This window comes from Prionailurus viverrinus, chromosome A3 (assembly GCF_022837055.1).
Source record: "Prionailurus viverrinus isolate Anna chromosome A3, UM_Priviv_1.0, whole genome shotgun sequence".
Classification (NCBI taxonomy): Eukaryota; Metazoa; Chordata; class Mammalia; order Carnivora; family Felidae; genus Prionailurus; species Prionailurus viverrinus.
In genome coordinates this window covers 50,136,683-50,342,427 of record NC_062563.1, presented here as the reverse complement: position 1 = coordinate 50,342,427, position 205,745 = coordinate 50,136,683, and the positions used below count along the sequence as shown (strand labels likewise).

General features: G+C 43.6%; 3 protein-coding genes and 1 pseudogene across 11 annotated transcripts; 2 read left to right on the top strand and 2 right to left on the bottom strand.

The window, feature by feature from the left end:
* Window positions 1-1,868: 1,868 nt before the first annotated feature.
* Window positions 1,869-44,211, bottom strand: GINS1 (GINS complex subunit 1). 5 transcript variants are annotated; one of them, XR_007150917.1, is made up of 9 exons: window positions 38,573-38,703; window positions 35,018-35,082; window positions 30,674-30,772; window positions 30,052-30,142; window positions 26,376-26,492; window positions 20,464-20,538; window positions 18,978-19,285; window positions 16,706-17,233; window positions 1,869-1,882 (listed from the first exon to the last, which is right to left on the bottom strand). XR_007150917.1 is itself a non-coding variant. In XM_047852845.1 (7 exons), the coding sequence occupies exons 1-7, from the start codon at window positions 38,645-38,647 to the stop codon at window positions 17,165-17,167; spliced, it is 591 nt and encodes a 196-aa protein (XP_047708801.1). In that variant the 5' UTR covers window positions 38,648-38,703; the 3' UTR covers window positions 16,662-17,164. The 5 variants fall into 5 exon arrangements, 1 of the variants encoding a protein (XP_047708801.1); XR_007150920.1 differs by lacking the exons at window positions 1,869-1,882; window positions 38,573-38,703 and adding an exon at window positions 43,882-44,211 and having other exon boundaries at window positions 16,662-17,233; XR_007150916.1 differs by lacking the exon at window positions 1,869-1,882 and having other exon boundaries at window positions 16,662-17,233.
* LOC125162917 (PRELI domain containing protein 3B-like) lies at window positions 7,576-15,479 on the top strand (annotated as a pseudogene).
* ABHD12 (abhydrolase domain containing 12, lysophospholipase) lies at window positions 38,616-128,738 on the top strand. Of its 3 annotated transcripts, none has more exons than XM_047852843.1 (13): window positions 38,616-38,731; window positions 100,128-100,252; window positions 108,486-108,591; window positions 111,185-111,304; window positions 115,221-115,251; window positions 117,889-117,934; window positions 120,244-120,373; window positions 121,461-121,498; window positions 121,968-122,047; window positions 123,086-123,168; window positions 125,494-125,572; window positions 126,762-126,889; window positions 128,054-128,738. In XM_047852843.1, the coding sequence occupies exons 1-13, from the start codon at window positions 38,628-38,630 to the stop codon at window positions 128,091-128,093; spliced, it is 1,110 nt and encodes a 369-aa protein (XP_047708799.1). In that variant the 5' UTR covers window positions 38,616-38,627; the 3' UTR covers window positions 128,094-128,738. The 3 variants fall into 3 exon arrangements, with proteins under 3 accessions (XP_047708799.1, XP_047708798.1, XP_047708800.1); XM_047852842.1 differs by lacking the exon at window positions 38,616-38,731 and adding an exon at window positions 44,375-44,723; XM_047852844.1 differs by lacking the exon at window positions 38,616-38,731 and adding an exon at window positions 45,562-45,590.
* Window positions 128,739-131,135: 2,397 nt separating this feature from the next.
* PYGB (glycogen phosphorylase B) lies at window positions 131,136-191,360 on the bottom strand. Of its 3 annotated transcripts, XM_047852014.1 has the most exons (20): window positions 190,985-191,360; window positions 176,695-176,796; window positions 160,578-160,656; window positions 157,962-158,065; window positions 153,813-153,944; window positions 151,842-151,953; window positions 151,349-151,431; window positions 150,015-150,158; window positions 149,112-149,204; window positions 147,860-148,006; window positions 146,838-147,001; window positions 145,789-145,903; window positions 144,277-144,378; window positions 143,384-143,531; window positions 140,625-140,683; window positions 138,836-138,977; window positions 136,840-137,047; window positions 135,317-135,451; window positions 133,981-134,047; window positions 131,136-132,618 (listed from the first exon to the last, which is right to left on the bottom strand). In XM_047852014.1, exons 1-20 carry the CDS (start codon window positions 191,225-191,227, stop codon window positions 132,466-132,468), a joined length of 2,532 nt encoding a protein of 843 aa, XP_047707970.1. In that variant the 5' UTR covers window positions 191,228-191,360; the 3' UTR covers window positions 131,136-132,465. The 3 variants fall into 3 exon arrangements, with proteins under 3 accessions (XP_047707970.1, XP_047707969.1, XP_047707971.1); XM_047852013.1 differs by lacking the exon at window positions 144,277-144,378 and having other exon boundaries at window positions 190,985-191,357; XM_047852015.1 differs by lacking the exons at window positions 157,962-158,065; window positions 160,578-160,656; window positions 176,695-176,796; window positions 190,985-191,360 and adding an exon at window positions 156,623-156,766.
* Window positions 191,361-205,745: the final 14,385 nt, after the last annotated feature.

Genomic DNA, 205,745 nt, shown 5'->3' with positions numbered 1-205,745 from the left:
ATTTCGCTGTCCAGTTTTTGCAAGACTATTTTCTGTCTGAAGAGACGGTCTTTATTCCATTGGATATTCTTTCCTCCTTCGTCAAAGATTAGTTTGCCATATGTTTGTGGGTCAATTTCTGGGTCTCTATTCTGTTCCATTGATCTGAGTGTCTGTTTTTGTGCCAATACCATACTGTCTTAATGATTACAGCTTTGTAATACATCTTGAAGTCTGGGATAGTGATGCCTCCAGCTTTGGTTTTCTTTTTCAGGATTGCTTTGGCTATTTGGGGTCTTTTCTAATTCCATACAAAGTTTAGGATTGTTTGTTCTAGCTCTATGAGAAATGCTGGTGTTATTTTGATAGGGATTGAATTAAATAGGTAGATTGCTTTGGGTAGTATCAACATTTTAACAATATTTGTTCTTCCAATCCAGGAACATGGACTATTTTCCCCTTTTTTGGTGTGTGTCTTCTTCAATTCCGTAAGCTTTCTATAGTTTTCAGTGTATAGTTTTTCACCTCTTTGGTTAGATTTATTCCTAGGTATTTTATGGTTTTTGGTGCAGTTGTAAATGGGATCAATTCCTTGAATTCTCTTTCTGTTGCTTCATTATTTTGTATAGTAATGCAACCGGTTTCTGTGCATTGATTTTATATCCTGCGACTTTGCTGAATTCATGGATCAGTTCTAGCAGTTTTTTGGTAGAATCTTTTGGGTTTTTCATATAGAGTATCATGTCGTCTGCAAAGAGTGAAAGTTTGACTTCTTTCCAATTTCGATGCCTCTTATTCCTTTGTGTTCTCTGATTGCTGAAGCTAAGACTTCCAATTCTATGTTGAAAAACAGTGGTGACAGTGGACATTTCTGTCGTCTTCCTGACCTTAGGGGGAAAGCTCTCAGTTTTTCCCTGTTGAAGATGATATAAGCAGTATATGGCTTTTGTGAATTTGAGGTATTATCCTTCTATCCCTACTTTCCTGAGGGTTTTTATCTAGAAAGGATGCTGCATTTTGTCTAATGCTTTCTCTGCATCTATTAAGAGGATCACGTGGTTTTGTCCTTTTATTGTGATGTATCACATTGATTGATTTGCAGATATTGAACCAGCCTTGCATCCCAGGTATAAATCCCACTTGATTGTGATGAATATTTCTTTTAATCTATTGTTGGATCTGGTTGGCTAGTATCTTATTGAGAATATTTGCATCCATGTTCATCAGGGAAATTGTCCTGTAGAACTCCTTTTTAGTGGGGTCTTTGGTTTTAGAATCAAGGTAATGCTGGCCTCGTAGAATGAGTTTGGAAGTTTTCCTTCCATTTCTATTTTTATGAACAGCTTAAAAAAAATAGGTGTTAACTCTTCTTTAAATGTTTGGTAGAATTCCCCTGGAAAGCCATCTGGCCCTGGACTCTTTTTTATTGGGAAATTTTTGATTACTAATTCCATTTTTTTACTGGTTATGGGTCTGTTCAAATTTTCTATTTCTTCCTGTTTCATTTTTGATAGTTTATATATTTCTAGGAATTTGTCCATTTCTTCCAGATTGCCTAATTTGTTGGCATATAGTTGCTCATAATATTCTCTTATTATTGTTTTTATTTCTGCTGTGTTGGTTGTGATCTCTCCTCTTTCATTCTTGATTTTATTTATTTGGGTTTTTTTCTTTTTCTTTTTGATCAACCTGGCTAGTGGTTTATCAGTTTTGTTAATTCTTTCAAAGCACCAGCTCCTGGCTTCATTGATCTGTTCTACTGTTTTTCGGGTTGTTTTTATTTTTGTTTTTGATAGCATTGATTTCTGCTTTAATCTTTATTATTTCCCATCTTCTGCTCACTTTAGGTTTTATTTGCTGTTCTGTCAATGTAAGGTGTAAGGTTAGATTGTGTATATGAGACCTTTCTTCCTTATTTAGGAAGGCCTATATTGCTATATACTTCCCTCTTATGACCACCTTTGCTGAATTCCAGAGGTTTTGGGCTGTGGTGTTATTTTCATTGGCTTCCATATACTTTTTAACTTCCTCTTTAACTTCTTGGTTAACAATTCATTCTTGAGTAGGATGTTCGTTAGTCTCCAAGTATTTGTTGTCTTTCCACATTTTTTCTTGTGGTTGATTTCGAGTTTCATAGCGTTGTGGTCTGAAAATATGCACTGTATGATCTCGATCTTTTTATACTTACTTAGGGCTGATTTGTGTCCTAGTATATGGTCTATTCTGGAGAACGTTCCATGTGCACTGGAGAAAAATGTATATTCTGCTGCTTTAGGATGAAATGTTCCGAATATATCTGTTAAGTCCATCTGGTCCAGTGTGTCATTCAAAGCCATCGTTTCCTTGTTGATTTTTTGCTTGGGTGATCTGTCCAGTGCTGTAGGTGGGGTGTTGAAGTTCCCTACCATTATGGTATTATTATCAATGAGTTTCTTTGTGATTAATTGATTTATATATTTGGGTGCTTCCACGTTGAAGGCATAAATGTTTACAATTGTTAGATCTTCTTGGTGGATAGACTGCTTAATTATGACATAGTGCCCTTCTTGTTAGAGTCTTTTAAAATCTAGATTGTCTGATATAAGTATGGCTACTCTGGCTTTCTTTTGGAAAGAAAGCATGATAGATGGTTCTCCATCCCCTTTCTTTACAATCTGAAAGTTGTCTTTAGGTCTAAAGTGGGTCTCTTGTAAACAGCATATAGATGGATCTTGTTTTCTTATCCATTCTGTTACCCTATATCTTTTGATTGGAGTGTTTAGTCCATTGACAGAATGAGTACTGGAAGATATGAACCTATTGCCATTCTGTTGCCTATAGAGCTAGAGTTTCTGATGGTGTTCTCTGGTCCTTTCTAGTCTTTGTTGCTTTTGATCTTTTTGTTTTGTTTTATCTTTTCTCCCCAAATTTCTTGCAGGGCTGGTTTAGTGGTTATGAACTCCTTTAGTTTTTATTTATCTGGGAAACTCCTTATCACTCCTTTTGTTTTGAATGACACTCTTGCTGAATAAAGAATTCTTGACTGCGTATTTTTCTGATTCAGCACATTGAATATATCCTGCCACTTTCTAGTAAGTTTCTGTGAATAGGTCTGCTGTGAACCTGTCTTCCCTTATAGGTTAAGGACTTTTTTTCCCTTGCTGCTTTCATGATTCTTTCCTTGTCTGTGTGTTTTGTGAATTTGACTAGGATATGCCTTGGTGATGGTCAGTTTTTGCTGAATCTACTGGGTCTTCTCTGTGTTTCCTGGATTTTTATTTCTGCATCTTTCCCCAGGTTAGGAAATTTTTCTGCTATGATTTGCTCACACAAACCTTCTACCCCTTTTCCTCTCTCTTCATCTTCTGGGACTCCTATGATTTGGATGTTATTCCTTTTTAATGAGTCACTGAGTTCTCTAATTCTTATATCATGCTCTTTTGCCTTAGTTTCCCTCTTTTTTTTCTGCTTCATTATTTATTGTCCATAAGTTTGTCTTTTATATGGCTGATTTGGTGCTCTGGTTCATCCATCCTTGCCTCTGTGGCATCCATTAATGATTGTGTCTCAGTTGTTGCATTTTTAATTTCATCCTGACTAGATTTTACTTCTTTTGTCTCTGCAGAAAGGGATTCTATGGTTTTTTCAGCCACATCTAGTATTCTTGTTATTTTAAATTCTGGTTCAGACATCTTGTTTATATCTGTGTTAAGTTCCTGGCATTTCCTCCTGATCTTTCTTTTGGAGTGAATTCCTTTTTTTTTTTTTTTTTTTTTTTTTTTGCCATTTTGCAGGAAGGAAAAGAATTAATAAAATAAATAATTAAATTAAAAAAAATTAAAAACACAATAAAATAAAGGAAGCTAGATCCTAGGTGTGTTTTTGTCTGGTTTTTGAAAGAAGCTTGATAGGCTAGACAAGAAAGAATAAGAAAAGGAAAAGTTAAAAAAGAAAAAGTTTTAAAATATTTTTAAAATGTCTACAATAAAATGGAATAAGATGGAATGAAGAAAGTAAAATAGACTAAAAAATTTTACAAAAAATAATAAAAAAATATAGTAGAAAAAATTAAAAATCTTTTTTTATAAAAACAGAAAATAAAAATAATTTTTTCCTCTTTCTGTGTCCAAGAATAAGAAAAGAAAAAAAAAATGAATAGATGAACCATCGAACAGAATGAAAGACTTTCCCCTAGAAGTCAAACTGTGAAGCACTTTATAAGTCTGTACACTAAGCAAGAAGAGAGACGTGTGGTCATTCTCTAGGGCTTGATTGATGCAGTTTGATGGGATTTTGTGTAATGGCACTGTTCTCCTGTAGGTGGTGCTGCTTAGCTTACTGTGGTGGATCAGTGTGGCCTGCGTATGCATGTATGCCATGTGCGGGAGAGGTGAAAATGGCATCATCCAGCCTCCCAGTCTCTAGCATCAGAACTCTGTGCTCTCACCAATTGGCAATTAAGCACCCCTCCTTTGTCTTCAGCTTCTTTCTACTCCCTCCTTCTACGCTGTCGGTGACCAAGCCATCAGCCTGCCAAATGTCACTTCCCTCCTGTTAGGGTCAGGGGTAAGGCAGGGTAAAGATAGGAGTCAGAGGCTAAACAATTTTAACAAAGGCTTTATTTGGGAACTAAGGTCTCGGGTGAGGTTCCATGACTCAGGGAGAGAGAGAGAGAGAGAGAGAGGTCAGGGAAGTTGCACCCAGGTGTGGTGGGGTGGGGTTTTTAAGCTGCAGCAGTTCCGGGTTTAGGTCCGGGTGGGCCTTTTTCGTGTCAGGTTGTGCTGTGTCTCGGTGATTGGTTGACCTTCAATTCATTCTGGCACGCTACTAGGGGCTTTTCATTGGTTTGCACTGGCAAGATGGCCGTCCCCTCTACTGTGGTTCCAAGGACATCCTAACACCTCCCGAATTTCATCTCACGTGGGGCTGTGTTTCCAAACCCCTTACTTCTGAGCACCCTGCAGCTTGAACCCACTCTGGCCCCCTGGGGGAGGGCCTCGAGCAATGGCCAGATGCTGGCCTGTTCTCTGAGCGTGCTCATGCAACCGTGCCTCTGCAGAGGCCCTGAGACTGCGGCCAGGTGCTAGCCAGCCCCAGAGAATTTTTGTGTAATTGTGTAGCAGCAGTTTAGGGACTATGGTAAATCACAACACACATCTGGCACCAGGCTTCATGGCACCCTAGCGTTGTGGTAGGGTCCCCTCCCTAAGGAGAGGGGAGAAAAAGGAGAGAAAACTTCAAGGTAACCTGGCTATGTGCCTCCGTGACATCCCTCTTGACTTTGTAAACGGAGACTAATCAGACTGCATGTTTATCTGTGTTACCATATATGGGAGACAAATAAATAGAAAATGTATAAAAAACTATGCCATGTGAGGTTCAGTGCTCAGTTCTTTGGGTACAAAACCAACTGAGCGGTGCTGGCACGAATAAAGTTGCTTCCTGGAAATCAAAAAGCCTCAGTGTCACGACTCTGGGAGAATCCTGCTACGGCATCTTAGCTTCAACACCAGCAAACATGGCTGTAATCTGGGGTCCGCTGGGCCCTTTGCTTGTGGGGAGGCCACACAGCCTCTACCAAATGTCCTCCCTGCAGGGGAAGTACTTCCCCTCCATGTCGCCCTAGGACACTTCGGATCTCACTGCTCCTGGAGATTTGCCCTTCCTATCAGAGCACCGCCAAGTATCCAGGTATCGAGCTGCAGAGCTCTGTATAAACCCTCTCCTTTCTCCTTTTCCCTTTCTTCAGTTCCTTGCAGGTGTTCCCACTCTTTCTCCTAGTCGCCAGCTGCTTTTGCGGGGAGTGCTTTTCCTGTACTCTTCCCTGTCTCTGCCCACGGCAAAAACAGCTCCCCACCCTCCGTGGCTTCTCTCTCCCCCAGTTCATCTCTCTGTGCCCTGTGCTTGCCAAGTTCTGTGGCTCAAGTTATGCAGATTGTTGCATTAGTCCTCAGATCAATTTCTCTAGGTGTGCAAAATGGTTTGGTGCTGATCTAGCTGCATTTCAGGGACGAAAGAAGCAGAGAATTTCCATGCTGCTCTGCCATCTTCCCCACTGTTTTTTTATTTAAAACAATTTTTTTTAATGTTTTTTTTATTTTCAAGAGAGAGAGCATGAGTGGGGGAGGAGCAAAGAGAGAGAGACACACACACAGGATCCGAAGCAGGCTCCAGGCTCCAAGCTGTCAGCACAGAGCCCAATGCGGGGCTCGAACTCACAAACCATGAGATCATGACCTGAGCTGAAATCGGCACTCAACCGACTGAGCCACCCAGGCACCCCAACCATTGTTTTATTTTTAATTACAACATTGAATTTATTTTGAGACTTCAAGTTGCACTGAGAGAGGCCACAGATTTTGGTATTTTTCCTCAAGTATGGAATAGAAAAGTTGAGAAAGAAGACTGGCATCCAACCAAGTCAGGAAAAAGATAAGCTGCCACTTGTTGCTAGCAGTGGTCATTTTTCTGGAAGTTCTGGACAATATCAATATGAAAAAATGAGTTTATATAAATACTAGGATGTGGCCAAGTCATAATTTGCAGCTTTTTACATGTTTCAGCTGCAGCCAGTTAGGAAATATAATAGAAAAAAGACTCCACTCACATTAGGACTAAATTGACAATAACTAGGAAACCATTTAGAAAGAAATGGGATTGGACTTTGTGTGAGATGAGTTAGCAGTGAGCACATTGGTGGCAGTGTCTGCTAGGGAAGGGGGAACAGAATTTCATTTCCTACATTGTTTAACTTATTTTCCCTAGCTGCATGTATTATTACCTGCATAAGAAAATACATGTTTATGGGAATGCAAGCTGGTGCAGCCACTCTGGAAAACAGTACAGAGGTTCCTCAAAAAACTAAAAATAGAACTACCCTATGACCCAGCAATTGCACTACTAGGTATTTATCCAAGGGATATAGGTGTGCTGTTTCCAAGCAACACATGCACCCCCATGTTTATAGCAGCACTATGAACAATAGCCAAAGTATGGAAAGAGCCCAAATGTCCATAGATGGATGAATGGATAAAGAAGATGTGGCATATATATATATATATATACACAATGGAGTATTACTCGACAATCAAAAAGAATGAAATCTTACCATTTGCAACTATGTAGATGGAACTGGAGGGTACTATGCTAAGTGAAATTAGAGAAAGACAAATATCATATGACTTCACTCATATGAGGAATTTAAGAGAAAACAGATGAACATAAGGGAAGGGAAACAAAACTAATATAAAAACAGGGAGGGGGACAAAACAGAAGAGTCTCATGAATATTGAGAACAGAGGGTTACTGGAGGGGGTGTGGGAGGGGGAAATGGGCTAAATTGGTAAGGGTACTAAGGAATATACTGAAATCATTGGTGCACTATATGCTAACTAATTTGGATGTAAATTTTAAAAAAAGATTTAATTATTTAAAAAAAAAAAAACATGTTTAAAAATCTAACCACAATTCTAAATAGAAAGGTAGTCAATATAAATCAATAAAGCCCCCAAATTCCAAATTTCCTACTAGTATACATTCATTTCAAGTAAATAATATACTTATTATTTTATTTGGGAAATTAAATACAAAAATACATCATATAGTTTAAGTTCGGGAATGCTGCTGGGCTGGCAACACAGCAATGTGCTCCACAGCCATGCATCCTCACAGCAGACCCGTGTGGACTGCAGGGCTCACCTGGCTGCATGCTTCCATGTGCTCTGGGAGTAGAATACAAGGGAGTGGCTACAGACCCACAGTTAAAATGGCAACATCATCCACCCCACTCACTAGGGAATTTTTCCTTATTGTTTATCCATAGAGATTTAGGTGAAAATCTGATCCAGCTACAAAAATTATGGGTTGAAATTCTTTTGATAATGAAAATAATCTGCAAAGGACAGCCTATGGACCTAAGTAGGTCTACTATGAAAATATACAAATTCACATCCCAAGTAAAGTCTTTCTATAACTTGGTTTCTTGAATATAATTTTGGACAGAAACATTTCCCATGTAAAAATGAAACTGCACATACAGCATATGCCAGGTGCTGGGGTTATCTGGACTTTCAAATTTGAATGCCTCTTTCAGATTACTGGGCTGCTTGTGCAGGGGCCGGGTGGAGAAAGGCCACAGACTACCAGATAGGAGCACTCTGTGCCTCTCCAGCCACTACTGTTCACATTTCATCAAAAAACAGAAGGTGCCCTCCGCTTCATGTGACTTTTTAGTCAGTGTGAATCTGGGTATGGGGGAACTTGCACAAAGTTCCTCTTCTAGCCCCAGTTTCTATTTCCCTCTTCCAAGTGGTGATACTGGTAGCCACCTCACAAATTCACAAGCAGACAAGAGCCAGACCAGGCATTGCTATCGGAAATGGGCAAAATCCACTGTGTCCTTCCTTTCTGCCTTCCCAAATAGCCAGATGATACATATTATTGTCATTAAACATTACATATACTGAGAATTTTGATAGACCATCAGCTCCACCTGCCCAGGTTGATTTGGAAACACATATCCCATATTGAGGAGGGCACCTTTTGGGATGAGCACTGGGTGTTGTATGGAAACCAATTGGTCAATAAATTTCATAAAAAAAAAAAAAAAAAAGGAAACACATATCCCAGAAATCCAGCTTGGGGCCTACACAATGCACATCACCAGAAACAAAAGATGCAGAGACCTACCTTCTCCCTATACAGCAAGAGATTATTTAAAAGAAATTCAGGAGCACCAGGGTGGCTCGGTTAGGTGTCTGCAGCTCAGGTCATGATCTCGCGGTCCATGAGTTTGAGCCCCACATCAAGCTCTGTTGTCAGCTCAGAGCCTGGAGCCTGCTTCAGATTCTGTGTATCCCTCTCTCTGCCCCTCCCCTGCTCACACCCTCTCTCTCTCTCTCTCAAAAATAAACATTAAAAAAATAGAAAGAAATTAAAATGGCGGTGGGGTGGCTGGGGGCAGGGCAGGGGCAAGTGTGACTTTTTGGCCTCTTGTCCTCCAGGGGCCCCCTGGACTTCATGCAGGTACCAGCACCATAAAGATGTAGACTTCAGAGCAGGTCTTTGACTACCCATGGGAAACTGTTAAAACAGCTGCAGTGCAGAAATAACCCAAAACCTATGAACCCAAGCATGGTTGCAACCGATGTACTGGACAGACAGATCCCCCTGGAAAGCTGCACAGCCATAGACTTAGTACAGAGGAGACTGCCTTCCATTGTGAAATCTATTGGTGCAGCAAGAACTAAAACATGTGCAGAGGAGATCCTGGGAAGATGGCGGTGTATGAGGATTCTGGGCTCACCGCGCGTCCTGCTGATCACTTAGATTCCACCTACACCTGCCTAAATAACCCAGAAAACCGCCAGAAGACTGGCAGAATGGAGTCTCCGGAGCCAAGTGCAGACGAGAGGCCCACGAAAGAGGGTAGGAGGGGCGGCGAGGCGGTGCGCGCTCCACGGACTGGTGGGAGGGAGCCGGGGAGGGGGAGGAGCGGCCCGCCTGCCAAGCAGAGCCCCCGAGTCTGGCTTGCAAAAGCGGAGGGGCCGGAGTGTGTTCTGACAGCAAGGGGGACTTGACATCTGGAAGGTTATAAGCTAACAGCTCTGCTCGGAGAACGGGAGGGCTGGAGGACAACAGGAAGGAGAGTTGAGCCCCAGATGACAGAGCTCAGCTTGGCGGGGAACAAAGGCGCTTGCCAGCTCCATCTCCCTCGACCATCCCCCAGCCCAAATCCCAAAGGGAACCAGTTCCTGCCAGGGAACTTGCTTGCACCACGCAAACACCAAACGCTGTGCTTCTGCAGATCCATCCCTCTGGCAGGTCTGACTCCCTCCCAGTGCTGCAGGGCCCCTCCTGAAGCTGATCTCCGAAGGAAAAGCGAGCTGAACCTGCCCCTCCCGTCCCTGTGCACCTTGCCGATCTACCCCAGCTAATATGCCAGATCCCCAGCACCACAAGCCTGGCAGTGTGCAAGTAGCCCAGATGGGCCACACCACCCCACAGTGAATCCCACCCCTAGGAGAGGGGAAGAGAAGGCACACACCAGTCTGTGGCCCCAGTGGTGGGCTGGGGGCAGACATCAGGTCTGACTGTGGTCCCGCCCACCAATGCACGTTATTCAAGACAGCACAGGGGAAGTGCCCCGCAGCCCCGCACCACTCCAGGGACTATCCAAAATGACGAAATGGAAGAATTCCCCTCAGAAAAACGTCCAGGAAATAACAGCTAATGAACTGATCAAAAATGATTTAAACAATATAACAGAAAGTGAATTTAGAATAATAGTCATAAAACTAATCGCTGGGCTTGAAAACAGTATAAAGGACAGCAGAGAATCTCTTGCTACAGAGATCAAGGGACTAAGGAACAGCCAGGAGGAGCTAAAAAATGTTATCAATGAGCTGCAAAATAAGATGGAGACAACTACGGCTTGGATTGAAGAGGCAGGGGAGAGAATAGGTGAACTAGAAAATACAATTATGGAAAAAGAAGAAGCTGAGAAAAAGAGAGATAAAAAAGAATCCAGGAGTATGAGGGGAAAATTAGAGAACTAAGTGATACACTAAAGAGAAATAATATACGCATAATTGGTATTCCAGAGGAGGAAGAGAGAGGGAAAGGTGCTGAAGGGGTACTTGAAGAAATAATAGCTGAGAACTTCCCTGAACTGGGGAAGGAAAAAGGCACTGAAATCCAAGAGGCACAGAGAACTCCCTTCAGACGTAACTTGAATCGATCTTCTGCACGACATATCATAGTGGAACTGGCAAAATACAAGGATAAAGAGAATTCTGAAAGCAGCTAGAGATGAACGTGCTCTAACATATAAAGGGAGACCTATAAGACTCGTGACTGATCTCTCTTCTGAAACTTGGCAGGCCAGAAAGGAATGCCAGGAAATCTTCAACGTGATGAACAGAAAAAATATGCAGCCGAGAATCCTTTCTCCAGCAAGTCTGTCATTTAGAATAGAAGGAGAGATAAAGGTCTTCCCAAACAAACAAACACTGAAGGAATTCATCACCACTAAACCAGCCCTACAAGAGATCCTAAGGGGGATCCTGTGAGACAAAGTACCAGAGACATCGCTACAAGCATGAAACCTATGGACATCACAATGACTCTAAACCCATAACTTTCTATAACAACACTGAATGTAAATGGACTAAATGTGCCAACCAAAAGACTTAGGGTATCAGAATGGATAAAAAAAAACAAGACCCATCTATTTGCTGTCTACAAGAGACTCATTTTAGACCTGAGGACACCTTCAGATTGAAAGTGAGGGGATGGAGAACTATTTATCATGCCACTGGAAGTCAAAAGAAAGCTGGAGTAGCCATACTTATATCAGACAAACTAGACTTTAAATTAAAGGCTGTAACAAGAGATGAAGAAGGGCATTATATAATAATCACAGGATCTATCCATCAGGAAGAGCTAACAATTATAAATGTCTATGTGGCGAATACGGGAGCCCCCAAATATATAAAACAATTACTCAAAAACATAAGCAACCTTATTGATAAGAATGTGGTAATTGCAGGCGACTTTAACACTCCACTTACAGAAATGGATAGATCATCTAGACACACAGTCAATAAAGAAACAAGGGCCCTGAATGATACATTGGATCAGATGGACTTGATATATATTTAGAACTCTGCATCCCAAAGCAACAGAATATACTTTTTTCTCGAGTGCACATGGAACATTCTCCAAGATAGATCACATACTGGGTCACAAAACCGCCCTTCATAAGTATACAAGAATTGAGATCATACCATGCATACTTTCAGACCACAGTGCTATGAAGCTTGAAATCAACCACAGGAAAAGTCTGGAAAACCTCCAAAAGCATGGAGGTTAAAGAACACCCTACTAAAGAATGAATGGGTCAACCAGGCAATTAGAGAAGAAATTAAAAAAATATATGGAAACAAATGAAAAGGAAAATACAACAATCTAAACGCTTTGGGATGCAGCGAAGGCAGTCCTGAGAGGAAAATACATTGCAATCCAGGCCTATCTCAAGAAACAAGAAAAATCCCAAATACAAAATCTAACAGCACACCTAAAGGAAATAGAAGCAGAACAGCAAAGACAGCCTAAATCCAGCAGAAGAAGAGAAATAATAAAGATCAGAGCAGAAATAAGCAATATAGAATCTAAAAAACTGTAGAGCAGATCAAGGAAACCAAGAGTTGGTTTTTTGAAAAAATAAACAAAATTGAGAAACCTCTTGCCAGGATTCTCAAAAAGAAAAGGGAGATGACCCAAATAGATAAAATTATGAATGAAAATGGAATTATTACAACCAATCCCTCAGAGATACAAACAATTATCAGGGAATACTATGAAAAATTATATGCCAACAGACTGGACAACCTGGAAGAAATGGACAAATTCCTAAACACCCACACGCTTCCAAAACTCAATCAGGAGGAAATAGAAACCTTGAACAGACCCATAACCAGCGAAGAAATTGAATCAGTCATCAAAAATCTCCCAACAAATAAGAGTCCAGGACCAGATGGCTTCCCAGGGGAGTTCTACCAGACATTTAAAGCAGAGATAATACCTATCCTTCTCAAGCTATTCCAAAAAATAGAAAGGGAAGGAAAACTTCCAGACTCGTTCTATGAAGCCAGTATTACTTACTTCCTAAACCAGACAGAGACCCAGTAAAAAAAGAGAACTACAGGCCAATGTCCCTGATGAATATGGATGCAAAAATTCTCAATCAGATACTAGCAAATCGAATTCAACAGCATATAAAAAGAATTATTCACCATGATCAAGTGGGATTCATTCCTGGGCTGCAGGGCTGGTTCAACATTCGCAAATCAATCAACGTGATACATCACATTAATAAAAGAAAAGATAAGAGCCATATGATCCTGTCAATCGCTGCAGAAAAGGCCTTTGACAAAATCCAGCACCCTTTCTTAATAAAAACCCTTGAGAAAGTCGGGATAGAAGGAACATACTTAAAGATCATAAAAGCCATTTATGAAAAGCCCACAACTAACATCATCCTCAGTGGGGAAAAACTGAGAGCTTTTCCCCTGAGATCAGGAACACGACAGGGATGTCCACTCTCACCGCTGTTGTTTAACATAGTGTTGGAAGTTCTAGCATCAGCAATCAGACAACAAAAGGAAATCAAAGGCATCAAAATTGGCAAAGATGAAGTTAAGCTTTCACTTTTTGCAGATGACATGATATTATACATGGAAAACCCGATAGATTCCACCAAAAGTCTGCTAGAACTGATACATGAATTTAGCAAAGTTGTAGGATACAAAATCAATGTGCAGAAATCAGTTGCATTCTTATACACTAATAATGAAGCAACAGAAAGACAAATAAAGAAACTGATCCCATTCACAATTGCACCAAGAAGCATAAAATGCCTAGGAATAAATCTAACCAAAGATGTAAAAGATCCGTATGCTGAAAACTATAGAAAGCTTATGAAGGAAATTGAATATAAAGAAATGGAAAAACATTCCGTGCTCATGGACTGGAAGAATATTGTCAAAATGTCAATACTACCCAAAGGTATCTACACATTCAATGCGGTCCCAATCAAAATTGCACCAGCATTCTTCTCGAAACTAGAACAAGCAATCCTAAATTCATATGGAACCACAAAAGGCCCCGAATAGCCAAAGTAATTTTGAAGAAGACCAAAGCAGGAGGCATCACAATCCCAGACTTTAGCCTCTACTCCAAAGCTGTAATCATCAAGACAGCATGGTATTGGCACAAAAACAGACACATAGACCAATGGAATAGAATAGAAACCCCAGAACTAGACCCACAAAAGTATGGCCAACGAATCTTTGACAAAGCAGGAAAGAATATCCAATGGAAAAAAAATGGTGCTGGGAGAACTGGACAGCAACATGCATAAGATTGAAACTAGACCACTTTCTCACACCATTCACAAAAATAAACTCAAAATGGATAAAGGACCTGAATGTGAGACAGGAAACCATCAAAATCCTAGAGGAGAAAGCAGGAAAAGACCTCTGTGACCTCAGCCGTAGCAATTTCTTACTTGACACATACCCAAAGGCAAGGGAATTAAAAGCAAAGATGAACTACTGCGACCTATGAAGATAAAAAGCTTCTGCACAGCAAAGGAAACAATCAACAAAACCAAAAGGCAACCAACAGAATGGGAAAAGATATTTGCAAATGACCTATTGGACAAAGGGCTAGTATCCAAAATCTATAAAGAGCTCACCAAACTCCACACCCGAAAAACAAATAACCCAGTGAAGAAATGGGCAGAAAACATGAATAGACACTTCTCTAAAGAAGACATCCAGATGGCCAACAGGCACATGAAAAGATGCTCAACGTTGCTCATCAGGGAAATACAAATCAAAACCACACTCAGATATCACCTCATGCCAGTCAGAGTGGCCAAAATGAAAAAATCAGGAGACTATAAATGCTGGAGAGGAGGTGGAGAAATGGGAACCCTCTTGCACTGTTGGTGGGAATGCAAATTGGTGCAGCCAATTTGGAATGCAAACTGGTGCAGCCACACTGGAAAACAGTGTGGAGGTTCCTCAGAAAATTAAAAATAAACCTACCCTATGACCCAGCAATAGCACTGCTAGGAATTTACCCAAGGGATACAGGAGTACTGAATCATAGGGGCTCTTCTACCCCAATGTTTATAGCAGCACTCTCAACAATAGCCAAATTATGGAAAGAGCCTAAATGTCCATCAACTGATGAACGGATAAAGACATTGTGGTTTATATACACAATGGAGTACTATGTGGTAATGAGAAAGAATGAAATATGGCCCTTTGTAGCAACATGGATGGAACTGGAGAGTGTTATGCCAAGTGAAATAAGCCATACAGAGAAAGACAGATACCATGTGGTTTCACTCTTATGTGGATCCTGAGAAACAGAAACCCATGGGGGAGGGGAAGGAAAAGAAAAAAAAAGAGGTTACAGTGGAAGAGAGCCAAAGCATAAGAGACTCTTAAAAACTGAGAACAAACTGAGGGTTGATGGGGGGGTGGGAGGGAGGGGAGGGTGGGTGATGGGTATTGAGGAGGGCACCTTTTGGGATGAGCACTGGTGTTGTATGGAAACCAATTTGACAATAAACTTCATATATTGGAATAAAAATAAAACATGTGCAAGAACATTCTGTAGTGGATCCTACAGAGAAAACAAAGGGATTTTAATCTATTAATGTTTTATTTACAAATATGGCTTCAGTAGGTGAGACTTCTATACAAACCACATCCTCAGGACCCAGATAAAACTGTTTTGACTGAAGAAGCCACAGTCACCATGAAAGGAATGAGTCTCAGCAGTTACCTTGAATGACTGATGACAAGTGTGGGATCTTCAAATGCTAATAAGGGCCAAGAAGCAATGGAATGGGAATACATAAATTCAATGCTGAGATTGAAGAATTGGCAGGTTTGGCGAGAGGGAGAATAGGGACACCAATGGTGGCAGCATTTGTAGGGAAATGACAAGGAAAGTTGGTTTGTGACACCTGCTCCCCCAGGTCTCTGCAAGCTGGAATATATTTGTTATTTAAAAAATAAAACTATATGTTAGGCAGAGTTTTTTTTAATAAGTTGAAGAAAAGCTATATGAATTTTGATCAAAACAAAGAGGTGCAGGGTTTCTAAACCAAAGGGATCATCTGAAAGTAGTATTGTTTGAAATGACCATCTAATTTTGAGGATTCCAGTATTCATGTAAAAATTTAACACATTTTGAAAAGGACTTAAAAATCATATTGGCATTATTAAATCTCCTTTAGAATTTGCAAGCTTTTCATGCACTGGAACTCTGGCTTTAGACCAACCCCAGAACAAAGCAGAGCCACCTAAATACATATAATTACCCGACTGTGGTAAATACACGTCATGTTCTTGCATGAGGAAATGCTCTTGATTATTTTCATTTCATTCATTCACTCATCCATTCATTCATTCATAATGTTCATCTATTTCTGAGAGAGAGAGAGAGAGAGAGAGAGAGAGAGAGAGAGAGAACGTGAGCAGAGAATGGGGAGAGAGATTGGGAGACAGTATCCAAAGCAGGATCTACACTGACAGCAGAGAACTCAATGTGGGGCTCAAACTCACGAACATGAGACCATAAGGTCATGAGATCATGACCTGAGCCGAAGTCAGACACTTATTTTTTTTAAGTTTTATTTTTATTTAAGTAATCTCTTCACCCAACATGGGGCTCAAACTCAGGACACCTGAAATCAAGAGTTGCATGCTCTTCCAACTGAGCTAGTCAGGTGCTCCTAAAGGAATGCTCTTTAAAAGGAGAAGTTGGGGCGCCTGGGTGGCTCAGTCGGTTAAGTGTCCGACTTCAGCTCAGGTCATGATCTCACAGTCTGTGAGTTCGAGCCCCGCGTCGGGCTCTGTGCTGAAAGCTCAGAGCCTGGAGCCTGCTGTGGATTCTGTGTCTCCCTCTCTCTCTGCCCCTCCCCTGCTCATTCTCAGTCTCAAAAATAAATAAAAAACATAAAAAAAAAAAATAAAAGGAGAAGTTGCATAGTTTTAAAAGACATATTAATTTGTATAAAATAACTTGCTCTGCTATAGACCACCATTAAAAACCACAGTGTTTTCTTTTGGTACTTAAATGACATTTTTGGAGTAAAAATTATCACTAGAGTAATACATGACTCCAACAACAACAAAAAAGGATTTTATTGTATTAAAGAGAATACTGTATTAATTTGCCAAAGTTTTGTAACTTAGGAAAGGTATTACTACCTTCCTTGGATTTGTACTTTATGTTTTATGACTTAGTATGCTATACTGTGGGCAACATCAGAGATGTTCATTAATGAAAATAATCATTACTATTGGGGGAAAAACTAAGAAATTCAAATACTTTCATTACTTTTGCATTATATTTCATTTTCATTACTTTCATTAAAAAATTGTTAAAAAACACACTTTAATAACTACAGGAATGTTAGGATTATAGATACAGCTTATTACAAAGAGGAAGAAGAATCCTGTACAAAAGGATACTCCTCAGCCAGATATTCCCGTTTATCTTCAAGAATGTCTATAACTTTTAAAACCAAACAGGGGAAGGTGGAGAAGGACATGTAGAACTTTCCGTGGCTTGGCTCTTCCTCACACCATGGGGAAAAGCCTGGCAGCACCTCAGCCCAACGTCAGGACAGCACATGCTCCAGAATGCCCTGTCTGACCAGCTGCTCACACTTCCACCTAGGTAAGAAGTGCTGAGAGGAATCGGGGTGTGAGGGCAGGGCGGGGGGGGGGGGGGGGGGGGGGCGGTGGGGAGAGGAGAGAAAAGAAACGATTGGAAAAGAATTTAAAATTACATTTTGCATCATTAAAAAGCAGCAATTTGATTACATATTTTTCAAACAGCTAAGTAGTTAAAAGCTAAACAAGTATATTTGCTACTTTAATCAACTGAAAATTGATGCCACTTAGAACCACACTGAATTCTGATTTTTATAAACAAATTCATAGTTTGCTTAAGTTCAATTTAACTGAAGAATTCTGCATTCCAGTATGAATTTTGCTTAGTGTCTGCATTTTGGGATTTATGCACAGAAAATCCAGGGGTGAAGATTCTGTGGCAGTGGATTACAAATGTGACAGCAGTTCGTTAATAAGACCAGGGAAAGGAGCATCTTCCCCATTAAGCTTTCTCTAGTATTGAGTCAGAACATTTATTCTTCTAGTAACAATAGTGGCAACTTTCCTCCTATATTGTACAAGGATTAAAAGTATCTGTAACCTACAACATGGGTACTGTTCACACACTGCTTGTGACACTGGTATCCAGCTAATGCTTGCCCTCTGTGTCCTCCTAAGAAACCACTCTCCTTCTGAGGCAGAAAGGAGCCTTCCTGTCTGACTCCCTCAAAGCACAGAGACTTAAAATGAAATGTTTACTGAAGTCTGGGCTGAGGAGGTGCAAGAAGCAAGGCAGGAAAACTTTCCAAGCTCCAAAGCTTTGGCAGGTGACCAAAGAAACCTCAAAGAAAAGACAGACATACTTGGGTAAAAACTACAAATGCTACGTCAGAAAAGTATGAGCAAATACTCTTAGAAAGTAACTGCAAGGGCACCTGGGTGTCTGACTCTGGATTTCAGCTCAGGTCATGAACTCACAGTTTACGGGATCAAGCCCCACTCTGAACTGACAGCATGAGCCTGCTTGGGATCCTCTCTCTCTGCCCCTCCACTGCTCACAAGCATGTATGTGTGCCCTCTCTCTCAAAATAAAAAATAAAAAAGTAACTGCAGCAGGAGAAACTGTCAAAATTATTCCAGGATGCGCAATGTAGCTCAGTGGCCCTGTGCACCTCACCAGTTCACAGGCCCATTCATTATGAGGCCTGTGACTAAACAAATCCCTCCTGACCAGCCAGGAAGACTCATGGGCTAAAGACACACTGCTGTCTAAACTGTTAAATGAGGTTTTAAAATGCCTTGAGAACATAAAATGTAAAAAAAAAGGGGGAAAAATTGAGTTGTTTGTTTAAGTTATTCTAATGCCTACTTAAAAGGGGGAGGAGGTTCTGATTTCTGAACAAACAGAAAATGCTTGCCATATACACAAGTATAAAGAAATGTATGCTGGGGCGTCTGAATGGCTCAGTCAGTTGAGTGTCTGACTTGATTCCGACTCAGGTCATGATCCCAGGGTGGTGAGATCTAGCCCAGAGTTGGGCTCTGTGCTGAGTGTGGAGCCTGTTTAATATTCTCTCTCATTCTCCCTCTCCTCCTTTCCCCTGAGTGCACTCTCTGTCCAAAAAAAAAAAAAAAAAAAAAGTATGGCAAAAAAATGTTTCCCCTATTAATAAATGATCTACACCAGGTTCTACAGAAAACTGTAGAAAACTGGTTTTACATGTGGTCAGACATTTTAAAAATCCCTTTAATATCAATTATACTAGATAAATACATAGTAGGTAAAAAAACATATACAACTGTTTTCCATTTTTATACCTGAGGGTAGGGCAATACTGAGAGACAAGTCAAAAGCATCTCAAGGGAAAGGCTTCTGCATGGTCCACACAGAGAGTGACAATTGTTTAGTGGGGAGCAGGAAGAGGGATTCAGCTGGTTTCCAACTGCCCCAGGCCCACCTGGGCACTCCAGTGAAAAATCACCGTCTCAGCACACTAGGTGGGGAGATCAGCCACAGAGCTTGAGAAAGAAATTCAAACACAGGACGGTGCTGGAGATGCAGTTTTCTCCTGTCTTGCTTTATGAGGATAGCTTTGCTCTTGTGAATCAGAGCTTCCTGCTGGGCCCTACAGAAGAACAGATTTTTATGAGAGCATTTCTTTAGCATCTGCTTTCTATTCATTATTATCCTACTTCGAAGAGGATACTTGGGAAGGAAATTTTTGCCTTACCAACCAAAGATTTTAGGGTCCCCTGAAAATGTGTCTTTAAAATGTTAAAACTTTGGGGCGCCTGGGTGGCTCAGTCGGTTGAAAGTCCAACTTCGGCTCAGGTCATGATCTCACAAATCATGAGTTCGAGCCACAAATCGGGCTCTGTGCTGACAGCTCAGAGCCTGGAGCCTGCTTTGGATTCTGTGTCTCACTCTCTCTGCCCCTCCCCTGCTCATGCTCTGTCTCTCTCTCTCTCTCTCTCTCAAAAATAATTAAACATTAAAAATTTTTTTTTTATTTTTTAGTAAATAAAAGATCCAAGAGTACTATTAAATAATTCACCCTAAGGGAACCACATAACCTCAGCATTACTTTGCTCCAGGGCATAAACAAGACATCAATGACTTAAGGGCTTTAGATACTAATTGGCTGAAAACAAAATGGGAAGGAAAGAAAGAGTGGTTTTTATTAGGTCATTTTTTGTCCTACACTAATGTGACTACAAACAATTAAGACAGGATAAAAATAAATCTAGCTAATGTGAATGCATATGAAGTGAAAATTCATCTAATGTGAACTTGATTTCTAAGAAAACAATATATTGAGATTCACAATTTCAGTCTTTCTCTATTAAACTATTAGGTTTATATGTTAAATACTTAGAAATTTTTGATCCGTATACTCTTTGCTTGTTAAAGAACTAGGATTTAAAGGGTGATGTACAAGATGAAAGTGAGTGCTTACCACCTTTTTAATAAATTCAAAGAAAGTAGCTAAATCCAACAATTTAACAGGCCCTTAACTAGAACAAGCCTGCTTACCCAGAATAAGGCCCATTGTGATAATTTCCCAGGAACATGCTTAGTGTTATACACGTGATAATCTAATAAATTAACTTTTTCTTAGTAATATGCAACATTTGCTTCGAGTCTTTATATTCAGAAAACGGCCAAAACAGGGTATCTTATACTAAGCATAATGCTTATGATACAAATGATCATCACAAGGTAACATTTATTTTGCTACTGATTCTAACATTTCCATCACTGAACACTCTTATAAGATTTAAAGTATCTCAAGATGAGAAGTACCTGGCTATTTTTTTTTAATAGGACTGAAGTACCATCATCAACTTCAAATTCTCCATAGTCTTTTAGACACCGCACCTGAAAAGAAAAACTGATGTTTTATCGAAATTATTTTTAATATGTAGTAACCATAAAGTCACTTTCTGTTTGTTTCTTCTCTGTGTACATGGGCCTCTAGCATCATAGAGGACTGTGGTCCTCTAGAGATGCCAAATGTCCTGTTTGGATGGGGAGGAAGAAGAATGGCAGATCTCCAAATGTATGTGTATGTCTGTGCTGCCACCAAGAAAACCCAGGGAGCTGCAGAGGGAAACAACATCATGTATTGTGTTCCCTCTGCAAATCCTGAAAAATCAAAGTACGTATCTACAAAGAAAAGAAAATGTTTTAGATGGACTCCAACTTGCCTCTTATAGGTTCTTCCAAAAATATAACAATATCTGAGAATAGGACAGAGGTAAGTCTCCAAAATGTTTTGAAGAGATTCTTCCAATCTCCTTCAATATGCTGATTCTTTCCCAGGAATAGGTAGAAGTACACCATGAAAGAATAGATGCAGAATCACATCCTAAGTATCAGGAGAGACTCTTGGTCAGAAGGTGGGAGGGTAAAGCAGCCTTTTGAAAACCATGTGTGCAACTGCCAAGATCACCAACTGACTCCAATTCTCAGTGTTGCAACAGGACACCAGGACCAGTTTTCCTCTCCCATGAGCACTCAGGACTGGAGTTTGTGCTCCTGAGTTCTCACATTGCTATGAATGAAGCCAACCCCAGCAGCAAGTTCCAGTCTTCTACTTTTCCAGGATAATTTCATGCCCTGATTCCTCTGGAATCTTACCATGACTCCCAAAGGTATTTTACTTAGTTCAAGAAATACTATTTAAGAAAAATCCCTACCACCACTACCACCTTTTTGCTTCTTTAGACTTTTATTATGGAAAATCTCGAACATATTCAAAAGTAAAAATACTAATACAATGAAACTCCATCAACTGGCATCAACAATTATCAAGATGTGGACAAACTTATTCCCTCACCTACTTCTGGATTATTCTGAAGCAAATCCTGGATACCATTTCATCTATAAATATTTTAGTATCTATTTCTACAAAATAAGATTCTTTTTATTTGTGTATTTATAATTTGTTAGAGGTTTATTAATTTTATCTTGTTCACAAAGAATTAGCTTTTGGTTTCACTGAAAAATTTTTCACTTTTTATTTTAATTCCAGTTAGTTAACATACAGTGTTGTATTAGTTTCAGGTATAAGATTCTTTTTAAAAAGCATTATCTCAATACTGTTATCACATCTTATTAATAATTTTTTAAAAAATGTTTATTTATTTTGAGAGAATGAAAAGCTCAGACACACATGTGCATGCATGCAAGTGGGGGAGGGGCAGAGAGAGAGGGAGAGAGAGAATTCTAAGCAGGATCCACCCCACAAAGAGTGAGATCATGACCTCAGCCAAGATCAGAGTCAGATGGTTAACCAACTGATCCACCTAGGTGCTCATTAATAATTTTCATATCATGAACTATCCAGTTAGTACCCAAATTTCCCCATTTGTCTCATGAATTTTTTTAAAGCTGCCATGTTCAAATCAGAATCCAACAAAAGCTACACATTACATGTTTCTAACAAGTCTCCATATCTTTTAATCTATAGTTATTCCCCTTTTCCTTTCTCCCCTTGGCAATTTATTTGTTAAAGTAACTGGGTAGTTTGTTTAGTAGTTTCCCAAAAGCTAGATTTTGTTGTGGATCTTTGTGGGGTCACTTAACATGTTCCTCTATCCCTGAATTTCCTCTAAACTGGAAGTTAGGTCTAGAGGCTGGATCAGATCAGGTTTGATTTTCTGGCAAATGATGTCATTAAGCTCTTCTTCTAAGACCTCATGAAGCACAAAACATCTGGTTGTTCCTTTCTGGATGTTAGGATTGATCAGCAGGTGTAGGTATTACCTGTATTCATCCATATTCATCATTATCATCTCTACTAACTTTCACCTACCAGTTTTAGAAGCTATTTGCCTCCACACATTAAGGCTCCAAAATGGCATTAATGTAGTTCTTTTATTTCTGCTGCATTTATTAGCCAGAATTCTTCCATGAAGAAGAAATTCCCCGGGGCACCTGGCTGACTCAGTCAGTAGAGCATGCAACTCTTGATCTTGGGGTTGTAAGTTTGAGCTCCATGTTAGGTGCAGAAATTATTTTTTTTTAATTTTTTCAATTTATAAATGTTTATTTTTGAGAGAGAGACAGCATGAGCAGGGGAGGGGCAGAAAGAGAGGGAAACACAGAATCCGAAGCAGGCTCCAGGCTCTGAGCTGTAAGCACAGAGACCAACGCGGGGCTCGAACTCAAAACCATGAGATCATGATCTGAGCTGAAGTTGGACACTTAACCAACTGAGCCACCCAGGCACTCCGGGTGTAGAGATTACTTAAAAAATAAACAGAAAGAAAGAAAGGAAAGAAAGGAAGGAAAGGAAGGAAAGGAAAGAAAGAAAAAGAAAGCAAGCAGGGAAGGAAGGAAGAAAGAAAAAGAAAAGGAAAAGAAAAAAAAAAGAAAGAAAAGGAAGAAAAGAATTTCCCTTGTAAACAATTTGGCTATTTGGCTACCTTGAGACAGAACTCAGGGTACAGTAAAGGCTGATAGAGATGGTTGATCCCATTCTTTTATTTAGCACTTTTCTTTTTTTCTTTTTTAATATTTACTTATTTTTGAAAAAGAAACAGAGAACGAGGGGCAGAGAGAGAGGGAGACACAGAATCTGAAGCAGGCTCCAGGCTCCGAGTTGTCAGCATAGAGCCCGATGTGGGGCTCAAACCCACAAACAGAGAGATCATGACTTTAGCCAAAGTCAGATGCTTAACCAACTGAGCCACCCAGATGCCCCTATTTACCACTTTTCAAAATGACTTGCACCCCTCATATTTTCTAAGGGGAACCAAAAAGATTTTATTTTTTTTAACTGTTGTTATTGTTATTTGATACCATTATGCATTCATGCTTCTCACATAACTGATGTGATGCAATTCACTGAAGTTAATCATTTTGAGGCTCAGATTATTCCTTCTTTGTCCAATGAGAGATCCTTCAAATCAGCTCCCATGGTTTTAGCACTCCCCTTACAGTCCTTGATACACTGTGCTTTCTACAAAGACAAGGAATTCCATATGCAGCTTGTGCTTTTACTTAAGACCCTGGAATCAGCCTTTCCCACCTTCCTCCCCCTTGCCCCCACCACCATTAAATCTGGTTTCCTTTAGTGGAAAATGGCATTTGGACTCCAGAATTTGGATGTTCACGGCATTGGGTTGGTTGGTGTCCTTAGGTCTTTCCAGTGAACTAAGAAACATTTTTTTAAAAAGAGAGATAATTCCCTATGAGTCCATGCTGATATTTTGAACTGCAGTTTGGGAATACAAAATTTTCACTTAATTTTTTCATTTTAATATTTGAATCTATTTTTTCTTATTTTGAAAATCTTCTCTTTGACCTCAGCTGCAGCAATTTCTTGCTTGACACGTCACCGAAGTCAAGGGTAATAAAGCAAAAATGAACTACTAGGATCACATCAAGATAAAAAGCTTCTGAACTGCAAAGGAAACAATCAACAAAACTAAAAGACAATCAACAGAATGGGAGAAGGTATTTGCAAATGACATATTGGATAAAGGGTTATTATCCAAAATCTATAAACAACTTAACCAAACTCAACACGTGAAAAACAAATGATCCAGTGAAGAAATGGGCAGAAGACATGAATAGACACTTTTCCAAAGAAGATATCCAGATGGCTAACAGACACATGAAAAGATGCTCAACATCACCCATTATCAGGGAAATACAAATCAAAACCACAGAGATACCACCTCACACCGGTCAGAGTGGCTAAAATTAAGTCAGGAAACAACAGATGCTGGTGAGGATGTGGAGAAATGGGAACCCTCTTGCACTGTTGGTGGGAATGCAAACTGGTGCAGCCACTCTGGAAAACAGTCTGGAGGTTCCTCAAAAAATTTAAAATAGAACTACACCATGACCCAGCAATAGCACTACTAGGAATTTATCCAAAGGATACAGGAGTGCTGATCCATAGGGGCACATGTACCCCAATGTTTACAGCAGTGCTGTCAACAATAGTCAAATTATGGAAAGAGCCCAAATATCCATCAATTGATGAATGGATAAAGAAGATGTGGTTTATATATATAATGGACTACTACTTGACAATGAGAAAGAATGAAATCCTGCCATCTGCAACAATGTGAATGGAACTAGACGGTACTATGCTAAGTGAAATAAGTCAGTCAGAGAAAGACGGATACCATATGTTTTCACTCACATGTGGAACTTGAGAAACTTACCAGAAGACTATGGGAGCAGGGAAGGGGGAAAAATAATTTCAGAGAGGGAGGCAAACCATAAGAGATTCTTACATACAGAGAACAAACTGAGAGTTGAGGGAGGGGGTGGGGGAGAGGGGAAAATGGGTGATGGGCATTGAGGAGGCCATGAGTTGAGACGAGCACTGGGTGTTGTATGTAAGTGATGAATAATGGGAATCTACCCCCAAAACCAAGAGCATACTACGTACACTGTATGTTAGTTAACTTGACAATAAATTACATTAAACAAAATAAAATAAAATAAAATAAAATAAAATAAAATAAAATAAGAAAAGAAAAAAGGAAAAAGAAAATCTTGGCTACTGGTGACATTACTTTTTTGCTTGATTTGTCAATATATAAAATGTTTCAAAAGAACAGTAATGACATTACTAATATGATTACTATACTAAAAACAGTTTAAAATTTCTTTGCAATTCTTTTCAGTTTTTTTAAAAAATTTAAAAAATTTTTATTTTAGAGAGAGAGAGAGAGAACGAGCAGGGGAGGGGCAGAGAGAGAAGGAGACACAGGATTCAAAGCAGATTCCAGGCTCTGAGCTGTCAGCACAGAGCCTGATGTGGGGCTCGAACCCATGAACCACGAGATCATGACCTGAGCTGAAGTTGGACACTTAACCGACTGAGCCACCCAGGCACCCCCATTTTTTAAATAATGTTAAAAAAAAATTTTTTTTAAATGTTCATCTTTTTTTAAGTTATTTATTTTTGAGAGAGAAAATGCACATGCACTCACATGTGCCATGCAGCAAAGGGGCAGAGAGAGAGGGAGACAGAGAATCAGAAGCAGGCTCTGTGCTATCAGTACAGAACCCAATGCAGAGCTCAAACTTGTGTACTGTGAGATCATGACCTGAGCCAAAGTCCAAAGCTTAACTGACTGAGCCACCCAGGCACCCCTGTAATTCTTTTCATCCTCAGAACACATCCATTGGGGGGGTGGGTGCCTGGGTGACTGAGTCAATTGGTTAAGCGTTTGACTCTTGATTCTGGCTCAGGTCATGATCTCATGGTTCATGAGATAGAGCCCTGCATCGGGTTCTGTGCTGGCAACATGGAGCCTGCTTAAGACTCTCTCTCAAAATAAATAAATAAGCTTAAAAAAAAAAAAAAAAAACTAAAATAATTCCTCTTTGACTAATCTACCAACTTGAAACACAGGTTCATTTGTTTTGTTCTGCTTTCAAAATCTGTAGGTTGGTTTTCTACTTTAATTTTTTAATATGTAAAATATATACATGTTTCCAAAGTTAACACTGTGAAAACAGGTATGTTCAGAAAATTTTCAAAAAAAGAAAAGAAAAGAAAAGACAATTTCCACTATTCTATCCTATTCCCGCCATCCCCCTACAGGTAACATTTTTGGTTTGGATGTATGTTTCCTTTCTGTTTCAAGTTAAGTTAATAAATATTCATACATACCCCTCATTTTAGATAAAAGTCAGCACAATTTATTCATTAAAGAAAAACCCATTTTAAAAGGTATTCTTACTTCTATATATAGGCTTTTCGGAGGTTTCATATCTTGTGTGATGTCCAAACCTCCATCTCCTCCCAGTGACCTCATATAAGTAGCAAGGGACTTTTTATAATGATTAAACCACTCCATCTGCAAACACAGAGATGATCATTTGACAAAATTAGAAGAAAGAAACTTGCAAAAACTGTATACTCATCCTTTTATAAATAGCACATTTCCCCACATGGATCATTACTGACCATTCATTCATTTAAACTACAAGTATTGCTTGCTGTGAACCAGGCCCTGTTCTGGGTATTTAGGATGGATCATTTACCAAGTGAACAAAAATCTCCATTCTCACAGAACTTATATGCCAGCATACTTAAACACAGACCAGAAGCAGAACCATGAAAAATATACCATTTCAGAATTATGATCTCTCCAAATTATATTGATGGTTTTTCTGAAAACCATAAAACCCTGCTGAGAAAAACACCCAAGTATTTATCACTGATGAGTGGATAAGGTATGTATATCTGTACAATGGATTATTATTTAGCCACACATCAGAATAGAGTTCTGATAATGTCAGTAACATAGATAATCTTAAAAACATGCTAACTGAAAGGCACAAAAGGCCACGTATTACATAATTCCACCTATATGAAAAACCCATAGTAGGCAAATCTATAAAGAGAGAAAGTAGATTAGTAATCTCCAGGGGCTGGGAAGAGAGGATAAAACATGAAATAACTGATAATGGATACACAGTTTCTTTTGGGGGTGATGACAATGTCTTGGAATAAGATGTTGGTAGTAGATGCACAACTCTGAATATACCAAAAAACACTGAATTGTATACTTTAAAAGAGTAAATTTTATGCATATAAATTTTGCCTTAGTAAATCTGTTAATTTTTTTCATTGTTGAAACATATTACAGACCTAAATATATGGAGGGATTACCACATTCACAATTCAGTATTATAATATCAACTCTATGTATTCAATTCAATCTCAATCTATGTATTCAATTCAATCTCAATCAAAATCTCATTTAAAAAAAAATAGAACCTGACAAATTGAGTCTAAAATTTACATGGAAATTCAAAGGGCCCAAAACAGTTGAGACAATTGAAAAAGAAGAACAAGATGGGTATGCTTGCTGAAGACTTATAAAGGTACAATACAGAACTGGCATAAGGACAAATAAATTAAGAGAACACAAGGGAAAGTCTCCTATCCTAAATCCCCAGATATACTGATACTCAATTTATGAAAAAAAGTGGTACCATGCACAGAGCAATGGGGAAAGGAGGTCCTCCTTTCCAATTAAATGGTGCTGGATCATCTCAATATCCATATCCAAAATGCAAGCTGACTTTTAACATTATATACAAAAACCAATGACACTACTGCAGATGTCCTTGTGAAAGGTAAAACAACATAGCTCTTAAGAAACTACACAGAAAAACACCTTCATAACCCTCATTAGAAAGTGTGTGTGTATGTATGTGTGTACATATGCATGCAACCTCAGGTTCAATAATGCACCTGAATGACTCACAAAGCTCTAGAAAGCACTACACTTACAATCACAATTTTACTATAGCAAGAGGGATAATTATCAGAACCAGCCAAAGGAAGACACACAGAGTGAGGTCTGGGAGGGTACTAGAGGGGCCAAGGGCAGGTCACCCCAAAATGGGCCACTTTGGCATGAAGACTATTTTGAGTTAAAAAGTAGATTCAGGGGTGCCTGGGTGGCTCAGTAGGTTAAGCGTCCAGACTTCAGCTCAGGTCATGATCTCACAGTTCGTGAGTTCGAGCCCGGTGTCGAGCTCTGTACTGACAGCTCAGAGCCTGGAGCCTGTTTCAGATTTGGTTTCCCTTTCTCTTTGCCCCTCCCCTGTTCATGCTACGTCTCTCTCTCAAAAATAAACATTAGGGGCGCCTGGGTGGCGCAGTCGGTTAAGCGTCCGACTTCAGCCAGGTCACGATCTCGCACTCCGTGAGTTCGAGCCCCGCGTCGGGCTCTGGGCTGATGGCTCAGAGCCTGGAGCCTGTTTCCGATTCTGTGTCTCCCTCTCTCTCTGCCCCTCCCCCGTTCATGCTCTGTCTCTCTCTGTCCCAAAAATAAATAAACGTTGAAAAAAAAAAAATTAAAAAAAAAAAAAATAAACATTAAAATTTTTTTCCAAAAAAATAAATAAATAAACCAGTATATTCAGGAAAAGCTCTTTACCTCCCCTACAACTGCCTTAAAAAAATTTAGATAGAGGACCTGCTCTAGGAAGAGAGCTACCACCATAGACAACTATATTATGCTATGAACAAGGTATGGTAGACAAGGAAGAACCTAGCAAGGACAGTTTGATGCAAGTCCTCTCTTTGTTTCATTGTTTCTGTGGGCCCAACAAAGATCTGTTTACCAAATATCTGCTCTTTTTCATTCTTCCTAAGGATTACTTACATTCTTTCCCTTTGAAGTCCTAAACCCCTAACTCTTAGGGTGCCTGGTTGGCTCAGCCAGTAGAGCATGTGTCTGTTGATCTGAATCTTGAGTTCAAGACCCATGCTGGGTATAGACCTTACTTTAAGAAAAAACAAAAACAAAACATGTATACCTCATTTTGCCTCACTATCTTTGGAATTTCCATGTCTGTGTGGATTCCCAGTATGTATGAAGTTAAATTTGATTTTTCTCCTGTGTTAAATTCGACTCTTAGTCTGGCTAGGACCTTGAAAAGAACAGGACATTCTTATTCCCTGACAGTAAGCAAACATGAAGCTCTAGGGTCCTCTCCCTATAGAATCATGACACATCATACTCTTGGCACAATGATGTGTAACAGTACACACAAAGCACTATCAACCAGGGAGGCTCACACAAGCTTTGGTGTCCAGAATTTTTACTGGGGTTTCATCACACACGCACCATTGTTTGAATCACTATCCATGTGACTGAGCGCCATCTCTAACTCCCCTCTCCTCTCTGGAAATTAGACTGACATTAAGAGATTCAAAGTCTCAAACCAAAGAAGATAGCAGGAACCCCTGAATTTATAGCCATTTAGTCACAAGGGAGGGTGGCCCTGGGAACACCCAAAACCTGTGGCAGGTGTCTGCAGAGGGCAGTCTTAGCCTGTCAAGTTCAGTCTAACTCTACATAGTTAGTGTCAGAAGCTACTGCAAACCTGCTACAGGTAAGTACTACCATCCTCATTTTGTAAATGAGGGAATTCAGGCCTAGAGAGAACTCAAGTAACTTGCCCAAGATTAGATAGTGACAAGGACAATGTCTGAACCTAGGTTTACTTGACTCTAGTCCTGTGTCCTTAAATACTGGGCTAGCTCTGTGCCTTAGTGACTGGACAAATGAAGAGTATTCATGTTGACTAGGAAAGGGCATGCGCACATGCACACATACACACTCATCTAAATAATAATGCCAGTTTTTAATCCTACTGATGCATCACTAATAAGTAACATAATGGGACCCTTTACTTTGTCAATAACAGAGGTTTCCACATAGCATTTAGAATTACTCCTAAATTCTTATCACAGTATATACCAAATAAATACAAGCCAAAAATTGCTGAAAAACAGATGTTAAACACAAAGAGAAATACTGTAAATACTTTCACAGGACAATGCCAGAACCAGCATTTTCCAGATCAGAAACGTGAACAACAGTGCTAACTTACTTCTTCAGCAGACATGTGAAACCGTAAAGCATTTGGCAAGACGCTGCCATACTCCCACCTGAGTGCTCTGATCCGAAGCAGTCGATCATACCTAGGACAAGAAGAAGGTATGAGACCACATAACTATAAGAAGACACCTTTGGGACAACAGGGATACACAAATATGGACAGGACAGGTGTGGTGAAGGCTTCTTCATTTCTCAATGTTTGAGAACGGTACAGTGGTCATGTGAAAAAAGATCCAAAAAGGACCTTATTTCTTAGAGATGCATACTAAAATATTCAGTAGTAAAAGGCCATGATGTTCTAGATTAATTTAGCACAGACAAATAAAACAAGATGAAGCAAATATGGCAAAATGTTAAAAATTGTTAAACTTAGATGATGGCTCCCTGGAGGGGGGGGAGGTTCATAATATTTTTCATAATATTCTAGTTTTATGAAAACTGCATTTTTCATGATTAAAAAAATAATAATGGAAAAAAGATAAGTATTTAGAATGCTTGCCCAGGAAAAACAAATGTAAGAATTTCTGTTATCCATTCAAAATGGTTAATTAGGAAACCACGTGCAAAATCCTCCATTGTTTCCTGCCACTCCAAGCAAAAACTGAGAAGCTTACAGGTATGCTACAGTACAGCGTCGATTTCTTAACAAGGAACAGTGTCGAAATTTGATGGTTGGTATCAAATCACTTTGTCCACCTGATTTCACTTCATTCCTGGGAAGAACATTTAAAGAAAAGAACATTAAAAAAGAAAAAGAAGAAGAAAAGAATGAATATGTATATTTTAGCTAAGTAAAATTTTCAAAGCCAACTGACAAAGGACTTCCATGTTTGTTTTTGCACATTTATATAATCAGCAGTTAATGTAACCAAATAGTACCTGCCTCCACATCAGAGCTTTTATTATGTTAAAAGATAAAAAAGCCAAAAGCTAACTAATTTACTTAAGATCACGCTATCAGCATTTCATTTAACCATTTGGTATTTTGCATTTCTGCATACTGATTAATCTCAATTGTTTTCAAAAGACATAGTGTTAACTCACCTTTTGGAATTCCTTTATCATGCTAGTATAAGAGACAAACCTAACATAATGGTTTAAGATTATGGTCTTTTATCATGTTTTTATTTTAAAAGGAACTACTCTTCCAAATCCTTGGAATAAAGTGAGCTAAAACGGAGTCAAAATGGTCCTTCTTCACTCATCCCACAAATATTTATTGATCTTCAACTACATGCATGTCCTATACTGCAGTGTTCTTCACACAGAGAGGGAAAAACTTTGGTTTTACCCTATAAAATGTACATCTCCTTAGATATTAGCCAAGTATCACATTTAAAAACCAGATTAATTAATGGGCACAGAGTTTCAGTATTACAGGATGAAGGGTTATGAGGATGGATGGTGCAGATAGCTGTGTAACATTATGCACATATTTAATACTACTGAACTATGCACTAAAATGATTAAGATGACAAATTTATGTTATTTGTATTTTACCGTAAAAAAATAGGAAAAAAAACAAAAATAAAAACAAAACAAGAGGGAAGTATATAATAAACTAAGAGGGAAGTATGTAGCAATCCAGACCTTCCTAAAGAAGGAAAAAAATGTCTCATACACAACCTAACCTCATACCTAAAGGAGATGGAAAAAGAACAACAAATAAAACCCAAAACTAGCAGAAGAGAAATAATAAAGATTAGAGCAGAAATCAATGATATCAAAATAAAAAAGCCAGTAGAACAGATCAATGAAACCAGCAGCTGGTTCTTTGAAAGAATTAACAAAATTGATAAACCCATAGCTAGATTTATTAAAAAGAAAAAGGATTCAAGTAAATCATGAATGAAAGAGGAGAGATGACAACCAACACTGCAGAAATACAATCATTAATAAGAGAATATTATGAACAATTATATGCCAACGAATTGGGCAATCTGTAAAAAACGGGTAAATTCCTAGAAACATATAAACTACCAAAACTGAAAACAGGAAGAAATAGAAAATTTGAACAGACCCATACCCAGTAAAGAAACTGAATCCAACAAACAAGAGTCCAGGGCCGGATGGCTTTCCAGGGGAATTCTACCAAACATTTAATGAAGAGTTAACACCTATTCTCTTGAAACTGTTCCAAAAAATAGAAATGGAAGGAAAACTTCCAAATATATTCTATGAAGCCAGCATTACACTGATTCCAAAACTAGACAAAGACTCCATTAAAAAGGAGAACTACTGACCAATTTCCCTGATGAACATGGATGTACAAATTCTCAAGATACTAGCAAACTGAATCCAACAATACATTAAAATAATTATTCACCACGATCAAGTAGGGTTTATTCCTGGGGTGCAGGACTGGTTCAAGATCCCCAAAATAATCAACATGGTACAGTACATTAATAAAAGAAAGGATAAGAACCACACGATTCTCTCAATAGGTACAGAAAAAGCATTTCACAAAATACAGCATCGTTCCTTGATAGAAAACCCTCACAAAACCCTCTGTAGGGACAAAGGGATCATGCCTCAAGTTCATAACGGCCATATACAAAAGACCCACAGCTAACATCATCCTCAACGGGGAAAAACAGAGCTTTCCTCCTAAGGTCAGGAACATGACGGGGATGTATGCTCTCACCACTGTTGTTCAACAAAGTGTTGGAAGGCCTAGCCTCAGCAATCAGACAACACAAAGAAGAAGTCAAACTTTCAGTCTTCACAGATGACATGATACTGTACGTGGAAAACCTGAAAGACTCCACCAAAAAACTGCTAGAACTGATACACGAATTCAGCAAAGTCTTAGGATATAAAATTAACGTACGAAAATCAGTTGCATTTCTATACACCAATAATGAAGCAGCAGAAAGAGAAATCGAGGAATCAATCTCATTTACAATTGCCCCCAAAACCATAAAATACCTAGGAATAAACCTAACCAAAGAGGTAAAAGATCTGTACACTGAAAATTATAGACAGCTTATGAAAGAAACTGAAGACATAAAGAAATGGAAAAACATTCCATGCTCATGGTTTGGAAGAACAAATATTGTTAAAATGTCAATACTACCCAAAGCAATTTGCATATTCAATGCAATCCCTATCAAAACAACACCAGCATTCTTCACAGAGCTAGTAAAAACAATCCTAAAATTTGTATGGAACCAGAAAAGACCTCAAATAGCCAAAGTAATGTTGAAAAAGAAAACCAAAGCTGGATGTTTCACAATTCCGGACTTCAAGCTGTATTACAAAGCTGTAATCATCAAGACAGCATAGCACTGGCACAAAAACAGACACTCGGATCAATGGAATAGAATAGAGAACCCAGAGATGGACCCACAAATGTATAGCTAACTAATCTTCAACAAAGCAGGAAAGACTATCCAGTGGAAAAAAGACAGTCTCTTCAGCAAATGGTGTTGGGAAAACTGGACAGTGACATGCACACAAATGAAGTGGACCACTTTCTTACATCACACACAAAAATAAACTCAAAATGATGAAAGATCTAAATGTAAGATAGGAAACCATCAAAATCCTAGAGGAAAAAACAGGCAACAATCTCTTTGACCTTGGGAGCAGGAACTTCTTACTAGACATGTCTCTGGAGACAAGGGAAACAAAAGCAAAAATGACCTATCGGGACCCCATCAAGATGAAAATCTTCTGCACAGCAAAGTAAATAATTAACAAAACTAAAAGGTAACTGATAGAATGGGAGAAGATATTTGCAAATGACATATCAGATAAACGGTTAGTACCCAAAATGTATAAAGAACATATCAAACTAGGGGCGCCTGGGTGGCTCAGTCAGGGAAGCATCTGACTCTCAGTTTCAGCTCAGGTCATGATCTTATGTTTTGTGAGTCGAGCCCTGCATCGGGCTCCAAGCTGACAGTGAGGAGCCTGCTTGGGATTCTCTCTCTCCCTCTCTCTCTGCCCCTCCCTTGCTCACTCTGTCTCTCTCAAAATGAATAAACATAAAAAAAAAATTTTTTTTTAATTAAAGAAAAAAATAAAGAACATATCAAATTCAACACCCAAAAAACAAATAACCCAGTGAAGAAATGGGCAGAAGACACAAATAGACACTTTTCCAAAGAAGACATCCAGATGGCAAACAGACACCTGAAAAGATGCTCAACATCATTCATCATCAGGGAAATGAAAATCAAAACCACAATGAGGTGCCACCTCACACCTGTCAGAATGGCTAAAATGAACAATCAGGAAACAACAGATGCTGGTGAGGATGCAGAGAAATAGGAACACTTTTGCACTGCTGGTGGGAATGCAAACAGGTACAGCCATTCTGGACAATAGCAGGGAGGTTCCTTAAAAAAATTAAAAATAGAACTACCCTACAACCCCACAATTGCACAATTGTATTTAAAAGGGAACATCAACAAGGTTTGTAGCAGCACTATCTACGATAGCCAAATTATGGAAAGAACCCAAATGTCTACTGACTGATGAATGTATAAAGAAGACACGGTGTATATATACACAATAGAATATTTCTCAGCAATCAAAAGGAATGAAGTCTTGCCACTTGCAACATTGTGGAACTGGAGTGTATTATGCTAAGTGAAAAAAGTCAGTCAGAGAAAGATAAAAATCATATGATTTCACTCAAATGTGGAATTTAAGAAACAAAACAGATGAAAATACAGGAAGGGAAGGAAAACTAAGATAAAAAGAGAGAGGGAGGCAAACCATAAGAGACTCTTAAATACAGAGAACAAACTGAGGGTTGCTGAAGGGGTGCTGGGTGGGGGGATGGGCTAAATGGGTGAAGGGCATTAAGGAGGGCACTTGTTGGGATGACCACTGGGTTTTATATGTAAGTGATGAACCACTAAATTCTACTCCTGAAACCATTAAAAAATAATTAAAAACAAAAACCTAATTAAAAAATAAAATAAAATATCAATCTCATCAAAACTTACACATCAGACTGGTTTTGTTCATACAAAGCTTTCATCTCTTCCAGAACTTGCCTGAGTCCATCCTCCTAGAACATATAAAATGGCATTAATACACATCCATTAATTCCTCTACTAAGTCTATAGCAATATTTCATCAACCCTATGTTTATCTTTGATTTATAGTAAATCTTATCAAAAAGAAGTAATCCTTCATACCTCTAGGATTGGCTCTAACAAGTGTCAGTGAGGATGAGGAGAAATTGGAACCCTCAAGCACTGCAGATAGGAATGTAAAGTGGTAGAGCCCTATTGAAAACAATATGATTGTTCCTCAAAAAGTTATTTATTTATTTTTTTGTGAGAGACAGGGTGCAAGAGCAAGGGACAGAAAGAGGGAGAGAGACAGAGAATCCTCCAAGGGTCAAAGACAGAGAGAGATGTGGGGCTCACCCAGTGAGGGGCTCATGTTCACCCAAAGCAGGGCTCGAGCTCACCTGATGCTGGGCTTGAACTCATGAACTGTGAGATCATGACCTGAGCAGAAGTCAGATGCTTAACTGAGTCACCCAGGCACCCTCCTCAAAACATTTAACATATAATTACCATATTATCCAGCAAGTATTCAAGAGAACTGAAAACGTATGTTCATTCAAAACCTTGTACATAAATGTTCAGAACAGCACTTTTTTTTTTTTTTTTTTTTTGGAGAGAGCATGCACATGCACAAGCAGGGAAGGGGCAGAGGGAGAGGGAGAGAGAGAATCTTAAGCAGTCTCCACGCTCAGCACGGAGCCTGACACAGAGCTTGATCTCACGACTGTGAGATCATGACCTGAGTCAAAATTAAGAGTCAGATGCTTAACTGACTGAGCCACCCAGGTGCCCCCAGAGCAGCATTATTTATGGCAGCTACAAAATGGAAACACCCGAATATCCATTAACTGATGATATGCCAAATATGGTATATTCACTCAATGGAATGTTATTTGGCCATCAAAAGGAATGACAGGGAATCCAGACCAAAAAAACCAGTGGTTGACTAAAGCTGCTACAAAAGCTACAGGTAGTAGGTGGTAGGTAGCTACAAAAGGGAAAAGGGAACCCTGAGGATGACAGAAATTTTGACCGTAGCACTGGTTACATGGATATATATACTAGTAAAACTAAAAAATGTGCTAAATTTGTACTTTGTTGTATACAAATTACACTTTGATAAAACTAACGACAAAAAAACAACAGTCCTACAAAGCAATAAGGTATGATAAAAGTATGTAAATAACTTTTTAAAAAATTTTTTATTTGATGTTTATTTTTGAAGGAGAGAGGCAGAGCATGAGTGGGGGAAGTGCAGAGAGAGAGGGAAACAATCTGAAGCAGGCTGCAGGCTCTGAGCTGTCAGCACAGAGCCCGACGTGGGGCTCGAACCCACAAACTGTGAGATCGTGACCTGAGCTGAAGTTGGATGCTTAACCGACTGAGCCACCCAGGCGCCCCTAAATAACTTTTTATTTATAAAAATATTTAATATAAATAATATAGAAATATTTACAGAATATTCCTTTTATCAGCAAATAATATTTTCAGGAATACCTGAAAACTCCTGTATAATCAATAGATCTGCAGGTATACAGAAGACAAGTGTGAAATAATTTTGCGAAAATACACACATGCTTTCAGATTTAGATTTTTTAATCTTACAGTGAAAACTGCACTATTTTGTGTTCCCACCTCAGGCTGGAAGTCCAAGATAATTTGCCTAAAAACTCACTTAAATTATTACCCGTTCTGCATATAGAAAGTGGACAATCATTTCAATTTGCTGAACACAGTACCTAACACTGAGAGAGAATGAACAAGGAAGAGTCCTTGCTCTAAACTGAGTGACTATCATCTTCCTGGAAGGAATGATTCTTGAAGGGTCGAGTGGGGTCATGGGTCTATGGCCTGCAAATCACTCAGGTGGATTGGACTGTCCCTGCTTGGCTGTGTCAAAGACTCACCAGCTTCCAGGCTGCTGAGTCACCTGGCTAGCAGGTGAGTTTGTCAGTGGAAGGTGCACATGGAACAAAAACTGCAAAAGGTGCTCTGCCAAACTAAGACCTAGAAAAAGGAGGGATCTGGGATGCCTGGGTGGCTCAGTCGGTTAAGCATCCAACTTCAGCTCAGGTCTGATCTCACAGTTCGTGAGTTTGAGCCCCAAATCAGGTTCTCTGCTGTCAGCACAGAGCCTGCTTTGGAGCCTCTGTCTCCCTCTCTCACTGCCCCTCCCCTGATCATATTATCTTTCTTTCTTTCTTTCTTTCTTTCTTTCTTTCTTTCTTTCTTTCTCTCTCTCTCTCTCTCTCTCTTTCTCTCTCTCTCAAAAATAAATTAAAAAAATTAAAAAAAGGAAGGATCTTACAACTTCTAAGTTCCACCCCTGGGCCCTCCAAAAGTGGTCAAGCAACACTTAACTTAAAATTTGAGTGAAACAGAGAGCTGGACTAAGGGTTTGGTTGGCTAGCTCCTGTTGGACAAGTCTCTGCCTCTTTGGGTTTGTTTCCTCTTACGGTAGATGACCTTCAAAATGCCTGGTTGTCCAACTGCAGTCATATTTAAGAGTCTGAACCCCTCGGCATTCCAGCATCTCTGCTGAACCTCCCACCATTGTCTCCTAACTTTTTAAATGAGTTTAAACAGTCCTGAAAGAACAACAAACTGAAATCTAGGAAATCTGTGTTCAAGGTGAGGCTCTGCATTCAATATGCTCCAAGTTCAGACAAATCCCTTAACTTGATCTATAATTTCTCTTGGCTCAGTCTCATCTGCAAAATGACCCAACTGTCCAACCACGTGCTCTTTAATGTTCAAAACAAAACTCGCCTTTCCCCAAACACTCTTCCTCCTGAAATCTGATACAGTCCCTGAGAGAGAATTTCCCTGAGACTCCCTCTCATTCATTACCCACCCCCATCCTAACAGTTACAAGTCCTGTTTGCCTTGTCTCTGAAACTCAAGACACTGATTTCCAGGCCCAGCAACCAAACACAGTCTGTATGATCCAGACCCATAACCATCTCATTGACTCTGTTCTTTCTTGTCTCCAACTCATTTCCCCCATAGTGCTGCCATCATTATCCTCAAAACATAAAAAACTGCCCCACAGTCACATGATGGAGTCAGAATCCCAGTCTGGCTCTACAGGACTAGCTTCTGCCAGAGTACTCAACAAATGCTAGATTGTTATCAGGAAACCAAGAAATGCTTGATCAAAGACAGGAACAAGAAATAAAGCCATACATGAAAAAACACTGAAGGACATACACTCATGAGGAAATTCACCAAATCGCTGGGGGACATAAACATGAATGCACTCTCTTTCCTGCTATATTTTGTCTTTCCGTGTTCCAAAATTTTTGTTCCCGACTAGAGCTGAGAAAGCACACCCTCAGGGGATATGCAGGTTAGAATCTCTGGGAGCCAGATCCTCTTACAGTCCTCCCACGAGCCCCAGGCCAGCCCCAAGGCCGCCCCCAGCGCTTCCGAGACCCCGCCCCTTCAGCACGACCCGCCCGGTGAAACTCCATCCTCCCTTACATTGAAGGCTGGCAGCTGCCCTTCTGGCGCGCGGTGCAGCTCGCGGACCAGCTCCATGGCCTTTTCGCAGAACATGTCGGACGCGCCCCGGCCCCGCAGCTTCCTAAGCCGACCGCTCTCACGCCAAACAGTCGCTGGGTTCACGGCCCCCTCTCTAAGGTACTATGGTTCGCAGTCCCACAGCCGCAGATACTCGCCTCCGCCTCCGCTTTGGCGCCAAACACACCCAGCCAATAATAACACGCTCCTGGGCCTCGCGGCTTATGGCGGCTGTGAAGGGACATTTGCCTCTACTGCGCAGCCGCACAACAGATGGGGAAGCGGTGCCTCCTTCTCTAGGGAAACCCCCGCAGCTGGGGGAGCGTAGTGGCCCTGGGTTCCAGCCTGTAGGCTGAGCAGAGACTTTCGAGTTCCCAAGCGCCACTCGCGAGATGTGCACATCTTTGTTCTTCCTTTTTCCATTTGATTCATTTTTGTTTAGGTTCAAAAGTGGTTGCACTTTGAGGTTGAGAAAAAACTCAGAAACTTGTGCATTAATGTTCTGACGCAGCATTTTAGTTTTGCAGTGTGCTTTTTTTGTTCGATAGAAGAGGAAAAGCAAGTTTTATTGGGTATCTCCTGTGTGGTATGGGCTGTGACATATTTCATTTAATTCTCACGATTAACCTGAGGTGGCTTTTAAGACTCTTGGTACTGATTAGAAAACAAGTTAGATAACCTTTTTTTTTTTTTTTTTTTTTAAAGTAAGCTCCTCACCTAAGGTGGGGCTTGAGTTTATGACCCCGAGATCAAGAGTCACATGCTCTACCCACTGAGCCCGCCAGGAGACCCAAGATAGATAACTTGCTCAAGGTCACACAACGTCTAATGTGACAGAGTTTGTATTTAAGCTTTTGACTCTACAGTACCACTTTTGATTTTAAAGCAGTCCTCTAAAAACATTTGTAAAATAGCTGTATTCATGAAATCTACAAAAAGGGAAAATACTAGATTAACATGAATTCAGACAGCCATAATCTTACTTACATGATTATGGACATTTTCATAACTATAGAATCAAAAATGGAAATTACTGCTATAGAAACAATTTGTTTTGTTTGGCTACTTTTTAAAAAGGCAATATTACTTGGATTCATGCTAGTTAACCCTAGAAACTTTGTTCCTCTTTTGCAAATATAGATACAGTAGATATGTGATCTGAACAATGAGCATGGGAATGGCCTACAAAGTCTTTGAATCTTTGAATGACATTTCCTTTTCAGCTCTACTGTAAGGAATAATTTAGCTAATTTTTTTTTAATTAAATACACAGAACTATAGTGGATTGTGCTACAGGATTCTATTCCAAAAGTCACCAGCATCCACAACCTTCCTTTGTCACAAACCTTTTTTTAAAATATGTTTTATTTTTATTTACTTTTATTTTTGAAACAGAGAGAGAGCATGAGCAGGGGAGGGGCAGAGAGAGAGGGGGACACAGAATCTGAAGCAGCACAGAGCCCAATGTGGGGCTCGAACCCACAGACTGTGAGATCATGACCTGAGCTGAAGTCACTTGCTCAACTGACTGAGCCACCCAGGCACCCCTAAACCTTTTTTTTTTTTTTTAAACAAATGGTGTTTATTAAATAGCATTTTTTTTTTCAGTTGATTTATTTTGGGAGAGAGAGAGAGCGAGCATGAGCAGGGGAGGGGCAGAGAGAGAGGAAAAGAGAGAGAATCCTAAACAGGCACCACACATTGATGTGGAACCTGATGTGGGGCTCAAACTCACAAACTCTGAGATCATGACCTGAGCTGAAACCAAGAGTAGGATGCCCAACCAACTGAGCCACCACCCAGGTGCCCCTGACATAAACCCTTTTATTTCAGATCCTTACTTCCTTACCTGTACGGTAGGGACAATAGTATACACTTCTGAGGGGTTGCAGTAATTCATTACTCCTTCAGCAAATGTTTATGAAGTACCTACTACATACTGGGTATTGTTCTAGACATTGGACATAAAACAGTGAATACAGTCCTTGCGCTCACAGTCTATGTTCCAGTATGGGAAAATAGCAATTCACAGATACAGTTATACGGATAATAAATATATTTGTGAGAAGTGCAAAGAAGAATAAGCCAGGGAAGGTAAACAGAGTGATGATGAGGGCCTGAAGGTTCTGAGGTAGTGTTCAAAGGCGGCACAGACCTGCAGCAGAGAGGGAATAAGCTGTGTGGAGATGGGGCCATAGGATGGGCAGAGAATTATGGGCAGCAGAAATGCAAGTGCAAAGGCCACAACGAGGAGGGTGGGTGGCTCACACACATGCCACCCACACACCCCTCCTTGGGGCCTGTGCATCAGCAAGGAGTCAGTGACACTGGAGTAAAGTAAGGGAGGGAGACACTGGTGATTGAGATCAGAGTGAGGGCTGGAGGCCATGTCAGGTAGGACCCCAAAGGCCCTTTCATAAGCTTTCTGTTTTATTTTCAGTGAGATGGGGAACCATATAGGTATTTTGAGCAAACAAGTGACCTAGGTCTTTAAAAAGACCTTTCTGACAGCTGACTTAAGTAGACAAGTGGGTAAAGGTGGAGGCAGAGGACCACTTATGGTGAGAAGTGGTTGGATCCTGGATAGACTTTACTTTTTTAAGTTTATTTATTTATTTTGTGAGAGAGAGAAAGAAAGAGTGAGTAGGGGAGGGGCAGAGATAGAGGGAGAGAATCCCAAGCAGGCTCCACACGCTGTCAGCGCAGAGCCTGACTTGGGGCTTGATCTCACAAATTGTGCTATCATGACCTGAGCTGACATCAAAGGTGGCTGACTGACCACTTGGGGTGCCTGGGTGGCTCAGTCTGGCTCTTGGTTTCAGCTCAGGTCATGATCTCACCGTTTCATGAGTTCAAGCCCCACATCGGGCTCCAAACTGACAACGCAGAGCCTGCTTGAGATTTTCTATCTCCCTCTCTCTCTCTGCTCCTCCTCCACTTGTGCTGTCTCTGTCTCTCTCAAAATAAACAAATAAACTTAAAAAAAAAAAAAAGTAGCTAACTGAGCTGCCCAGGTGGCCTGGATCCTGGATGGATTTTGAAAGGAGAGCTGATAAGGCTTTGTGATAGACACCATGGCATAAGAAGGGAGGATTCTAGGGTGATCTCAGAGTTTTGGCCTAAGGAAATGCAAGTATAAGGTTGCCATTCCTGAGGTAAGGAAGGTTACACAAAGAGTTGGGGGCTGGAAGAGTTGGGAACTCAGCTTTGAACATAATAACTTTAGATGCTAATAGTATATCAGAGTGGACAAGTAGACCATTAGAGGGGCCTGGGGTTTAAGGAAGAGGTGTGGACTAGAGATACAAATGTGGGTGTCACCAGTGTAGTCTTTAAAGACTTTTAGATACTACTCAGAAAGCCAATGTGGTATATTGGGGAGCAAGAATTTCCTGTCCCCTTCTAGGTCCTTCTAGCTCTACTAAGAATCAAATTGATATGAGACAGATTAACAGGAGAATATTTAGTTTCCTATATACACGAAATCCACATTGACACAGAAACTTGAAAGACACACAAAATAAGGTATATTTATTATCCTGAACTAAAGAGAAGCAGCCAGGGGTCTGGGAGTTAGAACGGAACGAATACAAGTCACAGGGCAATAAGAAGAGCAGATGTTTGGTAATTTAGATGTCTGCTTTGCCATATACATGGGTCATTCAGATAAAGTTTATCTCTGGTAATAACCATTATTCTGGGAAAGACTCCCAATTTAGATTCTTCTATTTAGTTAAGGGAGGGCCAAAACATTTAAGTCCATAGGTCTTGATTGCCTTTAGTTCAAAATAATCTTCAAGCCAATGTGGCCCATTTGGGGGAAGCCTGCCTTTGGCCCCTAGAGGACCAAGAGTTGAGGACTATATGAGCAAGTCCTAAATGCCAGCAAGACTCAATACCCCTCACATTTCTCTCTTCTCAACAGCCCTACCTTCCTTGCTTTTTTGTTTTTCTATGAAAAAGGATTTTGTGAGTGATGGGGTCAATTTTTTTTTTTAACTTCAGTTTCTAGATTCCCAGTCTCCGGTATATGCTAGTTTAACACTTCAAAGAATTCATCATTTAAGTTCTAGGAGAGTATTTGGAGATATCCACACAAATATGAATGCTGGTTGTGATATATTTTGCAATACAGTCAATGAAATTCTATTGTAATTTAGAAGTACCATTACAAAGCTAATATAAGAAGCTACTCAATTCCTTTTTTTAAATGTCTTTTTTTTTTATTTCTAAGCAAGAGAGCACATGTGGGGGAGGGGCAGGAAGAGAGAGAATGACAGAGGATCGAAAGCAAGCTCTGTGCTGATACTAGTGGGCCTGAAGTGGGGTTCAAACTCAGGAACTGTGAGCTCATGGGATCATGGCCTGAGCTGAAGTCAGATGCTCAATCAGCTGAGCCACCCAGCCACCCCAAGAGCTACTGAATTTCTAAAGGCATTTCTAATTGATCTTAAATGATCAGTTGCCAATAGTTTTCTACTGACACAAATGTTGAAATTACACAAGTTCACTTTGTAATAAATAAGCAAATCTCAGGGCGCCTGGGTGGCTCAGTTGGTTAGCCAACCAACCTGGGCTCAGTTCATGATCTCATGGTTCCTGGGTTGGAGCCCGCATTGGGCTCTGTCTGACAGCTCAGAGCCTGGACCATGCTTCAGATTCTGTGTCTCCCTCTCTCTCCCTGCCTCTCCCTGCTCATGCTCTGTCTTTCTCTGTCTCAAAAATAAACATTAAAAAAAAAAAAGAAAAAGAAAGTAAGCAAATCTCTAGGTGGTAGATCGTTTGTAAGAAATAATGCCATATTAAAGAATGCCAAAACTGTAAAACTAAATTTGTGAAACTATTCTTTTCTTTGTAAGATGAGTTGAATTAGTTCTTAACTTGGGTTCCAGAAGTGTAAATTTATCTTTGAAACTTATTTCTTCCATCAGCTACTTTTTTTGTTTTAAAGTTTTTATTTTTAAGTAATCTCTACACCCAATTTGGGGCTTGAACCAACAACCCCAAGATGGAGAGTCTTATGCTCCACCGACTGAGCAACCCAGGTGCCTCTCCATCCACTATTTCTAACTGCTTTACAAAAATCTAAAATCAAATACAGGTTTTTAAGAAGTAAGTTGTTTAAGTAGCTCAGTTTTCCTATGTTCAGCCCAAAACTTAACAGTTAAATTATCTATACACTTGTGTTAAAAAAAAAAAGTAACTGAAAGTATATTTTTAAAAGTCTTGTGGGAAAACAGCTATAAATCATGAGAATGGTGATTTGTTACCTTTTGCTTTTGGTTCTTATAAACCGTTATAAGAACATTTCTGATGGGTTCATTCAGATTGGGTTTCCAGCATTAGAGGAAAATCACAAAGCCTGGGGCGGGAGGGGAAGGAGCCAGCTTTCCGCTGCGGCTCTGGATCACTGGGTGCTCCGTTTCAGTCCCGCGTTGTCTCACGTTCGGGTCATCGATCTGGGGCAGGACCCGGTGCGTTTGCACACGGCGCCGAGCACGAGGCAAAACCGGCCCTCCCACTCTCCGGGACCGAGCCCAGACCCCACCACAGCAAAATCGACCGCTTGGCCCTGCCGGGACCATGACGCCCCGCCGCGACCATGACGCCCCGCACGGCTTCGCCTGCCCTTCTCCAAGATGGCTGCAGGTCGGCGCCGGGAACACTGGGCCCACTACCCGAGGAACTAGGGACGGGGCGGAGTGGGGGGCGGGGTCGGCAGGAGCCCGGCGTTGATTGGCTGGCGCCGCCGACCTGGTCCCAGGCGCCGGGCCGTACAGACGGGCGCCGCGGCCTGGGGCTGGGATGCTAGGGGCTGTGGGCTCCCTGCTGCAGCGGCTCCTGTGAGCGGCGGCGACTGAGACGCAGGCGGGCAGTGAGGCCAGTGGACGCCGTCGGCGGCCGGCCGTGTCGGCCGCGGGATGAGGAAGCGGACCGAGCCCGTCGCCTTGGAGCATGAGCGCTGCGCCGCCTCGGGCTCGTCCTCCTCTGGCTCGGCCGCCGCGGCGCTGGACGCCGACTGCCGCCTGAAGCAGAACCTGCGCCTGGCGGGCAAGGCGCCGGCGGAGCCGCGCTGCGCCGCAGACGCGGGCATGAAGCGGGCCCTGGGCAGGTGAGGCGCAGCACAGGGGCGGAGTCCCGGTACCTGGCCGGCACGTAGTCCCTAATGCCCCCGCCCCTCCATAAGTTTCTTGTCTGTGGGAGCGCTCCACACCTACCCCCCACCCTCCGGTGTCCTCTTCCGATCCTCCTCTATCCCTTTCCCTCGCCTAGCCGCCCGCAAGTGCGGCCCTCGGGCATCCTTTCCTCAGGTACCTGCCTGCGGGAGCGCCCCCGACTACCCTCTTTACCCCCTGGTGTCCTCTTCTCGCGCTCCGCGGAGCTCAGTCCCGCGTCCGTACCCTTCCCAGGTGAGCTAGTGGGACACCGTCAGCTATGGGCTGGAGCAGCGTCTCTCCCAGGGACTGGGGGCTGCGGGCAGCCACGACCCCTTGCGGGAGAGTAGCGGAGGGGTCGGAAGCGTCCCTGGTGAGGCCCCCCCCTGGACGCTCGGCACGTACGAGGTGGGACGCTGAAGGGAAGGCTCCAGACCCAGAGAGCGGTGGGATCCTTCCCCACGGATTTCCTGCAGTGAACTCAAAACCGAGCGCCCCTCTTGCTGGACTGGTGTATGTAGAAGCTACCGTTCCCCGGTTTCTCACTTTGGTATTTTCTCGGGTAACTAGTTGTCAGAAGTGGCATTCTCTACTCAGCTGCTGGACGACCTTTGGGGGAAGGTTAAATGGTCTGCTGTGTCTGAGGGCCGGGAAGGATACACCGCATCCTCAGCTGTTGGAAGGAAACCTGTCTTGGGTTGTGCAGATGGCTCGTGGTGCTTGAAATTTGTCTACGAGAGTTGTCTCCTTGGGAATCTCCGTAGAGTCCGGAAGTCTTTTGGTTATTTGCATTCTCCCTCTGAGTAGGAGATGAATGCATCCAGGTAAAGCTGATTTCAAAATTAAGATAGTGTATTTCACAGGGACAAGTCTCTCCCCATATGCTGGCTTCTTAATTATCTGGCTGTTCATAGAACGTATCATTGATGACAGTTTTGACAGCTGGGTGTTTCATCGTTTCGAACAAGTTAGTATGTAATGTTTAAGGTGTTGTAGAGTAATTTTTTGGGGGGTCAGCTGGAATGCCCTTAAATGGCATTGGCCACTTCAGTGTCAAATATTTATCCAAATAGTCCCTAAAAATAATCAATTTTGTTGCTTAAAAATCCTGAAATTGAAAATATGAATATTTGGATAAATAAAAATATAAATATTTGGATGAATAGGAATATTTAATCTAAAAGGAGACCTCGGCATTTCAACTTTATTGCTTAAAAGGTCATGAAATTAAACTATAGTCTCCTCTAAGTTAGTACAAATTTTTGCCAGAAGGGCAGGGACTGGCAGTATTTTTGTTTTTGTGTAAAATTATCTAGTAACTGGTCAATATCTTTTGTGAAACTAATTTATTTTTTGTGGAAAGGTTTATCTGCATTAAAAACTCCTGAATAGTTTTAATGTACTTTTGTTAACAGGTTTAGCATAATGCCTAGATAAGTAGGGGAATTCTTCCTTTGAAAAAATCAAATTGTTATGCCCAATAATGTTTGGGGAAATAATGCTGGCCTCACACTTTCCTTGAAAGATGTACTGTATTCAAAGGATATGATTATTTTTATTTTTGTATTTGCTTGGAATGCTCTCCTGGACATTCTGCTTTGTTTTCTCTTTCACCAAAGTCTCTACTCAACTGCCATGTCCTCAGAGAGGCCCTCCCAGACCAGCCCATCCAAAACAGACTTCATGCCACTCCCAACACCCTTATTTTATTTACTTTTTTCATCACACTTATCCCTGTCTTGACCTTGTAATTGCCTGTGTACTTGAGTTGCTTTATTGGTTGTCTCCTCCCATATAAGAATAGAAGCCTTATGAGAGCAGGGGCATTGGGCATTGTTTCCTCCACCTTTCTGTCTCCAGTGCATGGCCATAGTAGGTGGCTGAAAATACTTGTTGAATTAGAATCTGTAAATTCCTAAGAAGTGGAATTGCTGGGCCAAGGAGTGTGTGTCTATAACTTTGAAAGGTGAGGCCAAAGTGCCCTCCAGTGTATTGATGAGTACTTCCTCCAGCAGTGTCAGTTGTCTGCCCTTCCCCTTAATAATGAATGTTACCAGATATTTTGATCTTTTTCTATTTGGCTGATGAAAATGACATCTGATTTGTAGCTTTAATTAGCATTTCTTAATTGTTAGGTAGCAATTTTTGTGTGTTTTCATAAGCCTATTGTATACTTTTGGGTACACAATATCTGCATATTTTGCCACACTAGTTATTTTCATTATCTGCATTTTGTTGGGGTTTTTTGTGCACATTTTCAAATATACAGAAGTAGGGAAGACAATACAAAGAACCTCCATGTATCCATGACTTCTTAAACAGTTTGCCATGTTTTGCCAATCTTGAATTGTCTCTTTTCCCTCCATTTTTTGGGGGGGTGGGGTGGGGAACTAGAATATTTTTAAAAATGATTTCATCCATAAATACTTTACAATATAGCTTGAACAAATAAGGACTTTTTGAAATGTGCATACCCAAAATGCTATATTTATCAAAATCAACAATTTATTGCCTGTTACTAATTTAATCTGATACCCAGTCTACATATGCATATCCCTAGTTACTTCAGAAACAGTTTTTAAATTTGGTTTGTTTCAAAATCCTGTACATTTTGGGGCACCTGGGTGGCTCAGTCAGTTAAGCATCCAACTTCAGCTCAGGTCATGATCTCATGGTTTGCGAGTTCTAGCCCCGTGTCAGGCTCTGTCCTGACAGCTCAGAGCCTGGAGCCTGCTTCAAATTCTGTGTCTCCCTCTCTTTCTGCCCTTCCCCTACTTGCTCTCTCTCTCTCTCTCTCAAAAATAAATAAACATTAAAAAATTAAAATCCTGTACATTTATTATGTTTATTCCTAGTTACTTGATCTTTTTTGTTATTGAGACTATTGAAATTTTTGTTATTGATCCTTTCTTACATATTACATATTTTTATTGTACTTATTAATTTTGTAAGCAGCAACTTATGTAATCATATTGTTTCTAGTAGATTTTGCAGTTCTCTTGGATTTTCCAGGTATAATATCATATCATATCAGTTACAAATAAGAATTTTGTCCCTTGGTTTGTACTTTTTATGTCCCTTACATCTCTTTCTCTGATTGCATTGTATTTCCAGAACAAGATTAAACACTAGGACTGATACTGGGTATCCTTGTCTTGTTCCTTACTTTACTGAGACTGCTTTGTGTTTTTGCCACACTAGTTATTTACTAAGCGTGTGTTGCTGCTGTTTGGTTTTTTAATCAAAAATGGTTGTTGAATTTTATCAAATGCCATTTTAGCATCTGTGAAATTATGTAGATATTCTCTCTTGACCTGTTAATATGAATTAGAGTAACAGATTTTGTATTATTGAATCATTATATTATTGAATCATCAGTGAAAATTCTGTTAATGTGTAGCTAGGGCCTCTTAATGTTTTACTTAGTAATTTTAAATCATCATTCATCATTTGAGAGACTAGTCTGTAATATTTTATTTTAGAGAGGGAGAGAGAGAGCATATGAGCCAGGGAGAGGCACAGAGGGAGAGAGAGAGAGGGGGGGGGAAAGAGTGTATCTTAAGCAGCCTCAATGTTCAGCTCAGAGCCCCACATGGGGCTTGATCCCATGACCTTGGGATCATGACCTGAGCCAAAATCAAGAGTCGGAAACCCAACCAACTGACCCACCCAGGTGTCCCTGTAATTTATTTTTTAATGCAATCTTTATCAAGTTGTTTTAGTGCTTTATATAGCTTTATTAAAACCTTTCTCTTTCTTAGGGCACCTGGGTGGCTCAGTCAGTTAAGCGTCCGACTTTGGCTCAGGTCTTGATTTTGTGATCTGTGAGTTCAAACCCTGTGTTGGGCTCTGTGCTGACAGCTCAGAGACTGGAGCCTGCTTTGAATTCTGTGTCTCCCTTTCTCTGTCTCTGTCTCTCTCTGCCCCTCCCCCGTTCTCACTCTCTCATAAATAAGCATTAAAAAAAAAAATCTTTCTCTGCTTCAGCCAGTTTAAATACTTTTGAAATGATTTGTTTCTTTAAATTTTGGTGGAATTCCCCTGTAAAACTAAACCTGGTGCTTTTTTAGATTTGCTATTTCTTTCTGGGTTTAGTTTTGGTGATTATACATTGATAGAAAATCATCTGTTTTATCCAGTTTTTTCCTCTGTATCTGGGGCTGTTACCCCTGTCTTGTTCCCTAATTTGTGTGCTTTTTTCCTTTTTTTCCCCTTGATTAAAAGTAGGTAATAGTATATATCTAATACACAGACATGCATTGAAGTAGAAATTTTTTTTTTCCTAAAGAAAATATATATTTTTTTAGTTAGTTCTGGGAGAATAGGATGCTGCTGAGAGTTCTGGAGAAGTAGAGAAAACATCTTCTGTCTGAAAGTGGTTACTGCACCCTCTCCTGTTGCCACTGCCCCTGGCAGGAATGTGGCCCTAGGTTGGCCAGATCATCCAGTCTCTCCAGAAGAGCAGCTGGGTGTGTGTGTGTATACACCCATGTGTGTGTATGTGTGTGTACACTCAGACTTTGTAAACATTGGCAACTAATTCAGGTAAAAACAACTTTGGAGTAAAATAATTTTGAGAGAGAGCATGCAGGTGAACAAGGGAAGGGCAGAGAGAGAGGAAGAGAGAGAATCCCAAGCAGGCTCCACACACTGTCAGCACAGAGCCTGATGTGGGGCTTGATCTCACAAATGGTGAGATCATGACCTGAGCCAAAATCAAGAGTCAGACACTTAACTGACTGAGCCACCTAGGTGCCCTGGACGGGTTGTATTTAAAGGTAAATGCTTATCTAACATATACATTGACATGCATTCCCTGGGAGGAGGGACTAGATATTAGTTTTATACAATATCTGGTAATTTTTAGAAAATGAGGAATTTTTGGGTCTTCCCTGTTCTTTTCAGTAACCTAGGTCTTCTTGGGACTATGTCTTGAAGGCGTAAGTACTCTAATTTGTACCCTGGGAAGGTGGTAATGAGATGTATGGGTCTGTGTGTTTTAGTGAACTTGTCTTTATTCTTCTACTCCCAGCTCATAGGTGGATCTGCCAGTGACTGAGATCAGTGGGCTGCACAGGAGGTTTCATAGCCTGTGATCCTTGCATGTAAATACAGGGGAACTGAGGCATCACCCATGGTTCCTCCTTGACCCAAAGGAAGGAACTTCATCTAGCTGCTAATGGCTTCACTATAATCCAGGAAGGCCGTGGCTGAGGTTAAGGCTGGTCTCCTTTAACATCAGTCTTCCTGAACTCACCCTAGAAGCTTCACTTTGTCCTTTCTTTATATACCAAGAAGGTGAGAATGTATTCTGGGGTAGTTTTTGTAGTTAAAGTCTGCTTTTTTCCATCCTCCTTCTCCTTCCACTCCCCCAGAATACAGTCTATGCCTGGACAATGATAAGTAAGGAGGCAGGCTTTGTCTATGGCACCTCACCTGGAGCCCCCAGCTGGGTCCATCTCTTCCCAGTTGTGGTTTACCTTATCAAGGCCACACTCCAGTCCTGGACCCAGGACCCTGGGACCTGGTGCTTCTCTCATGTCTCCTTTGGTGAGATTTCATGCCCTATATCTCTCCTTGCTTTCCAGTTCCTTTTTAGCCAATGTTTACTCTCCCTTCTCAAGGGAGAGTGTCTTGTATAGTAACTACGCAGACACTGTTCATATATGGAAGATATTTTTGAGTAGATTAGAAGGTCTTAAAGACATTATCATGGAGGTGGTCTTGGAAAGAGGCATAAAAAATGGGTCATCTTGTCAGGGTTATGCTGACGGCAGTGGAGACAGGCTGCCTTTCCAGACTCGTGATCTTCCTCCTCCTCCCACATGGGCACTTTTCTTTCCAAAATGAAGACTACAGGAAAAATTTTTACTGTAATATGATCTTGAAAACTGACAGATTAAGTCAGCGCTCTTCTCCCAGAGATGATGCCACAGAACTTGGATGTTGGTGGGTTTGTGCTTTGCCAGAGGGCTCTTTCAGCACTGGTAGTGGGTAAATCATTTGTTTTGTCCTAAACTGAAGGCTAGGATGGGGAGGATCAATTAGGGCAGTGGATGCCAACACAGGTAAAAATGGTAGCAGGAAGCTTTGACTGAGATGTCCATTTAGCCGAAAGACCCATTATTTGGGTTTGGTCCTCATTATAGCATCATTTGATGTTTTAGAGGAAAGCTTGCATGGATAACAGACCCGAGTGAGTGTCTTCAGGTTCTGTGACTTGGGGAGAGTTGCTCAACTTTCTGAGTTTGTTTCTTCCTCTGTGATGTGGGGATAGAAATTTCTTCCCTATAGGATTGGGGTGAAGTTTGGGTGTATGAAAGAGCTGGGTGCGAGATGAGTGCTCAATCAGTGGCACCTTCTACTTTGGTTGTCCAATGGTTGTTACTAATACTAGTAGTTGGGCGTACTGAGAAAGCTCTGTTAACTTAGAGGAAAGGAATTGATCCTTTCTCTTCTCTGCCCGCAAATGATTACAATATGTCTTCTCAAGCAGTCATCGTGCCTATACTTTTTTTTTTATTTATTTTTTTTAATGTTTATTCATTTTTGAGAGAGACAGAGACAGAATGCGAGTGGGTTAGGGGCAGAGAGAGAGAGAGACACAGAATCCAAAGCAGGCTCCAGGCTCTGAGCTGTCAGCACAGAGCCCGATGTGGGGCTTGAACCCACGAACCGAGATCATGACCTGAGCCGAAGTCAGACACTCAACCGACTGAGCCACCCAGGCACCCCCATCGTGCCTATACTTATCATCGTGATCAGTAATCATATCTGTGGGTATTAGAACATTTATAACAGTACTCTTTGGCTATTAAACACTTTTTTTCACCAGTTCACTTTGCAGAGTTTGAGTACCTTTTAGGTACAATAACTCTTCTAAGTCCTGAGGCTGCAGCAGTGGATATGGGTCACATCTTGTGGACTTTATATTCCCATGGGGGAGGTAGGTAACAAACGAGTAAGGGGATGCTGCACCAGGTGCTTGGGGCGCTGAGGAGAAAAGTAGGCTGGTAAGGAGCGCCTGTGGTGCGTGCATGGTTTAGGTGGCAGGAGGCCTTTCCAATAGGGGACGATTGAATGGAAGCCACTGGTTTCTTTAGAGTGGAGAAATGCCTTGATGTGATGTATGTCATTACCATGTCATACTGACTGCTGTGACAAGGACAGACTGGAGGGCCAGAGGGAGCAGGAGGACCAGTTAGGAGTCATCCAGGCAACAGATGATGGGGACTTGGGCTGGCAGTAGCTGTGGAGGGGAGTAGTGCTGCATTCTGGGTCTGTTTTGAAGGAGATGTCAAAAGATTTGTGGGTGGATTAGCATGAGAGAGTGAGGATGTTCAGAAGTGCTTCACCAGTTTTTTCTTGAGCAGCCAGAGGCAAGGAGCTGCCATGTGCTGAGATGGGGCAGCTACGGGAAGAGCAAATGCTTTGGGGGGTGATGAGTTTGGTTTGGGGCATATTGCGGTGTCTCTTCTTGCAGATGCAGTAGGTTGGAGGAGCTGGAGTTTGGGGCAGTTAGGCTGACTTCTGACCATTAGCCTGCAGAAGGTATTTAGAGTCATGACAGAGGTCTGAGGGTTGGGTTCCAGGTCCTGGGTGATTAGGGGTTGGGGAGGAGAGGAGACCTGGAAGGAGCAAGGGAATGGATTGGGAGGAGGGCTAGGAGGAAGGGGTCAAGGGAGCTGTGTGAGGAAGCCTATTGCAGAGAAAGCGTGATCTGCTGTTGGATTTGGTGATGTGGAGATGAGTGGTTGACAAGGATGAGTAATTGGAATGGTGGGGTAAGAGTCTGACAGTGGCTCAAGGGAGAGGTGGAGGGAAGAAATGCAGAAAGCTTTTTAAAGGAGTTGTACAATAAAAGGGAACAAAGATGAGGGGGATAGCTGGGGTGGGAGGAGACTCCTCACCAGTGCTGTTAGAGCTCGTTGCTGTGCTTAGTGGGATGGTCCAGTAGGTATAGACTGGCCATGTGGATGCTGGTGGTATGGTGTCTCTGGGATCCAGCACCCCAAGGCTAAGTGGAGGGTCCCCAGACAGGAAGGCAGGTCAAGGGTGCCACAAAGGTACAGGGAGGTGGTTAGATTTGCAAGGGTAGTGTTAGAAGTTGTCTTCTGCATGCTTCTGCTTTCTCTGTGAAATAAGAGCAAGGTTGTCCATTGAGGGGAGATGGGGTAGAAGCACTGAAGAAGGTCTTTCTTTTCACTTCTCCACCAGGACAGTCCTATTCTTTATTCTCGATCTAATCAGACTGTTCTGGCATATTTGCTAAACATTAATGTGAACAATCATGCTACCTAGCAGGGACTCTTCTTTCTGATATGCAGTGTTTCAAAAATGGCTCCCATGAGAAGTCATTTTAGCTGTGAGCTGTATGTCAGAAAAGCCACACGTGTTTCTGTACAGTCGAGTGCTACCTGGCTCCAGGGGGCATGAGTGGGAGGGCACTGCCTCCACAAAGGTCCTGCACACATCCTGGTTACAACTGGGTTTGAGGTGGAGATGGGAAAAGGAGCAACATGAAGTGAGGTCAAGATAGAGTAATTATGTGGGACTCAGGCAGAATCCTTACCTCTCAGGTTTTGCCAGTACACAAATAACTGTTTCTAAATAGAATTTATCTTGAGATGGTATTTGTGGACTTGAGTAGTATTAATATCTATATTCTATCACCAGGTATGGAAGTGTCCTAAAAAGTAAAAAGAGCAGGGTAGATGGGTGTCAACGTGAGAAGTTTCAGAAGAGTAAGACTTTTCATTTTGCAAAGATGAAGGCAGAGGAGTGTCACTGAAGGAATATAAGCAGATCTCAGGAATGCTAGACTTTGGGGTCTGTTCTTGAATCTTGAAAGAAGTTGCCCTGAGCTTTAGGATGAGAAAAGAAAGTTCAAATTGTTTTCAGTTCTTACAAACTTGTGGAATCTCCTTGCGAGTTTTAGATATATTGACTGAACTATTCACAGTGGGAGGAGAAGAATGTTCAGGGTTGAAGCAGGTCATTTTGATGCAGTAGTAGTTGCAGTGGTTTAGGTCCCTGAGAGGCATATGGCTTTTAACTGTTATCTTCTTCTAGCATATGTACAACAGAGACTTCCCACCCTTTCATCTTTCATCCTTGACTTGTGCCATTCCTGTTCCTGTTGCTTCTACCTGAAAATGGCTATGTCACTGGTGGGTGCCTGTAGGTTATTTTATTCACACAGTTACACCGTTATCATGCTTCAATTATTGGTCAGATGCATGCTAGGCACTGAGAACATAAAGATGGAAGGAAATAGTACCTTTTCTCAGGGAGTTCATTGTCAGTTTTTACTTGTGACAGCCATCAGCTCTTACACTCAAATATTTTAATGATGTCTGCGGTAAAGACAAAATGCAGGCATGGCTGGAGATGGTTAGTCTGATCTCACTTTTGTCCTTTGTTGTTCTGATGTTTTTTTGTGCCAATTTATCTTCAGAGAATCTCATCTTTTAGGCTCTCGTTTCATTGACAGGATGTAATGCATCTTGTCAATGCATTCCTGGCTTACCAAGGTTTCTGTAGATATAAGAAAAGAAATTTTCACAGTTTGGGGACACACCACACTTCGACAAGGCACATCATGGCAGAAACTATGGGATGGAAAATAAAAAGACTGGACATTTGATATTTGGCTTAGGGTTCCAGCAGGAAGGGACTGTTAGACCGGTGTCAGCCAGCTAGGAGCCTGCCAGTACTTCCCCAGGGCCTCAAGAGAGAGCACGAGGGAGATTGTGCAGGGACCAAGGCAGGGATCTCCAGGTGTGAGGTTACCACAAGGGATAGTGATCACCATGGTGAAAGGCAGCCTCCAAGGAACCTGCTCTCTCTCCCCGTTTGTTCCTCCCATTTAAACTTTTATCTCATTACAAAAGTAATAAATATTTCTTTTCTTTTTTAAAGATTTTATTTATTTATTTTGTGAGAGAGAGAGAGCACATGTAAGCAGGGAGATGGGCAGAGAGAGGGAGAGAGAGAATCCCAAGCAGGCTCCATGCTGTGAGCACTGAGCCCAATGAAGTGTTCGATCCCACCAACCATAAGATGATGACCTGAACCAAAATAAAGAGTTGGACGCTTAACCAGCTGAGCCACCCAGGAGTCCCCAAAATAGTAAAGCTTTCTTTAAAAAAATTTTTTTTTCCAACGTTTTTATTTATTTTTGGGACAGAGAGAGACAGAGCATGAACGGGGGAGGGGCAGAGAGAGAGGGAGACACAGAATCGGAAACAGGCTCCAGGCTCCGAGCCGTCAGCCCAGAGTCTGACGCGGGGCTCGAACTCACGGACCGCGAGATCTGACCTGGCTGAAGTCGGACGCTTAACCGACTGTGCCACCCAGGCGCCCCAGTAAAGCTTTCTTAATAAAAATTTAAAACAGAGAAAATGAGAAAATAGAATTTCCTTGGATAATTACTGTTAACAATGTGGCATATATTGAGAATATTGCTTGAATGTTTGTTCTTTTGTTCATCTCACAAATACTTGTTGAGACCTACTGTGTGCTAGAGGATGTGGTTAAAATGTTCCACAAGAACCAGGCAGGTCCCAGCCTTTATGGAGCTTACATTCTTGTGAAGGAGAAAGATAACCAAAAAAGGTAGTGCTTAACTGTACAGTAAAATTTCAAGGGGTGCAAAGTAGTATAAAGAAAAAAAAATAAGGCAGTGTTAAACACAAGACAAGTTTCCCAAAATGGAGTCACTTATGCTAAGCCCTCTATCACCAAACCAAGACCAAACTTGATTACAGCTTCAGCTCCCCCAGAAACGGAATCTTAAGCCACTCTATCAGGAATCACCTGATCAGCACTAGCAAGGTAATCTGCCTGACAGATCCCTGCTATCCCCTAAAGGAAAGTGACCAGGCAGAAACCAACCTGTTTTTTTGCCCAGTGTAACCTTCTTCTTGCTCACTTCTGCCTGTAAAAGCCTTTCATTGTGCACGGCTCCTCTACACTTCTTTCCATCTGCTGGATTAAATGCTGCCTGACTCATGAATCATTGTATAAAGCCAATAAGATCTTTAAAATTCACTCAGTTGATTTTTTTTTTTTAACAGTAGGTAATGCAGTTGTGTGTAAAGCACTTGAAAACAAGCTGTACTATAGTGTAAAACATTTTTGTCTCTGGCAGGAGAATAAGGCCTTTTCACAGCAGGACAACTCTGCCAACATCCTCATGATTTTTTGTTTTCTTCTCTGGGAACAAAGAGACATTTATGGATTGCACTTGTGTATTTTATTAAGGCCTTAAAGTTTTCAAACCTGTTGAGTGAAATTACCCCCAATACTGACTGTGTTCAAATAAGATTTTGAAGATTGTTCTTCAGGTTTCCACTTGTGAACTGAGGAGAATTTAATCCAACTATTAGTCTTGGGGAATGAATTTTGGCTTTACTTTTTTGTTCATTCTGAGAGATATAAAGAGATAATACATATGTTATATATGTTCTATATTACACGTATATTTTATATACAGTTGACCCTTTAACAATGTGGGAGTTAGGGGTATGCACCCCCATGCAGTCAAAAATCTGTGTATAACTTTTGACTTCCCCAAAACTTAACTACTAATAGACTACTGTTTACCAGAAGCCTGACCTATAGACAATTAACACATATTATGTATATTATATACTCTTTGTATGTTGTATACTCTATTCTTATATAAAGTAAGCTAGAGAAAAAATGTTATTAAGAAAAACATAAGAGAAAAGGTAGCTGGGGTGGCTATATTAATATCAGTATATTTCAGAGCAAAGAATATTTTCAGAGATAAAGCAGATCATTTCTTAATGACAAAAGGATCAATTAATCAAGAAGACAACTTTAGGGGTGCCTGGATGCTTAGTCGGTTAAATGTCTAACTTGATTTCAGCTTAGGTCAGGATCTCATGGTTCGTGAGTTTGAGCCCTGCATGGGGCTCTGTGTTGGTGGCGTGGAGCCTGCTTGGGATTCTCTCTCTGCCCCTTCCTCCCCACCCCAAAATAAATAAACTTTTTTTAAAAAAAGGGCATGACAACTTTGAATGTTTGTATATGTAATTGACAGAGCTTCAAAATGTGTAAAGTGGAAAGAGAACTCAGGAAAATAGACACATTCATTATTATAGTCAGAGATAGAAGTAGAAGGCAGAAAGTCAGCAAGAGTGAAGTAAATTTGAACAACACTGTCAACTTAACCTGATTGTCTAACAATGGCAGATGTGTGTTCTCCTTAAGAGAAGATCCATAGATCATATTCTAGGCTATAAAACAAGTCCCAATAGCTTTAAAAGAATTTAAATCATGCAAAGTCTGTTTTTTTACCATAAGAAATTAACATTAGAAATCAGTTAAAAAAAAAAAAAGATGTCTGGAAACATTTGAGAGCTGAAGAACACACTTTTTTTTTTTAATGTTTATTTTTGAGAGAGAGACAGAGTATGAGCAGGGGAGGGGCAGAGAGAGGGAGACACAGAATCCAAAGCAGGTTCCAGGGTCCAAGCTGTCAGCAGAGCCCAACGTGGGGCTGGAGCTCACAGACCACGAGATCATGATCTGAGCCGAAGTCAGATGCTTAACCAACTGAGCCACCCAGGTGTCCCTGAATAACACACTTTTGAATAAACCAGAAGTCAAAGACGAAATTAAAAAGTGGTCCAAACTGAATGAAAATAAAGACATGTGTATGCTTCTAAAGCATCTTGGGAGAATTTATGACACTAAAGGCCTATAGGAAGGAAGAAATGTCTTCAATGACTTCAGTTTCCATATTCAGAAACTGAAAAACAAAATGTGCAAATTAAACCCAAAGTAGAAAAGAAAAAAATGCATATAATAAAAATCAAAGCAGAAAGCAAAGAAATAGAAAACAAAAATATTAATCTTAATAGTAGGTTTAATCTGTAATAGGCAAAAACTGGAAACAATCCAAATGTCTATCAGCAGGTATGTGTGAAAATGAGTTGTGTAGTCCTACAGTGGAATATTAGGAATCAAAGGAAATGGGGTGCTTGGGTGGCTTAATTGGCTGAGTGTCTGACTCTTAATTTTTTGGCTTAGGTCATGATGATCCCAGAGTCATGGGATCAAGCCCCACATCGGGCTCTGTGCTGAGCCTGGAGCCTGCTTAAGATTTTCTGTCTCTCTGTCTCTCTCTGCCCCTCTCCCCTGCTTGCACTCTCTCTCTTTCTCTAAAAAAAATTTTTTTTAACTAAAAAAAAAAAAAAGTGAACTTGGAGCACAGAGGGTATTTAGGGCTGTGAAATGACTGCATTACACTACAATGGTAGATACACATCATTATACATTTGTCCAGATTCTTAGAATGTACAACACCAAGAGTGAACCCTAAGGTGAATGGATTCTGGATGATGTGTTAATATTGCTTCATCAGTTGTAACAAATGTACCTCTCTCTGTGCTGGGTGTTGATGTAGGGTAAGCTGTGTATGTGTGGTGGGCAGAGGTATATGGTAAATCTCTGTACCTTCTCAGTTTTGCTGTCAACCTAAAACTGCTCTAAAAAATAAGTTTTTTTTAAAGGGAGATACAGGCAACAGTGAATGAACAAATTAATCTCAAAATAATTATGCCAAGTGAAAGAAGCCAGACAATAGAAATTCTATATATATGAAACTATTCTGTAGTTGCAGACAGCAGATCTGTGATTGGGGTGTGAAGTGGGGACCAGAGATGAGCAGGAAGGAAAAATTAAAAGGGGCAAGATGAACTTGAGGTGATGGGTATGTTCACTATCTTGATTGTGGTGGTGGTTTCAAAAGTGTTTACATGTGTTAAAACTGATATAATTATATCCTTTAAATATGTGCAGTTCATGTCAATTGTATCTCAGAGCTGTTCCAAAAACAAAACAGATGTTATAGAGCTTTTACGTGAGCATTTTGGAAAAAAAAATTTTTCCCTCAGCTTTCATTCTTACCTGTGTTCTTGCCACCACCCAGAACTTCTGTGGGTTTTGCTGCCACCATGGTGTCTTTGGGATTCAGAGCATAGTCAGGTGATCTGAAACCCCAAGGAGAAAACCCAGGGAAGCTGAGGGTCAAATTTTCATTCTAAAATTTTTCTGGGTATCTTCTCAGTGAGGATTTGGTTGAATAGGAAGACTGGGTCACACTTAGAGGCCAAGGACCTGAGCTCCATCCCCAGCTGAGGCCTTACTTTGAGCAAGCTATTTACTAGCTATGAGTTTAGTTTCCAGATCTCTATACTGGGAATATTATCTGTCTTGCCTACTTCACTAAGCTGTACTGACATTGCAACAAGATCCTATCAGTGTTACACAAGAATAAAGTGGCATAATGCTTTTCTTTCTCTGTCTACTCACCCTGTCTACTTTTTCTGTTAATTTAAAAGAAGTTCACAGGAGACACCTACTTTACACTTTAATTTGTTTTCCCAGTGTTCATGCTTTGTTTGAGATGTTAAACTACCTATATTGCTAATACATGTTCAGTCCTTGTATTTTTGCTTTGCAATGCCACAGGTTTCAGAACTTTCTTGGATAACTTTTTTACTATGAAAATAGGTTTGGAAAGCAGGTAGTTTCTTGTTCTAGTTAGTAAAGAGTGCTTAGTTCTTATAAACAGTTCTAGAGCTAGAAAACAATGCTTCCTGAGTGAACAGCTAAATGAAAAGGGAGCTATGCTAATTTCCCAAATGAGACAGGCTTTTGGAAATATTTTTTATTGTGGAAAATATATGTAACACAATTCACCATTTTAACCTTTTGTGAGCGTGCAATTCTGTGGCATTAAACAAATTCACAAGTTGTGTAGTCATCACTAGAACCTTTACATCTTCACGAACCTAAACTCTGTACCCATTATTAAACACTAACTCCCCAGTCCCTGATGACAGCTGTCAAACTTTCTCTGAATTTGACTACTCTACGTTCCTCATAGAAATGAAATCCTAGAATATTTGTCCTTTTGTGTCTGGCTTATTTCACTTAGCATAATGTCTTCAAGGTTCATCCATGCTGTGACATATGTCACGATTTCCTTTTTAAGGCTCAGTAATACTCCACTGTATGTACGTACCCATTTTCTTTATCCATTCATTGAGATGGCTTTATTTTTATTAGAGATGAGGGAAATATATATATATATAACTTTCTATGCTTGCACTGTTGATGAGGTAGAAAAGCAGTGTATTAAAATATCAAAAAAGAAAGGAAGAAAAGCAGTGTACTGATTTTTGTCAATATATACTTTCATACCATTTGTGCATTAGCTCTTATGCCATCAAAAATCCAGGACCTGGGGCACCTGACTGGCTCAGTTGGTAGAGGTATGACTCCTTTTTTTTTTTTTTTTAATGTTTATTTATTTTTGAGAGAGAGAGCAGGAGGGGCAGAGAGAGAGGCAGACACAGAATTCGAAGCAGGCTCCAGCCTCTGAGCTGTCAGGACACAGCCCGATGCAGGGCTTGAACCCACCAACTGAGAGACCATGACATGAGCCAAGGTCTGACGCTTAACCGACAGAGCTACCCAGGCACCCCTGGAGCATGTGACTCTTGATCTCAGGCTCAGGAGTTTGAGTTTCATGTTGGGCATAGAGATTACTTAAAAACAAAATCTTAAAAAAGAAAGAAAGAAAAAGGAAGGAAGGAAGGAAGGAAGGAAAGAAAGAAGGAAAGAAGGAAAGAAAGAAAGAAAGAGAAAGAAAAGAAAGAAAGAAAGAAAAGAAAGAAAAAGAAAGAAAGAAAGAAAGAAAGAAAGAAAGAAAGAAAGAAAGAAAGAAAGAAAAAATAAATCCAGGACATATGCTGTCCTGACCTGGGCCAGGAAGAGCAAAATCCCATATAAGATGCTAAGAAGATGTCATTATACTGGCCTCATTTGGGAGATGAGGCCAGAAGGTTTTATAACCGCTACTACTTCCATAAATGAAAAAGAGGATACAGCAATAAGGGCCCTGAAATGGGATCCAGGGATTTTTGGGACCAGTTTTGTCCTGAAGCCAGGTCCTTCTTAGGTACGAAAATAGACAAGAAACAGGACCATAGCTGCTAAGAGGAAGGCAGGGAAGATGGGAGAAGCCAGCCCATGGTGCCATCTGAGGAGCAGGAGTCCCAAATACTGACTTGGGGTCCAAGGCATTTTTGGACTAAATTTTTGCTATGTAGAAGGGAAATGAAACAATAAGTAGAGTATAGAGAATATCTCATAAAGGTAAATTTATATAGTGTTTGAATTCTGAGATAGTGTCCTTTCTATCTTTTTTGGTGTTAAAATGTTCTCATCAGATTAGCTAGTTTTTGAAATCCTTACTTGGTAAAGTTAAGAACTTGACAACACTATGTCAAGTCTTCATTTTGCAGAAAATTTCAGTAGCTCATGACCTACAAAAATCTAGGAACCAGTATTTTTTTGGTGGGGGGCGGGTGGGAAATGGGGAGAGAGAAGGGTTGGCTGGGAGGAACCATTTCTGGAGATGAATTGAGTCTGCTGTTGACTCCAGGTCGTAACTGTGCTTATGAAGGCTGGTCATAGTGAGATCTCATGCGTGGCTGCCATTTAGGTGCAGTGGGCAAGTACCAGTCTACCTGCTTAAATGCCAGTGTTGACCCAGGGAGCCTTTGTTGTAGGAGCCGAGGCTACCACCTGGTCTTGGTCCCCAGCCCCTCAACAGTTGGAAGGCTGTGTTTGTGGAACTGTTAAAGCAGCAGTCTTCCTAATTGAGCCCACATCTCTTGTGTCCCAGACTCCCCTGTCTTTCAAAAACAGTGTCTGGTGAGTTGGTGTTTACTGGTGATGGGTGGAAGGAAGGCGAAGGAGAGTGTAGAGGCAGAAAAATCACAAAGAAGTGAAGACAAGGAAAGGGGAAGAGTCAATAAAAGTAGGCACAGGAAGAATTAGTAAAAATAACATTCAGTACTTTGTACCATATACCATTCTCTTGAGTACTTTACAAGTATTAACTTAGGAAATGTTCACAACTTCTTTATGAGGTAGGCGCTGTTAACCCAGCTGAGGAAACTGAAGCACACATAGTCTGTAGCTTGCCCATGGTCACACAGCCATGGCAGGTGGAGCTGGGCCCAGGGCCTGTGCTCTAACCACTGTGCCTCCTGACTGTGTTGGGGCCGTCTTTCATACACATACTGAATATTAGAAAAGGGAACTATCATGGGTTGAAAATACTGGGCAGGTGTCATGGAAGGGAAATGGTGCTTTAACCAGGATGTTGCTTTCCTTCTCTGACCACTTTAGTGACCAAGGTGCAGTGCTAAGGGGTGGGCTTCACTTGGGTTGATGGCCTCCTTTGGGACCTTCTCGGTAGCTTAGCACCTCCCACCTAGTCAGTTTTGGTGTGGCTGGTAGCATCTGGGTACCTGCTGCAGATGCTGTGGGGAAACCAAAGCTCCAAGGAAAGCATTGCATGAAGCTAACTGTGTCAGCGCCTTCTGGCTCTCTGATGAATGATTTTGAATCATGGGGATCTTTAAGTCATCAACATGAGGGACCACGAACATTAAAGGGTGAATCTGTCCAGGGCACCTCTAGCCAATTTAAGTAGCAATTTCTGTGTTATCAATGTATACTGTTTTAATAAAATAAAGAATCTGGAAGCTCAGGCTTCTTGGATAGGAAAATTAAAAGTGTCGGGGGAGGGCAGGTTCACTTAAATCTAAAAATAGTCCTGTGTTAAAAAGTTTACTTTTTAAAAGGCAAATTAATAAGCAAATTTTAAAGACAAAATTTTCCTTTGTGAAGTTGTAAAGTGGTTTACTTTATTTTGTAAGTGCTGTGCATGCACACGTAGCTGTTTCACCCTGTGGGCACATATCTACTGCTCCCTGAGTTTCCAGTTTGGGATCTTGCCCATTTGAAGTGACCTATGGTCTGAAGGGAGTGATGTGTGACTCTTCAAGGTAGAAGCATTTTACAGCAGGTTTGGGGTTCTCCATGCCCTCTTTCCTAAAGCCATTTGTGGAGATGGTGACATTACAGAGTGATGGAGCCTCCTGAAAAGTTCCTGAGTGACAAGGATTGGTGGAAGCCCCTGCTAACCTGTGCTGGACACATAGCCAAAGCAAGAAATAAACTGTATCTGTGTGCTGCTGGGTTTGGTGGTGGTTTGTTATTGCAACACAGCATAGTCTGCTCTTGCTAATATAATTGTTATTATATAAAAGAAATATATGTACAATTTTTTAAAATACCAAATATCTGCAGTAAGTTCTCTGTGCCCTACCTCTTCTTCCCTGACGAACAGTTCCTCATAAGATGATAAGCTCTCCCATCCCTACCATGTCACTGTCTAGATACCCATTCTTTGTTCTTAACAACTACATGTCGTCCCAATGTACAGGTGCCCCGTCCACTATTATGGAGATAGAAAAGCAGTATACTGTGAACCGTAGCTTTCATACATACAAAACAGCAATTGGTTGTGAAATACAATGGAAGAGAAGAAAAAAAAAATCATCAACCAAAAAATAATCCTGTAAGGATGCTTAGAAAAAAATATGCAAAATCTTTAAGAGGAAGACTTTTAAAAATTCCCAAAGCTCATAAAAGTAGGCTTGAACAAATGTAAGGACATATGTGTTCTTGAATAAGAAAGCCTAATCTCCCTAAGTTAGATTATTCATTTAACAAGATTTCAAATAAAAATGCCAGCCTGTTTCTCTTGGGTTCTACACAAGCTGATTCTGAAGTTCAATGTAAGAGTGCCAGCAGCCCTCTGGAGAAGGGAGCTTGGTGTGTAGAGACTGGTCCATGCTGCAGTGCTCTGTTTTAGCAGTGTGGCAGTAACTTTGAGTAGCAAGCCAATGAGACAGGACAGAAATTCCAGAAATAGTCTCAAATACACTTGGGAATTTAGGGTAAAGGTGGGATCATACATGAATGGAGTCAAGATTGGTTTAGATTTTTAATAAAGGTTTGGGAGACAAGTGGTAGCCAGTTGGGATAAAATAAATCTGGATCCACATCTTAGACCATATATCAGAACCAAGGTTCAAAAGGATTAAATGTAAAAACGAAACCAAGAAGTCCTAGAAGAAAAAATGAGTGAAATTCTTACAGTCTTGAGGAGGTCTCTCTAGAACCCAAAGTTGAAATTCCATTGAAAGGTTTTACTTACTTATATTTTTAAAAAGATATTTTAAGTAATCTCTGCATGATATACCTAATGACAAAAGACAAGGAATTTATTTGTAACTAATACAGATGAGCTAATTTCCCTAATAGATAAAGAGTTTCAAGGAATTGAAAAACATCAAAACCTATGGGAAAAAGTGCAAAGGGCATATTATAATTCATAGAGAAAAAAAATGCCCATACCCTTCAGTATGTGAAAGGGTGCTCAACCACACTCATTCATAATTAGGAAAATCAAAACTACACCAAGATGCAGGGGTGCCTAGGTGGCTCAGTCAGTTAAGCATCCAACTTTGGCTCAGGTCATGATCTCAGAGCTCCTGAGTTCAAGTCCTGCATCGGGCTCCATGCTGACAGCTCAGAGCCTGGAGCCTGCTTCAGATTCTGTGTTTCCCTCTCTCTCTGCCTTCCCCTCCTTGCACTCTTTCTGTCTCTCAAAAATAAATAAACATTAAAAAAAAAAAATCCCACACCAAAATGTCATTTCTCACCTATCAGACTGGCAAACATACATCTTCATCAACCACTTTGTTAGTGAGGCTTTGAGGAAGGCAAGGGATTTGTGAGAGTAGTCTCTTACAGATGCATTTACTCTTTGCTCTGAACATTTCCATCCTAGGACCATCCTTTGTGCACTTGCACATAAGAAATTATATGTGCACAGAATGGTTCATAGTGGCATTGGTTGCTGGAAACCACCTGAATGTTTAGCAGTAGGAGACTGGGTTAATAACCTGTGCTGTATCAACCTTTTGCAACACTGTGGAGTTGCACAAAAGCTATAAGTTGATACGGAGAAATTGCCTGGATATGTTGTTGAGAGAGAAAAATCAAGGAAAAAAATAGTTTGCAATGTGTAGTATACCACCTTTTGTATGAAAAAAGCGGAGGGGAGGGCGGAATGAGAACATTTGCATAAGGAAATACTGAAAGGATGAATAAGTAGCTAATAGAAATTACTGTCTAGGCACATGGTCGGGGCAGGATGTATGGACACAAGTTGTCAGTGAAACTTTATATTGTTTTATTTTTTTAATGACTTAAACATATGACCTCCAAAGGATTATTGGTGAGCTGAAAGTAAAAATGAGCACGCAGAATATAATCTTGTATTAGTTAGGATGACATTAGCTACTTTACCAAATCAGTAGGACAGCCAGATGCCCATCGCTTGACTCACCTTACATTGGTGAGTTCTGCTCATGTAGCCTCACCTCCTCCCCAGGTGGGCTGGGAATATAGTCCCAACTGGGTAGCCACCTCCCACCATCAACTCTACCCTACGGGAGGGTTAGTGCAAATTTTTGGTGCTCTGCCAGCTATCTACATCAAAGACCCTAACTTTATAAGATATAGTAAATATGGAATTTAGCTTGTACAGACATTACATTAGTACATTGATAGTGGCTTGTTTAGGATTATGTGATATGAAGTGATTTTTATTCTTTTTTCAATACCTTTTTGGCAATTTGCAAATTTTCTACATTTATCTGTTATCAGGAAGGGCATAAAGCTATGAAAAAGTAATTTCTATTGAATATTGCAAGTATATTCCCTTTCCCTTTCACAGAACATGTTGCCGAGAGGACATCTGTGTAGTCTTCCTGACATACTGGGAGGATTGAGTCCATGCAGTCAGCCCTTTGGAGTGGGATTGTTCAGTCAGAGAGCAGGTCCCACTGTCATCAGGGAAGTGTTTGCTCACTTACCACTTTGATATAGTCCACATTCTTATTCTTTGCAAATAACATAGGCGAAGGTGGAATTTCATTGTTTAATTTGCATCTCTACATATCATCTTAATGCTACTTGTTTTGGTAACAGGAAATACCTCATAATAGCTCTGCAGCCCTTTACATCTGAAGATGTAGATAAATTTATCTGAAGATAAATTTCCAGAATAGTGCCTCATTGTAAGTTTTTGTTGTTTCAAATAAAAAAGGAAGGAGAATGATTTTTGGAGCATTTTCTGTGGAGTCTCAGGATGGCCTTGACTGGGTGGCATGGTCCTAGGGCATTCGGTCTGCTCTTGTTACCTGGCCTGTGAGGTTCAGCAGCAGGAGGCTTGCCCACCAGAGCATAGAGGTTCTCAAGTGGAAGGAAATGCTTATGTTGTTTCTTCTAAAGCTGCTTTTTATACCTTCATATTCCAGTTGTTTTATTGACAAGTTCGCCATCTACTGTACTTAAAATTAAATCTTGATCAAAGACAGCAATCTCATCAACCAGCATTATAATGAAAAGTAAAATGTTAATCAGTGTTTTATTTACTGCCTGGCATACAGATGTTTGATAAGTATTTGGTAAATGAGTGGAAATTCAATTGAAGAAAAAGACTTTTCATCTGCTGTCACCTCTTCTCTAAAATATTATTGTGATCGTTGTAGATATTGTGGGAAGATAAAAAGTTAAATGATAAACTTGTAAGGAAGAGCTAAAATTATCATTGCCTGCTTGCAGATAATAACTACCCATCTGGAAAACTCCAATAAAAATCAACTACAAACTTCTCAGAAGTAATGGGCCTCAGCAAGATTTTCAAATGCAAAATACATACATACATACATACACACATACACACACACATACATACACATACACCAATTAATAGCTTTTTTATATGTTAGTAACTATGGGAAAATGTAACTATATTATAGTAGCAACAAAAAATATACAGTATCTAAGGATAAGCATAAGAAGTATGCAAAATGTTTATCAAAATTATTCAACTTTAATGAAAGCTTAACATAATACTTGTTTAAGTTAGCAATATGTATTTTGTTTTTAGACGAGAAGGTACAATATTGAACAGATGTTTCTTTCCCAGATAGATTTAATATAGTTCTCCCCAGATTAGTCTGCCTCAGTTGACCTTTAGGGAAGGATACAAGGCCATGGCAGGATACAAGGCCATGAGTGAGTCTTGGGAACATAGGGCTTCCATGGTTGCAAACAGCAAGCTGTGGTGTAGATTTGGCAGAAGGACAGTTAGAGGTGTGAGGCTGCCCTACATTTTTTGCTCCTGAGCACACAATGGCCCATCGTCAGCTTCTCTCTGGGAGCTGAGCAAGAAGGCTGGGGACTCTCAATGTGCTTTTCTAAACTTTCATGTATTTCTTCCCTTTTTAGAATACCTGGCCCTCTGCAGTCCAGAAACCTGTGTACTTTTTGCAGAGAATGAACCTTTAGCCTTTTGGTGGGATAGGACAGTAGCCCCACTCTGATTAGTGAAGTGGCAGTCATAGAGGGGTTTTTCAAATTGTCCTTCTGATTGGGGTCCCAGCCTGAGGCCCTTCCACACATACCTAGAGCCATTGGCTCACATGTCTTATGTCCCTGAGTGCTGCCTTTGGACATTCCTGGAGGTGTCTGCAGAATTCCCAGGTGTCCTGCTTTCCAGCTTCTAAAATGATGTCTCTCCTCTCATTCTTTGCCCCTAGGGTTTTATGCTTTTTACAAACTGTATTGTCATTTTATTGGGGGTTTGGGAGGGAACAGTTAAATCTGCCATCTTTAGCCATTTAATATGTGTTCAAGGTGGCATTTTAGATGGAGAGAAATTATCGGGTGACTATTTAGGATATAAACTCAGAACCCTACCTCTCACCATGTGCCAAAGATACATCCCACATGGATTAAATGTGGAAGATCAAGAACTTGGTTTTGGACATGCTAATTTAAGTGGTCTGTGAGACTCGCAAACAGAGATACTGAGGAGACCACTCAGTCCCTCAGGCTCTATGTTGTTGGTCTTACCTGAGGGTCCTCTGGCAGGGCAAGGAATATTGGTCAGGGCGGACCAGGTCATGCAGTAGAACCCTTGGCTCTCTTGTGTGTTTCTCACTCCCACTGGGAGTCTAGTATAGGCTCTGCTCACTGAGGTCACTCAGGGAGCCAGGCTGGTAGGGCCTTCCTCCCCTCCTCCATTTTGCCGGTGGCTGCTATTTCTAAAGTGTCTTCTGCTCATGTTTCTTTAGCCAAACTGAGTCACTTGACTGCCTCTAACTTTAAAGGGGGTGGGGACATGCCATCCTACCCTGGATGCAGTAGGCGGAGAACTGGAGATAACTGGTGAGCAGCACTGGTGGCTGCCAGTAATTCTGCAGAAGAACTCAGGGGCCCTGCCGTCTTTAGTAAATAATAGTGGGGAAGCACCAGACATGCATAGCAGAGAAGACCTTCCCTTGGCTTAGGGCATGCCCCAGGGCACTCAGGCAGACTATCTCAAGGAAGGCCCTTTGACTCAGTAAAAGGTTCAAATATCCTCAGGCCCACGGGCTGCAGGAGAAGCCAGGAGGGTCCGACTGCAGGCTGTCGGGGCTGGACGGAGACCACCCCTGAGGAGGCTGCGAGACCTATGCTGGGTTGTGGCCTAGTTTCCCTTCTGATGCTGCACATAGCATTGCTAGAGTTATTTCTGGGCCATCAAACTACTGCTTTTAAGGACGGGTGTAGTTGAAGAGTAATTGTAATTTAAGATACCAGAACAAGAAATTAGAACTCAGGTGAGTGGTTTGACCAAGGAAGGAGACCCTGTTGGTGAGGGCTGGACAACTCTCTCCCAGCCCCCACAGAGGCCCTCCCCATTCAGCTTAACCATGCCTGTTCCATCTATGAGACATTTCACGTTCTTCATTTACTCTGCACACGGCCTTATAGGTAGATTCCATTACAGTTAAGGAAACTGAGGCTCCATGTCCGTTTGCCCAGGGGTCCGGGCTGTGAGGAATGATAGACCAGCTCAGCCCTGCTTTGGTGCAGTGCCCACCTCAGAGGGAAACACACCCTAGGGCTCCCAACTGCCTGCGGGGGCTGTTTTGCTTAATTAGCCCCCCCCCCCCCCCCCCCCCCGTCTTTGCTCAGTCCATTCCCTCCCCTGGTAGAGGAATCAGGGCAGGTTGTAAGATGAAAAGCCAGTCGCTATCGAATGGGAAGTCAGAGGGGAAGCAGCCACCACTCCTGTACCACCCAACTCAGCAGGGCCTGCCTGATTCTCCTGCTGTTTCCTGTAGTTGTGGCCCTTCTGTGGAGTGTATGTCCTTCATCTGTGGTGCATCTGAGGGATGCTCATGGAATGGCCTATGTAGGTGGAGTTGGTCCCCTGGTTGGTGCATAAAGGCTTCTGGTCCTGATGGTGGGGAGGTGAGCAGGTCTGGGACAGCAGGGTCTGGCTGAGATTGTGTCCCCAGAAAAGTGAGGGAGACCATATTCCTCACAGTTTTAAACCCTTGGGTGTCAAAGCAGTGCATGGTAAAACCACTGTCTGGAAGCACACAGGCATGACTTGAATAGACAGCCTTGCAAGCACTGGGCATTAATTGATACATGGCATCTTGAAGGGAGTGTGAGGGTGTGTGCAAGCCTCCCCGTGGAGGGCCTGTGGGACGTGCCAACCTCAGCAGTTTCGGGGCCAGGAGTAGAGAGGAACCAGCAGGAGGAGTTACTGTGGGGACCTGACCTTGGGGGTCATTTTCCCTTTCCGTTTTGCAGATGCTGTTTGACTGAAAGGTTCTGGATAACACCCTTAAGTTATACTTTCTGTTTTCAGCTCTCAAGAGCAGGAACTGCCTTTACATAAACAATTTCATTCACCCAAGATTTCCTCCATAAAGATCATCTGTGGGGCTCGCTCAGTTCCTCGATTTGGCTCTGTTCTCTGAGGAGGGGGACTCTCTTTATCCACAGTCAGTGCTTCATATTATTACCCTTGTTTCACAGCTCAAAGTGGGAAAAAAGAACACCACCTCCTTAAAGCATAAATGACAGTTTTATTTGGTGGCATGCAATCAGAGATCTTTTTAAAAATAATGTCTTTTGGGGCACTTGGGTGGCTCAGTTGGTTGAGCGTCCAACTCTTGATTTTGACTCAGGTCATGATCTCACAGTTCATGAGTTTGAGCCCCACGTCAGCTCTGCACTGAGGGTGCAGAGCCTGCTTGGGATCCTCTCTCTTCCTCTCTCTCTGTCCCTCCCCCACTTGCATGCTGTCTCTCTCTCTCTCTCTTTCTCTCTATGTCTCTCTCAAAGATAAAGAAATAAACTTAAAAAAATAATAATGCCTTCTGAATTTGCTCAAGGAAATGTTTTGCTTTTTTAGCAGGAAATGGTAAAAATAAAAATGAAAGCATTTTAACTTCATCTAACAGGTAGCTTTCTTAGCTTGGGTTCAGAAATAGCATTTCTCCTTAAGCATGATGAACTCTGCCTTGTTTATTTTTCTGTATTGTCCTTTAAATTGGGGACAGGGATCTGTGTTTTAACATCTTCATTATTTAAAATCTTCCAGTTTACTTGTGAGAGGTGATAGCAGAGAATAAAAGTGAACCTCTGCTAGTCCTGACAAAGCATAAACCAGGCTCACTTCCTAACACCAGTTCAGAATATCCAGCTGTAGCTGCAGAGAGGATGTGATAACATTTATTTAGTGGGGGGGGGGGGGGGGGGGGGGGGGGGAAGGCTTTTGGGAATGACTGTATCATTATTTTTCCTGTCTGCTGTTCCAAGTACAAAGTCTCAGACAGTTCAAACCTCTTAGAAAAAAATGTCTCCTTTGTTCAAAGCAGTTTAATGGTGTTTGCCTATCTCTTTAGAAGCCCCAGAAGGAGAAGAAAAGGATAGGAAAGAGAAAGCAAAGTCAGATAAGAAAAGGGACAGGCATGTGATTGGGGCAGGTTTCTAATTCTCAGCTGCTGGAGAGTGTGAACATTGTCAGCCTAAAAAAGCGAAAAGGATGGGTAAAAGGCATGTAGACCAGACAAGTTCTTAACAACCTTAATGATTTTTTTCTGACAATACAGTCGTGTCTTGCATAGGATTTTGTGGACTTAATACTTTGGCTCACAGGACTTCTGTGGTATTGCCATGTTCCCCTGGCTGCTTGGGATCCTGTGTATCTGTGTGAATGGTGTGACCTAGCAGTGCCCTTATCTTGGACATCAGGAAAGTCAGGCTGTGTTCAGTTCTGCATAGACAATGTGTCTGGTACACAAGCCACAGTTTTTCATCTGTAACGTGTGACTTTTATATATGGCATTTCAGCCCAGAAGGCATGAGGCTTGGCGGTTAATGCTGAAAGCCAGAATGCTTAAAAATTCCGAGCTGTAAAATGTGAATAAACTTCACTGGAAGGACACATTCTGGTGCCAGAGCTGAGGTCAGTTGGGAGGTCCTGCTGCTGTGTACAGTGTGAGTCAGTAGGTGCAATGCAGCCTCCTTCTGCTTCAGGCTCTCCCCACACCCTCCTGCCTGCTCCTCTCCTTCCGAGACCTGTGCCTTCCACAGCTGTGAATTGGCACCACAGATAGGAACATTCTTTTGGGCCAAGTTCTGGTTGTTGGGTTTTGCTTACTGCCAAGTGCTATGTCCTACTTCATTAAACTTATTTGATTTATTGGAGCCAGAAACTCCTATCCTTTTTGTTTATCTGCCTATGGTTTAAGTCTTGAAATAAGAACGTTCAGGTTCTATCATTAGAGATTAAAGGATTCATTTTGCCACTCCAGGATGACTTCTCTTGTCCCTCAATTCTCCATCCCTCCCAGGTTTATATAGAGACTGGGGAAAAGGAGTCAGGTGTCCTCAGCACCCTTACTGGACTCCTCCTAATGCTGGGGAAAGAGAAAATTGGAGGTTCGGATGGTGGCACATTAACGATTACCACAGTCATTCTTTGACAGAGTACTTTGATAGAGTACTGATTGAGCACAAACCATGGTCACCAGTTTGACTCCACAGAGGTAGATGGAGAGACCCTGCAGGTGAAGTGGATTGTGAATCCTGAGGTCTGCAGGGACCACTGGCTGGGCAGGCTGGCCGTGGTCTCTAGACCCAGGCCAAATTTGATTTCTCTACCCCTCTGGCACCTGTTTGTTTCCTCAACCTTCATGAGATCACAGTTATTCTCCAGCAGGAGATCTGGGTCTGGTTTCCAGGAACAGAAATGAATGTCCCCAGTTCTGCTCAGAAGTGAACCCAACAGCCACCCTGCCTGCAGAGAGGATGAATGGGATGCTTTGGGTTTTTCCCCCTGGACTCTATTTGCACATTTCTGAATGTGCATGAAGAAGTTATCATATTCTCAAGCATGTGTTGTGAGGTGGTTATCTTTTTTTTTTTAATCGTAGTTGACACAGTGTTACATTAGTTTCAGATGTACTTGTGATTGCACACAACTTCTATAGGTTATGCTCTGCTCACCAGAAGTTACCATATAACACCATTACAATACTATATTCCTTGTGCCCTTTTATTCCCATGATTTACTCATTCCAGAACTGGAAACCTGTACCTCCCACTTCCACCCCCTGCCAGCTATGTTTGTTCTCCGTATTTAGGAGTCTGTTTCTGCTTTTGTTTGTTCATTTGTTTATTTTTTAGATTCCACACGCACATGAAGGCATATGATATGTCTTTCCTTGTCTGACTTATTTCACTTAGCATGATACTGAGAGGGTTATTTTTTACAATTAGAGAGTAAGGTTGCATATTCTGCTTATAAATATGCCTTATGTAAATTTCTACTTTGAGTTCCTTATCATTTACAGGTAGTTCTTCAAAATTTGGGAGTTAAATTTTATGTATTTAGGTATTGATTGATTGATTGAACTTTTGAGAGAGAGAGAGAGAGAGAGAGAGTGTGATTGGGGGAGGGGCAGAGAGAGAGGGAGAGAGAATCTCAAGCAGGCTCTGTGCTGTCAGTGCAGAGCCTGATGTGGGACTCAAACTCTTGAGACCATGAGATCATGACCTGAGCTGAAACTAAGAGTTAGACACGTTACCAACTGAGCCACCCAGGTGCCCCAGGAGTTAAGTTTAAAAGTGTATTAACTGGGGCGCCTGGGTGGCGCAGTCGGTTAAGGGTCTGACTTCAGCCAGGTCACGATCTCGCAGTCCGGGAGTTCGAGCCCCGCGTCAGGCTCTGGGCTGATGGCTCGGAGCCTGGAGCCTGTTTCCGATTCTGTGTCTCCCTCTCTCTCTGCCCCTCCCCCGTTCAAGCTCTGTCTCTCTGTCCCAAAAATAAATAAACGTTGAAAAAAAAATTAAAAAAAAAATAAATAAAAGTGTATTAACCATGGCATCTGCTTGCCAGAAAGACAATGAGCCTTGCTTTCAGCTCTGCAATTTGGGGAAAACATTAAAAACGTGATATTTCTGAATTGTTTTGATTATTGTATTTGTATTACTTGGTGAGAGATTTGTTTTGTTTTGTTTTGTTTTTGAGAGAGAGAGAATGTGTGTGTGAGCAGGAGAAGGGAACAAGGTGGAGAGAGAGAGAATCTTAAGCAGGTTCCATGCTCAGTGTGGAGCCCTACACTGGGCTCTATCTTACCACCTTGAGATCATGACCTGGGCTGAAATCAAGAGTCAGAGGCTTAACCAACAGAGCCATCCAGGTGCCCCTGATTCACTTTTTAAACCAGCTCATTTTATCTATAAAATCTTTCGATTTGTTTTGTATATTTGGATAATAGAAAACCACAGTGTCATAGAGCTGCTAATTTAAAATTAACAATTTTGGAGGTTTCAATTAAAATTAATTTTAATATTGAGAAGCCTTTTTCATATATATGTACAATTAATAAGTACGTTTTTGAGAAAACTATATTCTGAGCTTGAGAGATACAGGTAGTCTTTTTTTTTCAGAGTTTAAAGCAACTGTCTGTAATAGATTAAGATTACATACTTTTTTTTTTTTTTTTTTAATTTACATCCTAGTTAGCAGATAGTGCAACAATGATTTCAGGAGTAGATTCCTTAATGTCACTTACCCATTTAGCCCATCCCCCCCTTCCACAACCCCTACAGTAACCCTCTGTTTGTTCTCCATATTTAAGAGTCTCTTACGTTTTGTCCCCCTCGTTTTTATATTATTTTTGCTTCCCTTCCTTTATGTTCATCTGTTTTGATACAGGTAGCCTCTTAATCATCAGTCCCTTCATTTAGCCTACCTATTTAATAAACAAATATGGTTATTTACTGTATTCGATATTGTCGGTAGTTTTTAAAAAGAAAGTAAAAGTCATAGTATACAGCCTAATGGCCAGATCACATTCGAGACTGATAAAAGTAGAATTTCTGAGGCAGGCACTGGTATTTTTTTAGATTAAGTTTATTTTAAGATTTTATTTTTAAATGATCTCTAAAACCCAATGTGGGGCTCGAACTTACAACCCTGAGATCAAAAGTTGCATGCTCTATTGACTGAGCCAGCCAGGTGCCCCTTAAATGAAGTTTTTAATTTTAATTCCAGTATACTTAACATACTCTGTTATATTAGTTTTCAAGTGTACAATATAGTGGTTCAAAAGTTCTATACATTACTCAGTGCTCATCATGACAAGTGTAATGTTTAATCCCTATCACCTATTTCACCCATCCCCCCACCCACATCCCCTCTGGTAACCATCAATTTGTTCTCTATAGTTAAGAGTCTGTTTCTTGGTTTGCCTTTATCTCTCTCGTTTTCTTCCTTTGCTGTTTTATTTCTGAAATTCCACATATGCGTGAAATCATATGGTATTTGTCTTTCTCTGACTTATCTCACTTAGTATTATAATCTTTAGCTCCATTCATCTCGTTGCAAATGGAAAGATTTCATTCTTTTTTAAAAAAAATGTTTATTTATGGCACAAAAACAGACAGATCAATGGAACAGAATAGAGAATGAACCCAGAAATGGACCCACAAATGTATGGCCAACTAATCTTTGACAAAACAAGAAAGAATATCCAATGGAATAAAGACAGTTTCTTCAGCAAATGGTGCTGGGAAAACTGGACAGCAACATGCAGAAAAATTAACCTGGACCACTTTCTTACACCATACACAAAAATAAACTCAAGATGAATGAAAGACCTAAATGTAAGACAGGAAGCCATCAAAACCCTAGAGGAGAAAGCAGGCAAAAACTCTTTGACCTCGGCTGCAGCAACTTCTTATTCAACATGTCTCCAGAGGCAAGGGAAACAAAAGCAAAAATGAACTATTGGGACCGCATCAAAATGAAAACCTTCTGCACAGTGAAGGAAACAATCAGCAAAACTAAAAGGCAACCAACGGAATAGGAGAAGATCTTTGCAAATGACATATCAGATAAAGGGTTAGTATCCAAAATCTATAAAGAACTTATCAAACTCAACACCCCAAAAAGAAATAATCCAGTGAAGAAATGGGCAAAAGACATGAATAGACACTGTTCTTTTTTTTTTTTTTTTTTTTTAAAACGATCTCCCTTTTGCAACGTTTATTTATTTTTGGGACAGAGAGAGACAGAGCATGAATGGGGGAGGGGCAGAGAGAGAGGGAGACACAGAATCGGAAACAGGCTCCAGGCTCCGAGCCATCAGCCCAGAGCCCGACGCGGGGCTCGAACTCCCGGACCGTGAGATCGTGACCTGGCTGAAGTCGGACGCTTAACCGACTGCGCCACCCAGGCGCCCCGAATAGACACTGTTATAAAGAAGACATCCAGATGGCCAACCGACACATAGAAAAATGCTCAACATCACTCATCATCAGGAAAATACAAATCAAAACCACAATGAGATACCACCTCACACCTGTCAGAATGGCTAACATGAACAACTCAGGCAACAACAGATGTTGACGAGGATGCAGAGAAAGAGGATCTCTTTTGCACTGCTGAGGGGAATGCAAGCTGGTGCAGCCACTCTAGAATACCATATGGAGGTTTCTCAAAATTAAAAATAGAACTACCCTACAACCCAGCAATTGCACTAGTAGGTGTCTATCCAAGGGATACAGGTATACTGTTTCAAAGGGGCACATTCACCCCAATGTTTATAGCCGCGCTATCGACAATAGCCAAAGTATGGAAAGAGCCCAGATATCCATTGACGGATGAAGATGTGGTATATATACATACACACACACACACACAATGGAGTATTACTTGGCAATCAAAAAGAATGAAATCTTGCCATTTGCAACTACATGGATGGAACTAGAGGGTATTATGCTAAGTGAAATTAGGCAGTCAGAGAAAGACAAATATCACATGACTTCACTCATATGAGGACTTTATGCCACAGAACAGATGAACACAAGGGAAGGGAAGCAAAAATAATATAGAAACAGGGAGGGGGCAAAACATAAGAGACTCATAAGTATAGAGAACAAACAGGGTTACTGGAGGGGTTGTGGGAGGGCGGATGGGATAAATGGGTAAGGGGCATTAAGGAATCTACTCTTGAAATCATTGTTGCACTATATGCTAACTAACTTGGATGTAAATTAAAAAAAAATTTTTATTTACAGTAGAACTATTAAAACTAAGATACAAACCTGTTAGCCTTAAGAGTGTTCCTCACACATGATTAAATTTTAAAGTTAAAAAAAAGTATTTTAGGGCCTTTTAACTCCATTAAGTTTCATCTATAATGTGCTTTTTTTACTTGTTGAAGATGAGCAACAAGATTGTATGTTTAATATAACAACATAATGAAAGCTTTGGGGCATGTCTTAAGATTAAAAATGTTAAAGGTCAGTGTATTGTAAGGAAAATAGAATCATAAAGGAATCATCTACTTCAAAAAAATGTTTATTTATTTTGAGAGAGAGATAGGGAGAGAGAGAGAATCCCAAGCAGGCTCTGTGCTGTCAGTGCAGAGCTCAATGTGGGGCTCAATCTCATAAACCATGAGATCATGACCTGAACTGAAATCAAGAGTCTGATGTTTAACCAGCTGAGCCACCCAAGTGCCCCTCATTCTTTTTTATGGCTGAATATTCCATTGTGTATAATACCACATCTTTATCCATTCATCTGCTGTTGGACATTTGGGCTGCTTCCATAATTTGGCTATTGTAAATAGTGCTGTGGTAAACATGGGTATGCATATATCTCTTTGAATTAATGTTTCTGTATTTTGGGGGGATAAATACCCCATAGTGTGATTGCTGGATCATAAGGTAGTTCTATTTTAACTTATTGAGGAAGCTTCATACTGTTTTCCACAGTGGTTACACCAGTTTGCATTCCCACTAACAGTGCAAGAGGATTCCTTTTTCTCCACATCTTCACCAACGCTTGTTATTTCTTGTGGTATTGATTTTAGCCATTCTGACAGGTGTAAGGTGGTATCTCATTGTGGTTTTGATTTGCATTTCCCTGATGATGAGTGTTGCTGAGCATTTTTTCATGTGTCAGTTGGCCATCTGGATGTCTTCTTTAGAACAGTGTCTATTCATGTCTTTTGCCCATTTCTTCACTGGGTTATTTGTTTTTGGGGTGTTGAATTGTATCAGCTCTTTATACATTTTGAATACTAATCCTTTATTGGATATGTCATTTGCAAATATCTTCTCTTACTCACTGGGTTGCCTTTTAGTTTTCTTGATTGCTTCCTTCACTGTGCAGGAGCTTTTTATTTTGATGTAGTCCCAATAGTTTATTTTGCTTATATTTCTTGCCTCAGGAGACATACGCAGAAAAATGTTGCTAAATGTTGAGGGTTTTTATCATCAATGGATGTTGTACTTTGTCAGATGCTTTTTCTGCATCTATTAATATGATCATATGGTTTTTATCCTTTCTCACATTGATGTGATGTATCATGTTGATTGACTTGTGAATATTGAATCACCTGTGTCCCTGGGAGTAAAACTCACTTGGTTGTGGTGAAAGATTTTTAATATATTGCTGGATTTGATTTACTAGTATTTTGTTGAGGAGTTTTGCATCTATGTTCATCAAAGATATTGGTCTGCAGTTCCCTTTTTTTATGGTGTCTTTATCTAGTCTTGTTATCAGGGTAATGTTGGCCTTATAGAATGAATTTGGAAGTTTTCCTTTCTCTTCTATTTTTTGGAATAGTTTCAGAGGAATAGATATTAACTCTTCTTTAAATGTTTGGTAGAAGTCCCCTGTGAAGCCATTTGGTCCTTGACTTTCATTCGTTGGGAGTTTTTTGATTACTGACTCAATTTTATTATAATTGGTCTGTGTGATAATTGGTTTGTTCAGTTTTCTCTTTTTTCCTGCTTCAGTTTTCATAGGTATATGTTTCTAGGAATTTATCCATTTCTTCTCGGCAGTCCAATTTGTTGACATATAATTTTTCATAATATTCTCCTATAATTGTTTGTATTTTTGTGGTGTTGGTTGTTATTTCTCCTCTTTCCTCTTTCACTTGTGATTTTGTTTGAGCTCTATCTCTCTCTCTCTCTTTATTGAGTCTGGCTAATTTTATCCATTTTGTTGATGTTTTCAAAGAACCAGCTCCTGGTTTCATTGATCTATCTGTTCTTTGGTTTTTCTTTAATTTTTACATCATTTATTTCTGCTCTAATTTTTATTATTCCCTTCCTTCTGCTGGTTTTGGGTTTTGTTTGTTTTTTCTTTTTCTAGCTCCTCTAGGTATAAGTTTAGGTTGTTTATTTGAGATTTTTCTTGCTTATTGAGGTAGACATGTATTGCTTTAACTTCTGACTTGGAACCGCTTTTGCTGCATCTGAAAGGTTTGGGATCATTGTGTTTTCATTTTCATTTGCTTCCATGTAATTTTTTATTTCTTCTGTGATTTCTTGGTTTACCCATTCATTGTTGAGTAGCATGTCATTTACCCTCCATGTATTTGTGGGCTTTCCAGATTTTTTTCTTCTGGTTGATTTCTATTTTCATAGTGTTTTGGTCAGAAAATATGCGTGGTAGGAGTTCGATCTTTTTTAATTTGTTGAGACTTGTTTTGTGAACTAATATGTGGTCTATTCTAGAGAATGTTCCATGTACACTTGAAAAGAACGTGTATTCTGCTGTTTTAGGATGGAACATTTTGAATATGTTTGTTAAATCTATCTGGTTTAGTGTGTCATCCAAAGCCACTGTTTCCTTGTTGGTTTTCTGTTTGGATGATCTGTCCATTGATGTAAGTTGGGTGTTCAAGTCCCCTACTATTATTGTATTATTCTTGATTAGTTCCTTTGTGTTTGTTAGAACTGTTTTATGTATTTGGGTGCTTCATGTGGGGTGCACAAATATTAACAATTGTTATATTTTCTTGTCGGATTGTCCCCTTTATTACTATATAGTGTCTTCTTTGTCTCTTGTTACAGTCTTCGTTTTACCTCTATTTTGTCCAAAGTAAGTATTGTTACCATGGCTTTCTTTTGACATCCATTTGTATGATAGGTGTTTCTCCATCACCTCACTTTCAATTTCCAGGTGTCTTTCATTCAGAAATGAGCCTCTTTTAGGCAACATATAGATGTGTCTTTTTATTTTTTATCCAATTTGTCACACTCTGCCTTTTTTAATGTTTATTTATTTTTGAGAGAGAGGGTGCACAAGCAGGGGAGGGGCACAGAGAGAAAGAGAGAGAGTCTTAAGCAGGCTCTGCACTATGAGTGCAGAGACTGACACGGGGCTTGAATCCAGGAACAGTGAGATCATGACCTGAGCTGAAGTCAAGAGTCAGAGGCTTAACTAACTGAACCACCCAGGTGTCCCCCCTCTGTCTTTTGATTGGAGCATTTAGCCATTTACATTCAAAGCAATTAATGATAGATTTGTATTTATTGCCATTTTGTTACTTGCTTTGTTAAGCACTGGCATTTTGTAAACTTCCCAGAAGATTCTAATACACAGGCAAGTGACTATTACCAGAATAACTTTCAGTGCAGTTGCTTGGTTGGAAGCACAAACTATGAAATAGAAAAAAATGTGGAACTCTATGTGCAGCAGGAGCCAAGAGAAGTTGCTGGTGGTTCTGATCGTTTTTCTGTTTGATGATCAGGGGCAGTAATCCTTTGATCCAGGGTTCACGGCACACAAACTAGGCATGGCATTGATTAGGCAAACATGAAAGACAAGGGTCTGTGCTGGAAGGAGTTCATCATGTCAGAGAAGAAAACTTTTCTCTCTCAGCTTAGATCTGAATGGTCAGGCCTTGAGTTAACTGACAATAGACGGATTAGCTGGAGAGAAGTTTATTATGCAGATGGGGGTACTCTGTGGAAAGAAGCTTTCTTGAACAGCTAGAGGGAGAAAGTTTATATACTAGTTTAATAAAGGAAGGAGAACGGTTAGGATTAACCTCTATAGGATGGAAGGTTCTGATGAGCCTTGTTTCCACAATTTTTTCAGCATGTCCTGGTGCCCATGGTCAATCATCTCCCTGACTAGATACCTCTCTGGAGGGACAATTTGTGGCAACCGACTCTTGTAAACCTCTGCTCCAGTCAGCAAGGGAAAGTTCAGATAATATTCCTTTCTGCATCAACTGTAGCTCAGATGTTATCACTTTGAGGTTACCTTTACGCCATTTCTGATGGGTTATCAGGCCCCCATTGCAACTTCCCAAACAGTTTGCCAAACAAGGGGCTGGTTGGTTGCTGCAGAGAAAAGACTCAGCATGGAGCTTATCTATCTGCAAAGGAAAGAAGAACATAGAACCAGGAAATGAACAGAAAACAGAGATTACTGCCTGGCACAGATTATAATCCAGTGTCCTAGCCCAGAGGGCAGTCAGTTGAGAGGATTTTTAAACATTGAGTTTGAAGCAGTTTTTAGGGAGTGGAGCAAGGGTGGCAGTGGCAACATTGGATTTCCTGGTTTGCAGTGAATGTCTTTGGTGATGCTGTGTCCTGTTATGATGAGGAGACCTTTGGAGCTAACATCAAGTTGACCGGCTTTAACTTGCAAGACTTCTGATCCTTGGGGGAAGGGGAAACAACAAAACAATCTGGAGTCCCAATATGGGTCTGGGTAGCCAGGTCATAGTTTTCAGTCACCCCACATCAGGAAGGTGGGCAAAAAATCAGAAGTGTTGTATTGGAGGGTTGTAACCAGATATTGAAGGAAACCAGGGTGGTGCCTAGCTGGCTGGCTCAGTTGGTAGAGCATGTGACTCTTGAGTTGTAAGTTCGAGCCCCATGGTGGGTGGAAACATTACTTAAAAATAAAATCTTTGAAGGAAACTGGAAGAACTTAGAATTTGGTAAGGACTGACAAAATGTGCAAGGTGACATGATCCAGTCCAGTTTATGGGTAGATAATAAAACCTCAAGATAACTAGCAGAACCAGAACCTGATAACCCACATGGTTTTCTGTTGAAACGTAAAATTTCTTGATACAGTCACCTCCTTCTTTGATCAAGGATAAAATCAAAGTAAGATGATTTTTCTTTACAGAGTGATTTGGTTCTCATTAGATTTGACTTGGTTATTTACAAAAGTGCAGCAGGAATGCCAATTGAATAACTAGGCCTTTTTAAGTTTGTTTTGCTGGAACTTTTTATAAGGAATCTCAGATTAAATTTATAAAAACCACTCAAAGCTAGGAGGCCAAGCCAGGAACTGCAGTACCTGTAAATTTGGATGAATTCCTCTCATCTTGAAGTCCCCAAATATCGTATGGTTCTTGGGCCTGGCAGACAGTGACCTGTAAGTAAGGCTGGGAACTTAAGTGAGGTACTAGAACTGTTTTTCCAAGAGAGCTTTGTAAGCATTGGCTCCAAAAAGTAGGCCTTAGTTCCTTTAAGCTGTCTGGTTATATGTGATTGTATGCATCATTCCAGTCAAACTTAAGTGTAACTGATTGCAAACACTTGCAGAGATCAGTGTAAAACAACTATCTGTGGATGACAAAAGACTTAAAATGAGCACGGTTAAAGATCTGATGAAAGCTCATTATATTAAAAAAAAAACAATTGGCAAGGAAATTTGGTTATTTCTATAACAGCACTTTAAATCTTAACCAGAGTTATGACTGGTTATACGGGGCATATACATTACTTTATGCCAGCTATACATTATACCAGGACATATCATGGATAGCGAGGGTATTGACCCATTTCTAGGAGTTATATACAATTTCTGAAATACTTATATGAGTAATATTTGCTCATATAAATATAACCTAGGGAAGGTTAAACATTTCTTCTTATTTGACAATGCTTCTATGCAACTCAACATATCACACCTATTTTTTTTTAAGATTTTGTGGGCTCTCTGCTGTCAGTGCCAGGCCTGTGGCCAGACTCTCTGTGACCCCCTCTCTCTGCCCCTCCTCTATTCACACTCTTTCTCAAAAAAAAAAAAAAAAAAAAAGTAATCTCTGTACCCAACATAGGGCTTGAATTTACAACCCCAAGATCAAGAGTCACATGCTCTACTGACTAAACCAGCCAGGTTCCCCAAAACTAATTATTTTTAACATCTCTCTTTTTACAGGATAAAGAACAAATCTTTGTGATTTTCCAGGGACTCGCTGGGAAATCCCAAAGTCAGTTTGAGATTAAGATTTTATTTAGGATTTGATTTGGGGAAGGCAGACATGTCAAAAGGTTTGAACACTTAGCCAAGTAGGATCATAAAAGTCACTATGAAGTAATATTTAGCTACTTGCTTAAGCAAAGTGACAATAAAAATTCAAAAGTAGCTGTAAGAGATAATATATGATAATATGATTGTAACAGCTTAAGTGTTTCAAAAGAATACTTGGTTATTTGTAGTAGTCAAAGATGTGATAAAGATTAAAATAAAGCACAGGAGGGGCACCTGGATGGCTCAGTTGTTAAGCGTCCACCTTCAGCTCAGGTCATGATCTCACAGTTCATGGGTTCAAGCCCCACATCAGGCTCTGTGCTGACAGTGCAGAGCCTTGGAGACTGCTTCAAATTCTGTCTCCCTCTTTCTGCCCATTCCCTGCTCACACTCTGCCTCTGTCTCTGTCTCTCTCTCATAAACTAACAAACAAACAAACATTAAAATAAAGCACAGGAGAGGTGTTTGGGTAGCTCAGTTGGTTAAGCATCTGACTCTTGATTTTTGGCTCAGGTCATGATCCCAGGGATCATGGGATGGAGCCCTGCATCAAGCTCTGCACTGAGCATGGAGCCTGCTTGAGATTTTCTTTCTCTATCTCTCTGTCTTTCTCCCTGTCTCCCTCCTTCCCTTCCCCTCCACCCCTCTCTCCTGCTTGTGCTGTCTAAAATAATAAGAAGACACAGGAAAGTATTCTGATAAGACATAAAGTCTTTGTTTTCTAGGCAGATTACTTAAAATGTAAAGAAAAACCTTTCACAGTTAAGGCCACACTTACATCCTAAGAAAATTTTAACAGTAAGAAAACCAAACTCTAGTTTTGCATTCAGGTATTGTTAATACTAAAGCTCATTTTTTTTCTCATTTTTTTTAAACCTTATAAATAAATTCATCCAGTCTTAGCCAGCTTTGGCCATGCAACATAAAATTCCTTTTTGACAAAATTACAACTCTCTGTATACATTCAGGTTTTATCCTGCTCTCCCATTTTCTTATTTGGGAAAAATAAGTTGTTTTACTTTAATGTAAAATTTACTCTCTTTTTCTGTTAACAAAAATACATTCTATGTTCCTTGTATCCTTTTTATGCAAAGTTGCTTTTCACCCTTATTATTTCTAATAGTTTCATTTATATATAATGGTCATAATTTTTAGCCATTTTAGTGATCTTATAGAGAAAATGAAGATGTAGTTGATTGTGAATTGTCTGTCAAATACCAGGATTTTGTAGCAGATTGGCAAATTTTATGAATACACCATTTCACAGTTTTTATAGGTATATGCTTCCTCACAGTACAGTTTTTTAGTGTGACCAAAAAGACATGTTTATTAATATACTTAAATATTTTTAGCTTTTCCTTACTGTATAAAAATAAACAGGCAAAAGTATAAAAACTTAAATTTATGCTTAAAGATTGTTCCTGTATTTTATCTTATTTAGGAATAATTTAGATATTTAATGAATATTTATTACTTAACTTATCATAACTTTAAAGTTGCAACATACCAAAAAGATTTTCAAAACTGTTTTTAGGCAGACATATTATAAAACATAATAATTATTAGAAAAAATCTACCCATACATAATATGTTTATTTCACTTATATCATCAACCTGACACACATGTTCTTAACAATTTTGCTTGGATTGTTCATGAAGATTTCATAAGACATTAAGCAAAGCTAGGCATCATCAAGTTATTTCCCTGGTAACTATCTATAACACATGCATGTTAGGCAGGTACCAAAAAAATTACAAAAGCAGAAATCCTAAGAAAGTTAAATACATGTTTTTTTGTTTTATTGCTGCACTTGATATACATGAAGTGATAGATATCAAAAAATTAATTTTTACTGCAAATTTACTTATGATTTCTTCTTAGGTTGAATTTATAATTGGTATGATCTTAAACATCTAGTAGATAGATTATTTGACAAATAAACCCAAGTGGAATAACAGTGTATGTTCACATTATACTTAATGCTGATAACTCAGAAGACATACCTGTTTTTATTAAACTGACAGTATCAAACTAATCTTTACACATAAACTTGAAAAACATTGGGTTAGTTCCTATATTTCTGGGAGTTTTAGGAATATTTAAACTTATATCAGTGCTTATTTCTCTTACGTCAATTAGAATAGAGCTCTTTTAAGGGATTTTATAACTTAATTTGGTATACCATCTGGAGATGGGAAAATATCACATACACATAACATGTGTACATACATACATACATACATAAAATACCAACAGATGCAAAGAGAGATCTTACTGCTTTTATTCTAAAATTCTAGCCATGAGTCAGGCATAAATACAGTAATACAAAACTCACTAGCTTATGTAAGAGTTTGTTCTCAGCCCCACTTCATGGCTTTATATTAATTGTGTTTTGGGAGATGGAACAAGGGGACCTACTTAATATGAGGGCTAATGCTCTTTATAATATTTGTGGAGGAGGCTTTTAAGATTATCATCTCCTCTGATGTATAATGTTGGCTATAGATGGAAGTTTGGGTGAGGGGCTTTTTGGAAAAATCTGAGCAGCAGTCCAGGTGTTTCCAAACCGCAACCAAGGGGGTAAAATATTCAATCTGTTTCTAATCCTTTTTAGCCTCGGGTGGTTGCTTTTGCTGGTCTCTGAGTCTCTTGAGAGCAGGTCCTAGTGACTATAGGGAAGTGAGAGGCCAGAGTGGGAAGGGAGAGGCCTGGGTATGGATGGAGGGATAGAGGAAGCAGAAGGAGAAGCCAGGTGTGAAAGGCAGTTTCATGTACAGTCCAGTGTGGAATCCCTTTTGAGGAGACAGCTTGGGATTTATAGCCAATGAGTAGAGTTAAGTGGATCAATGGATGGAAAATTACTAAGAGGACATGTCAAGTATGAAGGGATTCTTACTAAATTGGTCTAATTGTTGCTAATAGCAGGACCAGGACTGAGATATCAAAGGTTGGGGATGAGAGGCTTGATCAGATATCAGGGTGGAGGAGATGACTTCTCAGGATCCTTGCTAAAGGCAGACCGAGATCAAGGCTGAGTGGGGAAGAGGGCTCACCTCTTGGTAAACACTGAAAAACAGTGAATGTCTCTAATGATGGCGTAAAATTATTTTGCAAGTCAAGTGGTGTTAAATTCTTGGCTGTCAGCAAAAATTAAAAAGGGCTTAATTGAGCTACCAGTTCATCAAAAATATATTTTTTTCACTCTAAGATTTTTGGCATATAACCCTGAAGGAATGAAAAGAAGTGGTGGCAATAATACTAAACTTCCATTCCCATTTACTGAGAAGAAGTCCCTGGCACTTACAATTTTAAAAACCAAAAATAGAAAGAGAATTAATGCTAACCTCTGCCTTTATTCTGTCAGTAAGTAATAATATATCTAGATGCACGATGTACTTGGAAAAGTACTGCAATCCATCTCAATTTTAGGTGCATTTGTCAAAATATATTTGTCACCTTGACTAATATGTGTGTTAATAATTGTAATGATGACTCCATCCAGAACAAAACTGTTTCAATGTAGAGTCTTATTGCTAGAAATATTTAAGTTTTTTTTAATTTCTGTTTATACACATATTTTTGCTCAAGGGGGATATGATAAGAATATCAACAAATAGTTCAAAGAATAAAATATACTTATTAGGATAATATTCTGGGAAGCAAAATGGGAATATAAATTCAAGTAAAAAAGGAAACCACAGGTTTCTGACCTAGTAATTAGCATATTCATGTATTTTCAGAGGGGATGATAATAGGTATTAAGTCAATATGGTATTTTGGTTCTATTGCATACATTTAAGAGAGGTATATTTTAAATCATCAATATTTACTATGTACCAAAACTTATATCCTATTTAAACTTAACTTTTAGGGGCACCTGGGTGGCTCAATCAGGTAAGCATCTGACTTCGGCTCAGGTCATGATCTTACTGCTGTGGGTTTAAGCCCTGCATTGGGCTCTGTGCTGATAGCTTGCGGCTCAGAACCTGGACCCTGCTTCAGATTCTGTCTCTGGCTCTCTACCCTCCCCTGCTCATGCTCTCTCTCTCTCTCAAATATAAATTTAAAAAAATAAAATTAAATTAAAAAAAATAAACTTAACTTTAAACTTACAATTATTTATTTATTTATTTATTTATTTATTTATTAAGTAAGTAAGTAAGTAAGTAATCTATCTCTATGCCCAACATGGGGCTCCAACTCACAACTGCAAATGAGGAGTTGCACACTCTTTGAGCAAGCCAGGCACCCTGTTAAACTTATAACAAATTTTATTATTTAAACAAGTTTTTTTTTAATGTTTGTTTTTGAGAGAGAGAGACAGAGCGTGAGGAGGGGAGGGGCAGAGAGAGAGAGGGAGACACAGAATCTGAAGCAGGGCCCATGCTCTGAGCTGTCAGCACAAAGCCAGATGTGGGGCTCCAACCCACGAACTGTGAGATCATGCCCTGAGCTGAAGTTGGATGCTTAACTGACTGAGCCACCCAGGTGCCCCTATTTTTTTTTTTAATGTTTATTTATTTTTGAGAGAGACAGAGCATGAGCAGGGGAGGGGCAGAGAGACTGGGAGACACAGAATCCAAAGCAGACTCCAAATCCAAAGTCTCCAGACTCCAGAATCCAAAGCAGAGCCCCCCCCCCGATGTGGGGCTCGAACCCACAGCTGTAAGATCATGACTCCAGCTGAAGTCAGATGCTCAACCGACTGAGCCACCCATGCGCCCCAACTTATAACAAGCTTTAGATGTCAACTTTAAAATGTGCAAAGAGGGATGCCTGGCTGGCTCAGTCAGTAGAGCCTGTGACTCTTGATCTCTTGGGTTGTGAGTTCAAGCCTCACCCACTGGTTGTAGAGATTACTTAAAAATAAGAAGTCTTTATAAAAAGGGCACCTGAGTGGCTCAGTGGGTTAAGTGTCTGACTCTGGATTTCAGCTCAGGTCATGATATCATAGTCGTGAGATCAAGCCCTGCATCAGGCTCTGCTCTAAGAGCATGGAGCCTGCTTGGAATTCTTTCCCTTTCTCTCTGCCCCTCCCCTGCTTGCATTCTTTCTCTCAAATACATAAACATTAAAAAAAATAAAAATAAAATAAAATGTGCAAAGAAGTACAGTTTTAGAATTCTTATGAGGGTCAGACAGCAAAAAGAGTGGGAGACAACTGGTCTAGATATTGTCTGAAACATGTAAAGAAAGACAAAAGTCAGGTCCTCAAGTTCTCGCATGCTTGCTCTTCATGCCAGGAGTGGAAACACGTCCAACTGCCTGTGCCTAGGCTGCACGCTGCCTCTTTGCAGGGGTGTGGGCACAGCAGGTCTAGGAGCCCTGTTATATAGTGCTGTGGTGGGACTGATCACCACCAGAAATGGTATAAAGTTTACTTCAGAGCGTAAAACATCTGTCTCCTCCTGATTGGAGAGGAGACTGCTTCCTGTTTTTCCATTTACCTGCTTGGTCCCTGGTGGCATCTGAGCCTGCATCAATGATCTAAGACTTTCTCCTCCCACACCCAGGGATAGCTGTACTCCTTGCTTTCTCTCTAGTCCCTCCCTGTTTCTGCCCTGGCCCAGGTTGACATCATGAGAATATTGAGTTGTTTTTCACATTGCAGGTGTTAGCCCATGAGTTCATACTAAAATGAATTCAGTGAATTTCAATCAAAGTGGATTTTTGACACTATTAAATAAGGTTTTCAGCTGTGTCATTTTTTTTTCTAATTATGGTATGGATCTTTTCCAGTGCATATTTTAATTTGTAAATTCTGGTATGTAGGAAAGCTATTGGAATCTATTTGGCAAGTGACCACTTTCTCATTCATTAACTTTTTATAGTTTTTCAGTTGAGTCTTCTAGATTTTGTGTGAAGATAACTATTTTTTCTGTTCCAGTGTTTATAGTGATTTCATTCCTTTTTATGGCTGAATAATATTCCATTGCATGTGTGTTTCACATTTTGTTTATCCATTCATCTGTCAATGGACACTTGGGTTGCTTCCACCTTTTGGCTGTTGTAAACAATGTAGCTGTAAACATTGGTCTACAGGAATCTTGTTTGAGTCCCTGTTTTCAATTCTTCTGGGTACCTATGCTCAAGAGTGGAATTGCTGGATCATATGATAATTCTGTGTTTAACATTTTTTTTTTCCAGAGCCGCTATACTATTTTACATTCCTACCTAATTTGCTTTTATACTACTAGAATTTTTGTATCCCTATTAGTATTTTGAAATTCATTGGTAATTTTCTTTGTGGTACTATATTGATTCCATTTGTCGATTATAATAAAACCAGCTTTGATTTTGAACATTCTCTCTGGTTTCCCAGGTTCTGCCACTAATGGTATGATATGATAATTATCTGTTTCTTAAAAGTTAGGGGGAAATGCCTGTCAGTCTTTCTGGGCTCATTATGTCCTTCAGGGACATAATTCTTTGATAGCTTTATCCAGTTCCTCCTGTGGTTATAGGTTTTATTTGTTTTTTTTTTCCTCACAATTTGAGTGGATTGTCACTATTTATGTTTTCTTACAAAATAGTCTGTATCATTGAATTATAAAAATTTTATTAGCTTTCAGAGCACCTGGGTGGCTCAGTTGGTTAAGTGTCCGAGTCTTGATTTCAGCTCAGGTCATGATCTCACAGTTGTGAAATCATGAAATCGAGCCTCATGTGGGGCTCCATGCTGAGTGTGGAGCCTGCTTAAGATCTCTCTCCCTCTTCCTCTGCCCCTCTCCCACTCACATGCTCACTCTCTCTTTCTCTCTCTCTCTCTCAAAAAAAAAAAACAAAAAAAAAAAAAACCCAAAATCTATTAGCTTAGCAAATACTGTCTATTAAAAGAAATTTTCTCATCTGGGGTTATCTCACTTTTCTGATCCCTAATTTTGTATATTCTCTTTCAAGACCAAAACTTACTGTTTTTTTTCTTGCTTTTTCTTGAAGAAATAGCTCATGGATTTGTTAATCAATTTTGTATTTCTTATGTTTGAACTTTTTTTACACATGGAAACATTTTTATCTTGCCAATTATACAAGTGTAATAGACTTTTTTTTTCTCTGTATGCCTTTTGAAAAGATTTTCAGACTTGCTGACAAGATTTATTCCTGACCATAGCACTGATTCAAATAAAATCTAGAGGAATTACATTATGAGGACTTATACTCTCAGGTAGTAAAAGAATGTATAGTTATTAAATACGGGCATACTTTGGAGATACTACAGGTTTAGTTCTAGACCACCAATAAAACAAATATCAGAATAAAGCTAATTGGAGCCTGGGTGGCTCAGTCGGTTAAGTGTCCAATTTCGGCTCAGGTCATTCCCTGCATCAGGCTCTGTGCTGACAGCTCAGAGCCTAGAGCCTGCTTCGGATTCTGTGTCTCCCTCTTCTCTCTGCCCTTCCCTGTTCTCACTCTGTTTCTCTCTCAAAAAAATAAATATTAAAAAAATGTAATAAAAAAAAGAATAAAGCTAATCAAGTGAATTTTTTTGTTTCCCAGTGTATGTAAAAGTTAAAGTTGTATAAAAGTTATGTTTACACTGTTTTCTATTAAGTGGATAATAGTATTATGTCTAAAAATATATGTAACTTAATTAAAAATATTGTATTGCTAAAAATTGCTAACCATCATCTGAGCTTCCAGCAAGTCCTAATCACTGATCACAGATCACCATAACAAATATAATAATAATGAAAAGGTCTGAAATAATTGTGAGGCTTACCAAAATGTGACACAGAGACATGAAGGGAGCAGATGCTGTTGGAAAAATGTAACCAATAAATGTGCTCAATGCAGGGTTGCCACAAATTTGTAAAAACTCCTATCTGTTCACAGTAAAGTGAAGCACAATAAAGCAAGGTGTGCCTGTATTCATATTAAGAAATAGCTGCAGAAAGCTAGAAACTCATGGTGCATGGGTGACTCAGTCAATTAAACGTCTGACTATTGATTTCTGCTGAAGTCATGGTTTCAGGCTGTGGGACCAAGCCCCACATCAGGCTCTGTGCTGAACATGGAGCCTGCTTGGGATTCACGCTCTCTATCCCTCTCCCCCTGTCTCTGGCTCACATGCCCTCTATCTCTCTCTGTCTTTCTCAAATTAAAAAGAGAAAGGAAGAAAGAAAGAAAGAAAGAAAGAAAGAAAGAAAGAAAGAAAGAAAGAAAGAGAAAGAAAGAAGAGAAAGAAAGAGAAAGAAGAGAAAGAAAGAGAGAGAGAAAGAAAGAAAAGAAAAGAAAGAAGAAATCTAGAAACTCATGTCTTCTACAAGAAAAAGCTGCCAGGATGAGAAGGAATGAAGTATGCCCCAAAGACCCATCCAGGAGCATTCACAGGCAAATAGAGAAACATTGCAGTCTGGGAGAGAGGAGTACCTTGATGAAAGCCATACAGGCTCTATTTCTAGATTATAAAAACTTTGTCGTTTAGTTATGAGACTCTTGCAGAACTTATTTACAAGTCAATAATTTTCTGATTAAAATAATGGTATAAATTTTCTAAAACAAGAGCTATGGGGTTTTCAAAATGAAATAGTTTTGTTCTGTGAATTTCTTAGTGTGCTGTTTGCTTTTGGTTCCATCTAAAGTTAGTAATCACTAATTGCCACTCCTGCAACTGTCCTCATTTCCGATCCTTGGTTTCAGGTTTCCTGAGGAGTCTTGAAACACTTGATAGCTACAAGAAACATTTTTGTTGTTGTTCATTTTTGAAAAAACAACAACTGTATTGTTAAATTTTATTTTATTGTCATAAAAACACTTAACATATCTATTCTTTTAAGATGTGAAGTGTACAATGTGGTATTGTTAGCTACATGTAGGGATGATGTTGTATAGTGATGTTGTGTAATAGATCTCTTGAACTTAATCATCTTGCATGATTGAGACTTCATGCATTTTTTTAAGTTTATTAATTTATTTTGAGAGAGAGAGAAAGAGTAGGGGAGGGGCAGAGAGAAAGGGAGAGAGAGAGAGAATCCCAAGGAGGCTCTATGCTGTTAGCGCAGAACCCAACATGGGGCTCAACCTCACCAACTGTGAGATCATGAACTGAGCCGAAATCAAGAGTCAGACGCCTAACTGACTGAGCCACCCAGGTGCCCCAAGACTTGATACATTTGATTAATATCTCCAATTTCCCTCTCCTTGCAGCCTCTGACAACCACCATTCTATTCTGATTCTATGAGTTTGACTATCTTAAACTTTGTTTTTAGAGTAGCTTCAGGTTCCCAGCAAAATCGAACAGGAAGTACAGACACTTGCAGTATACCTCTGCCCCACACATGCAACCTCCCCAACTACTGACATCCCACACCACAATAATACATTTATTACAGTCAATGAGCCTATAGTCACATATCATCATCACTCAAAGTCTATAGTTTACATTAGGGTTCAACTTGTTGTACATTTGGAGGTTGTAACAAATGTGTAATGACATATCCCTACCATTTGTAGTGTCAGGTAGAATAGTTTCACTGCACTAAAAATCCTCTGTGCTCTGCCTGTTCATCCTTCCATCCCTGCTAACCTCTGGCAACCACTAATTTTTTTACTGTCTCCATAGTTTTGCCTTTTCTAAGGTGTAATATAGCTGTGATCATACAGTATGTAGTCCTTTCAGATTGGATTCTTTCACTCAGTAACATTAAGTTCTACTGAGTAATACTAAGTTTCCTCTATGTCCTTTCATGGTTAGGTGGCTCATTTCATTTTAGGCTAAGTAACATCCCATTGTTTGGTTGTACCACAGTTTGTGTATGCATTTACCTACTGGAGGACATGTTCATTGTTTCCAGCTTTGAACAATTATGAATAAAGCTACTATAAATATTTGTGAACAGGTTTTTGTGTGGACTTAGATTTTCTACTCATTTGGCTGAATATCAAGGAGTGCGATTGCCAGATGGCATGGTAAGAGTATATTTAGTTTTCTAAGAAAGCGCCAAACTGTCTCCCAAGGAGGCTGAACCCTTTTGTGTTCCTGCCAGCATTGAGAGTTCCCATTGTTTCATGTCCTCACCAGCATTTGGCATCGTACATATTTTGGGTTTTGGCCATTGTAATATGTGTATAGTGGTATCTCATTGTTTTAATGTACAATTCCCCAGTAACATATTATGTTCAGCCTTTTTTCACATACTTCTCATCTGTATACCTTCTTTGATGAGGTTCAGGTCTCTTGCCCTTTTTCAAACTGGGTTATTTTCTCATTGTTGAGAAATATTAAGAGTCCTTTGTAGCAATCCCTATCAAAATAACACCAGCATTCTTCACAGAGCTAGAGCAAAAACAGTCCTAACATTTGTATAGAACCAGAAAAGACCCTGAATAGCCAAAGCAATCTTGAAAAAGAAAACCAAAGCCGGAGGCATCACAATCCCAGACTTCAAGCTGTATTACAAAGCTGTAATCATCAAGACAGTATGGCACTGGCACAAGAAAAGACACTCAGATCAATGGAACAGAATAGAGAATGAACCCAGAAATGGACCCAAAATATATGGCCAACTAATCTGTGACAAAGCAGGAAAGAATATCCAATGGAATAAAGACAGTCTCTTCAGCAAATGGTGCTGGGAAAACTAGACAGCGACATGCAGAAAAATGAACCTGGACCACTTTCTTACACCATACATAAAAATAAACTCAAGATGAATGAAAGACCTCAATGTAATACAGGAAGCCATCAAAATCCTCAAGGAGAAAGCAGGAAAAAACCTCTTTGACTTTGGCTGCAGCAACTTCTTATTCAACATGTCTCCAGAGGCAAGGGAAACAAAAGCAAAAATGAACTATTGGGACCTCATCAAAATGAAAAGCTTCTGCACAGTGAAGGAAACAATCAGCAAAACTAAAAGGCAACCAACGGAATAGGAGAAGATCTTTGCAAATGACATATCAGATAAATGGTTAGTATCCAAAATCTATAAAGAACTTATCAAACTCAATACCCCAAAAAGACATAATCCAGTGAAGAAATGGGCAAAAGACATGAATAGACACTGTTCTAAAGAAGACATCCAGATGGCCAACCAACACATGAAAAAATGCTCAACATCATTCATCATCAGGAAAATACAAATCAAAACCACGAGATACCACCTCACACCTGTCAGAATGGCTAACATTAACTACTCAGGCAACAACAGATGTTGACGAGGATGCAGAGAAAGAGGATCTCTTTTGCACTGATGAGGGGAATGCAAGTTGGTGCAGCCACTCTAGAATACCATATGGAGGTTCCTCAAAAAAATAAAAATAGAACTACCCTACAACCCAGCAATTGCACTAGTAGGTGTCTATCCAAGGGAGGCAGGTATGCTGTTTCAAAGGGGCACATTCACCCCAATGTTTATAGCCACGCTATCGACAATAGCCAAAGTATGGAAAGAGCCCAGATATCCATCGATGGATGAATGGATGAAGATGTGGTGTATATACATATATGTATACAATGGAGTATTACTCGGCAATCAAAAAGAATGAAATCTTGCCATTTGCAACTATGTGGATGGAACTAGAGGGTATTATGCTAAGCAAAATTAGAGAAAGACAAATATGATATGACTTCATTCATATGAGGGACTTAAGATACAAAGCAGATGAACATAAGGGAAGGGAAGCAAAAGTAATATAGAAACAGGGAGGGGGACAAAACATAAGAAACTCTAAAATATAGAGAACAGAGGGGTGCTGGAGGGGTGCTGGGAGGGGGGATGGGATAAATGGGTAAGGGGTGTTAAGGAATCTACTCCTGAAATCATTGTTGCATTATATGCTAACTGACTTGGATATAAATTAAAAAATAAATTAATTAAGAAAATCCTTTGTGTATTTTAGACTGTAGTCTTTTATCAGATGTGTCTTTTGCAAATATTTTCTCCCAGTCTGTAGCTTCTCTTGTCATTCTCTTAATACTGTCATAGGCAGAGCAGAAGTTTTTAATTTGAATAAAGTGTAACTTATCAGTTATTTCTTTAGTGGATTGTACCTTTGAGGTGGTATCTAAGAAGTCTTCACCACCACCACCACCACCACCCCCCCGAGGTCACTTATGTTTTCTTCTGCCATCTTGTAGGAATTTGATAGCTTCACATTGTACATGTAGCTCTATGAGTCATTATGAGTTCATTTTTGTGAAGGATGTAAGTCTATGTCTAGATTCCTTTTGTATCATGTGGATATCCACTTATTATAGCACCATCTGTAGACCAGACTCTTTATTTCCCCATTGTATTACTTTCAAAGATCAGTTAACTGTATTTATGTGGCTCTATTTCTGGGCTCACTGCTGTGTGTTCTATTGATCACCAGGACCACGCTGGAACCAGCTGAACATCAGCCTGTAGCCTCCCCATTTCCCCTTGGGCTCCTGGCTTCCTTGCCCAGACCCCTTGGCCTTTCTGTGGCTTTTTTCCATCCCGCGCTCCCTCTCACGTCCTTACCAACCAGTCCAGCCAAGTCTTGCTTCAGGATCTACCCTTCTAAGGAGGCAGCAGAAAGGTGTAAATTGCACAAATTGTTCCTTTCTAGAATAATTTGTTAAAAAGTCCCCTGTCAGAAACATCTATCTTTAGTTGGGAGAAAATCCCAGATTGCACACTGGGTACTCTGGGCCTCTTACCTCTGGTTTGGGCTGCTTCTCCAGAAGGAGAGGCCAGGATGAAGGAATGGGTGATCCTCAGTAGTCCTGGAAGAACATGGGGAGGTCAGCATGGCCTGCCCCCACACACTATGCTAGGCTTCTTGTCCGGAGGCAAGTTACTCAAATCCTTGGGACTTGCTTTGTGCTCTGTGAAAATGGGGCTAATATTGGACAGATTGAGGTAACACGAAGTCCAGCAGATTGGTCAGATTTGTTAATGATTACTTATATTTTACTTTCTGTCTTTTCGATTTTGTGACAGGTTGCTTTCCTTTTTTTTTTTTTTATTTTGAAATAATTATAGATTCATAGAAATTGTACTGAAATGTACAATGGTGTCCACTGTTCCCATCCACCAGCCTTCTTCAATTTGATGTAACATAACACAACCATAGTACAAAATCAGCCTAAGGAGATTGGCACTGATGCAATCCAAGAGCTTATTCAGATTCCACCAGTTAAAAATACACGTGTGTGTGCAGGGGTGTGTGTGTGTGTGTGTGTGTGTGTGTGTGTGTGTGTGTGTGTGTAATGCTGTCCAGTCTCATTACATGTGTAGCTTTGTGGAACCACTGTCACATCAAGGTACTCATCTGTACCCCCACCCACCCAACCAGGCTCCTTTGTGCTACCCTTTCTTGCCACCCTCACCCTCTCCCTCCCCTCCCTAAACCCAGGCAACCACTAGTCTTGTCTCCATCTCTATCACTTTGTCATTTCAAGAACATTTTTATAAATGAACTTACAAAATGTCACCTTTTGGGATTGATTGACTTTTTAAGCTCAGTATAATTCCCAGGTTCATCCAAGTTGTTGCACAGTCAATAGTTCGTTCCTTTTTATGGCTATGTAGTATTCCATGGCCAGTATGGACAGTTTGTTTATCCATTCACTTCTTGAAAGACATCTGAGTTGGGGCTATTATGAATAGAGCTGCTATAGACATTCATGTACAAGTTCCTGCATGAAATTAAGTCTTAATTTCTTTGGAATAAATGCCCAAGAATGCAACTGATGGGCTATATCCTTTTTTTTTTTTTTTTAAATTTGAGAGAGTGAGAGAGAGCATGAGTGGGGAAGAGAGGCAAGGGGTGGGAGGAATCCCAAGCAGGCTCCACGCTCAGTGCCGAGCTGGATGCATGGCTTAATCCCATGACCCTGGGATCACAAACTGAGCTGAAATCAAGAGTCAGACACTTAGCTGACTGAGCCACCCAGGCTCCCCTGATGGGCTATATCCTAAGTCTCTTCATTATATTTGTTTCTACAGCTCCTTTCTATTTCTTGACAAGTACTTCTGGTTATCTGTTTATGGTACTGATAATATGAGTAACCTCTAAAGACATGTATACTGAATCATTGTTCAAGCTATGGCAAAATTTTTTCCTCTTCATGAGGATGGGTGCAGCATAGAGAAAGGTGGACCTGTGTGATTACACCAGGTCACGTGCAGGTGCTAAATGAAGGTGATGCTTTCTTCAGCTGTGTGGGAAATGTTCATTCTTATCAGTAATCAAGAACAAGGAATGCTTCTAGCAAGGAGTAAGTACATTAATAGCAATACTACCAGCAATAAGTAAGGGTTGCAACTAAAGGAATTTCTGAGAAAATTAACAAAATTGTCACAAGAAGTAGGTAATAATTACTTAAGAGATGAAGTAAATTATATCTTTTCCCCATTGTTTATATCATCCTTATTTCTTTTTGATAAATTCTTTTAACTTTATAAGGAACAGTTTCCATCTTATATAAACTATTCCAAAATATGAGGAAGATGAAAAGCCACCATCTATGAAGAAGAACCATCCTGAAATAGCACAGAAAATACAATGTTGATTTTACTAATGAATAGGAATACTTTTTTAGGTGAACTGATATATCAAAACAGCAGTCTGCTAGTGTCCTGGGCAATATTGTTGGGCTTCTTTCACTCAGTATAATTATTTTGAGATTCATCCATGTGGTTGCATGTTATCAATAGTTAGCTCCTTTTATTGTGTGTGTAGTGTTCCATTCTAAGAACAAACTATGGTTTGTTTATCCATTCACCCGTTGATAGACATTTGCATTATTTCAGTGGTTGTTTTGAGTAAAACTTCTGTGAATGTTTTTTTTTATCAAGTCTTTGTGTGGGCATATGCTTTCCTTTCACTGAGGACATAAAATTACGAGCTACTTGAATACCTTACAGTTGAGCAGATTTATGCAGGCTCTGGAGGCTGAGTGAACAAATTGTGTGAGGGACATAGGAATCGCCAATGTGGCTAAAGCAGAGGACCCAAGCGTGAGCTTTGCATCTGGTGTTTGATGGCTGTGCATTTGATTGCAGGCTATTTTCTTTGTTATGGGCTCTCCATTTTCTCTCAGAATGAAGTCCTGAATTCTTCTTGGCCTCTTTGGACCTCTCACATTGTGCCCAACCTTCCTTTTCAGGGTCCTTAACTATGCCCACTATGTTCTTTCCTTTAATGAGAATAAGAAGATGGTGATAACAGCTTAGCTATATTGTGGACCTGGGACTCAGGTATGCAAGCTACATGTATTATTGTGTAATCCTTCTAGGAGCCTCATGAAGGAGGTACCATTTTTATGCCTTTTGTGCAGGGAGGAAACCACAGCTCAGAGATGTTAAATAACTTGTCCAGGATTGCACAGCTATTAAGTGCTAGTTTGGATGTTGGACTAGATCATCTGACTTCAGAGCCAGCACCTTTAACCACAATGTGGTACACCCGTCATCACTGAAAGGACAGATTGTGAATGGAATTTAAGACGCCATTTAAACTGTTCTTCCATATCATCTAGTTAATTCCTATATTCCTAACTTAAGTGTTTCCTCCCAGTGGCCCAGTGGCAGCCCAGACTGGGTTGGATCACCTTGCACCAGGTGCCTGTCTCAGATCTCTGTGTCTGTCCAGCTGAGCTGGGAGTGCAGCATGGATATAGATGCCCTCCTTTGCTGCCCTTAGTATCTACTGCCCAAAGAGTGCTAGGTACTCAGTAATAGCATTGATTAAACCAGTTGAATGAGTGAATGAATTTTATTATCAGATATGCATGTTTGTCATCAGCTTTATTGAGATATTATTTACACATACAGATGTGTAACCACAATCAAGATAAAATTATTTCAATCACTCTAAAAGTTCCCTATGCCCCTTGCAATCTCCCTCTACCTTCCAGCTACCACTGTTCTGTTTTTCTGTCCCTATAGTTATGCCTCTTCTAGAATTGTTTTAAATTTTATTTATTGAGAGGGAGAGAAAGTGAGTACTAGTGGGGGAGGGGGAGGGGCAGAGAAGAGGGAGAGAGAATCCCAAGCAGGCTTCACACTGCCAGTGCAGAGCCCAATGCAGGGCTCGAACCCATGAACCACAAGATTATGACCTGAGCCCAAATCAAGAGTCGGATGCTTATTGAGCCACTCAGGCACCCCTAGAATGTTTTTTTAAGCAATCTCTATACCCAGCATGGGGCTTGAACCCATGACCCCTACTAGATCAAGAGTCCCACACTGTTCTGACTGAGCCAGCTAGGTACCTCTCCCTTCTAGAATTTTAGACAAATGGAATTATACAGAATGTAGTCTTTTGTGTCTGTCTTATTTAACTTAGCAGAATGCTTTTGAGATGCATCTGTGTTACTGCATGTGTCAGCAGTTCCAGGTATATATTTAAAACCACCTTACATAGTTATTTTGGTAACAGTCCAGAGATAAACAGCCCCACTAAGGTTTGGACTTGGTTTGTAAGAACAGCAGTTCCCAAGGGTGCTCTGCAAGATCCTTTAAGAATGTCCACAAAGCCAAAATGATTTTCATAATAACCCTAAGATGTTATTTGCATTTTTCACTCATTATCTGAGTTTTCCAGATGCTACATGATGTGTGGTATCATCTGTAGATTGGTTGCAGAAACAGATGGAATCCATCTGTCTTCTATTAAGTTGTCTGGCTTAAATTTGTAAAAATGTTAATGCTACTCTTCTCACTAAAAGTTTTTGTATTGGAAAATATAATATTTTATTAAAAATGTTAATTATATTAACATGTAATAGATTTCTTGTTAGATACATGAATAGATTTTCTTTTAATTTGAGATAGTATGCATGGATGGGGTGGGGGCAGAGGGAGAGGGAAAGAGAGAATCCTGAGCAGGCTCCATGCCCAGCACGGAACCCGAAGCAGGGCTCGATCTTACAACTACAAGATCATGACCCAAGCTGAAATCAAGAGTTGGACATTTAACCTCCTGAGCCACCCAGGCACCCTCCTCATGAGATGACTTCTCATATGACAAATAGTAATAAATATAAGTCATGTAAACAGAATCTCTTTGGGGGCTTCAGGTTTTTAGTTGTTGAGAAACCCTTAGTCCAAGAAGTTTAGAATCTCTAGAGTGGGGACATTTTTGAAAAGGCATCGGGAACAGGATGAGGAAGTCTTGGAACTGAGTGGGCTTAGAAGAGGTCTGGAGACCTGGCTCATGGTGCCTGGAGAAGGGGTCTCCATCAGGTGGTGCCACATAGAACGTGGGCTGGAATGTAGGGACAGGCAGTGTTAGCCACAGTCTTGTTGTCAGCCTCCTGCTCCCTCCCTGGACCTGGTTGGGCAGGTTCTGTTGTTCTTGCTTCCTACGAGGAGCCATTGGGCAGCCCACACCTGTGGCTGCCTTGCAGGACGGTGATCATGCGGCCTCGAGATGGCCACTCTCCTGAGATGAAGCTGCAGCTACGATTGGACTTCAGGTTTGGCACTTGCTAAGGATCTGATGTCTGTGCTGTATTCTGATCCCAGGGCAAGCATAGGAAATCATCAGGACCTTTCGTTAGTTTTCAGGAGAAAATACCCTAACCATCTCTCTGCAATAGAGTTCTAAGCTCAGATTGAAAGACTGTCTAAAATAATTATTATTTTTAAAAAAATTTTTTTAATGTTTATTTATTTTTGAGACAGAGAGAGACAGAGCATGAATGGGGGAGGGTCAGAGAGAGAGAAACACAGAATCTGAAACAGGCTCCAGGCTCCGAGCTGTCAGCACAGAGCCCAACGCGGGGCTCGAACTCACAGACCACGAGATCACGACCTGAGCCGAAGTCGGCCGCTTAACCGACTGAGCCACCCAGGCATCCCTAAAATAATTATTTTAACAAAAGCAGGTGGGAGGCTAGTCTTCTTACTGGCAAAATTCTTGTGGGGAAAGCTACGTGTGGATTTTAGTTAGTGATTTTGATAAAGCTGTTAATAAAGAGCAAAATTGCACCTGCTGCCTTTGACCTGTTAACTGCTCTTCTCTTACAGGAGAAAGGGCCTGTGGTTCCGACTGAGGAAGATTCTTCTCTGTGTTCTGGGGTTGTATGTTGCCATTCCATTTCTCATCAAACTATGTCCTGGAATACAGGCCAAACTTATTTTCTTGAATTTTGGTAAGTACCACGTGCCCACTTTGCCTTTAATTTTAGTAAGGGTTCATTTGCATGATGATTTATATATTTGCATATCTACCACCCAGATCGAGAAATAGAAACATTTCTATTACCCAGAAAGTTCCCTGTGCCCCTTCCCGGTCACAGGCTGCTATAGTGACTGAATTACTCTCCAGGGCTGGTATCTGTGTACACAGGTGACTTCTGCATGGGCAGAGGTCTTTCTTTAGCTGAAGTGGGTGAAAGTGTTAACAATGTGGAGAGTCTTCTGAAGCTGTTGTGTTGGAGATGCTTTGCCCCTTGTGCAGTCTAGGAGGTTAACTGTCCTTGGAAAAGATGACCACTTAAAGATGACCACCTTAAAAAAATAATTAGGACTTTTTCTGGAAAAAAAAAACAAACAAAAATTAGCCTGACATGCTTTGGTTTCTATGGAATTATATGCTGACTTTATGGGTGCTGTAGTCTCCTTGAGTTAACTTGGATCTTGTGTGGTTTTTATTCATGCTGTGTATTTACTTTTGTGCAAGTGGGAGGAGAAAGGACCAGAAGTATCAAGTTTAGGAAACAGAAGGCAGAGGGCTCCCAAGTACATAATTGCTGGGAATAATCCTCTCCAGGAGCATCATTTTACACCTACAAGATGAGGCTAGGAAGGAAGAGGTTGGGTCTGTGGGTGTTAGAATTTGAGGATAGAACTTGGTGCTTGGTACACAGCAGGTGCTCTGTAAGTGATGGCCTTCAGCTCAGGTGTAGGTGGCACAAACCAGTCAAGGCAGGCTCTGTGCGTGCTTTTAGCTATGTTGGTTTGCAAAGAGTGGGTTTAAACCGTGTGTGTTTGGGAGGAGAGGCTGAGAAGCTGGGGCTGATGTCGTGGGAGGAGGCAGCAGGGTTGCTGGTAGAGTGGAGGGAGGAGGAAGCTCATGAAGATGAGGAGGAGGACAGTCAGGAGGCGTTGAGATGGCTCTTGTGTGACTGTGGCCTGAGACAAGTTCAGAGAGTGGGGTGGCACTGGGGGCAGGTGTGTCAGGACTCCAGAACTCTCTTCTATAGTAGCTCTGCAGGTGCCTGGGCATACGAGTTCAGGGTTGTTAAGCCTATAATGGATTTAATCGCAGAAACTTGGAAGTCACTGGCTAAAAGGGCATTTCTGCTCTAAAGAGGAACAGTAGGAGGAGGAAGAGAAATAGTAAGGTCAATATTTAATACTTTGTAAATCTAAAGTAAGGTTTTTACTTGGTATCTTAAAATAAGTGTAAAATACTTGTATGCCAAGAGGCATTTGATTTTTCTAACAAACTTAGCTGAGTTTCTAGGAATTTATCTTGTCTAAGTTTTTGCCAGTGTGAGAAACACAAACTTAAAAAGAACTAACAACATAGTAAAATCAAGGGAGCTTTGATTTTTCTGACTTTAACTCTTAAATGTCCACGGTTGATCCAGCACAGAAGAGAGTTTGAGTTTACATGTAAACATGAAGTTATAGGGCTGCATATTCCCTGATGGCAGATCTTAGGATTGAATGACTTTTCCAACTCTGTAAGCCTCTGGGTGCTTTGGGCAGGTGCCTTTGCCACATGGTGGGGTCCCAGCAAATAATTTGAATTGAATTTATTTTCTTTAAATCAGTTATTTGGGCTGCTTTAGACACAGCCCACAGATGTTGCTTGGTTGGTGGAGCAGAACTTTGGGGTTCTCATAGGCCAGTCCTCTGCACCTCCACAAGTAGATGCTGGTCTCTTACCCTTTCCTTCCACATGTCTGCTGCATGGTAGTGAGGTCACCTCCTCTGTGGGATTGTGGGGGTCTTGAGTGTAGCCCTGCAGTGTTTTGGAAGTTTCACCCCACGGTGCTGGAGGGCTAGAGTGTTGGAGTAGCACCTCCATTTTTGTCTCCTCGAAATGTGAATCATGATCCTGTGGATTTCAATTTGGACACTAAAGGAAGTCGAACAGTCTTTTGGGCCTCAGAACCTGATTAAAGAATATATATATATTTTTTAATTTTTATTTTAGAGAGAGAGTGAGCATGTGACTGGGGAGAGGGGCAGAGGGAGAGAGAGTGAATCTTAAGCAGCCTCCATGATCTGCACAGAGCCTTGACACAGAGCTCCATCCCATGACCCTGAGATCATGACCTGAGCTGAAATTAGAGTTGGACACTCAACCGACTGAGCCACCCAGGCACCTCAAGAATATATTCTTAACTTCACGCCAAATCTATCTGAAATCAAATTCATAAATCAGATAAATAAGCTTTAGAAAAAGCTTAGCTCCTATGGTTTCAGGCATTATTCTACTTTGAATATATTTCATAAGCAAAAAATATATGATCATTCCAAAAACAAAATTAACTGCAAAGCCCTGAATGGTAGTAAAAGAAGAAAAAGAAAATCATTCTGAGAAAATTGTTAACTTTGTTGCTTATATATTTCCTGCCGGTCTCTTTTGTCTGAGTCTCTACACATAAATATAAATATATGTGCTTTTCATACTCAGGTTCAAAAGTATGATTACATCTCAGTGATGTTGGGTGATACCCAGTATTTGTGGTCTTGAAGTCTAGATAACTTTTTTGTTGTTAAACTGAAGTATAGTTGGCATATAGTATTACATTAGTTTCAGGTGTATAACACAGAGCTTCAACAATTATATGCATTCTCGGGGCTCCTCACAATAAGTGTAGTTACCATCTGTCAGTATACTAATTTGCTACAATATTATAGACTGTATTCCCTGTGCTGTACTTTTTATCTTCATGATAAATGTATTTAACTAGAAGTTTGTACCTCTTCATCCCCTTCCCCTATTTTGCCCGTCTTCCCACCCCCTTCCCCTCTGGCAACCACCAGTTTGTTCTCTGTATTTGTGGGTCTGGTTTCAGTTTTTTTGTTTGTTTGTTCTTTTGTTTTGTAGATTCCATTTGTTTTATAGATTCCACGTGTAAGTGAAATCATATGGTATCTCTCTTTCTCTGATTTATTTCACTTAGCATATACCATCTGTGTTGTCTCAAAATGGCAAGATCTCATCCTTTTTTATGGCTGTGTAATGAAATCTAGCTATCTTCTCTGCAGTTCTTTTCCCCTCATATCTAGAACTATCTCTTGGTGAAAGGAATGTTTCAATTCAGAGGCCTGCACAGAACTGCTCCTCTGCACATTACCTTGGGCCTTTTTTTGGAAATAGGTTAGATATATAAATTATATATTTGTTTTTAAAGTAGAAGGCCAGCCAACTTGCTTTAACATTCTCTGGGACAATAATTCTTAAGCTTCCTCTTTTTCCTTCCTCTTAGCAGTCCCTGTTAACTCTTGATAGCTGTCTTTCTTTTAAATTTTTTTTATTTGAGTGTAGTTGACACACAATGTTACATTAGTTTCAGGTATACAGCATAGTGACTGGATAAGTTTAAAAATTAGGCTGTGCTTACCACGAGTATATCATAAACATGATTACAGTATTATTGACTATTCCTTATGCTGTGCCTTTCATCCCTGTGACTAACTTACTGCAGAACTGGAATCCTGTACCTCCCACTCCCCTTCTCCTATTTTGCCCATCGTCCCCCCCCCCCCCCCCGCTCCCCCGCCAACACTTCTCTCTGGCAACCATCAGTTTGTTCTCTGTGTTTGTAGGTCTGATTCTGCTTTTTGCTTGTTTATTCATTTGTTTTTGTTTTTGTTTTAGATTCCACATATGAATGAAATCATATGGTATTTGTCTTTCTCTGATTATTTCACTTGGCATAATACACTATAGATCTATCCATGTTGTCACAATGGGAAGCTATGGCCCTTTTTTTTATGTCTGAGTAATAGTCAGGTGTGTGTGTGTGTGTGTGTGTGTGTGTGTGTGTGTGCACGCACACACACGCTACATTGTCCTTATTCATTTGTCTATCCGTGGACACTTGAGCTGTTTCCATAATCTGGCAATTGTAAATAATGCTGTAATAAACATGGGGATGCATATATTTTTTTGAATTAATGGTTTTGTATTTTGGGGGTAAATATCCACACAGTATAATCATAGGATAGTTCTATTTTTAATTTTTTGGGGAACCTCCATACTATTTTCCTTTCTTACCCCTTTTCTTATTAGGGAAACCCCTACAGCCCACATCATGTAGTTAAAATTTGATAAAACCCAGGGCCCTCTGGCCCTCCCCTTGTTAGCACCTTGTTAGCACTCTTCCAGTGCATCAGTGACTGGGATGAAAGGTAGCCCCAATATTTAAAATGTCAGGCAGTTAAAAATGTCCATTATGGCTAAGTAGCCATAGCCTCTCACCCTATCACATATTTTCCAGATGGTCTAAAGAAGGGATAATAGATGAGGTTGTTTTCTGTTCATTTATGTACTCACTGGTTATTCACTGAGCACCATTTGTGCGGGATCATGAGCATTGGTAGGTGGTTGCTGGTAAGTGACGGTGTGGCCAGGGGGCAGATAATGCAAAATGGGAAGGAAGGGTTGAAGCAGCTGGTTGGGCCCTGCTGGCCTGTGGACACAGCGGCCTGTGTTTTGGGTTCCTGGGCTGTGCAGTTAAGCTGTATGTGAGGCCGAACTTACATACATAGCCATGAGGAGCTCAGTCATTGTTCCTGTCCCTGTCTCAGACTCCTCACTCCTGCCCCTGCCACGCACCTTGTGCACTGCCAATGGGCCCTGTGCTGTGTCCCTGACTCAACCCTATGGAAGAAGCAGGGTCTCTGAGGGTCATATGGCCAAGGGATGTGATCACACAGGAGGTCAAAGGGTCCTGGTACTCATTTGTTCCTGGACACCAGGAGTGAGGTGTGCTCTGGCCTGGGCAGATCCCACAACCCTCCTCCTTGCACCACTTGACCTGGCCCTTTGTGGAGTTTCTGCTCACTCAGACCAGTAGTTCCCAGTGGTTCCTCTGGCCACTTACTTTCTGGAGCTCTCTGACACCCCGGACTGACCAGGGACCTTCACTCCAGAGAGGTTTACAGGTGGCATTTGCTGGACTCCGTGCATTCACTGCCTCCTTTTTCATGGATATTTCTAAAACAGAAATAAAGGTGAACTGGAAGATAAGTTTTGGGGAATGAGGTCCTCCTGGAGTAGAATTTGGCTTCTCAGTTCCTAGATTTCTCAGGCCTGGAAGCTTTTGGGATTAGCTGCCAATCCTCATTAAACACTTTTCACTGGTAGGGGGTCCTCTCAGAGCACTGGGGAAGTTTGTAAGTAGCTTGGCCGCCTTCTCTTCCGACACAGAACCAGCCTGAGGCCTGAGAGCTGAGCCAGTGGAGGCCAAGTGCCCTCAGTCCTTGATGACACCCACTTTCTGCTTGGCATGGGAGGTGGAGGGTGGGTAATTCCAGCCTCAGGAGTGGAATTAAGACAGACTGGGTGTGGAATGGACAGTGGGCACCAGGTTCCGGTTTTCAGAGTTTTATTGAGGAAGTCATTTCACTTCACAGTTGTCAGATGATGAACTGGCCCAATAAGCTGCAGCCTTCAGTTTCCACAACATGGAACAAAGTCCTAGAATGGAGATTGCAGGAGTAGGTACCTGTGTCTGAAATAGCACAAGAAAGAGAGGTCCTTTCCAAGGGCCTTCTGGTAGGGAGGCTTCTCTGAGTCCCATTGCCAGAGTAAGATCTGAGCTCCAGAGCATGGCCACATTCATCCCTGGGGGCAGATGTAACAAATAACCACAAACTGGCTGGCTTAAAACAACAGAATTTTATTCTCTCCCAGTTCTAGAGCCTGGAAGCCTGAAATCAAGATGTCGCAGGCCCATGCTCCCTGAGACTCTGGGCACAGTCCTTCTGTGCCTCCTCCTAGCCTTTGGTGGTGGCTGGTAGTCCGTGGTATTCCTCGGCTTGTAGCTGCCTCTGTGGTCATGCGGCTGCCTCCTCCTGGTGTCTTTACACTGTCTTCCTCTGTCCTTGTCTGTGTCAGTGTCCCAATTTTCCTTTTTGATGAGGACACCACTTACACTAGATCAGGGTCCACCTCATGATCTCACTTTAGCTTAATTATCTCTGTAAAGACCCTATTTCCAAATAAAGTCACATTCTGATGGGCTGGGGGTTGGGACTTCAGTGTATCTCTTTGGGGGGGCACTAATCAACCCCTAGAAAGGACATTAGGGCCAGTCTGTATCAGAGCCATTTCCCTTCTTCCTTCCCATCTGATTAGCCAAGAGTGTGGGCTGTGGAGTCAGGCTGCCTGGGTGCAAGTCTCAGTTCTGTGATATGTGAGCTGGTGACTTAACAAGAGCCGTAAAATGGAAGTGGTGGTATGCACATCACAGGAAGCACTACAGGAGGGTATGCACAGTGCAGGGCTGGCATGGTGGGAACACCAGGAAGTGTGATGCTACCTCCTTTGATGGCCATTCTTCTTTTGAGAGAAAGGAATGATTAAAGTTGAAAAAATTTAGCCTGCTTCTTAGGGAAGAGATGGGTTAAGAAACTGGAGGTACAGGCAGCAGTCTTGGTGAGTGGGTTTGTCTCCTTGCATGGTGTGAAATTCTCAGGGCATTTCTGGGGAAGGAGCTTGTGTGTACCCCCATGTCCTCCCGAGGGGGTATTTCATTTCTTCGGCAAATGTGTAGTGAGCTGCAGTGGGCATTTGAAGAAGTGAGAGCTAGATGTGCAGGTATGTGGCAGGAGAGCACTCAGGTTGTGAGGACAGTAAGTGCAAAGGCCCTGAGGTGGGAGATCAATGGTTGTGGCTCACAAATGGGATGATAACAGGAGATGAGCATGTTTGACTTTTGTACCATGTGGATATGTGCAGTTATGTGATGAAACTACTCTCTTCACCAAAGAAAACTGTACAGAGGTATGTGACTCCCTTATGCAAGGTGGGATTGGCTAGTCAGTACCATCCTGCTCTTTGTTGCTACCCCTTTTGGGAGTTGCCATTTTATAAAGTAAGTTGCACCTTAAGGTTTTGGTTTTTTTTTAAGTGTTTCAATTTTTAACTAAATATATCTTTAAAAATTGTGTTCGCCACAAGAAGTAAAAGTACAACAGTATATAAAGGAAAAATTAAATATCCCCTATCTGCCCTGTGCATGTGCTCATGTGCACACACACACACACACTCTTCACTAACAGCCTGGCCTGTGTCTTCCTGTATTTCTTTACAAGTCACATGTGGGTGGTGGTGGTGTGATGTTGCTTGCTTGTCTTTACAATGACAGTGTAGGACTGTGCAGTATACATGTCATCTCTCTCCTTCCCTGCTCTTCTACCTGTAGTTCACAGACATTCCTCCAGGTCAGTGGGTCTTGACTGGTCTCCAGCTAAAGGCTCCCGGATTTTCCTTAGTGTGGGTGCCCCACAGAATCTTGTCTTCTTGGCAGGCGACCTATAAAATCTAGGGCTCCTGCTGTACAGTTCCACTCAGCGTCACTCAACTCTGGATGGACTCTGTGGATTCCCTGCGCCCATACCTTATCTTCCACTGGCCTGTCGGCATGAAGTGACGGATTTAGAAACTTTGGGACCCCACTTGACTGATTCATACCCACAATCACTTGGTCACAGAGTGCTGTGGCCCCAGCTCCAGAACACGCCATCTGCCTGTCACTTTTCCCACAGTCCCTTCCACCAGCACCCTGACTCCAGCCTTCAGTTGCGGCTTAGCCAGGCCTGGCTGGCCTCCCCATCTCCAGCCTCTCTCAGGGCCACAATGTCCCTGAGGCTCTTCGGGGATCTTGCGTTCCCTCACTTGTATCTTCTCACCTTGAACAACCATCAGAGGACCATCACTACTCAGACCTCGTCCTTGCTGGAGGATGTGCAGGTGTGCTTGCAGTATTCCAGCACCCTCTCTCTCAGCTCTGCATCTGAGGCTGGAGGGCCCTGTGCACCTGGCATTCTTGCTTTGGAAAAGACTTTGCGCTTCTTTTTTTTTTTTTTTTTTTTTTTTTCAACGTTTATTTATTTTTGGGACAGAGAGAGACAGAGAATGAACGGGGGAGGGGCAGAGAGAGAGGGAGACACAGAATCGGAAACAGGCTCCAGGCTGTGAGCCATCAGCCCAGAGCCCGACGCGGGGCTCGAACTCACGGACCGCGAGATCGTGACCTGGCTGAAGTCGGACGCTTAACCGACTGCGCCACCCAGGCGCCCCAAGACTTTGCGCTTCTTAAGAGCTTTGCCTCTGCTGTATGTGTGTGCATGTGTGTGCGTGTGTGTCCATCTGCCCCCACTAATCCTGGTTTCCATCTCTTTGTCCCCCCACAGTGAGGGTTCCCTATTTCATTGACTTGAAAAAACCGCAGGATCAAGGTTTGAATCACACGTGTAATTACTACCTCCAGCCAGAGGAAGACGTGACCATTGGAGTCTGGTGAGTGCTGGGCAGTGTGGCCAATGTCATCCAAGACGATTGTGCATCCATTTTTATCTTCACCCTCCTCTGTTTCCAAAGCAGAGATCTTGGCTAAATTTGATCCTAATGGATGGAACATGATGAGATGGCACCAAATTCTGTTCTGAGATTTTCAAATAGCGAAGGCTTTGTGAACCAGGCTGTTTGTTGCAGAGAACTTTATTTCCAGGGGGAAAAAGGAGAGTATGAGTATGGAATCATGAGCACAGGTTCGAAATGCACCCTTTCTTCTCAGAGAAGGGAGCATCTAAACATTGGAGATAGCTGGATTTCTTTCATGTGCAGCACTCCCAGCAGTTGATAATGATGGTGTTTGCTATCTTCCTCATATTTACTTTTTTGAGCCACAAATTTAAATTGGATGTAAGCTCTGTGACTTCTCTGTGACTCCTTGGAATCTATTTTCATGTTTTTTTCGCTGTGGAAAAGTGGGTGTTTCTGAAGAACTAAATTAAAATTGACCAATTTTCTGTGGTGTTTTCCTTTTTCTCTCAGAAGCAGCTCAGCATCACTGCCCCTTTATATGGCTGGGTTTCCCTTTCAGTAGCCATAATGTCTCTCTCTGCTGTCACAGAAAACTGCTGTGTATGTGAGATACTTCTAAACAAAATGCTGTGGGTGGCTTCCCAGTGTGGGCTGTGGGGAAGTTCAGGCATTTCAAATGGTCCTGGGTAAAGAATATAAAATAGGAAGGGAGATTATTGTTCTAGGAATTGATGCTGGCACTAGTCTTTTGTTATTGCTGGTTTAATTTAATCTTGCATTTGCTGACCAATGTGTATGCATGGGACACTTTGCTCTTCTGTCTTCAGTCAGAAGCTTGGCGTGTTTTGCTCAGAGCTCTTTGGTGAGGGAATTAGTCAGCTCTCCTACTGGTTAGTGTGGTCTGTGCTTTGAGACACAGGGAGTTAGTGGGGACCTCTTCCTCAGGTAGGGCAGTTATATAGCAGGAGGGGTGTTTGTGGTGCTGATAGGCTGAAAGCTCTCACAGCAGTCACACAAGAAGGTTGTACTTAGTGACAACAATGGTGAGACCAAGGGTAGTGACAGCCAGGCTGTATGTTGCTGGGGCCCTGCTGCCTGCCCACGTCTGCACCCTGTGTTTTCATGAGGACTGTGTGGGCCCTCGGGTGGCAGTAGGCTTGTTCTCAGTTGCTTGTCTATGGGCATAAACTCTCTACCTGGCAGAGGGCAGGAGAGCCCTGGGAAAATAGGGTCCCTTCGCTCTGACTGTGACCTTCCCTGGCCTTTAGGAGCCTCCGGTTTGGAGTAGGCTGCTTCCCGGAAGTGAATCAGCTTCAAGCACCTTTATTTTTTGTATTTAATTTTGTTTTAGTTTGTTTATTTAGAGAGAGACAGACACAGCATGAGTGGAGGAGGGGCAGAGAGAGTGGGGGTAGAGAGAGAATCCCAAGCAGGCTCCATGCTGCCAGTGCAGAGTCCAATACAGGGCTCAAACTCATGGAACTGTGAGATCATGACCTGATCCAAAACCAAGAGTCAGACACTTAACCAACTGAGCCATCCAGGTGTTCTCCAGCACCTTTAAAATGTGCCTTTCCATCCCATGGATTTGTAATTGCCAGAGAGTGATAATTATGATCAGAATCACCCAAAATGCAAACCTCTGGAATGAACGAAAGAAATGTTAGAAATTAAATACTAAAACTTAAGAGCTAGAAAATTTAAAAAATGGCCATTTAATACTTTCAAACATTCTTGCTAATAAATGTATGCTTTACAGACCCTCTTCTGTGATTAACAGTATTTGTTGTGGACTGACTTCAGATTAACCGGAGCATCTCCCTGGAGGACAGTTCTGGCCAGAGAGACCGAGCCCACCTGCCTGGCCAGGTGTGGGATGAGTCAGGCTTATTGCCAGTTCATCCACACAGCATGCCAGCCTGCAGCATCTTCTCCTACAGAGATGGGTCTGCTCCCAGATGCCTTGTGAGCAGGCCCTTGAATGTGTTGTGCATTAGAAAGGGTGCTTTAAGGATGGCCAGGCTTCTAGTCCAGCTCATAAAGATCAGTGTTGCTGAATTAGCACCCATGATAGCATGAACTATCTTAAGTACGTTGTGAGTTAAATTGTGTACAGTTTAAAAATATAGGTATGTATGAACATTAAAAAAAATTTTTTTTAAGTATAGGTATGTATAAGAGAAAATGATGTTACTTGGCTAGTATTTATTAAGTGCTCATTCTGTGTAAGGCCCAGGTGAAGGCCTGGTGACTGAGCCAGAATAGATTGTACCTTACAGAACTCCAGTTCACATGCGAGAAACCCTACCTCATACTCGCCCCTGCCCCACGCAACTGCTACCAGAGGGAGCTTCTGTGGTCCAGAGGGGGCCCAGGTGCAAGTCAGGAAATCTGTCAGAAACCATCCCTGTAGCTTGAAGCTCTGTAGTTATTTCTCCTTGTGATGAGGGCAGTTTGTCTCTCCAGCCCTTCTGTCCTGTTCTCTGCTCAGTTGTGACTCTGTTCCTCCATCATTCTACCAACAATTGCCATCATTTGATTATGTCACTCTGCTCTGCTGTTTCAGGCACACTGTCCCTGCCGTCTGGTGGAAGGACGCCCAAGGAAAGGACCAGATGTGGTATGAGGATGCCTTGGCTACCAGCCACCCTATCATCCTGTACCTGCACGGAAATGCAGGCACCAGGTGAGGAAGAGGAGCCCACACAGTATGTCTTCTCTGATTGCTGACTCCTTTATGAAGTGGGAAGGTCCTGGCCCAGTTGGTTCTACTGATCCACTGCAGTGAGGGAGTGTGCAGACAGTGGGGCCATGGAGCATCCTGAGAACACAGGAAAAGGCAGTGTTTATGGAGTTTGGGGAAAAGGGGTCAAGGTGAAACTTTCATGAAGCAGTGTCCCTATAGGCTCAGAGCAAAGTGGGCTGTGTGCATGATGGGCCCAGGTGCAGTTTCCTTGGGAACTCCTTTTTTTTTTTTTTAAGTTTATTTATTTATTTTGAGGGAGGGAGCACAAGCAGGGGAGGGGCAGAGAGAGAGAATCTCAAGCAGACTCCACACCATCAGCACACAGCCTGACTTGGGGCTCGAGCCCATGAACCATGAAATCATGACCCAAGCCAAAACCAAGAATCAGATGCCTAATCAACTGAGCCACCCAGGCACCCTGGGAACTCCTGTGTTAAGCAGGTATGGGAAGCTGTGTCCAGAAACCCCTTATGTGAGCCTGGCACCTAGGTAGAGTGGAGGAAGCTGTGTCTCTGTCATAGTGACCCAGATTCTGGGCCAGAGTGGGTGTTTCCTTCTTCCTGATAGAATTTAAAGGGCAAAGTGAGGGCCTGTGATTTAGGAAATAAGTTTCTCTGAGTAAGGAACAGTGGTCCCTCAGAGGGGTCATTGTGACACTTTAGGACTGCAGCACCCCTGCGGAATGCTGTCTCCTGTTCATCAGCCACCCCTGTCATCCCACGGTGAGGGTCTGTCGTCCCACCGTGAGGATCTGTTGCCCCAGGGGGTGCTCTGTCATCCCAGGGTGGGGGTCTGTCATCCCAGGGTAAGGATCTGTCATCCCAGTGTGAGGATCTGTCATGCCAGGGTGGGGGTCTGTCATCCCAGGGTGGAGTCTGTCATCCTAGTGTGAGGGTCTGTCATCCCAGTGTGGGGGTGTGTCATCCCAGTATGAGTGAGGATCTGTCATCCCAGTGTGGGGGTCTGTCATCCCAGTGTGAGGCTCTGTCGTCCCAGTGTGGGAGTCTGTTGTCCCAGTGTGAGGATCTGTCATCCCAGTGTGGAAGTCTGTTGTCCTGTATGAGGAGGGTCAGTCGTCCCAGGGTAAGTATCTGTTGTCCAAGGGTGGGGATCTGTCTTCCCAGTATGAGAGTCTGTCATCCCACTGTGAGGGTCGCAGACAGTCTGGCACTTTCTCACTGGCAGGCGTGCCCGTCTGCAGGCAAAGGCATACTTCCTTGCAAGGGGCAATGATTGCTGAGAGGTGGGGGTGAGGAGGGGTGGCCAAAAGCAGAGGGAGGCCAGAGGCACCCCAGCTGGGTGTGCGCAGACAGGCTTGTCAGTGCTGTCACATCAGCTGATGAGTGTGAGTTGTCTATCCCAGCTGTAAGTCAGTGATGCCAGTGTGTCCTGCTGGGCCACTGCTGAGGCACTGTCTGTACCAGGCAAAACCCTTTGCCCAGGTTTATCCCAGGTGCTTTTCAAGAGTGGCTTTAGTGATGTGTCCTTCAGATTAGCTGGGAGGGTCTGTCATCCCAGGGTGGGGGTCTGTTCCTTCTACCCATGTGGTTGACCTTACAGAAGAGTGTCTGGAAGAGCAGGGTGAGGAGGGAGGAGGTGCATTTTCTGAACAAAGCAGTGCCTGAAAACCTCCAGGAGGGTCACTGTTGTTGCAGCTTCCTTAGGGTGTGTGAGAAAGAGCCAGCAGGAGCCGACAGGAGGAAGGGCCACAGCAGGGTCTGGGTGAGGGTCAGTGTGGCACCTTGGCTGGGGGGATGTGATTTTATAGGCAGAACCAACAAGGAGATCAATTCATGGGCCTTTCTGGAGGGGCAAGGAAAGCATGGTGGTGTTGGAGCAGAGGGGCTGCACAGTGGACACTGCAGGAAGTCCAGGAAGTGAAGCCTGCAAGGATGGTGTGTGAGCCTGGAGAGCAGAGTGTGTATCTGCAGAATCATGCATGCACTTGGCAGTTTGCTTTCCTCTTTGTCTGGGACAAACTACAGTGGGTTTCTCTTCTGCTTTTCAAAGAGTAAGTGGTTACTAATAGCTCTGGTAGCATCTTTGTATAAATGAGGGAAGTTCATAGTTTACTGGGAATAAGCTTCAGTTAAGCAATGCCAGTCGCATGGTAAAAAAGAGTAGCCTAAACTTCCGGTTTGAAGGAGCATTGAGACTTTGAAATTGTTGCTGCCCCCTCCCCGTCTCCCCAGAGACTGCCTACATAGACCTGCTGGCCACCCCTTGGCCTAGCAGGATTGCAGTGGCCCTGGCTCCCTGGGGTCCAGTCCCTGGCTACTGCCTCACATTTTATCATGTGCTCAACCTCTTCTTTTTGTGCAAGGTAGGGAATTTGAACAATCTAGACAAAAGCCACCATGAATGCCTCCAAAGATAACTGAAAACATTTTACATTATTTCCTTCTGGTCCTGAAATTTATTCCCTTGTATTTCTGTGGCTTCATTGTATTGGTTTTCCTCCTTTGTCTCATCCTTGTCTCTCTCAGTGACAGTCCCTGCCCACACACACACACACACACACACACACGCACACATACACACCCAAAATGGCCAGAGTGCTCTTAGCTATAAAAAAGGAAAACTATTAAGAAGGCTAGACAGGGTGAGCCTGCCCATTGACGCACTTTCCTTCCTGAGGCAGCCCCATCCCCACTTTGGTGTCTGTCCACAGTAACAGCTGACCAATAACTGGACAGAAAGTGTGAGAAGGGGTAGATAGTCCTCGGACAAAGAAGTGTAGACACACATAACAGTTCGGGTGCACAAAAGCCTGTTCGGCCTCAGTAATAAGTGTCCACTACACGCTAGTGTGTGAGTGTGGGGCTAGGAGATGGGCCAGGGCCCCTCTGAAGACGGCTGGGCAGTAATAGTTAAGCTTATGATCACACACACCTTCTACCCAGCCGTTCTGTGTGTAGGAACATATTCCACACATGGATCACACGTCACGTTTGCAAAGGGATATCAGCACAGGCTGGACATGGCAGCAAAACTCAGGTTAACAGCAGATAGGAAAGAGCCAGAACAACTGCAAGATAAGGCAGAGGGGAACTGCAAATACTGCAAGTTGGCTGTGATTTACTGAGTGAAAAGTGAGAGACAGGGGTGCCTGAATGGCTTGGGTGGTTAAGTGTCCTGTTCTTGATTTTGGCTCAGCTCATGATCTTGTGGTCATGAGATTGAGCCCACGTTGGGCTATGCACTGAGCCTGGAGCCTGCTTGGGATTCTCTCTGTCTCTCTCTCTCTGACTCTCTCTCTCTCTCTCTCTCTCTCTCTCTCTCTCTCTCTCTCTCTTTCTTTCTCTCTTTCCCTCCCCGACTCATACTCTATCTTTAGAATAAATAAATAAGCATTTTTTTTTTTTTAAGTGAGAGGCCGTGCTCGCTTCGGCAGCACATATACTAAAAAAGTGAGAGGCAGTAGAGTATGTGGCAGGTACCTATGGTAAAGAAGCACCTTCGTCTCTGCCTACGTGGTGGTCCCTGACATGGGGGACTTGAGGGAAAAGCTGGATCCTGGGCAGGAGTGAGGGGCGTACTGTGCATTCTTTTGTGTCTTCTGGATTTTGTATTGTACGCATGTATTACCTAGTCAAAAATACAAGTATGGTAATAAATAAGAAATATCCCAAAAGTACTAAGGCTGTCCCTTGCTTGGCATGGTACTGTCAGAAATAAGCTTGCAGCCACTTAGGGTGTCCTGCAGAGGAGGTCACCTATCACCATTGACCCTCTTTGTATGTATTGAAGGAACAAGTCACTACAGACCCAGACACTCCAGTACTGACCCTGGGGCCTGCCTTCTTTAAAAGATGTGCTAACACCCATTCTTGTTTCCTTTTCCCTGATTCTTTAGAGGAGGTGACCACCGAGTGGAGCTTTACAAGGTAGGTGAGGATGGCACACAGTTGTATGACAAATAGTGTGGTGACCACAGGCAGAGTGGGGTCCTCAGTATGATGACGGGTGGAGTGGGTCCACAGTGTGATGACAGATGGAGTGGGGTCCACAATGCGGATGATGAGCAGAGTGGGGTCCACAGTGTGATGACGGATGGAGTGGGGTCCTCAGTGTGATGATGGGCGGAGTGGGGTCCACAGTGTGACAATGGGCGGCATGGGGTCTGTAATGTGGATGATGGGCAGAGTGGGGTCCACAGTGTGATGAAGGGCGGAGTGGGGTCCACAAAGTGGATGATGGGTGGAGTGGGGTCCACGGTGTGATGACAGGCAGAGTAGGGGTCCACAGTGTGATGATGGGCAGAGTGGGGTCCATAGTGTGATGACGGGCAAAGTGGGGTCCACAGTGTGATGGACAGAGTGGGGTCCACTGTGTGACGATGGACAAGTGGGGTCCGCAGTGTGATGATGGGCAGAGTGGGGTCCACAGTGTGGATGATGGGCAGAGTGGGGTCCTCAGTGTGATAATGGGAAGAATGGGGTCCACAATGTGGATGACGGGTGGAGTGGGGTCCACAGTGTGATGATGGGTGAAGTGGGGTCCACAGTGTGACGATGGGCGGGGTGGGGTCTGTAATGTGGATGATGGGTGGAGTGGGGTCCACAGTATGATGATGGGCAGAGGGGGGTCCACAGTATGGATGACAGGCAGAGTGGGGTCCTCAGTGTGATAATGGGAAGAATGGGGTCCACAATGTGGATGACGGGTGGAGTGGGGTCCACAGTGTGATGATGGGTGGAGTGGGGTCTGTAATGTGGATGACGGGTGGAGTGGGGTCCACAGTGTGGATGATGGGCGGAGTGGGGTTCACAGTGTGGATGATGGGTGGAGTGGGGTCCACAGTGTGATGACAGGCAAAGTGGGGTCCACAGTGTGATGATGGGCAGAGTGGGGTCCAAAGTATGGATGACGGGCAGAGTGGGGTCCTCAATGTGATAATGGGAAGAATGGGGTCCACATTGTGGATGATGGGTGGAGTAGGGTCCACAGTGTGATGACGGGCAAAGTGGGGTCCACAATGTGGATGATGGGCAGAGTGGGGTTCTCAGTGTGATGACGGGCAGTGGGGTACTCAGTGTAAAACAAGCAAAGCAAAATACAAAGTGTGTATGATGTGCAGAGCGGTGTCCATATGGTATAGGAACGAGAGAACATCACCTAAATGTTTCCCACTGCTCTTCCCAGGAGACATGAACACAAGTGTGTCCCTCCAGTACTTGTGAGAGTTGATCTGCATTGGCCTTTCCAACACTGCCTTCACGGAAGCCATTACCATGGAGTGCTTCCCTATAATGCTGCCTCTAGGGAGAGCTTCCAAAAGCAGAATGAATGAACTTTGGGAATCAGATGCCAGATATTGACAATTATATTAAAGGCATTTGAAATTGTTAAATGCTGTGTTTCTCCTATAAAACAAGTACTACTGAGAGCAAAAGTGGAGCCACACTTCTGCCAAGTTGCAGGGTCAGGAGCTCTGCCACATGGAAATCTCACCTCTGCAGGAGGTGCACCAAGGAGGAGGCCCACAGCCGACCTGGGGGAGGTGACAGTGTGTCTCCTAGGCAGGCTTTTAGACCCTCACTTCTGCCTGCTTGTCTTCTTCAGAAGCTTGAGTCTCAGAGCCTGAAACGTATAGTTGACTCCAGAGTGCCAGGGCCTCACCGCGCCATCTCCCAAGTCCTCTCCTCACATGGGTGGATGTCTGCATTGGCTAACCCAGCAAAGAGGGACAGATGCAGATGTGTGGGAATATCTGTATCATGTGGGCACTGCTCTGTCCTTCATACACCGAGGACAGGGGCTGCTATGGGCTCTTGGTGGGTTTGTTTCCTCGAGTGAATTGGATCAAGTCAGAGAGGGGGTGTGCTTGCAGAGCTGTGGTCCCCAGTTGAGGTTTGTATTCACAGAAAGACTTCCTACCCGGAGCAGGTGTGACCCTGGAGGTGCAGGCTAGGCAGGCAGCGTGGAGCTGGAAGGAAGTGCTGTAGGCCGCCCTGGGGCAGCCTAAGGAGAAAGGAGCACACCGCCTTGGGTGATTTGGGGGAAGTTTGTGCCTGGCAGCTTTCACTTGGCTCTGGGCACACTCCAGGAGGGCTCAGGCAAGGGCTGTGAATAGTTATCTAATGCAAGAGATCATACAGTCTGGAGGAATTTTGTTCTTATAACAGAAAAATTCAACAGAAACTTAAAGTCTGAGAAATGCTAGGTTGCAGTCAGAATCCCAGATGCAGTCTCTGCAACATAGAGGCCCTCCCCCTGGGTCTCTGGTCTCTGGGTGTCTGCCCTGTGAGCCCATGTGAGTGTGGAGGTACTCTAGCAGTCTCACCTGTGGGAGAGCCATTCTTCCTATATTCCTGAGGCAGAGGGCACACCCGTGTCCTGTAGCAGCAGTTGACATCTGGGTTTTATAATGGGGAATGGGGCAGCATGGTACCAGTCTTTATTAAGCTCCCATTGTGTGCAGGGCACTAAGACTGAATTAGACTGGGTTTAGTCGGAGGCAAGTTGCCCTCGATCCAGGATGCATGGATTTGTTGCCCAGATATTTATTTTTCACTTTACAGGTGCTGAGTTCCCTTGGTTACCACGTGGTCACCTTTGACTACAGAGGTGAGTTCTTTTGCAAGTGCGTGTCTGGGCCCTCCCAGTGCTCACTTCAGGGTCTGCTGTGCAGGCATCACCCTGAGAGGCTTAAACAGTGCTAGCAGCTTGTGGTGCCCCAACCTGTGGTGATGACAAATGCGGAAAGGTGGTGGAGGGACCGTGTGTGTCCTTCACACAGATGCAGGGCATCCTTCCTAAAGTGGAGGCTCCGGTGCCTGGAACCCCAGCATATATCCTCTGTCAGCAGCATTTTCAATGTAGAAAATACTGTCTTTTTTCTTCTTTATTGGATTCAGAACCCCCCAAAGCTGGTCAGCAGACACAGTTTATAGGCAGGAGAGCTTGTCTTGCTGAAGTTCTGAAAGCAGGAAAAAGAACTCTTAGGAGAAGGTAGATTCTTCTTCTTGCCCCTTAATATATTTTCTTTCTTGAATGAATCAGGGGGCTTGCCCCTGAAGAGATTGAAAACCCACAGTTTGATGTGTGCACCTTAGTGAGCCAGGAAAATACTTTGTGTTGACTGGGAGAAGTATAGGCCTCCTGTAGTCTCAACAGCAGAGGTCAGAAGTCAAAGGGCTGCTTGGCCAGCTTAGCCTGATCTTGTGGGGTTGGGCAGCGGTGTCGATACCCTCATGGCAAGGATATGGGGGTTGTGTTAGTTTCTTCTTGCTTCTGTAAAAAATTACCACAAACTTGATGTCTTGAAACAGCACAGAGTTATTATCTTGCAGTTCTGGAGGTCAAAAGTACAAAATCTTTAGCCACTGGGCTGAATACCAGGTGTTGGCAGGGCCAGTCCCTTGAGGAGGTTCTGGGAGAATCTGATTCCTTGCCTTTTCCAGTTTCTCGAAGCTGTCCTTGTTCTTTGACTCATGGCCTCTTGGGTCTGGTCACTCTGACCCTGTCTTTTGTCTTTCTCTCTCACTTGTTATATAGACCCTGGTGATTACTTTGTACCCATGTGGGTGAGCTGATAATTGCCCATCAGTTCACTGATCAGTGGCCTGAATTCTTTCTGCATCCTCAGTCCCCCTGCTTGCCCACATAATTTAACATATTCATAGGCTCCAGGGATGAGGACAGAGACCTCTGTGGGGGCTGTTATTCTGCCTAAAACAGGGATGATTCTTTCACAGAAGAATGTTCCATCATGATGAAAATTCTGGGCTGGGAAAAACTGCAGATAAAGGATCTGGAAAGTAGTTTACCCACTTATCCTTTTCTCCATGCTAAAAAGGGTTTTCTATTTTTGCTGAGTGCTGGAGAACTGAGGGTGATGAGAAGGGGTGGCCTTCGTCCTTGTTCATCTCCCTGTGTTTCTACCAGGAAGTGAAATCCCTCATAGCACTTCTTCTTTCCAGTTCTCACTGAGTTTCTGCATTTCTAAGCCCACCCTCTGACTGTGTCTCCCTATCCTGGTCTCTGTCTGTCTGTGTCTCCACATTTCCCTGTCCTTGGGTCCCATCCTCCCATCCATGCCCTAAGCCTCTCAGTCTGGCATTATCTCCTGCGTAGTCCTTTCCCTAATCTGGCATTTGGGATGCCCAGGGGAGGTGGCATGTACACACGAACTGTGGGTTTTGCTTATGCAGCAGAACTGGCTTTTTCTGAGCCTTGTGGTGCTTTCAGATCATTTGATGATGACTCACTGCTGAGTTGCTGGAAATGACAGTGGCACTTGCCCTTTCCAAGAGCCCAGGGGGAGGGCCCTGGGGGAAGATACAATCTGGGGGCACAGATTGTTAGCTTTCTTCTGCTATGCTAAGAGCCCCTTCCCTTTCTGGGTCAGAGTTGCCTTGAGCCTGGAATCCATCCCTCTCCCTCACGCCCTCGTCTGGCTTCCCACATCTGTCTTTAGCTGGGCTATAGGTGGCGTGGAGTCCAAACTGGGCCCAGGGACCCCCTGGGACGCTCTGTCCTACAGAGGCTCCTGGGTGGGCTGGGGTCTCACTGACCTTTCATCTTGGGCCAGCCACCAGCAAGCCCTGAGCATTGGGGAGGTTGCTGTCCTTTTTGCTCGCAGGAATCTGTGTCAGACTGCCCCCATCTACAGTTGTTCATCTGGACTAGGATGAGAGTGTGTGGATGGCTGTTTGGGTTCAGGGGTTGTAACTGGGGTTGTGAGGAAGTGGGAGAAGTAGGAGCAGGCTTGTCCAGACACCCTGCACATGGGGCTATAGTTTGTGGTAGCAGAGACTTCCATTGCCCCAGACTGCCCTGGGCTGCCTGTTGAGAAAGAAAGGGATGAGCCTGCTCCTCAAGAGTTTCCACGAGCTGGGTTTAACTTCCTCCACTTGCTGCTCCTCTCCATCCAGGGTGGGGAGACTCAGTAGGAACGCCATCAGAGCGAGGCATGACGTATGACGCACTCCATGTTTTTGACTGGATCAAAGCAAGAAGTGGAGACAACCCTGTATATATTTGGGGTCATTCCCTAGGCACTGGGTGAGTTTGCAGCATGATAGAGCCTTGGGGGAACAGGTTTTCACAGGGCAACTTACTACCTGATCTCTCAAAGAGTGCCCTAGTGGCTTCTGGATCCGATGACACCCTTAGTCCCAGCAAGCCTTGTCCCTCATTCCCATGGTGGGGGCAGGGGATCAAGCACCACAGAAGACCATGAAGAGTTTGAGCTACTTTAACTCCTCAACCCAAGAAGTGACTTGAGACACACATGGGCAGTCGTGGGGTGGCCATCTCCCTCTGCAGGAAGGATGGGCACACTTGCCGTAAAAGTATGCCTCAGGGAGAGGTCTTCAGAGCAGAACAGGACAGGGCTGGAGTCCTGGATGCACTCGAGCTCTGCATCTCCTGGCTTTGGAGGGCAGGTGCTGGCTGGCAAGCCTGAGTGCCGGGGCTTTGATGGCATGCATTTAGCCTGTATTTGGCTTACCAGAGAACTTTGGGGAGGCAGCAGTGGGTGCTTTCCTTCCTACATCTGCCAAGACGAGAAGCAGTTTAATATTCCATTTGGGGCCGCCTGAACTGCTTCTGCTGATGTAAGGTCCAGAGTGTTTCTAAAAGGAGCACTGTTCTCAAGGCCCAGAGTCCCAAGACCTTCAGCAGCTGTCCCTTTTCCAACAGCCTTTCCTGTGGGTGCAGTGGCTGTGGCCCCCTTGTCCCCTTGCTTCTCACCTCAGACAGTGTGCTGCAGTTGGGTGGGTTCTATGGGCTGGGAAGTGCCGGGGAGAGTGAACCGTGTGCCTGCAGACAGGAGCCTGGGCAGAGTGAGGAGCAGGCAGTCCTGCCGTGGCTGTCTGCGTGGGACAGCAAGAGCCCTGGGGGCTCTCATCGCCATCCTTGTCAGAGGGTTTGGCTGATGGCAGGGGCAGCAGGGCCTACCACAGTCCTGGGGCATCTTTGTCCACACCCTCCCCCACCCCTGGAGCCCCACCAACCACTTCACAGATCCTACCTCTTCTCTGGGCACTTTCAAGACTAGAACAGTCTTGAAAACAATTTTTCCTTTAAACAGTCCTTTAAAACAATTTTTGTCATCATACAACTGAACTGTTTCTTCCTCCCTTCTCAGAGTGGCAACAAACCTGGTGCGGCGCCTGTGTGAGCGAGGTAGGGGCTTGTGTGTCAATGCGAGTCCTGGTTGTGTGGGCACAGCCTCCTCCTGGTCTTGGGGCCTGGGCAGGGCAGGCAGCATGTTTGAGAGGTGGGTGCTGGGACGAGCAGCACAGCAATAGCGTTTGGTGTCTTCTCGGAGTCCTGTGGGCTGGGCGTTGAGGCTGGGGTCTGGGCAGACCCTCAGCTGAACCAGGCCTGCCTTCCCCATGGATTCTCAAGTAGCTGGCAGAGTCTCCTCAGGGGTTGGGCTCCTGATACACAGTCCTAGGAGGTGTGGTTTGGGGAGCGAATCATGGTCACCCAAGTGTCCCCTGTGTGGGCCCCTTGCATGGGCACTTCCCGAGCACCAACCATGCAGGCTGGCTGGGCGGGCACCTGGGGTCCATGGTCCAGTCCCTCCCATAGTTCCCCCATGGGGGCTTCTTGCCCACCTCAGAGCTCCCTATTTGTTTTATTTATCTAGAGACGCCTCCCGATGCTCTTATATTGGAATCTCCATTCACTAATATCCGTGAAGAAGCTAAGAGCCATCCATTCTCAGTGGCAAGTACAGATATTATTAAAAATTGGCCTAGTTTCATTATTAAAATAATTACTATAAAGGAAACTTTTATGTAAATAAGTATAAAGTGAAAATAATGATAAAATATGATTTAAATATTCTAATGAATATAGATTTTATTAAAAATTAATCCTTGTTTAGTTTGGGGCACTGGCCTGACTACAGAGCTGTCTGGGAATGTTAAAACTCTACGGCCAGGGAGAAGGATGGGTTTACAGCTGGGTCATCTAAGGGCAGCAGGACCCCGAGGAGGCCTTGTTTCTGTGGCATGGTTTGCCTACCCGGCATCTTTGCCCCATGGGGTCCAGCCCGGGCTGGTAGCTGCTATCCTGGCTGCTTCCCCAGACATGGAGCTGGTGGGTGCACCTGCTCTCTGTCCACATGGATGGTGCTCAGCAAGCTGCCAGGCTCTCCCAGTCGTGTCTCCAGGTGATGCCCCAGGTAAACCCTACTGGGGATTCCAGAGTGAATCAGGCCCTCCTTACCTGTCAGGACCAAGGCCTTGGATCCTCTGGGGCTTCTCTGTGTCCTCTTCTGTCCCACTGCTTCTTGGCTGACCATGTGTTCTGGGGGGGGGGGGGGGGGGTTGGAGGGGGTGGCTTACCACCTGACCTCATGCTGCTCTGTTGCAGACCAGAGGAGTCCTTTATATAGTCTTACTTCTTTGATGTTGCTTTCACCCAAGTTACATGAATCCCTGTTTTCCCAGGGGTGGAAAACAGGGGCCTCAGAGGCCCTGATGTCTGTGGGAAGTATGGTCTCTGAGCCAGTCCCAACTGCTGCTCTGAGGTGTGGGAGCCCATTTTGTGGGCAACCCCACTATGGCCAGTCCAGGGTCCCTTCTAGAAGGGAGTCTGTGGTCCAGGGACAAGGGTGGCAGGGCAGCCCAGCACAGCTTTGGTGGGGCAACAGATCAGCCAGCTCAGAAGCAGAGGAGACCCCTGGGCACTCAACACCCTTGACTTCTCCATGGCTGTTTTAATTGATGCTTCTGCATGTTGTTTCCATGTCGCCTTCAGATATATCGATACTTCCCTGGGTTTGACTGGTTTTTCCTCGACCCCATTACAAGCAGTGGAATTAAATTTGCTAATGATGAAAAGTGAGTACTGTGGTAGAAAACCTCATTTTTGAATTTAGAAAAGCACCCCCAGGACTAGTCACTTTAATTAAATAGGATAGAATTCTGAATACTGGGGGTTCTTCTCTAACCATTTGACCTTCATAAAGGGCAGGTCAGGCTGACAGCTGCAACTTAGAGAAAGGGGATTTGAAGACTATGGCTTTAAAGCAATAGAAAGACAACATGCCCACATAGTTGTTTTATTTGTGAATAGTCCACCAAAACCAGAACTTCTGACAGGTTCTAAAGCAGTAATAGTAACTGTTACTCAAAAAATGACTGCCTCACCCATTTGATTTATGTTCGGTTATAGAAAGATGTTACAAAGTTCATTATTAAAAATATTTCTAAGGGTAGGGTGCCTGGGTGGCTCAGTCGGTTAAGCGTCTGACTTCAGCTCATGTCATGATCTCATGGTTTGTGGGTTTGAGCCCCATGTCGGTCTCTGTTGCTGACAGCTCAGAGTCTGGAGCCTGCTTCAGATTCTGTATCTTCCTCTCTCTCTGCTCCTCCCCCACTCGCACTCTGTCTCCCTCTCTCTCAAAAATAAATAAAAAACATTAAAAAAAAATGTTTCTAAGGGTACCTGGGTGGCTCAGTCAGTTAAACATTCTTGGTTTCGGCTCAGGTCATGACCTCACGGTTAGTGAGATCAAGCCCCAAGTGGGGCTCTGTGCTGATAGCATGGAGCCTTCTTGGGATTCTCTCTCTCTTCCTCTCTCTGCCCCTTCCCTGCTTGCACTCTCTCTGTCTCTCTCTCAAAATAGTGAATAAACTTAAAAAAAATAAGAAAGAATACTTGATTAAAAAAAATTTCTGTTAGGTCAACCAACAGTTAAAAATTCTAGTTAAGGATTCTTTCTTTGAACAATGTTCAGATTCTGTTGACGTTGTCTTTGTGATATCTTTATTTCATGGGTTTTAATCTCTTCAAAAAAAGTTAAAAGGAAAGGATAAAAATTCTTATCTAAATGTTCAGTTAGCATTTAAAGTCTACACTTTGAAACAGAATGTGAAAAAATGGAATATGTTTCCCCTTAATTATGTGTTTTGTTCTAAAAATAGAACAAACTAAAATTTGAGCAAACATAACCCCAAACCTGCTGGTTTGTAAATATTATTGTTTAGGAACTTAAAGAAGAGTTATCTGAATAAGCAAGATTGCTTCTAAAACCACAACAACAAGCACCACAGTGAGTGTTGGGTCCCGCTCCCAGCTGAGCATTAGGGGGCCAGCACTACTTCACCCACTGGAAGTCAGGAGCCCCCACTTGGGCAGCTTGGTTGCCAAATACTTGCTAAGGTGACAGCATAGGAACTAGGCCTTTCCCAGAGCGGGCAGAGGTTAGGACATACTACTTATTGGGGAAATTCTGCAAAGATGAGCCATTCCACTATCACAGTGTGACCCGCACACCAGAAATGCTCCTCCCTGGAAGCAGAACAGGGGGAGAGTGGGCATACGGGTGTGCCACTAGCAGAAGCGCAGACTTGCTGTCTGGGCTCGGCGTTGGTGGGGCGTCAGGCCTCCTGGCTCAGGTCCTGCCAGGTGGCAGGCTTGCCCAGTGCTGCCCTCATGGAGCCCCCAGATCAGAATGCAACCACCAGGACCAGGTGGGTGCCATATCTACCAGCTCACCTGAGAGCTTAGTGAGGGGCCGCCAAAAGACTCCGGGGCCTATCCAGTCCCACACCCCATCCATTATGTGGTTTATTGGAGGGTTTGAATTATGTGAACCTATTGAAAATGTTAATTTATTTGTAAACATTCAGGAGTACCTTAAATGTCCTTTTCAACAAAGACAAGTTAGAGGTTATGGACTTTTTTACCAACATATTGCTAGTCGCATTCATTTGCAATAAATTTCCTGGACCACCTAAGTTATTTGGTATGTAAATACTGTTTTGTAACTTGTTTAAGAAAGAGAGTGTGTGTGTTCATGTGCAAGTGGGGAGGTGGGGAGAGGATCTTAAGTAGGCTTCTGAGACCCTGAGATCATGACCTCAGCCAAAATCAAGAGTAGACACTCAACCGACCGGCCACCCAGGTGTCCCTGTTTTGTAACTTTTAAAGAATATGTCTAGTGGCAAAAATAATTATTTTCAATTTTCAGAAAATACACAGGGAGGGGCCAGATTTGGTGAGTGAATCCATCTCTAGACTTGACTGGATAGATGTTGGTAGAGATAGATGAGAAATCAACTTAGTTCTCTAGTGAAAAGCCCAGCAGAATTGTAGCTGTTGAACCACAGGCAGGGCTAGAGACTCCCAGGGTCCTGGTCTAGTGCCTTCTCCTCCCACAGTGTGAAGCACATCTCCTGCTCCCTGCTCATCCTGCATGCTGAGGACGACCCAGTGGTGCCCTTCCAGCTTGGCAGAAAGGTGGGTGTCAGGTGCTACCCCCGGTGTGGGCAGGCATCTAGCAGGCTCCCATTTGGGCCAGCTCGGCCTAGGCAGACGTGGAGGGAGTCCTGCTGCTGGCAGGTGCCCCTTGTGAGGAAGAGAACAGCAGGGGAGGTCAGCAGGATTGGGGTGGAGGCCAACGGTTGATGCCTTATCAGCAAAGGTAAGTTTGAGGGTGTGAACGTCTTTACCAGCACATTTGGTGATGGCCAGAGGAGACCTGAGAAGTAAGCAGATGGCTCCCGGTCCCTGTGCAGAGGTCTTGGGGTGACAGGGACTTCACTACCTGGTATTCAGCAGGAGGACTCACTCGTTGTTGGCTGGAGGGAAAGAACTCTCAAGGAGGAGGATGTGGCCCCACCTTGGCTCCAACATGGGGGTCTCAGTCAGTCACTGGTCACTTCATACAGACCTCTTGTCTGTTCTCTTGTTTTTGGGATTGGACTGATGACAGAAATGCCATGCTGTTGTGGGGCCTCCGTGTTTGCTTTTGCTGAGTTTGCTTTGCCTTTGCTGCCAGGAAGCAGCACTAGATGTGTAAGTGAGAGTGCTATGGGAGAGAGCACCACCTGGCATGGTGATGGTGAGGGACAGGGGCAGCCTAGAGGGAGTGAGGCCCGGGTGCCAGCAAGTTCCAGCAGGGCCAGGTCCCCTCCCTTCAGAGAGTGCAGGCACACAGGACTGCCCAGCAGCAGATACCCAGACCCACAGAGCTGAGCAGTCTCCAGGGTGGGAGGGATTGTGAGCCAACCTGCTGACTGACCTTGACCCCAACACACAGTGAAGTCTGAGGTGGATGCCCAGCATCCTCCACCAGTGGGACTTCTCCGGGCACTCTGGCCAGCATACCATTGCACAGCAGGCAGCTCTTCCTATAATGTGGGCTCATCCGCCTTGCTGCCCCCTGAGGAAAGGCCATCTGGGAGATAGGCATGAGGACAGAGGGTCTCAAACGTCAGGCCAAGGAGCCGAGGCTGGGCTGGGCTCCTGCTAGCACCCCTTTCCCCGGGCCAGGCCGTGCAGGCTGCAGCAGTGCTATTTGCTGGGAGCTTGGGTTGCTCTTTGGAGGCAGCAGCCACTCACTGGTCTCTATAGTGGGGAGACCACCAGGCAGGTTGCCCACAGGGCTGCCATCTGTGGGTGCTGACCCATCTCTTCCTCATCCCAGCTCTACAACATCGCTGCTCCATCTCGAAGCTTCCGAGACTTCAAAGTTCAGTTTATTCCCTTTCACTCAGACCTCGGCTACAGGCACAAGTATATCTACAAGAGCCCTGAGCTCCCTCGGATACTGAGGTGAGGAATTCTCCCCTCACCAGAAACTCGCCTGGGTGGTGACGGCTCAGGCCAGGCATGCAGCAGCCATAGCCTCTAAAGCTGCCTCAGTGGGGCCAGGAGTCACTGTGATTCAAGAGCCTTTCATCTCCATGGAGAGGGGTTGAGTGTTTATCACCCCTCCCTTCTGGACCATTCCCATGATCAGACAGGGCAGTGATTTCCCTGTGGTATGGGCTATGCGGCCTGCATGGACACCATGCTCAGGGGAGCATCCAGCATGTAGACATGCACCCCAGCCACTGCAGGTCAGGCCTCAGTCCCTTCCCACATACCTGTCAGGTCCTGCCCCTGTGCACACAGCACTTGGGAGACTCTGGGCTAGCTCTCAAAAGCTTATTTGTCCCCAGCTGCTTCTTGAAGGGAGGCTGTGCTCCTGGCTGCGTCATGATGGCCACTGTCCAGGGCCAGGACATGGGCTTTGGCCATGGGCAACCGTCTTGTGCCTGGGTGCAGAGCCCAAGCCTGAAGGGCAAGGCGGTGGCAAGGGGCAGTGTGGACTGGACACAGCCTGGCCCCACCCAGGAGCCCAGGCTTTTGTGCTGGGACCTATTCCATCACTCAGGCAGGTGCTGCCAAGCCTCCCTGCCTCCCACCTAAGGCGCAGGCAGCCTTCCACTTCCCGGCCCAGGTGTGAATTCACCTTCTTGGGGCAGCTGAGCATGGAAGTATTTGAATCAGGCATCTTGAATTTTATCCCATCACACTTCAGCTCTCTTGTGGCTGCCTTGGCAGGTCCAGAGGCAAAGCTGCATTTCTTTAGCAGTTTGCCATTTCCTGCATCATGGACCTGGGTTGCCAAGATGGGACTGTGAGCTGAGTGTGTGGGTTTGCTCTAGAGTTGTCATTTTCTCCAGCATAAAAGGAATATGATGCAGAAAATTTAGCTCAGAGTGTAGCTCAGAGTTTAGAACAAAGAATAGTAGCCTGTTACCTGGTCTTCATCCTACAGGGTTGGGATTTGACCAAGCCAATGCCATTGGTGACCTGTTTGTTTAACTCGGGCTTTCTGAGTAGGGGTGGTCCTCCAGTCTCCTTCTCAGGTGGGCCCTTTGAGGATCATAGGGGGCAGGACCTCTGGTGTGGGCTCAGGGTTTGGCTGATGGTTGTCCTCACCTGGTCTAGGGAATTCCTGGGGAAGTCAGAACCTGGGCGCCAGCACTGAGTCTTGCTGCCTAAAGGAGCATGAAGACCTCTGCCCTCCTCTCCTTCGCTCTGGCAGCCTGGCACTCTGGAGCCCAGGGGGTGCCAGCATCTTCGATGCCCCTGGAGAGAGGACTCGGATGCCAGCTGGGGCAGGCAGAGGAGGCCCCGGCAGACCTGAGGCACCTGCCCCAGATGGCTGGGAGCACGGATCCTTGTGGAAAACACAGATTGCAGGCATGTGATCCCCTCTCCCTCTTGTTGCCACTTAACCTGAGCTCTTGTTGGGAAGACAGGGACAGAGCAGGCCAGCCTCCAGCTGGTTGATCCCACACTTCCTGAGCTGGGCCTGGGGAGCCAAGTGCAGGAAGCATGGGGTATTGGGACCACGCTGAGCTTTCCAGCACCATTGGTGAGATTATGGGGAGATGGATTCATCTGTCCCTTCCTGGCACACACAGAATGGACTCTAATGGTTTGACTGGCCCCTCCCACCTGGAACACCCTGCTTGCCTACATAGGCCATCCCTCCCTCTTTGGGCGGGCCCCACCTCTCAGAGCGGGGGAGGTGCCCATGACCTGCACTTCCTCTGCTTTCTGCCCACCTGTCTGCCTAACCTGGCCTTAGACTGAGCATTTATTTAAGAATAAAATCGTGGTGGTGGTCTGTTTGTTGTGTTCTCAGTGATGTTTCCAGCTGGCCCCAGGCCATGCTGAGAGCCAGCCACATGGGAGGAGGTGCAGCTCTATAAGGCTAGGGACCCTGGGCATTCCTTTTCTCCCTTCTTCCAGATGTGGATAGAGGTCAACTCAAGGAGTGGTGTTGTCTCAGGGAAAGGTGTATTCATGGGGTCACTGTTTCTCCAGATGAGTTAGATGGCATAAAATTTAGGCTCTCTTCAACCTCACACTTAGCAAGCTTGCTGGATGTTGGTATTGATCAGCAGGCTCTTGGGTTTCACCCACAGACCCCAAGCAAGCCCCTGGCAGGGGTCCATGAAAGAACTTGGGGTCCTGGAGTGCAGGGTTTCTAGTTCTGGCCCATGAGCACCACCTCAATTATTCACTGGGGGTGGCTCTTTTGGTATTCAGCTTTTTTGCCAAACCAGTCTCCCCTGCAGTTCTGCTGCCTCCACCTGGCACCCTCTAAATATCCTGCTTCTCACCACTGGGTGCTGGTAAAGGGCCAGATTCTTACGTCTGGGCTCAGTAACCTGGGAATGAGAAGGTTCATGGCTTAAGAAGAAAGAAGGTTTCAAGCTGCCCCCACAGGGGACTGTCCTACCCTTGCTGTGCAAGTACAGAGGTGTGACCCAGACCAGAGGATGTAAACCCACCTGGGACCCGATTCTTCTGATGGTGGGACTTTCTCCTAGGTCCTAAGGCTCTGGGACTGTCTAGTCTTGGCAGCTGAAAAATTCCCTGGGGGGTATGGAGGGCCTTGTTCACCAGTCTACCTGTTCTTCAAGGTCATAGGCCATTGTTAGCAGCTGTGGGCAGGCTAGGGGGCCCAGAGGTCAACACTCGTTATACCTCCTTAATGAAGCACCTTCAAGCTGCCTACAGTGATTCTCATGCTGGGGAAATCACACCGTTCTTAAATAGGTTGAAATGTGAACAGACTCCTAAAGTCAGTTTATGTCCGAATATTTATTTTCCTCTTATTGGACGGGTTCCCTGCTGACTCCTGGCATCTAATTTGGGTGTGAGCACTGCCTGCAAGACACCAACCCATCCCCAGGGTGCATGTTTTGCACCTATCAGAGCTGGGGCACATGGCCCCATCCCGTAGTGTCTTCCTGTGTAACTGCTCTGCGTATTGCGCCCATTGGACCTGACAGCCCTTCCTCAGACATGGCACCCTCTTCTGGCTCTATCACGGAGGCCCTGAGACAGAGCCGCCTTTCCAGCCCACTTCCATCAGTGACACGATGTGACCTGCTGGCACGTGGTCTCAGACCCAGCCCACCTGGGTGAGCCAGTCTTCACCCTATTTAACATTTTGTGTGTGTGTGAGCTGCCTCAGATCTTCATGGGGTGGGCTGGGGGATAGGATATGAAGTAAAATACAAGTGTTGGTATTTTGACAGGTGGACTGAAGAGGAGAAAGCACTAAAGAGGCAGTAAGCACTGGAGGGGCAGTTGCTGGGCCATTGGGTCAGCTAATCAGGTCCAAACACCCCCACCTGCTGGCTTCTATTAACTAAACCTATGATGGCCTAGGACAGATGTAACCACTGATGGTTACAAAACCAATCATTGAAGAAAAAAAAAGATCAAGACATGCACAGCTGTAAATTTTTCAGTTAATACGCATGTCCTGGGGCACCTGGCTGGCTCCGTCGGTAGAGCATCCCACTCTTGATCCCAGGGCCGTTGAGTTGAAGCCCTACATTGGGCAAGGAGCCTACTTAAAAAATATGCAGGGGGTGCCTGGGTGTCTCAGGTTGAGTGGCTCTTGATTTCAGTTCAGGTCATGATCTCACGATTCCTGGGATCGACTCCAGAGTAGGGCTCTGCGCTGACAGAGTGGAGCCTACTTGGGATTCTCTCCCCCTCTCTGCCCCTCCCCTGCTCGTACTCTCTCTCAAAATAAAAAAAAACTAAGCATGTCCCCAGACCCAAGACCACCTCAGCAGGGCCCATGGTGCCCCAGTGGCCTGCAGTTCTCAGGTTCTTTGTGTAACAACCCCAAGTTCATGTCTCTCCTGGACTTTGATTCAGCCTGCAGGTACACAATTTAGGGGGAAATGCTCTGGTTTTTTGGAGCATTCCACTTTCCAGGGCCAGGAGTGGGTGGCAGAAGACAGGTGCAAAAAGAACCAATGCAATTTGCACCCAAAATGCCAACACACAGATAACAGTTTATGAAGATTTGACGATTCTTTTGTGAGCTGGCAGTTCAGCACACATACTCTTAAGTCCCACTCACAGCTGGGATAGGAGAATGTGGTCTGTCCTTAATCCCACAGTGATGGGCTGTTACAGCGGAGGGTCTGAGGCCCACACCACCCAACTCCCACCCTGCTCTCAGCGCAGAATAAAACAGTTCAGGTCAACCAAGCACAGGCAGGAAGGTTTAATCATTTTCTCACACAAGGCAGTAACAGCAAGTGGCACAGTGATGGGTCCACATGTGGCCTAAGAAATGGGGCAGCAGAGGGTGTCATGGATTCAACCACAGCCTCGGAATGTGGGCCTCCCCACCAGACCTCTGCAGCTCTGGTGAAGTGTGCATGTGAGCAAATCCTCCATGGCCTGGTTCTGTGAGCAGTCAGGACCCAGGGTGAGGGCAGAGCCCTGTGCCACTGAGATCCAGCATGCAAGGAGGCAGAGCCTTGGGAAGGGTGCTTCCCACCCGTGTCTCCAATAAGCCTGCAGTGAAGCATGCCAGGCTGCTTCCTGGCTCTTTCCTCTGGGCAGCTGAGAGGGGCTCACCCACCCTTACGGCCACCAGCCTGCCATCCAGGCAGAGTGGAAAAGTGGGCTCCCTTCTGGGCCTGCTCAGTCCTTTTCCTAGACCACCTTGGTTGTACTGGTAGACAGGGAGGGAGACAGGAGACTAGTCTCATGTGTAAGACAGGAGACATAGCCCCCAGGACAGGGCAGGGGTACAAGGAGGGCATGGATCTGCAGCAGGGGCTGGGCTATCAGCCTTTCCAGCAAAGGCAATGACTCCATCCCAGGCCCCCAGGGCTGGGCCAACCCAGGACAAAATTTCAGAAGTACAATTTTTAGTTGCTAAAACGAGAAAAGGCTTCAGCTACTTTCATTTTCCTGTGAAGTTAATTTTTCTCTTGAAAAAGCAAAACCAAGCTAACTTTGCATCAGCCAGCCTTGTCCTAGCCCAAATCCCCGAAATGCCAGACACAGGTGTCCTCATCCATGTGATCCTCACTCATCCAGGGCCCCTTTATCTGATCAGTCTGGAAACTTGGGCCAAAGCACCTACATAGCAGTTGCAGACTTGGCTTGGAGTACTGGACCCTCCCAGCACAGCCAGGAGCACAGCTGGGCCAGGGAGGTCAGAAACCCACACCAGCTGGGTAGCCCATGTAGTGCAGAAACACATAGTTCCCCAGGCTTTGCCACAGCTACCTGCCCAGACCCCAGAATCCAAAAGCTCAAAACTAAAAACAAGCTCACTGCAAGGTGCATGCAAGGTCTCAGAGGAGCCCAGCAGGTGGCTCCACCTTCCCCACCTCCTTGGGACAGGTGGGCTGAAGCTGCGGGGCCAGCTGCCCTGGTCAGTGCTGTGAGCCCCAATTTCCTGCAGAAAACTGGGAACATCTCATTCTTTACACCTTGCCTTCCTTTCCCACCCCAAGCCACCACCACGATCCCCATGGCCCTCCAGAAACAGCACTGAAACAGCAAGGCCACTGCCAGGGCTCCTAATCCTTGGGGAGATTGGGGGGTGGGATCTGCAGGTCAGAGGGCTCCACGCCCCAGATGTCCCGGGCATACTCTGTGATGGTCCGGTCACTGGAGAACTTGCCTGAGCAGGCAATGTTCCTGATGACCTTCTTGGTCCACTCCCTGGGGTTCTGCAGAGGGAAGGAGAGGCTGAGTAATCCTAGGCACCACATAAGACAACCTGCACTTCCAGAACTTCAGGACTGTTCCCAGATGAGCTCTTAGCCCCTGGGAAGCTTGATGAACAAAGAGGAAATTGCAATCAACAGCTCACTCAAATGGGGGGACCCACCAACCAGAAAAGCTACCAGATGATTAGATACAAGGGCAAGGAGTCTGAGAAGGTCCCGGACCTCAAAATGCACCACGTCCTCTGGGGCATGGCCCACCATGACAAAGAAATACCACCAGGTGAGTACTTGCCACTGGCTGGATCCAGGGAAAATGACCAGGTGGTCTCCCATCCACAGCTTCCCCCAGAGCCTGGCAACCACCCCTAGACTGAGCCAGCACCAAGAGGAGTCTTCCCGAAAGGGCACACTCTGCTGAGGTCTGGGTCAGAGGAGCAAAGGATCCCCCCAGAGCCCTGCCTAGTCACTCAGTTTCCCATCTCCCCCCCCCCCCCACCCATTCTTTCATGGGTCCCGAAGGACAGACAGCTTTCCTAAGGGCAGGGGGTGGGGGCCAGAACAGCAACAAATCAGAAATACAAATCCCACAGGCTTGTCCAAGAACCTGGGAAACAATCCATCCAACCCACAACTCTGCAGTCACACCATGGTAGCCAGAGTCCTCTCCTACTGCCTCCCCTCCCCACCCCCAGGAAAGGGGAGAGAAGAGGGCACCAAGGGACATCCTCGAGACCCCACATGGAGACACTCACTCCCCCAGGGACACTGGCCAGCACATGCTCCACAAAGAAAACAGGACCTCCTTTGTCCACTTTTACCAAGGAGTAGGGAGCTGGCTGCAGTGGTCCTGCCCTAAAAAGGCTGCTCCTCACAGCTATGGGTCCCTCACTCTACTTAACATTGAAGCTCACACTTTTACAAGGAAGCATTCCCATTCTCATTTTTAAACACAGGCTTTCTGTGTGCACATACAAGTCTTCCTGGCTCCACACCTGCTCCCTGCACCCTCCTGATCATAGCCACATGGGAGTGCAGACCACAGGCTGAGGCATCGCCCATTGCCTCTGCCGTCTGTAGGAAGGAAACTCCTGTCCTGCTCACTTGTGTTCTGCGGCAGCTGCTCAGAGGCTGCGTGGAAACGTGCCAGTGTGGACAGCGGCCTGGTCCCAGGGGCACTAGCCTTTACCAGGGGCGAGCAGAGAGATGGCTAAGTCAGTCTGAGTGGAAGCAGCCCCATTCAGCCTGAGTCCATGATGCAGCTCAATGGTGAACTATGACCTCCCGGGACTGGACCTCATAGATGTCCCCTGCTGCTACCCTGCCAGGGCCACCCCCACCAGCTCTGGGGCCCGAGAACCATACCCTGTACAGCTGGTCCACCTGGGCCTGGCATGCCACATACGCTTCATAATCTGCAAACACTTTGAACCTGAAATGGGAGACAAGAGAGTGGTCCACCGTGGCAGGTGGTCAGGAAACAGGTCCCAGCCATCCAGGTCCTCACACTTTAGGATGACAGAGCCCACCTGGCCACAGAGGTGGCTCTAATGAGCAATACTTTTGTCCTGGGGTACTATTCTATAAAATCCTTGTTTTAAGCCTATGTTTCTTTAAAGAAGTGGGTGTTTCCAATGCACCCTCTCCGTGCATGTGGGGTAGAGCCGCACAGGCTGAGAGGCTTCCTGCGGACTCCATCTCCCAGGTGAGGGGGCACAGGATGACAGTGAGGCTCTACGCAGCCATCTGTTCCCAGGTCTAACTGGGCCAAAAATTGGTGGTCTAGAGAAAGGATGTTGTGGGTAAAAATGTAGGATTTATGAACACAGAAATGCGTTTTTGTTTATGATGGAGTCACAGGGACAGTTCATGAAACTGCTAAATTTTTCCTTGATCACAGACTGAGCCAGGGCCCAGCTCCCAGCCATGTATGTGTGGGGCTGCAATCTGATCTGACACCAGCTCACAGCACTCACGGGAAGAACAATAGACAAAACCAATCCAAAGGCAACTGAGAGTGGAACAGAGGTCAATTCTCAGCATTTGCCAGATTCAAGGATTCTTACCAACAGGGTGGAGCAAAGAACTGTCAAAAGAGGGCAAGTGGCATTGCTGACCTGCTGTAAATTAGTGAGTCTGTAAATGTGGATGTTATAATCAGGGAGAGTTGTGTTGTAAAAAACCATTAACTACATCGTACTTTATGTCACAAGTTAATTCCATTTTAACCACTCTGTGTCACCACCGGCCAACATTTGCCTCAGCTGGGACTGCAGGACCATGACTGTGGAGGCACAGTGCCCCTCACCCCCCATTTCCCGGAGGTTTCTGGTGTGTCCTGCCCAGACTCCTGTTCTCCCCGGGGAAGAGAGGACTCAGGAAATGCCTCCAGGCAGCCCCATCTGAAACCACCTTCTGCTTGTCATGCCGTTCCGGGGGTCAGCCAGTGCTGGGGGGCCTAGGGCCAGATCATGAACCAGCAATCCCTACCACCAGGGTCCCCCAGCATTCAAGCACCTCCAGAGACCACAGCAGGCCCTGGGTATAGCATGTCAAGGTTGGCGGCCTGAGGCTCTGCCCATGGGCTGGGGTAGGGAGCCAGCCTCACCTCGGTCCAGGGTCACTCCCAAAGTGCAGTCTTGAGCCCACCAGGAGGACCCATCTATCTGACCAGCCAGTGGGGAAGGACATAAGGACAAACCTGTCGTGGTTCAGCAGCATGTTGACAATGTCCCTGAAGCAGTCTGGATCCTTGGGAGAGAAGAAACCACTGCTGATCTGGTCCACGGCCTGCTTCAGCTCGGGCAGGCGGTCGTAGTACTCTCTGGCATTGTACCTGTGGGGAGGTGGGGCCAAGTGTCAGCCTTCAGGGTGAGCTGCAGGGCTGTTTGTACTGGGTACCTTCCTGGTCCAAGACTGCTCCAGGCTCCAGGCCCAAGTGCTGCTGGGCCCTGCAGTGATGTGCTGGGTGTGCAGAATGAATCCCACCGGCTCCTTGTGATTGCTGGAAGACACACAATCACTGGCATGGCACTATCATACTCCTACAGGAGGCTGCTTGAGAACTGGCCTGCTGCATGCCATCTCCACCCCACCTTGCTGCACCCTGCCCTTAACGATGCCCCCTGCTTCCTGCCACCACCCTGCCCCCTGCCACTGGGACAATGAAGAAGGAAATGAAGCATAAACCAGACACAACCAGACCCAACAGTCCTTGGCCATCAGGGAGTTGGGGAGGGAAGCATGGAGCAGATATGCAGTCTCAGGACACGGGATGGAGCAGAAAGCCCAAATAAGGGGCAGGTAGGAAAGGGCACATGGGGCAGTGTACTCTCAAGCTGAGACATCTAACTCACCTTTAAGCTGTGACTTTTTAGGTGACATTTGGGTTTTCACCCGGCTGGTGCCTGAGGCCTCACCAACTCCCCTGAGGGCTTTTAGACAATTAGGCAATACTGTCTTTTCTTTTTAATTATTGCTCAGAATCAGGCTAGGGCCAGACTCAAGAGTGTCCACAGTCATGATCAAGAGTGTCCAAGGTCATGAAACATGAGGAAAGGCTGAGAAAATGTCACAGACCAGAGGAGACAGGAGACCTGCTATCTAAACACAGAGGGGTGCCCTGGAAGGGATCCTAGGACAGAAAAGGACATTCATGGGAAACACTAAGTATGGACGTTAATAAATAACAATGCACCACTATTGGTTACCTAATTTTGATAACGTATGACTCTAATTAGGAAGATGTAAGCAACAGGGGAGATGGCAGAAGGGTCTATAGGACTCTGTGCTATCTTTGCAACTTGTCTGTAAACGTGAAACTATTCCAAGGGTTACTTTACAGAATCTGGCCAGAGAATCTCAGCAGTAGCTCAGCCCCAAATCCCCACACTGGCTGAGTGCTCAGAGGTTTCCCTCCAGAGACCAGAACCTTCTACCTTTTTGAAAAGACTCACTCTGGACCCCAGGGACTGGGCCCATGGAGACAAGCACAGAGTAGCCAGCTCCCACCCAAGCCAGCCTCCCAGGACAGCTGGTGGGGTGCTCAGGCCAGGAGCAGGCTCAGCCAGCATGCCCACAGCCACCCCCACCTGCCAGGCGGGCATCTCCCCCAGCAAGCGCAGGCCTGGCTCCCAGAGCCCTCTTGGCACCCCCAACCCCCAGTGTTCCAAGCAGTGTCTGGGATGCTGCAGTGCCCCTGATGGCACAGGAAGGAATACACACCCTTTCCGGTCCAGGGCCTCGACGTCTTCTACACGCATGCCAAAGATGAAGAGGTTCTCAGCCCCAGCTTCCTCAGCCATTTCCACGTTGGCGCCATCCATCGTGCCAATGGTGAGGGCCCCATTGAGCATGAACTTCATGTTGCCCGTGCCCGAGGCCTCGGTGCCCGCAGTGGAGATCTGCTGTGACAGGTCTGCGGCAGGGATCACTGCAAGCAGGTGGGCAAGAAGGTGCATCACCACAGACCGCTCACAGCATGGCAGCAATGGGAACTGTGCAAGACACCACACGCCCACTGCTGGCGTTCCCAGAGCAGGTGCCATCTCCCACCCACTCCAGGATGGGCCTGAGCCCTGCAGCCCACCCTGCCCACCTATTAAGGGCTTCCCTTCCTGATCCAGGGCAGCCTGAGGTCAAGATGGTGACTCCTGAAGAGAAGACCCCAGGTAGCAAAGGACCTTTGTTCTAGAACCTTCCAGGGACCAGGCCCAACCATACTTTGGGGTCCCCTGGTTCTTGCTTTTGATGTCATTATTCTCTTTCATCCTGACAGCACTTCTGTCTCATGCCATCAGCCCATAAGTCTCTTCAGAGCACTTCAAAAGGAAACTGGACTCTTAAAGAACCAGAGAACTAGGAAGGCAGGGGCAATTTCCTTGTGTTCACATGCGCACGAGTCACTCTGTGCTGTTTGCAGACTGGGCCCAACCAGCCACAACGATGACCCAAATGCAGTGGCCCTGAGGTGTCTCCAAAGGGTGGGCTCCCTGTGCCTCCAAGACATGATGGATGGGAAAGCCTCATCTTCCCACCCTGCCTTGGCATCCCTGCCCCCACATTCTCAGCTTGTCCATGGAGCTGATGCTGCTTCCCCAGCCCAGTGGCTGGCACTCAGGGTCCGTGAAGAGTGAAGTCCAGCTCTTCTTCAAGGTCAAGCCCAGGAGCCAAGATAAAGAGATACAGGCATCTCTGGCCCCCATGCAGCTCCACACTGAAGGCAGAGGGACACGAGCAAATGTGACAGTGGACACATTGCTGCAGCAAGTTTAAGACCCCAGCTCTGAGGCCCTAGACCAGGTACCCCAAGACCAGTTCTGAAGATGCCCAGGAGCCAGCTGGTCCCATGTAACAGTGAGGAGGGGGAGTTCCACGTGCAAAGGGCAGTAAGATGTGCCAGAAGCTCAGTGAAGAACTAAGCACATTACTGACCCTGAACCGCATATGGTCTGTGACAGCAGAGGGACCAGAGAGACGGTTCAATGACCTGGCTGAGCTGTCAGGAGAGGGGAGCATGTCTGCCTGCACGTCGTTACTCAGCACAGCAGGCAGCAGCTGATCTGTGTGAGCTGCAGAGGTGCCTGCTACTCAGAGCCAGAATTCCAGGCTCAGGTTTCCCATCACCTGGTTGGGCAAATCACCTTCCTGCCAGGGTCTCCACAAGTGGCCAGTTTAGAAAGGCCTGTCCAGGTCAGGAAAGCCACGCTCCAAGGCACATTTGGCTGCAGGAACTTCTCCAGATGACAGCACACATCCTTGAAGGAGCAGCCCCAGCCTGAACTCTCACCAAAGGGCTGGGTTGTCAGGCCTCGGGCTGCTCTCGGAAAGGACCAAAGAGGCAGGTGCCAGCCCAGATCACAAGTAGGTAATGCCCTTGAGAGTATATAGGTGGTGACAGCAGACGCGTCCTCTGGGGGTGGGAGAAGGGAGGGAGGAGGCTGCCCTGGAAGCACATCCTGCCAGCAAGAGCAAGCTCTAGGAGCAGGAAAGAAAACTGGGGGCAGAACAAGGAGAAGGAATGAGGTCACAGGAAGAAGTGAGAAAGTACAGAGACAAAGGTTGAGGGTAATTCTCCGCATGTGAAGGGCAGAGAACTTCCCCAAAGCCTTTTACTACTAGAACAAAGTCTCCCTCTGGCTGGGGCGCCTGGTGTCTGGGACCAGCAATGACCACCCATACTGTGCCCAGGCAGGGGCAGGCCTTCCTAACATGGGCCTACCTTTCTCAGCCAAGGACACTCGGTAGTTTTCCAGGAAGATCACTTTAAGCCTGTCGCCCACAACTGGATCGTGGTTGACGACATTGCCGATGGATGTGACCAGCTTGATGATCATCTTGGCCATGTGGTAACCAGGGGCCGCCTGGAGATGGGAGGGGAAATTCAGCATGAACACACCTATGTGCTGGGCAGCACAGGGTCCTCGGAGGGTCTGGCATCATTCCCTGTAACCGGGGCCCCATGCTAGATCACTGAGGTCACACCCAGTTGAGTGGCCCCCCCTCTGTGTCCTGCATGCAGTCTGGCAGACAGCTTCATGACAGAGGAACCTGCTCTCCGTGGGGTGTGATGTCTACCCATGACCCAGCTCTACCAAGCGCCTCTCCTGACAGCTGCCCCAGCCTGTGCTGAAACCTGCCAGCCTCAAACCTGTTCTCCAATTCTAGCCAGCTCTTCAGAAATGAGGATGTGAGAGGAGCAGGACTTTTAGAACCACCAACTTACAGGAAACACAGGGAACTAAGGGGTGTACTGGACATGCCAGACAGATGTGCTCAGAAAAGCCAACCTGGGGAAGACACAAAGCCCAATCTCTGTAACAAATCAGTTGCAGAGAGAGAAGAGAGGTAGGCGTGGGGAAAAACCTACTGATGACAAGATTTAACAGACAGCAAGCAATTACATGGTTAGGCCCTGCCAGGGTCCAGATTCAAACAAACTATTCCAGATATCTGTAACTTTACTATCTACGTGAGAAGATGGTATCATGTGGTGGTGTTCAAAAGGGTCTGTACTTATTGTGGTTTTGGAGGAAAACATCATCGGGAACACGTGTGAAATACTTAGAGGTAAAGCAATTCCAGGTCCAGAACTCATTTGGAATGATCCAGCGGAGTCTGGGATAGGTGTATGGATATTATTACTATTCTTCCTAGTTTTGTCTATGCTGAAAAATTTTAATAATTAGCATTTAAAAAACTGTTTGAAAGCCTGTATCTCTAAGAAATGCACACTGGGATACTAACAAAGGAAATGGCAGGCACTCGGGGAGATGACCATGAGCTGCTGGCTGGGCAGACAGTGCCTGGCCCCGCCTGGTAGGCCCCCATAAAACAACTGTGCTCCACAGTGTCCTCATGTTCTCTGATGACAATATGAGGCTCTTGGGGGAAAGTGGCAGAGGGTGGGGACACCAGCCCTAGAGCACAGAGTATGATGAGAAAACCCATCCATCAATGAGTAATGGCAACATACTGGGACTATGTGACTGAGTATCCAAAAGCATGTGTCACGGTGAATAAAAAATGAAATAAAGCTAGGCTGAGCTCACTCACCATGGGTATACATCTGGCTGATGAAGCAGCCAGCAATCTATGTCCACTCAGCACACGAGTACAGGGAAGTGAGTGGGCAGCATGCTGGGACCTGAGAGCTGGGCACAGGTGTGGAATGGTGGTGGTTGTACAAGGAAAGGCATTGGATGGAGGGCCAACAAGTCCACTGAGGACTTCCCTTGGGGCTAGGACCCCCACTCTCATGTGCTGGGGTCCCATCCAGCTCCCTCTTAATGCTGAGCTGATGGACACTGAACCTACTCAGCCCACAAGCACACCTGGGGAAGCAGGGGGCCTCTGGCATTCCGTGTGTATCCTGGCTCTGAGCCTTTGCAGTCTCCAGTCCACTGCGCAGCTGGCACTCAAGTTGGGACACAGTGGCACTGACAAAAAGCATGGTGGTTTGTGCATTCAGGCTAAATATCAAGCAAGATGCAAAGAGAACATCACCTCACCTTGCCCCCGATCATGACAGTCCTGGGCACAAAGGCCTTGGTTGGGTCCTTCTTTATTCCTGTAGGACAAACAAGAGATTCAGATAAGGCACTGAAGCCAGACATGCCCCTGCTTTGGGACATAGGGTGGTGACCAAAATCCTCAGAGATCAACTCCAAACCAGGGGACATGGCACAGCCACTGGGCCCCCATGTGCCTATTAAGAATTCCACTTACAAAAGGGGGACAAGCCCCCTAGATTCTGCATTTATATCCCATGGTGAGGAAGGAGGCCAGAAACAGACTCTTCCAAAAGGCTCACAGGAAAAGATGCACCTCTGTTTCCAGAACAGCCCAAAGCAGGTGCCTGGCTTGAGTCCAATCAGTCACCAGCTGTCAAGGCCTTTGCACATGATGGGTATATGACAAAGAGGGGACCTTGAGATCATGGTAATGGCACTGTCAGCCCTCAAGGGATGTCAGGCGAGACCCCAAGTTCCCCGCCCCCCTACCTTCACTGTGATAAGAGGTGAGAGGCTATCCCAAAGCTCTCCCACACAGGGGCAGCCAGAGGGTCAAGTTATAACAGTCAGCTCCCCTGCAGCCCCAGCAGACTGAGGGTGTTCTCACCAGGCCCCTGGCTTTCAGTACCAGTGTATATGGGAGGTATTGGAGGATGTCTTCACAGAGGGGTGAGGCAGCCCTACACTGCCTTCACCAGAGGCCAAGAACCAGCCAGAGCAGTGAGAATCGGGGCTGAACTAACTCCAGGTTCTGCCAAGAACATGGCTGTGCCTTAGTTCTGATATCCTCCTGTTTCCAGAAATCAGACAGAACAATAGAGAGAATAGGAAAAAATAAAACAGAAACTACACTTCCACCAAAACTCAGAAAGAGGAAAGAGACACAAAGTCCAGGCCACTGAACAAGTTCTGCCAGTTTACAGGGTGGGTGGGGAATAGGGCTTTGAGCACAGAGGTCTCAGGACCCAGCCTCCTCAGAGGAGCCGTCAGCAGGGCTGGTGTCTGGGGCACAGGAAGGAGGACGGGGGCCAGGAGGGCAGACCTCACCAGCCCCTCTCCTCTAGGAAACCCAAGAGGAAGGTCTGGCATCCTGGGGCAGAGGCCCCCAGGGCAGAAATCAGGGGAGCCAGGGCAGGTGGCCTCCTGAACCAGCCTGGGCTTGGAGAAACAGGAGTCCACGGCTGCACAGAGAGGTGCCCGCAGCTGCCTTGGGGTGCCACAAAGCCCCTTTGGTAGCCCTCGGAGGTGCAGCTTAGGCAAATTTGAACAAACACAATACGTGGCTTTGCTACAGACAAGAAATGAAACCGACATCCCAGTGAGAATACCCAAATCTCCAACCTGTGATGGACGTCAGCTTGGAAGAGTCCACGGAGCTGAAACCAAGACCTCAGGGGGAGGACAGGACATGAAAGTGCACAAAATGAGAACTGGCAGGACACAGGAGTGACAAGAAGCCAAGAGACAGAAAGGCACAAGAGACAGAAGGCAAGACACAGAAAGCACAGCACACACAAAGGATGGAAACAAGAAAAGCAGACAACATAGCAGAGAAGGAAAGACCTTTAGAAAAGTTCAGAGAGCAATGAAGAGACAAGAAGATGATAGGTGGAAGGAACCTAGCACGCACCTCGCTGGAATCCTGGAAGAAGAAAACCAGAATAGCTGCACCTAACAAATGTTTTAAATTCATTTCAAGAAAATTTCTTAGAAATAATACAAAACCACAGTAGATGCATTCAGAATGCCCTGAGCATCAGGGAAAACTGACCCACAACGCTCAGCACCAAGACACAGCCCAGTAAAGTTAGCACAGGTACTCAGGACAGCAATGCCTGTGTGCAGCAATGCACACCAATGCCCCATCCTCCAGACAGTGCAGGACAGACCTGAAAGATGCTTAAGGAAAGAAAGTAAAGCCAGCAATGTTACCTGCAAACCGTCCTCCATGTTCTAAACAAGCAATAATTCAGATCGTGGTCCACAGGAAAGGCTGTAGTGAACCAAAGGGAAATCAAAGCAGGAAGGCAGGGCAGGACGGCTGGTGGTGACAGAAATCAGGCTGGGGACTGGGATGGCACAGCAGAGCATCAAGGCTGTCTGCTGGACCAGGGAGAAACCGTGCGTGCACAGGCAAGGGAGATGGTGAGGTGGAAATGAGCACAGGCCCCCAGCTACCTGCCTGGTAGAATAGCTGCACTCATGGGACGCCACGGAAAGCAGGCCCAGAAGTGGCAGGTCCTGGGAAGTACACAAGACCGTGCAGAGACTAGGACTGCAGGGGGTGGGGGGTAGCTGGCGCATGGGAGGATGTTCTCGAAAGGAGCTTTGCATCTTGAAAAGAATATTTGTGGTTCCTTTGGTTTTCAAAATGAATAGTCACAGCATTAAATTACAAAATTTTAAAATACAAGTTTTTCCTTAAGGCTTTGTTATATTTATAAATCTAAAAAATATCATATTTACTTTTGGGGGTCTTTGATTCATGTTTGCTCTCATAATTGAATGCTGCCTGAACAATTTAAGGTACGTGTATAAATTTAACACATTCTATTTCATTGTTTTAAGTGCACTTTAAGTGTCTCTAATAAGTAAAATATTTCCAAATAAGACAAGTCTAATGACAAACAACTAAATTTGAACTAAAAACTAAAGTAAACATATAGCCCAGCCTTTGAGTTCCATGACGCCACGGAGGACCCACTAGGACTGTGCAGGGCTGCAGCCAGGGCCCTGTGGCCCCCAGGGACACTCACGGTTGTACAGGGTGATGATGTGCAGGCAGTTCAGCAGCTGCCGCTTGTACTCATGGATCCTCTTCACGTGCACGTCAAACATGGAGGAGGGGTTGATTTTCACCTTGTATTCCTTCTCCAGGAATGCAGAGAACTTCAGCTTGTTTTCCTGGGGAGAAAGTACAAAGATGGTCGAACCCCACAAGTCCCCAAGGTCTGACTAGGCTCCAGCTTTCCACTCAGAGCCAAGGGGACATCTCTGTCCCTCCACAAGCCACACAGCAAGGTGGGGACTCTTAGAGGCCACAGCTGAGGGTGGAGACATTTTGAGGAAGGGAGGATGGGGGAATGGGGTGCTGAAGGTGGGCACACTCCAAGAGTCGCAGAAATAAACAGAAAACTAGACCAAAAGGCAAACCTGCAAAAGGATAAGAAAAGCAGAATAAAAGGGAGTCATGAGTGTGGTATAAAGGACACAAATGGGGACAGTCAGGGGGGAGGAGACTCAGGATGAAGGACTATTTCAGGGCCCTAAGACCATGCGGCAGCCCAGCAGAGACACAGGCTCATGAGGGACTGAGTTCTCCATCAAGGCTGCCACCTGTCAGGTTTGGAGGGTTCCAGTGGCCCCGGCCTGTCTGGCTGTGAGGCTGGCTGCCCTGGGGAGAGGCTCTCATGCAGTCAAGCAGCACACCCGTGCATAGACGCCAGGACCAGATAGACTTTTGGAGCACCTCCCAGGAATGAGCTCCTCCTGCAGAACTTGGGGCCACGGCATGCCCGGGCTGCTCTGGGGTCTGCACCCATCTGCCTGCCTGCTCCATGACCTGAGGGCTGAGTGGGATGGATGGACTTGGCGGTCACTGGGCCAGATACCTGGAACACGCAGGAATGCCGCCCCATGCTGGGCCTACCTGCTTGACCTTGGCCACGTCCCTGATGAGTGCCTCATCGTTGACCAATGGCAGCAGCTTCTTCAGTTGGCTCAAGTCAGTCAGGAAACCCTCCCCGATTTTCTGGAGAATCATAAAGGGACACATGCTTGGGGTGCCTGGGTGGCTCAGTCAGTTAAGAGGCCACCTTCAGCTCGGGTCATGATCTTGCAGTTTGTGAGTCTGAGCCCGGCGTCGGGCTCTGTGCTGACAGCCCAGAGCCTGGAGCCTGCTTCTGATTCTGTCTCCCTCTTTCTGCCCCTACCCTACTCACACTCTGTCTCTCTCAAAAATAAATAAAACATTAAAAAAAAGGGGATACATGCCTTCTGCCTATTGTAGGACCTGTCCTCCTGGAGACTGTCCTCCATTTTGTCATCCCCACCTCTGCTTTCCTCCCTGGATCTGCTCTGGCTTGGCTCCAGGCCAGCTTTTCTCTCACAGCCCAGCTCTGGGGAAATACCCCCACACTGTGGCCTCGACCACTCCGGGCAGCCCCGCCCCAGCCTCCCTCTCAGTCCCTGGGCTTGTTCCTGACATTATGTCCCAATCTGGTCAAGCTCAAACATTTACAACAATCCCATGAGCTTCCCTTGTCCCCTTCACAGAAAGACCCCAAACCTGGGGGCCAACCGTGGCCCAGTGGCTCTTCCTGGCCTGGGCCCTGTCTGCCATCCATCCCCAAGGCTCTGCACCTGCCAAGACTGTGAAATAATGGAGCACCTTCCAGTCACTTCCTGGCCCTGAACTCTCTGCACTATAGCAGCGTGGTCAGTCCAAATGTACCTCTCATCAAGTACCCCGCTAAGTCTCCCTGCTGCTAATGTAGGATCAAGAGGAAAACTCCTGGCCTGCAAATGCCCTGGCCACTTCTGAGGCCTGTCCTCCCTCTGCCCGCCTCGCCAGGCACTGAGCCTCACTGGCCTTCCAGCTCCTGGGTGGGCCACGTCCCTCCACCACAGGGCCTTGGAACAGAGATTCACTGCTCCCAACTCCCTCCTTTTAGCCCTTTGGATCTGTCTTGCTCTCCCTTCTCCAGGGATGCCTTCCCTGACACACGCAGCCCAGGCAGGCAATGTCCCTACCACAGACTCTCAGCGGGCACCACCCTACAGCCACCTACTGCACTGTCAAGGCTAGCTGTCACCTGGTGTGCACAAGCACATGAACAATCAGTAACCACTGCATCTCTGCCTCCCAAAACCTCTTCAGTGGGCCTGTGGCTGCTGCTCAACCAGGTAATCCCACCCCAGGCCCTCTTGAAGCCCAGGACCTCACTTCTGAACTCCTGCACAGGCCTCTGGGGCCATTGACTGACTGCCCAGCCCAGCCTAGCACTCCCACATCTGTGTGGCAGCAGGACCCCACCTGGGGTCCCTGGCCAGGAGCCACCACTGGTCAACACACTGGTGATGGGCCTGAGGGCCTTGGGCAACAGATGAGGTGCTAAATGTGCTCACAGCTCTCCGGGGACTCAAAGGCAGCTGGTCTCACCTCCACAATGGTGTCGGCTAGCCCCGGATTACACAGGAGCAGCCACCTTCGGGGTGTGATGCCATTTGTCTTATTCTGGAACTTCTCTGGCTCGAGCTCATAAAAATCCTTAAAGCTAAAACACAGGAAACAGACAAATGTCACAATAAACAAGGTGAGCAAGAGAACATTCAGAAATCCCACTGGAAGATCACTAAGCTCAGTTTTTTTGTTGTTTTCTAAGGAGCACAGAGCAGTCAGCCTTGCTGCCCTCTTTTGAGAACAGTAAGCATGGAGCACATGCTTTTCAAAGCACTGCACAGTTAGTCACATAGCAATAACCACACAGGTAATGGAACCTGGCCATCTTCCACAGTGAATGTGACATTGAAGAGGGTACGGGCTATCATAGAGCTTGAGAACCAGGGTTTAGTTTCCTCATCTGTAAAATGGGGACGCACCTCTCTGAGAGGCTTGCTGTGAGGATCTAAAGACTGTAACACATGAAGTGCTTGGGCTGGTACCAGGAACACAGAAGCCTCCACATAGACAGACCTGGTCTGGGGTCTACCTGGTGCTCACGGAGGTACTCTACATACATGTGGGTCAAGGATGGCAGGAAGGAGTTTCAAAATCATGTCCCACCAAAAGAGGGAGGGAAAACACTGGGAGATCTGACCTAAGAATTCTTCCTTCCTCTTGCTGACGAACCCTGACTCCTCCTGCCCTAACCTGGGACACTCTTGAGCAGGGCACTCCTGGCACCTGGCCAGCAGCAGATGGCTCCAAGACAGAGCATCTGTCTGGACAGACAGAGGACACAAAAAAGAGGAGGTGGCACTGGTGATAACTCAAAGGCTCAACACCCTAACATTGCCCACGGTGTCCTCAGCCACTGAATAACATGCCCTGGGCAGTTCAGACAGTACCTGCGAGGGCAGGAGAGCAAGTGTGGAGCCTGGGCAACATGCCCCAGCCACTGTGTGTATGGCTGCCAACAGTGCCCAGAGGCGAGTCTAGGGTCACGAAGAAGGTACACCCAGGTCAGCGCAAATGCTGGCTCCACTCACACTGACTGCTTCACGATCTCTGAGTGAATCCTCGCCACGCCGTTGACAGCATGGGACCCGATCACACACAGGTGGGCCATGTTAATCCGCTTGCAGTCCCCTTCCTCGATCACAGACATCCTCCGCAGGCGGTCCACATCGCCAGGGAACAGGGAAGCCACGTGCTGTAGCCAAGTCAGAGAGCAGGAGGTGAGCAAGTGGTGAACAGGAAGCCCAGGGGCCCCCATGGGATGTTCTGCCTCCTCCAAGAAAATCCCAAGGTTGCTGCACCCCAGACATGCATTCAAACTCCCTGGATGCACCTCTGAGAGCCCCGGGCATAGCAGGAAGCTCCTCCACACTGCTGCAGCCCAGGGAAAGGCCTGACTGGCCAGAGGACTCGACAGAGCTATTCTGTGGGAGGTGACAGTAGGACCGTGGTGCTAAGATGTGCCATGTGACTTAGAAGGAAAAGACGAGAGTGCTGCCCTGTTGGCCTAGGCAAGGTCTGACCAATTGGGAACGGCTACTTTTTCACCAAAAGGTTAAACAACTGAACAAGCACACATGGATTCTAAGTTCCCCTTTCCCTGTAGCACTCTTCTCTCCATGGGTAACAGAGGAAAGACAAATGCTGCTTTATTTCCAAATCATCCAAATGCTGCTATGGTGTCTCAGGACCAAGGCCTCTGGCATTCCAGGAACAGACTCTTACATTTGAGCCCCACATGGGAATGAGAACATTTCAAAAAGACCTAAATCCACGACTCCCACATACACAGCAGGGGTCTAGGTCTGGGGAAGAGATTTACCCAGCAACGGCCCCTGAACCCCAAAGCCCTCTGCTGGACAGAGGGCTATTCCATGCAAGAAGATACACGTCGCAGGCCAGACAATTCCACATAGAGGACAGGAGGAACCTCCACCTCTTCCAGGTACAGGTGCAGCCCACCACCCCCATCCCCAATCACGACAGGAGGGGTGGTCATCTCGGGGGCAGCATCCCTAAAGCTCCCACCCATACCCACCCCCACCCTGCTCACATCAAGGTGCCTCTGGTTGATGGCGTAGATGATCTCCAGGTGCCGTGGCAGGAGCTTCTCAAACATGGACACAGGCCAGCGCTCCAAGGCCTCAGGTAACACAGTGTGGTTGGTATATGCACATGTCTTCTTTGTGATTTCCCAGGCCTAGAACATTCCAGAACATTCCAAATTGTTTTGTTTAGAAACAATCCGCTTTTCTACCAGATGCTCAGGGAAAAGTCCATCAAAGGTAGATGTTCGGATCCCACTTGAAAGGGGCCCAGGTGGCTACATATCTCTGCCCTCTGGGGCTATCTAGAACCTTCTCAAAACCTACAAGTGAGCCCCATGCCCTTCGCCTTCCCAACGTGACCACGAACATTCTACTTCCTAACATAGTACACACACATAAATGAGTGACGCTTACCTCATCACCTGGCATCACTCACTTTTCTTCTGTGAACCATTTTTTGTTTGTGAACAAAACAGAGCACCAAACAATTTTCTACTTTATTTCCACCAAACTGATCTCACACCCAGTTGGAAACACTGGGAAACTGTGTGGCCTCCCTCCACTGGCCAGGGACAGATGGGACCATGGGGGCACTACCCAGCTCCGCCCAGGAGTGCACCCCAAACCAGAGGGGGCTCTGGGTTCTACAAAATGACATGAAAATTGTTCTAAAGTCTTATAGTTGATTTAAACTAGATCAAGAAAATCTTGCTTTACAAGCATCCAGGACCAAATAAGTTGAGTCAGAAGAACTTATAAAAAATTTAAACAATGTGTTTCTTTACACTTAATACTTCTGTGGTTCTTGCCACAATTCTAAGATGAGAAAATGTACGTGAAAAGCTCTAAGACGTGTCAGAATTTTTTCCCAGTCTTCCATAAAACTGCTCTTCTGTGCCTTTGTGCCACTGCTCCACCTATGGTGTCTTAGTCCCTTGGGAGAAACCCCAGACCTGCTCTTGGAACATCCGCCTCCTCATGGCCCTGCTTCTCAAGGACAATGTCCCTCTGTACTCCCCAGGCCACAGGGGATAGGCCTTCCTCAACATCCTAGGGCCAGCTCAGTACTCACCACTGTTGTTGGGACAGGCTGGAAGGTGAGGGGACACTGTCACCCCTATGTGCCCAGGTCTGCAGGGAACACTATCACCTTATATACCCAGTTGTGACAGGGACAGTGTCACTCCACATGCCCATCAGTGTGGGAACACAGTCACCCCGTGTGCCCAGCCCTGTGCCCTTGTCTTCAGTGCTTACCTTGTCCCAGTCTACTTTCTCCACATCCACCAGTATCCGCATGAGCTCAGGGATGGCAAGGGCTGGGTGGGTGTCATTCAGCTGGATGGCAACCTGCAGTTTACACAGGGTGATCCCCCTCAATCCCCTTGCCTGCATCTGCATGGGTGCAGGTGGTCAGTGTGTGCAGAATCAGGGTCCACAGCCGCCCACCCCTGAGGAGCCTGATCCATAGGGCTGACAGCAGGGAGCCCTATGGCACAGATGCTGAACCTAGCCTGAAAACCAGCCAAGGAGCAGGGAGGACAACAGGGCAGGGTTGGGAAGATGCCATGGGCTGGCTCTGCAGTAGGACCCTTGGCACCCCACCGAGGCTCTTCTGCTCTCCACAGCTCCCCCTGACCCAGAATGTTCCTCTCACCGAGGATATGTTGGCTTTGTTTAAAATCACTAAACCCAGCCAGGGGCGCCTGGGTGGCACAGTCGGTTAAGCGTCCGACTTCAGCCAGGTCACGATCTCGCGGTCCGTGAGTTCGAGCCCCGCGTCGGGCTCTGGGCTGATGGCTCAGAGCCTGGAGCCTGTTTCCCATTCTGTGTCTGCCTCTCTCTCTGCCCCTCTCCCGTTCATGCTCTGTCTCTCTCTGTCCCAAAAATAAATAAACGTTGAAAAAAAAAATTAAAAAAAAAAAATCACTAAACCCAGCCCATCAAATGCATCACGCTTTGCCACGGGAACCTTTTACAGTGTCCTTTGCTGCTCCTAAGGACACCTAGTGTGGCCCTGGTCAGAGAGGAGGGGGCCTGGCCCCTGATGACAAGGAAATGAGGGGGGCTGCTGTCCTCTCCTCATCCACGCCCAGCCTTGAGATAGAAATCAAGCCTGGGAATGTCCTGTCCTTCTGCACAAGACCCATCAACACCCACCTTGTCTGGGAATGTCTCAAAACAGGTTCTCACTGGGTCCCGGCAGCCAAACTTGGAGGACTTAAAGCGGCGAATGATGTCCTGAAGGGTAGCAGCCACCACAAAGTACTCCTGCTTCAGGCGCAGTTCCTTCCCCTCGAAGAACTGTGGACACAGGACAGCGCTGGCACCAACAACAGCCACCAGGGCCACCACAGGTCCTCAGGGATACCCCCACCCCCACCCCAGGGCTCAAGAAGGGCACGAGGCTGGGAGGCCCTGCTCCAGGGACCATAGAGACCCATGTGTGCATGAGAGGACGAGAGCCCTTGAGTGTCAGCATGGTGCTGACACCTCCATCACCACCATCCCAGGGCCCAAGGTCAGGTAACCTGCAGCTCAGGGGCACAAGCAGAAGGTCTAGATGGCCTGACCTGTGTGTGATCTTCAGATAGGGAAGCAGCCAGCAAATGGTCACGGTGCCCTGTGTGAGGACACCAGGCATGCAGGTCTCGTTCCTTAACAGCCAGAGCCACTCAGAAGCACAAGCTCCAAAGTGTCAGTGTCCTAAAAATGCCTTGTACCTGAAGCTTTAGAATCTGCTTAAAATCTTGGCAGGGGAAGGGGGAATGGGGTATGTTTGGTTGTGAGCCTTTCAACACCAATTCCGTTTGCTACTAATGTGCACCTGTTACTCTGATAAAACAAAGAACACACAACCCACTAACAAAGGCAAATTCTAAGGGCTCTTGTCTGGCAACAACAAAGCCACCAGACACTAAACTCAGTAGCAATCACTGGGGACTGTGATTGTTACTTCATCTAGTGGGTGGTGGCACATAATTAAAGCTTTTCGAACCATGACTGGCGTATGTCTCAAGGCATCACTGAAAAGCAGGGACTGCTATTCCCATTTGAGAAATAGCTCATCCAACTCCTGGGGAAGTGGCATCACGTGCCAGAAGAGCAGAAACTGACTGGACGTGAGGTCTGACGAGTTCCCACATCCCCCACACGTTGCTCTGCATACGGTCTTGCACAGAGTCAGCTCAGAGCCAGCCTCAGGGGCAGCCGGGTACACAGCAGTATAGACATGTGAGGCAAGGCCAAGAACCTCCTGCTGTATCCTCTTAGGGAGAGAGCAAAGGGGAGATGCTAACAGGCACACTTGGACTTGTGGGGCTTTGTCAAGCATGCTGTGGTGCCCTCACTCCGAGGAGCCACACAGGGCTGCTAGTAGCTACTTACGTGGTCTCACCTGATGAATGGGAGGCCAGCAAATAGGTCCTTCTAGACAGCCCCAGCCCCTAGCACACTTTCCTAGCAGAAGAGAAGCAACCACATGAGATACTCACATTATCATTTGGATACAGGACTCTGGAGATGTTCTCGGCCAGGTTCCTGTCCAGGACCGCCTCGATGTAGCCTCCCACATTAACTAGGGGCAGAAACAGTGAGGTCAGAACCCACATCCCTTCCCTTGACTCCTCATGTGCCCTTTCCCTGAAGGTCCTCCCTCACTTCCCTGAACTGCGTGAGGGACGTTCCTGCACAGAAGATGCTCCCAGAGCCATGGTTTCACTCTGCCCCAGGCCCAACCTGTATCCCCCACACATCCTGCAGAGCCCTAGGCCCCTTGGTCTTTCCTGAGGGCACAGGGTTCCATGAGCAGTGGCTTTGCTGGTGGGCTCTCCCTGGGAAGCCCTGGTGCTCTGAGGACACTGCCCTCTGGCCTCCACATTGAGAGTCCTGTGCTTTGCACAGCAGTGATAGTGCAGACAAGACAAGAGCTTCACGGGGTGAGTTTGGGAGAAGCCATCCAACAGAAATAAGAGGGTCAGAACGCACAGTCATGGAGCTTGAAGTCATTGGGTGCCTTGGCAGACCACAGCCTCATGGTGTTGACGGTGTTGTTCCTGTAGCCCGGCACAGGGGTGTCGTAGGGCATAGCCAGCACCACCTGGCCGAGAGATGGTCAGATCCAGTCAGCTAGCAACACAGTCCCCAGTCCCAGGCCTTCTCACCCCAGCAGCAGCATTCTGCTCCCCGTTGGTGGCCAACCTGCTTGCCCTCTGGCTTTTCTCCTTGTGCCCCAAATCCCTGCAACCTGCCCTGTGCCAAGCCTGCAGGCCTCCCCAACTAAGACCACCTGTGATGGCTCTGCAGTAAGGCCCTGACCACACTCCTGAGGTCATTCTGTCTTCTCTAGCTTCTCCTCCTTCCACACTGGCATTGATTTAAGAATTCTTCCCACTCAGATCTTCAAGGAGCCACTGTGTCAACCTCACTCACACTCTGTTAGCAGTCATGACTCCAGTGTCCTTGTCCTCTCTCTGCCCTCCTTCCTCTTCTCACTCGACCCACTTGTGTAGTTTCATGACCCAAACTAACTTCTCCACAGAGGACTTCTATTTCTGACTTCCATTTTCCAATGCCTGCAAAAGGCTCCTCCTGTTGGGAAACTTGACCTCTAACCCTCAGAGAAACCAAACCAGCCCACACTCCACTCACAACAGAAAATGCAGGGCCTGCTCTCTACCCACAGAACCTGCCAAGCTCCTCCCACGCCCGATTCCAGTCTGTCCACAAGTATCTGCTTTACTCTTGTCAAGCACAGGAAGACACACACCAGCCTCAAGGTCACTTCCAACCCTCAGATCCTCTGATGAGGTTTCTCACATTCAGGTACGCTCACGGGGGCTCATACAAGTTCAACTATGTGGCTTTACGAGATGAAAGTGGCTCTGACAGCCAAAAGGACCGTGTTGATAGCATCACTAGAGCCTTAGAATCACTTTTCCTTTCCCCTCTACCCTCACCCCTGCTCCCTACTCCCCTGCCCCCCAAGGCCCTATCCAAGCCAGTGACAAGCCCTACAAAGCATCCCTAACAGCCCAGGGCTGATAGAAATGCCCCAATGGTCTCTATGCCTCCCTACATACATGACATGCTCATCTTCTACAAGCGCATGCAATCAGATAACTGATCTTATTCTCTCCTCTTTTGAATTAAATACAACTTATTATGGCATTTCAGGCCTCCATAACATGGCTCCAGCCAACCCTAGCCCATGCACTCCTTAAAACTTATGCTGCAGAAAATCTGGATGACTCACTTTTGCATGCTTGGGACTTCTCCAGTCTCCTGGGCTCATTGCCCCACATCTAGATGGCTGAGCCTTGCTCATTACAGCTACCCCCTCACAAAAGCTCTCCTGCTACCTCTCTCAGTCCCTTAGCTGAAACCACTCAGATGTGCACTGTCCACCATCCCAGAGCCTGGACTGGACTCTCCATGTTCTTGCCCTGGTTCCCTCATCAGTGCCTGTGCCCTGTGCTGGGACATCCATCTAGACCACCACATGCCCAGGACTCTGATAGCTCAGTAATGGTGGGCAGCACCCAGGAGACACTACTGAGGCCTGTGGTGTGTGGTGACTGTGGTGAATGCATGCATCAAGCACCTGCTGTCTAGAGATGCTGGGGACTATCCATGTCCCTCCAGGGATTAACACCCTGCCCCTGTCACAACACTGTCCTGCTAGCCATTCAATGACTGCTAGTCTGAACCCCAACACAAGCCCCTATTAAACTGCAAAGACAGTGGCTTCACACTGAGTGTTTTCCACTGTCTGGGCAGCCCTGACAATGTGTAAGAATTGAGTGTATGAGAACAAAACCTCCCAGGCAGTCACCTTGGGTCAGGTCCTCTGGGGAAACAGCACACCTCCCACTCCCAAAGGGAATGAGGAGTGATGACAAAATGTGGCAGCCAGCTCACTCAGCCCCACACTTCCCTGGGGATGCCCAGGGTGGATACCTGAGTGTCCAGCCACCTGACACCCTCAGGGGTGTGCTCCACTCTCCCGTAGAAGTGCACAGGAAGCATGTATTCGGGCCGGGCTTTCTCCCAGGGGTTGCCATAGCGCAGCCAGTCATCTGCCTCCTCCACCTGGAAAGGGGCCGGTGGTAAGGTCAGCTCTCTCAGGTGGCAGTGGGGAGACAGTCATGGGCGCAGGGCCACCCCTTTCCACTTCCCACAATGACCATGCTGTTGAGATACCGATGCCATCCAGCACTGAAATAAACTATAGCCTATTTACAAGGCAAAGATGTCCAGTTCCAGTCAAGGCCTCGTGTTTGAAAATTAACATGTCGTCCTATTAAAGAAATAAACTCAGATAAAATTCAGAAGAATGCATTAAAGTAAAAAGACATTAAGAACAACCTGAATTCAGCAAAAAAAAAGGATAAAGTTCTGCTGCGTACTACAACATGGATAAACCCTGCAAAGACGCTGAGTCAAAGAGGCCCATGTAGTGTATGGCTCCATTCATAGGAAATGTCTAGAACAGCCAAATGCATAGAGACACCAGATAGATTAATGGTTGTCAGGTGCTAGTGTGTGACGGCAAATCCATGCTGGATTTCTTTTTGAGGTGATGAAAACGTTCTGGAAATAGATAGTGGTGATGGCTGCCCAACTTTGTAAATATATTAAAAAAACACTTGATAACTAAATAAAGCTGTTATAGTAAAAAAAAAAAATCACTAGAAGTCCACCACTTTGAAAATGACACCACAAATTCACAGGTGCCAGGGGCCAGGCTGCCTTTGTAGCACGAATGTCTGGACACACACAACTAGAAGACATTGCTTTTGTGCTAGGCCTTCCTTGAAGCAGCTAATTTTCCAAAAACTGCACTTAGTGGTATCCAAAATCAGTAAATACACAAAAAAGAATCCCACCAATAAAACTAAAAGTAGCCCCACAGAGTCTAATAATCCTTGAGTAGAAGCATTCGGAATAAACTAATTTGGCAGGCAATGTATAAAGAATTATAAATATAAATTAAATAAGTGAGTCTTTCTTCTTCAAATTTAACAAATAACCCCAGGTATAGGCATAACTCAGAGATATTGCAGATTTGGCTCCAGACTGCCACAATAAAGCCAATTTAGCAAAAGAGAGTCAAATGAATTTTTTGGTTTCCCAGTGCATATGAAAGTTTTGTTTATGCTATACTGTAGTCTATTAAGTGTGCAACAGCATTATGTCTTAAAAAACAATGTGCCCAGGGGCACCTGGGTGGTTCAGTCAAGTTGAGCATCTGACTCTTGATCTTGGCTCAGGTCATGATCTCACAGTTGTGAGATCAAGCCCCATGTGGGGGCTCTGCGCTGGGCATGCAGCCTGCTTGGGATTCTCTCTCTCCCTCTCCCACTCATTTGTACATGCTCTCTCCCCCCAAAATTTAATTAATTATTAAAAAAACAATGTACATACCTAATTTTAAAATATTGCTAAAAAATGCTAACCATCATCTGAGCTTTCAGCAAGTTTTAATCACTGATCACAGATCACCAGAACAATATAATAAAGTCTGCAACATTGTGAGAATTACCAAAATGACAAAGTGAGCAAATACTGTTGAAAATATGGGGCCAACAAACTTGCTTGATGCAGAGTTGCCACACCTTTCAATTTATAAAATATGCATTATGTGTGAAGCGCAATAAACCCAAGTGCAACAGAATAAGGTGTGCCTGTATGTTACTTTGAGGGTTTTCAAAAATTTTTATTTGTTTGTCTTTTTTTTTTTTTTTAACTAAGCCCTGTACCCAATGTGGGGCTTGAGCTCAGGATCCCAAGATCAAAGAGTCGCACACTCTACTAACTGAGCCAGCCAGGTGCTCTGGGTTTTTTTCTTAATGGTTCCTACACAGAAGTAAAAGAAGAATATTTGGTTGCAGTTTTAGGGAGGTGACACAGCTGATGTTATTGCCTGAATATGTGTCTCTCCATAGTACTTCTGGCTGGGCTTTTCTGTCTGGTGCAGGTAGCTATTCATCATGGGACCAGTCCTGCCTTTTGATCTGGTGCCATGTCTGTACATTAGTGAAATTCTCCAACACCAAAGCCTGGTCATCTCCTGTAACGTAATTCCATGAGTTGTTTGCAGAAGCAGCATCTCCTCAAGTACAAGAGGCAGGAGGGTGTCTTCTCCAGACCCCTCTCCCTGCCCCACAGCCAACAACACTGCTGTCTGACCACTGCCCACATTTAATTATGCTACAGCTAAACTCCATTAAAAACTGACTGGCTCTCATGAAAACAGGGTGAGAGGAGGGTGAGTTTATGATTCACCTATCATCCCACAACTGTCTTTAAATTGTTTTGGAAGATGGCAGTAATATACAGAAATAGAACACCAGAAGAAAGAAATGTCTGTGGTCAAACAAAAAAACAACACAAAAAACCTTTCTGCCTTTAACCATAACACCAAGTAGGTAAGGAGGGGCCTCAGAGTTTCTGTCTTATGAAAGCACATTGCATCGACTGTAAGGAGCTGGAATGGGTTAAAGGACACAGGGGTACAAGGGATGGGGTGCCTCTGACAGACACACACACATAAGGAACTGTGCATGAAACTACCTATAATGTACCAGGAGGAAGAGTGGAGTTCTCTTTAAGGCTGGAGAGAGTACTTCTACAAATTAAGCAATAGATACAAATCTGTTTTAAGTTTTCTTTTACTGTTAGCCATACTTTTCTTTGCCAACTTTTTATTATGAGTGCTTTCAAACATAAAGAAGTGTTAAAAGAATTGGCAGTGAACACCCACGCACCTTCCACTTAGGTTCCATAATTGTTAACATGTTGCTATACTTGATTTATCACATATCCTCCATCCATCGACCCATTAATTTCTTGATGCATTTCAAAGTCAGTTGCAGACATCTGTACACTTCTCCACGAACACTTCAGCATGCACCTCATTAAGTACAGTTCACCCTGTGTTTATTTTTTAGGTTAATATATAGACAGCAAAATGTGTAAACCTTAAGGATACTCTTGAGGAGTTCTGTCAATTGCACGTACCTGTGACCCAGCCTCATCAAGATATAGGAGCTTTCCATCACCCCAGGCATCCATCTGTTTATATTCTATACTATTCTCCTGTTACAAACCTTTAATCCCAACCACAGCCCTGCTTTGTCTGTCATTTTTAGGAGCCAAATTATATTACATAAACTATTTTCTAATCAAGTGGAATAGCCATACCTTCGATTTTAAAGTCTTTTTTTTTTAAGTTTATTTATTTATTTTGAGAGAGAGAGAGAGAGAGAGACAGCATGCACATGAATGCATGAGCAGGGGAGGGGCAGAGAGAGGGAGAGAGAGAATCCCAAGCAGGCTCTGTGCTGTCGGCACAGAGCCCCACTTGGGGCTTGAACTCACAAACTGTGAGATCATGACCTGAGCCAAGACCAAGAGCTGGATGCTTAACAAACTGAGCCACCCAGGTGCCCCCATTTTAAAGTTTTGAATGAGGGGAAATGACCCTCTTGCCCAGTGTAGGACATTGAGGTTGCACTGTGAGGTTATATTCTTTCCACCAATGTGTTCTTGGCCACCTCACTTAGCTATGGTTTGATATTTCAGGATCTAAGCCCACTCTTCCTCAAGGCACTTTGCTTTGCAGAGGCTGGCACAGGACACAGTCCCCTCAGTGGTGTCGGGGAGTGAAGGCAGAAGGTGGAAACAAAACCTACAATAACTCTTCTTCTAACTACTCCATGTCAATTGTCCCACTGAGGGTAAACCAGAGAGGGCCACCTCTGTTCCATGCTGAGGTACAACAGGGAACCAGCAGGCAGCACCTAGCAACACCTGTAAGGCCAGTTAGGCCCTGGGTCCCACCCAGTAGGCTTCCCAGGCTCACACAGAAGCTGTGTGTGATGAGCTCACACAGAAGATGGGCCTCTGGCAGCCCACATAGAGCTCTAAGGGAAGCACGAAGCTCACAGGATACCCCCGACCTATCCCACCTCTGCCTTGCCCAGGACAGGCAGACAATCTCTCCAGGAAGGAATTTAGCATATAAAAAACTGAACTGAAAGTACCTGTTTGTTTTCTTCTGCACATGAGAGGTGGAAACAGGTGAAAGAACTGAGTTTCACCCACCTGCCAGCCGTTGACAATCTTCTGGTTAAAAATCCCAAACTCATAGCGGATTCCATAGCCATATGCTGCCAGGCCCAATGTGGCCATTGAGTCAAGGAAGCAGGCTGAAAATTCCAAACACAAAGAACTTCTTGGAATCAAAGATAATTAGCAGTTTTGAGGCCCACTGGAAGCAAGGCCCAGACACCCATGTTAAGTAGGTACTGGGACACTGGCCTCTGGATGCCAGACAGCGATTCAGTGGTAACCTGTCAGCTTCAGATTTCATGAAAGTAAAACTGAGCCCTCCCTCAATCCCTTCACCTTGAGAGCCATGGTCTGAGCCAAGAGGGTGTTAGTGTGGGGGCTGTGGGGAGATGGGAAGGGCAGAAGTGAAGAACCCCAGAGAGTCTCATCTAACTTGGCACACCTTTCAACACAAAGTCCCCTCACTGCTACCTTTGTCTTAGCTCATACAGGCTGAAGGCCTCCCCACCCCTGCACCTTCTACTTGTCCATGCTGTTTGGACAGTGGGGTAACACCACGAACTAGCTCTACACGCTAGTGAAGGAGGCACGGGGATGGGGCTGGGAATGGACATTTTACCATAAAAGAACTCAAACACCCAAGGCCCCTGGAACGTGGCTGGAGCAGCACATCAACCTAATAAGCCTTTGTTCCAATGAAAATGTCTTGAAAAAGACCAGTGTTTTAAATAAAGATCCAGAAGACAGTCTTATTAAACTTCTGGATTAAAAAGGAAAAAAAGTCCACAAGAAACATCAGTAAATAAAATACTTGTTCAATTCACCAAGTATGCCCAGACCCCTGTTACTAGACCCTGTGCTGAGGGTTAGGAATAAGAGGATCCACAAATGTAAGATCTGGAATCTTGTTCTGAAGAAAGCATTCTCTCAGGAGGGCCACAGGACACATCAAGTTACAGCAGGCTGGGGGCTACCCACATCTGCACAGGTAAGAGGAGTCCATGGAAACAGGGCCCCAGAGGAGGTCACACCAGTCCATGGGCAAGGCCAGTGGCACCGCACAAGTGGCAGGAAAAGTGACTAGGAAGGCAATAGGAACCAGACTATGGAAGGCCTGCAGATGCCCTGAACCCCTGAAGGGAGCAGATTGTGTTACAGCAGGGATGGGACTGTCCTGCCTGACAGCCACCAGCCTTAGGGTAGGAGGGGAGTTTAGGCAGCTACCTGAGCTGTGAAGGAGACCGAAGGGTCTGGAGCCTCCTGGGCTTGGAGAAACAGGTGCTGTTTTTACTGACTGGGAAGATGGCTATAATCAACAGAATGCTATCGAGGCTAAAGGGAGCCGCAGGGGACTGATGACCCAGGAGCTCCCTCAGGGCTACGTGCTGCCCTCTGGCTGGGATGCCATGATCGGGTCTGTGTGGAAAGTAAGCTACAGCTTATTGTCTGGGATGATTTCACTGCCATAAACTAAGACAGAGCCCTGCATCTGAGAGCAGTAGGTGACACACAAGCTTTTCACATCAACAGGTGGAGGTGGGGCAGGCCTTGCAAACTGTTTCCTTATATAAATCCATGTACTGTTTTGTTTGGGAGAAATATATGCTGCATTTATAATTTCTGAAGAATTTAACTTAACATTTGAAAACAAAGGCACATGCACAAGCTCAGATAAACTTTAGGGTGTTTGATCCCTTTAGAAAATGACAACTTCCCAGAGGGGCAGTAATGCAAAGTGGTAGGGGCCTGAGCCCACCCTCCCATATCCCCCACACACAAGGGCAGCACAAAACTTATTTCTGTTCCAGAAACATTGTGCCCAAGAGCCTTGAAGCACACAGCAAAATCAAATCTCACTGTGACAGCTATTTCCACTTCTAAGTTCTGGCTTTTTTTTTTAAGTTTACTTACTTTTTTTTTTAGTAATCTCTACACTCAATGTGGGACTCAAACTCACAACCCTGAGATTAAGAGTGGCTTGCTCTTCTGACTTAGTCAGGTGCCCCTCCACTTCTAAGTTCTTCATTCAGCTCCCTCTGCCCTAAAAAAGCTACCAAAAAAAAACCCCCAAAAAACAAAAAACAAAACAAAACAAAACAAACACCTCAAACAGGAAAAACAAGGCTGGATATACTGTCAAACAGAATGGCCCAAGGGAGCAATATCCTGAAAGGAATGACTCTGCTATTTCCAGGCAATCTGTTTACTACAGTAAAGCAGGAATAGCATACCTACATTCATAAGTCATGTGTGTGTATATGTGTACATGTGTATGTGAATGTATGTGTGTGCACACATGCATATATGTATGTGTATATGTGTACACATATGTGTCTATCCATCTTTCTCCCAATTACTGGCTGCGGAAAGTGGTCAGTATACTGGAAACCCCCTCCCAGGGTCAGCTACCCAAAAACCAGCAAGCCTGGTTTTCATGATAATTAGGAAGTATCCCTTGTATAAAGGAAAAACATAATATTTTGCATTTTTTTCAATGTGGATGAAACACACTCTCCCATCCACTCAGAGGGGCCAATCTACACTGACAGACTGCTGTTCAGAGCACGGCTGACCTCTGCCTCGCCATGTGAGCAGTGGCCAGGGCATTACACCAGGAGAGACTGTGCACCAGCCAGGTGCCGGGTTTACCTGCCAGCCTCCCCAGGCCTCCATTCCCAAGGCCGGCGTCCTCTTCTATTTCCTCCAGTTCTTCCAAGTCCAGCCCCAGCTGTGAATAAAAACAAGGGCAATGTTTTAGTATTACTTAGTGTCTATCTTCCTCACACAACAGGAGGAAAGATATTAAATCTTGTGAGTTTCTATCAATCAAAGGTTAAAAAAGTCTGCTTTTAGACTTGAAAATCCAATGTTAAAATCTGGTATTTATGAAAATGAAAGTTTCCAGTATCTCAAAAGCTGCCAAACTACTTGAGAGTTAATAATCAGGGGAGCCTGGGTAGTTCAGTTGGTTAAGCCTCCCATTCTTGGTTTCGGCTCAGGTCATGATCTCACAGTTCGTGAGTTCAAGCCCTGTGTCTGGCTCTGAGCTGACAGCATGGAGACTGCTTGGGATTCTCTCTCTCTCCCTTGCTCTCTGACCCTCCCCCACCTCTCAAATTAAATAAACTTAAAAAAAAAGAAAGAATAAATAATCCAAATGAGACATGGTTTAACATCCAAAGATATTGCCAGGTTATTAACCTACGTATAGTGAACAGATTATAACATGTAGCCTAACACCAAAATTAGTGGTTTCAATAATTCTTTAATTGCATATGGTTTAATGATATTTATGTAACTTATTTATTTATTTACTAATTATTTAACTGCTTAGATATATTATTCGCCTCTTGGATGTGGCCTCTTCTCTAGCTGTGGAGAATCTGTTCTGCCAGTCTTCAGGTCGTTTTCTGGGTTATTTATGCTGATGTGGTTATTAGGTAGGTGTGTCTGTGAGATGACGTGAGCCTAGGCTCCTCCTACCCTGCCATCTTCTTCGGATGTTCTATGTGACATCTTTTTTTTTTTTTTAAATGAAATTTATTGACAAATTGGTTTCCATACAACACCCAGTGCTCATCCCAAAAGGTGCCCTCCTCAATACCCATCACCCACCCTCTCCTCCCTCCCACCCCCCATCAACCCTCAGTTTGTTCTCAGTTTTAACAGTCTCTTATGCTTTGGCTCTCTCCCATTCTAACCTCTTTTTTTTTTTTCCTTCCCCTCCCCCATGGGTTCCTGTTAAGTTTCTCAGGATCCACATAAGAGTGAAACCATATGGTATCTGTCTTTCTCTGTATGGCTTATTTCACTTAGCATCACACTCTCCAGTTCCATCCACGTTGCTACAAAAGGCCATATTTCATTTTTTCTCATTGCCACGTAATATTCCATTGTGTATATAAACCACAATTTCTTTATCCATTCATCAGTTGATGGACATTTAGGCTCTTTCCATAATTTGGCTATTGTTGAGAGTGCTGCTATGAACATTGGGGTACAAGTGCCCCTATGCATCAGTACTCCTGTATCCCTTGGATAAATTCCTAGCAGTGCTATTGCTGGGTCATAGGGTAGGTCTATTTTTAATTTTCTGAGGAACCTCCACATTGCTTTCCAGAGCGGCTGCACCAATTTGCATTCCCACCAACAGTGTAAGAGGGTTCCCGTTTCTCCACATCCTCTCCAGCATCTATAGTCTCCTGATTTGTTCATTTTGGCCACTCTGACTGGCGTGAGGTGATACCTGAGTGTGGTTTTGATTTGTATTTCCCTGATAAGGAGCGACGCTGAACATCTTTTCATGTGCCTGTTGGCCATCCAGATGTCTTCTTTAGAGAAGTGTCTATTCATGTTTTCTGCCCATTTCTTCACTGGGTTATTTGTTTTTCGGGTGTGGAGTTTGGTGAGCTCTTTATAGATTTTGGATACTAGCCCTTTGTCCGATATGTCATTTGCGAATATCTTTTCCCATTCCGTTGGTTGCCTTTTAGTTTTGTTGGTTGTTTCCTTTGCTGTGCAGAAGCTTTTTATCTTCATAAGGTCCCAGTAATTCACTTTTGCTTTTAATTCCCTTGCCTTTGGGGATGTGTCGAGTAAGAGATTGCTACGGCTGAGGTCAGAGAGGTCTTTTCCTGCTTTCTCCTCTAAGGTTTTGATGGTTTCCTGTCTCACATTTAGGTCCTTTATCCATTTTGAGTTTATTTTTGTGAATGGTGTGAGAAAGTGGTCTAGTTTCAACCTTCTGCATGTTGCTGTCCAGTTCTCCCAGCACCATTTGTTAAAGAGGCTGTCTTTTTTCCATTGGATGTTCTTTCCTGCTTTGTCAAAGATGAGTTGGCCATATGTTTGTGGGTCTAGTTCTGGGGTTTCTATTCTATTCCATTGGTCTATGTGTCTGTTTTTGTGCCATGTGACATCTTTTTAAACCAACACCTAAAACTACCTTTCCTGTGGCATCCCAACTACATTTGTGCAATCTTGTGAAATATGTATACAATGTTAAAAATCAGAAAATAACAAAGTCACAACTTCTTCACCTGACTTGAAACCTTTCCAGAATGCATACCTGAAGGTTCTGCCTATCAGTTATGATAGATGGATAATTGTTCCATTAATCTGGCTTTAGTATGTTAAACTTCACAAATGGCTCTCATTAATTATCTTGATGAGTGGTTTTTAAACTTTTTGGTTTCAGGAAGACCCCCAAGAGCTATTCTTTATTGAAATTATATCTATCAATATTTATCAAGTTAAAAATTTAAAACAGATCAATGTTTTTTAAGCCTATATGAATTCATTTTAAAATAATAAACCCATTAACATTAACATAAACAACATAGTTTAATCAAATATACAGTTTTAAAATGAAAACAATTTACTGAGAAGAGTAGCAGTGTTTTCTATTTCTACAAATATCTTTAATAACTGTCTCTCTTAGCATTCAATCTGTTGAGGTATCACACGAATATCTCTGGAAAGCTTCACCATATACCTGTGACAGAGTAAGAATAAACAGTTCTGATCTAGCAGACCCACTGAAAGGTCTTGGGGCCCCTGGGGTCTCCGGCCTATACTTTAGGATCTGATAAATTACAAAGGGTAGAAGCAAAGTTGTAAGGACATAAAAACATCAAAGTCATAAAGAAACAGTTTAGTGTCTATTAAGTAAATTGAACAGCATTAACACAAACTGTGATCTGATTCAGAGTAAGATTTCAAAATATTGAGTTAATTCCCACAGCAATTTCAAGGAGTGTGTTCCACCAAAGATATTTTGGATATGCAGGGGAGGCAGAATTTACCCAGTAATATACACTGGCTCCAAATTAAGCAACACATTTAACTGCATTTTCCAGATTTATCTGACTGTGAAACCTCTTATTCACAAAACACCTACTAAAGTCAGAGACCAGCATACCACATAAAGGCAGGCTATGTGGGAGGAAAGATGTTTTGTTCTTTTATGTTTTTACCCTTGAATGTTGTAGGTACATCTCAGCCTAGTAAGGCAAATTTTGCCATGAGTTTGAAAGTATTCAAAAGAGGCACAAATAGTAGCTAATTGACAGAAAGTAAAATCTTGCTCAAGTGGGTTTCAGAACCAAAGACAGAAAAAGCATGATAAAGCATCTTTAACCTTTTTAATTGAGATATAATTCACATACCATATAAAATTCACCATTTGAAGAGAATAATTCAATGGTTTTCAGCATATTTACAAAGTTATACAACCACCACTAATTCCAGAACTTCACCATTCCAAAAACAAACCCGATATTCACTGGCAATCATTCCCAGTTTCCCTATTCCAGACCTTGGCAATCACTTTTCTACTTTCTGTCTCTAGATTTGCCTATTCTGGTCATTTCATTTAAATGGAAACAAACCACATATGGCCTTTTGTATCTGGCTTCTTTCAATTAGAATAATGTTTTCAGGGTTGATCCATGTTGGAGCATGTATCAGTACTGTTTATCACTGAGTACCTTTCCACTGGATGACTACTCCACATTTTGTGTATGCATTTATCATATAAATGGATACTTAGGCTAGTTCCACTGGTTATTATGAATAATGCTGCTATGAACATTCAAGTACAATTTTATGGGTAGACATATGTTTTCATTTTTCTTGGAAATAAACCTGGGAGTGAAATTGCTAGGTTACATGGTAAATCTATGCTTAACTTTTTGAGTAACTTCCAAACTATTTTCCAAAGTGATTCTACCATTTTACTTTCTCCCAGCAGTATATGAAGGTTCCAATTTCTCCATGTCCTAGCCAACACTTGTTCTCTGTCTTTACAAGCATAGCCACTCTAGTGGGTGCAAAGTGGTATCTCATGGTTTTTATTTACTTTTCCTGATGACTACTGATGCTGATTATCTTTTCACATGCTTTTTGACCATTTGTATACCTTCTTTGGGAAAATGTCTGTTCAAGTCCTTTGCCTATTTTTAAATTGGGTTATCTGTCTCTTTGTTATTGAGTTGTAAGAGTTGTTAATACATTCTGAATACTAGACCCTGATCAGATTTATGATTTACAAATATTTTCTCCCATTTTGCCTTTTCACTTTCTTCATAATGTCCTTTGATGACACAAGTTTTAACTCTCGTCCAATTTATCTATTTTTCTTTTTATTGGTTGTGCTTTTGATGTCATTTCTAAGAATCTATTGCTAAATCATGAAGATTTGCCTATATACTTCTAAGGGTGTTAGGGTTTTAGCTCTTACATTTAGGTCTTTGATCCATTTTGACTTAATTTTTATATGGAGTATCAGGTAGGGATCCAGCTTCATTCATTTGCATGTGGACATCCAACTGTTCTAGCAGTATTTATCAAAAATAATATTCTTTTCTCTATTGAGTTATTTTGGTACACTTTCTTAAAAAAAAAAAAGCAATTTGACTATATAGGCCACCAAAAGCACAGGTGACAAAAACAAAAACAAAACAAAAAAAACTGGACTTCATGAAAGTTAAAACTTTTCTGCATCAAAGGACACTGTCAACAAAGTGAAAAGACAACCTGAGAAAAAATATTAGCAATGCTAATCACATATCTGACAGGGGATTAATATCCAGAATAGAGAATTCCCAAAACTCAACAATAACAATAAAAACAAACAACTCAATTCAGAAATGGGCAAAGGACTTAAACAGACATTTCTCCAGAGAAGATATTTAGATGGCCAGCCAATAAGCACATGAAAAGATGCTCAACATCACTCATCATAGGGAAATAATGGTTTTTTTTCTTTTTCTTTAAATTTTAGTTAGTTAACATACAGTACAATATTGGTTTCAGGAGTACAATTCAGTGATTCATCACTTACGTACAACACAGTAGGGAAATAACGTTAATTAAAACCATAAGAGATACTATCTCCCATGTATTAGAATGGCTACTATCAAAAAAAAAAAAAAGGAAAATAACAAGTGTTCAAGTGTTGGTGAGGATGTGGAAGAACTGGAACTCTTGTGCACTGCTGGTGGGAAAGTAAAATGGTTTCACCACTGTGGAAAACAGTATGATGGTCTCTCAAAAAGTTAAACATAGAATTACCATATGATCCAGAAATTCCACTTCTAGGTATATACCAAAAAGAATTGAAAGTAGGGTCTTGAAGAGATATTTGTACATTCATATTCATAAAAGTATTATTCACAGTAGCTAAAAGGCAAAGCAATCCAAGTGTCTATAGACCAATGAATGGATGAACAAAATGTAGTACATACATACAATGGAATATATTTGTGGATCCTTAAAAAGGAGATTCTGACATATGCTCCAACATGGATGAATCTTGAAGATATTAAGCCAGTCATAAAAAGACAAATATTGTATGATTTCACTTATATGAAGTACCTAGAATATCAAATTCATAGAAACAGGAAGTAGAATGGTAGTTGTCAGCAGCTTGAAGGAGAGAATGGGGAGTTAGTGTTTAATGGATATAGAGGTTCAGTTTTGTAAGATGGAAACAGTTCTAGAGATGGATGGTGGTGATCATGGCACAGTATGAATGCAATTTATATTATGTGTATTTTACCAAAATTTCAAAATAATTGGGGGAAAATCAGTTGGCTATAAATGTGAGGGTTTATTTCTGGACTCTCAATTCTATTCCATTGTTCTATATGTCTATCCTTACGCCAGTACCACACTGTCTTGATCACTGTAGCTTCATAGTGAGTTTTGAAATTTGGAAGTGTGAGTCCTTCACACTTTGTTCTTCTTTCAAAAAAAAAAAGTTTATTTATATATTTTGAGAAATAGAGCATGTGTGGGAGGGGCACAGAGAGAGGGAAAGAGAGAATCCCAAGCAGGCTCCACACTGTTCTTTTTCAAGCATGTTTTAATGATTTCTGGTCTGGGGGCACCTGGATGGCTCTGTCGGTTAAGTGTCTGACTCTTGATTTTGGCTCATCGATCTCACAATCATGAGATCAAGCCCTGCTTTGGGCTCTGTGCTGAGTGTGAGCTTGCTTGGGATTCTCTTTCTGCCCCTCCCCCACTCACCTGCTCTCTATAAATACATACATACATACATTCATACATACATACATACTGATTTCTGGTCTGTGCATTTCCATCTGGATTTTAGGATCAGTTTGTCAATCTCTGCAACGAAGACAACTGGAACTTTAGTGGGGGATTGCAATAAGTCTGTAGATCAATTTGGGGAGTATTGCCATCTTGAGATTCCAAGTCATGGATGGACATGAAATGTCTTTTCATTTTTAGGTCTCCTTTTATTTTTCAACAATGTTTTATAATTTTTAGAACATAACTCTGCATCTCTTTTGGAAATTAATTCCTAAGTATTTCATTATTTTTGATGTTATTTTAAGTGGAATAATTTTCTTAATTTCATTTTCAGATCATTCATTGCAGTTACATAAAAATTCGGTTGATTTCTGCATATTGATCTTATATCTATAAATTTGCTGAACTCATTCAGTTGTACTAATATATTTTTGTTTCATCTGCTCAAAGAGATACCTTTCCTTCTTCCTTTCCAATCTAGATGCCTCTTATTTTGTTTTCTTTTCTAAATACCCCAGCTAGACCTGTCAGTATTATGTTGAGTAGAACTTGTGAGAGTAAAATCCTTGGAACAAAGCAGCAGGTTAAACACCAGCTGGGAACACCATCAGTCCAATAGAGACTGCAGGACACTCTATAGGACAAACCATTTCAACAAATAAACTGGAAGGCAGAAGACTAAAAAAAGAGAAGCCTATAGATTAATAGAGACTTAAGAGACATATCAAACAAATGCAGCTAAGTTTCTGAATATACTGCTTAAAAAATTATAAGGCATTATGCTAAGTGAAATAAGTCATACAGAGAAAGACAGATACCATATGTTTTCACTCTTATGTGGATCCTGAGAAACTTAACAGAAGACCATGGCAGGGTGGGAAGGGGAAAAAAAAATTAGAGAGGGAGGGAGGCAAACCATAAGAGACTCTTAAAAACTGAGAATAAACTGAGGGTTGATGGGGGATAGGACGGAGGGGAAAGTGGGTGATGGGCACTGAAGAGGGCACCTGTTGGGTTGAGCACTGGGTATTATATGGAAACCAATTTGACAATAAATTTCATATTAAAAAATTATCAAAAAAAATTATAAGGCAGTCAACAAGTTTGTCAACTGCCTGAAAATGATGGTCAATATCTTAGGGGTCATACCGGTATGACCCTATCTTTACAGACACCTGTTGAAATGGCAATAAGTGAAATATGCTGTTTGATATTAGCTTAAATAATCTGGGAGTAGTGAGGGATGTGAGGGAAATGAGAAGTCATGAGTAGGTCTTGATGACAGGTGGAACCCAGTGATGGGTATGTGGAAGGAGTTCTTCATAGCAGTCACTCAATATTTGTACATATTTTAGATTTTCTATGATTAAAAAAATATTTAAATGTGCCCTTGATGGCAGTCAGGAGGGAGCTGCTTCTGTTGAAGTTCTAGTTTTTAGTGTAATCTGCTCCCTGGAACTAATTTCCAGCCCTGTATGATACACTGGTGGTGTGTTTCACTTTTCATATTATATTATAAATGGGGGAGGGGCCTGGGGGAGGAGGCCCACCCAAGCCCCGCATCATCATCTGATTCCCACTCAAAGCATGTGGCACCCCACTTTATGAATAGAAGGGCCCAACAACCATGTACCTAGAGACAGTAAAGCTTTGATCATCATGAAAACCTTTCAAATACAAGATTAATTAAAACTTAGAAATACCACTTTTAAGAAAAAGATGTACAACATTTAAAAAGATATATGCTACCCTTCATTTTCTAACTCCCTATAATTAACATGTTATTTGTGTAATTAATTATAGAGATGGCATAATTATGGCACAAACATTCCCTCAAATCTTTACTATCTGTAAGAATATATATAAAGAGAATGTTTTGAAAACTAAAACACTTCCTATAACAATAAATTCCACTGAAGACCTAGACTTTACATGTTTTGTGGTCCTTACATACGCATTCTGATGTTCATATTCAGTAAACAGAATTCAAATGACAAATTTGAAGGATAACCCCTTTTTTGATAATTTTTTTCATTCTAATTCCAGTATAATTAACATACGGTGTAATAGTTTCAGGTGTACAATATAGTCATTCAACAATTCCATATATCACCTGGTGCTCATCACAACAACTGCACTCCTTAATCCCCATCAACCTATTTCACCCATCTCCCGACCCACCTCCCCTCTGGAAACCAGTTTGTTCTCTACAGGTAAGACTCTGTTTCTTGGCTTCTCTCTCTCTCTTTTCCCTTTGCTTGTTTCTTAAATTCCACATATGAGTGAAATCATATGGTATTTGTATTTCTCTGACTGACTTATTTTATCAAGCATCAATAATCTCTAGCTCCACCCATGTTGTTGCAAATGGCAAGATTATTTTTTATGGCTGAATAACATTCCATTGTATATATACAATTTCACTCTTCTTTATCCATTCATCTATTGATGGACACTTAGGCTGCTTCCATAATTTGGTTATTATAAATAATGTTGCTATACACATAGGGGTACATATATCCCTTTGAATTAGTGGTTTTGTATTTTTGGGGTAAATACCCAGTAGTGTGATTGCTGGATCATAGCATAGTTCTATTTTTAATTTTTTGAGGAAGTTCCACACTGTTTTCAAGAGAGGCTGCACCAGTTTGCATTCCCACCAACGGTGCAAGAGGGTCCTTTTTCTTAGTATCCTCACCAACACCTGTTGTTTCTTGTATTTTTTATTTTAGCCTTTCTGACAGGTGTGAGGTGATATCTCATTGTAGTTTTGATTTGCATTTCCCTGATAATGAGTTATGTTGAGCATCTTTTCATATGTCTGTTAACCATCTGATATCTTTGGAGAAATGTCTGTTCATTTCTTCTGTGTGCATTTCTAAATTGGATTATTTTGGGGGGGGTGTTTAGTTGTAGAAGATCTTAATATATTTTGGATACTAACCCTTTACAGGATAGGTCATTTGCAAATATCTTCTCCCATTCTATAGATTGCCTTATAGTTTTGTTGATTGCTTCCTTCACTGTGCAGAAGCTTTTTTATTTTGATGTAGTCCCAATAGTTTATTTCTGCTTTTATTTCCCTTGCCTCAGGAGACCTATCTAGAAAAATGTTGCTACGACCAATATTAGAAACTTTACTGACTAGAACTCTCTTCTAGGATTTTTGTGGTTTCAGGCCACACATCTAGGTCTTTAATCTATTTTGAATTTATTTTTGTGTATGGTGTAAGAAAGTGGTCCATTTCATTCTTTTGTATATAGTAGACCAATTTTCCCAACACCATTTGTTAAGAGACTTTTTCTCATTTGATATTCTTTCCTGCTTTGTCAAAGATTAACCAACCATATAGTTGTGCATTCATGTATGGGTTTTCTATTCTGTTCCATTAATCTATGTTTCTATTTTTGTGCCAGTACCATACTGTTTTGATCACTACAGCTTTGTAACACGGCTTGAAGTCCAGAATTGTGATGCCTCCAGCTTTGCTTTTCTTTTTCAAAGTTGCTTTGGCAACTCGGGGTCTTTAGTAGTTCATATAAATTTTAGGATTGTTTGTTCTAGCTCTGTGAAAAATGTTGTCAGTATTTTGATAGGGTTTGCATTAAATGTGTAGATTGCTTTGGGTAGTATAAACATTTTAACAATATCTGTTCTTCCAATCCATGAACACAGAATGCCTTTCCATTTCTTTGTGTCATCTTCAATTTCTTTCATAAAAAAAGTGTTTTCTAGTTTTCAGAGTACAAGTCTTTCACCTATTTGGTTAGATTTATTCCTAGGTATCTTATTATTTTGGGAGCAATTGTAAATGGGATTGTTTTCCTAATTTCTCTTTCTGCTGTTTCATTATTAGTGCATAGAAATGCAACAGATTTCTGTACACTGATTTTGTGTCTTGTGATTTTCCTGGGGTGCCTGGGCGGCTCAGTCAATTGAGCATCCAACTTTGGCTCAGGTCATGATCTCATAGTTTGTGGGTACAAGCCCCACGTCGGGTTCTGTGCTGACAGCTTGGAGCCTGGAGCCTGCTTTGGATTCTGTGTCTCATTCTCTCTCTGCCCCTCCCCAACTTGTGCTCTGTCTCTTCTCTCAAAAATTAATAAAAATGTAAAAAAAATTTTAAAAAAGTGTTTTATAGTTTTCAGAGTACAAGTCTTTCACCTCTTTGGTTAGATTTATTCCTAGGTATCTTATTATTTGGGGGGAAATTGTAAATGGGATTGTTTTTCTAATTTCTCTTTCTGCTGTTTCATTATTAGTGCATAGAAATGCAACAGATTTCTGTACACTTGATTTTGTGTCTTGTGATTTTCCTGAATTCATTTATCAGGTCTAGTAGTTTTTTGGTGGAGTCTTTAAGGTTTTCTATATAGAGTATCATGTCATCTGCAAATAGTAAAAGTTTTACTTCTTCCTTACCAATCTGGATGCCTTTTATTTCGTTTTGCTAACAGCTCTGACTAGGACTTCCATTACCATGTTGAATAAAAGTGATGACAGCGGACATCCTTGTCTTGTTCCTGGTCTTGGGGGTGGCAGGGAGGAAGCTTTCAGTTCTTCCCCATTGAAGATGACGTTCACTGTGGATTTTCATATATGGCCTTTATTATGTTGAAGCATGTTCCCTCTAACCTTACTTTGCTGAGGGTTTTTATCATGATCGGATGTTGTGCTTTGTTTTTTTTAATTAAAAAAAATTTTTTTAACGGTTTTTATTTTTGGGAGACAGAGTGAGACAGTGCGAGCGGGGGAGGGGCAGAGAGAGTGAGGGAGACACAGCATTGTTCAGGACTCAATGTGGGGCTCAAACTCACGAGCCATGAGAGCCTAAGTCAGGCTCTTAACCGACTGAGCCACCCAGGCACCCCTGTACTTTGTTTTTTTCGTGATCATATGTTGTTCTTTGAAAAATGCTTTTTCTGCATCTACTGAAAGGATATGGTTTTTAATGCTTTCTCTACTGATGTGATATCTCATGTTGACTGATTTGTGAGTTTTGAACTACGCTTGTGTCCTGGGAATACCACTTGACCGTGGTGAATGATTTTTTTTTAATGTAGTATTGGACTCTGCTAGAATTTTTTTTGATGATTTTTGAATCTGTGTTCATCAGGGATACTGGCCTATAGTTCTCTTTTTATGTGGTGTCTTTATCTAGTTTGGGTATCAGGGTAATGCTGGCCTCATAGAGTAAATATGGAAGTTTCCCTTCCTCTCTATTTTTTGGAAAAGTTTGAGAAGAATAGGTATTAACTCTTCTTGAAATGTTAGGTAGAATTTGCCTGTGAAGGTATATGGTCCTGAGCTTTTGTTTGTTGGGAGTTTTTTGATTATTGATTTGATTTCTTTGCTGGTAATCGATCTATTCAAAATTTCTATTTCTTCCTGCTTTAGTTTTGGTGGATTATATGTTTGTAGGAATTTATCCATTTCTTCTAGGTTGTCCAGTTTGTGGGCATATAGTGTTTCATAATATTCTCTTACAATTGTTTGTATATCTGTGGCATTGGTTGTTATTTCTCCTCTTTCATTTGAAATTTTATTTATTTGAATCCTTTCTCTTATTTTTTGATGAGTCTGGCTAGATGTTTATCTATTTTGTTGATCTTTTCAAAGAACGAGCTGCTGGTTTCATTTATCTGTTCTGGTTTTTTAGTTTCTGTATAATTTATTTCTGCTCTAATCTTTATTATTTCCTTCCTTGTGCCGGTTTTGGGTTTTGTTTGTTCTTCTTTTTCTAGCTGTTTTAGGTGCAAGGTTAGGTTTTTTTTGTTTTGTTTTTGTTTTTGATTTTTCTTGCTTCTTGAGGTAGGCCTATATTGTTATAAACCTCCTCTTAGAACCACTTTTGCTATATCCCAAAGGTTTTAGACATTGTGTTTTAATTTTCATGTACTTTTATTTCCATGTACTTTTGGATTTCTTATTTGATTTCTTTGTTAACCCACTCATTGTTCAGCAGCATGTTATCTACCCTCAACGTATTTGTGGTTTCCAGATTTTTTTCTTATGATTTCTAGTTTCATAGTGTGGTATCAACACTACAAAAAGATGCATGGTATGACTTCAATCCTTTTGAATTTGTTGAGACTTGTTTTGTGGCTTAATATGTGATCTATTCTGGAGAATGTTCTATGTGCACCTGAAAAGAATGTGCATTAATATGGAATATTCTAAATATATCTGTTAAATCCACCTGGTCCTATGTGTCATTGAAAGCCATGGTTTCCTTATTGAATTTCTGTTTGGATGATCTATCCATCAATGTAACAGGGGTATTAAAGTCCTCCACTATTACTGTATTATTACCAAACAGTTCCTTTGTGTTTATTATGACAATTTTATGTATTTGGGTTCCTCCACGTTGGGTACATAAATATTTAAATTATATATTCTTATTGGATTGCCCCCTTTATTATTATATAGTGCCCTTCTTGGTCTCTTGTCACATTCTTTGTTGTGAAATCTATTTTGTCTGAAATAAATATTGCTTCTCCAGCTTCTTCTGACATCTATTTGCATGATAAATGTTTCTCCATCCCTCACTTTCAATTTGTAGGTGTGTTTAGGTTTAAAATGAGTCTCTTATAGGCAGCATATAGACTGGTCTTTTTTTTTTTTTTTTTAAATCCATTCTGACACCCTATGTCTTTTGATTGGAACATTTAGTCCATTCACATTCAAAATCATTACTGATAGATATGTATTTATTGCCATGTTATTACTTATTTTCTGGTTGTTTCTGAAGTTTTTCTCTGACCCTTCTCTTTCTTTCATGGCTTGCTGGTTTTCTTTAGTGATATATTTGGATTTCTTGCTCTTTATTCTTTGCATATTTGTTAGTGGTTTTTGGTTTGTGGTTACCATTAGGTTTATATATACCATCTTCTGCATGTAGCAGTCTATATTAAGTTGATGGTTGTTTAAGTGTCAACCAATTGTTTACTCCTCTCTTCCCTGTGTTTTAGGTATGGATTGCTTTTGTTGAGTCTGTTGGGGGTACTCTGGGCTTCCTGGATCTGGACATTGTTTCCTTCCCCAGATTAGGGAAGTTTTCAGCCATTACTTACTCAACTAAATTTGCTGCCCCCTTGTCTATCTCTTCTGGGATCCCTATAATGTTATTGTTTGATGGAGTCATTTGTTCTAAGTCATTAATTCCTTCCTCTGCATTTTCCAGCCTGCTGTTCATTCCATCAAGTGTTTCTCATTTCTCCTATTGAGCGCTTTATCTTTCTTATGTTATTCCTTATCTCAGTGTTGATCATCTCACCAATGCCTTCCATTCTTTTCTGAAGTCCAACAAGTATCTGGACTTTAAATTCTCTATCAGGTATGTTATTTATGTCTCTCTTGCTTAGATCTCCAGCTGTGGCCTTATCTTGTTCTTTCATTTGGGATAAATTTCTCTGTCTTCTAATTTTAAGTCTCTATGCCTATTTCTGTATGTTGGGAAAGTCAGCTACATCTCCTATTCTTGAGAGTAATGGTTTTATGAAAAAGAGGTCCTGTAGTGTCCTGCAGTGTAGTGTCCCCTATTCTCCAAAACCTGATGCTTCAGGGAGTGTCTCCAATGTGTGCTGTGTGTGCTCAACTATTGTGTTCTGGCTGCTTTATCCTTGAGACCAATCATCTGCAGAGGCCGTCTTTGTCTATTGTGGGCAATGTTTAATCCCTGGCCTGAATGTGGCAACTTTTGACTAGGTGTGCTCTGGTCAGCTTGTGAAATGAGACCTGTCTCCACCACTGCTGAAACCAAGGCCTCTCAAAACTCTCACAATGGGAGACATGGTGTAAGTAGGGGTTTGAGCCAGTCTTCTGGGGGGAAGGGATCTGCCACCCCGGGACTGAGGCAAGCATGACTGGGAGGGGCAGTTCCACCAGGATGCTGGGGGCATGACTTTGTGAAAGCAAGTTACTTAGGGAGTGATGGCACTATGCTGGTTCCCGCAAGTGGCCCTGTGCTTATACTGATGGGTAGGGGAGAGAAGCGGTGCCTGCCAGTTCCTTTGTTCTCAGAGGGGTCTCTGTAAATGCTGCCTCTCTAGAACACACTCCAAAATGAGCAAACACCCTTCCCACTGTGTGTTCCAGGTCCTCTCCAGATTGTTGTGTCCACACAGTATATCTAAAGGTATTTGTCTGCCTTTTCTCCAAGAGCAATCCAATGCCTCTGGGTTCTATCCCAGCCAAGCCTGTTGAACTTTAAAATTCCAGCCTTTAAGGGGTGCCTGGATGGCTCAGTTAGTTAAGCATCCTATTCTTGGTTTGGCTCAAGTCATGATCTCACAGTTCATGAGTTCAAGCTCCGTGTCAGGCTCTATGTTGGGCCCTACACTGACAGTGAAGAGCCTGCTTGGGATTATCTCTCTCCTTCTTCTTTGCTCCACCACTCAAGAAAATCAATTAAAAAAACAAAACAAACAAACAAAAGCCCTCCAGCCTTTAAGCCCCACTGGTCACAAGAAGTCATGAAACTGAACCTCTCTCACTTTCCAAGTCAACTGCTATGGAGATTTATCTATCCCATGCACTCCCCTGTGTGCTAGTCTATCTCTTGCCCTTCTCTGCAACAGTGGCTCCCTCCCCCACCACAGTGGGCACGATCTGATCCATTTCTTTCCCAAACTATGTCTCCATACTTCCTACCTTCTTCGATGTGGCCTCTTCTCTCCCTTTAGTTGTGGAGTTTGTTGTGTCATTCTTCAGGTCGATTTCTGGAGTACTTAGGGTGGTTTGATAGTTATCTAGTTGTGTTTGTGGGACGAGGCAAGCCTAGGGTCCTCCTACTCCAACATCATCTTTCCTTCCAGTCTCTTCTTAGATAATTTTGAACATACAATTTCCATTTTGGGGAGTCCAATCTTTTTCCAAATTTTTATTGTACCATGCCTGAGACCCATGTGAGGTCCCCACCATGCTGCTACCAACAGGGCCCCCAGAGTGCCTCCCACCCTAAACTGAACCAAAGCAAAGGCAGTGGAAGGTGCTGGGGGAGGGAAGACTCTGGTGAAGACCCTGCTATGTACGTGCAGAAGGGCAGAAGTGCTACATATTCACACCCTACAAATTGTACACTGAGTGTCCAGTACAGGAGGAAGATGGGTGTCCAGGGAGGTGGGTAGAGAGCAGAAAACAGACAGGATAGGTTTCAGCTCTGCTCTAAAACCACAAATGAACTGTGTACGGAGTTAGCCTCCAAGTGAATAAGTGTTCATTAAGACCCCTTAAGCAAAGACAGTTTTTATTCCGACTGGGGAGAAGGGGAAATTTTATACCTAGAGAGTAAGATGAGCACAAAAAGTTGCCTGGGGTGGGAGAGGGGCCCAGAGGTGGGTTACTAGTTCAGTAAGGCAAGAATGAAATGGACAATACCAAGCACTTCTGCCCTGGGGTAAATCTGCCCCTGGGGCGGGTGTGAGGAGTACAATGGCTCCTAGAAGCCTTGAAACCTTAGCACCACAATGAAAAGCCATGCTTGCACTCCCATGTATTAGTTTCCCATCCAATCCTTACTTTTTCCCCTTGAGAAAGAGTGTCACCCACCAACCTATTCTCCCCCATGTAGGACAGACTATGCTGTAAGTCACTACCAGCCCCAGACGGCAGCAAATCTCAACATCAATGCTCACCTCTGTGGGGCCTGGATTAAAACTCAGTGTGCTGCAAGAGGCTACCCACCAGCCCAGCCCCAAAGCACTGTACCTGATAAATGGCTTCATCACAAGCATTCTGAAGGCCCAGGTTCACCATTGTGTTCTGCAGTGTGCGGCCCATGTAGAATTCCAGGGAAAGATAATAGATGCGCTGAGGAGACAAAAGAAAGAATCTTAGATTTCTTTTCCATCCTGACACATGAGGAAGATTAGGGTGATGGGCAGATTCGTAAAGACACCTACTTAGGGGTCTCATTTAGGCTACCCACAATCCCCCCTTTGCCGAGTCTTGGCCAAACTCAGCTTTCCAAAGGCAGCACGCCCGGGACCCTTCTATAGCAAAACTCTGCTCATTGCCCTTCTGGATATAAGCAGGCCTCCTGAGATGGGAGGAGGCAGGGCAGGGCAGTGGTAGGGAACAAGGCTCCCAGAATGGATAGAGCCAGCTCTGAACTTAGCTTGGCCTCTTCCCCACCATGAGCCCTTGAGCAAGTGACCTCTTCAAATCTCTAACACAGGATGAAACAACTTGGTGGGGGGGGGGGACGCTCGGGGGGGGGGGGGGAATATTTTCAAGTATTAACAGCTTTTAACACCCATGTTAAGTACTCGGTAAACACCACACAGTCAACACAACTGGATGGATGGATGGATGGATGGACGGACGGACACAAGTCAGGAAAGTTTCTACTGCCTATTGGCTGGCTCTGGGGGATTGGAATATGTGGCTTTCTATGTAAACAAAGAGGATGACCACCCACACTCACTGGGAGCTGAGTTGGGTTCTAAGCCCTTCCCATGCATGGTACCATTTACTCCTCACAAACCACCCAGTGGGGCCACTGGGTGGCAGTGGCAGAGCCACAATCTGGCCCTCAGAGTCTTGCTTTTATACAGGACTCAATGCTGCTTCCTGCCATCAAAAGTAAGGTCTGGAAAAATAAATGGGGAAGAAGGGAGAAATATTCCTCACAGATAAATTCCAATGAATGCATGCAGATGGAACGAGCGAAACAGAAAATCAGCATGAGAACAGCACAGTGTAATTGCTGCAGACAACAGCCACAGCTGAACTCTGAAGCCAGCTGGCACAGCTTTACTATCTGCACAGCCTCTAATATCTCCCCCAAAGTATATACTCATTACCATGTGATTTTAACAAATGTCAAAAAATTCTCTGATATTCTTCACTCCAGCAGGTGGTGCTCAATCCCCTCCCCCTTGAAGGTGAGTTGGCTGAGGTGAGTCTGGGAGGGAACCTGTAACTTCACAGGGGAAGAACCTGCTGACACCACCTTCCCCTGGTGACAAGGTTAACATCACCAGTGATGGGTTGTGATGATGCGCTGTGATGAGAAGGGGGCTCCATGGCTTGAGGTATTCTTTCTAAGCTCGATAACCCACACTAATTTGGAGAAAACCTTGTATGGGCACCAACTAAGGGTTGTTTTATGAACTCCCTGGCCAGTATTCATCAGATTGTCCAATGTTGTGAAAGATGAGGAAAGACCAACCACCATCGCCAATGGGAGGAGATTAAGGAGACATAATAACTAGAGGGCCCTGGATTTGGTCCAGGGACAGACAATATTAGAGGAAAAACTGGTTAAAAATGTGAAGAAAGTGCTGAGCCAGTGCTAGCTTACTTTGATAACTGTGTTGTGGTCATGCAAGATACTAATATTAGGGGAAACTGAGGGAGGGCTACATGGTACTCCACACTATGTTTGTGGCCCCCTGCAAATCTAATGTTGCTCCTAAAGGAAAAGTTAAAAAAACAAAACCAAGCCTTGAAAAAGGGTGTGTCATGAGTGTGTACACATGCATAATGATGAGAATGTGTGTCTTGGATTCAGATGTGAGTCCATGGAAAAGTACTGACTGTACTATGGTTTTATCTTTCCTGCAGGTTAAAATGTTCAAAATACAATTTAAAAAAATCAATTTCCCTACTGTTGCAGAATGCAGAGAGAGAATTCACTTTCCACAGACTGCAGAGAGGGCTTGTCAGGGCTTTACTGGAATGCCCACATAGGGTGACCTACCTGAGTGGCTTTGAGACCCACGTTCCATGCAGTGACTCTCTTAAAGTGTCTTTTTTATACTACGTTTAGATTTCTGAACAGCAGCTGACTAGAAACCTTTTGAAAAAACTCTGTGGCCATGGGCCATCCACTTGCTGTTTCAGCAGTGTTGCTCTCTGGGCTTTTATAGCTGCATTTATACCATTACTTCACATTTTACTCCTCAGAACCATAAAACAGCCATAGAGGGTGAGCCAGGAAGAAAGGGGTTCCACATTTGCAAAATATACAGGCAAAGGAACTAAGATAATGGAGAGACATCCCATGTCAGTGGATTGCAAGGCTTAACAGTGTTAAGATGGCAAAATTTCCAAAATGGATCAACATATTCAACACAATCCCTGTCAGAATTCCAGCTGCTTCCTTGCAGATTGACAAACTAATTCATTAGGTGGATTAGGTGGATCCATCAGACGGAAATGTGAGGGATCTGGACAAGTCAAAAAAATCTTGAAAAAGAAGGACAAAGTTGGAGGACTCACACTTCCTAATCTCAAACCTTATTACAAAACTATAGTCAGCAAGACTGTGTGGTACTGGCAGAAGTATGGACACACAGAGCAATGAAATATAGGGTCCAAAAATCAACCCTCAAATTTATGGTCAACTGGTATTCAACAACCATGCCCAGATCATTTAGTCAGAAGAACAATCTCTTTAACAAATGGTGCTGGGACAACTGGATATCCACATACAAAAGAATAAAGCTGGACCTCTACCTCACACCACATACAAACATTAATTGAAAGAACATCAAAGATCTAAATGCAAGAGTCAAAACCATACAATTTTAAGAAAACAGAAGTAAATCTTCATGACCTTGGATTAGGCAATGGTTTCTTTTGTATGACATCAAAAGCACAAGTAAGAAAAAAACATAAATTAGACTTCACTGAAGTTAAAAACTTTTGATAACATGAAGAAAATTAAAAGATAACCCATAGAATAGGAGAGAATATTTGTTAATCATATAATTGATGAGAGAAGCTGTATGTAGAACACACGTACAACTTAATAATAAAAAGACAAGTTGGGCGGGGAGGGGGGGCCTGGGTGGCTCAGTCGGTTAAGCTTCCAACTTCAGCTCAGGTCACAATCTCATGGTTTGTGAGTTGGAGCCCCACATTGGGCTCTGTGCTGACAGCTCAGAGCCTGGAGTCTGCTTGCAATTCTGTGTCCCCTCTCTCTCTGCTCCTCCCCCACATGCACTCTTTCTCTCTCTCAAAAATAAATAAACATTAAAAAAAAAAAAAAAAAGACAAGGTGGTTGGGCAAAGGATCTGAACAGACATTTTGGTAAAGAAAATACACAGTGCCAACAGGCGCATGAAAAGATGCCCAACATCACCCTCATCAGGGAAATGCAAATCAAAACCACAATGAAATATCAATTCACATCCACTATAGGATGGCTATAATCAAAAAGTTATCAGATGAAAACAAATGTTAGAAAAAATTTGAAAAAAATCAGATACCCCATGTATGAAGGGTGGGCTGTAAAATGGTGCAGTGGCTTTGGAAATCAGTCTGGTAGGTCCTCAAAAAGTCAAAAGGGATTAGCATGTGGTCCAGCAGTTCTCCTCCAAGGCATGTATCCAGAAGAAACAAAACCTATGTCTATGCAAAAACTTGTATGTCAGAGGACAGAAACTACTCAAATGCTCATCAATTGGTGAATGAATAAATAAAATGTGGTATATTTATATCATGGAATATTATTCAGCCATAAAAAGGAATCAAGTACCAATACATGCTACAACAAACAAGAACCTACAAAGCATTACACTAGATGAAAGGAGCCAGTCACAAAGGACCATATATTGTATCATTCCATTTATAAAATATAGGCAAACTTAAAGAAACAGAGAGTAGATTTATGGTTCCCTAATAAGTAGGGAGGGGTATAGGAAGTTTACAGTGGGTGACAGCTAAAAGCTGTGGGGTTTCTTTCTGGAGTAATGAAAATGTTCTAAAATTGACTGTGGTGACCATGGCCCAACTCTGTGACTATACCAAAGCCAATGAATTGTGCACTTTTAATGGGTGAATTGCATACTATTTGAATTTTATCTTAAAGCTGTTACCAAAAAATATAAAATAGTAAAAATAATGCACAAAATTTTATAAATGTTGTACATTAAGTAGAATACTTGCAGTTGTAAAAATGGTGGAACAAAAATGCCTCTGCCCACTTCTCCCGAAAACTCACTGATGGAAAGTCAGGACAGGTAGAACTAAATTGGAAAACTGACCCTTGTACATCTTCACCACCAAGCTGCAGGGTAGGGACAGGGTGATTGTTCACTGCTGGTCTCTGCTTTTCTGAAGTCGAGGAAAGGATAAAGTACTTTACACTCATATGCATGCATGCAAACACACACACATGCACACCTACGGATGCACATACTTGTGTGCACAGCCATACATGTGTGCGCTTACATGCACTCACCCACATGCAATCACACCTGTACACAATTCATTAATTTGCACATGTGCACTCACATGCACACACTCACATGTGTGTACACACACAGACACATGCACACACTCATAAATCTGGGACCCAAGGAAGAGCTGCTCACTCCAGGCTGCACACACCAGGCCCTTGCCCCATTATCCAGCTGCAAACAGCTGGTTCAGGAAGAATTCCTTCTACTCAAGGAGATGGAACTCAGGATCTACATCCTGAAATCTAAAACAGGAAAAAAGAACAGGAAACAAAAGGGGTAAAGAACACTAGCATTTACCATGGAGCAAATACAATTTGTTAATACAGACTAATCGGAGACATCAAGAAACACCAATAAAGTAACAAAAGAACTGCACCAGGCACAGGAAAGTAAAATAAAAAAGAGATGAAACTACTACAGAAATGGAGGCACCACTGAATGCAAAACAAAGGGAAAGATGGAAATAAAAACCTGGCTGGAAAAGCGGACAAAACAGGGAAAAAGCATGAAAAGGATTGGAGAGGAAAATATCCATATGGAAGACAAAGAATAGCTAACATCAGCAAAATTAGCGTCCCTGAGAAAAGAAACTGAATAAAACATTAAAAACATTTTTGGGGTGACTGAGTGGCTCAGTCATTTAAGCATCAGACTTCAGGTCTGGTCATGATCTCACAGTTTGTGAGTTGGAGCCCCCCATCTTGGGAGACTGCTTGGAGGACTCTCTCTCTCTCTCTCTCAAAATAAATAAATAAACTTAAAAAAATAAAAACATTTTTTTTCAGTATATAACTGAAGAAAACTTTCTATACATAAATCTATGCATACATACATACAAAGAACATACATACATACTAATAAAATCCATGGCAAGTTCAGTCTTTGACAGACTTTTCTTTTTCAATCATTTGAATGTATGGCTTCTCAGTTACTGCCCAGATTCCAATGCCCTTTAAATCACAAACAGGGCAGCGCAGTGAGTGAATCTACAGCCACTCTGAGTACAGCTGCTGTCACTACTGCTCATGGCCCATTGCTTCTTCCTGGACGCTATTTACTCTGCACTTGAACTGAGTTATTGTCATATGGGGTTTCCATAGCACTATGCTGCCCCTCCCTCCACACAGGGCTTAGTAACCACTGAGAACACACTGAGCCCAACAAAATCCAGCTGTATGAGAAGAGTGTGAGTGAAGGTTCCAAGCACAATCATGCCCTTTTCCTATGTACACAAGAAGGCTCACTTCTCCCCCACATACCTACTTCTGGGGTTCTCCCTGGAGAGGTTTTATGACAAGTTGGAAACTTAGGAATATGATCAAAATGTTTTCATGTTGCCTTTAACTGGAACCATGTATTTTTAAAGCTGTAGTTTGATCTCTGCTAAAGTTTCTAATTTTTAACTAGCACTATGAAAAGAGCTTGACTATCTTTGTTTGTGTAAGGCATAAAATGTTGGACCTTGTCTTAAGATCTTTCAGTCTTGGGGCACCTGGGTGGCTCAGCTGGTTAAGCATCTGACTTCGACTCAGGTCACAATCTCACAGTTCATGAATTTGAGCCCTGCATTGGGTGAGTGCAAACCTCGCTTTGGGCTCAACACTCTCCATTCCTCTCTCTCTCTCTCTCTGCCCCTCATGGTATTCTCTCTCTCTCTCTCCCTCTCTGCCCCTCCCTCACTCACACACACTCTCTCGCTCTCTCTCATAAATAAATAAATAAATAGGTTACAAAATGATATTTAAAAAAAAAAAAAAGATCTTCCAGTCTTTAATTTTCCTTCCAAGTTGAGCACAGATGTCAAGGGCTCAGCAGCTTATTTAATTCTGCTAATAGTTCCAGGCAGCCTCCCAATGCACCTCTGCATACGAGGGGAGCAGAAGTGGCAGCATCAGGGCTCCCTTGGACAGCACCCACCCAAAGACTGGCCATGGTCAGCTCTAGGTTAGGCACTGCTGCACACCCACCCAGCCAGAGCCCTGCACTCTGGCCTGTGTCTGTTGTTGCTGTGTGATTTGTTCCAAGAATTTTTATAGTTTCCTCAAATGTGTTGAATTTGTTTTCCTCAGTTTCCTTAAGATGGTTTAGAGTAAAACTAAACTGAAGAAGGCTTGCCAGAGGGGCCGCCGAAGGAGATGCACACACTTTTGAACCATGCACGCTGGGGTCCAATCCTGGTTCCTGGCCTGGCCAGCAGGGTGGCCTGGATCCTTTCACCTCTCTGAGAAATACCATGTCTAGTTTGGGGTTTAACACAGGGCTAGCTGTGGACTCAGGCAATGTTGGTCCCCTTGCTGGGCCAGATTTTCAGGGAGAGTGATGGAACCTAATTAACAGGATGGCAATTCTGGACTGAACCAACTGAGGGCACAGGATTGGTGCAAGAAAAAGCACAGGGGGCTCACCAGCAAAGGGCCAGCTCCTCAGTGTCCCCAAACTCTGCTGCTACTGCAGGCCCAAGGCCAACCCAGGCTTTGCCCAGTCTCTTTCCATCCCTCTCACCCCACTCCCGGCCTCTCCCACCACCATCTGTGCAACTGTGGACAGGGTCTCCCAAATCAAGGAACTCCGGCCAAAGAACCTGACACTCCCCTCCTTCAGCATGAGAGCAACAAGGACCCCTTAAACCCTCTACAGCAGTTCTGGGGGCCTGTGGCCTGGGGTGTGAACTGGGCTGCTGACCTTTCTTGTATGGTCCCTTCTTGCAATATGACTGTTAACACACGTTAAGAGGCTTAGAGGCAGCCTTAAATTTTTTTAATTGGGTTTACTACATGCAAAGTCTACACCAAAAGCATCACAGAAAAGCACAAAAGAAACTCCTTCCTCAAAATGAAGAGATGAAAAGATGACCAACGCAAATACACATGTTAACATAGTAGTCTTCTCCTAAGACATCTTAGGAGTTAAGGAACTCGAATTTTGGAGCTGGAGCTTAAAAGCAACAGGTAGAGCCTCATTTTGCTCTTTATACAATGGAGATTCATGAACAGAACTGGACTTTCAGAGACCTCCAATTTCTCTTCCCTCTCCAAAAAGGCTATTTAGAGTCTTTGTTTAACAGAAAGTGCTGAACACTCTGCAGGAAAAGGAAAGAAAGAACTCCAGCACTCAGGGCAACAAAACACAGACTGATGCAACTGTTTTCATCAAGAGAAGAACCTGTTTCTACAGGTGGATCTGGCCAGTGACGTGTCATCCTGTGCCCAGGAAAAGGCAGCAACACTCCCCCTGTCTATCAGATTCTATGTTATGTTTTAACGTGCCAGCCATCTCGCTGTGACTGAGCAGGCACAGTGGCGCCCACAGACTACCAGCTCCCTGCCAGACAGAGCTGGCCTGGACAGGACACAGGAACAGAGACCACTGGCCCAACATAGGGCCAGTTCTGGTGAGCTCCCCAGCCTCGCCAAAGGCACCAGGGCAGCCCTGCCCTTGCCAGCCTAGTGAGGGGACTGCTAGGGGGCATCAGCCTTCTCACCTGCTAGACAGCTGAGGCTCCTCCTTGTCTTCACTGGCCATCCTGCTTCACACCCATTCTGCTGTGTCTGAGGGGCTTTTTGGAGGGTCGCACCGACAACAGCTTTATAAAACCACTAATATGTTTGCCGTAAGGATGCTGAACACTTTCTACCACATCTCTTATACTCCCAACCTATGGAGCCACACTCAAGCATGTTCTTTTAGAATTAAGTGACAGGGAAATTTGGCTTCTGGTGAGTAACTGGCAGAAATTCCGTGGATCACGGATTTCCTTTTTTACTTTAGGTACTGGTACCTAGGACTAGAACACAGGCCTGTTTGCTCAAAGTCAATTTGGAAAATGTAAAATATAATAAAATAATAGAGTTTGAGAACTTATAGGGATCACAGAGATCACTCAGCTCTTCAGGGAACAAATTTATTTTGCACTCCATGATATAACTTTTTTTATAATCCTCTGCCTCCTGCCTTCCATGTTGTTAAGCTCTACAAAATGTCTCCCCACTCCCATCCCCGAGCCAATCACAGAAGTCTTATCACTGCCAGAGAAGCCAGAGCCTAATCAATTTATGTTAAGTGACCTGGACTGTGTCAAAGTATATTTATAACTAGTGTGGTACTAGTAAGCATTTTCACCCTGAGCTTCTTTCACCTTTCATTTTAAATGATGTTTCATGGCCAAGAAGACACTCAGCTAGAACTGAAATCACATATAATTCCTAATCCCAGAGATCCTGTCAAAGGAGTTAACCAAACTCTTCTGTGGTCTGATTACCTTGCTAACTTTGTGTTCATGCCTCTTCCCTTTACCATGTCCTAAGAACACCATTCTGTATAAGGTAGAAGACAAGCCAGCTATTGTCTGTTGATTACTTGTTTCATGTCTCAGAATGTGCAGGTTTCTAAATGGCTTAAAGCTCTGGTCTGTTTAATGAAAAATTAGGCATAATCCGAAAAGACATAAAGTTCTCTCAATTTTCTTATTTGTATTTCTTATTAGTCGGGCAACTGGCAGAGCTATATGAGATCTGCAGGTGACAGCACCATGTCAATGTGCATGTCCTGGGTTTAATTGTTCACAGTGTTTGTCTAAGAGAGTCTCCCTGATTTTTGGAAGTACACACTCAAATTTTTAAGGGTAAAGGAGCATCAAGTCTGCAATTTACTTTCAAACGGTTCAGAGAAAAATGTACTAATATGTATAGAAAGGGACAAATGTGTTAAAATGTTTAATGCTTGGGGAATCTGCATGAAGAATGGGAATTTATTGTATTATTCCTGCAATATTTAAAAGTCTGAAGTCATATAAAATACAATTTTGTAAAAACTCATTTAAAAAGGGCTGGGGGGCACCTGGAGGTTGAGTCAGTTAAGCATACGACTTCAGCTCAGGTCATGATCTCACAGTTCATGAGTTCAAGTCCTGCATCAGGCTCTGCACTGATAGCTTGAAGCCTGGAGGTTGTGCTTCAGATTCTGTGTCAGCCTCTCTCTCTGCCCCTCACCCACTCACACTTTATCTCTCTCTCAAAAATAGATAAACATTGGGAGAAAAAAAAAAGGCTAGGATTCAAATGTGAGGTCAGTTATGATTATTTCATAAAAATACAAAGGGTCCCTGCAGCCTCCATGGCACCTGGGTATTAGAGATCTCCAGAGAAACAGAATCAACAGGATATGTATATACAGATTTATTTTAAGGAACTGGCTCACACAGTTGTGGAGGTCTGAGACTAAAATCTCATGGATTTTCAGGCTGGCAAGCTGGAGATACAAGGAGGAGTTGCATTTGGAGTCCCAAAGCAATCTGCTGGCATAATCCCTTCCCACTGAGGAGGGATGATGTGGGGGGTGGGGTAATCAGTCTTTGTTCTATTAAGGTCTTAACTGACTGGAGGCCCACCCACATTGTGGAGGGTGATCTGCTTCACTCAAAGTCCACTAATTTAAATGTTAATCTCGTCTAAAAAACACCTTCACAGAAACATCTAGAATAGTATTTGATCAAATATCTGGGCACTGTGGCCCAGCCAAGTTGATGCAGTAAATAAACCATCACAGCCCTTGAGAGGCCAAACTGTCTACTTTGAAAAACCATGGCTCACACTCTGAGAGGCTCCTTAATCTCATAAAGTGATGGTTTAACCTTACCTTCCACTTGTGGAGCTGTCAGGTTAATCAGCAACACAAAACATCTGTCCCTTGTCAAGCTTCTAGCCAGGGAAAATAATTGAGCTATCTGGTGTCAGGGAAGCTTGCCCATGGGATACAAGGTCAACTTCACAAGACAAGTGGAAACATATCAAAACTCAGTGTGTTAAAAAGACTCCGGTGGGGGCGCCTGGGTGGCGTAGTCGGTTAAGCGTCCGACTTCAGCCAGGTCACGATCTCACGGTCCGTGAGTTCGAGCCCCGCGTCAGGCTCTGGGCTGATGGCTCAGAGCCTGGAGCGTGTTTCCGATTCTGTGTCTCCCTCTCTCTCTGCCCCTCCCCTGTTCATGCTCTGTCTCTCTCTGTCCCAAAAATAAATAAACGTTGAAAAAAAAAAAAATTAAAAAAAAAAAAAAAAAAAAAAAAGAAGCTGCCGAGAGGATTTAAGGGGGAAGGTTTTAAAAAAAAAAAAAAAAAAAAAGACTCCGGTGGCTGGTCTCACCACTAATTAAAACAAAATCTTGTAAGTCGGGGCTATGGGCAGACAAGGCTGCAAAAACACTGCTCTAGATCTTCTTCCTTTAACTCCAGGGTCCAGCCAAACAGTAAGATTAATTGTATTCATTATGATTATCTTATTTGAAATATTTAAGACTGCAGTTTGGGCCCCATGGTGGTAGTGGTGCACTATTATTTTCCTTAATCTACTATTGTGGCTATGCCATGAGTTTACAGGAAAGAGCCATAATAAACAGACTATCCCATCCATTATAGGGATGCAGTAGGCCAGCTGTCCACATTGTGTATTATCCACTTTAAAGTCCCACAGAAGATATCTCACACCTGCCCATTCTAGAAGTTATCACAGAGATCCCATGACTCCCATAAGTAGACATGAGCTGCCATTTGCTCTGGTTGCCAGAACTTATGTCTGCACTTTGTGTCCTGACATTGTCCTTGAATGCAACCTGTTTCCCTACTCTTATTCCCTGGCTCCAACTTTCTCTTTGAGGTCTTCAATTAATCTGAACCTTCTGTGTCATGCCTTGCTTAGGCATTCTTCAATTCTTTTTGGATAGAGATGGAATGTCAGCATAAAATGGAAACATTTTATAAGCAAACACAAAGCCACAACTTTTTAGAATGGCAAAGAACCTCAGAAATGAACTACCTCCCTCCACCCCTGTCATTTTTAAGATGAAAATACTGAGGCCAAGAAAGGTTAAGAAATCCAACCAAGTCCAAGGTCTTATAAACTGCATAGTAAAGCTAGGACTAAAAGGAGCTTGGACTCATATGAGCCATCCCTCACCATCCATCTCTTCTCTCTCTCTTTTTTTTTTTTTCTTTCCATCCATCTCTTTTCTATTCCTGAATTCAGAGTGGAGTTCCAGCTCTGGAGTTTTATCCCAGACTCCTCACCTTGCCATCACTTCAGAGAATCCTTGAACCATCTTTAGAACTAAGTGCTATCTCCTGCCAAACACCAACCTCTCAATTTTAGGTTTTTTTGTTTTTGTTTTTTTTTTTTTTACTTGATTTGCCAGGCCAGTTGCCTGAAAAATCTTTCCCTGAGCATTTGCGTTTCATTTGTTTCTGCTATTACCAAAAACAGAAGGCCAAAAAGGGTTCTGAAACAAGAGGTACAGCATGATACTATTTTTGTAATAAAAACAGCGTTTCTACCAAGGTAGAAAAAAAGATGTAGAACACAAATGTTTATAGCATTTATCATGTTTTTACTAGGTGTTGCGATTACAGTTAATTTTTTCCTTCTGGCTTTTCTGTTTTCCAATTTTTCTTCCAATAATCATACGAACTTCCATAATTGTTTGAAAGACAAAAAGTCAAGTAAAAGCACGCTAATGTATTAAATATAGATCATCTGGCTCCCCCAGTCAGAATGCAGTGGGACAAATTCCTGAGGTCATCCCCAAGCTGGGGTGAAGGTCTGCAGGATTTTTATCGGGAGCCTACCTCCTGTCAGGCTCGGACCCTTGTGGGGCTTATTTCTGGTCCATTACAAGCAAAATAACACTTCTGCAGAAAAAGGAGAGAAGCTTATTTTTCAACATGAATTAGCCAGACTGAAACACTTAAATTCCAATTTTCCATTTTAAAATGGCCTTCCTACCCAGAACAGGCAAACAACTTTCCACTTACAGGCTGTGTGGTTTGTAAAGAAATTTTCTCTAGACAGAAAATTTTCCGCCTGTAGCCACCACAGCAGGCAATCAAAACTCAGACCTTTCAATGGCGATCAGGAAACCAGTTTTGTTAGAGGTATTAATTCTGTTCAGGAAAGGTCATTTCCATAATCCCTGAGCCCATCACTGTTCTTTTCAGGATCTAATTATACATAAACACTCTAAGAGGAATCCCAAGGTGTTGAGGTGTGTTCTGGTCCAGAGAAATGTCCTTGAATGTGCATGCAAAGCTGTACCCTTGTCGTCCACTTACACTGACAACAACACCGATGTTGCAAATCAGAGCTCTGCCATCAGCAGGGAATTCTGGGGGAGCCACAGCCTCTTGGCCAGTTTCCCTGGCAAAGACATCCTAAGCCCTTGTTCTAAAAACCTGTTTTAGCCACTTGGTGCCACTTCTATGTTGTCTTGCATACTAAATGTGAAGAAGCCTCGCTGGTATTCTAACAACTCTGTCCTTGTTACCATCTCTGTTTTAGAAAAAAGAGTGCTCCACAGTAAGTATGGAAAAGCAATGATCTCACTCTTAACAACTATTAAACATTTTTTAATGCCTCATGAAAATACTCTAAAATAATATCAACAAAGCAACTATACAGTGCCTATATGGATACTGCAAAACAAATCTTTGCAAACTGGCTTCAGGCCTGCAAGTGTATCCTTTCTTCAGGAGTCATTCTACCTTAGTATAGTAGAAAGGACAAAATTCTCTGTGGTCAAGAGCAAGTGAAAACACCCAAACAAACTGGCAGCAGGTGGATGGCCAAGACTATGACAGGCCTATCCAACTACCAATGATACTTACTAACTTGGAAAGCTGTTGAAAAAGTTACAAATGTCAATGAATGAAACAGAAAAATCACAAAGTTGTATACGCAATATACTTTTTAAAATGTGTACCTATATTTAAGAATAGAAAATGATCTGAAAGGACATACACCTTCATTTTAATATGGTTGAGAGTAATGGAGTCACATCAGTGACTTTTTTTGTGTGTATTTAGTATTTTTCTGCCATAAACATAAATTTCTGCAAAATATGAAAAGTAACAACCTCCGTGATTACTTAATCTCCATGAACTTTAACCCAACAATGTTCTTCAAGAGAGGTGTGGAAACCCCAAAGACAGAGACTTCTTTGAGGGCTTCTTCTGAGCTCCTGACCCCTGCTTTAGCAGGCATCCTCAATGATTTTCTTCCGATCAATGCCTAGCCAAAAAAAAAGCCCACAATCCCCTGCAGATGACTGAGCTCACCCCCTTCCAACACAAAACCGCCCAGGCCCGGTTCCAGTCTCCTTTTCTCTCACACTCTGCTGCAAAAAAAATCCCCAAAAGGTGGGGGGCGGAGTCAGGGGAGGAGGAAGCACCGACTCTGCAGCCATCACAGAAGCACACGGCTAGAAACAGGCTGGAAAATTCCGCCAGGACTCCAGGGCTCAGGAGACGCCGGGGAACAGGAGACCCCTGCAAGACCGAGCTCCTTGCGCAAAAGGACTGTGGACTGGGGCCTAAACAGAGGAAGAGGAGGCTAGGCGCCCCGGGGCCCCGAGTGTAGACAATACCCTACACTGTCTGCCGTAGAGGACAACCCGGATCCGCTTTGCGCCCGGGGTGGTAGGGTGGTAAGTACTGGGCCAGGTCTGTGTAAAGCTGGCTAACCGCCCCAGGGAAGGCGGTGGGGGAGACGTGACCCCAGCCAAAGCTATTCTCACCGGCGTGGACCACCGATGGGCTGCGGGTGCACACAGAGGGTGGCCGTGCTCAATTTAAAGACACTCCGCCAACACAGGCCCTACGTGCGTCTTTCTGGGAGAGGTGCATCGCTCTGCTGTCTCTTCCCAGGGGCCCGTGTCTCGAGAGGCCCGGCACAAGGGCTGCCCTTTTCCGGGGTGGGGCAGCAGGCACGGCAGGACGAGCGCAGTGACCCTGGGCAGGCGACCCCGGCCTCCCTCGGGCCGCCTCACCTTGGGGTCGCGCTCGTAGTAGTGCTGCTGCGTGCGGATCCAGCGGCCCACCAGGTGGTCGCGCACCGTGTGAGCCAGCGCGAAGAAGTAGTCGCGGGGCGTGGCCACATTGCGGTCCTTGACCAGTGTGAAGTGCAGGTGCCGATTGAAGCTCTTCCGCACCTCGGCCACGTCTCCCAGCCCCGCAATGCCGCGCACACTGATTTGCTTCCGCTTCTCGCTGTCAGTCAGCGGCTTCGCCATCGCGCGGTCAGAGGAGGAGGAAGACGAGAGGCAGAGCAGGGAAGACAACGCCAACACCGAGGATGCTGCGGCGGCTCTGGCGCCCGTCACTGCGGCGCCGTAGGGCTGGCACGGGCCGCGCCTGCGCGCTGCGTCGGGGCGGGAACTCCTGAGAAGAGGGGCGGGGCCGCAGGGGGGAAGGGCCGGTCTTCGGGGGCGGGGCCTCCGAGAGACGGGGGGCGGTCTCCGGGGACGGGGCCTCGGGAGAGGTAGGGCAGGGCAGCGGGCAAAGGCTTTAAGTCCTTGGACGTTGGCAGGGGCGTGCCTTTTTGTAGGTGTGGAAGATGAAGTGACCTGCCCAGGCCAACCAATAGCGGGGGTCTGTCCCCAAGATAGCCAAGCCCAGTTTGGGGGGACGCGAGTGAAGGAGCAGGAGGACTCGGGAGTCGGAACCTCTGTCCTGCTTTTCTCTCTCTGCCCCCCAGGGTCATGAGGGGGACTCTGCCATCGCAGCTTTGCAGATTTCTGGGGCCGGCGTCCCTCGCCCAGTCAGAGTTACCGGCTACCCCAGCCCGGAGTTCCCTGGGTGTTGGGGTGCGGCCAAGGCCTGATAAACGGGAAGGAAAACCGGGTACATGCTAGAAATGCAGTCGCCAACGCCTGGTGGGCTCAGTCTCCTGAACCGGGGGCGAAGTGGCTCTGATAACACCAGCTAAGAATGTAAAACTTTGTTAATACTGAGAAAGTGCCAGCCTTCCTGTGACCCTCCGACTGAGATGACAGGCTGGTTGATGAGCAGGAGACAGCACTCCCCAGGGGCACTGCAGCCCTGAAGGGTTACAATGACCCCTCTGACGGACCACCGCTGCTTACTCAGAGAAATTATATTCCCTAAATCACAGGCCCTCACTTTGCCCTTTACCGTCAGGAAGAAGGAAACACCCCACTCTAGCCGAGGATCCGGGTCATTGTGACAGAGACGCCGCCTCCTCCACTCCACCTAGGTGTGTGCCTCACTTAAGGGGTTCCTGGACACAGCTACCCACACCTGCTTAACACGGGAGTTCCCAAAGAAATTGTGCCTGGGCCCACCTTGCACGCAGCCCTGCATTGCTCTGAGCCTGTGGGAACACTGCTTCATTAGAGTTTCACCTTGACCCCTTTCCCCTAAACCCCATAAACTCTGGCTTTTCCTGTGTTCTTGAAATTGCCCCACGGTCTTACCGCCTGCAGTTACTTCATTGCAATGGGTCAGTAAACCTGATTTTGAGCCACTTGCAGGTTTGCACTTGGTGGTCTTAGACTGATGAGCAATAAAGATTCTCCATGTACATGGAGGTCAAGTTTGCCTGCAGGAGAGGTCATGAAAGTCTAGGTGCAGGAACTTTCTAGTGTGATGCTTCCAAAGTTATCTTCTTACCTGGATTCTCCTCTAGCTGCATACTCCTCGGGGGACAATAAATGTGGAATGCCCTGTCTGCCCCACCTATGCACACACTCACCTGTTCCAGGTGGCCACCAATATCACTGGAATGGATAAATAAACCCCATGGTCATCTCAGCCATTTTCAGATAAGTAATTTTTAAATTATTTAATGTTTATTTATTTTTGAGAGAGAGAGAAAGGAGAGAGAGAGAGAGAGAGTGGGAGAGGGGCAGAGAGAGACTGAGACACAGAATCCAAAGCAGGCTCCAGGCTCTGAGCTATAAGCACAGAGCCTGACACGGGGCTCTAACTCACCAGCAGTGAGATCATGACCTGAGCCGAAGTCGGAGGCTTAACCGACTGAGCTGCCCAGGGGCCCTGAGATAAGGAATTTTTATATAGTTATAAGTGCTGTGAAGAAAAGCACATTAAGTAGCCAGTGACAGGAGATGATATCTGAGTTGAAACTAAAAAAAATATTAATGATGGGGCGCCTGGGTGGCGCAGTCGGTTAAGCGTCCGACTTCAGCCAGGTCACGATCTCGCGGTCCGGGAGTTCGAGCCCCGCGTCAGGCTCTGGGCTGATGGCTCAGAGCCTGGAGCCTGTTTCCGATTCTGTGTCTCCCTCTCTCTCTGCCCCTCCCCCGTTCATGCTCTGTCTCTCTCTGTCCCAAAAATAAAAAATTTAAAAAAAAAAAATATTAATGAGTAATGAATCTGGGGGAGGAGCAAATACAAAGGTCCTGAAGTAGGTACCCACTTGGACAGTTCACAAAATAGCAAGTCCAGTGTAGGTAGGGCAAAGAGAGCAGCTGAGGGGGTATGAGAATGTGCCACCCCCCAAAATGCCTCTTTGGTCTACAGATTATCTTGAGCCAAAGGCCACAGAGTAACAACAGAAGCAGGAAAAGCTCTTAAAACAGGGCACACTTTTTCCTTTTGTAAAGGAAATTCACATTTAAAAACATACTTCCATTTGTAGAGAGCTTTCCTCTCCTGACAGGTCTGACTATAGAACCTTACTAAACAACTTTGGTTACCATGCTTCTGGTTACCTTCCCAAAACTTGCCTCCCTGGCTAAAAGCCTCAAACCCTTTCCTTGTTTTAGCCTAGGACGATATATAAATTCAAGTTCTAACCACCCCTTTGAGTCACTCATCTGTGGTACTTCCGAGAGTATGTGCTGCACATCCTAATAAACTTATGTGGGTTTTTTTTTTCTCTTGTTAATCTGTCTTTGGCCAGCCAAATTTACAGGGGCCCACATGGGGAACTTGAGATGGGTAGAGGAAAATATTTTTTCCTTGCCAACACAACCAATGGGTAGATTCAGATTAGAGGTGGGGAGCTAGGTCAAGGTGCCCGGTCAGCATTGATGAGGAATTTGGATCTTCGAACAAAACTGTAGAGCTTCCGAACAGACAAAAAAGAAAGTGGGCTCAGCTTTGCTCCTTCAACGAAAAGGACTGTTTTTCTGGCAGCTTGGTCTTAGCTGTGACCAGACCAGTGTACTTGCTCTTCTAATGGGAGAAGATCATGAGGCCAGTCAGCCCACTTTGTTATAGTCTGTCCGGTGCTCTATTTTGGGGAGACCTCTTTAAATATTCATTTACTAAGAAGTGATGGATATTGATCCAGGTTCAGTTATTTTTTGTAATGAGCTATTTTGTATGTTGGAGATAAATTACCTTTTAAGTGCTTTCAAGCAGGTATTTAAGACTGTCTATAGCTAGTTCCCTGCCTTGGAAACAGAGACAAAAGATGTCCTTGTGTGTGGAATGAAATGTTGTGGGAATTAGAAGAAATTGGGTGTGGAAAACACACAAACAGACATTTTGGTCTACTTAAACTTCTTGAGTGTCTCAACCAATAAATGTTGGTTAAGTCAGTGTCTTGGAAGCTCCGCCAGCCCTTGTTGAGACTCTTCAAGCCAAGGATAGAGACTGCTGGGGACCGCAGAAACACCACTGGCCAATCTGTGATGGTCAATAAAATATTTGCAAATTAACAAAGGCCTGGCATTTCAGGAAATGGGAGGCAAACAATAAATGCATTATTTGTGAGAGGTCAGTAATAGTAAACCTCAGTACAATTAAGACCACCAGCTAGAATGGTATTGTGGAATTGGGGCTCTTCCTTCACTGGGGTATGTAACAGATACAGTGACAATAATGTATTGGAACACATTGTTTTTAAAAAAAATCTATGAGACCGGAGTGATATGAAAAGGAAATAAAATGGGGGTGAGGAGAAAGAAAGGAAGCTCTTCTCTGCAGAATACCAAATAAATGTAGGAGTGGATGCTAGGACTATCAGACAAAGGCTGTAAGGGAACAGGATATTCACACAGTCTCAAAGTATCACCCACGGATTACCTTAATAGTTACAAAAAAAAGAAGGCACTTTACAGTGGAGAAATCTTCATGAAGTGATCCAACCTGGCATCACCAATAAGGGGACAAAATGATACTATGTGCTTTCTGATTCAATGCACTGAGAAAGACACAATATCACTTATAGAATATAACATAGTATACTATGAATGTCATGGTAATATAGTAAAGACACCTACCCAACTAATAGAGGCACAGATAACAGCTAAGGCAGTTTCCCAGACTTGCTGACCAGAACTCCCTTTAAGCACATTCCCAAAGCCCCAAATCCATGATTCCAACTGTATAACTTCTCAGCCAATTTTGTGTGTGTGTGCAAATGTGGGGATCTCTGCCCCAGGCAGCCTTTCTAACCCAGCAACCAAGGCGCTGTCCTAGTAGGAATGACATTAATGCACTGTGGAGTCCCCCAGTGTGTGTCAGAAGTGCTGGGCTTTCAGGTGTGTTCAAGCAGGACACTATCTCATGCTCAGCTTGGCTTGGAGTCCGCTACTTCTTTTTAAATTTTTTTTTTAACATATATGTGTTATGTTAGTATCAGGTGTACAATATAGTGATTCAACAATTCTATACATTACTCAGTGCTCTTCATGATGTGTAGTCTTCATCCCCTTCACCTATTTCACTCATCCCCCCATCCAGTTCCCTTCTGGGCAAGCACCAGTTTGTTTTCTGTATTTAAGAGTTTTTCTGTATTGTTTTTTTGTTGTTTCTTAAGTCCACATATGAGTGAAATCATATGGTATTTGTCTTTCTCTGTATTTCACTTAGCACTAGACTTTCTAGATCCATCCATGTTGTTGTAAAATGGCAAAATTTCATTATTTTTATGGCTAATATCCCATTGTGTATATATACACCACTTCTTTATCCATTCATCTATCAATGAACACTTGGGTTGCTTCCATAATTTGGCCATCATAAATAATGCTACAATAAACATAGGGCTGCATACACGTTTTCAAATTACTGTTTTAGTATATTCCTTGGGGAAAACCCAGTAGATCATATGGTGGTTCTAATTTTAACTTTTTGAGGAACCTCCATACTGTCTTCTACAGTGGCTGCACCAGTTTGCATTCCCACCAACAGTACATGAAGGTTCCTTTTTCTCCACATCCTCGCCAATACTCGTTGTTTCTTGTGTTGTTGATTTCAGCCATTCTGACAGGTGTGAGGTGATATCTTATTGTAGTTTTTATTTGTATTTCCCTGATGATGAGTGATGTTGAGCATCTTTTCATGTGTCTGTTGGCCATCTGGATGTCTTATTTGGAGAAATGTCTGTTCATGTCTTCTGCCCATTTTTTAATTGGATTATTTGTTTTTGGGTGTTGCTACTAACCCTTTATCAGATATGTCATTTGCAAATAGCTTCTCCTACTCAGTAGGTTGTCTTTTAGTTTTGATTGTTTCCTTCCTTGTGCAGAAGCTTTTTATTTTAATGTAGGCCCAAAAGTTTCTTATTGCTTTTGTTTCTCTTGTCTCAGAACATATTTAGAAAAAAATGTTGCTACAGCTGATGACCTTACTGCCTGTGCTCTCTTCTAGGACTTTTATGGTGTGAGGTCTCACATTTAGGGCTTTAATTCATTTTGAATATACTTTGGTGTCTGGTGTAAGAGAGTGGCCCAGTTTCATTCTTTTGCATGTAGCTGTCCAGTTTTAAGGTCTGTTACTTAAGTGATTATGAGATGGGCTCTAAAGCCAGCAAGAGTCAGCTTGGGATGTTCCCCTTACTCTGGGGCCCTCCTCCTGGAAGGGAGGGTGACAGACAGACAGGGGTTGGTGAGGGACAGAGTGGTGAACACGTTAAAGAGAGGAAGCTGGTCACACTCCAGGCAGGGCCATTGCCCTGCCATCCTCCAAGCCAGAAACATTACCCCACTTTGAGGGGGTTGAATCAGACAAGCCTTTACAGTTTTTGTAATTGAGTACTGGATGGACTTTCTGGTGTACTGGAATGAGCTGGGGCACCATGGTTTCAGCCATGGGGCCAGGCAAACCATCAGCCTGGAGAGCTCAGAGGGCCAGGCGTGAGGAGAGCAAGTCTCAAGTACACACCTGCACCCACCAACTCCTGCTTATTCAGGGTCAGACCCCCATGAGGAAATCAGCACTTAGAGGATCAGGGTCCTCAGTATCACTCCTGTCACTTATCAAAGACCTCCTGACATTGCATGCAGTAGAAGGTTCCAATCCATAGGCAGGCCTGGTTGTTGCATTACCTATCTCCAGGGAATATGTTAAGCTCACAGTGAGAAAGTCTGTCTCTGCACAGCTTCAATTAATGTAAAATGAGGGATAACTGTGAAAGTCACCCTGAAAAACAAGAGGTCCTGTCAATGCATGTGCTGCCCTTGGAGTGGGGTAGGCTGAGGAGGAGCCAGACTCAAGGCGGGGCCGAGCTAGGCCAGCTCCCCTCAGGCTGCAAGAGGAGGGGGCCTGATCCCCTGCACCTACTCCACCACTGGGTGAACTTCCTAAAGTCTCCAGCACTCCTAACACCTGCTGTGCACAACTCAGGCCACTGGCTGGTGTGCTCCAAACCCAACAGAAAACACAAAGGTGGTGGGTGGGGAATGGAAAAGGGGGCTGAAAGGAGACTGGGAGCCAACCAGAGAGGAATTTCAGGATGCTTTCTGTGGGATAAACTGTATAAAAATCCCATAAGAGGGTAGGGTAGAGGGCTCCATTATTCTTTAGGGCTCCTTGAGTCAGATCTCCACATCGTCATGTGGGGGCACACCTCTTAGAGGACTGTCTCACTTGGGTAACAGTTATGGCAGGCCCCTCAGGTGGTGCTTCCTAGAAGGTACACAAGAATCATCTGGGGGGTCATGTCAGAAGGCAGGTTCTGATACAGCAGGTCTGGGGTGTGGCTGCAGTCTACATTTCTTTTTTTTTTTTTTTAATTTTTTTTTCAACGTTTTTTATTTATTTTTGGGACAGAGAGAGACAGAGCATGAACGGGGGAGGGGCAGAGAGAGAGGGAGACACAGAATCGGAAACAGGCTCCAGGCTCTGAGCCATCAGCCCAGAGCCCGACGCGGGGCTCGAACTCACGGACCACGAGATCGTGACCTGGCTGAAGTCAGAGGCTTGACTGCGCCACCTAGGCGCCCCTACAGTCTACGTTTCAAACAGGCCCCCAGGTTCTGGGAACGCACCCTAAGAGGCAAGGCCTTAAGGCATAATAAGCACTGCTCAGAGTTTTTAATGATGGAAATTACTGGAAAGGGGGTTTTGAAGAAACAATTTCCCACTCCTTGCTGCTGTCCTGAGCAGGGAGGGAAGAAGGGCAGTTCCTCAAGGCAGCCAGGCTGGATGTAAGTGTCCCTCCAGTACATCCAACTATTTCTTCTGACTTGGAGTTTCCAGGCTGTGCTGTGACTCTGAGTGAGCATACCTATGGGCTGTTAGGGACAACCAGTACCTTTTGGGGGACCAGGTATGCCACACCATAAATACATCAAATTATTTGTTTCTTAACTGGCATCTCCTAAGACTTGCTATATGGCAATTTGCTGCCGTCTTCTTACCCCTGGATGAATGATTTAGCTGAGTTTCTTGACGTGCAGAGCTGAGGATGAGGTCCTAGACTTGTGGTCTGAACTCCTGCTGGCATCTCTTCTCTTCTCCAGGCCATGAGACTGTCTCACTACCCCTCTGCTCTTGTTCCTCCTTCCCAAACCCAGAGTCACCTGGTTCCTATGGGCTTGGGGACCCCTTACTCACTGTTACCAGCAACCTCAGGTCTACACCCACTAACATCACTGCTGGTGTTCTTCAGGGCCATATTGGGGCCCTGGCTTCAGTCTTGCTCCCACTGACCTTGATCTCATCTCATTGGCCTCTGTAGTTTCTACATCAACAAGTGCACTGGCAGGTTGGTACTTTGAAAAACTGGTAGTATTCTTTTATTATTATTATTATTATTAGTAAGTTTATTTAAGTAATCTCTATACCCAACATAGAGCTCAAACTCATGACCCTGAGATGAAGAGTCGCATGCTCTTCAGACTGAGCCAGCCAAGTGTCCTGGTAGTATTAAATAAACTCTGAACCAGAACTGAACCTGCTCTGAACCAGCTATTCTAGTCCAAAAGAGATACCCAACAGAAATGAATGCTTATGCTGACCAAAAGACACGCACAAAAATGTTCAAAACAGCCCTATTCAAAACAGTCCAGACTGGAAACCATGCAAATATCCATTAACTCTGGGGTACTTTGTGGCATATTCCCACAGCTGAACAGTCTGCAGCCCAGCCCTTGAGAATGATCAGCCATACCCAGTAATCGGCATTAGAGCTCATCCTGTATGATTCTGTTTACATGATATTCTAGGACAGGCAGACCTCTAGAACATCAGCCCTAAGAATGGTAGTTGAATTTTAGGGGTGGATACAACTGGGGAGGATATGAGTCTGTGGGATCTGACAAAGCTATTGCAGTATGGTGTGAACAAGTGTAAAAGTTCATTGTGTGCTCACTAGAAGCCAGCCCCATGTGGGGAATATCTGTGGGTGTGGTGAACACCACAGACTTGGGGGCAGGGCCCGGGGGGGTTTACACTGTGCTGCCCATGACCTTCCATCATCTTCTTCCCAAGCTTTTCCTGTTTCCTTGTCCTCCCTGCGCAGCCAGTAGGGCTCCAGATCCTTTTTTAGGCCAGGAGCTTCCTGCCTGCTTCCAGATCAGGCAGCAATGCCACACAGGTCTGGTGGGCACATTCTCCCCTAAGCTCCCAAGGACTGTCTCAGGAACTGGTCCTCCAAGAGCAAGTCTGAGGCCTCCAGCTGTGTTGTTCCTTGTGGTTCTAGACTCCTTTTACCCATCCTCAGCTGCTCTTTTGGGTTCTCTTGCTAGGATTCCTGCTGTAGTTTCCTAATGGGCTTTCCTGCCTCCCAAATGCTCCCCAGAACAGTCCTACACAGGCTGCAGAATTGGACCCTTCCTCAGGGGAGGGCTGAGCCCAGAACTGCTCCTATAAACCCCAACCCCAACTGGGCAACCTTCCTAGGCCAGTGTCAGCAAGTCCCTGGCAGGTCTTCTGGCGAGCATGGGGCTAGCCCAAAGTAGGACCTGATAGGCAGGCAAGGTGATAGGAGGCACCAGACTACAGGGGGTCAGCTTTCTGACATGTCTGATTCCAAAGGGGCCAGGCAGAAGCAGGAGTGTCAGAACTGAGGTGAGGGTGGGGAGGATCCCCAGAATTGTGGAGCTTGGGGCTGACTTTGTTGTTGAGAGGGTCTGTGAAGGACACACAGCCAGGCTTTACAGGCCTTCCCATTCTGGTTCTCGCTCTGCTGCCCCTTTCAGCCTTTCCCTCAGTGGACAGCATCCTAGCCCCTCACCCTCAGGGTCCCTGACTGAAGGAGTGGGATACTGCCCCTCTATCCCATGGGCACCAGGCCCTCAGTGAGTCTCCTGCCTGGCTTAGGGCTGCCTCTGAGCTGACTGCCTCTGCTTACCTAGAGCAGGATTAGCAAACAGCAGTCCTCAGCCATTGTATGGCCCTCAAGCTAAGATTACCTTTTACATTTTTAAGTGATCAAACAAATCAAAAGAATAATAATGCATGATACATGAAAACTATATGCAATTCAAATTTCAGCATCCATAAATCAAGTTTGATTGGAATGCAACTGTAGTCATTCATTTACATTTTGTCTAAGTGCTGCTTTCACACTTCCACAGCAGAACTGAGCAAATGGGACAGAGACCATATGTTCTGCAGAGACTGAAGTATTCACTATCTGCCTCTAACCAAGAGTGTGCTGCCCCTGACCTGGAGTGTGTCCCTAGCGTTGCCTTATACTTGTGGATCCCAGTGGATCTATGTTCAGTGTGGCAGCCAAAGTGGACTGGTGGGGGTGGGGGCGGGGGGCAGGAGATGTGGCTGGCCTAGGTAGGATTCTTGAAGCCTCTTTAAAATTCATTACATCACATCAAGGAAATGCATGTTAAAACCACAGTGAGGTAGGACACTGGGTGGCTCAGTAAGTTAAGCATCTGACTTCACCGCAGGTCATGATCTCATTGTTCCTGAGTTCAAACCCTGCATCTCACTCTCTGCTGTCAATGCAGAGCCTGCTTCAGATCCTCTGTCTCCCTCTCTCTCTGCCCCCCCACCCTCCTGCTCACTCTCTCAAAAATAAATAATAGTATTTAAAAAAACAAACAAAAAACCCCACAGAGGGTACCAGAACTCACCAGCTAGAATGGCTAATATTAAAAAGACTGACAGACAGTACCAAGTGTGGATGAGGATGTGGAACACTGCTAGTGGGAGTGTAAATGGTAATTCACATTGGAAAACAATTTGGCAGGTTCTTATAGTTAAACATACACTTACCATATGAATCAACCATTCCACTTTTAGTTCATATCTTGAAGATATTGTAGGTTTGGTTTCAGACCACAATAAGTGAATACTGCAATAAAGCAAGTCAAATGAATTGTTTGGTTTCCCAATGCATATAAAAGTTATGCTTAGACTGTACTGTAGTCTATTAAGTGTGCAATAGCATGATGTCTAAGAAAATGCATGTACCTCAATTAAAAATGCTAACCATCATCTGAGCTGTCAGTGAGTCAATTGATCACTGATCACAGATCAGAACAAATTTAACAATAATTTTTTTTGAATTATTGTGAGAATTACCAAAATGTGACATAGAGATACAACGTGAACAAATGCTATTGGAAAAATGGTACCAGTGGACTTGCTCAGTGCAGGGTTGTCACACACCTTCAGTTTGTTAAACACACACGCACAATGCATTGTCTGTGAGGTACAATAAAGCAAAGCACAATAAAATGAGGTATGCTTGTATTCATCCAAGAGAAGTAAAAACATATTCCACAAAATAACTTGTGCAAGACTGTTCACAGAAGCCTTATTAAACCCCATATTGGAAACAGCCCAGGTGGCAATCAACAGGAAAAGGAGGATACAAAGTGTTGTATATTGAAATAATGGACTACTACTCAACAACAAAAAGAAATAAACTACTGATCTGCATGTTGATATGGGTGAATCTCACAAACATGTTGAGCTGAAAGCCAGACCCAAAAGAGCACATACTGTATGATTCCATTTAGATGAAGTTCCAGAACTGGCAAAAGTTATGTGTTGTGATGGAAATCCGAACAGTGGTTGCCAGGTGCCAAGGGTGGGGGGATTGTCTAGGGACTTTCTGTGGTGAAAGAATAAGCGTATGGGCCACACGGCTGTTTTTGCCAAAATTGTTTGAACTGTATACTTAAGATCTGTACATTCTACTATATATACCTCAACAAAATTATTCTTTAAAAAATTCACTAGGTCAGAAGTAAAAGCTTAGAAGATCTTAAATACCAAACACAGCTTCCATCATGCAGGCAGCCTTTTGCAAGTCTAGACCTCAAGGAGGCAGCACCAAATTCCTTCTGAAATTCACTTTGTGTAAAGGAATTCCAGCTGAAGCTTTGAGTCAACTGTGAAGACTCCATCTAAGAGGGAAGTGAAGAAGTCTTGCAGAAAGCCTATTTGCTTTGCTGACAGTTTAACCTTGCTGTTTGGCTTGGGTGGAGTCCTGGCCAGGCACTCCCATTGAGTAAACAAGAGGATTGTTGGCTCCACAAGGAAATTTGGAGGATGGGAAGGGAAGGTCAGTATCCCTATTCTCAGGGTGTTTCAGTTCTCCTGCTTTCTTTCAGGTAGCCTTTTATTACTCAGTAGGCAGTTAAGAGACCCTCCCCAGAAACTCAGAACTTGCAGGACCCAGGGGTTCACCAGATATCTGGGAGCAGACCTGACCCCTCCCCAGGAAGGGGATTTTCTCTTAGCCCAAAGGTCTAAGGGGCCACCATGACAATACAGGAAAAAGTCTAAGGGTTGCCTTTCCATTTTGTTGAGGATTCCGTTTGCTATGCAACAGCTTTTTAGTTTGATATAGCCCCGCTTGTTTATTTTGCTTTTGTTGCCTTTGCCTCTGGAATCAGATCCAAAAATCATCACCAAGGCCCATGCCAAGGAGCTGACCACCTAGTTTTCTGGTCTCAGGTCTTCTGTTCTTTAATCCACTTTGGGTTAATTTTTGTGTATGGTGTGAGATAATGGTCCAGTTTCTTTCTTCTGCGCGTGGCTGTCCAATTTTCTCAGCACCACTTATTGAAGAGACTGTCCTTTCTCCACTGTATATTTTTGTTTCTTTTGTCATAGATCAATTGACCATACAATTGTGGGTTTATTTCTGGGCTCTCTATTCTGCTCCATTGATCTATGTGTCTGTTTTTATGCCAATACCAAACTGTTTTGATCACTACTGCTTTGTAATACAGTGTGAAATAAGGGCTTTGTTCTCCAGCTTTGTTTTTCTTTCCCAAGATTGCTTTGGTCGTTTGGGTTCTTGTGTGTTTCTGTACAAATTTTAGGAGTGTTTGTTCTATTTACTTTTTTCTTTTAAAATTTCTTTTGTTTATTCAGTTTTTTGAGAGACAGAGACAGAGTGTGAGTGGGGGAGGGGCAGAGAGAGAAAGAGACACACAATCTGAAGCAGGCTCCAGGCTCTGAGCTGTCAGCACAGAGCCCAACATGGGGCTCGAACCTGCTAACTGTGAGATCATACCCTGAGCTGAAATCAGACGTTAACCAACTGAGCCACCCAGGCGCCCGTGTTTTTTCTATTTCTGTGAGGAATTTTGATAGGCCTTGCATTGAATCTGTACATTGATTTGGGTAGTATGGAGATTTTAACAGTATTGATTCTTCTAACCCATAAATATGGAATATCTTCCCATTTGTGTTTTCATTTTCTCCCTTCAATGTCTTATAACTTACAGTGTACTGGTCTTTCAAAACCTTCTGCACAGCAAAGGAAATCATCAACAAAACAAAAAGGCAACCTACTAAATGGGAGAAATTATTTGCAAATCATATCTGATAAGGTGTTAATATCCAAAATATATAAAGAAACCATACAACCCCATAGCAAAAAAGACAAATAATCCAATTAAAAAATGATAGAGGATCTGAATCAACATTTTCCCAAAGACATACAGATGGCCAACAGACACATGAAGATCCTCACCAGTCACCATCAGAAAAATGCAAATCAAAACCACAATGAGACATCACCTCAAATCTGTCAGGATGACAGATTATTGATATTGTCTTATTATCAAAAAGACAAGAAATAATGAGTGTAGGAGAGAGCATGGAGAAAAGGGAACCATTTTGCACTGTTGGTGGGAATGTAAACTGGTACAGCTACTGTGGAAAACAGTATGGAGGCTCCTCAAAAAGTTAAAAACAGAACTACCAGATGATCCAGCAATTCCACTTCTGGGTATTTATCTGAAGAAAACAGGGACATTAACTCAAAAAGATATATATACCCCATGTTCCTGGCAGCATTATTTACAATAGGCAAGATCTAGCAACAACCTGTGTCCATCAGTGGATGAATGGATAAAGAAGATGTGGTGTGTACATCTGTCTGTGCATATTATCTATAATGGAATATTATTCATCCATAAAAAAATGGACTCTTGCCATTGTGACAACATGGATGGACTTTGAGGGTATTATCCTAAGTCGGACAAAGACAAGTACCATATGATCTGACTTATAGGTAGAATCTAAAAAACAGAACCAAAAAAGCCTGGGCTCATAGATACAGAGAACAGATAGGTGGTTGCCAGAGGCAGGGGGTAGGGGGTGGGCAAAATGGGCAAGGATGGTCAAGAAATTATAAAATAAGTCATGGGAATGTGATGTATAGCACACTGTCTACAGTTAATAATACGGCATTGTCCTCATTGCAAAAAAAAATTTTTTTTTTACCTATGTATGATGACAGATCATAACTAGACTTACCATGGTGATCATTTTGCAATGTTTACAAATTTTGCTTGCCATACTATGGTGCTGCCTATTCTGGACATTTTACGTAAGCAGAATCATGCAATATGTGATCTCTGTATCTAGCTTCTTTCACTTATTAGCCTAATGTTTTCCATGTTCATTCATGTCGCAACATGTGTCCGTACCTCATTTTTACTGCCAAATAATATTCCAATGTATAGAGAGTCCTAGAAATCTCTTCATCCCCGGAAAGCTGAAAACCTTGGTTTACATTCCCACTTCTCCTTGTTGCTTTAGGATGAGCACTGTAGGCCTCTGAGTGTTGGCATTTTTACTTGCAAAACCATCTGATCCCTAGCAGACCTCCAGATGGATCTGGGGAACCACACAGCTGTTTTGAGCACCTAACACCTTGGAAGCTGTTTGGAGCCATCCCACTGCTGTGTTCCATGCCTTAAAATGAGGCTCTGGAGCTCTGCTGACCTTTAGAGGCTTCTCAAGACAAGATGCCATATAGGGGGATGTCTGCTCTGTGCTATGTAAATCCTGAGGCAGACACAAAGATTTACAGAGCTGCACTTAAGCTCTTAAGCGGAAACCTTTATCCACCAATCAATAACACAGAAAAGTGGGAATCAGGCTGTCAAAATGATAACGAGGCAGTTAGGCCTGGAGCTAGTTTTAATTTTGACTGTTTAACTACTTTTCTAAATATCACAAAACACATTATTACAGTGATAACGGATTCCTTAGTGGAGAGAGCTGCTTTTGATAAATAGCTTCATGCAAGGCCGAATGTAAGGAGGAAAAATTAATCTTCTACCACCTCTAACTTTGGAGGCAATGTGGCACACTAATTTGGGG

What these genes read in the sequence shown, in the direction of transcription:
- ABHD12 (XM_047852842.1), top strand. Translation starts at nt 44,533, where the DNA reads ATGAGGAAGCGGACCGAGCCCGTCGCCTTGGAGCATGAGCGCTGCGCC. An exon ending in AGAGCCATCCATTCTCAGTG is followed by an intron (nt 122,048 to 123,085) that starts GCAAGTACAGAT and finishes TGTCGCCTTCAG; the next exon opens with ATATATCGATACTTCCCTGG. An exon ending in CCTTCCAGCTTGGCAGAAAG is followed by an intron (nt 125,573 to 126,761) that starts GTGGGTGTCAGG and finishes TCCTCATCCCAG; the next exon opens with CTCTACAACATCGCTGCTCC.
- PYGB (XM_047852014.1), bottom strand. Translation starts at nt 191,227, where the DNA reads ATGGCGAAGCCGCTGACTGACAGCGAGAAGCGGAAGCAAATCAGTGTG. An exon ending in ACTACGAGCGCGACCCCAAG is followed by an intron (nt 176,797 to 190,984) that starts GTGAGGCGGCCC and finishes TTGTCTCCTCAG; the next exon opens with CGCATCTATTATCTTTCCCT. An exon ending in TTGAGACATTCCCAGACAAG is followed by an intron (nt 149,205 to 150,014) that starts GTGGGTGTTGAT and finishes TGTAAACTGCAG; the next exon opens with GTTGCCATCCAGCTGAATGA.
- GINS1 (XM_047852845.1), bottom strand. Translation starts at nt 38,647, where the DNA reads ATGTTCTGCGAAAAGGCCATGGAGCTGGTCCGCGAGCTGCACCGCGCG. An exon ending in TTCACATGTCTGCTGAAGAA is followed by an intron (nt 26,493 to 30,051) that starts GTAAGTTAGCAC and finishes CTGTGTTTGCAG; the next exon opens with ATGGAGTGGTTTAATCATTA. An exon ending in CGAAAAGCCTATATATAGAA is followed by an intron (nt 20,539 to 26,375) that starts GTAAGAATACCT and finishes TTTTCTTTTCAG; the next exon opens with GTGCGGTGTCTAAAAGACTA.